Source organism: Triturus cristatus, chromosome 10, assembly GCF_964204655.1.
Source record: "Triturus cristatus chromosome 10, aTriCri1.1, whole genome shotgun sequence".
NCBI classification, from domain to species: domain Eukaryota; kingdom Metazoa; phylum Chordata; class Amphibia; order Caudata; family Salamandridae; genus Triturus; species Triturus cristatus.
In genome coordinates, this window is record NC_140593.1 from 937,697,316 (window position 1) to 937,941,108 (window position 243,793).

The 243,793-nt window shown below is 45.2% G+C and overlaps 1 protein-coding gene across 2 annotated transcripts; it reads right to left on the reverse strand.

Annotated features, from left to right (window-relative positions):
• Positions 1 to 93,527: 93,527 nt before the first annotated feature.
• C10H1orf35 (chromosome 10 C1orf35 homolog) lies at positions 93,528 to 224,344 on the reverse strand. 2 transcript variants are annotated; one of them, XM_085628768.1, is made up of 9 exons: positions 224,209 to 224,344; positions 208,724 to 208,819; positions 206,706 to 206,856; positions 206,563 to 206,608; positions 185,491 to 185,573; positions 160,210 to 160,282; positions 159,059 to 159,138; positions 130,355 to 130,474; positions 93,528 to 95,502 (listed from the first exon to the last, which is right to left on the reverse strand). In XM_085628768.1, the coding sequence occupies exons 2-9, from the start codon at positions 208,815 to 208,817 to the stop codon at positions 95,193 to 95,195; spliced, it is 957 nt and encodes a 318-aa protein (XP_085484894.1). In that variant the 5' UTR covers positions 208,818 to 208,819; positions 224,209 to 224,344; the 3' UTR covers positions 93,528 to 95,192. The 2 variants fall into 2 exon arrangements, with proteins under 2 accessions (XP_085484894.1, XP_085484895.1); XM_085628769.1 differs by having other exon boundaries at positions 208,724 to 208,820; positions 224,212 to 224,339.
• Positions 224,345 to 243,793: the final 19,449 nt, after the last annotated feature.

A 243,793-nucleotide genomic window follows, 5' to 3' on the forward strand; every position in this document is an offset into this window, starting at 1 on the left:
TTGTTTAGATCTCTATTAAAGAGATGTACTTGCACTGCAGGAATGCAAGATGTTTCTGTCTTTGTGAGCAATAACACAATTATAGATTTAAATCGCACCTACGTATTTTTTTATTTAATTGTTTTATAGTGCTACTCATCCCAGTGTATGGTGTCAGAGTGCTTTGCCTCACACTCAGAGGCAAAATAACTAATACAAGCATTTAAATCAATGTACAGGAAATGTTACATAAAAGATTGGAGGTTATAAGATGTAGGAATCACATATGGTGCTTACTTGTAAACATCATACATTAAGAGTGACTGGCCGGGAGAAAAACAAAGTCAGGATATAAAACGTAACATAGTGATTGTAGTTGTCTGCACTAACAAGACTTTATTACTGCTCAAACGGACGCTTTTTGCAATCTTAGAATGACAAAACATTGAGAAAAAACAAAAAATAAATCCACAATTTACAGTTTGCATGCTGCTCCTTGAGGCTGGTAAATAGATCACAGGGCCATATTAGAAGGCCTGCAACTTATGAGCTGAAAATAACACAATGATCTGTGTCAAAAGCAATAGCCCACTTACCTAACTAGATAAAAAAAATCTGTAATTTGCATGTTACACGATGTGCTTTGCAGCAGGAATGTAACCCTCTATGCTACTTTGAGTCAAAACTGTGACTTGTCAAAAGACAAAAATCCCCCAGAACTATATTAACCACTAGGGTTATCTTACCTTTATTATAATCTTCTCAAATTGCCTCTTTGTGACCAATTAAGTAATGTAGATTTACTGCAACGTAGTTCCTCATTGTCAATTATTTTTTGTAATGTATAAGTCGACTGTCAGGCTCTTCTTTTCAAGTTCCACTCCTTCTGGCTCAACCTCCTTGCCTCTGCCACACCTTGACCCTCACTTTATGGGTTCCTGGAGTAAATGGTTTCCAATGCCAGCACCGGTTGTGATGTGATGTCTTGCTTGTGAGTACACACATGCTTGCAGTTAAACGTATGTGGCATGTAGGAGTTGTGGCTCTTAGGACCTTAAATGGCCCTAAACTAACTGGCCCAATAGGAGATTACCTTGTCTTGCTTCTCATACCTACCAACTTGAAGAACAATCTCACAGTGTGAGGAGGGGGCGGAGCCTCGTGCTGAGAAGTACCTAGGAGGCACTTTTGAACCCTACCGCACCCCAAAGCCCCCCACCTCCCCCCAAAAAGCTTGCTGAGGCTGATGCTTATGTCCTGGGGTTTTCACACCCCTTATTGGACGTCGGCAGTTCAAAACCTCTCGAAAACGAGCTGGAAAACCACTATTTGCAGTGGTTTCCGCTCGTTTTCCGGGTAATGGGAGCCATCACACTGTGGTACGGTGTGAGTTGGAGGGTATGCGTTCGCGCCTCTCAAAAAAGTCACAGTAATGCTCTCTAGTATCATGGTGTTCATACTGATGCACCCATGTTGAATCTAATTTGCATTTACTTATGAAGAAAGCAGCGCGTGCGTGTGTGGATATGACTGTAGGCAGAGGCGCAACTAGAGCCAAATTTCGGGGGGGGGGGGGCTGAGCAAAAATTTCGGGGGGGGGGGGGCTGAACTTTAAGCAATAGGCAGAGTGGAGCTGCAGGGGCTCTTAGAAGGGGTGAAACAACAGCGAGGCCTCATTAACATGCAAATGGTCTTTTAAAGACCTGTGAAGTGCTCGGGTGCGGCTGCGTTTTTTGCCCGGGAAGGTGTCTTATCCCGGGCTGCCACACACGAGGGGGGGGGGGGGGCTGAAGCCCTGTGAGTCCAATGGGTGTTGCGCGCCTGACTGTAGGTCAGGGATGGAAGGGTTGCTATTTACCCCCCATCGAAAGTCACTTGGACCCTATTGTAGATGCGGCGTACTGACTGACTTGAGTATTTTGTTGCCACGGCACTTTTGGCTTCCAGTCCGGCCTATCAGTGTGTGCAAATTTGTAGGACCGTTTAAACATAACTTGTCTTTGCGCTCGACTCGTGTGAACACAACAGGTTTGACGCAATCTTTGAGAGATGAAGCGCGGTTAGATTTTCAATGGTTGCTGAACCGGCAAATATTTTCCTCCCAAACAACGGAACACACTGCCATCACGTGGCTCAAAAGAAAATTACATCGAGCTGTTCTGGAGCTGAACGGAATCTTCGGGGATGTCTGCCAGTCACAGAGCTCAAGGTACCAAGCAGACTGATCAGGAAAACAGAGACATCTAACCGTCATCCGAAAACAACTCAGACTAGGAAACAAATCTAAACCTATTCTGTGTCCTGTAAACCGCCATCCACCAGTCTTCACGTAACAAATCATACCATAGCTGTTTACCTCAAATTGCAATCTGCTGCCAACATTACTTTTTAGGTCTCGGGACCATCCGGTCGGCAGACCGGATGTCCGGAGATTTAATGTCTTTGAGAAGAGGGGCTTGCACCCGACCCTCTTCTCTCCTGTTCTCCATTGGCTGGCCTCTTAAATGCTGGCCAGCCACTGGAGAAGAGGTCCTGTCACTCCGATTATGCCCCGTCCTTTTCGGATCGGGGGCGTGTTTTTTAAAGAAAGTCTCATTCTCTCCTCCAGCCAATGGCTGGAGGAGAGAAAAGACAAACACGCCCCCGAATCCGAATCCGCCACTGCCTTTCTCCGAGGCATTTCTTCTTGACCTCGGAGAAAGGCGGTGGTGTGCTTATCCTCTCCCCCTGTGTTTAAATGCTGGTTCTGCAGCCTTCACGTAGCTCTGCTGGTCGGTTTCAGCACCTTTCACCGAGATCTGCTTTATGCGCCGGTTCTGGCGCTCAGCTGCTGGTTCTGCAGCCTTCACGGAGCTCTGCACCTTTCATTGGGATGTGCTCTGCGGGCAGGAGAGGTAGCGGGACTTTGTCCGGGGGAGCTTTGCCGCCATATGGCACCCGCTGCCCTGCGCGTGTTTGTGTGCCAAAGGGCTCTGAGAGGGAAGGTTACTCAGCTGTTTTGGGTAGCTGGCAGGGGGCGGGCAGGCAGCCCTGTGTGGCTGGACATCAGGGTGTGGGGTGGGCGGGTCGCACACCGAGGCCTTTGTGGATTCTGGACGGCCTAATTCAAACAACAGACCAAGTTCTTAGAAATGCAGGCCCCACAGGAGGTCGACCCTAATCCCTGCACTCGGAGAGCTCGGTCACAGCCTGTGTGTTTATCAGACTGTTCTGCCACCCAACCTGCCCCTCCTCTCTGTTTTCTCTGCTCGGCGAAGTAAACAACCCCTCGTTCGCTTGGATGCTAACACACACACTACCACGTAGGAGTGTGAAACGTACCAGGAAGATACCTCAGTGGGTAATGCGGCTGTTGCAGAGATGTCCGTAAAACTGCAGGTTTGAATCACGGTTAGGTTGAAAACTGTGCTTAGCGCCTACTGAGGAGAGTGTTTGCGTGACTCGTGAGTCACAGGTTCCAATCCCAGCAGGCCTTTCCTCCGGCCGAGGCCAGGAGAAGCAGTGGTGTTTCTCTTCCCCTCAGCGCTCACCCGGGCACCGCAGGGCTGAGCTGGGCACTGCCCTCTGGGATACGCGGGAAGGACTCAAGGCAGGCACCGAGGCCTTCACAGCCCAACTCTCCCTGAGTCCGCCGGGTCTTCCTGCTAGTGCTGTACCCCCCAGATGCTGGTGATATAGTTCCGCAGGATAAAGCGCTTGCTGGGTGCTGAGATTTGTGTAACATTCAGTGGTCTGCAGGTTTGGTCACGGAGGGGTTGAGCAAACGCTCGCCCTTGCAAGTTGTTTGAAATTATTGCCGTTAAGTTGAGTAGCAATAACTTGTTACTTATAGCTCCTCAAACCACACGCGACGACAGTAAGCACTACACAAGCGCCGTGTTATTATTCAGCGGGTCACAAATGCATCAGCTTTTGCTCTGGAATGCAGCCAATACGATATTTTTCATCAGCACATGTACACGGTATTAATTAAGCAATAACAAAAAGATTCAGGTCTGAGTGCAGGGGTTTGAGCCTGTGAGCTTCAAAATCTAAACAGACCCCGCCATTAGGTGCATTGACCCACAGAGGTATCTCCATTTGAATTTAACACGTGTCTTGTAAATTGCAGTGTTCAAAGGCTCCCGTGACAGCTACACAAACTAATTCGCTAGCTCACTGGGATGGGTCCCTCCTCCTGTACATTAAACAAGTCTCGGCAGCAAGCACATTATCCCTCCGGGCTATATTAGAAGTGTCAATAGCAATTAAACATGGATTTTCCTAACTGGTGACTTTATCATTTGTGGACAATACATGACATAGAGGGCAGGAGGGTGGCGCAGCAGAGCAGCAGGCTGGGCAGGGGGCCCCAGGGCCACATGGTCGCCGGTCGTGAGCTGCCTGTCTGGGATTCCCGGTCCGGGCTCTGTCCCCGGGGTCCGCTGGAGGGTAGCCGGTGAATGCATTCCAGCGGGGGGCGCCCGGCCAGGGTCCGGGGGCTGCTGTGGGCTCCGCGGTGCCGGACACCTCTGGGACCCCGGATGCTGCAGAGCCGTGGGGCAGCACCTCTGCCGCAGTCAGGCAGGCAGCGAGCTGTCCACCCCAGCGCACTCCTGTCTCCTTCTCTCTCACCCCTCCCGTCCACTCTCTCCTGCCCACTCACTCGCTGTTCATCTCATGCTCCCTCTCCTGGAGTCTGTGCCCCCTCTCTGCTCCCACCTCTCTACTCCTCCCCCCACCCCCTTTACTTCCTCATCTCCGTCCCCAGGGACCGGGCGCGCAACACCAATTGGACTCAAAGGGCTTCATCCCCCCCCCGTGTGTGGCAGCCCGGGATGAGACAGCTTCCCAGTGCCCACACAGCCGCACCCGAGCACTTCACAGGTCTTTGAAAGACCATTTGCATGTTAATGAGGCCTCGCTGGTGTTTCACCCCTTCTAAGAGCCCCTGCAGCTCCACTCTGCCTATTGCTTCAAGATTCAGGCCAGCACCCCCCCCCCCGCGAAAAAATGTCTTAGCCCCCCCCCCCCCTCGAAATTGGGCTCTAGTTGCGCCTCTGTGTGCAACCAGACCTCTTGCACGGTCTGGGAGACACAACCTAACACATTGCTTTTATAAGTGTTCCCCTTAACTTAATTGTTTTGTTCGGTGTTGATTATTTCTTCTCCCTGTCACATAATAATAAAATGCACGATACAACTGAAATGCTTGTGACAAAACATCACCAGTAAAACAGTCCGATGTTGTTATTTTTAATTTCACAATATTTATTGCAAGCATATAGTGGATTGGTCAGGTAGCTGCCTGTTTTCTCTTTTTGTTTTTGTGCCGCTTGCAAAATATCCATTGCGACAGCTTGCCAAGTCCAGATACATTGGGTTTGCCAATGCTTGTTTGTAGTTACTGTGACATGCGCACAAAGCACTGCATAACAAGCATTTACAATGCAACGGTCTCGGCATTGTTAAAGTTAGAGCTATTGGCATTGCTCATGACATTATTTTTGTTTGTTTTTGTTTTTAACAATGCCGTTTCTTTAAATGTTTTAAAAACAAACACATAAACAAAAATAATGTCATGAGCAATGCCAATAGCTCTAACTTTACCAATGCCGAGACCATTGCATTGTAAATGCTTGTTACTAGTGTTATGGAGCGAACACTAAAAACACACGTGTTGTCTCCGTGACATCATAACATTATATAAAGGCACTACTGGCATATTATCAAGGGGCCGCGATAAAATTATCGCCGCTTTAGCGTCAGTTTCCAGGCGAAAAGCGGCGATAATTTTATCGCATTATCATCAAGGACACCCTAGCGCGATTCAACGCCTCAGCGCCCGTTTACTAAACGCCCAGCATCGCAACGCTACTGATATGCAAAGGAGGCGTGCCTGACAAAACTACACGGGAGAATATCGCTAACCTGTCTTCGCGATATTTACAACAATGCCCCGGCCGCCGTAGCGATACACAAAATCGCACTAACTGCCCATTAACGCTGGATTTTAACATCTGCTAAAATCCATACTTGGGCATACTTTGCACGGGAGGTGGATTCTTGGGTTACGACCACAGGGTCGTATCAGGAAGGTTTTCGCAGTTTTTAGGTGCACATCGCTGGATTTCCAGCGATGTTCACCCTTTTTCCCATCATCGCTGGAATTCTTATCACCGATGCACTGAGCGTTGTTAATACAGCGCTAGGTTGGCGATAAGTTCCAGTGATAGGCGGCGATTAAAAAAAACACGCTAAGCTCGATCAGCGATAATTATTGCTGCCTCTTGTTAATATGCCCCTAAATTTACCATGACCTGCACAAATTTAAAAAAATCTCCAGTCGTTCGCACATCACTGCTCCACAGTCAATAGAACCAATGACTGACAAAATAGTTCCTAAATACCACCCCTAACGTTTAACATGCAGAGCCTGATTTATTAATGTTACATACAATGCAGAACAGCAACAAAATATGCTGTGCCGTGCAGGAGGGGAAAAAACAGCACAGAGACACATCAACCAGGATTGTCCTGCAGCTGCTGTGATCCTCTATGCTGTTGCTCTAATAAGGCTGCCTTGGGTGTGCAGAGGTGGGGGTGCACTCTTTTGTACTGGAAGCAGTGCTTAATTTGTGGCAGTGGTTTCCAGAGCTCAGCACAGCACTTAATTGTCAACATCGGCACTTATATCAGTCTGCCAAATGGTGGCACTGTTTGTGTAATTTGGAATTGAGCACAATTGCAGTGTTTATTGGATCAATATGCATAAAAAACAACTAATATCTGCAGCTAAAGCCATTCTTATGGCTTTGGAGGCCTTGAATAGTCTGAATTGTCACACTTGTAGGAGTGTGATGGCTGGTAGTTGTGTAGGTACTGTCATTGGCACGTATAGCAGCGACAATGAGTGCTGAAAGCTGCAGTGTCCACCTGACGAGGGCCCTGGCAATTAGGGTCCCATCTACAAGAAAATGTCGCGGCGCCGCAAGCCATTTAGGTGCGCTGTGCTGCATCATTTTCAAAGCACACGGATGCGTCGTATTAACAACAATATTACGCATCCCTGTGCTTTTCCCTGCGCTGGCGCACAATTGGCTGCCATGCGCCAGCGCAGGCACCCTTGCATCATGTTACAAGGGTGCCTGCCCTGCCGGGATAATTGTTTTTGTGCAAGAAGAGAAACTTTCCTGCACAAAAACAATCATTGATGGCATTTTCCTCTTTCTATGCATGTTGCATAGAGAGAGGAATAAACGTGAAGAAACAGAAGTGTCTCCTCGCCACACCATTCCTATGCCTCCCATGGGGAGGTGTAGGATTCTGACACATTCCCATTTTTACAAAATGTTGTAAATAAAGTTCCATGAATGTTGCTTGAGAACACCCACAGCAACACGCATGAAATGCCCCTTTCACGGAAAGTAAATCGTGAAAGGGGCCCATATTTACAAGGCCATGAAAATGCATGCAGGGTGACTTTATGTGGCCTTGTAAATATGGGCAGGCACACTGGACGGCTGGTGCACCCAAAAAAGTACAGCACATGTGGCGCAAAGGCCTTGTAAATCAGGCCCCTTATTTTTTAACAAATTAGGCACTAACTGGAAGCATGCCCATCCAGTGCTACGCCTAGACAAACTCAGAAGAATCCCACGCCTTAGATGAGTGCTCTGCACTGCAGCAAACACATTTCCCCGTGTTAACACCTGCTTCGGCTCGCCTAAATAATGCCCTCTGATGTATAGTAGAGAATGTGTCACGTGCTGAATAAAGCATACCTAAAACGGCACAATTTAGGTATGCTTTATTCAGCTCTGAGACATGGGGGAATTGCTTTGCGATTGTTTATCACATCCCTGTTAAGTCGGCTCTTTATTTGTTTTAGTTTTCTGTCGTATCCGCTGCCGTCTGCTATAAGAGTTTTCAAGCTGGGCCAGTATGCTATTTCCTTAAGGAAAACAAAGTTTTGGTTAGCAATATGCCAGATTTAGGCTAACAATAACATAAGAAATGGTCAGAAGATTAAATGGTTTTTGGTCTGTTTTTGTTTCAGCTGATTTATTGTCTGTGAGAAAAATCAGCTGTGGAGCACCATGGGTGCCGTCTCACAGTATGAATAAGGTAGAGATTGTTTTAAACTTGAATAGAGGTGTATGGGAGTGTTTGGAAGGTACAAATGTGTAACACGTGCACTTTTTGTTTTGTTTTACTGCAGCTCATTTTCCCAGGTCCTGAGGATAACCGCAAAATATTATTGGGTTTGAAACGCGTAGACCCCGTAGTTGTGCCCAAAAAAGTATTAATAATAAATTAATGGTGTCAGGCTAACAAACAATGTATTTTTAATTGATTTTTAGGTCGTATAACCTGAACACCATACTGTTTGGCCAACATTTCCTGGGATAGTATTATATTCCTTCTTAATTGTGTTTCTTCCTTAAACTTTCCCTTGGTTTTCTCTAACTTTTTTCTTCTTCTTTCTTTGAGTTTTTGAGGGAATTTGAGCACGCTCAAATTAGGTGTATTTTGTATATTGTGTTGTCTAATATAATGTTTGTGTCATTATGAAATTGTAAATATTGTTTTTGTATGGTCCACTCAATGTTTTGTTTTGATTTGATAATGATGTATTACTTAACATATTTTTGAAAAAGAAAGATTGAATATCAAAAGAAATACATTAATTTCAGAGTAATATTGTTTCAATCACTATGAGTGACACGTTTGATTGTTTGAATAATTTTATTGAAAGCACTTTTTGGGCTCAGAAAAGTGCATCTCTCCAGTGCAAAATACCTTTTGCATTTAAAAGTAAAACACATGCATCACTTTGCAACATCACAAAGCCTTGGTAAAGTGATGCTTCTTGTAGATATGCTTTCGTGATCAATAAATACAGATACCAATACAAAAGCGAAGGATTGATTGCAGATTTTATGAGATGAAGTGATGTAACGAAGGTCATGTTGCAAATACAGTATATCATCGGCAGGTAGCACTCGTCCTAGTACAAAGCCATTTGGCTCAACATTTCAGAGTGATTCATGTGAATGTCTCTTTAATTCCTAATTTTCTGTGAAATAATTATGTATGAATGCCAGTTTGTGTGTTACCACGTATCAAGGGTGATACAGCTTGAGCCCCCTGTGCACGGAGATATATTGCGTAGTTTTCACATGATCCTGGGCCCGTCCATGACATGCCGCTGTATGTTCTTTTTCTGGAGCAATGCTGCCATCTGCCGGTTAGATGAGCAGCTCCCTGCCGTCGCTCCTGGAAGCCGTGACAAGCATGAATCAGTAGGCGGTTACACTGAAATATGCGAGGGGTGACCGACTTTCAAACTGACTCGTCGTCACTGGTGATTAATTAAAGCCACACGCTGTTCTCGCAAAGCATTCACGCCAGCCAGCATTATAATTCCAAAACACGGTTGTGAGTAATGTCTCACGCTGCCACTTAGAATCCATTTTCTATTTATCCACCCGAGGGGAGGGCTGAAGAATGCCTGCAGTCATAATGGACACGCTCGGTGGGTGGGAAGAAAGCAGCTACACAACCCACTTGTCATTTGCATCTGGGTGGTCTTCAATTCACGTCGTATCCGTAAGGTCTAGGCTGCCTGTAAACAGCGTTTTCCCGCCCAAACATGCCCCACCCTCAGTAAAGTATTTTGGTTGCCCGGCCCTCTCCTCTAGTGAAATGGCAATACACCCCATGGCCAGCCCCCTCCCCAAACAATGTTAAACCACACGAAAGCCCTGGCGAGTACCATCTCCAAGTGACTGCACACTGCAGTATATTGCAACATTGGCCTCAAGATTGTCAAGACCAAGGTCGTCAGTGAGCACTGGCTGTTGTTTCATTGAACTGTACGAATTTTTATTTTGGTTACTCTCTCTACCACATTGTTCCTCTACTCCAGGGGGGAACTTGTCTCCACCCAGGCGGTCCATGTGCTTTTCTGCCCTATAGTGCCCGTCCCTCTACCCTCACATCACTTCCTGTCTAGCTCTCAAACAGAAATAAGCAGTGTCGTCCAGTGTCCTTGCTGGTGGCCTAGGAGGAGCTGCAGTGTCCACCTCACAACACAAAATCACAAAATCCTTGAACAGTGTTTGCCCATGTCTTCTGAATTGGCAACTGTAGTCAGGTCCAGTTTAATAAAATAATTATGTCTGTGGGGGCGCGGAGGTTAAGTTCTTTCCTAAAGTGTGGAGCCGGTCTCAGATAAATAGGGGGCATCAAAGAATCAAGAGCAAACCTCCTGGTTTTCAGAATGGTACTTTAAACAAGCATTAAAAATGCAATAGGTCTCGCATTTGTTTCAGTTAGAGCTATAGCCATTGTAAATTACAATGGGGGATATTCACAAGGACTTACCTCCGAATTATCCCCACCTTAACGCATCAAAAGTGGAGATAGATTTAACACCCCATTCACACGCCGGTGTAAACTGCAGCCAACAACAGTATTCCCGCGATAACTGCCCCAAAATTTATCTCCACGGTGGACACCACCAACTAACCTTGATGAGATGCAGAGTAGGCATTCCCGTGCTAAAACACACGAAAAAACCACAACACCACTTTCAAACCACAACACCACTTTCACAACGAACTGCCAGATCTGCGAAGCAAACCAAAAAAAGGCGATAAGCCGCAGTAGCACCAGGGATTTAACACCTGCCTTTTGCTGGTGCTAAGCAGGATGACTACCCACAGCATGAAAGGGATCCCAGCCAAGAGCCACACCCGAAGACCACAGATGCCATGGAGTCAATGATCATGCAACACGGATACCCATGAGGGCCACAACACCCACCGCAACCACCCCAGGGCCGCCACTACCCCCAGGACTCGTAAACCCCCCTGGGAACAACACAGAGGCAGCGTACACAAAGACAGTGGACCCACCTGAAATGCACCTGCCGCCCAGACCCAACTCCAAAGGAGGAAATTGCCCACTAGAGGCCCAAAAGGACAACCATCCCCCGCATCCTGAGCCACATCCCCCACCTGCTGATGGTACCAACCCAGCGGACAACCAACACCCCTCCGCAGACAAAGCTGCCGGCTCCGCAGAACATGCCAGCCTCTGGTACTATCCAACCAGGCGCGCAACGCCCATTGGGATCAAAGGGCTTCAGCCCCCCCCCCGTCGTGTGTGTCAGCCCGGCTGAGACCGCTTCCCGGGCACACACACAGCCGCACCCGAGTACTTCACAGGTCTTCAAAAGACCATTTACTTGCCAACAAGGCTTTGTTGTGTTTCCACCCCTTCTTAGAGCCCCTGAATCTCCACTCTATCACTAGAAGAGTCAGCCCCCGACATTTTTAGTAGCCCCCCACCCCCCGAAATTTGGCTCTAGTTGCACCTCTGCATCCAACCCACAACTACCAGAGTCGGAGGAGTCACACAGCCAGCCCCATCCAAGGTCATCACACCTGTCCTGGATGCCAACATCAGGCTGGTACCCCAGCACCCCCACGTCACCCACACTGCGCAGGAGCGGTTGAAGACCAAGCAAGGCCCCTACGCCATAGCTGGATTCCCTCTCATGTCAGGGACAATCAACTGCACACATGTACCCCTTGTGTCCCCTGCCAACACTGCACACAGCTACCACAACAGAAACCACACGCATACCATGAATGTGCAGGCAATAGTGGACCGCCCGGGACTCCTCAACAATGTCGTGGCCAACTCCCCAGGCAGAGTGCATGAAACTCACATCTCCCGACAGTCCATCATCACCCAGCGCTCCCAGGATGGCACACATGGAAATGCAGTGCTCGTTGGTAAGTCCAAATATAACACCACACACCTCCAGCCCACAGTCATGCAACTCACGACACTGCCAATGGGCACGCAGCACAACTACATTCAGCATGACACACAATATGCTAACCGACCAGACACGACAACACGACTCCATTGGGAATCCGGCCTTGCCATGGCCACAACCCAGCCACGGCATGGCACCACAGACACACAATAGCAGGATGTGAGGAGAGGCATGGAGCAGGCATGTGCGAGAGCGGCAAGTGACTAAGGAATGTGAACCTACCCAATGCCAGGTGGGGTGTGGAGGTGCCAGACAGACCACAGAGTGCACACCATGGAAATGGCCATGTGGAGATCAACTGCTGAGGCATGGAATGTAGTGGCCAGTGGACGCTACCATGTCCCCACAGGTTGTGGGGCAGAACGTGGAAATGTCGCATGTAGCGTCTGCCCCTGCATGCGCGTTGGTAGTGGGTTGGACCTGCGTACGCCAGGCCTGCGTAGAGGTGTGAACAAAAAGCCCGTCGCACTTGTCGTGGTTCTCATTCAGAATGGACAACGTGTCTGCCAGGGCGGCGCCTCTCAACCCGCCACGAGTCCTGCGCGGAGCGTGGCGGGCCCTGCGTACCCAGACCCATCATGCCTGCCCAGTGCCCCAACGAGGCTCTGCTCACCTGCCTACACCGGCGTGTGTCAAAGAGGGCCCACCACATGCCGGTGCTAGCTCCAAGCACCAGTCTCGCGACCTCTGCAGCCTCCGCAGACCATCGCTGCCCCCCCCCGACGCTGACCCACATTACTCCTTTCTCATTGACATACTCCACCAGCATCCCCAGTACGTCCCACATATGGAACTGTGTCCTGAGTCCTGAATGGTAGTGACCCCAAGTCTGTGGCAGCGGCCACAGCACCAGACTCCCTTCGATCAGTGAGGCATAATTCCATATCGCAGGCCTGCGACACGTGGTGCCACTAACCCTGTTCAACGCAAGCCACCGACACGTGGTGCCACTTACCCTGTTCAACGCAAGCCACCGACACGTGGTGCCACTAACCCTGTTCAATGCAAGTCGGCGACACGTGGTGCCACTAACCCTGTTCATCGCAAGCTGGCGACACGTGGATGAGGGCTCAGGCCTACCCTGCAGACCAGTAGGTCCCACATCCAGCACATAGTCGTGAATCATGAATGGTAGAGTCCACACCAGTGAACGCACAGAAAGGAGTAAGAGGAAGATGCAGCTCAGTCTGGACGAAAACCGTATCAGAGTCACGGTGGTGATCCGACACTATCAACAAGTGGCCTGGTACCATCAACCCTGTTCACCGCAAGTCAGCGTCCCGTGGTGCCACTGAACCTGAACTACGCAGGCCGGTGGGGACAACCAACTGAAGCCGGCGACACTTGGTAAATGGCCCGTGCTGACCGCTGCCTCAGGCCTACACTGCGGTCCAGTAGGTTACACATGTGGAACTGTGTCTTGGGTAAGATGTGGAGGAGTCCACACCATTGGACACGCCTCATCGCAGGCGGCATCCCCTAACAGCACTGGTGCCACTAACTCTGTACGCAATGAGTCATGGGCACCATCTGGTTGGACCTTGATGGCATCTGAGTCCATGGCCTGGTGGTTTTCTGCATCTTCATCTGGCTGGCCCAGATTTGGTATCCGACATGTGTCTGTTCCATTCATCTCCACCATAGTGACTGTTTCAGCGTGGTCCTGCCGTCTGCATCATGCCCTGGGGGTACACCTTCCACTGTTCACTGACACACTCCACGACAAGCCCATTTGTCATCTACGGAGACTTGCTCTGCACTCGTGCCCCTGCTCCAATGCCCTGCAAATCAGCGGCCTGTGGCGGTATGCCTGTGCAGGACACTGGGCATCCGGGGCCACTAACTCTGTGCAGCACAAATCATGGGGTCTTTATGGTTGAATGGTTGTGTCCTTTACGATGTACACTGTTGTCAATTTCTGACTGCACCAGGCAGCCCTTGCCGGCTGGTGTGCACACACCCCACACACATCCAACACAGGTGTCACTCGGTATGTGTGCCTGCTAATAAATGTGGCCGTGCGCATGTGCCCGTAGCCATTCACATCATCTGAGCAAGTGTGTCCGTGTGGTCATTGTGTCAGCATGATGGGCATGGGCCCTGCAACATCACAGTGTGCTGTCTTCAGCGGACGTTACCATGTTACCTCAGCGTTGGCAGTGACCCTGGACATGTAGCCCCGCACGCATCCCCCTGCATGCACAAGTGGCGTGTGCTGGTCCGGCGTATGTCAGGTCAGCGCAGGGGTGTGCTGATTCGGCAGAGGGAGCAGGGTGTGGCTCGGACCTGGCCTTGGGCAGGAAGTGCGATAAGTGTGTTTCTGTGTTGGTGTGTTGTCGTCACCAGGGCCACAGTAGTCGATGTTGCAATGTAGCATGCACCAGGAGGGTGAGCCTGCACGTACGGGGACATGTAGGAGCGCAAGACCACTCGGGGTCTTTGCACGTGCATGCCAAGTGTTATGTGTATCAGTCCTGCGGATGCATGAGTCACTTGCCTGGCCTCATACGCAGTGCGATCACAGCCACCCATGGGCTGTACACCTGTGTCCACCCTGTCTGGACCATTGGCCTACACTCATGTGACCGCACACCTTCAAAGGCCAGCGTCACAGTGTTGTTGGCATGCTGCTGGACATGAGAGGACAGGCATTACAATGGTGTGCCGTAGGAGTGCATGTGATGCTACCGCGCAGCGCACACAAGGGTAAGGGCTCGTGGGAGGGAGGAGCAGCTGTGCGGCAACGTGACACACAGTAAGGCCGCTCATGAGCCACATGCTGGGCATATCATCCATGATTCCCAGGGTCGCAAACATCCCACCACACCCACGACTGGCCTCTGAACCTCTTCTGTATGCATGCAGATGGTGAGGTTACTGTAGGGATGAAAGGTCCTTTGTCTGAACTATCGGGCGGTAGCACATCTGCAGCTCTGAGCAGGAACTTGCTTGTGGCCACCACCCCCTGACAGATACAATAGCATTTGCTTGCGACTCCGACACACTACGCACTGCCCGACGTGAGACCAATGTGTACACATCCCACACGCAGAGGTCCTTGGTCGTAGTTGGTGTGCGTGAAATGGCCTTCACAAGTACTCTCACCCCACCCCAGGCCTGCACCCGTTGCACACAGACACTGCTCAGTGCACCAAGCTGTGCCTTTTCATCCACAGGACTGGCGCAGGGCAAGCCAGTGCCGCTTCAAGCAGAGCCACTGACGCAATGGCAGACCATCCCGAACACATGCTCGACTCCAGTCACATGGAGCTGTACCATGCACATCTGCTGCATGTACTGGGGACACTGCCATTGGCAGTGCTGCGGATCAGTTACCGGCTGAGCTTCCACCTTGCGGACATCACCTGCGTTCAGCCTGTGTTGCATTGTCGCTCGTGCATATTCGAGTGGTCCATGGATGTCTGCCTTACCAACGTAACGGTTGCTGACCTGGATTATGACATGTGTGTGCGCCTCCTGTTGGCCCAGGAGTGTCACCGTGATGCCCGTTTATAGCATGCATGGATGTTTGGCATGCAGGCTGGATAGTGGACCTGGGAGACTGCACGAGTCGTCGTGTGCAGTGAGCACATTGAGCCACTACCCGATTGGACTTTGGTGCACATTGGGTCCAGTGGTTGGAGTCAGCACATCTGTCCGGGTCAGCTGATGGATTACGTTGACGACATGTTGGATGTGGTGTATCGCTCATTGGAGGTGTTGGCCTACGCTGCTGCACTCTCGTTCATGGACGAGTGACAAGGTACCTGCAGCCACAACTGGATGTGACCCATTGCACACGTCCCGATGCCTGGTTGCATGTTGGGAATCTGGTCACATGTCCCAAGACGACAGTGGACATGGCTGCATTGGCCTAGATCCAGGTGCGGGCAACCAACGCGGGTTGGCACTGACTTGTGTTGTGATGGACTCCCCCGAGGTGGACATGGGCGCTTTCCTACGTTCATCATTCAGACATGCTGCTGCATTGGTCTGCATATCGTGGCACTTCTCTTGGCCAAACTGACACGCACTTGTTGATAAAGTTTCCGCACTTTCACTTGTCTCCAACTGTGTTGTGTCTTGATTTGTATGCCAATGTGTGTGTCACAGACTCTCTGGCTCCCTGCCATACGTGCATTGCTACCCCATCAGGACTGTGGGTTTGTACTTGTGCGTTATCATGTCCCTGTTTCGTGCTTTGCCAGATGCGTATGACCGTTTACCGACCACAGGCGGGTGCACTTGTGTCCTGTGTTTGGTTGTGCAAATGTTGGTGTTTGTACCACATTCTTTTTGATGTTGGGGTGCTCTGCTTCCTATGTGTGTGTGCTGCATTGTGTGTGAGATGTCCCTTGAGCTCTGATTTGGCTCACCCTTCTCCCTTTCAGGCAGTGTGGTTTTCACTTCTGTGCTTGTTCAGTGGTGTGATATTGCCAGGTTGTGTGACTTGTGCTCTTGGTTGGTGTTGTTACTCTTGGGCATGGCTTGTCTGCAGTTGTGCTGTGCTTAATTGTGCATGTGTGCCAATGTGCCCATCTCCTCCCGCCCCCCAAGTCCCTGCTGGTTCCTCTCCCTGTTGCTGTTGTGTCTGTTGTTTTGGGCAGTTTCCGATCCCCGAGTCCTGCCACCATCTCCAGACTGATGTGGTGGACACCATTTCCTCCATGTCATCCAGCTCCTGGTGTGGCGCTGGACTCCCACCTCCGGTGTGCATTGCTGCCTTCTTGTTGTTCACCATTTAAAGAAATGGAGTAACCCTGTTTCCCTCAGAACCTGGGTATGTATGATATATAAAGAAATGGTTCTGTCGGGAAGGTGTCAATTGCTTTGTACAAGTAAAATCACTGTATTCACAAGATTTGATTTTTTGTGAAGTAACTATGATTGTTATGCTAGGTTCAACATCCCTGCTGGAGAACCAAACTGTACTGTTTTAACACACCACAAGGACAATTATTTTTTAGTCAAACGAACTGTTTTGTATTGTACATAAATTACTGAACATGGCTGTCAAGAAAACAATACAAAATAGGGTAATAAAGTGATTAAAGTGCAAAAAGTGACTTCGTGGAGATATGTGAAAAATGTGCTATACGTATATTATACAAATAGGCAACACTTAGTAGCAACAATAGTAATGTAATACTGTCCAATGTTTTCAATGCATGAATACACGACCCAAGAATTACTTTGTGTTGGGGCCTGTGCAACTGCGTAGACTTGCGTGACTGCAACGTCGACTTTTCGACCCTAGGGACTAGTGCAGCTTAACATGCGTCAAGGGCGGGTCTTCATCAGGACAAAGGATAGGTGAGCAATGGTTAACAGCTGTCAAGCAATCAGAAAACAAAGATTCAGGTGTGTTCCAAGTATATGCAGGATTAGGTGTGTATATGCAATTGGGAATTCGCGCTTACCAAAATTAATCGAAGAAGATTCCTATGGAATGAATAGTAAGGGATCCGGGTGAATTCAGCATCCGTAGACACACATCGAGTGGTTGTGGTCTAAAAAGAAAACACAGTGTGGAGCGTAATGGAAGGACCGCTGTGACACTGATGTAGAGACACGCATGCATACTTGAATGATGCCTTTAAATATGTGATCAATTGATCAAGGGAAGCATAATTTTATCCTCTGTATATGTTAAACTGAGGATTAGTGAGGGCCCCACATGCCTGAGGTTAAAAGCACGGGCATGGAGCAAGGGTATATTAATGGGCCACATATAATTTATAAGTACTGTTGCAACCCGTATGGGAACATGAAATCGGGAAGCGCAATTCTATCCCCTGAACATGTGAGGCAGCGAATGTGTAAACTAAAGCGGGCCGACAAGTGCGTGATGTTAAAAGAATGGGCCACATTTGAATATTCCCAGCGTACGATTAAATAAGTGGTCAATTAGTCAGTATATGTTAAACTAATGACTAGTGAGCACGTACGTGAGGCTAAAAGCACGGGTGTAGAGCAAGGTCCCAGGAAGCGTAATTCTATCCCCTAAACATGTGAGACAGTAGAATCTGTAATCTGCAATGGGCAGACAAGAGCGTGATGTTAGTTGCCACAAGTGAATATTCTCAGTGCACGATTATGTCAAGTATACTCAAATGAGATAAGGGGATGATTACCCAGCATGTACAATTCTGGTGTGCACACAAAAGAGACATTCAGGCAATAAAATGCACTAATTAAACTGTCCCAGTTGTAGTATAGACATAATTACCTGGGACAATGCACAGAATTCCTTCGAGTCTCTACCAGCCGGTTGGAGACTAAATGATTAAATAAACGCCGCCAGCTTCGCGGTCGTTATGCCGCAAATAAAAACCAAAATAAATCTTGGGCCGAGAAGTGGTAGTCATCTTACAATGCTGCCCAGACCTGCCTTTTTGTTTTTGGCGTGTGTCTGCTTGTTTGTGCGTTTCGCATCATTCCGGATGTTCTGGTTTTCTTCCATTATCCTCCTCCGCTCTCAGGCTGCATTCACCTTGTCCAAGATGGCCTGCCATGTACAATGTTTTGTTGCCAATGGGGCTTGTGGGGTTGTATCCTGACTCGGGTTGCCTCCATTGTGCTTGGCTGTTGTTTTCTGTTTGGTTTGTCTTTTCTTTTTCAGGCTTTTGTTGTGCTTATTCCCGCCTGCCGTGTGTGTCGCGAGCCTGGCGGTGCTTATCCCTGCTTTCCTCATCGCGAATGGGCTCAACAAATGTTTTTTGTGTTGTGGTTTGTGTTTTTATCTCCGTCAAGGTGGTTGTATCGTGGACATTGGCCGCGGTTTTGGCAGACTATCGCATGGTACCTACCGCCTTGTTGTGAATTCCACGTTGACATAGGGTTATTTTCCCGCGATAGGCTGCGATGTGTAAAGTTGCATTCGCATTTTTTGGTGCTGTTTAGCACACGTTCTTGTGAATATACCCCAATGTCTTTTACCCATGTGTTAACAGGAACATTTTGAGAAACAGAGGGGCATATTAGCAAGAACCTCGTTAAAATGATCGCTGTTTTAGTGGCAGGAAACTGCCGCTAAAACGGCAATAATGAGCTTGCTAATATACGTTATAATATTGCAATAGAAGCCCAGGTTATATGTCCTGCACATCTAACCTGGGCTTCTATTGGAATTCTATAACGCATATTAGCAAGCCCATTATCGCCGTTTTAGCGGCAGATTCCTGCCTCTAAAACGGCGATAATTTTAACGAGGTTCTTGCTAATATGCCCCTGAGTGGATACTTAGAGGTGAATTTGCCAGAGAAATTTACAAGATGCTTCCTTACAAACTAAAGTAAGAAAAAAAGCTTTAGTCCAATCATCAAAATTATGTATTCTGAACTCTGCTATAAATCAGAACTCCAGTACAGTGAATGCACTGAAATATACATAGCCTCATCCTGATAAGAATACTGGTTGTTTATTATTAGTTAATAAAAACTATAACTGGTTACATAAGAAAAGTAACCTAATCAGAGTAACTTTAGAAACGATGACGGAGGAAGGCAAGATGGCGCCTGCGTGAGTTTTCGTGCCGGCCGTTTGAGAGGATCCTCCACTGTCCCGCAGCTCTATAATATGCTGTTGTGTGCTACCTAACGCTTTGAGAACGGACCTTTTTCTGAGTGGGTTTTTTGAGAAAAGCAGTCGCTTCGCCTCACCTTCTGATTCTGACACGCTGACAGGTTGAAAACGCCGACATTGATTTCAACGCCGATGCTGGAGGTTGTGGCCGCGCTGTGGAAACTACGGAGAGCTTGGTGGGCGGTAACCTTCACAGGTGCTCCGACTCGGCTACGCGGTGAGCAGTTTGCCAGTACGGAGTTTGGTCGGCCGAAGAGAGCAGCAATGGCTCCGAAGCACGTACGGAAAGTCCGCGGCCAGGAAGTAAAGACCGGGCATACTCTCCTTGCAACTAAAGAAGGTGAGAGGGATACTGTTGCGCACCCGTCTGCTGGGAAAGCTAAACAAGCTATAATGACTCTGTTCTCTACGGCAGAGCAAAAACGTCAAGGGGTGTTGACTAACGAGCTTCAAACAGATAATGCTCACACCACACCACGGTCTGATGTTTCGGCTGCAGATAATGTATTAAAGGATACAGGAGATGACAATGTATTAAAAACTCTGTCTTATATCGAATTAAAAGAGACGGAATCGAGCCGGTCAATACCTTTTGAGGCAGTAACGGTGAATGAAAGTTTGATCCCTGAAAAGCCCGTTATGGTTATGTCTTCGGAGTTCGAGTCTGGGGATTTTTACTCAGTCTCAGAGAACTCTGCCTCTTCGTGTGAAGAGCTGGCTGCGCAATATTCGAAACAAATGCTCATTGAGGGTGAAGGTGATTCATTTGAAGATGAGGCGAACGCCAGCGGTGAGCTTGGGGAGGAGGACACCCCGGCCACTCTAAGAGGTCGAGGAGATGTATTTCAGGCAGAGGCTGCTACTGGATCTCAAGATGGCCAAGTGGGGGACATCACTCTTGCTACAATATATCAAACTATCTTGAGCCATATGGACAAAACTGCATTAGAGAGCCATAAAATCCAAAACTCTTGTCGGAAGTTACAGGGGTCGATCAGAAGGTTGGTCAAAGCACAGTCGGATTTCGGAGAGCGATTTACGGAAGCTGAAACTCGAATTTCCAATATTGAGGATGAACTGATCAAACAAAAAACGGCTACTGAGAGTTTGAGCAGTAATAGAGAGGATGTACTTTGGCGAATGGCTGATATGGAAAATCGTTCTCGCCGCAACAATTTAAAAATAATGCAGATTCCTGAAGGCAACGAAGGACAAGATCCACAGAAATTTGTAGTGGACCTTTTTCAGAAAGCGTTTCCAAGTTTGAGTAAATGGGATTGGGATCGAGAAATTGAAAGGGCTCATAGATTCCCGTTTAATATTCAATCTCGTTTTGGGCAGAATGTAACTAGATCAAGACCCAGACCGATTCTTGTAGCTTTCAATAGTTTTCGTGCTAGAGAAGATGTTTATCTGCAAACGCGCTCAAATAGTCAATCCATGGCTGAAGGATTCACTTTTTTTACGGTACCTGATTATTCCAAACATACAATGGATATTCGTTGGCAGTTGCGACAACTGGTGGATTCATTTAAAAAAAAGGGCGTGCAGGCGTATATCATGAATCCTGCAAAACTAAAAGTGATTTATAAAGAAAAATCGAGATTTTTCACCAACGTTGCCTCTGCTAAAGAGTACTTACACCTTCTGAAGGACTCTTAAATGGATTGTTTTTTCATTGTTTATATAAAATATTCGCATATTAGTCTGCGGATGCTGAGCTAGCTATTTGGGTTATTGATATAAGACAGTCTATTTGTATTATACTGTTATTTATGTCTTCTGTTCATCCTCCGATCAGGATTGAGGTTCGAAGATCATTGACTAAGATAAATTCAGGTGCCACATAGCAGGGAGGGGTTTCCTCCATATTCTTTATTTTATTCTTTCTTTTGCGACAGAGTTGATAGAGCTGTGGGAGTCGACAGAGGGGGCCGACGCTCATCTCCATCCACAGGACTGTGTCCTAAAGCCTTGATTAAGGGAGGGGGAAGGGGTTTTTGGGGGGTGGGGCTTGGGATACGAGGTTGGGGAGGGGTAAGAGGGGTTGGGGAAGGTGGAGGGTATGGGGTTGGGAATAAAGGAAGAAACTCCATGGTGGTTCCAAATGACAGAAATGAAAAAGATATTTTCGTATGGTGTACGTATGTCAAGAATTTAATTTTGTTAAATTTTCAGTTTGGTAGGGCCAATATTGCTCTGAGGATTTTGATTCTGAGAATAATGTTCAATGTCTCGCAGTATAAAAATTTGCTCTTTTAACGTATCTGGGCTTAATTCCGGCAATAAAAGACGGAGAATAGCTGCAGAAATTTGTTTTATCCAACCAGATATTCTTTGTCTGCAAGAAACACATTTGTCTTGGGATAATAGGTCACTTGTAGCAGACTTGGGCTATACGCTGATTGTAGCTTCCCAACAAACCAATAACATCAGAGGGGTTATGATCCTTTCTAGACCCGGATATTGTAAAGCAGGCCGTAAATTAGATGATAAATGGGGCAGATGGGTTATATCAGAGCTTACAGTACGAGGTAGGGCTTTCACAATTTGCTCAATATACGGATCTAATCTGGACGAGGCTGAAGTCTTGGAACTATTAAATATAGAGCTTGCTAATTGGAGAGTTCCGTTAATTTTATGCGGAGATTTGAATATTAATTTGAGTACCACGGAACTAATGAGAGGCTTAGAACATTACCAGGGACGGAAACCACGAGTTTTTAAGGCCTTATACAATCTAGTTAATGACCATGGCCTGGTGGATATTTGGAGCAAAAATTACCCTACCCTTCCAGGATATACCTATTATTCTGCACCACACAAGAAACTTGTCCGGCTAGATTATTTTTTTACATCTTTAACTATCCACACTCAGATAAGGGTACAGACTTTCCCCAGAGTTACATCGGATCATTCTCCTATTTTGATTGATTGTTCAATTTTGACTGAGATAAGTACTTTAAGAAGTTTCTCATTCGATAGGAAGCTCTGTCTTAATGAACAATATAGAATCCACATGACGGAGTGGATGACAGAATTCTTCAACATCAATTTAGGCTCGGCTAATATTGTAACAGTGTGGGACACATTTAAGGCTTGCTTTAGAGGAGAAGCGATAAAATTTGGATTATACCATCAAAATAAATTACGGTGTCAAATGAGGGTGCTTTATGAGCAATTAAAGGTAGAGGAAGTAGGACTCGCAAAAGCATTAACAAAAAAAGATAATTCAATCCAGATATCTCTAATGGAAGCAAAAATTGCACAATGTAAAGCGACTATAACAGGGGTGTGGGCTGAAGAGACTGCTCGTAAATATCTGGTAAATAGAAGACATATTTACGAATATGGCGAATCCATTGGCCGGTCTTTAGCATTAAGACTGAAAATGAAGGCGACTTCTCGATTGATTCCGAAATTACAGGATCAATCTGGGGCGGTTCGGGAAGCTCCGTCAGAAATTCTAGAAATATTTCATCAATTTTACTTGGAGCTTTATACTCGGCAATCAAACTCCTCTATAGTTCAAATTCCGGATGCGGCTATATTAAATCAACTAACCGACATTGAGGCAGACGATTTAGATAGTCCTTTTACTATGGAGGAACTAGAGGGGGCTGTTAGGCAAATACCAAATGGAAAAGCAGCTGGCCCGGATTTTATCCCCGGGGAAGTTTACAAATGCTTCTTTGAGCCATTGAAGAATGTGATGCTAGAAACGTTCAGGATGGCACAAACTGGAACAGCTCCAATTACATGGAATGACGCTTCTATAGTTGTTTTCAGTAAAAAAGGGAAGCCTCCGGAACGACCTGGATCCTACCGGCCAATATCTTTGCTTAATTGCGATAGTAAGCTATACTCCAAAATGATTGCGAATCGTTTATCTAAGGTTATATCCTCATTAGTAACCACAAATCAGCATGGTTTTATACCAAAAAGAGGCACGGTCTCTCATATTAATAAAGTTATCACTTTATTTGATTTTGCAGATGCGGAAAAGAGGGACTTAGCATTGATATTGCTTGACGCAGAAAAAGCTTTTGATCGTGTAGAGTGGGTTTATCTATGGGAAGTGATGAGAAGGATGGGGTTTGGGAAAGCTTTTTTAACGGCAATCCAGGTATTATATAATGCTCCAAATGCCAGGATTGCGGCTATGGGTCTAAAATCTGAAAAGATCAATATCACTAGAGGCACACGACAAGGATGTCCCTGCTCTCCCTTACTTTTTGCAGTATATATTCATCCTTTTATTATTAGTTTACAGAATTCTCCTCGTATTAAACCTTTTTTTGTTACAGGTATATCATATACAGTATTTGCATACGCAGATGATATAGCTATAGTGACCATTGATCCTAGGGAGGCAATAGGGGAGATTGAATTATTAGCTAAAAGCTTTGGAGCTATGTCTGGGTATAAGTTAAATTCTGCAAAAACCCAAGTTCTTTGCACAAAGAATATACTATTTAATGATTCTCGGGTTATAGACGAGGTTACTTACTTAGGCATTAAAATTAAAACCCAAATGCAAGAGATTGTTGATAGTAATTGGAAGGAGACTATATCGCAAATTAAGCATTCATTAGATAGATGGAGCAGACTTCAACTATCAATAATAGGAAGGGGGAATATAATTAAGATGAATATCCTAGCCAAGATCTTATACCTATTTCGAAGTATCCCATTGGAATTTTCATTTAAGCATATACAGCAATTACACAATATCTTTCGGAAGTTTTCCTGAGCTCCAGGCAAAGTTCGTAGAGCCATGAAATGGCTGACGCTACCGGAAGAAAGAGGAGGGCGCGGTTTGACTGATTTCTTATGTTATTATTATATATGTTTTTTACAAAAAATGAGCTATATACTGACAGGGGAGCCTCCAAATAATGAAGCGGATGCCCCATCTATCTTTTTTTTACTACTAGGAGAACAGGCAAAAGGTTGCTTATTAAAGGAATTAGAGGGCACCTATTACAAACATACTCGATTTAAGGTATTGGCCTCAGCATTTAAAGTTTGGAGAAACATCAAGAAAATGATTAAATTGGGTAAAATCACATATTACACCCCTTTTGATGCTAATAAAATACTCCCCTCCGTGTTCTGGGACGATAATGCAAAGTTATGGATTAGAAAAGGGATTTAAAAAATTGGTGATCTATAAGATAATAAAGCAACGCTAGTCACATATGCAGAACTGGTAGACAAATACCAGCTACCACAGGCGTCGTTTTTTTAAATATCTTCAAGTTCGTGACTTCTGCTTGAAAAACCAGATTGAGGCTCTCCCTAATAATTTAATAGAGGGGATCCGTCTTCAAAAAAGGATTGGCCCACTCTATTCGATTTTGACGGAATATAGATACATGATATTCAAAAATATAATCAGTATTGGATAAATCAGCTAGGAGATCCCCAAATTAATATCTTGGAACCTTTATCCCTTGCTAAAAAAAATTTCATGGCAGCTAATCTAAAAGCTCAAGTTTATAAAACGATCTTCAGGCTATATTACACTCCTAAACGTATGGCATCTTGGGGAGATAAATATAACGGGAAATGTTTTCGATGTGGGGATCCGGAAGCTGATATGTTGCATATTTTTTTTAATTGTACAAAATTGTTGCATTTTTTGGATAATGTTGAAAAATTTATGTCACTGGTATTGTCATGCCCTTTGAAGATCTCCTCTTCACTTATGGTATTGGGAAGCTGTCAAAAAACATACAGTCATCCTGTTTTAAAAGAACACAGGTATTTCCTATTCCTTGCAATGACTGTAGCTCGCTTATGTATCGCAACAGAATGGCTATCATCTGAGCCCCCGACTTTTGAATTCTGGAGATCCAAGCTGTATCGTATTTATGAAATTGAAATGAATCTGTATGCGTTGAAGGGCGCTCGGAAGAAACGTATAGGAATGTTAATCTGGAGGGCTCTCACAAATTTTTTGGGAAGCACAAGTACACCGTAGCAGTTGAGATTTGGCTTCTCTTCCTCTTTCTTTTATTTTTGTTTTTTTTTCTTTAGAACTGATTTATGTATTTTTTTATTTTTTTAATTTCATTTGTCATGGTTAAAGTCATGTTTGTGTATATCATTGGAACTGTCATGGAAATAAAAAAAGAAATATACATAGCCTCATCCTGATAAGAATACTAGTTGTTTATTATTAGTTAATAAAAACTATAACTGGTTACATAAGAAAAGTAACCTAATCAGAGTAACTTTAGAAACGATGCCTGCGCCTAGAAAGAGCACGAGAATATCTTTTTTTTAAATGACATCAATAGAATCGTTGCATGCTCAGAATCTTGCACAATGATCAGTGTAAGGAGTCTTTAGTGCTGGCAGGGTTAAAAAAAAACCCGAGTGGTAACATTTTTTAACAAAGAAAGAAACACCAGAGGGTGGCACAGCTGCAATATTCAACTCTAGAGAGAATATTTGTGTGCCTTTCCTATGAAGTTTACTTACACTTTACATCATTTGTCTTATATATTCATTCCAGAGCATAAAAGAACAATTGCTTATAATACACTGATCTCACGTGTTTGGGACCTATAGCTGTCTGAACAGACTTGCAAAATGCTGTAATTATGTAACAAGACTGAGAAACAACGCTTGCTTTCCACTGCTCTGCAGTAGCACTTCTCAGCCCCAGGGCTGGAGCCTGCTCCTTGTAGTACACGTTTATATTCTTGTTTAAAATACCACAATTCAAAAAGGCCCATTCACAACAGTGGTCCTCTTTGTATGCATAAGGCATAGGCAGGAGGTTGTGCTTTATGAAGTGTACATTCGGTGTATAGGGGAGAAGGCTGTCTGCTATTGGAGAAATGTTACATTCATTTTGAAAGAGGGTGTCTGCAGCAACCATGCATCTTTTGGGCCACTGTGCTTTATTATAAGTGCGGGAGGGTGCATAGGATAAATACAGCAATGGGTTTTCCATAGTGCTTCGTTTCACAGAATGCCAACTTCATGGCACTGTAAAGAGCCGGGACCTATGTTGCATGGTGTGGGCTCTGGAGTTTTGCCGTCAGCAGGCGTGGACGGGTTGTCAGGATGGGTCTCTAGGTGGCATTCCTAGGTGGCACAAGGGGTGGGTTCAGTAGAGCCAGCAGGGTGTGTCAACTGGAAGTCTGCACATGGCACCTGGAGGGACTGCCAGGGCGGAGAGCTGCTAGGTGGCAGACTAGTCAGGCACGACAGAGCCTATAAAGTATCCCCTCATCATACCCTCGCGTACTCCAGCCTACAACGGTGCCCTCACCCACAAAACCACCAGACACAACTAGGAAAAAAGATAACATTTACCCGGACCCCTCTCTTGCCCACTCCCCTTGCATGAGCTCTGCCTCTTTCTCACCTCCCCCTGCACGCACAGCCCGTCGAACAGATCCCCACACCTTCTATAAATCCCACGCCTCAGGTATCACTGTGATATTCAGGCTCAAAAGGGGAGATGTCCCGGGGGCCCTTCGGTGAATTCCCATCCCTGCCCCCTCCTTCTCACCCCCTTCACCCCCCCCCTGCACTCCCCACTTTTCCTCCCACACCCCCCCACTCCATGCAGGAGGTGCCCTTACCTGGAACAAGAGAGCAGTCCAGTTGGCCTCCATGACGCGTTGCTGTTGTTAGGAAAAAAACAAGCGAGTCCACCGACTGTGAGAGAGCAAGTATCGCTTTGTATGCAATTAAATCTGAAAGGTACCAACACAGACACAGAAGCACCACTCCCTAATCAGAGCGGATGGCTCGAAAATGCCCTCTCTAAGGCCTATCAAAAGCATCGCGCACACAGGGATGTGTGCAAAAAAAAACATGCACACATCCCTTACTTAACGACACTGCTCTACCCAGGCATTTACACAAGAGCCAGTGCCCACACATACTATGTGCCCTCGGTCGAGGACTGTGCCGCCGGGCTTCCTTCGCCTCCTTGCGCAGGCAGCATGCCATGATGGACTCCAGAGTCATTTTTCCTCCTGACAGCCCACCCAGCAGCCACCAACACCACCGATAAAAAAAGCAAAAAGCCCCTGCTTTGCAAACGCTGCCCAGTTCACTAGTGCCACAGCAGCAGCCAGCGCAGAAGCCCCCCGTGTAACGCAGGGATCATCCACACTGAGGGGGGCACAAAACACCCAGTAAATCGGTTCTGCTGCTGCTGCCTCTCTCTGTCAGTCGCCTGGTCCAACTCCTCCTCCGCCTCCTCCTCTCTAAATCATGCAGCAAACAACAAGGAAACATCCACGGGAGCACAGCAGAGTAGACCCCCCCTCTTGTCAGGAGTCACCAATATGAGCTTCCTTTCAGAAAACTAGGCTAACAAGCCACGGCGAGAATGGGAACAGCCTCTGCTTGTGCGAGAAAATAAATAAGTAAATAATCAAGCGCGACCGAAGCGGACCGCGCTGAAAATGATAAACAAGCACGGCCGAAGTGGACCACGCTGAAAAGGAAAATGAAAGAGTGCTTAACAGACTTATAAAGGAGACTGTGTTACTCCTCCAGTAAAACATCCAGGGCCTCATTTATGAAAAGTGACGCATCGCTACGTGAAAACAGTGATACGTCACTTTTCATTGCGCTCTCCTTGCGACATGCTGGATGCGTCATATTAAAAATATGATGCATCATGTCGCAAGGAGCTACAGATACGTCAGTATTTCTGATGTATCTGTAGGTGCAAAAATGACGTATTGCTGGAGTGTGTCACAAAAGTGACGCAACTTCAGCAATGGGTAATTTAACATGGCCAAGTCCCATTTCAATGTGCCTGCATCAGTCTTACGCCTGCTGTGAGGCAGGCGTAAGATATTGACGCATTTGCATCCTAGAAATGGCGCAGTGAAATCTCATAGATTTCACTGCGTCACTTCTACGAGGCTTACTTGCGTGAGAACGCCTCTCCTGCATACATTATACCTGGCACAGGTATAATGTGGCGCAGCGGTTTAAAAAGTGACGCATCTACCTAGATGCGTCACTTTGTAAATATGACGCAACATGGTGCATTTTTTACGCTGCTGGTAGATCACAGAAAGAGACGCACCGGCGGTGCAAAAGTGATCCAAAGGCTCATAAATAAGCCCCCCAGCCTGGGTGGGAGGAACAAAAAGGAGACAGGGCGGTAACAAGACGCGACTAAAAAGCCTCACTCGCAATAAAAAGCCAGCGTTTACCATAAACAATGATGCAACAATGACGCAAGCCAATGAAAATACGAGGCGGAGACTACACTCCACTCCTCAATGTTATCGATTACAAGAGGCCTCACAGACCGAGCAACGCATGTGCGCAGCAACGCCAGACAAGACCTGAAAAATGAGCCTCAGTTCTGAGGTGATGAAACAATGTTGGTAAGCTTCAGTCTGTGAAGGGTGAAATGGGACACTTAAATTCGAGGTTCCACTGATTTTTGATCCCATGGGTCAGATGTTTCAGAGCCGTCCACACTGAGCACGTCTTCCATGAGAAGGGGACAGACCGGGTACTCGTGGAGTCCTGGTGACTAAGAGGTCGAAGTTGGCGAGATCTATGGGAAATGTGCCTATACTTTTTCATTTTACAAAAAAATCCCATACTTTTTGTTAAAAACCCACCATCCCTATACAGTTAACACAGAGTTGGAGATGCCTCTTGCTGAAAAGAAAAGAAACAGGTCTCCTCTGAAGCTGAAGGAGGGACTGTTAAAGAAGTTGCCTGCCACCTGAAAGAAATGTAAATGTGTGCAATTGGATAGCCACAAAACGTAAAGGCCGGTCGGTCAGTATAGGCTTTAATGGATGTAGTCACGAAGAGCTTCATGGTGATAATGATTGATGCTTATTGAAAGATAATAGAAGGGTGTTGCCAGCTGAGTTCCTGAGTGCATCCTTTTAAAAAAAACATATACAAAATGTTTGCACCAGGTAAAGTCCGATTGGCCATTACTAAAATATTTTAAAGCACTTTCCATTACCTTAAACACTAAATATGTTTGCACATTTTACAGCAGCCTATTGTAAACTGTGTGCGATACAATTTTTAAATAATGACTTGCATATTCACAGTGCTTTATCACACAGACAGGGACCTCTTAGCACTATACAAGCACAAGTCCCTATTCCCCACTGTACCAATCAGGATTCAGTTCTCTGACTCTCACAGGTATCTGTAGTAATCACATTACTTAATCAAGGCGTCATAATGTAGAAGAGTGAATTTCCCACTGATTAGTTTAACTTGCATTTATTTCGCATTTAAGGTATGTGTACCTTCTTTTATATGTAGTTACCTCAAAGTGAAAGACCAATAAAATAGAGGATATTCTGCAGCTCTTTTTTGCCATGTGTTTGAGCCTGCCCCTACACTCACTGCCCCCTACTCTCAAGGCACTCAGCATCACAGTTCCCATAGATTGTTATGCACTTCAAACACTGCTGCGAGCCTGACAGATCTGCAGCCTGGGGAAAACCCTGTGCCTTTACAGAATCCGTTGCAGGACTGTGGCAGGAGTAAGCTTGACACATGGGAGGGGTAGGGAGGACAGGGGGTGACAAAAATGTAAGGTAAATGAGGGGCAAAGAATATATGGAATGAGATAAAGAAATGGAAAGAGGGAAGGAAGAATTGGGTAAGTGGAAATGAATTAAAGGAGAAGAGGGTAGAAAAGTAAGAAGGAAGGAAATAAAGAAAGAAAAATAATAAGAAAAGATGAGGAAGAAGGACATTGGAGATAGAAAAGTGAGTTAACAAGGGCGGAGAAAGGTAACGCGATGTGAAAGAATATAAACAGGGGTAGTAGAAGACCAAAACAAGCGGGGATAGGGAAAAGGTGGAAGAACACCAGGGGAGGGGAACAATGTGAAGGTGAAGGAGAGATTGTAGGGACAGAGGCAATGAAGTTGATATAGAACATGGAGATGAAGAGGCGATATTGAATTGATTGGGAAAGGGGGGAAGTGCGAGATGTCAGAGGTGAGAGGACAAAGGGCAGAAAGAGGGGGAGGAACAATGAGAGTGAAAGGCAGAGTGAGAGTACAAGGTGCATAAAAGTAGCAAAAAGTGGAAGTAAAACTGAGGGAAAGAAAAACAAAGACAAGATGGAGGAGACAGATTAGGAGAAGTGGGAAGAGTGAGACAGGAAATGGACACGAGATTGTGGGAACCTGCAAAAGAGGCAGCCAAAAGGTGTCTAATTGCTCAACATATGAGATAAGGTATTTTACATAATCCCATAGATGAACACAGTTGTCAGGACATGAACCACCAGTTGTACATGCCAGAGAATATTCTGCAACTTCTAAATCCAGTGGCTTAATTTTGTGAGATTAGTATTCACAATGAAGTTGCATTCATGTAATTCGGAGTGTTTCGGCCCACCCAAAACCCATATCTAGTAGCGGCAAAGGCTTTTAAAGTGGCATGGGTGAGTCTCACCTTCAAAAAACATAGACCGACTTCTGACTTTGAAGACACATCACTGGGTGATGATTGAGCAACAGCAACATGCAAGACTCAATGCTCCACCACCATGGCGTTTTGTGCCAGGGCCAAAAATATTTTAACAGAATGGCTCTTCACGTCATCCCTGTTCTGAACCTTTGATGCTTCTGGGCCCTCTTGATCTATACAATTTGACTCGAAATTAAAATAAAATGAATAAACTATCGCCAGAGTACTATGACTCCTTTAATGGAACATTTTAAACTTGGAAATAAGACCCTAAACATCTGCTGTTCATGAAACTTTAGAACAACCAGCTGATGAGACAAGCAATCTACAACTAGCTTGACTCAGCACAAATCCCCAGTTTCCCAATGAAGGGTTTGTGTCTTTGCCGGCCATAATGCCATCTCAACTGTTTACTGTACAAACCAACAGATCACCACCCACCTGGAAAGTTGGGGTGCTTCCTGCGCGTCGACCACTACCAGAAGGTCCTGGAATGCTGAATAAGACACAATCAACCAATCTTGGAACATTGTCAAAAACTCGGGCGGGTGTGTCCTTTAGCAAACAATATCGGAGGTAGATCTCGCCATAAAACCCCTCAATGAAAAATAAAAACCCAGGTCATGTGATAAGACAGACATTCTCAACCATGTGCATCTCTTCATACACCCTAACGTTCCCATGAATCTTGGCTTAGAATTTCCCATACGTGGGCCAGATTGTATTCTCCATAAATTCAAATCGTTCCAAACCACCATCTTTGAAGATTTCACTTTATCTCCAGGCATTTTCTCTATTGTCTTCAGTATCAGTTGCTCTAATGAATACTTGTATGTTGCCAGATTGCCTTTTCCATTTGTAGTTGTCAGGTTTGGGGAACAGAAGTAGAAGCTTTGACACTGTTGCAATCTTTTGTGATTACTTACGGGTGACAAAGTTGGATACATCTTAAGTCTTTCTGTAACATTTGCAGAATGAGACACCAAGTTGTGTACTGGGGTGGAAAGGGACAGCAACCAACAACCTGTACTTTCTCAACAGTATCTTAGAATTTGCAAGAACAGAAGGTGATTTCTACTTTTTGTGTGCAGTGCTCAATGTGTAAAACAATAAGTGCCGGGGCCCTCATCAGGAAGCCACTGCAGTTTCCTCTACATATTATCACTGTATTTACACAACTACTAACCATCACATTGAAGTGTGACAATTCTGACTGTTCGAGGCCGCCAAAGCTTTAAGAATGGCTTGGGTGGTAGGTTTTAGTTGTATTTAATGTATATTAAATTAACAAACTACGGTTTCTCTGCTCATCTTTAAGTAACTCAAAGAGCACCACAATGTGGCAACTGTCATAAGTGTAGGTTCCGGCAATTAAGTGCTGGTGCCGAGCACTTGAAACCCCTGGCTCAAATTAAGCACTGGTGCAGTGGGGTTTAGATATTATTTGTTAAGTGATTGGAATGACATCCAGGCAGCGTCTGTGTTTAAGGATGCTGTTAGGCATCAGTACTTTATAGTATATTTAGGTATCATCATCATGTTGATAGATGTCAAGGTCTTGTTGGCTCTTAAGAGAATTGTTGAAAAGTTATACTTTACAATGTCTTTAGGTGAGAAAGAGAATTATGAGATGTGGAGACCAAGTATTGACAGAGAGGCGCCTAACTATTCAGACTGGTGGGGGCTGTACTGTGTATGAACTTCAACTAACGACTCATTCACCAACCTTACAACTAGCCCTATTACAATAAAATGATACTGGCATAATCACTCTCCAATATATGAGAGGAACTTCCTGTATTAGATTTTGAGCTTTATTAACGATAATCCCATGGAAAGAGATAGGGTCTATTCACTACATCTCCCTAAAAATATTCAAGGAAAATATTTCCAAATGGATGAATCTCCCATCGCTTGTGCATAAATGGCTACTAAGTCTCACCAATTTAGGAATTAGTCACATTTTGGACACAGCAACAAAGTTCCTAGGAGTCACCATTGATCATAATATAGTACAGGAAAAATACAGTCGTTTTCTGAGTCAGAGAATTTCAGAAAGCACTTGGGCAAGTAGGAACATATCAGCCAATCAGAACGTGAGTTCTCAAACTTCTACATCATTTACTTCCAGCTTCGCGTTCTAAACCAGCACTGATTAAGTGAAGAGATCTTGAATAAGCCTGCCTGTTATATGGTAAAAAACGAGAGCTGTGTATTTTTCTGCCATCCTTTTGCATAACTATATGTACCTTAAAATAAGGTTAGTTCGCATGCACTTTTTGTACTTTTATGCACTCCACAAAGCTTTAATATGAATCTCACCCTTCAGTGTATTAATATTTATTGTTTCATATCTCCCATATTTAAAGTCACAGGACAGCCGACGTTATATTAGTGTGTCCATTTATATGTAAAATCGTAGACCATCTCACCCGTTTTGTCCAATGGGCTCATTTTGAAAAATAACATTGTTTTCGAAAATATCTATATATTTCAAAATAATTAATTTTTAATGTCATGTTTTTATTTTTCTTTCTAATATATACTCATATTACGATGCTACTGGCAGGCGACTCCTTAATGATACATAAACATCACTTGTGAGTTTTGATTAATCAGTGGCCACTATTTTTTGAAACTCGCTTTCTGGGCGCCCCTGAATCAGTCTCTTCTTTCTTGTGCACCTGACACATCGGCCAGAACCAACAACCAATAAAAGCCGCTTTCCCATGGTTAAACCCCAGTTAACAGGGAGGTGAGATGGCTGTCTGGACTCCCCACTAATTATGCCAGGGAGATCTGGGCTGTTGCGTCTTTGCTCCAAGGTGGGAGGAGACATTGCCACAACCCCTTTCTTGCTTTCAGTATTAGATTAACATGAAAAACTAAACAGGAATCGGGAGAGGTAGTTTAATAGCCCCTAAAAGAATGTGTAATAAAAGTGCCCAGGCCTTTGAGAGGCGCCCACCTGTATGGGCCGCACCAGATGCGCTGGAAGCTCTGAGTTTGGCCCTTAATTTTTTTTTCCCAGAGTTTTATATAGCGCGAACTAGACCCGAATCCAATCAGGTATCAGAGCGCTTTACATAGCACCAGTTACGTTACATGAGGACGCACATTCATTTTTTTTTTTTGTTAGGCACAGGGAGATAAGTGATTTGCCCAGAATCACAGGATGTTCGGTGTCATTACCGAGACTCGAACCCAGTTCCCCAGCCAATTGACTGTTCCTTTAACCAAAACTTCTCTTTCCAGACAGGACTAAGATCTGCTACTTTTAACAGATCAGTTTGGAGGGAAGGGCCTCTATTTTCATAGGAGTCTATCTGATTTTTTTGTGTTTTTTCACTTTCTAAGCAACCTTTCATGTATGCACGTGATCAGGCAGGCTTTCTCTTTGACTTACAAGCCCTTCTCGAAAGCTTACAATTTTGTAGTTTTATCAAAATTAACGCCTTTTTTGTCAAGGAGGAGTGTACTTCTTCATTCTTTTGCCTCTTCGCCTAATATTGAAACTGTGTGCACTTTAACTCAATGTTGCATTATTCTAACGATTTTAAGTTGTCAATTCTTTTGGAATATTGTGTAGGTTTTGATGCAGAGAAGGATCACGAATGCGAGACAGTCACTCAGCATATGAAGGTTCTTTTTAAAATGACTTTATTGCTGTAATCTCCACCACTTCTGAAGTATCACTGTTCCAGCTTTTCCGTGAGAAAATGCTAACAAATGTTACTAGTAAGCCCACCCCTGCCTCCTCCTTTTTAGGTCTGGCTTGGCTGCCTGCACGGATGTCTGCTACCTATTGTTGCTAATGCTTTAAAATATACATAAAGCGTGGTTACTATACCTCTCTCATTTCATGTTATTGGCTGTTTGGTGTATCATTCTGTCTTATATGGAGGCCGTAATGCTTCAGGAACTAATTTACATGTCAAAAGTACACTGGAGCATCACACATTAAATTATACATCTAATGGATGTGTTGCATATAGAAATACATTTTTGATTTGCTTTTCTCACTACCACATGCTTTTAAAATGTTTAAGTCAAGAGTCAAATTCCAAGCCAAGCCTATGAACTTTGCCAATGATTGTTTAGATATTGCTGATATTTGTGCAGGATACAGAAAAAATGTCTGTGTTTCATTTTCACACCATTACCAAATATGTGGTAATTGCAGGGGCTTGCATTGGTAATACTGCACAACACCCAACAATGATCATAGATGTCTGCAGACGCTTTCAGGTCTCCTCTACTACACAGCGCATGTGCTGTCTGTTGTGAGACTTACCGTGGGCTTATTAGGAACACGCAGAACCATGTCACTCTTATTTGCCTGCTTTTTATTAGTGTCTGAACATGACACTCTTGTGTTTTTTCCTTGCACGGAGCATTGCCTCTTTACCATCACTTTTGATTGGTTCACTTGTCTGCCAACCAATCAAAAGTGATGGGTTCCAGAGCAGCGTGCTACTCGTTAAAAAACAACCTTCAACACCTCATCAGGGGTAGCAATCACTATATAAATGCCAACCTTTTTTTCCTCTTCTATCCCACGCTACCCTTTTCTACACAAGTAACTGAATAACATATCCATCACTCAAATCACTTTCATATTTCACTATACTAATTCACCAATTATCCGTTATGGGTTACGGAGTAGCGTGCTACTCGCCAAAAATGCACTTCAACACCCCATCCGGGGTAACAAGCGCTATATATATAAATATTCACTGAAAAAAACATAGGTTTCAGGGGTATTATAGTTAGCTGGACTTTTCACTTGTACAAAACCATTGAAATTCCCCCGTTATAGTTAGTTCAGCTAACTATAACACGCGCGCCCGCAATGCACTGCTGATGACGTCACATATTACATCACTCATGACATGGTCAGTGACATCACTCATGACATCTCAAATGACATCACTGATGACATCATCCAGTGAATGTGTGTTTTTCTGAAAATTAAATATGTTTTATATATGTATATCTCAAGGTCGATGGAAGAATAAATGGGTATATAAGTGTCTAAATGGATGATTTGTTTTTGAAAAATTGATTGTGTAACTGACTGATTAAGTGTATCATAGTGAATACATGGCTTAGTGAGTAATGTTTAAATATGTAAATATCTGTATCAGTCTCTCACTTTGTATATAAGTGGCTGCATGGGTTGGTGAGTAGCTACATGGGTGTCTATATAGGTTATTAGTTGGTTTTTTGAGTATCAGTCTGAGTGTCTGCATGGTTCGGTGGGGGTATTACGTAGTGCATAGTTGCATGAATGAGTGACTCACTGTTTGTATGTGTTGAAGACAGCATGTGTGCAGGACTGTATGGGTGGATGAGTGTGTGTATGGGTGTGTTAGTGAATGAATGACTGTCTCAATAGTGTTTTTATGAGTAACTACATATGTTTTAAACTAGTATATGTGACTATTGGTGTATATAAGTGAGTATATGTGAGAGATTGAAAGAGTTCCTGTATGAATAAGTATGTGTTTCTATAAGTGATTGTTTAAAAGACTAATTATGTGTAAGTTTCCGTAGAAGTAAGTGTGGTGGTGTGTGCATAACTGTATATGCAAGTAAATGTATGTTTGATTCTTTATTAGCATGAGTGACTATGTGTGTGAGTAACTCTATGGATGAGTGGCATTGTGTAACAGGATGTATAGGTGTGTGAGTACATATGATGAGTGAGTACATGTATGAGTGACTGTATAGGACTGTTGGTGAATGAGTGGATGTGTATGTGGATCTTAGAATTACTGAAGAGGTTGTTGTAACTGGTATTGGTATGTCCATTGTTTTGAAAATTGTAGTCTCTATTTTTGAATGTGTGTATCAAAGGTTATATTAGGGTGAGAGGAGGTCTGCCACTCTATCACAAGGATGATGTCATCAGTGATGTCATTTGAGACGTCATCAGTGATGTCATGAGTGATGTCACTGACCATGTCATGAGTGATGTAATATGTGACGTCATCAGCAGTGCATTGCAGGCGCGCGAGTTATAGTTAGCTGAACTAACTATAACGGGGGAATTTCAATGGTTTTGTACAAGTGAAAAGTCCAGCTAACTATAACACCCCTGAAACCTATGGTTTTTTCAGTGAATTTCTGAGGTTTTTTAAATGCTAATTCCTAACTATAACGTGCCTGAAACCTATGGTTTTTTCTGTGAATTTCAAAGGTTTTTTAAATGCTAATTTCTAACTATGCCTACAGAGATAGGACATGTGAAGAAAGAAGAAAAAATGCACAGAAAGAAAAAAAAGAAGTGCATAAAGAAGCAACAGAAGTCCTCAAAGACGAAGAAAAGTGCAGGAAGAAGGATAACGTGCAGAAAGAACAAAAAGAAGAGCAGAAAGAAGCCTTGTTGCAAAATCATCCTGTACCCTCAACATTTTCAGACGGATACTGGTGGTAACTGAGTCTGACTAACCAGTCCTAGAGCCAGTGCTATGTTAAAAGACACTTAGAATACAGTGAAAACAACTACATACACTAGGGAACATTATGCTTTGGGGTCCCCCTGTGATTAGCATGACCTCCTCTGTAAGCCACTAGTATATAATAGGGCAGGGGGATTAAAACTACCTCTTAAAACAGGCCACAGGGCGTTTTTGCACACGTTAACTCAGGCCCCGTCCCCTCCCTTCACCACTGTGTAAACACGCCCTGTGTCCGTTTTTAGTTGGGAGATTAAGTTCATTTGAATCCTGAGGGTCCCTAGGGTCCAACTAGCCCACTAGGTACCTCCAGTAAGTGCCACAGAGCTGCGTTGCAGAGAGGTGTAAAAAGTGGCACGGCCTGGACCACCTCTCTGCAATGCAGCTCAGTGGCGCTTACTGGAAGCACTTGGTGGGCTAGTTAGCCCCCAGGGGCCCTCAGTATTGAAGGGAAATTATATCCCCAATTTAAAATGTGCCATAGTGCGTGTTTGCACACGTCACCTCAGGCCCCGTCCCCTCCCTTCACCACTGTGTAAATGCGCCCTGTGGCTGTTCTAAGTTGAGAGATTAAGTCCCCTTGAATCCTAAGGGTCCCTAGGGTCAAACTAGACCACTAGGTACCTCCAGTAAGCGCCAGAGAGCTGCGTTGCAGAGAGGTGTAAAAAGGGGCTTGGCCTCAGAACACCTGTCTGCAGCGCAGCTCCCTGGCGCATACTGGAGATGCCTGTTGGGCTAGTTGGCCCGCAGGGACCCTCAGTATTGAAGAGGAATTAATTCCCCAACTTACAACTCGCCAGGGGGCGCGTTTGCAGAGTGCTGCAAGGAGGGGGCGTCGCCTCCGGCACGATGCCAGTCTTTTATTTATTTTAATTTTTTAAGTAGGGGGGTTGTGTGGTTCCCCTTCTTATTCTAATTTATTGGCCCTGATGACCCTATCCCCCAGGGCCTGTCTCCTAATTATATTTTTTTGACCACAATCCCCAGGGCCGGCCACTGTTTTTTATTATTTTTAAAAAATATATATTTATAGACACACCTAGGACATGCTGGACAAACCGTACGTACCTATCACCATGACGATTTGCGTGATATTCATTAAAAGGCGACTATGCATACAATGAATCCACGTGGAATGTATTTACACCACTAGTGAAGCTCTGACATGTCTGATGCCCTACCGTGCCTAATCCCGGTAGACACCCTTGTTGTTTATTTATACAAACATGGGTAGCTATTGACGGGCACATTTAATACACATGCACACCAAGCCATTCAAAGGGGATTCGACAAAAATTCGACCAAAACTATGCAAGAAACCCCCCTCACGATTAATAAAACACACATCCACTGCCGGATGTGTAATACTTTTTATTTTACTCTCTGGAAAGGGGACGAACATCACTTGAGAGTCACAGCGCGCTCCTGGCAGAGCCCAATGCTGTGTTACACCCACCATTGCCTGCTGAGTGCCACACACCTCTGTGTTGTATTCCACTAGCTAGTGCATATGCTATGACACTCTCTAGCCCATGTGCACTGTAACACCACCCCGTGAATATGTCATGCCACACTTGTCTTCGCACGGGTTATATTGCCCCATCTAACGTGCCTTCCTCGATGCCTATGTTATAACGCACAGTGCTATGCCATACATATTACAATCTGGGATCCATATCTTTGTCACAGTGCATATGTAACGTTACACTCCCCAGCACATATTTTATATTACAACTTTAGAGACTAGTTAGGTTACACAACACTGCCCTGTGCATATTACACTCCAAGGCGCATATCGCATAGCACGCGCTAGTGCCTGTGCTATCTCGCGCTCTCCAATGAATCTGTCATTGCGCACAATGTATTGCATATTATATTTCACGCCCGGTTCATCTTATATCACACTTGTTGGTGCATAGTTTATACCATACACTATATGTAGTTTTCATTTTCAATCGTGCTCTCAAGACTATGTTCTATATAACACTGTGTTCACCTACCCTTTTCACGGGCATTACATTTTGCGATAGGGGTGGAGGGTCAGGGGGTGTTTCTGCCAAGTGAGCCCGGAGTCACAGTCACAAACGTCCTCTTCTTCCTGAATAAAAGTGAGATTATGCTGCATACTTGTTCATATTTTAAGTAGTTCGCACAGACACACGTTTTAAAAACAATAAAGTTCCTAATACCCGCCTTCTCTGAACAGTTAGCTTGCTGCCCCACCCCCCTCCTCCCTATTCTCTGTTGTGTGAATCCATGGACTAGCCTCCTCCCTCCTGCCATGCATGGTCTGATGTGCTGCCACTGCCCTCAATTTAGTATGATGTACCAGTGCACTCCTCCTGCCCTCCATTGCCCAATTCTATGTCCCATCATTGACCTCCTGCTTAAACTCTGTGCTTAGCTTGCTGCCCCTATTCTCCTTCCCCCTGCCCTCCGATGTCTTTGTGCATGCCCCTGCTCCATCCTTTTTGCCCACCATGTTCCATGGACCTGCCACTCCTATCTACTCTGAGTGTTCTGTTGAGCTGCCACTCCCCTCCCACCTGCCTAGCATTGTCAGATGACTGTAACCTGTCCCTGCCACCTCCACCCTGCCTGTCCACATGCCATGCCCCTATCCTCTGCCTCCTGTCCACATGGTCCATTGTACTGCCACACCCTTCTGCCCTCCCTGGTCTGTTGTGCTGCAACTGCTCCTCCTGCCTGCCCCGTGCGGTCTGTTGTGAGGCCCCTTCCCCTGAACTTTCTTATCTGTGCACAGGTCCTGACCCTCCCTTCTATCCTCCATCGTCCTTTGTGCATGCCCCTGCACCCTCCTTCTTGCCCATCATAGCCATTGTGCTGCCACTAACCCTCCCACTTGCCATGCATGGTCTTCTGTGCTGCCATGGCCCCTCCCACCTTCCCTGTGTGGTCAGTTAGCTGCCCCTGACCCCCTCCCACCTTCCCTCCATGGTCTGTGTGTATGCCATCACAGTCTCACTGCTGCTCTTCATGGTGTGTCTTGCTTCTAGTGCCCATCCTGCCTGACCTCCGTGGCTATCTTGCTGCTCCTGCCCTGCCCCCTTGCCCCCAGCCCTCTGTTTACATGTGCAGACCCTTACTCCTTCCCTCCTGGCTTGTCTGTTCCATTGAAATGCCCCTGATCCGTCCCTCATGCCCTTTATGGTCTGTTATGCTGCAGCTTTCTCTCCTGTCTGTCCATTATGGTCAGCTAGCTACCATTGCCTCTTTCCCATCTGGTCTCTGTTGTCCATGTGCATGGTCGTGTCCCCTCCCTCTTGCTTTCTATGGATTGTTGTGCTGCACTCCCGTCCCGCATGCCCTGTGTGGTGTATTGTGCTGCTGCAAACCCTGATGCCTGCCCTGCAGGGTCAGTTTGGTGCACCTCTCCATGTCCCTCCTGTCCTCTGTTATCCAAGTCCATGTCCCTACCCCATTTCCTTCCATGATCCAATGTACCATACTTGAGAACATTTTGAACTTGGTAAGAGGGAGATTTTGAAAAAAAACTGGGGTATTGATTTTCCCCTTTGAGTTACATTGAAAAAGAGGAGATTGTAGACAGGAGACAGATCAAATAAAGCCCATTTGAGCTTAAAAACATTGGACGTTTCCTGGCTGAATCGGGTCTGTTGGCATGTATGGTTGTACTACCATTGCCTCTTCCTTCTGCCCACAATGGTCTATTACATTGCCACAGCTTCTCTTGCAAGTCCTGTATTGTTGGTTTGTTGCCCCTGACCCCCTTTCCACTGCCCTCCATAGTCTGTTGTGCTGCCACGGCCCTTCCTGCCTGCTCAGTGTGGTTAAATTGTTGCCTTTGCACCCTCCTACCTGCCTTCAATTTTCAGAGTCCGTGCCCCTGGCCTCTGCCTCTCAACAGTATCCTAATGAACAACTAGATTGCTAACATTCTATATTTATTACAAAAGTGTGGAACGCCTGACGTCATCTTGATGTAATCAAAACTGTAATACCTAGAGCATTTCCTTTAGAAATTACATATATGAGAGGGTCTTATTGGCATCAAAATTATGGTTAGTGCTCTAAAAGACTAAAATAAGGACATATTTTCTGAGTTTTCAAATAGCGACAAAGCACTTTTAAATTATTTGTTATCTTTATGTTTTTTTATCCAGTTGACCACTTGATTAAATGTTGCACTTAGGGGAGAGGATGTGGTGTTACTTCCAGAACTGCAGACTTTGCAACTGGGGACCAGGTTGGAGTTTCTGCTTCAGCTCGACATTCTGTGATTCTGGTCAAATCACTTAGTCTCCCCATGTCTACAACCAAAATGAATGTGTTCTTGTGTGATGTAACCAATGCTCATGTAAAGCACTCCAATACCTGACAAGTCTGCACTATATAACACTGCAAAAACACAAAATAATAAGTGTTTTGCACACTTCTTTCATTGGGCTATATTTGGGCTACATCTGGGTGATTTTGGGCTACATTTGGGCTCTTTTGTCTCCGGTGGCCATTTTGGGAGATTTATTTGTTATGAAGTTTCCTAATTTCCTCATGTACTGCAGTCTCCTCAGTAGGAAATGCTTTCAGTTTTTTACTCTGATTCAATCATGAAGGTATTCAGATATGTCACACATTTGCCATAAATTCTGAATGTTAGCACTCTAGTTGCTCATTAGATCACTGTAGTAAAACTACTGTTCACCATGGAAGTCTGCTCCTGGTATTAACAATGCATGTTTCAGTCTGCATGTCAGAATTTTTTAATGAAATAGAAGAGGATTTGAGAAGTCACTCAAAATGTGCCCTCATTTTCTTTCTTCAGCATTAATCATAATTTCTATGGCAAAATTAACCCCCTCACTGTGTTCCTTTTTAAATTAAATGTTTTAAGTGTTACCAGTTTATTCCAATCAAGATGGCTTCAGGTGTGCCATACTTTTGTCATAATGAAGACAGTAAGCGCTCTAGTTGTTTTTAAGAACACTCTGGGACATTCTGTCATTGGGCTATACTTGGGCTACATCTGGGTGATATTTGGGCTACATTTGGGCTCTTTTGTCTCTGGTGGCCATCTTGGGAGACTTATTTGTTATGAAGTTTCCTAATTTCCTCATTTACTGCAGTCTCCTCAGTAGGAAATACTTTCAGTTTTTTACTTTGATTCCATCAAGAAGGCATTCAGATGTGTCACACATTTGCATAAATTCAGAATGTTAGCACTCTTTTTGCTCATTAGATCACTGTAGTAAAGCTACTGCTCACCAGGGAAAACTGCTGCTGGTATTGAAAGTGCATGTTTCAGTCTGCATGTCAGAATTTTTTAATGAAATAGAAGAGGATTTGAGAAGTCACTCAAAATGTGCCCTAATTTATGGAAAAATTAACCCCCTCATTTTGTTCCTTTTTAAATTAAATGTTTTAAGAGTTACCACTTTAATCCAAGCAAGATGGCTTCAGGTGTGCCATACGTTTATCATAAGCTCTAGTTGTTCTTTGGAACACTCTGGGAAGCTGCAGTAGAACACAAAGGAATCAACTGACAGTCTCTGCCCTTGTTGGATGTACATGTTTTACTGAGAATGTCAGACTTCATTCTCACATGACTGAGAAAGATAATGTGAATTTACAGGAAATATGCTCTCAGTTTAGCTTATAGATCACCTTCCAAACCTCTGTGGGAAAAGCATGGGAAAATATTTTTCTCTCAATCATGATATCCCAGCAGAAGGCTTTTTCACGTGGTGAAATCACCTTAGAACATACCACAATTCCTAAAATGAGTATGGTACCATCAACAAATGATTTATAATGTAACTAAAGTCTTAAAACCTTCTATTAACTGCAATGCTTTTTAATGAGGTGCTATCATGTATATTGGTCCCAAGATGGCTGCCAACACTTCTTGGATGAAGTGCTGACAGCCAATCAGATCTCAGGATGAGATGTGTGGTTAGGCTCCGCCCACATATATATATATGATTTTACTTTTGATTTTCTCAGGAACTACTGAACTGATTGACACCAGACCTGCAAAAGGCACTTCCCTGACCTGAGGACTACCTCTCTGCCAAATTTCAAGTAATTCTGTTCCGCCGTTCGGGCTGTACCTTGGACTAAAGGTCCCTATGGAAAAATGCATGGGGAAAACGCGTTTTGGGACCCCCCTTTTTTCTCGGCCCCTGCTTGACGAATCACCCCGAGACTTTCAGGGTAGGAGCGGAGCGCCCCAACTATTTTGAAAATTTTGCGAGGATTCGTCAACCGGCGCCAAAGTTATTCCAAATAGAATGTTGCGGATTTCCTATGGAAACACGGTCCTAACTATAACTATCTACTGGCGACCGCCAGTAGATAATATATATATATATATATATATATATATATATCTATATCTATATATATATATATATATATATATATATACAAACCTTTTCTCCTCTTCTATCCCTCCGCTACCCTTCTCAATCCAAATAATTGACTAACAAATCCACCACTCAAATGACTTTCATACTTCACTATACTAATTCACGACTAATCCTTTTATGAGTTCTGGAGTAGCGTGCTACTCGCCAAAAAAGCGCTTTAACACCCCATCAGGGGTAACAAGCACTATATAAATGCAAACCTTTTTACCTCTTCTATCCCTCCGCTATACTTCTCAATCCAAATAACTGACTAATATCCACCACTCAAATTACTTTCATATTTCACTATACTAATTCACCACTAATCTTTTATGGGTTCCGGAGTAGCGTGCTAGTTGCCAAAAAAGCGCTTCAACACCTCGTCAAGGGTAGTAAGCGCTATATAAATGCAGTTACAATACAATTACAATACAACACCTAGCACACTGTGATTGAGGCTCTTACACCAGCCAAGACAACTGTAAGAAAACTGTAAGCGAGCAGGTTAGGACTATAGCAGAGCCACCCAAGGTAATACACAGCAAGGCTTTAAGTGGGATGAAAAAAGTGGGGGTCCCTAAATATAGTTATAAGAGGGGCTTAACCACATAAACTATATTTGTGATCCCCATAGCGTGCCAACTGACCATTATTTGGAGTCTCTCTATGCTTTCTGTTATTGCAGTCGCTATAACAGCACAACAACTAACATACACCTAAAACTAGTATTGGTGATATCAATGGTTGTCTGTGTGAAGAAACAGCGGACGAACAACTTAAAAAAAATATTTATCGATTTTTGTAGCTATGCTACAGCACGGATATTTTTGGACAAAAAAAACTATAAAATATTCTCATTTGCAAAGCCAATAGCTTTAAATTTATGCTTGTTGAAGAAGATTGCCTGCTGTTCTCCAATGTTTTCCCTCTTATATTTGTCACAAAGAATTAGGAATGGCGTATATTGAAGATACGAGAAGAATTGGTCCTATGCTGCTGTTGCATTCTATCTGATCTAAACCGGAAGCAACTTTTAACAGAGCACTCATCCTGGATTGCTTATTGTGCTATGAAGTTTTCAAAATAGTCTGGTTGAATGGTATAAAAACCTATGCTTAATCTTCTTGGTAAAACATTGAATTGAGAAGAACCAAATAACCTCACTGGTCTTTAATTGAAATGCCGGCTAAAGCAATCTATTGCTGGAAAGAAGGAACGTAGAGAATAATGTAACGCAATAGTCAGTGACCATACTGTTTGTTTTATAGGGGGGAAGGTATACAACCACATCTAGTGGAGATATTATATCAACAACAATTTATTTTGACACCTTTCCGCTTAAATGCCATACATTTTTTGTTGGCTTTCCTGAAAATGGACCAATGGTATAAAAATAGTATATCCTGCTCTTGCAATGGATGTTCAACACTATGTATGCACTTTATGTTGTTCTGTGAGTTCTATAAAGTTCCCAGGTTATGTTTTTAAAACTTTTGTTATTAATTGCCTACTCTATGTAGACAGGCCCTCATTTCCATTCAGCCTTTAGATTCATTGTCATCATGTCCTGCAGTATTGATTTTTGTAGAAATGGTTGACAGAATGAGAAAATATGTCATTGTGAATGGATCTTAACCATTTTACATTAATGTCAATTTTAAATATTTGACTTTGGCTTACTAATATTTTAATCGCATGTGTTTTAATTGTATTATATTTTAAGGTTTAAACTTAAACAGAATAAAGATTGCTTGACTTACTGTATGATATGGGAGGATGACAGTCAGAGTTTGCTGACTTATTTGTGATAGAAACAAATACAACTATTGAGAGGGTTTAAGAAATTGAAAATCTTTGGAAGTGGAAGGTTCGTGATTCTCACAATTTCCAAAGCACAATTTTACAAACAATCAACACATGGATTTCTTTAATTAGTGAAAAAGATATCTTTTGGAAAATGTACATATGTGCTTTGTTAAGAGGAGTAGCATTTAGGCAATGTTTTCCAATTCCATTTTACCAGAACTTATGTGCTGTTCTTTCTATACCGTTCCATTTCTCTCTGCAAGAGGGTATCACATTCAAGGCAAATAACCTGCATGTTCTACAAGTATATGGTATTTGAATTGAGGAGTAACATCCTTGCTTTCCAGTACTATGAGATAACACCTGTCCTCCTCTGCAGGTTTGAAGTACTATCATAGCAGAACCAAAGTATCTGACAGCTGCTGAGTGGTTCTTTCATGTGGGAGTACAGGAACTTCTCTACATTACTTTCATAGCAGTCATTTTTCTTCATGAATGAAGTATTTCCATAAGTTAGGACTGGTACTTTTCAGCGAGCAGGTGATACTTTCAAGAGGTCCATTTCTTCATTTTGTTTGCCTGTTGTACTCCCATGGGGCACTACTCATTCTTTCCTGTGAGGTGTCCTGTACTTCACAGAGCACACCCATTGACCATAGGCGCCAGGTTATAAGTGTTTGAGGAGCTTGGATCCCACGAATAATTTTTGATAATCGCCCAAAGATTGGGCCAGGACCCTTTATATGGTTTACTGGATGACGTACGCAGGGCTCATGTATTGCCAGGGGCCTCCTTTCAGAAAGACAAGATACGAAAGAGTGATCAGCATTTGTAAAAGGGACTGAGGTGAGTTGTCAGAGACATGTAAGGCTACAATTCAGTCATCTCTTATATCTCACACCTTTAGCACTCAAGAATTATACTATTCAAGGCAGAATATTTACTTTACATGGTGAAACACTGCCTTTTTTAAATGCCACAAACAAGTGTAACCCTTGCTTTAAGATATCATTTTGACTCCTCAATAATTGAAAATATGCCTATTGTTTATATTAGTAAATGTTCTTTTCACATTTCCTTTTAGGATATCTAGTTTATATTTCTATAGTGCTCAAACAGGCGGGAGTCATCTTCAGGACACTAAAAAGAAAAGCATGATCATAACCCTATTACGCCCCAGCATGTTGATTAATTACGAACATGTGCCCTATATACGACATGCATATATAATACACATCGCTTGGTTTTTTACTGCACCTTTTACTGGGAAGGGGGTGCAACCAGGTTGTGACAGCACTTCTTATTATGAAGTGGCATTGATGCATATTGCCTACGCTACCTTTTCCCCGCCCTATTTTTATTAGGATCGGGTCCCTACTTTTGGGGTTCAAGGAATAGCAAGCTTGGACGCCCAGCACTGGTTGGCAGGTGTACAATATAAATAGGTTGCTTGTTTATTGTGTCCTTTCATTCCAAAGGTCTTTTCCACGGACCATCATGCATGTGATTAAGAGCATCCTTCTGGGCATGCTGCTTGTTCCACCTCACCATGCAACTGCAACTGCTCATATAGCCTGTGCCCCATCAATAAATTGGTGAACATGGCACCAGTATTCTTGACAGGCTATAATTGATTAAATAAAGTAAATGCCAGTGGAGTAACTATTAATAATGCAGCCAGAGCAGTGGCACTGGAGCCCACAGGTGTGAGAAGTCCCCCATACCTCAATTATGTTTGCCTTTAGCCACCTCACCGGCAGAAAGGGGCGGGGGTGCAGGGCTTTAAGTGGGCCGGGTCTCACCGGTGCAGAGCACCGGCAGTTTTTTAAAGGGGGCCTTGAAACGGGTCTCTATTGGGCTCTGTTTTGTGCCCTGGCTCAGGCGGTCCGTTTTTCCTCGGACTGCAGTGACAGCAGGCATATCAATATGCGCGTGCTCACACTGCTTACTTCTCACTAGCGGAGAAGTTACTGCATGACGTCATGCCAGGTGAGCGTTGTAGGGGAAGGGAAATCCTTTAAAGAGAGTCATTTTCTCTCTGGATTTCCCTTCTCTTTTTGATACGCAGGAGTAGCAACATTGTCGTGGTGTCACTAGGACTGTAATTGGAAGCTTTTTCAGTATCATATACAAGCCATAGTTGCTGCTTATCATATACAAGCCATAGTTGCAACTTACAACCATTGACAAAGCCAATAGTCCTGACTTGTTGTAGGTATGATGTTACTTGTTGTATCGTATATCTGGATGCAATTACAGAAACAGCAAAATACAAGTCGGGCAGCACACCGTGTTAAACACAGATTTTTAGCTTATGTGTTTTAAGCCACACCCTTAATTACATTGGCCACGCCCCTTTATGAGACCCTCTTTTCATCCCACTTAAAGCCCGGGGGGGGGGGGTATAACTCTTGCTACACCACTGTAACTCCCTGCACTAACATCTACCAGTGATGCAAGCTCAAAGCTGAAAGGCTGGCCCATCAACTAAGACCATTCCCCATCATGCATTTACACTCGTATACCCTATGTGAATCCCGCCTTACTTGGTGCCATCAGTGCTTAATTTGTAAAACAGATACATCACGGAAGGGGCCCAAAGTTTCCTTAGAAACGTGCCATCGGTGGTGCCAAATGCCAAGGATGCCAAATATCAATACAGCCTAGTCTTGATTCCACCTCATGCCTCTTTCTTCCATCACACAACACTTCCTGTCTCTATATCTTACTTGTGGGGGTCTTTTTTCATCCCTTTGTCACTTTATTCCTTTCTCTTCCTCCTTGTCCCTTTTCTGACTTTCTCTCAACTGCCCTGATTCAAAGTCTGATGACGAAAAATAAGTTCAGGTCTCCAAATAAAGAGTGCTTACCACCAGCAAAGATTAAGTAGAATACCATAGCTCCAGTTCCTGTTGCGACCTTTCTCGAATACTTTTTAATACTTGTTGTCTCGAGGAGGTCTGTTATAAATAGGGTAATCAAGAGTCCAGGATTTGCAGAGCCAGACCAGTTATCTCATCACCCGTCCAAGCAAAATTCACTAATTATGGCACGTTCCCATTTTCGTACAGGGTCGACCGAAGTGTAGTGATCGTCCGATCAGCATTCTAGTGTCCCAGCATGTTGTAACACACACTGAACACCCACCCACCACAAGCGTCACCAGTCAGGTGACCCTGACAATAAAAGGGGCCGAACGCACGTGCTCTGGGCCAGTTATCCACCCCCATACTATTTGTGCCTGTGTCTCTCATTTATCAGTATGCGGGCCTGAGGCCCCAAATACTACAATGGCGACGAGCGGGCTAATCCCGCGTGTGCAGCCGCCTTTTGGAAGGTGGTGAGGGGGAGTGGGCTACCCATGTCGAGGGCACACCCAGAAGCGGACACGGAACGCGTCCGATGGCCCGCAGGGCATGTGAATAGCCCTGGGCCTGTGAAAGCGAGGTGACCGGGAGTCCACCACGCACCTCATGAGCCTGCCTGCTTTGAGCCGCACCCCAGAGGCGTGAGAAGTGCCCCGGGCGGAAGTGTGAAAGTCGGGAGCTCACCCCGCACCTTGCATGTTTGCTGAATTCCGCCCCCTGCGTGGAAGAGCTGTGGGGGGGAGAGAAGTGCAAGCCGAGCGGAGCCCACCCGGCAGGCGGCGAGCCCGGTGAGTGAGCGAGAGGCCGTGGGGTAATGAAATGATCCCCGACCGAACCAAGGGAAGCGCTGTATGCCCCGTGCGCTACGAAGCCTGAGCGGGAGCCCACCCCGTGCTGAAGGAGTGGCTGTGTGCCGTCCGGCACGAAAAAAGCCCCTGAAAGTCAAGCGCGAGGCCGGACTGGGCTGATGCCGGCCGCCGCCGCGGAACTGCCACTTGGGGCGTGGGGGCTGATTCAGACATCGGCCGAAGGTGAGGAACAGTGGGGCGTGGGAAAAGAAGCCAGGGAGCCGTGGCATGCATCTGCCACTGACTTGCCGAAGCCCTAAATGAAGCGGAGCCTTCCCGCATCAAATGCCGACAGTGTCCCATAGACACGAAACAATGTCCGGCGATAGCTTCTGCATACCCCCCACAACACTGATCGGTAGGAGGCTGCTGCGGTGGGGGGTGAGAACTGGAAAGTTGAAAGCGCGCCGCCCGCGGCTGACCGGAGCGGCGCCAGCACCCCCCTGCGCAGCCCGAGAGGGATGAAGTCCGCTGCGAGGGGCGGGAAACCTGAAAAGTGCACGGCTGGCCGCAGCAGCATCTCACCAGGACCCTCCCTGTGCCTGCATGCTTCATCCTCCCTCCCCGCGTAGCCTTAAGGGAAAATGACTTACCGGGAGACGGAAAGCGGTGTGGCTGTCCAGCGAGAGGGCCTCCAGTGGACTGCATCGGGAGCAATCGTCAGTGCCAGTACCCCACCCATGACGGATGAAGCAAGGCCCCAGCGTATACAGAGCTCCTGTGACCCATCCAGGCTCTGGCAATTTGGATGCATCACCGACAGCATTAATGGAGGTACAGAGGTGTCTGCAGCTTAACGGCATTGGGTGCAAAGAAGGCAGCACCTGCCACGAGTCGCCCTCCGTTCCTCTGCCCCCAACGACGCCTGCGAGACCAGGACACCACGCAGCACTACGGAACCCAGCGAGGTTCCAGGAAGAAGAAAAACGAGTACAACCATGCTATCCAGTGGCCAATTGCGGGATCACGGGCAGCATACAAAGAACATTGTCAGCAGTACAGAATGAAAGCGGCTGTAATCCCCATGAAAGGATGACTGCAGGGAAGCTGGCCTGATGGCAAGGAGGTACATCAAGTAAGCAAATAAGGAAAAGTGCAACCCGAGGTGGCAGCAAGGCATGCACCTAAGGCACTGCGTTTAGAGAGCGCAGGGAAGCATCATGAGTACATGAATGCACAACAGGGACAGAGTGACAGGAGAGCACAGAGTATGCACTGAGACAGGGCCTGGCTGCTGTGACCCCAGAGAGGGGTGGACTGAGAGAGAGCCACCCCGGCTGGAAAGTGTCTGCCTCCAAACACAAAGGGTGAAGAAGAAGCATTGAACCGAGGTGAGGCAGAAAGCGCAGCGGTACCTGGTGGCCACAGGTTGTCGCTGCAGCAGTCAGGAAGAGACAGGAGCACCACCACACGAACCAACGGTGGCTCTAGAACTCTGCACCAGGCAGGTGCAAAGAAGCGCAAGAATAGCGGACACTGCTCTGGGAATAAAAGACTGAAGAGAATGCTCAGCAAGTGCGCCCAAGGAAGCAAACGAAGGGCGAAGTCAGAAGCGCGCCGAAGCAATGCGACTGCGGAGAGAAAAAGAAGTGGTTGCGAAAACCACGAGAAGCACGAAGACCGAGAAGATGGTCGCCAGGAGGAAGAAGCCGACCAGCCAGATGGTCGCAAGGGAGAAGCCGACCAACCTGATGGTTTCAAGGAAGACGCCGGCCAGCCAGATGGTCGCAAGAAAGAAGCCGACCAGCCAGATGGTTGCAAGGGGGAAGCCGACCAGCCAGATGGTTGCAAGGGGGAAGCCGACCTGTCAGACGGTCACAAGGAGGACGAAGCTGACCAACCAGATGGTCGCAAGGAAGAAGCCGACCAGCCATTTGGTCGCAAGGGAGAAGCCGGCCTGTCAGACAGTCGCAAGGAGGACGAAGCTGACCAACCAGATGGTCGCAAGGAGGAAGAAGCCGACCCGCCAGATGGTCGCAAGGATGACGCTGACCTACAAGAGGTCAGAGAGCGAAGTGATCTGACAAGAGGTCCGACAAGAAGAATGGAGAAGAGGTCCGTGAATAGAACGACCGAGTAGATGTCCATGAAGAGGTCCCCAGGAGAGGTCCGCAAAGAGGACCAGGAACAGACGGACGAGAAGTCTAACAACATTAATTTGAAGTCAGAAGTAGTCGTATGAAAGATGGTCACGACGACAGGTCCAGTCACAGATTGATGTGAAGGCAGTGTCCTAGGGGAGGACAAGACCAGGGAAACACATGTGGAGTGCACGCTACACGGAGAGGCCTGGTTAGGGCAGACCAGCATGTGAGACGACCGGACCGCGTCGCGAAGGAAGAAAAGAGACGACAGATCTTGAGTTGCAAGATGCCATGACGAAGGAAGAAAGGAGAGAAGAAGAACTAAGAGGTGTGCGTGACAGATCACCACAACACACACCAGAAGGGGAACACCCGAAGAGGAAAGTGAAAGGGTGCATGAACATCCGAACACAGTACCTGGAAAACATCAGCACCACAGGGAGTACACATCTACGTGCAAACCCGAAGGTCACCCGGGGACGACAGAGGTGAGCAGGCCGGTCCATTGGTAACAACCACCTCTGGGATGGAACGGACACAGGAGCGTGGATATCCAAGGGGCAGAGGCCTCAGGGACCCCGGTGTCAGCGGGTCCCGACACGAGAGATGGACTGTTGAAGCTTGCTCTGGAAATCCTGGGAGAACAAAGGTAGCATGCGAAGGAACAAGAGCCAAAAACACCCTTTTCAGGTGGAGGACACGGAGAGAGGACCCGTAGCGATTCCTCCAACGCTGTTGGAGCGACAAGGCGGAAGTCCACCGGTCCAGTGGAAGCCTGGCAGCAAAGGGCCTCCGGGTCGTCCAGTAAGAGGAACACCCACGAGAGAGGGGTATCCATGAGAGGGATATCCTGCAACTGCAAATCCCGTTGGAGATAATCACCAGTTGGAGAAAATACCTCAACCAGGACTATACAGTGGAAAGTAACACACAAATGATCCACCATCATTCCATCTGCACTTTTCATTGACTGCTGTACAGGAAGAAAGAGACTGTAGAGCACACTTTCACGGTGCAAGTCCAAGAGAGCACATCCCCAGGGCACCCGGACATCGTGCCAAGGAGAACTAGTGGTTCCGGCGGCAAGGATACCCTCATCGGCAGTTGACCAGCAGCGAAAGAGACCACGTGGAAGTCGTTATCACTGAGTTATGTTTTGTTTGCAATTTGTATTCTCTCCCACAGGTTCGGACTTCTTTGTTTTGACCTTCATTAAAGTTTGGGAGGGATGTAGCGATCGTCCGATCAGCATTCTAGTGTCTCAGCATGTTGCAAAACACACTGAACACCCACCCACCACAGGCGTCACCAGTCAGGTGACCATGACAATAAAAGGGGCCGAGCGCACGTGCTCTGGCCAGTTATCCACCCCCATACTATCTGTGTCTGTGTCCCTCATTTATCAGTAAGCTGGCCTGAGGCCCCAAATACTACACCAAGCACGTTTTCCTGTGTTGAGTGCAGAAATAGTTAGCAGCCCAGTTTACACAGATGATGTTTGTAAAAGATGCACGTAATTATCGTGTTACATTGGTGTGCTGCTGAGCGCTATCGGTTGTCATTCTGAGCCCTTAGGCGGATGCAGAATTGTAGTTCTACTTGTAGGTTTGTGGAAAGTCTTGTTTTTTTGGTTACCCTAGCTGGGAGCCTACTCCTTTCGTGCACCCTTCCCGACCGTGATAATGCTTTACGATTACATCCGAGCCTCTTTTGCTCGCCGTCCCCGCTTGGCGTCGTAGCATGTAACACATGAAGGGGCTTATTTACGAGCCCCTTGCGCCACCTGTATGACGCACCGGCGGCGCAAGGAGCTTGTAAATAGCACAAGAACTATTTACTTTCTTCCGCTTTTATCTGCAGGGTTCCTTCAAATGTTAATGGGAAAACAACCCCGTAAATAAAACACGATTCGCAGATACGTCACAGGGGCCTGGGTGAGTTTATCCTTTCCTAATTCTCCACCCCTCTCATTTCCTCCCTCACAAAGGCGCGAATTGCAAAAAACACTGAGGGGCCGAAGGGACAAAGCCCTCTCGGAAAATGCAGACGCCACCCATTGTCTGCCTTGATGACCGTCCATTATGCCAAGGGGACAGCATGAGAAACGTGAGACAGTTCTCATTCTAACTGTAAACTTTACAGGTTGAGAGCTTTCTACATGTTTAGCTTTTTGCTCCGTTGACGGCATTTTTTTTTCTACGTCAATCGAAGGTTTGTGGTAAAATCTGAAACAGAAGTAGAATTGGGTTTTTTTCAGTAATAGTAACAGATGTTTAAATTAGTGCTTCGCTATTAATTCTTTTTTTTTCCTTGTACATGCTGAACTAGCTCGGAATACAACTGCTCAACCCTTTAAGCTTTGGAAAGTTATTGTGAATTTGAGTAAAACTATGGAAATGACAAAAACATTTGTGCACGTTATTTATGCGTTTAAAGAATCTGCAAGAGTTAATTAATGTGTAATAGCAGTTGTATCGCTTTCAATGATACTCTATTTTTGCTGAGAAAAGTATTGCAAACTCTTATTATTGCACATTCTTTTGAGGGGAAATCGTTTTGTACCTGTGCAACACACCACACCTTGTACATGCCGTCGTAAGGCATGAAAGGCTAAAGGCAGACTGTAATTTGGCAGCAAATCCGGGGCACAGAATGGCTTAACTGAAAGCACCCACAAATATAGAAGACGGTGAAAAGTGGAGAATGAATGCAACTTTTTTAAATCACTATTAGGTGACATTTTTTCACCTAAAATCCATTCATATGAGATTTGCTGATCATCCCTGCATGGGCATATTTGAAGACTCGTCTCCCTCTGTGCTCAGGCAACCATTTTGGAAAACAGGGCTATGCGTATATTTACAGAGATTTGGCAAGTCAGACCACTAAACTAGGTTTGTCGCAGAAAACTCAGGACCTCTGCTTCAGTACTGGAATGCAGACTGGAGGGAACATTTAAAGCAAGGGTTGAAGCCTGTTAGAAGAACGATCTCTGAGTCACTCAATATCAGGTTAGATGTGGAAAAGGTAGGTCAAAGATTGCAAGATGTGGAGGAAAGGATGGATCATACAGAGATGTGAGATTGGTCAATTAAAGGAAGAATGTCATACATATGTTCTATTATGGCAGCCTTAGGCCTAACACAGAGGAGTGTAAGACATTTGTTGCACACACAGAATCAATAATGTACACACACAACTCAAGAAGGAGCTCCAGATAAATTTTATAAACTTATACTTTCTTTGTATTATAATTTTTTTAAGACCAAGACTTAGTAATAAGGTAAGTATGTTTCAGGTCAAGCTACTTTTCACGTTCAAAAATCGACAGTGGAATATTCGAATAGTTCAAGATCCCTGATGAGGGAATCAAGTGAGGAGTGTATCAAGCACACATATAACTTACAGAGCCAGTTCTCAGGTGGTCAGACCCACATGAAGTGCAGGGTCGTTCGTGGGGGACCAAGGCATCCGAACGGTGCAGATTTTGGTACCTTTCCCGAGGTGGTTCTAACCAGCAGTGTTCTTCGCCCTCGCGGTCAGCAGAGGCAAGGTGCGGGATAGGTTTCAGCAGGGGGCCAATACAGTTATTGTCGCTGTCGCTGGCTGTAGTTCGGATGGGGGTCCACCATCGTCAGATCGTCTTGAAGAGATCACAGTCAGATCGGCAGTGCAGGAGGTGACCGGCAGGGCCACTAGCAGGAAGGTACAGGCTCTCTGGCCCGGAGATGTGGACAACTCAGCTTGTAGACCCGAGAGTATCCCTCGAGGTCATGGAGGTAGTCCAGTTGCATTGCTGCCATCTGCTGCTAGCAGCAGAGGCTGGGGGTCACATTATAAAGGCAGCAGGACTTTGAAGCTTTCCTTCTTTGAGCACTGGCCATCCGGAGGGGGCGGGTGGGAGGCATGACACCTCTGTCCAGGATGTGCATTGCTTATGGTCCCAGAGAGCATGGGCTTTCTAACCAGGGGTCCAGAAACATGGATGGTGGTAAATGGCTGCCTACAGCCGCTTAGCGACCACACCATTGTTGGTAGGGATTCAGGGGGCACCTCTGAGGAGTCCTTTGGGTACATGGTACAATAAATTCCACACTGGCATCAGAGTGGGTTTATTGAGAGGAGGATTTGGATACCACACACTCCTGTATTCAGTGAGGCCATCATGATGCTGTGGAACTCAAGTTGTCGAGTTCCCAGCCAATGTACTCTCTATGGCTTCACTGGCACTTACAATATCAGGAAATGGTGCCCAATATTGTAGGGACATGTGTGCTCAGGCAGATATGCCCTCACCTGTAATAATGCACCCTGCCTTAGCACTGTGAGCCTGCTAGAGGGGTGTCTTACCTATGCTGCAAGGCAGTGTTAGCTGGCAAGGTACACAGACAGGATGCTGTGTCGACTTTGTCATTTCATACAATGTATAGATTAGAGAATATATTAATGTTGTAAAAAGGGTTCTGCTCATTGCTGGCCTTTATTTTGCCTCTTTCTGCTCGTTTCTGATCATTATTTTGCCTCTTTATGCTCATTGTGGGCCTTTATTTTGTCTCTTTCTGCTAATTGCTGGCCTTTATTTTGCCTCTTTCTGCTCCTTTCAGATCTCTGTTGTGCCTCTTTCTGCTTGGTGCTGCTTATTTTGCCTCTTTTGGCTTGTTTGTCCCCTTTATTTTGCCTCTTTCTGCTTGTTGCTGACCTTTATTTTACCTTTTTCTGCTTGTTGCTGACCTTTATTCTGCCTCTTTCTGCTTATTATTGACTGTTATTTTACCTCTTTCTGCTCATTTCTGACCTTTATTTTGCCTTTCTGCTCGTTGCTGACATGTATTCTGCCTCTTGCTGCTTATTTCTGACCTTTATTTTGCCTCTTTCTGCTCATTGCTGACCTTTATTTTCCCTTTTTTGGCTCACTGCTGACACTTACTTTCCTTCTTGCTGCTCGTATCTGACCTTTATATTGCATCTTTCTGCTTGTTGCTGATCTCTACTTTGCCTCTTTCTGCTCCTTACTGGCCTCTATTTTGCCTCTTTCTGACCTTTTTTCCCCTCTTACTGCCCATTACTAACGGCTCATTGCTGACCTTTATTTTCCCTCCTGCTCATTTCTGACCTTTATTCTGCCTCTTTCTGCTCATTGCTGACCTTTATTCTGCCTCTTTTGGTTCGTTTCTCACTTTTATTTCGCCTCTTTCTGCTTGTTGCTGACCATTATTTGACCTCTTTCTGCTCGTTGCTGACCTTTATTCTGCCTCTTTCTGCTCATTGCTGTCCTTTATTCTGCCAATTTTGGTTCGTTTCTCACTTTTATTTCGCCTCTTTCTGCTTGTTGCTGACCATTATTTTACCTCCTTCTGCTCGTTGCTGACCTTTATTCTGCCTCTTTCTTACCTCTATTCTGCTCATTTCTCACTTTTAGCTTGCCTCTTTCTGCTTGCTGTTGACCTTTATTGTACCTCTTTCTGCTCGTTGCTGACGTTTATTCTGTCTCCTTCTGCTTGTTTCTGATCTCTATTTTGCCTCTTTCTGCTCGTTGCTGGCCTTTATTTTGCCTCTTTCTGTTAATTTCTGAACTCCATTTTGCCTCTTTCTGCTCATTGCTGACTTTTATATTGCCTCTTTCCGATCTCTATTATGTCTCTTTCTGCTCACTGCTGGCCTTTATTTTGTCTCTTTCTGCTCTTTTCCGACCTTTCATTTGCATGTGTCTGCTCGTTGCTGATCCCTATTTTGCCTTTTTCTGCTCATTGCTGGCCTCTAGTTTGCCTCTTTCTGCTCGTTGCTGACCTTTATTTTTCCTCTTTCAGGTCGTTGCTGACCTTTATTTTCCCTCTTTCTGCTCGTTACTGACCTTTATTCTGCCTCTTTCTCCTAGTTTCTGACCTTTATCTTGTCTGTTTTTTGCTCGTTGCTGATCTCAATTTTGCCTCTTTCTGCTCATTCTTGGCCTCTAGTTTGTTTCTTTCTGTTCATCCTGACCTTTAATTTCCCTCTTTCTGCTCATTTCTGACCTTTATTTTGCCTCTCTCTTCTCGTTTCTGACCTTTATCTTGCCTCTTTCTGCTTGTTTCTGACCTTTATTTTGCTCTTTTCTGCTCGTTGCTGGCCTCTAGATTACCTCTTTCTGCTCATTGCCGACCTTTATTTTCCCCTTTTCGGCTCATTGCTGACCTTTATTTTCCCTCCTCCTGCTCATTTCTGACCTTTATTCTGCCACTTTCTGCTCATTGCTGACCTTTATTCTGCCTCTTTTGGTTCGTTTCTCACTTTTATTTAGCTTATTTCCGCTTGTTGCTGACCATTATTTTACCTCTTTCTTCAGTTGCTGACCTTTATTCTGCTTCTTTCTTAGCTCTATTCTGCTCATTTCTCACTTTCAGCTTGCCTCTTTCTGCTAGCTGCTGACCTTTATTCTCCCTCTTTCTGATTGTTTCAGACCTTTATTCTGCCTCTTTCTGCTCATTTCTGACCTTTATTTCCCCACTTTCTCTTCTTCCCCCAGGGACACGGTGGGAGCCTCACGGCTCGCGTGGTCATAGCCGGCTCCTGACTCCTATGGGGGCCGGCATTGCTCCTGCAAGCAGGGAGCTGCTGAAAATAGCAGCTCCCTGCTTGCAGGAGCAATGTTTCCATCTGTTTCACTGCACGCATATTTGCATGCAGGGAAACCAATGAAAACTCTGCTTTCTGTTTGACAGTTCCAGCTTGCAGAAAGTAGAGTTATGTTTGCTTAGGCTTGGTGGGAGCTGTCGGCTCCCACCAAGCAAAATCAAACAGCTACCTTCCAAGGGTGGGCACCTCGGGAGGTAGCAGTAAACAGACCTGGGGGTGGCGGTCTCCAGTGCCATCCATGGATTCACAAGGAGTCACGCGGCCCCCCTCATTGTAGTAGTTAGCCCTGGGGATGTGGTGGTCCCCAGGGCTGTGGGGGGGTCTGCACTGGTCCCCCCCCCTCATTAAATTTATCTTTACCCCCAGGGAGATGGCAGTACCCGGGGTTGCGGGGGAGACCATACAGCCCCTGCATTCATTTTATCTTTAGCCCCAGGGAGGTAGCAGACTAATAAAAGAACTTGTGTAAAGCATTTAGATACGCCAAACAGAATACGAAAGTAACACAGCATGACCAATATCCAACACCAATTTATTAAAATAGATTATATTTTTAAGAAGTTTTAGACACCAAAAAGAAAACAAAATCCTATCTCCATTGAAAGTCTACCACAGCCATGGGATGTGACTTTGCAATATTGTCAGAGTTTACTATCTTGTGCATCTCTTCAGATAATCTGCCCATGGGACACTAGCTTAGCCATGGCCATGGTGAACATGGTACCTGTATCCCTCAGTGTCTGGACTTCGCACTTATTGATTCTTGGCCACTGCTTGAATTTTTCCACAGTGGCAGGCCAGTGGGCCAAGGGATAAATTTCCTACCCACCCATGGAGACTAAGGTGACCTCAGTGTATCCCTTGCAATTACCAGGGACACCTTCCACCCCATCCCTACACTTGCAATGCCTTTGGGATGGTCACTATGAGATGATATCTTGGTAGAACACAGTATCTCCCCTCTTGTGCCCTGGCTGTTTACAGTCATAACACATCCCAGCCTTTGTATGGTCAGCAATCCTTTCAAGGTCTCCCCTCCCCTTTGAATGGAATGTGGTTCTGGGCTGCCCCCTTGGGAGTTTCTGTCTTTTTATTCTCGGACCCATCTTTCCCCAGAAGGGGGTGCCTGTCCTCATTTCTTGTGATGACCACCTTGGGACTTTTTTGGACATCCTAGTGTGTGCCCATTCCTCAGCTATTTTCCCCAGCTCTCTAGGGCTAGATAACTTAGAATCTACCAGATGCTGGTGTAACTTCTCTGGGGTACACTTTGTATGTATGTGGTCTTTTACCACTAAAGTGTAGAGCCCCTAATAGGTATCTACCTGGTTCCTTTTTATCAAGCCTTCCAGTGACTTCACAGATGCATCTTCAAAGTCCACCCACTTCTGAGTTGACCCCTTGTGTGTATTTCTGAACCTCTGTCTGTATTCTTCAGTGGTTAGATCAAACAGCTCAATGAGTGCCTCCTTCATATGTGCACAGGACACCTGCCACATCACCTTCTAGTGTCAGGAGCCTATAGCTCCCCACTGTTGGAACTAGCTCCCATTTTAAGGATCCCCAATGGTGGGGATCCACTCTTCTCATCCTGAGTGCCCTCTCATAAGATGGAAGCCATTTGTCTATGTCATGCCCCTCTACATACTTTGGAACAAAAACCCCAGGCAAACCCCCTGCAGTTACCTCTGTGTCTCTATTGCTGCCACCAAATCCCTGGGACTTCCGTCCCAGCCTTTTCCTAGGGCCACTCCCTTCTTCTGGAGCTTGAGGAGACTAGATTGGGCCACTCGGCTGGGCTCCTGAAGTGGAGCGCTTCTTACTCCCAGATGTGGAGGCATGCCTTGAATGAACTGTGGGGACCACACTCTCATTGTCCCCCTCATCCCCACCGTCAGGGGTAATCTCCCGTGCAAGTTGAGCTTGGGCCCTTCTGGAATCTTTAAAGGCTCTGAGGGCCTTTTCCAGGTCCTCCTTTTTTGGCAGCGACACTCCAGCTAATCTTTATGTCCCTGCACAGCACCCTGAGGTCGCTGATTGTGAGTGCAGGCAGGGTAGCCAAATCAATTTCTAGATTTTCCATTCTTTGTAGACTCAGCAAAAACATTTACCAAACTTTTATGAACTTCCCTGAAAGTCTGTAAACTTCTAGAAATCAGTGCCTCGGATACTCCGAACTTGGAATAAACCTTTTTCTTCTGTTTTTGCTTGGCAGATTTTATGTGGCTATTAACGTATTCATTGTCTGGCACAGATAAACACAAGTTCTGAATCCCATCGCTAGACCCCAATGTTTTGTGAGTGTATTATACGTTGAGGTCACACATCTACACCATATAATTATATATATAATTATATTACCTACTGGCGGTCGCCAGTAGGTAGTTATAGCTAGGACCTATTTTCCATAGGATATTCGCAACATTCTATTCCCAATAACTTTGGCGCCGGTTGATGAATCTTCGCGAAATTTTTAAAACTTATGGCCTGCTCCGGTCCGCTCCTATCCTGAAAGTTTTGGGGTGATTCAGCAAGCGGGGGCCGAGAAAAAAGGGGAGTTATATATATACACACACCCCACCCTCTTATATTTTGGTAGCACAATGTTTTGTTTGTGAATATTTTGACATAAAACTTCTGGAATTAACGCATAGGGTTGGGCTGAAAATTCAACATGTCAAGACATGAAGAGGCATTGCAAAACTGTCCTCCTACCTACAAAAAGAAAGGTTGTTGGGAGAAGCTAGGAAACACGTACTTCTCACTTGTTAGGGTACTAAAACAGCACTGATACAAGATCTCGCTCCCACTCCACTTCAAAAAAGAAACACCTCTGCCTGATTATAGAGGTCATGAATGACTATGCACAATGCTTCAGATGGACTTACCCATCTGGTTCTACTTCCAGCGGGAGGAGGTACATCACCACATAACTGTATTTGAGGGATGCTGCCTCCTCCATATAGGCATCCGGGATAGCCAGGCAGACGATATGTTAGAAAACCCTGTCACACCGAGGGAACAGTGACTAAAGCAAAGCTATAAGCGGCAGAGATGGAATTCAGCAAAATGCCAGCCTAAATCAAAACCACTCAGAAACTGCACAGGCTAACTCTAGGCTGAGATATTGCCAGCAATTGCACTATCACTCTGTGGTCTCTTAACTATAAGCATGGAGATCAGAAAGAAATTATTTGGGAATAAGTAACATTACAAGATTGGTTTACAAGAGGTCAGAAGTAGACTAGCCCTTAAACCCGTGCATCTCAAAACTGTTATAAATGCTATACTTCTAGTATGTGTTTACATTGCCATGGTTTGGATTATGTGTTTTTACTGAGTTGGGACAAGGGGGAAAAATAATCTGTAACTAGTGGGAGGGTATATATACATTTGAGAAGAAGCCCCAATACATAGCCTCCAGCAAAGAAGAAATGAGATGGGCTTTACAAGTCTAACATTTATGTGAGAAGGCTAAATTCCCCCACAAAACCATCCAATTGCATGCAAAGTTAAAGGAGGTTCAGGCATTAGCAGTCCACCTGCAGGAGACCCACTTTAAATAGGGGGGGGGGGGTGCATATAGACTCAAACTGAAACAAACCAATCAGATTAACTCTACAGTGCTTAATAAAAGAAAAGGAGTAGCTACCTTGCTAAGCAACTAACTTGGAGCAGAGGTTTTGACATTTTTGACGGACAAGCATGATTGGTATGCATTTGCAAGAATTAAACTAGAACCACAAATAAGCACAGTCACCACTCCATAAGCCACAAACCAAGGAAAGCACACACTGAAAATAATGATTTTAAGGAAAATACAAGGCTTTGTAGAAGGAAAAGTAATTCTGGGAGGGAACTTTAACCAGGCCCATGACCAAAAACATGTCTTCTCACAGGATTAGTATGGACAAGCTAATCATATGTCCCAAGACACAACAGAACATATGAAAGAGTTAGTGCCCGATTTAGATCTCGGCGGACGGGTTACTCCGTCACAATGGTGACAGACATCCCGTCTGCTGAAATATAAATCTCATTATATCCTATGGGATTTATATTTCGGCAAATGGGATGTCCGTCACTGTTGTGACGGAGTAACCCATCAGCCTAGATCTAAATAGGGCCCTCAGACCAGGGTCACTTTCCTCTGGAGGGTTAGAATTAGATCTACTACTCACACATTCATCATTCATTTCTAGAATAGACACGCTCTTTATTTCAGGAGGGTTGAAACCACTATTATGCAGCTCTAGAATAGGAGTAATATCAGTATCTGCCCACACCTCCTTGATCCGCAAACCAAAAGAAATAGACATGATGACGGGAGATGGAGACTGCATAGACACACCCAACGAGACAAAGTGAAAAGGCAAGACATTTCCCATGCTATCAAGGACTACCTTGAAACAAATGATATGGAAAAACTTTCCCACAAAAAGTGTGGGACACATTAAAAACAGTAGTTCGAGGGAAGTTAATAGCACTAGCCACAGCCTACAAAAAAATTGAAAATTACATCTCGACATGTTAGGATCAGATTTTAAAGTGGCAGAAGGCATGCATAAGCAAACTGGTACTAGAGGTGACCTTCAAGAAGTCATTAAAAAGGGACCAATTAAACACACTAATGCTGAAAAATATTCAAAAAAGGCACTTCTTGCACTTTACCATAGAATACTATAAATTCAGAAACAAAGCTCACACCCTCTAGGCAAGAGGTCTTAACACAAAACCGAGAAAGGCTTTTGTCTCCGACAGTTAATAATGGGCATAATATAATTAATGACAGAGAAAAAGGCAAACTATTCAGAAGGTTCTACTTGTCTTTGTACACTCAAGATCCGGACATCCCGACGGCACAGGATTATTTCCTGGTAGATCTCCTTAAGGCAAGAAGGGAAAAAGGTTTAGTTTGATCTCCAGATAGAAAGTAAAGAAGTGAAAGATGACATCTATTCATAGAGTGTAGTGCCATAGATTTATATGCTTAGCATATTCCTGCCATCTACTTTTGGGCTCAAATGTTTGCAACTTGTTTTTCTTCGAAGAAGTCTTTTGAGTCACGAGTTATGGTGACTCCTCCTATGGTCTGTATTGCGCATGGTCATCGGCGTCTTTGTTAGATAGTTTTTAGCTCATCGGGTGAGCTTAGAATAGGAACAGTAAAGTGACAGAAAACCTGAGCATGCGAATAAAGATAAGGTAAAATGTTTTAGTTAAAAAGTAAATACATCAGGCAGTAGCGTACGGGGAGGAGGCTGGGTGCATTTGATTCTATAGCACTATATGCTACCAATGGATACTTACAGGTTAACATATTCCATTCGTAGCATGTGTTGGCCATCGATACCTAAGATTAGCATAGATTGTAAAGCAGTGCTCCCCAAAAGCAGTGGCTGACATAGATGTTGGAAAATGTTCATAATACAGCTTCACCCACTCAAGTTTAGTGATTACCTAAGAAATCAACACAATAGTGTTTTGCGAATGTATGTGGATTATTCCATGTAACTGCTTTACAGATACCCGCTAATGGGATGCTTCCTAGAAACGCCATCAAAGCTCCTTTTTTGCATGTGTAGTGAGCTTGTGGAGTTACAGGTAGTGATCACTTTGCTTTGCGGGAGCAGGTTTGAATACATCTGAATAGCCCTCTTGCTATTCCAGCTTTGGATATAGAGGAACCTTTTTGGGGGTTTGAAAATGCAATGCAAAGCTGTGTTTTACGAAAAGGTTTAGTTGTCTCGATTTAATACATTAGTGCTCTTTTAACATCAAGCGCGTGTAGAGTTCTTTCAGCTACTGAATCTGGTTTAGGGAAGAATAGTGGTAGCGCTATTGTTTGATTCACATCGAATGCAGAAACTAGTTTAGGAAGGAACTTTGGATTAGTATGAAGTATCCATTTAGTTGGACAGTTTTGGAAGAAAGTTTAGCCGCATAACAAGCTTGTTTAGTGGGTCTACGTTCTTGTTTTAGAATGTCCATATGTAGGAAGGTGGATATCTGACTATGGTTACCCCCAATTTTTTGCCTAGTGTCTAGCTGGTTTTTCGACTTAGTTGGCCTGAGATCCTGCCATTCAGGATCTCAGCCTGGCTGTTCTCTCTTTAAAATGGACTCCATGTACCCTAGGTACATACCCAATTGGTTGGATCACCCTGTGAGCCCCTGTACCAGTGTACACTAGGTACCCAGGGCATTGGTGTATCTAAGGCCTACCAGGGGCTGAAGCATGTATTGTGCCACCCCTGGCCTGGCCTAACAATTTGACACAACTGGCTGATCACTCAGCTGGGGTAAGTTGGTGTATCCACCTCTTACTTAGGTGTAGTATACCTATACCTAACCTTAAATGGGACAACCTATAAGTCACTCCTATGGCAGGCCTTAACAATCCTGAAGGCAGAGTGCTTGGTTCCATGTGAGATGGTGCTCTGGCATGAGCTGAGCCTGTCTGCAGTGGTCGGAACAACTTCCTTCTACCGTTTCCAGATATCGTCATACCATATACTCTTAAGTGCATTATGAACCTCGCGGTTAAATGCTATCTTTGGTTTGGCTTTATCAAAACATGTCGAGTAAGGTGTCATACGAATTGGAATACTAACCCCTCGCCAATTCTGGCGACGGGGTTAGCATTCCACCCTTCTAGAGGGACACGACATGTACAGTACCTGAAACCCGGGTAAAATCAGACATAGCCTCAGCTCCACAGAATGGATGCTGCCACCACAGACACAAGTCTGCCCTCCTGCTGCTGGGAGTCCTTCCAGCTTGGGAGACGTGGACAAAGGGTTTCCTGCCAGGGGAGGTGCGAGCACCACCCCAGACAGGATTTTGTGTATTGGTCAGGTAGGGCTTGAAAGGAAACAGACATGCCTGAGGCTCACAAGGAGCCTCGGTGCATATGCCAGTTCAAACCGGTCCTGGGGCACACCAGCCCCGGATCTGGGGCGAGCTGGACAAAGGATTGGGGGTGTAACCACCCCCCTTCCTGGTCCCACCCTTAGGGAGGGACCTAGCAGCTAGTCCGGCCCCTAGAATCCGCTTAAAGGTAGGAGCTGTGTCCTAAGACTTCAGACATCCTGGAATCAACTTAACTACAAGAAGAAGACGGGAACTTCGATGCTCTGCTGCACAGAAGACAGAAGGAAATCTCCCCTATGGTCAGGGAGTGACCATCTTGCTAACGCAAGCACCAACCAGCTACTCGACGTCTGCTTTTCCGCCGCCTCCTGCCGGAGCCCGAGCCCAGAGCCCGACAAGACCTGGACCTCCAGACCTCTCACCGCCCGATCCACAGTCCCTGAAAAGAAGGAACCCGTGGAGGCACCGAGACACGTGGAGCCAGCCATCTTGAAAGACCCACGACAAGCTGCAAGCGCAACGACCGAGGCTCCCTCCAAGTTGTGCTTTGGGTCCTGAGAAGCCCAACCACCGAGCAGCATCTGCACCAAAGGTGAGCCCTCCAGCATCTCCACGATCTGCGTGGGGCCCCTCTGCACTTTGCATCTCGACGCGCCTGCCCAGTCCCTGGCCCGTTGGCTAGTGGCCATTTTGGCGACGAACCTTGAAATCTAGGACACTGGTCTGGTTGCTCCAGACTGGCCCTTGCTCCCCTCCAAAGGAGCAGCCCCTCTGACCTTGCTGGTCCGAGTTACAAGCTTTCTTCATTCTTCACGACTTCTGCTTTTGCAAGGCTTGTTTGCTTCCTTCGAGTCGCCGACACCGCCGACAGCGAGAGCCTGCGTGGGACAGCTCGTGAACCGACTCCTGGACGTCGTCGACCTCCAGGGACCACGTGGCTGTGGAGACAAGCTACACCTCATCACCTGTTTGCACCCGACATCGCCTGGTACCTACCTGGTGCCACGCTGGTCACTGGCTAGTGACTGTGAACATTGTCCACTCTGCTTTCAGGTCTTCTACAACTCCGATCCACCCTTGGATCCACCGCATCTCTTCTGGACCGGCCGCCTGCAGCATCTTTGTCACCAGGCTCCATTGAACAGATAGACGAAACCCGACGCACTTCGAGACCTATGCACCCGCTTCCCGTGGGTGAGGTAAAGCTGGCACTCCGGTGCCCAAGTGTAGAGAAACATCTCTAGTGTCTGTGTTTTAAGTCTTAAGTTCGTAGCTCACCCAGAAGACCCTTTTTGCAGTAACTTTAGAACTTTTACGCACCCATTGAAAACCTATGGGAGCCCGCGTGTAACTTTCCTCACTGCACACGCGACCCGTGGACCTCCTGGTCACTAACTGAAGTTAGCTCCTTGTAGGCCCAGCGATTCTAGAGGCCCCAGGCCTTTTCCCTTTCCTGTTCATGGTACTTATACCACTATTTTAGTATATGGTTTGAGTGGCCACCAGGGCCCATCCATATAAAGTGCAACTTCTGTATATCGTAATACTTTCTTGTTTGTGCTCCTGTGCTCATAAAGAGTCTAGGGGATACTTTGAGTAATAAATACATATATATTTTGAATATATATCTGTGTGGTGTCCTTTCATTGGTATAAAGGGGGGTTACATGTGGTAAAACAGCCTGCTTAACACGCTTTAACGAGTTTAGCCTCAAAGACTGCTTAGCCTACGCTACCACTAGGGCAGCTAGTCCGAAAAGGTTGACTTACAACCACACCATAAGGGTTGCTTGGCATGGTACAAGGTGGTCACTTTAACTAGTGAACATCATATACCAGGCCAACTTCTCTCACCATACATTCCCGTGGGAGATTAAGGTGTCCAAATTCTAAGACCTTAGGAGTGAAATCACCAGATTAAGCTGTGTGGGATTTGGATGTATTACCTTACCCTGTTCCTGAGTTAGAAGATGTGGCAACAGAGGCAGTTTCTCATGTGACACTACCGATAGTTGTAGCAGGGTTGTAAACCATGCTTGTTGCGCCCATGTTGGGGCTATTAGGATTAGTGTGAGGGATGTGTGTGTTAACTTTTGAACCCCTTAAGGAATGAGTGGGAAAGGGTGAAAAGGGCAAGCAAATATCCCTGGCCAGAAGACCTATAGGGTATTGCCTTTGGATTATTGGTGAAGAAACCTGGAGGCGAAGCTTTGGCATTTTGCGTTCTGCTGGGTTGCAAAGAGATCTATCTCCAGGATTTCCGACCCTTGGAAGTATGAGTGGAGAACTGCTGTGTCGATTTTCCAGTCATGTACTTGCTGATGCATTTTGCTGAGCCTATCTGCAAAGTTGTTGTGCACCCCTGGTGGGTATTCTGCTAGGAGGTGGATTTTGTGATGTATGCCCAGTGCCATATTAGCTCTACTAGGTGGAAGAGCTGTATGGTGCGTTTCCCCATGTTTTTGTACATAATACATTGCAATTATGTTGTCAGTAGGGATCAGAACTACCTTGTTGTGAAGATGGTGCTGAAAAGATTTTAGAGTGAACTAAATGGCAAGGAGCTCTAGATGACCGATGGGAAAGCGTTTCTGAGATGGTAACCAGAGGCCACGTACTGTGAGGTCCTGCATATTTCTCCCCCCCCCCCCCACACTAACTCTGTAGGGATGCATCTGTGGTAATGGTGATAATGGAATCGGGGCTTTGATGGGCCGACCCTACAACAGATTGTTGCTTTTCCACCCCCACAGGGAGTGGTGGGTCCCTGGCCCCATCAATCAATATTTGTAAAGCACAGCTCATGACCCGTGAGGTTATCCAGGGGCCTAGTTGCTGGGCTCAGCCGAAAAGCCAGGTCTTGAGTCTCGTCCTGAAGTCTACCTGCAAGGGTGATATTCAGAGTTGGAGGGGAAGGTCGTTCCAGGACTTGGCGGCAAGATGGGAAAAGGAACGGCCTCCGCTGTGGATATGGTTGATGCACGGCATTAGTCTGAGAGCAAGGGAGGCAAGCAATTGTTTCTGGACAGTTGGTGGAAGTTCAGACAGTAGATGAAGTATGCTGGTCCTTGGTCATGGAGGACTAAGGTGTGGAGTGATGTGGGTCCGTTTGGGCAGGTTAAGGATCAGTCTAGCCCAGAGGTCTCCAACGAGTAGCTCGGGAGCTACTGGTAGCTCACCAGCACCCTCAAAGTAGCTCTCAGAGGTGAAGCTAAGCCAATCTCAGTCTGTGCACATTAAACAAAGCAGCAATGCTCATTTCAAGACCGTGAGAGTGACGACCAGCCAAATTAATGACAGGGTCTTATGATAACACTCAAACATGCACTGTGTTGACTTATGGGGTCTGCCAAATGACCATCTGTATCCACTTTAAATCTAACTAAGTCACAACGAGATTGACCATGTTATATGTACTGGCCTATCAGTTGCACCACATGTGCAAACAATGCACCAACAAAGAAGAGTGCCAGCAGTTACCAGTGCTGCACAATCAAACTGTGTGACTGCAGTACCAAAGTGAAAATGTGTTAGTTGGGAGCATGATTAGCCCAGGAGCTGATAAGAGCAGGGTATGGATCCAGGGTAGAAAAAATTAAGAGCCTTATCTGCATTTATTAATGTGTTTGTCTGTCTGACATTGTGACCCTCCCGAATAAACAGTGTTGTTTCTCGGAAGCCACGTCTAAAGTCAAGGGTTTTATCTTTGGTGCGATTGTGTCAGTGCATGGCATAATAGTGCCAATAGCATAATAATGGCCATCCTTGGTCACCTTTTGTCAAGCTAGACTATACTGGCTACCACAATTCACATATTAAGAGCATGACCGGCATACTTTTAGCCATCTTTGGCAGAATGGTGAAAGCTTCTTGCATAATAATGGCCATGACAGGTATAGGATGGGGACCCTGGATGGTCTGGCGTCCAGCCTTAGCATAGTGGTAGCTTTGGGATAAGTGTGGTTTTAATATTATCATATAACAGGCATTCTTTTTGTTATGGTGAGCACTTATGGTCTATGATTGTAATACCGGAGTATTTGAAGCTGAATCTGTCCATGTGAGGAATTTTTACATGGTAGTACTCGATAAAAATGATGTCTTTATGTTTGGGCACTTTGTATTTTTTTTTTTTTTTTTTTTAATGAAAACTGTTTTTTGAAGACAAAATTTTTAGTTTTTCTGCAAAAGGTTTTGTTCTGGAAAATTGAGTTCGCTTGCCAAAAAGAGAAAGGTGGTATTTGTTGGGAAAATTTGTGCATTTTGAATAACTCATATGCTAACAAAGACAAAATATTGCAATTCTAAAACACATTAAATTTGATAGCCTATTGACAGTAGAGTGTGAGTTGAGGAGACTTACTGCTATGGTTATGTCCTTGGTGCCACAAGGCATGTGAAGATTCGAATTTTAATTCATTTCTTGGTGGAGGCTTTTAATATGAATTAACATTTTCCTGGCATTTCAATTGGTCACCTTGCCCGGAATGCTTATTGGTCACTATTGGTAGTCCTGTTTGACGGTCATAGTGTAATATGAACACGTTTTGTCACTATATTACAGAGATAAAATATGCTAGTAGCTCTGCAAGTCTTCCCTTGAGCAGAAGTAGCTCTCACAAAAGAAAAGGTTGGAGACCCCTGGTCTAGCCACTGAGTTCTGTATCGTGTGGAGTCTTCTCATGAACTCCGTGGTAGTTCCTGCGTACAGTGCATTGCCATAGTCCAGCTGGCTGGTGATTAAGACTTGTATGACTGTTTTTCTTGTGCCGATGGGGAGACATTTAAAGATTCTTCGGAGCATGCGGCGAGCGTGAAAGCAGGGGAGAGAGACTGCATTGGTCTGCTGTTTCATGGTAAATTTGGCTGTCCAGGATGATGCAGAGGTTGCAGGAGTGGTCTGTCAGAGTAGGTCAGAGTTCAGTAAGCCAGCAGGGGTCATTCCAGGGGAGTTGTGGTTGCCAAAGATCAGCACTTCGGTCTTTTCAGTGTTGGCCTTCATCCACTGTGCAACACTCCAACGCCCTACCAACACTAGATTCTATAGATGCCCCTCCACTTAAGGCCATTGTGATTGAAGAGTGCGTTGAAGGGGCTGCATATGTAGTAGTGTGTGCGGCACTATGGAGATACAGGACGCCATCATTCCGAGAAAACTCATGAATGTTTACAAAAAGGTTGAAAAAAAAGTAATGCTAACTGAAACTTGTGCACCCTTTCTGGACTGGGATAGGCTTTCACTTTAACAGAGTTTAATATTGCACCTACGAATGGCTGGAATTGCAGAGGTTCCAGATGAGATTTTGTTGTATTGAGTGTCCTGCAAACATTACTGATTGGTTATCAGCCAATTGTCCAGATTTGGAAACACATGTGGCCCCGCCTTCTGAGATGAGCTGCTACTACTGCAAGGCATTTTGTGACTACTCGGTGCAGTAGTTACTCCAAATGGCAACACCTTGAACTGATAGTGCTGTCAATTTACTTGAAAACGGAGAAAGCAGCAATGTGATAGGTGTATTGGAATGTGGAAGTAGGCATCTTTGAGGTCTATGGCTGTCATTAAATCGCCTTGCTGTTGCAATGGTATCACTTCCTGTAGTGTCACCAAATGAAAATGTTCTGACAGGGTGTATCTGTTGAATGGGCTGAAGTCTAGAATGGGCCTTAAAGTCCCATCTTTTTGGGGAACGAGGAAGTATAAGGAGTATACTCCATGTCCCTGGTGTTGTTTTGGGACGAGTAGCCCTTTTAAAAAAAATATTTTGCGTCCATGGTGGTATTGTGGGTGGGGAAGCGGTAAGTTCTAGGTAGTACCCATTCTTTATGATGGAAAGAACCCACTGATCGGTTGTAATTTGTGCCCAGTGTTTGTGGTATTGTTGCAGCCATCCCCATACTGGTGTTAAATGTTGAGGAGGGGGGCTTATGGCTCACTGTTTATTGGGAGTGGTGCTTTTAGAGCTGGATCCACGACCTCTGCCTCTATCATTTTTGTAAATGTGACCTATAGTACGTCCCTTTGGTGTTTTGGGATTTGCTGGGAAACTGGCTGCTTTTGAGCAGAGCCTGTCTCTGTAGATGTTCCAGGTCTTGATGCTCCTCTATACTGTCCTCTCCGAAAGGAGCCCCTTTGTTGAAAAATCTGTAGTACATCCATGGGTTTGGTGGTGCCCATGTCTTTTTTGATCTTTTCCAACATCTTCCCTGCCAGTGGTCTGAATAAATGTTCACCATCGAAAGGTATTTAAGTAAATGTTGGGCATCAGGCTTAAAGCCAAAGACTCTAAGCCATGCATGGCACCTAATAATGAGGCTTGTATTCACCTCCCTTCAACTTGTATCGGCTGAATCTAGAGCACATTTTATGGAGGCATTTAAAATAATTTTGCCTTCCTCCACTAGCTGAGCTCCTCTCTGCAGATATTGGTCTAGGGGATGCTGGAGTAGCTCTTGCATCTCATTCGATTGGGCTCAAAAGTAAGCCTACATAATTTGCTATATGGAGGTTGTTGGCTGCTTGCGCAGCAACACTTTTTCCTGCTGCATCATATTTTTTGCTCTATTTATCCATTGGAGGAACATCTCTAGTGCCCTGAGAATTGGCCCTTTCTTTGCAGTATGAACCACCATAGAATTAGGGGGAACCTGACCGTTGATGTAGTTAGAATCAGAGGAACATGGCTTGCATTTTTGTTCACTCTTGGTGTTATTGTTCTGGACTGGACTGGTTGCTTAAATATTTCCGGTGTTGACTTAAGCATCCCTTTTAGCATAAGTAAGAATTGTACTTTTCTACAAAATCTATTTATTGTTTCAGCCTGTAACATGTGGATAGCCGCAAAAACAACAGTTGATGGACAGAATGCAGAACAATGTCATACATTCACCCCAGCACAGAGATCTAGGCCTAAATCCATCGTTTTTTTGCTCATCGTGCCATTCCAGTTTGAACCCAGCCATATGCAAATCAGTCTTGACCCTGTGCCTCATGAGAACAGTCCAGCCCGAACTGCCAAGCCAGGTCCTCCCTGGACTGGAAACAAGCATCCTAGGACCGGTTTCGGAGTTTCAACCCTCTTCAGTCAGGATAGCTTGATTCCAGTGGCATGGAGAGCACGGGACTCACGTCTGCGCATACCCGTCCCACTCGGGGTGACAAATGCAAAAACAACAGTTGATGGACAGCATCAAGTAACTCCCATTAGAAAGTAGCTCAAACGCTGGCGTGATCACGACAGCTGGAGTTCCTTTCATGTGGCAAGACAGATTCGCAATTGAACCATTACAAGCTCCGTGCAGAATAATATCTTGGCACATGAGTGAACTGCTTAAAGCATTCTTGCAGTTAGTACCACTAAGAAACACTTCTCGATCCCCACTCCGGCATCGAAATTTATACGGTAAATCCCAGGATTTCTTAATGTATTCTTTACCCAATTTTTCATATCTGCCTACCTGTCTTTGTTCAAGGCAATAGTGAAACTGAAAGGTTGTGACAGGGTGAGTCATTTGGCCATGAAGTAGCCATTCTGTTGATGGCAATTCAGCCACCGTGAATGGTAGCCTATCGAGTTTTTCAATTTGCAGCATTGTATATTCAGCTCCCCTTTGTGCCATTTCTATCTGTGTATCAGTAAGATTGTCTTCTGAAAACAGAGACGTACTGTTTATACAACGCCAAGGCACAATTCCTGCACGCAAAGATTGCAGCGTCCAGCTTAATAACATAATAGAACGTAACTGAAATTGGCCGTGTTGTAATATGGCTAAATCTTTTTCCAGTATATCAAAAGCAGAATATACAATGTTGCCCAATGAATATATTCTGGAGTTCAAAGTTGTTAACCATATAACTACCAAAGCAAAAGCTTTTTCTATGTTTATACGGTCTATTTCCCGTATTCTCTGCGGCTTCTTGTTGGGAATTCTTCCAGATTTCATTATAGGCAGCATAAATGCCTGCGTATATGTAACGTTTTTGACATTGTTTCCTAGGTCCTAGTAAAAAGTCCCTATGATTCATGTCATGTTTGAGTAAAGATAAGTATTGTTTCACTTCTGCAAGTGTTGAGGTTTCTAGCCAATCTAGGCACAACTTCCCAACACTGTAGGATGTCACTACCCCTGGATGTTTTCTCTGTACATAACGTGGGTCTGGCCTATGCATGCTGAGTCCCTCAGTGATGTGCAGGAACCGTTTATGACATGTGTTTGTGTCTCAGGGCCGAACCACCCACTCCTTCCAATCTGGGTCTGTTCTATTGTACTTTAGTATGTCATTAACTGTTGCCCCTTCCTTTGTAGAAGAATTCTGCCACCCATGTGTTGGTGTAGGTAACCTTGGAGTGTTCAGGTCCTTTATCTTGGCTATTCCAAGACAAGATGTCTGTTGAACAGTCTCATTTAAAAAGATTATCTGCTGTGGAATGAGGCATGCTCTAAATAGTGCCTCAGTACCCTGGACTTGCCAGTCCCTAGAACCCCAAATTGATTATGTGTCAATTTCGTTTTTCCATAGGTTGAAACCCTATTCAAACAATTGGGCCAAAAAGGAAGCAGAGTAAATCTGCTTGGTGTTTGTCAACATAATTTTCAGTGCTGATTTTGGAGCAACCTTATAGTAAAATGAGGCTGGATTTCTTGTATTAAACCTGAAAAGTATGCACATTTCTGTGCTTGAACTAGTTTTTGGTGGTGTTGGGCAATTTTCCCACTGATGGTACTCAAATACATTCCTAGGTGAAATGGATTTGTGCAGGAAATTATAACCAAAATGTTGGTAACAGTACAATTTGTCATAGTCTGAAGAACCCTCCAACATTTCATTATTAGAAAATGCAGCAGTTTTCTATAAATCAGACAACATGTTATTTACTGTTTCAGTGTCCCAATCATCAGAAAACGTACTGGAGGTAATGATATCACTTAATGATATTTTAAATACATGATTAATTTTTAAAAGTTTGGTCAGTCTGAAAATGTTGAAGAAATCAACCTTGTCCCATACTATACCATCGGGTATAGGAACTGCTGTAATGTTCACTGATGACAAGTCTCTTTGTTCTCGATGTGATGATGGATGTGGCTTCAGTAGGATGCTGACCTTTTGGGCTGTGGAACATTGTTGAAGATAGTGTCCATTAATAAGCATACTAAAAGTCAATACTAAGCCTAGCCACAAAAGAAAAAACAATATCTCAGAGTACAATCCAAGGTGATACCAGGTATGTCTTTTGAAGAAAGAGAAGAAAGTTCTTTGCTTGTTGCTTGAACGGTGTTTTGGCTGGCGTCATTTCCGGCTCGCTTGGATCCAGAGAAAACATGTCAAAATTAATGAAATAGCCAGAAGCAGTTCGATCAATTGTTGGAATTGCATCGGGATTAGTTGAAATTTTATTTTCATCTCGACGAGGCAAGTTGATGTAGACGTCTGTATTCGGTCTGATTGCAACTTGTGAATTATTCTGATTTTCATTTCAAATTTGAATGTTTTGTTCAAGGGAAACAAGTTCCATAGCATTGTTGCTTAGTCCTTCATTCCTTACCGGTGGCTCTTCAAACGTGATGAGTCTTTCTGTTTGAACTTCTTGTATTGTAGCTAGAGGAGGGCGTCTGCTATAGCGGAGTCTACTAGGTCTACTGTTAGTATCGGCCACATAGTGTGGTTTGATTAAGTCAATTGAGACAAATCTTTTCTCCTTTTTTCAGGCAAGCAGTTCTTGTTCCGTGTACTGCAAGGTTTTCTGTAAGAAGGTCCAAATTCCTTTTTGTCCACAATTTTCTCTCTGACCAGATCCCCGACCTTTGGGATCCAGACAGGTCTTGCCGTGACTACGGGACCTTGACTTCCTCAGTGGCGGTCTGCTTTAGATGGACATTACTTTGTCTTGTCCTGGATTCAATTAGATCCTGTAAAACAGCCAAACGATCATGAATATTGAATGGTTTTTCATCCGCCACTGCGCCTTCACAATCAAGATCAGGTACCCAAATTTGTGTCCCAAAGAGGACCTCATATGGAGTGACACCTCCTAGCGAGTTTCTTGGCTGGTTGTTTAATGCCCACTGAGCCCCATAAAGGTATGTGACCCAACTACCGCCCTTGCCTAATACCCTAGCTGTTAAAGATTGCTTTAACTCCCGTTTTTTACTCTCCACAACCGAATTTCCCTCATGATATTATGCAGATGATAACTGCAATGCAACGCCCATTCCTTCCATGGCCTCTTTGTAAGCCCGAGAACTAAACGCAGGGCCGCGGTCAGAGTGTAACGTGCTAACTGCATATGTACCGATAACGACTCGCAAATCTTTTATAACAGTTCGAGCGTCAGCAGAACACTGAGGCCATACCCATAGGAATCTTGAGCAGGAATCCACTGCAATCGTGTTATATCTGTAAGCCCTGCCCATTTGTAAGGGGCGCAGTGGTCCAAGTACACACATATGAGAGGTTTGTCTGACTTCAGTAATGGCATCTGTGCCGGGCATGTAATGGTGGAGCCTTTCATCTGCTGGCAGATGTCGCATTTCAAGACATAGTCTTTAGTTTGCTTAGATTACCCTGGCCACCAGTAGCGCTGTTTCAGTAAAGAAATAGTCGCTGTAATGCCTGTGTGCGCAGAGCCCAAACCCTTGCGTGCAGCTAGTATTAGACCTTGCCTACAATCCATATTTGGTATTACTCTATCCCTCACTCCAAAAATGTTAGCATTTGGAATGTTTTGTGCATCTAACTGTTAGGAGTAATTGAGTGGAAATGTTTTAGGTACTGCTGTGCTGCCTTTGCGTGAAGCGATGACAGCTACCATTAGATCTCTGTCTATTCTCGTTTTTGAACGAGTCAGCGCAGCTACGGAAGTCGTGCAAACAGCCCCCTTTGCGGCTTCATCAGCAAATGAATTCCCTGCAACGTGAACGCCGTCACGTTGATGACTCAGTGTATGAATCACACGAGTCCTCGGTAGCTCGGTTTTCAACTCTGCTACCTGTTCCCATAGCATTTTATGTTTAATTGTACCACATTTTGCATCTTTAAACCCGTTTTGTTCCCAATGCTGTAAGTACTCATTGTACGACTGTACACAGTAAAAAGAATCACACATGATAAGTGTGGGGAATTCGTGATCCGTATTTACAAGTGCCAGTATCAGTGCTTTTAATTCTGCCAACTGAGCTGTATTCAACATCTGTTGCAGTAAGAGAATTAGCCCATTGTATCCATCTTGGATGTAACGCTTTTGCATTTGGGATGCTGGCCTTTGTAACAGCATCTAAAGCCGGTACCGGAGTTACGACAATAATGTGTTTCCCCTGAGCCAGTGCTCTTTCTCTTGCTACGGCAGTCTGAACGGCAGTCAGTATTTTTTCTGTTGAAGTTAAACGCATTTCTGCATTTGTGTACAGGTGTGATTTGTATGTGATTGGTACAGTTTCTCCTTCATTAAAGGACAAATAAGTATAGCCGCATTGACCCGCAATTATTCGGATCACCAAGTGGCGTGCATTTACGCGTGTTTGTAGGTGTTTGGAAGCAATCATGTCTTCCTGGAGTAAACAAAGAATATTAGTATGTTCTTGTGTCCAATCTCTGGCTGAAAAGTCAGGTTTTATTAAGTCATAAAAAGGTTTTACCCTTTGTGCATAATCTAAAATGTATGTCCTGCCAAAATTTAGGAATCCTAGTATTGATTGTAAATTTTTTAATGATATTGGAGGCTGGAGCAGCGCACACTTTTCTAAAAAGTTAGCTGCCAGACTTTTGTCTTCACTTGACAGCTCATATCCCAAAAATAGGACATGGAGTTGGGCTAGGTTTTATTTTTTAAAGTTGAATTTGTAGCCCTCTGTGGTAAATCCCATAATAATGGTGCTTACCCTGGTCAAGTGCCTCTCCAAGTCGTCTGTCAGATAAATATCATCCACATTGTTGTGTTTCGATTTAGATGCCCGTACATAGGATTCCCTGAATCATGTCCTTATATAGACACAATTCGCATTGCCCTTATTTAGGCATAGAATCCCAGTCCTTATTTAGGCATTAGCCATGCAATCCAAATACAGGCATGGTCACCTACATCCGTCCATCCCACGTCACAACGAGTTCTTAGAAACCAGACCCTTAAGCCGTTGGAACTTTCCCTAGCTAGAATTATTGATTTCTCCAAGAACTCATCTATTATGCATGAACTACTATTCCTTAGGGGTTCATCCATGATATCTTCCTCTGCCCGACTTTACGTCAATGCTAGCATTCCTAAGCACCTTCCAGGTATAAATATACCTTCCCTTACTTTGGCAAACCACGGCACGGCACAACTTGACTGCACGGTTCGCCACGGCTAGTTCGGAAGAGACCATATCCCGGCCTGACGCACTGACCAGACGCTGTCATCCCTGCTCGCAGAGAATCCAGCTTCCAGTGTTCTGACTCCCTTCGCGGGGTGTTAGAGTTTGAGACCCGGAAAGAGATTCCCACTTCTCTCATTCTAAAGGTATGGAGCTGACTAGAACCTAGAGGGACTCTTTGCATACAAACTTAGTATATACCATACTATAGAAAACAGCACCTACTTTTACCTCGCACTACACTTAGGTTAGGTACACTTGGGTAGAACTATTTAGAAGCATCAGACGAGTATTCATTTTTTAGCCTGTGTTATTTATATATGTATATATGAATATATGTCATAGCTAAAAGACAATGCTATGGCAGTATTATTTCTTCTTACTGCTTACGCTGTGCGTATTATATCTTGCTTACTGTCTAATGATTGTAACAGCTCATATCTCTTACACGAGAAACAAGACTGTTCAATAAATCATTTTATTGAAACGCCTATCTATTTCTGTGTAACTCTGGAGAAACTAAGCATGCACGATTGACTGAGTGAAACCGTTATCTATTGTTTCCACGATTCTGAGATGCGTTCCGATTCTAAGGGAAACAAAGTTGTCATGTTTATGCGGCTGTCAGAAACTAATCCCTTCTTGTTTATTCAAGAAGTTTCTAGTGACCTCTGAGTTAGCTGGCCCACAACGTAATTAAGTTTAATGTACTCGATAGGAGCATACTGACCTTAGCCCTATGCAAAAACTATAGTGTATATTATTCCAATGTGAAGAGCCTATAAGGGAAATAGGAACTACACTACAACATAGGATAATGCTTCTTCCTCAAACTTTTGAAGTAACTCTGTTACTCTTGCTGAGAATACACCTGGGCTGTTTTTATACCCTTGTGCTAGTCGACAGAATTGTCGCTGGGACCCTAAGGCACTGAATGCCGTCACATACCTGCTTTCAAGCGCTATATTTTGGCAGAAGAATCCATTTGAGATATCAAGTGTGGTTTTGTATTTTTTGCGCACGTTATTCATTAATGAGGCACTATGTGCATTTTGGACAGCAAATGTCTTTGTGCATGAAATTAAATGTCTGTAATCTAAAACTAGACGATATGTATTGTCAGGTTTAGAGACGGGAAACAAAGGATTGTTCATTGGTGAGGTACATTTTTCAATGACCCCCTGGTATTCAAGTTGATCTAAGATTTCTCTGACCTGTTTTTTAGCTTCTTGCTTTATTGGATATTGTCTCTGAGCAGTAGGTGAGACTTTTAATGGGATCGCGTGATAGGTTGAATTCTCATTCCACCCAGCGTGATTTTTGTATAATGCTGGAGTTTGGGCTACTGGCCACTCCTGTGCATATGTATGTTTAAGGTGAACGGGAACGTAGTTGGAAAATGTAGGAAAAATTATACTTTCTCCCCTGGGGCACTCCATTACGAATGCAGGCAGCCAATCTTATTCTGCTAACAGGATGTCATAACCAGATGATAAGTTCTTCCAAAAAAGACCTTTCAATTTCCTGGGCTTGTCCCCCTCCATCCGGAGTGTTATTTCATATAACTTATGTGGGACGCTCACCCTGGTGTCTGGTGTTTCCACAGTGATGTAATCATTCAACTCCGCTGTCACCAGAAATTCCTTCAGGTTCTGGCAAGCTATTGTTACTTCTGCAGCACTGTCTAGCACGTCAGAGCCCATTCCCCGTTTAGAAGTTGTGTCCTCAGATTTTGGGCATGTCTGATTTTCAGACCAGCAACTTTTTTTTTCTTAAATTGAGGTTTTGAGTTTTGCTTATCTTCTTTTTTATTAGTAAAGTCTTGAGCGCATGGCTTGTCTCTGGACTGTGCGCGCTCCTTTCTATTTTCTGACCGTCCTTCTCTTTCGGAGCTTTTCTTCGATCCCTGAAAGAAACGAAAGGAACGTGTATCAGTATCCCGATACCTGTCAGGTTTCCTAATATTATCCCTATTCCTAAGGTTGTACCTCTTTTCAGAGGGCTCCTGTTGGAAAACCTACCTCGGGACTGAGATCTCTATTCTTTAGAGTTTTCTTTTTTATTATCCCACTTCTTTTTAGAAGAAGTAGGTGTCTGCTTAGAAGTGTCCTTTTCAGGACTGCCCTGTAGTTGAGGTTTTAAAGCTTCCCCCCCCAAACAATCCCTGCCTAATTCTGCATACGCAGTTTCAATTATTTTAGGCAGTTCAGCCTCCTGTATTAACGGGCCGGCCTCCCTTAGGCGTTGGTGGATTGCCACTGATGCTGCTTCCCCTTTAATATTAGCTAGTATTATGGCTGATACCTGGCCGTAGTTATTTAATAACAAAATCCCCAAGTTTAGGGCAGGTTCTGCTCTGTGGTCGTTTTGTATTTGTCTTAATACATCAGGTATTACTGCTAATGAAGGAATAACATGAGTTATGGTATATATGGCAGCAAACACTGTACCCCAAGAGGTGCAATCCTCCAACTGTGGTGTAATCCCCATGGGCAAACAGATTGTGAACATTCTGTGTTTTTCAAATGGTGTGGTATTTGGGAATACTGCTTCTAACTGGGTTATTTTCTGAGCTACCCAGAAAGGAATTTGTTCACGTTTGGTGGGAACTTTGCCCATTACCGTGTGTAATGTTTGTGGAGTAATTTTAGTACCTGAGCTCTGTGTAGGAGCTGGATTTGGTGTAATTACTGTTGGTTGGACCGCTAGTGTCCTTAAGACAAAGTGTGTCATGTTTCTGTAAAGTTTTATCAACTCTTTGTGTTGAACAAGCAGTTCATCACCTGGCATTGTGTCAATGTCTGGATGTGGTGTAAAGGTCGCTAGATATCGGCCATGTTGCTCCTGGTCTTCCTAAAGGACCAAGCCTTGCTCTTGTGTGGGGTAGGGTGCCATTAAACCAGAAAATATGTTCCTGTAAGGTAAGCGGAATCTCAATCTCCTAAAACGGAGTGTAGGCCGCTGGAACTTCATGTGTGTAATAATGAAACGTTTTTGTTACAGCATTTGCTTCTAGGAATGTAACCCATGAGTAGAATACTTCGGTTTTGAAATCTTCATGTGCCTCTATCACAAATATTACTACACCTCCTCTGGGTGATAACCCATGTTTGACAAGTTTAATTGTGTAAGTTTGTCTTACTTTGGCTGCAATTTGTATTGCATCTGCATCTACCGCACCAGACTGATTAAGTCCCTGGGCCAGATGGTTTATTGGGTTTAAAACTCCCTCTTGGTCAGAAATTGTGTATAGAACACAGACTAACTGTCCAAGGAAGTTATGTAAAGGTTTTATGCAAAGGTTTCATGCACATTTTTGGGAATATTTCCTTCAAGCTTGAATAACCAACAGCCAATACATAGGATATCTCGCCTACTCAGCTGTGGCGGAGTTTTTTCCCACTCACTCCAGACGTCTCTAGGTTTTTTAAGTAGGGTCTCTGAGAATAAGCACGACTGAGCTACTCACATTCTACTGTCAAATAAGTGCCTAACCACGTTGGGTGCCATGTAGTGTAGTTCCTTAATACCCTTCATGCAGGGACCTGCACTGTCTACGAATAACAAACTGGGGGTCTGGTGGCAGACTGATTCTGTTACACCCCCGCCGTGTATGTTAGCCTATGTTTTTGTATTAGCTAGCTCGCAGTGCCACTAGAATCTCCTTCTTTCAGAGAGATTAGTTGTTGGCAACCTCAGAACACAACAAACCCTGATTCTTCAGACTCATGAAAGCAATGTACTACTTTTCATCCAGCCAATCGTGCTTGATCGTTTTCTCTCAGAAAGATACACAGAAGAAACAGTCGGCGTGTTACAATAAGAATTTATTGTACCTTTGTTCTTCTCATGTAAAACATATGTGCTGCTACAACTGTAACAGTAGCCGAGATATAGTATCAGCAGTACAGTGAATAAAAAGGAATAGTACAGCTCTACCATTTTTCAATAGTCATGAACATATACATTAATATAAAATGCATTTATAAAATAAAGTGCATACTCCTAAGATGCCTGTCTAGATGTACCTGAGTGTACCTAGCATGTGAGTAGGTGCTAAAGAGCTAATCAGCTTGATAGTCTAGTAGTCTAGGAGCCAAAAATCCCAGAAGCCAAGAATCTCTCCAGGATTTAGTCGAACCCCATTACCTGAATAGTGAGGGTGTGGGACTTCGATCTGGACTGGAGTTGAAAACCCCGCAAGGGATGGTCAGACCACTGTCAGCTAGAGCGATGGCATGCCGGAGCCGCAGGGTCTCTGGTCAGTGTGTCGGCCTTGAAGTTTCGGTTCCCTCCTGCTGATAGCAAGAGGTGCTGTATTTATACAGTCTATGTACGTGTGTTAGCCACTGTTCAGTATGAGGATGACGTTGGGGATTAAACCTTTGTGCGTAGATAGGAGAGGTGAAATATGCCCCCTGGAGAGTGTATGTACGTGTGTTAGCCACTGTTCAGTATGAGGATGACGTTGGGGATTCAACCTTTGTGCGTAGATAGGAGAAGTGAAGTATGCGCCCTGGAGAGTGTTCTCATAAATTATTCATATGTGCTAAGGATGACGTCTTAGCAATATCGATCGGGCAAAACCCACCCTCGTCATGAAACTAGGTGAAAGGTTTAGTCCTTAAGAGGCGTCAGTCCTTATAAGGCGTTTAGTCATTATTAGGCATTCTGTCCTTATTTGGAGTTATGTCCTTATAAGGCTCGTTCATATGAGTCTTCCGACCAATTCTAGGTCAAAGACTGTGTATGAAATACATATAATGGGGGACTTTATTAAATATGTGAAACGCCCTAGCCACATGACATTGTTTAACAATATTCCAGTCACCATACACACCCAAACATAAAAATCCAGAGTATACACGTGTTCAACAATTCTTTTTGGCTCTAGCAAGAAGGGGATTGCAGAACATTGGCTAATTTTGTACAAAAATGGAGAGATCAGAATATCTCAAAGTTGTAACAACATAAAAGCTAGTCAAATTCAAACGATTCAGGTATTAACAATGGAGGCACTATGCGAACTGCCCCGCAATACGCTGTGGCAATAAGAGAGCTGACAGAATTCAAAAAAATCATAAGAACACTAGAGAGCTTAAAGGTGCAGTCTCTAAACTATACAAAAGCCTGTATAAAAGAAATTGAAATACATGGGAAAAATGGGACAATATTTGCAGGTCAACACATATGTAAGCAAAATACATAATGTAATCTTGGATGTAGCGACCCCCTGGAGGTCCTTCATATCCAATACCTGTCATGTCAGGGAAGTCAGCACCTCTTATGCACACTTAATTTTTTCTACCTCCAATTGATCAAACCAGTGGCCTTTCTACCCTGGAGACAATTCTAGCTGACTAAACTCATCCTATTTAAAGACCTCTGTATACTTCCCCTTAGTTTAAGAAACTGCAGCTATCTCCTGCTATCACATTGTTTCCATATTTCTCTTTGTCTGAAAGACTCAGGCACACCTAATCTATTAGAGGCTGTCTCTGTTTTACCTCCAAGTGCCTAATTAGGCCGTTCCTATCAAAGTTCCTTCCGTGCACACCATCTGCTAAGACAACTCTGATTCAAACAATAAACAGTCAGCTATGTTAACTACAAAGCTATGGGCCTTGGCCCACAATATCGTGGATAGGTCCAGTTGCTCTACACTGATCCCAGCGCAAGAGTGCACGTGGGTCGAAGTTGCTCGGAGGCTTGGAATTGAAACAGGGAACATGGCAGGGCTGCTCCATTGCCTCTCCTGTTGGCGTTCGTGATAGAACCCCTGGCGATCTGAGCGCATCGCATATTGTGCGACTGTGGCATACATCTGGGAGACACTCGCTACATCATATCTCTCTATGCAGACAACGCACTTTTCTACATTGCCACCCCACACATAGTGCTACTAATACTGTTGCAACTCTAAGATGAGTTTGGGGACTTGGCCTCAACCATAATAAGTCCTTGCTCTATCCCTTGGCAACTCTGGTTTCTAAGCGGTACAAAAGGGGGTGGTGATGGACGGAGCATCAGAACCAATCAAACACTCACACCCAGTCAACAGATCTGGGTTTGATCCATCACCGTTCTTTAGCCCACTCTGCCACCCCAGTTCAGACACTTCGTCCATCATTTCCTTTGGTTTTGCTTTGTTCGCCATAAGTTGGCAGGGTATGCTCAGACGTGAGTCCCTTGCTCACTTTGCCACTGGATTCAAGCAAGCCTGGCTGAAGACGGCTGAAATGCCAGAAACCGGTCCTAGGAAGCTTGTTTCCGGTCCAGGGAAGACATGGCTTGGCAGTTCGGGCTGGACTGTTCCCATAAGGCACAGGGTCAGACTGATTTGCATATGGCCATGTCTGAACTGGGGTGGCAGAGTGGGCTAAAGAACGGTGATGGATTAAACCCAAATCAGTTGACTGGGAGTGAGTGCTTGCAATGTTCAACACTTCGTCCATCATTTCCTTTGGTTTAACTCTGGTTTCTACCCAGATCTCTGTACTGGGGTGAATGTATGACATTGTTCTGCATTCTGTACATCAACCGTTGTTTTTGCAACACTGGTTTCTACGCCATTAGATCGCCTTCCGAGCCTGGGCCTGAATTGGAAACTGGCACACTTTTGATATCTGGGGATACAGGTGGCCCACACGAAGACACAGCCATTATGCATTAATATGGACAACGTTGTTGACGCCCTACAGAACTCAGTGGCATTCTGGCACACATTGCCGCTATCACTAATGGGCAGACAGGCTGTGGGCAAGATAGTGGTTGCCGCGACGCCTGTATACATTGCAGAACTTACTCTGCCCCACATCCGAGAAGGTCTTTAAACAGCTGAATTCTGTACTCATGTCATTATTGTGGGTGGGCTGTAGAATAGCCCTAACCACGTTGACCAGATGGTACAAGGGAGTGGGCTTGGAAGTGCCAAGACTCGATATGCACTATTACGCAACACATTTACAACATGTGGCCCGATAGCTGGATGAGAGGGACAATTGTGAGAAGCATCTACTGGCAGGATAGGTGACGCAGACCGCCTTCCAGTGGTACTAATGGAGGGGGCCGGAGTTGCTAGGGACCTCCCCTATGTTGTTCACCAGACGGCACTTATGGCAACGATTTGTAGAAATGGTTCTGGGGCACGTCCCCTTTCATTGAGAACTCCCTCTCTGGATACTGGTGCCAGTTTAGCATATGATGGACAATATAGCCATTCAGGTCTGGAGTGACACTGGGTGTGCACTGTTGGGGGACCTGTAGCCTGGTGAAGTTTTTCATTTCATTTGAGCAAGCCTGTGATGACTTTATGCTAGAGCTGGGACATTTCCTCCATCATGCTGGACTGACTGAGGAGGCCAAACTGGCCCGGCCCTCATTCAGTGCTGCACCCCAGTCCATACATACGCTGGCATCTTATTGTCCTGCAGCATGGGTAGACATCTGATCACACATCTATATAGGGAGAGGAGACAGGACGTGGCTGGTCCACCACCAAGGGCGTGTGCTTTGTGGGATTCGGATTGGACCTGGATCCGTTGGATGACAGCGCACGGATGGGTATTTGTGAACTCACACATACACAGTCTTGTAACATCCACTTTAAGCTGGAGCATTTTAATTTCCTCCATAGAACTTATCCAACTCCTAAGTCTCCACCGCATATCCCCCACCTGGCCGAACACTTACCCGGGCCTGCTATGCTGGCAGGGGGAACTTCCTGCACTTTGCATTGAGATGCCGAGAGTGCAGGACTTCTGGGCACTAGTAGTGACAGACCTCCAGCGGGCTGCGCACTTATGAATTGACCATATACCATTACACTGTTAGCTTGTCTATTTTAAGAGACCAAAGGGTCGATAAGATGACCTACAGATTCCTGCAACTGGCACTAGTCCTGGCCAGGCATAGACGGCCATCACTTGGATGGGTCAGCATGACCCGCAGTCGAACAATGGCACAGGGAAGTACACGAGTGGGCACTGGCCAAGGTGGAGAACATGAAGCTCTTGGCGTGATAATAATCTGGAGGACGACCTCCTGGTATGAAGGGATGTGTGCAACACCTTTTTAGCCTGAAATCTCAGACTCCGCTGGCAGCGATGGCACGGGTACGAGTGTGGATGATCCAGATGGGGGGAGATTTACCCGCAGCAATGTTAGTGTTCACGCTGCCTGTTTGGTGTGTAGCTAGGCAACATGGAGAGATGGAGAAAAGCCTCCCGCACTTTTTATTTGAATGATGGTGCTCTCAAACATGACCTGCCATGCATTGTGCATAATGTTGCCCGTACTGCTGGCTGCTGTTCTTTAAATCTGAAAAATAAAGGCTTTAAAAAAATAAAATAAACTATGTAATTTATGTTAACTAAAATCACATTTCTTTCATCCTCATTTGCAGTGTTTGACACTGTGGAAACCTCCACCATGTGTGATATTGTCGGCACTAAACTGGACAGGTGCACTTGCTACCCAACTGACTTCTTACCTGTATCACTTAGTGCATTTTACTCCCCACTTGTACACTACACTGACTTGAATGTGTCTTTCAAAAATGTTTCCTGGGTTCTACACTTCACATCTCTTTGGTTTGCTTGTACTATCACCTCTGTGCCAACACCACCTCTATTATTATCCATTCTCCAGTTTCAGACTGCCTAAGGACATTTAGGGATCTTAGAGTGCCAGGTTGTGTGCACAACCTGGCATTAAAACAAAGTGCTCAAGGTTGACAATACTTGGGAATGAGGTCAGAGGAGTTACCTGCATCCTTTCCTAAGGCCATATATACAAGTGTAGAGCACTTTTGAGACAATAAGAACAAATACATCTATGCATCCATAGGGCCCTATAATGTTAATTCCTATAAAACTAAGCCCTGATTTCCCACCCTGCTCTGTCTCTTTCCACATCCACAGGTGGTAGAGATTTGGTATTTTTGAGAAGAGGCCTCGGGATCTTTTATCCCTTTCACCAAAGAACGAGTTACATACCTACGGTAACATCTTATCTGTTAGAAAATCTATAAAGCCACAGATTTTTACCTTAGACTATTCCCCAGGCATCAGACCAGATCCGGCAAATCTTGAGCAGTGCCCCTGTGCGCTAGTAGGTGGCGTCAAACGGCTCTGCACTAGTGTAGGTTTTGTCCGCGCCGGATGTGATGCGCCTGGTGCCTATATTGGCACAGCTCCAGTGTGCGGACATCAATTTCTATTAGTGACTATGTACACCACAGAAGTACAGAGCCACATCAGAAGGCTGACTGACCAGTGTTTAGATTCTAAGGGCCTACAAGCACCCTTTTAGGCAGAAAAATCCAGCTTGCAGAACGGGGAGGATTGGGATTGGTGAGGGTGGGGGTGGGGGGGAGAGAGAGTCAGTCAGGTGGACTGGTATGGAATCTGCGGTTACATAGAGTCTCTAACAGATAAGGCATTCCCAAAGGAAAGTAACCTGTTCATCTGATAGAGACTTCTAGCTGCAGATTGCCTACTTTGGAATAGATACCAAAGGAATACCTCCCAGGAAGTGGGACTGCGACCTGGCTTAGACCAAAAAGTCCTGGAGGACCAAATGGAACAGCACCGACGGACCGGATTGTAAAAGCAGTAGTGCTTGGTAAGGATGCCACATAGCAGCTTGACCGACGCCCAGGAAGGAAATCCACAAGCTAATGCACCAGTGGATCTGATGGAATGACCCTGCAAACCCTCCGTGGGTTGCTTCTTGGCAAAGGCATAGCAGATCTGTACACAGAGTACAATCCACCTGGAGATGATACATTTCTATACTGCTTTCCCCTTCTTTGTTCCAGTGAACCCTACAAAGAGCTGATCGTCCACCCGGTGTTCTTTGGTGCAATCGATATAAAAGGACAGTGGCCTCTTAGGGTCAAGATCGTGGAGTCTTTTTTCGTCCTTGGAGGACTGAGGCAGAGCACAGAAGGTCAGCAGTGTGATGCTTTGGCAAACGTGGAATGGTGTCCGCATTTTCGGCAGAACCAGTTTGTCTGGGAAGAAGCTGGTTATGAAGGGTGAACAGAAAGAGCATGTAGCTCGTTGACCTTCCAGGCCAATACGATGGCCACCAAGAAGACTGTCTTGATAGTCAGAAGTCTGAGAGGGCAGCTATGCATTGGTTCAAAAGGTGAACACATCAAAAAGGTTAAAACCAAATTAAGATCCCATTGGGGCATAAAGAAAGGTTTGGGAGGAAACTTGTGTTGGAAGACCTTTCAGAAAACGTGTCACAATGGATGACTTAACAAGGAGGGTTGGTCCAGAAACTGCAAAAAAAAAAAAAGCCATGATAGACTAAAGGTACCCCTTAACTGTGCCCAGAGCCAGGCCTTGCTGGGCTAAGGATGAAACAACCATCAGCACTTTGGACAAGGGTGCAGAAAATGTATCATTGTGTTTCTCAGCGTATCAAGCAAACATCTTGGCCAAAAGGTATGTGTATACAGTTTATGTAGGATGCCTGGCTGCCAGGATGACCTCACTTACTTTGGGAGGGAGATCGAAAACCCTCATCTGTCGTCCCTCAATCTCTAAGCATAAAGGTGGAGAATGTGCAGGTTTGGGTGCAGAAACCTCCCCTAGTGTTGAAACACTAGATCCTTCAGAAGGGGCGGCCCAATTGTGGAGGACAGATGCACATGCTCAGGAGTTCTGGATATCATACCATCCTCAACCAATCCGGAGTTACCAGGATGACTTGTGCCCGGTCGGCTCTTATCTTTTTCAGAACTCAGGGTAAGAGGTATCAACGTAAAGGAGTTCCATATTCCAGTCTAGTCGGAATGCAGTCATCGAGGTAGGCAAAGACTGGAAATCCCAACCTCCGCAGAGTTGCAGCAACCACGGTCATCACCTTCGTGAACGCCCGAAGGACAATGGTGAGACCAAAAGGGAGCACACCGAACTGAAAAATGCTCCTTTCACACCTTGAACCGCAGGTAATACTGCTGGGCCTGCAGGACGGGGATATGAAAATATGTGTCCTGCATGTCCAACGCTGCCATCCAGTCTCCTGGGTCTAATTGAAACAGCACAAGAGCAAACGTTAGCATTTTTTATTTCTTCTTCAGAAAGGAATTGAGAGGGCGCAGATCTAAGATAGGACAGATGGCTCCTTTCTTCTAGTAGCAGGAATAGCAACCCCAACCTACTTCGGAAGCTGGCACCCTCTTGATGACTCCTTTGGTCAAAACAGCCTACATTTCCTGGTGCAACAATGAGAGGTGGTCCTCCTTCAGACGGTTCAGGACAGTGGCAGGGGTGGCAAAATTTCTAGCGGTGGAACAGCATAACCCCATAGGACAATTTAAAGCACCTACTGGTTCTAGGTTATGGCTTGCCATTGGGGTAGGTGGTGCCGGGTCCTGCCTCTAACCTGATGACCGTGTTATTGCAAGGGCATACGAATAGGGTTTTGGAGGCTGCAGCTGCTGGGGTGGTGGTGTACTGTGAAGATCTCTGGCCTCCATTCCCACAGGACTGGTGGGAGCCAAATTCGCGGCCAAAAAAGCCTGAGAAGCCTGTTGGCCATGGTTGTTCTGCTGGAAAGGATTCAGTTGGTAGTTCCCACCTCAGTCACGGAAGGAGTAAAAGAAAGTGTGAGGCTGGCGTGGTGCCATGACGAGCCCAAACAACCGGGCGGTGACCCTACTCTCCATGAAGCGTTCAATCGCTGAATCAGTTTTCTCATCAAAAGGGTATGTCCATAAGGGATGCCTGAACATCCCCCTAAAAGCCAGATGATCTCAGGAAGGTGTGGTGGTGGAATGCCACCAATGAAGCAATAGTCATCCCCTCTAAGTCTGTTGTATCCAGCATCTGATGGGCAACTACACTGCGTCCCAGCCATTAGCCACAGCCTGGTTCAAGATGGCTCGGGTCTCCTCCAAGACCATAGGTAGCACTTGCAGAATCGAGTCCCACACAGAGTGGCTATATTAGCTCAAGAAACATGTGGTGTTCACCAACAGCAGTGCAAAGCTGGTGGAAGAGAAAATCCTCTTCCCGAAGGTAACCGACCTCTTGGATTCCCTATCTGATGGAGTGGTAGGGAAAGCGTTGGGATTCACTCTGGATACCACCAGGCTCTCAGGGGTGGGGTGCTGGGTGAAGAAAGCTGGGTCGCTAGGAGCGGCGCTGTGGTGACTGTGCAATAGTTTTGTGCACAGGGCTGCCCTTGTAGGGCTTAGTCCGGGTGCCAGCCAGGACATCGTAAAGGGCTTCATTGAAGAGCAATAGGGGTTCTTAGTGGGGTATCTCCAGTTAAAGCACCTCCGTCAAGAATTTGGTCTTGACCTCCATGGAAGGCAGTTCAAAAAAGAGGATCTTAGATGCCTTCCTCGCCACAATAACAAAGGAAGACCTTCCTCCATAACCACACTAATAGGAAACACCAGGGCAATATCTGGTGAGGTGTCGAGGCCACTTACATCTGCCAGCTCCTCATGCCAGTGGTTGTCATCCGAATGGGTCAGAGGGTCTTCATGGAAATCAGGATAACTGTAAGGATACTCATTCACCTCTGACAAACTCCCCCACAGGCCCTGTCAAGCAAAGGAGGCACAGTTTCCGACCTGGGCAATCGCTGGGGTCTGGGCGGGACTAGTGTTGACGTTAAAAAAACACCAATCTGGCTTTGTGTCTGCGTCAGGAATGAATAGGACCTTGAGTCATGGGCCTGAACCTCAGCGAAGGTTGTAAATTCGCAATTGCAGTTGGCACTGATCTGGAAGTGGGTCCAGAAAGCCAGATTGGCGTCAAAGGCGAACAAAAGGGGGGGATGGGAGAGTGGGGTGGACAAGTCAGTCACCTCCCAGACGCGTGGGGCCAGAGGTAACTTGAGGGATCTGCATGCCCAAATATGAAATGCATAGCCTCCTAAAAGTCCTTTGGCGGGGGTCACTCTGGTTCCAGGAAACTCAGGGAGGCGCAGAGCCGACCCATGCTAAGTCTCTGCTGCCGTATTGCATGGCGGAGACTCGACTTGCGCCACCTTGCCAGTCCTCGTCCATAGACTTGGACCAGTGCAGTGAAGTCAGAGGGTTACGACTTCTCAGATTGCTGTGCTTGTGGGTCTTACCTGATGACTTTGAATCAGACAAAGACTGAGGGGAATGACTCAGAGAGCAGGCATGGGACCCTCCATAGGACCTGGAGCAGTGCATTGTATTTCGATGTCAGGTCACCAGGAGCTTCATCTCCCACTTCTGAATCGCCTTCGGAGTCATGGTGCGGCAGTCAGGACAGTTCCTGGAGTTCTGGTCCGGCTCCAGGCACTGCAGACAAACCAGATGGGGGTCTGTCACCGACATTTGCCAGTGACAGGCCCCAAAGAGTTTTAACCCACTGACTCTTTAGGGGACATCCCTAGCACACTGGGAGCAGAATGCTCAAAAGCGACAGACAAAAATGTCGAAAAAGTGGTCAAAACGTGAACGGGGTAGCTCTTCCAGATCTACGCTGTTGGCGCAGAAAGAAAAAAACAGATGTCAGCGCGCTGGGATGGCGCCTATATAAACACCACACAAGTCACATCTGAAGCAGGTGACACCTACGCGGAGCCGTTCAACGCCACTTGTCTCTGTGCAGGGGTACTGCTCAAGACTTTCCTGATCCATTCTTATGCCGGAGTAATATTCTAATTTAATGAATCTGCGGCTAAAAGTCTCTATTAGACGGTACATTTCAGCAACTGTACATCCAAAATAGCCACCTTGAACCCTATCCAGGTAGTCAAATCACTCATCAACATGAGCAAGGTACAATACAGCAACTTCTAGTTGATCTTCGATGACACTCTTTAGCTTCTTCTGACATCATTAACTTTGGCTCCTGAACACTATTCCACTTTTTTCTGCACACCCCTACAATTTAGTATTGCCTTCCAGCTGGTTGGTTTTCAACTAAATTCCTTGCTTTCTTTGAATGAATTAATCTGCAAGGTACTACACATCATAATGTACTCCTTTCTTCTTACTCATCCGATAATCCTCCCTGGACTCTACATTCTGAGAATAAATTTGAAATAGTCTCCAAGTCCCATTTGCTAAATCTCAGTAGACAGCCTTCCACTTACTTTACCCACTACTTTGGAACCCCCGATTCCCCCTTGTGTTGCCAGTCATTTTCACACTCTCTATTTTGGGTATGGAAGAGTAACAACGAGGAACAGTTTTCAATGATTTTGCTAAATTATTGCAGCATGAAACAACAGAAGCTGAAGTGGTGTGAGGAGTAGTAATAAGGCTCTCAGAACACAGAAAACAAATAAACATTCCATAGATAAAAATAATTCAACTGCCCTACTATATCTGTATCGCACAACTAAAAACTGAACATAAGTATCTAGGAAAGTGACACACTCAGAGTAGAACTGTATTATGAGAATTCAAAGAGGTCCACAGCAAGGATGATGACAAACATAAGTTATCTTCGTGGCCAGAATGCAAAGACTTTGAGACATGTGCATATATGGAATAATTAAGAAGAGCAAAACCTGAAAATAGTTAACAAAAATTGTAATAAACTAGCAATGTCTAGCTTATAACTGAAACGGTCTGTTCCTTCACTGATGAGTTTAGGTACTCAATAGATTATAATGCAAGCACTGTCACTCATACAACCATTCAGCCACTCATTGACTTATTCTTATATTTAGCCGCCCAAAATAAAACAGATACAAAAACTCCCTCAAACATATGGAAGAAAAATTAAAGAATAAAAGTAGAAAAAAAGGATAATGTGCTGCTACTTACACTTGGCAGACTTTTGCTTGCAATACAAAAATTAAATTAAACCTAGTAGCAGGTGACATCTTGCAATGTTATTTACTGTACACAGTGTATCATTATTTTAAAGTTGCAAAGTAGTTCCACATTTAGAAGGAACACGTTGGTCATCTTTGAGGGGTTAAAAACAAAGATACCCCATGCACAATAACAACCCAAGGTAGCCGCACAGTAAACTTTGCACTAAGCAGCCATCTTTGCATGCTAACATCTATCATACATCACTGTTGTACTAATCCAATGTGGCTAACATAATGCTTCTAAACATGGTGGACATCTTTGAACTGTAAAGCAATGCTACTTTATACGCAATAGCAATCCAAGATGGCTGTCCAGGGTAGAAAAAGTGGACACAAATGATTCAGCACGCTGCAGATGAAATGAGAAGCAAATTAACAGCCCAGTAGGGCTGTATGGGGAGTTACAGGATGCTCAAAAAACTTAAAACAAAAGGAATGAAAGGGGACCTATAAAAGGAAAAAAATGGAAAACTAAAAAAGACTACCCATCAGCACAAACAATGAAGTTAATTCATTTCCGATCACTAATCTTTGTGTATTAGCGAAATCAAAGTCCAATCAGTCTTCTTTCAATTCCGTTGTTTATTCTTGATAGAGATATTTTCATCACAGGTAAATATCCATTCTTCCTTTACACGTCACAATTTTCGTCAAAATAGCAACAATAGCCAACACGCGTTTCGTCAGATCTGATGCGTCCGCATCTCTGACTTCATCAGGGCTTCCAAATATTTCTCTATTCCCAGTGTCAACTGTTTAAAATAGAATTCCGTGTAATCGCTATTCCTCTCGAGTCCTCCATCAAGGACACTAGACTCCAAAAGACGAGTGAGGAGTACTCTCTGAAACTCGGGTCAGAAGGATTTTAAATTTTGGCTATCGAGTGTCCTTGATGGAGGACTAGAGAGGAATAGCGATTACACGGAATTCTATTTTAAACAGTTGACACCGGGAATAGAGAAATATTTGGAAGCCCTGATGAAGTCAGAGATGCGGACTCATCAGATCTAACGAAACACGTGTTGGCTATTGTTGCTATTTTGAAGAAAATTTTGACGTGTAAAGAATGGATATTGACCTGTGATGAAACTCTCTCTATCTCAAGAACAAACAACGGAATTGAAAGAAGACTGATTGGACTTTGATTTCGCTAATACACAAAGAGTAGTGCTCAGGATAACTTGTTTTTTTGCTGTAGGACCTGTCTCTTCTGGTCCGTTTTTGTGGGTATGAGTGGCTGGCCACTTCCTTGGAGCACACAATCTGATATTTCTACATGTGACAGTGGAGACTATTGAGAATATTGAGCACAGTGCCTTGCCACACTCAGATGTAGTTGTTTAATTCATTTCCGGGTGATATGCACATATGATCAAACCAAACGCCTTTACTCACAGGACAACAGAGGCAATTACAGAAATGGGCTAACTGATTGAGGGTTTACCCGATAGGGTAACCAAAACCAAATTCCTTGCTTACCAACTTAATCTGAGATATTCCATGTAACAAAATCCTAGTCTACAACCTTCAACACAGAGTAATAACAATGCAACAGTAAAGGCCTACTAGCTTTAATCAATGCATTTCACAATAAGTAAGTCAGACCTATGACATGTGACATAACTTTTCCCAATGGTCAATCAGGCCTATGGAGTTGAACAACGGCATGTCACCACAACAAACTAAGACCTGCTGTATTACACATAACCTCCCAACCCTCAACAGACATAAAATTACAAATATATACAAAATTACAGTAGGCAAAACAATAGACAACACTGTGAAAAGGGTCTAAACAAGGATTATCACAATGCAAATCTTTGACATCAAGAGTTACCATGGGGGGGTAACCAAGAACACCACAACAACCTGCTAGATTCCATGTTACACAATATCGGTCTACATCCTTTAACGCAGGCTAATCTCAACCCACCCTTAAAGGCCTACTGGTGTTAACAAATGCTTTAAGTTGATCAGGCTTGCTGCCTTTGTCGTAACTTTATTGAGGCAGATTGAGAGACTGGAACCTTCTTTGTGCGAGTTCCCCACTAGTAAACATACCTGCTATGAAAGGGGCACCTATGATTTTCATTCAGTGGGCTAAATCCGCTCCTCTTCTTCACACAAAAAATTATGCAATTCTAAGTCCTTAAACATTTGAATTACATCCCTGAAAAAATAACTGCTAGCTAAACTATGGTATCCTGTCAAAACCATCAAAAAAGGCAGATTTTGTCACCATTTTCAAGCGGAAAATAACATTTCACAAAACAAAGTGTACATCAGAATTAATACTTCCAAAATAACCGGCAGAAAATTCACTGTTAAACATTTCTGATTTCAGCTCATGCTCTGCAAGCGACCTAAAATTGAAGTTAATACACATATTGCAAAAAGGAATCAATTAGCAGCAAGTAGGAGAAATAAATAATTCCCAAATTAAACCGTTAATCGTGCATTTTCACCCAAGCATCAAAGCACCAAGTGGTTTTAACACAGCTCGGAGCAGTGTCTTTATTATTTTTCCAATAGGTTCCTATATTTCCTCTATTTCATATAGTTATGTGCTTTAGCACAACTGGATTTATGGAATTTAAAATTCAGTTCTTGGGAAGGCGCGAATGATTTATCAAACTCCGTGCGAGGCAGCATAAAAAACGTAGCAAAGAACTCAGAATGTAAATCCCCCCAGATGTTGCAATAACAGCGTCCACAGAAAGCAAGCAGGGGGCATGTATCCATACACTTTCAAAAAACTAGTGCGACACTTCCTTATCAGACATGATCCCTCTCGCAGACGTTACTGGGGATCTCTATTTACGAGGAGGTCTTTCGACTATGAGGAACGTCTGCTGCTTTTCAGATAAAATGATCCTATCTAAGGAGTAAAAATCAGTTTGCACCACGCTACAAGGAAAAACAGTTTAAAGTGAAACTTACTGTCGTGAAAAAATACTTTAAAAAATAAACCATATTAATTTAATGACCGTAAAATGTAATTCAGCTAACAAAAGATAATAACCTATACAGGAGGGTGAAATTGACAACAAAAAAAAGCCAATCCCAAACGAGCTATGGGTACACTCGTGGCTGTTTTGGTCATTTTCATTGTCCACCCACGCAGGCCACCGGTGTCTGTAGACCTCCAGCAGCATAGCTGGCCTCTTTCATTGCGGCTCCCATAATCGTGTTAATTGCCAACCCAAATGTCCGCAGTCACTTAATCGTCCGAATCGGTGTCGTGCCGTCGCTTGGGTCCACGTGCGGAAGGGGACGCCATTCTTCGTCGCCCGGCAGGGGGCTCCCGCCGTCTGTCGCCACTGCGGCTCCCGCCACCGCCCTGGGTGGGAGGCCCCGACAGCCGGCGGCGGAGGGGGCTCTCGCCATTGCTCGACGAATCTGTGTCATGCCTCCGCCTGCCAGGCGGTCGCTGGGCGTCTTCATCGCCTGATGAATGCCTGTCACGCCGGCTGGCTCCATGCTGCCGGGGCGATGATGGATGAGTCCGCTCATGTGAGGCCTTTTTCCTCCTGCAGCAGAGAAATCATAAAAAATAATAAAACAAAACAAAAAGGGACAAAGAGGAACAGGTCAGATTGTCACATTAAACACCAGGACTTTTGTACGCCATGAAAGAGAATGAAGTGGAAACAAACGGAACAAAAGCGCAGGCAGTTCAAATGCTGGGTGTAGGCTGTTGTTTAAAAACAGAAGCGGAGAGGAAACAAAAGTGAGAATAGCACACGCATTCCTGTCCAATTATCCGGAGCCCCACCACAGCACAAAAGAGGCGTCCCCTGAAAGGAGAAACGTTTGTGGGTTTGGATGGGTAAAGTTAAAACGCCTTTATGCCCCGCGCATGTGTATTTTTCTGCGCACTTGATCGGTTCTTTTAGCACACAGTGAACATATAGTGATTCCTAAAAGAGCCATCGGTCGTCTGTGAGCGCAGAGCACACGAAAAAGGAAGAGCAGGAGACAAGTAGATCTCCCCTCAGCAAGCTTCACGTTTTTATTACACACATTGGCATACGCGTGTACCTGTTTTATAAGCCCCTTCAATTGTGTCACTTAAACAGGCACGGGATAACAAAATTATTTGCCAAAGATCCGGTAGCTTAGGAAGGATGCCATGGCACGAGCAAGGAAAGTGGCCCATATAACAGCTGTTAAAGTAGTAAAATGTAGAAGTTATCAGAGTTCACTGGACCACTTCGGGTTCTGAACCGCGGTGCAATTGCACCTGCTGCATCAATGGTAGCCACGCCCCTGCTACGATAATAAATTATGTGGTGAGGGGAACACGAATCTCCTAGGTCCCCCGCTGCCGAAATCATAGTGATCTGTCAATTAATACTTTTATTTCAGTTAAGAGCCAATAAAAGTGTACAATAGAATATGCATGTCTTCATGTATTCGGTGCTGGTTATCAAGGGGATCCTGCTGTGCCTCCGGGCAGCTCTCATATCCACATTTCATGTGTATCTGCTATCGTGTTCAGTTCCTAAAGACAAGGTTGGTGCTGCTGGGTCATTTATTGCTGTTTTTAACTGACTTTTGCTGGAATGCATGGGTGCTTTTGGGGCTTCTTTTCGTTTACATACTCCTTGGTGGTTTAGTCCTGCCTCAGTTATGGGTTTCTGATGGTGGCATTTCCTTTCATATGAAGATGAAGCATTTTACAGTCAGGCTTTTGTGATTAAATTAAATGTCCTCTGAAATATATTTTAGCATGAACACTGATATTTTTATCTATTTACAAATTTAAAGTAGGGTGGCGTATAATTTCTCAATTACCCACAGATAAAATGGATAGCTGTCTTTCTAGGGGCCTAAGCGGTACACGAGGGATATTTCAAAGAGATTAACTTAATGTTGGACAGATGCTGACGTGAGCTACCAAGAATAGTTATTAATATTCAGAAAAGTTTCCACTGGAGCCTTAGCAGAAGTGTACACTGGACCCACTCAAGGCACGTGAGGGATCAGTTCTCCAAGAGAAGGACTTTAAATATTAGCTCACATACTAAAAAAAAATCTTTTTTTTATTTTTATCGATGGGTGATTAATTTAAAAAGAAATGTGGATGAGTTGCAGATTTGAAACAGGCAATTTCTGGTAGAGAGGATGAGCTGAGTTGTTCAGGCTCTGATCAGCACATTGTCCAGGTAAGGGAACTTTTAAACCTGCTGAGATATTCGATAAGTGCTTAAAACAACTTGGACCAGTGTACCAGACCACTCTTTGGTGTATTTTCTATCGTTCCTTTATTGTCATCTGTAATAGGCTAATCTTACCTGCCAGCTACTGTGCAATTTCCCTCATAATTGCCCCAACTAAACAGACCTGGGGGGCAATTTATGAGGCAATGTACTTTTCCCCTTTCTTTGTATCCGTTTAGTTTCCTGGCAGTATTCTACTGTAGCTCAGTCAGTTTGGAGGGCTGTGAACATTATCAATAACAGTTTGTGAAGTAAAATAAAATGATCTGTTATTGAAATCCCCATACATTGTGTTAGTGGGGGGTGATTAATTTACAATCCAGGGAGTACAGATCTGAATCAAAGCTCGGAGTGGCAGCCTTAAATTGCATCTAACTAAAAGGCTATAATGTACAGTAACAGTCAAGCACCTTCATAAGACCGCCTCTGAGAACTCTGAATCACAGTGGGAGGCTCATAACAGGAAACGGGGATACTGGAAAATTCTGATTTAGAAATAAATACATCAAAAGGGTGGACAAGTACTTAAGGTAGAACCATCAATGACTTCTGTACAAACTGGTCTGACAATCGACTTCTAATATGACATACTTGGGATCAAATTCTAGGACTTATTTATGCTGCTCACAGGAAGGCGAGAGTGGCTTTCTTTTGGTAGTGGATGAGGGCAGTACACAGTTTCATTAGATGGATGCGCCTAGAATACTTGCAGCTGTATGCACTTCTGTTTTATGTGCGAAATGTAATTTCGGATAGTGATATGTTGTTTTACCCCGTTCTCGGAAGTGGTAGGTTTTCAGGGTACCCACGCAGAAGCTAGCTCTTAGGAATTAGGTCTGTAAACTAGGGGTGAGAATGGCTTTTCTTTTATTGGGGGGTGGGGGGGACTAACTTAGGAGAGCAGAGTTGCGTGACATATCTGACCAGTCCGTTGGTACAAGAATTCTGCATATGGGAAACTTGCGCTCCCCGACACAGAACATGGCCCTCAACTGGTACCAGACACCAGCTGAGTATTACCAGCACTGACTGGAGCATGAAAAGTAGCAATGCACACTTGGTAATGTCGACTACTCAACATAAATATTCTCCAGATGCCCAGGATCTATAGAGATGTGCAAGTAAGCATCTTTCAGGTTGATGGACAAAAGAAGTTCCTTCAGTGATAGATTTGAGGATCTTCATTAAAGGAATCATTTAGACGATCTGTAGCTTTCAATTTTTTTCAGTGTCGTTCGAGCCATTCACAGGGTTCCTTGCTGACATAGAAGGACCTTGGGTAGAACCTTTGATTTCTTTGCAAGATCGGAACCAGTTTGATGGTAATTTTGAGACTTTTCCTCTGGAAGGCCTGCACGTGAATATAATGTTACTTCCTTGGGAGCATCAGAGGTGGTTTACAGACAAGTGGTATTTGGACAAAATATCTAGTTCGAAATATCAGAAAAAAAATATTATGATGCAAAAATATCTTGATATAGAAGATCGTTGTCAAGAATATTGATTCTTTGGCAAGCAATATCGTTTTTGGAGTATCATTTTTAATATCGTTTTCAGTATTACACTTGTACATTTTTTACAATTATTTTAATGACTTAGTTATAGAAATCTTTGTTACTAGCATTGTTGGTGTAATTGTTAACTTTTAAAAATGCAGTTTCGAATTTAAAGTGACTCATTTTTAGGTCTCGCCTGGCGTAATACTGCGCAGACATGATTTGAGGAGATTTCTCTAGTGGGCTTTAAGCCCCGCCCTCTTTTCCATTGGTTGGCGTCACCGTTTATGCTAAACGGTGGCCAGCCATTGGAAAAGAGCGTCTAGTGACGTACACTTTTCTCTTTTAGAGCCGTCCAACTTGGACTGGCTGCCCAGACTTACTGCTTGCGTAAAAGTTTTTTTTATCTTTATGGGGCCAAACACATGGCCCCATAAAGATAAGAAACCAGTCATGTGAGCCAGTCCAACTGGCACGCTCTAAAAAGAGAGTTGTTGTTGGCGTTGCAGTGCGTGCTATATATAAAAGAGACAAATACGCAGGGCGTCAAAAGATAAAAAGATATCAGTTGGGAGGAGCCTAGCGCGCAACCAAGATGGCCGCGTAGGCACAGGGCTCCCGAGGGCCTCCACAACCTCCCACGTCTATCCTGAATTTATCCTGATTCTATCGACGGGCTTCTACGGGCGAACCTACGTGGAGGTGATACCTGCTGTCCAAATTCAAATCGGACATCGGGAGCCGGAATAGTATCGATTCCAAGTTGGCGGCCCACTCCGGACCTTGCCCCGGACTCGAGTTGGCATGGTGCCCGGGCAGAAAGTGAACAACAGCGGCATGCAGGACTTGGGCCGGTGCGCACCCCCTACTTTCACTTTTGGTTTCGGGTCTCCTCGCTGAAACTGAGGGGCCTTGGATTGTCAGCACACATTTATAGTGGGACGATTGGGTAACCTGCCTGCTCTTGGACACTAGCTGGGACTACCCCTTGGGGTCTCCGAGGCTTCCTAGATTGGTTCTCCGGTGATCGCTCATCGTGTTGGTGGCCGACACCCTTGACGACCATCAGACATTGGCGGCTATATTGGACGGAGATAAGCAAAAATCCAAGACGACTAGGCGGGGAGCTCATACCCAAGCTAACAACTTGGACTGCTATACCCAGTCGAGAGGTTCCCCTGTTGGCCCGCATAAGTCGCCGGAGAGACCCAAGGATGGCCCGGGATCGTCAACGGAGTTAACATTGCAGGACGTCATGGGTGCCATCGAGGAGATGAAAGCGGCGGTCGGCCAGCGATTCGATACATTGGCCCATAAATTGGACACAGTTTTGATCGATGTTAAACTAGTCAGAACGGACCTTTCACAAACGAATGAAAAGGTCAAATCCTTGGGTCTGACGACGTCGAGTCTGGTAACGGACGTGTCTGACCTGCAAGCCGAGGTCCGTAATCTGCGGACGTCCACTGCTTTGTCTGTCCGTCGACTGGAGGATTTTGAAAGTAGGGCTCGGCGGAATAATGTGCGCATAATCGGGGTGCCGGAGAAATCGGAGGTCCCTGCAGCTGACCTCTTTGTGGAAGACCTTGTGATCAACCATCTCGCACCCAAAGGCTTGAGTAAATTCTTTGCGGTTGAGCGGGCCCATAGAGTTCCGGGTGGTAAGCCCAAACCGGGCGCTCCCCCAAGGCCTATCATCGCCAGAATTTTTCATTTCAGGGACAGGGATGCTATACTGCAGGCCTCGAGGGTGAGTGGGCCGACGAAGTTCGAGAACATTCATATAAGTTTCTACCCGGACTTCACACAATTGGTCCAAAAGCAGCGACAGGAGTTCATGGGTGTCAAACGGTGACAGAGACATGGACCTGAAATATGCGATGCTCTTTCCGGCCAGGTTGCGGGTTGAGTTTGAGGATCGGACGCACTTCTTTGATCGGCCGGAGGAGGTTGGAGATTGGCTTGATACCTTGCCTCAGCAACGACGTCGAGAGGGACAGACCGAAGGGAACGGAGTGGGCTCGGCTGAACAGGAGTAGACTTTTGGTTCCCGGTGACTGACTATTGTGATGGCACTTCCATATTTTGGTTTGGTGTTTCTATTCAGCGCCTTATCCTTCAAAGCCCGGGGGTTGTGGGGTGCTCAGTGAGGCTCTTTCCTCCTCTGGGTTTTCTTTTTGTAGCGTAGTTAATGTTAGGGCGACAGGCACACTGCAAGTTGGGGGGGCTACATGGGCTCACGCAGGGGTGCAGGGTGGGGGGAGTTGTAACGGGAAGGTTGGTGGGGAGGGGGGGAGTTGGGGAATGTTTGTTTGTTTCACAAGGCAATGTGAGGTTAGCTGCTGATTTGTCCTGGTTGTGTTCTCCGGGATGTGGGCATCATGCACGGGAGCGGGGTGGGGGGTAAGGGATTGAGAATACTTTCGTGGAATGTGAACGGACTGGGGGATAGGATCAAGCGCGGGGTGGTGTTGCAGTTTTTTAAACGAATCTCGCCCGACATTGTTTTCCTGCAGGAGACACATCTGATTGGGAACTCCTTCCATGCCCTGAATAGGCGGGGCTATCGCCTTGCTGTTTCACTCTGGTTTCACTTCTGGCTCTAGGGGAGTGGGTATCTTGGTCAGGGCCTCTCTCCCGTTGGAGGTGGACGAGGTGCTCCACGATGATAGAGGGCGATATGCAGCATTGGTGGGGAGATGGGAGGGTAGAACTGTTTCGCTCGTTGCTGTTTATGTGCCACCGGGATTGCAGACGGCTACATTTGCGGATTTGGGGCGTTTGGTCCTGGGACTCCCTGGGGAGGTTCTGGTGTTAGGGGGTGATTTTAACGCTGTTGTATCCGGTATGGAGGACCGTCACCCCCCCAGGGATCTCCCTAGAGCCCAGGCCTGGCTGGGTGGCTTTCAAGATACTTTAGGACTTATAGATTGCTGGAGACTGATGCACCCGGGACAGGCACAATACACCTTCCACTCGGGGGCCCACGGGAGTCTCTCGAGACTTGATTATATACTTATGCCAGCGTTCCAGGCTGGAATGATCGGGGAGGTGCGTCATTTGGCCCGAGGTATTTCTGACCATTCCCCTCTATTGTTGCAGATGGAGGTTGTTCCTGGGGCAGAGGGAAGAGTAGCGCAAATTAACCCCTGGTATTTACGTAACCCTAATGTTCGCGCTGAACTGGTTAAGTCCATTGATCACTACTTCAATGATAATGTAGGGTCAGTGTCGTCTGCTGTCTCCCTATGGGAAGGTTATAAAACGGTGATCCGGGGGCATGCCTTGTCTCTTATTTCCCATGCTAGGAGGTGCGGGAGGGAAGAGGTGGTCCGCCTGGAAACTGACATAGCTGAGATGGAGGGGGATTTGGAGCAGGGTGTCACGGATGAGAAATTGCACGTTCTCAGCCTTAAACAGTCAGATTATAGAGCGCTGGTCACGGATGCTGCTAAAAGGATGAGTAGAGAGCAACAAGGACGACTGTATGATGTGGGAGATAAGGCCGGAAAGTTGATTGCTTGGTTGGACAGGAAGGAGAGAGCGAGTAGAGTGGTGCCGGTTGTGGAGAGAGTGGATGGCGTGTGTGTGACTGACCCGGTAAAAATTGTTGACTGCTTCGCGGATTACTTCCGTCGGGTATACTCTCCGGTCTCTGGGTGCTCGGAGGAGGACTCTCATCTGTTACTTAGAGATATTGCATTGCCGTCCCTCTCGGAGGCTGATAGCATATTGATGGAGGCGAAGTTGTCGCCGGATGAGATTGCTCTGGCCATTCGCTCGATCGCTTCTGGTAAGGCCATGGGTCCCAATGGTCTCCCCATTGAACTATATAAGTTGCGTCCAGATAAGATAGCACCATATCTCCGTGACATGTTCCTCGCTGCACGGGCGGCGGGCTCCCTCCCCCTTGACCAACGTCTTGCTACCATAGTTGTGATACATAAAGAAGGGAAGCCGCAAGACTGCTGTGCCTCCTACAGGCCTATCTCGTTGTTGAACGCGGAACCCAAAATTCTGGCTAAGGTATTGGCCAATCGTCTGGTTCGGGTCGTGGGCGACTTGATTCATCAGGACCAGTCCGGTTTTATACCTCATCGTAATACCGCCCTGAACCTGAGGCGGTTGCATGGCGTGCTTGCTAGAGCGGAGTTTATGCGTGAGCCGGCCATCTTGGCGTCTTTGGACGCTACCATGGCGTTCGATACTTTAGAGTGGCCGTATATTTGGGCTGCGTTAGCTAAATTCGGGTTTGGCCCTGAATTCATTGGGTGGGTAAAATTGCTATACGCTGACCAATTGGCGCAGGTTGTGGTGAATGGTAGGGCGTCGGCTCCCTTCGCGCTGGGGAGAGGTACGCGACAGGGCTGTCCGTTGTCGCCCCTTCTCTTCGCACTTTCTTTGGAACCTCTCGCTGCCTGGTTGCGTTGGGAGCCGTAGTTGCGGGGCATTAGATGGACGCCGGAATTTGAGGACCGTGTCTCCCTTTATGCGGATGACATTCTTCTGTATCTCACCTCTCCTCGACAGTCGCTAATTGTATTGGTGGACGTATTGAATTCCTTCGGCCGTAATCCTGGCCTGGTTATCAACTGGGCCAAGTCATGTGTTTACGTCCTCTCGGGCGAGGCCCCCCTCCTGCCGCGGGGGTGCCCTATTCAGATTGCTACATTGGGGTTCAAATATTTGGGAATCTTCATATCACTGGACCCCGCGGTCCGCTATGAGCGAAACCTTCTCCCTCCACTCCAGCGATTGAAGGCAGACGTCGCGAGGTGGCGACGGCTTCCGCTCTCGCCGCTCGGACGGGCGGCATTGTTTAAAATGATGTCGCTGCCTCGCTTTTTGTACGCTTTACAAAATACGCTAGATGTCGTGCCGGCCCGTTACTTCCGTGAGGTGGAGGGTCTTCAGCGCCAACTGTTTTGGGACGGGCGACCGAGGATCGCTCTCGCCAAGTTGACACTCCCTTGGTATGATGGGAGTGTTGCCCTCCCCGATATTAAAAGATACTATTGGGCGTCTCAATTGGCGGCGGTGAACCACGGGATATACGGTCCTGCTTTGAATCCGGCCTTCGAGATGGATAAGTTATTACTTCCGGGCGGGGATTACAATAGGGCACTGTATTCGGCGACTCCGGATGCACGGTTGACAGGACCAACGCAAGTTGCGGTACGCGTGTGGCATGCGGCGAATGCTGCGATGGGGTGGAGGGATCGCTTGACTCGAGCGACGCCGTTGTATGCCTCCCAGCGCTTGGGTTGTCTGTGGAAAACGAAAGGCTTTGAGAAATGGGATAGGATTGGTATAAGTAAGGTGGGTGACCTCTGGGCGAAAGGGTCCTTTAAAACGTTTGAAATGCTCAAAACTGGATACAAATTAAATGATAGGGAGTACTTCCGATATGCACAGGTCCACCATGCGCTGTGTTCGGTTTTTCCGGATGTTGCTGCTATCCCAGAATATTCCCCGTTGGAAGATAGGGTGTTCGACGGCTATGTGCCCGACAGCACTATTTCCCTGATCTATAAAAAACGTATTAATGATCGTACGGACTTGCTGACCCATCTGCGGGAGGCGTGGACGGCCGACGGATTGGAACTGGACGATGAGGATTGGGTATCGGCGGTGGCCTCCCCGAAAGAGGTGGCGATCCCGGCCCGCCTTAGATTTGTGCAGCTGAAGATACTCCATAGAGTGTATGTCACAGGGCCTGGTTTGATACGTATGGGTTATTCGAGGGATGGACTGTGTAAGCGTGGCTGTGGCTTGTTGGGTACCTTTATTCATATCCTATGGGAATGTTCGGAGGTCGTACGATTTTGGAACGGGGTACATACTTTAATGGAGGAAGTCACGCATGTCGCTTTGTTACCAGAGGCCAGGAGGTGTTTGCTGAATGTCTGGGAACCAAATGACTATAATGCGGCGCAGACGCAGTGGGTGACTTTAGGGTACATGGTGGCTAAGCGGAATATCGCACAGTTGTGGGGTTCCCCGAGGCCGCCTACGATTTCGGTATGGAAGGAGAATATGGATTGGTGTATGTTCAGGGAGAAGACGGTGTATGTGGCGAGAGGCAAGCCTGGGAGGTGGACTAAGGTGTGGGGTCCATGGAATTCCTATCGTGGGAATATCTGCGCTCCGCCTCTGCCGCGAGAGGTCGACGTCGCTTTGTCCCCCTAGCCGCACATTCTACGTAATTGTGCATGCTTTGTCCTCTTCTCCGCCGCCCCCCACTACCACCTCCTGTCAAGAGTTATTCCAGATAATGGGGATCTTCCCCCGTCCTGGGGAGCGCACGCTGCTATTTTGGACTCTCATTGCCTTGTTTGTGTGTTATTGTTGGTTTTTTTTCCCTTTTTTTTTTTTTTTTAAAGAAAATATGAAACCGTCCTTTTTGATCGCCCTTGGACTATGGCCGCGGCCTGTTATATGTGCTTTCGAACTTTAGGGAGCTTTTGCTTCTGGCTCATTTGAATGTGTGGAGTTGCCTTGCTGGCTCTCGAGCTTTCTAGCGGCCGGCCCTTGTGGTTGTAGGCCCTTGTTTGTATCTTTTTAATGTGTAATAAAGGTTTCTTCTTTAAAAAAAAAAAAAAAAAAAAAGATATCAGTTGGTGCTGAGAGTGTGTCTGAACCTTTGTTTGGCTGGGAATCGTAAGAATGCGCGCCCCCCGGACGGGGAGCGGCGGTGGAGGGCTCTCTCTCTGCAGCTCGCAGAGCAGCCCGCCTGTTGCGCCCTCCCTGCCCGGCCTCCTCCCGTCCCAACCCCCATTTCCTCTCCCAGCAAGCTTATTTTGCCAATGTTGGCATCTATGACATCGGCGAAACAGATTACATTTACCAATGCTTGTTTCGAAATATCATGATTTGCTGCCTAGTTTAATAAAGTGTAGCGTTTCAGCAACATACAAAAAAACGAAATGTTGTAATATACGTACGCTGCTGTATTAGGTAGGTAATTGTAATATGCCCCGCCTATGCTTGGTTGATTTTCTGTTTCCGTTTGGAACATATGCCATCTGTCCCTCCCCGAAACATAAGGTGCCGTTCTAGTCTTTGAACAATATGGCATACAACGTCACGGTATTGACCCGCCCTAAAGGACTTACACTGTAGACCGGAAGTTACAATAGTAAACAATCATTGAGACTTAGGTTCGTGTAGTTGGTGGTTGTGCTGTGTCCGCCATGTTAGCGCTGAAAGACTCGGCCGATTCGGACAGTAGCCCCACTGCGCTGGGAGCGGAGGAGGGTGTGGAGGTGCCCTTCACTCCTCCCGGCACCTCTATGCAAAGCTCTTTACGAACCTTGCGGCCAATATTTGTGCTCGACCCCACCATGAAGGCTCGCGTGCGGGACTACTTCGTTTTCCAGGTGAGGGTCCGAGAGGCCAGAGGCTGCCAGGGGTGGTGGTCAGGCAGAACGACACGGGATGCTTCTCCGTGAGGGTGGTAGAACATAATGGGGCGAAGGGAGGGAATTAAAGTGCGATGGGTAATCAAATTATGCCACGGCTATGATGTCATGGTAAGGATTTGCGTGGGAGAGTGATGTTCAGCTACGTAATTACGATTTTCAAATGCACAACTTTTAGAACATTCAATTAAAAGCACGTAGTGACGTCATTGACCTGTGCCGCCGCTTGTTGTTTGCTTACTATTGCTCTCTCGCCCCTCTCTCCACTGCACTCCCGCGCTGCTTGATCCGCGTTCATCCCCACTGTGTACATACTTTACCAGCGCGGCGCCCGTTTCACGAGCACAGCGCTGGTTTTACTTTCATTCTTGTTTTATATGCAGCTTCAAAGCTGCATTTGCCCCCCCTCCAGCCACCAAAAACAGGCTGCCTATTTTGCGCGCCTCTCACTTCTTCATGAGCGTCCGGACAAAAGCCTCTTCCGGATCACCTCTACAGCTACAGCGGCCATAGTGAACAGCTGCTGTGCCAGGTGCCGTCCTGCCCGCGCCGTCCTGCCCGCCTCCCCTCCTTCCCTGCAGCAGCTCGCAACACCGGAACGAGTTGTGTGGCTGGCAGAAACTCCGGACTCTGTCAAGTAATTATTGCATTGACCCCATGATGTTTGTTTATTGTTTAATGACATTTTTGTTTGCTTACTATTCGCTTGAGGATTATTTTACAGCTGTTATTATTGTAAACTGTTCCGTCTGCTGAGGCTTTCAGTATTTATGATGTAAACAAGCGGATAGAATGCCAGTTGAGTTCCTTTAATTTTAGAATTTTTTGATTTTCAGTGTGGCACTGCATGCCCTTATTCCTTGAGGTGCAGTTCCAGGCCTATAGGGCCCCCATCACCCCGATTCTCCCCACCCCCAAAACCTGCTAATCAGTACTGGGTATCGCAGCTCTGCGCCTCTTCTAGCCTCCTAACCTGCAGCACCCCACTAGTGCTCTTTTGCATTATAAACCTCCCCTATACACCCAAATCTTAATTAACTAGATTTAAACCCCTCCCCATGCTCCCCGATGTGCACACTTTGCCCCAGCCCTGAGAATGGCATGTGCACTACCTGTTCTTGGGGGTCCCAGCTCTTAACGGGTACAGAGCCCATGTTCAAACTCGGATCCTCAGGCATACTCCAGTGCATCGCGGCGTTTTCTAGTGTTTTTATTGTAGTTTATCAATATGGGGCAGCGTGGCAGACACCAAGCCCAGCTTCAGTTTACTCTTGGCAGCGTAACTCCTGGATTCTAGTGGTTATCTCCGACCTCTCCTGCCTCCCCTCCCCCCACCACCATCATCCCGCCTTATGCTGAGCACTGCCACACCTTGTCATTGTGAAAGCAGTGCCTGGCGACACACGAGCCTTGTGCGTGCTCTGTGTAAACTGTGTACTAGATCCTGGCCTAGCCTCAGGACCCTTAACTAAGTTAAATCACTGGTGCGGTGGAGCCCCTGCAGCCCTGTGCAGTGCTTGGAGAGTTCAGTACGTTTGCTAAGGTTCTGCACAATGTACTCTGTACAGTTTACAAAGTTCAATGTAGCTTTTTAAGGAGTGCTTGAAGAGCCACCTCAAGGTGTTCTGGAGCTGCCGCCATAGTAGTGTGATTCGCACCCTGTGTTTTGGGTATGTTGAAGGGTCTTACCGTGCTCGGCGGGAGGCTTGACTAAATCATGCTTTAGGGCCAAGGGTAATTATGTGGCACTTCCACTAAACAGCCCTGCAGGCACATGTTGCGATACATACCATCGCAAGTCGCACATCACCAATTATATTAAATATCTCCTCATAAATGGCATCTCAATGGATACAGTTCGTTTGCTTTTTAAGTTACCTTAATGATGTGTTAAGTCCTATTTTTTAGGTCTCGCTGAGACATTTTGTAAGTGGGCTTTCAAAAGTGCTACCCACATGGTTTTGCTGGCCTAGGGCTTGAGTGCACGATGGCGTGCACGTGCACAGCTGCTCCTTGCATTCCCCCCTCCCTTCTCACCCAGCCCTTTGATTCTCTGCTCGATTACTTTCAATTTCGCCGCTTTGACCCTTGCATTCCCCCCTCCCTTCTCACCCAGCCCTTTGATGCTCTGCTCGATTACTTTCACTTTCGCCGCTTTGACCCTTGCATTCCCCCCTCCCTTCTCACCCAGCCCTTTGATTCTCTGCTCGATTACTTTCAATTTCGCCGCTTTGACCCTTGCATTCCCCCCTCCCTTCTCACCCAGCCCTTTGATGCTCTGCTCGATTACTTTCACTTTCGCCACTTTGACCCTTGCATTCCCCCCTCCCTTCTCACCCAGCCCTTTGATGCTCTGCTCGATTCCTTTGTAAGTCCATCTTGTTTGGGTCACCTTTGCTTCATTAGACCCATCTTTCCCGACTAGGAACAGGTTATTTTTGTCCACTCCCTTTAATTTACTTTAATAATAAACTCTCGCCTTAAGTGAAGCAATTGACTTTTAAATGTCGTCGTAATCTTACAGCCTTGTTCTCAAACAAGAAAACTCCTCTCCTTCCACACGTTTCCCATTCGGCCATCTTTTCTTCTGCAGTAGTTGATAACATTGTGGCCATGTTTTAACCAAAGCATCAGGTTTCTGCAATTTTGTAACGACGTGGTGATGCACATACTTTCTGTATGTTGTACATTCCGCTGCCCCTAATGTGTCCGAGGTTTGTGAGCTGTGATGCATGCTAGCGCGATCCCACGCCATGCGCCTCTTCAGCCCTCCAAAAATATACCATCCTCACTCTCCAGGTTAGAATTCGACACTTCAAAAACAAACGTGTAGCAACGATTTTCTATTAATACTGCTATAATGGCTTGCGCTTCTATGCATTCCATCGTAAATGTTCTGTGGAAAGTATTTTTATTTGATCATTTTGCAGTGGTTCCGGTAGGTCGGCAGTCATTGATTCCTTGTTTGTGTACCTTTGCCCAGGGGCGTTTCTTCAATTGGTGCAGCAGGTGCAGTGGCACCAGGGCCCACGAACGCTGATAATTCGTGTATTTAATATAACTGTAGCATATGGAGGAGGTTGGGGGGTCATTTACTTACTTGCCCTGGGGTCCATGACACTGAATAGGCTGGTGTTACGCCACGTAATTTCATTGGTCAGTGTTTAGCATTCGTGGTTGTACTCCTGAGTGACGGGACATAGAATGTAAGATTGATTGTGCCAGGGCATGAAAAGGAAATGCTGCTCAGGGCGCCAATTGTGTAAGGCGTCTAGACCTCACATATGCTCTTCCCTCTATGTTTTTCTCTCTGGTCTCACATGTGCTATTCCCTCTGTATTTTCACTCTGCCCTCACATGTGCTTTTCCCTCTCTATTTTTCTCTCTTTCCTCACACATGCTATTCCCTCTGTATTTGTCTCTCTTCCCTCACATGTACTCTTCCCTCTACATTTTTTCTCTATGCTCTCACATGTGCTCTTCGCTCTGTATCTTTTTCTCTGCCCTCGCATGTGTTCTTATCTCTATATTTTTCTCTCTGCTCTCACATGCTCTCTTCCCTCTATGTTTTTATCTCCGGTCTAACATGCGCCCTACCCTCTGTATTTTTTTCGCTTTGCTCTCACATGAGCTCTTCCCTCTCTATTTTTCGCTCCTCCCTCACATTGACTCTTCCCTCTGTATTTTTCTCTCTGCCCTCACGTGCTTTTCCCTCTGTATTTTTCTCTCTGCCCTCACATACTCTTCCCTGTATGTTTTCCTCTTTGCCCTCAAGTGCACTCTTCCCTCTGATCACATGCATACACAACTATGCACACATTCAAACACACACATGCATTTACACACACATATGAACATATACAAACACACACAGACATGCAGAAACATATGCATATACATGCACACCAACACACCAACCCCACATACACATATAAACAAGCACGCACACCAACATACTCAAACACATATACATACACACAAACATGCATACACAGACATAGGTATACACACAAACATATGTGTACACATCCATGAAGACAAATGAACACAATGACACACCCATACTTGCACACCAACACACACATGCATACACAAACATATACACATACAAACACACACACATGCATACACACACAGATATATACATATAGACACACACACGCATCTCCCGTACTGTTCAGGGGAAGAGTCGGTGTCAGCTGTCTCCTAGAGGGAGATCTCGCATGAGACAGTAAGACTCAGAGACATGTGGCGGTGGGGAGAGACAGACATGCCTCCCTTTAATTGTGTTGTTGCAAGATGGGGACTATCTTCTGCCACTGGTGCATTCAGATAAGCGGCAGGAAGTTCGTCGGACACATGCACTGGTTTCAATTTCGAGAAAGTGGGGTGAATGTTTCACAGATCGGGAGTGTGTGTCAACACGTGTTTCTCCTTCACGGCAAGTCCAATCAGTACGTTTTGTGTAACCGTGTGGTCATGAATCCTTTAATTGCATAAGTGAGCGGGTATGGATGTAAACAAAAATGTAACACTAATACAACATTTTCTGTCACTCTTGTGAACAGGTTTGCTGTGAATGTATGAATGAGAATGGTGTTTTAGAATACGTTGCATGGAAAAGGGTCAACATGGTGTATACGTGTTTTTTTATTTTTTTAATTTATTTTTTATTGCATGGTTAACGTCATGATATACCGGATTCGGATGCTTCATTGCAGATCAGTTGTTTGGCCCGTGGTTATTTACGAGTTTGGAAAATACTTTTGTATTGTTTCGATTCTTTTTGTCTCTGCCCTATCTATTGGCTGCGTCCTTACTCTCTCCCATCTTCTCTCTCCACCTCTTTGCTACATGTTCTCTCGTAATGTTTTCATTTTCCCCCAACTCTCCTCTTTACTCTCTCTAATTCTTTTTTTGCTCCTTTTCGGTCTCTGTCCCTTCTCTCCTCTTTCTCTCCCCACCTGTCCCTTCTCTAACCCCACTCCTCTTCCTCTGCCCGCCCCCCCATCCCTCTCTCTCGCAGTACTGCAGCATAGGCAGCACCAGGTCTCTGATGCCTTCTCAGTGTTGGCCCTGGGGGTGGAGGAGGTAAGTCAGCCCCCCAAGTGAATCCCATTATCAACAGATAGTGAACCTCTATTTACCAACAAGTACGGAGCGGTCTCGGGTGACGGCTGATGCGAACAGTGATCTGCTCTCGGCCCCGGCAGGGACTGTGGGGTGGGGGCGTTACCTTACACTAGGAGAGGAAGTAAAAGTGATATCCTCCCCTCCCCCCCACTGTCTCTCCTCACCCTCCACCTCTCTCTCCTCCACTTCTGATTCCCTTCCAACTTGGTCTCTCCTTACCCTCTACCTCGGTCTCTCCTCACCCTCCACCTCGGTCTCTCCTCACCCTCCACCTCGGTCTCTCCTCACCCTCCACCTCGGTCTCTCCTCACCCTCCACCTCGGTCTCTCCTCACCCTCCACCTCGGTCTCTCCTCACCCTCCACCTCGGTCTCTCCTCACCCTCCACCTCGGTCTCTCCTCACTCTCCACCTCGGTCTCTCCTCACTCTCCACCTCGATCTCTCCTCAACCTCCACCTCGGTCTCTCCTCACCCTCCACCTCGGTCTCTCTTCACTCTCCACCTCGATCTCTCCTCAACCTCCACCTCGGTCTCTCCTCACCCTCCGCCTCGGTCTCTCCTCACTCTCCGCCTCGGTCTCTCCTCACCCTCGGTCTCTCCTCACCCTCCACCTCCGTCTCTCCTCACCCTCCACCTCCGTCTCTCCTCACCCTCCACCTCCGTCTCTCCTCACCCTCCACCTCCGTCTCTCCTCACCCTCCACCTCCGTCTCTCCTCACCCTCCACCTCACCCTCCACGTGTCTCTCCTCACCCTCCACACGTGTCTCTCCTCACCCTCCACACGTGTCTCTCCTCACCCTCCACACGTCTCTCCTCACCCTCCACACGTGTCTCTCCTCACCCTCCACACGTGTCTCTCCTCACCCTCCACACGTGTCTCTCCTCACCCTCCACACGTGTCTCTCCTCACCCTCCACACGTGTCTCTCCTCACCCTCCACACGTGTCTCTCCTCACCCTCCACACGTGTCTCTCCTCACCCTCCACACGTGTCTCTCCTCTACCTTCACACGTGTCTCTCCTCACCCTCCACACGTGTCTCCTCACCCTCCGCCTCACCCTCCACATCTGTCTCCTCCTCACCCTCCACATGTGTCTCCTCCTCACCCTCCACATGTCTCCTCCTCACCCTCCACACGTGTCTCCTCCTCACCCTCCACACATGTCTCTCCTCACCCTCCACACGTGTCTCTCCCCACCCTCCACACGTGTCTCTCCCCACCCTCCACACGTGTCTCTCCCCACCCTCCACACGTCTCTCCCCACCCTCCACGTGTCTCTCCCCACCCTCCACGTGTCTCTCCCCACCCTCCACGTGTCTCTCCCCACCCTCCACGTGTCTCTCCCCACCCTCCACGTGTCTCTCCCCACCCTCCACGTGTCTCTCCCCACCCTCCACGTGTCTCTCCCCACCCTCCACGTGTCTCTCCCCACCCTCCACGTGTCTCTCCCCACCCTCCACGTGTCTCTCCCGACCCTCCACGTGTCTCTGCTGCACGCCTCACACTGCTGCACGCCTCACACTGCTGCACGCCACACACTGCTGCACGCCTCACACTGCTGCACGCCTCACACTGCTGCACGCCTCACACTGCTGCACGCCTCACACTGCTGCACGCCTCACACTGCTGCATGCCGCTGCACACCCCACACTGCTGCACGCCCCACACTGCTGCATGCCGCACGCCGCACACTGCTGCACGCCGCACACTGCTGCACGCCGCACACTGCTGCACGCCGCACACTGCTGCACGCCGCACACTGCTGCACGCCGCACACTGCTGCACGCCACACACTGCTGCACGCCACACACTGCTACACGAAACATTGCTGCATGCCACACACTGCTGCACGGCACACACTGATGCAACCGGCACACTGCTGCACGCCACACACTGCTGCATTACTCACTGCTGCACGCTGCATGACACTGCTGCACGCAGCACACTGCTGCACGCCGCAAGCTGCTGCACGCCGCTGCACGCCACAGTGCTGCATGCCTCACACTGCTACTCGAAACACTGCTGCACGCCGCACACTGCTGCACGCCGCTGCATGTCACAGTGCTGCATGCCTCACACTGCTACACGAAACACTGCTGCACGACGCACACTGCTGCACGACGCACACTGCTGCACGACGCACACTGCTGCACACTGCTTTTATGCGAGTTTATGCTACTGACATTGTAAATGACAATGCCTTTTATTTGTTTTAAAACCAAAACATAAATAAAAGGCATTGTAATTTTACAATGCCAATAGCTCAAACTCTTATAAATGCGAGACCTATTGCATTGCAAATGCTTGTTAATGCTTGTTTTGGTTGTTGATGGGCCTGTTTTATGGCCTGTCTGGTCGGTCCCTGACATGAAAACAGCAAGCATTTGCAAATAAGTCTTATTCAGCTACTAAAGCTAATGAGGTACTTGTAGATTCAATGCCCCCACCTGCAGTTTATTTATTTAAATATTTAAAAGTTTAAACGTTAGAATGACTATGTGCCCTTGAGAATGACTGACAGCACATTCAATGTACCAAGTAATAAGTACACTGTTTCAAAATGGGTCATATAATCTATAGTGTGTTGGGGTAACAACAACGATCTTATTAAATCCCTTCAATACACACATCTGCCACTTTGGAATCTGTTGGAGCAGTGGTTCCCAAACTTTTGACTCCTGAGGACCCCCATTGAGTCACCACTGGAAGCCGGGGACCCCCAAGCAATTTGTAGGATTTAAATTTCAAACATTAAAACAGTAATTCGAAAACAATAAACACACGTGTGCACACAAAACAAATACTCGAATTACTAAGGATTTCAGGGGCATATTTACAAGTCTCTATCGCCATGGGAACGTCACTTTTTGCAACGTTCATGTGGCAATAGGGGCTTCTCTTTATTTAAAAGGCACAGTTAAGCCACTTATTGTGGCTTACCGCTGCCTTGTAAATAAGGCCCCCTTTCACGCAATGCTTAGCGTGAAAAAGGTGGGCAGTGGGAGTTGGAGTGGGCGTTTCACTCCAACACCCATTGATTTTGACGCTGCCCTCTATTTACAAGGTCAGCTTAAATAGGAGACAGCACCAAAATTAAGATCATGAAAAATCTGGTCTTAACTTGGCGAAATTATGAGAAATACCTTATTTCTCCTCTTTTTTTGTTTTTTCCAACGGATTGATATCGTCTTTTGGGATACAGCGAGTTTACCGGCTGGGTGATACGTATCGGAATATAGATATTTATTGGGGATTGTTCCCATACGCTCGTGGCTATTATATCACCAAGGCGTTCATACATTGGATGTGTATTCTATACCTATTAAGGTTTTGATTGTGGGTCTGATTTGTACCCCAAGATTTCATGAAGTAAGGAATTTCACTATATGTCCTGATGTTCTTTTCTGCGAGTACTATTTGAAATTGTATAGCCCTGACGAAGTTCCCAAGGCACTAGGGAACGAAACGCATTGGCTGTGTGCCTATATTTTAACAAGCATCTTCAAATAAAAAGAAGGACATTTTCTGAAGTACAAGTGTTGGTCTTTTATGACTTTTGACAGAGTGCACCTTCCTTTTTCTTGTGGACTTTCATGTTAAATTAGTATCTCTCAACAGCAGATACTGGGAGATGTTGCACTCACTCTAAACACATATGATTAATGGAATTTAAGTGCTTGACCAAGGTCTGCTATTGGTTGATTTTGTTGTTAAAACACCTTTGATTGTTTATGTCCAGGAAGGTGGCCCTTCCTGCACATAAACAATCTTTAATAAAAATGACGTTTTGTAACTTCCATGTGTGCTGCATTAGGCAGCACACATAGAAGTGACAAAACAGCATTACAAAATTGTTCATGTGCAGGAAGTGGGAACATAGAAGCATCAGGATAATGATAGACTGGGAATAAACATATGTTGCTAACTTTTACCATGCAGTTTGCAAGCAGCTCTTTGATGACAGTTTATAGGACACTGCTAGATTACGATTGTCCCTTATGAATTGCACAGTGACAAAAGAAGATCTGTGACAAAATCAGTAACCCACTAACCTATGCACATAAAATACTGTTTTTTAAAATGCATTGTACACGTTCTTTGCAGTAGGCATATTAACCCTCTGTGTCACATTAGAAAAGTCAAAGCTGCCACTGGACAAAACACTCATCTTTCTCCAGCAGGTACATTAATCACTGGCATTTTCTTGACACTTTTATAGTTGCTCGAAAACTGCTAATTTTACAAGGAACTTTGCAGTACTTCTAAAACTGCTGCCTGTGGACCCCCTGGGAATGAGTCACGGACCCCTGGGGGTCCTCGGACCCCAGTTTGGGAAAAACTGGGCTAGCTGTTTACTCTGTGCCGAAATGGTTTTCGGCTTCGAGATATCGGTGTCGGTGGCCTTGTGTTTTTTGCTCGGTTCCGGGGATGGTGTCAGTACCGAGGAGCTGGAGCTGGTTTTCGGCGGAGAGTGTTTCGGTATGGAGCTCGGTGCCGAGGAGGAGGCCATTTTCTTTTTCGGCATCGGTGCGGAGGAGTGCTTCTCGGCACCGACGGTGGGCTGGCTCGAGCCCGAGCCGCCGGAAGGCTTAATGGGCTTCTTTACCGACCGGGGGGGGGGGGGGGTTTCGGTACTCACGACACTCTGTGCCGGAGTGATATCCTTCACATCTGAATCGTCGGCTTCGGAGGCGCTGAAGAGGCCCTCATCGGTGTGTTGTCCTTCTGGAGCGTTGACGCCTTTCCCGAAGATGTCGTCTGGAATCACCGTCGACGAGTGTGCCATAGTTCTTCGTGCCCTTCGGTCTCGTATGGTTTTCTTGGACCGGAAGGACTTGCACGCCGGACAGTCTCGAGCCTCGTGTTCAGGGCAGAGGCAGAGGTTACATTCTTCGTGAAGGTTGGTGTGGGGGAATTTGGACCCACATCGAGGGCATTTCTTGAAGGGAGTCCTTTCCATTAGCCAGGACCGGAGCTTGGGTAGGCCCGAAGGCCGTCGTCGACGCCTGGAATCGAAGTCTTGATCGATGAGAGCCGCGCCGAGTGTGGAGATCGCGATCGAAAACAATACCGCAAATTGGGGTGAGGATTGCGCGCCGATAGAAGAACTGGAAAATGTTCGGAACCGGAGCGCGAAGATCACATCCGAGCCCGATTGCGGAAAAAAACAATCTGAGGATGGAGCCGAAGCCCATGCGCAATACGATCCAAAGGAGGAGTCACCGACCTCGTGACTTCCAAAGACTTTCCAAGAGGAAAAACAACTGAAAACATCCGGGCCCAACACCAGATGGCGATCTATGCACAGTGTGTAATCTGCAGCTCATATGCCTCGAACCCTCATTTTTTTAAGTTGAACTACCAAGTTTACCACAAACTCACTGTAAAATCATTATCTATATCCAGATTTTCTCATGAAAAAACTTTACATTTTCACATATTATGCTCACAGTGCATATGAATTCCCGTAGCACAAGTAATGTGTCTAAGCAGCATCACATTCGGTGTATTTTTTTGGTTGTGACCTAGGACTTAAGGCCACAAGACTAACTGGTCTTCTCAGACGGTTTTAAAAATTCCCATGCTTGTGTTGCAAAGGGGCGGAGGAGGGGAGCATTTTCTCCTTACCTACTCCTTTTCACGAATCCCCCAGTTTATCTAGCGGCAAAAGAGACTAGAAATATTTCACTCCCATGAGTGATACTGCAGGTCTCTAACTCCATATGTTAGACATTACTACTTTATTATTTTTCATTGAAGAAAAGCTTATTGCAATCCTAGATAAAGATACTATGTCTTTGAATTTTTACTGTAAACAATCTGTGCTGCACTTCTCCTGTGTTCACAAAGGTGCCGTGCCATGTTTTACTCCTATGTTCTTTTTTGGTTCGTTTGGGACTTATAGTGATGTCTTCCTGCACCCATCTGTGCGTCTGTGTCCATTTGACACCCTTTCCTGGTTAATGCAATGGTACCTCTTGCTTTCCTCCAGGACTCTTCTGTCAGTTCTCCTAGTTGCACGAGTTTGTGCTGCAGAAGTTATATAGCTGCATGTCGTGTGTTACTAGTTTAAAAGCCTGTACTTAAAGTTGCACTGTCATTTAATTTTTGTTAAATTATATTTTAGTTGGTTAAAACGCGCTGGCCTAATTACACTGTTGGACGTTCAGCTTACGGTAACATCTGTTTCCTCCACGTTAAAATTCAGGCGGTTGATCGGATAAAATCCTCTCTTGTGGACAGAGTTTGGAGAGTGTTTTTAAACTTAGTTGGTTGAGTGGCATTAGGTTGTGTTTGGTCGCCATTGGGTATCTAGTCAGGATTTGTGTGTGCCCTCCTGTATAAGGGGACTGTTTCACACAAACATAATTGTAGGTTCCTAACAAGAATTGTAAGCTCTAGCTTCCAGGTCATAGACCGGACACCCTGTGCCTTTTAATGCTTGTAAAACTACGACATTGAGCCACAGATTCAAGCGCAGTAAAAAAATAAAAGCATTAAAAATGCATTAGGTCTCGCCTTTGATTAAGTTAAAGCCATTTGCTTTGCTATATAATACCATTAGCAAAGCAAATGGCTTTAACTTAATAAAAGGCGAGGCCTATTGCATTTTCAATGCTTGTTATTTTAATGTTATTAGTGATTTAGTAACCACAAGGAGATGATGGACAGAGCTCGGAAACTTTTCAGACACTCACCCCCAGCCACAGATCTGGGATGAATCCATCACCGTTCTTTAGCTCACTTCGCCACCTCAGTTCAGACCCAACTATATGCAAATCAGTCTTAACCCTGTGCCTCATGGGAACAGTCCAGCCCCAACTGCCAAGCCAGGTCTTCCCTTGTAGTCAGTGGAACGTCGTGACTCTTCTTCGGTCTCCCTAGATTAGCATCTGTGTTTTGCCAGAAGTTCAGCTCGCACTAGGGTCATAGGCAAAGATAGTTGTGTTATAAAAAGAAAGTAGGCTCCAGCTGAGTGGGCGGAGAAATTGAAGGTACTGGCTGCTGGAGAGCCACAGCACTCCCGGACAGCAGAGGTGGGGTCAGAGCTGGTGTCGAGATCATCAAGACTATTGTCATCACCTCAGTCCACTGGTATTGGACTCTTGTCTCCACTGACATTATCCCTGTATTGATTAAATATTCTCCCTTCTGGCTCGAAGAAAGCACCTGCAAGATCTGTGGTGGAGGTATTGTGTAATACGATCCGGTGCTACAGTTCGTGCAGAGTTGCTGAAACTGGTCTATGAAACGGATAAAATTGAAGTCGTCAGCTGAGTCTATGTCAATGTAATCATGGACAGAGTCGATGTCAATGAAGGGGCTGCATATGGAATCAGTCCTCAATGAGCCACTGTAGACTGAGGAGTAGCCATTAAAGAGGGAGGTCACTTATGGAGGATTTAATTTCAGAACAGATGAAAATGGCTTCACCTCCACATGAAGCAGCGTGTAAGGCTGGTTCCATCTCCACCGCCAGTTCACTGCACCACATATTCTACTCCACAGCAGGGGTTGGGAATTCCCATCTCCCGACGCCCGAGACATCTAGATTTCTTACACGGGCAAGAGGTTTTAATTTCATTTTTGTCCAAAGGACAAGTAGACAGCCTTACGGTAATCCGATACACAGCTGTTCAACCCTGTTGATCACAGCCAGTTAATAGGTAGCTCTGCGAAGTTTATTGGCAGTGAAAGAGTCAATGCCAAAGCTGAGGCCTGTACTGTAATTTCCCCGGAGCAGAAGAACAACATGATGGAGCTCAACTCAAAATTGCAGCTCCGTATAAAACATCCACAGCACTGGAGTCTTTTTGCTTGGGGTCAACGCTTAGAAGCAGGCAAGCGTGGTTTCAGCGCAGCACCTACCTGGCTCTTGGGGCATTCGCAACCATCTTCAGCATCGTGTGGACGCCCGGTTCCCCTGCCGCTGCCGCCTCGCGCCACCTGAGGCTGCCGCAGGGTTGAACCACAAGCCCCAGCATTCCCCTTTGCCCCGCCCACTTCCGCAGGACTACGCGCCCGGAGGCGCTACTTGTTCAGAGGCTCCCTCCGCGTCGCGGGATCGCGCGCGGGTCGGCGCCGGGAGAAGCCCGGGACAAGGGCGGGACCGTCTGTGGCCGTCCGGGGCCGCAGGAGGCCGGGCTGGGCCGCATCTCCTAGCCGTGGATATCGGGTCAGTCTGGACTAACCTTTAATGGTCATTGACATTTTTTATGTAACACGCAGCCATAAGCCGTGCATAGAGTGTGTATTCTTTTAACTTATACTGTTTGGTTTTTAGCTATTTGTGTTTAGGGGTTCCTCACTGTATTATATTAGCTGTTAGGTTTCATCTGAACATTCTAAACCCACAGCAAGTCGCCCTATGACTAGACAGCTAGCCAATTCCAATCCGCCGATCCCTAGTCTTACAGCGATAGATAAAATGCTGCAGAAAACAATTGGGGTGGTGGCTACAGCCATAGAAAATACTGAAAGACGGTTGTCCATCACCCCGGCATTTACTATGGCCCCCCCCTTCTGATGGATTGGCTGATTCGTCCTCATACCAGGTGGATATGGAAGCTATGTCATCTATGTTGCCCTCTTTTACCCATTTACCGTGCGCTCAGGCGCTACTAGACGAGCCTGAGCAAGAGGAAGCTGGCCCATTATCATCTTCTTTTGTTTCTATAGTGGCCCCCATGAAGCAGGTAAAGCCAAGGAAAAAAAAACAGAAATCAAGAAAAAGGAGTTTACTTCCAGCCCCCCCTGCAGCCGGACCTGCCCCATCGGTCTTGGCCCACCACCCTCCCATTTCTAACCCACCGACTTGGGCTACTAATTTATTAATAGACCTACAGTCACATATAGATCATTCCCTAAACCTCCTTTTAAAAACCCTGTCATCCAAAATCGACAGGCTGGTATCTTTAGTTAATACCAAAGGTATTGGGAAGAAGCAGTTAAATCATGATCTATTGCACAACTCTGGTAGTACGGAGGGTGCTGGTACCCAAGCAACGATTAACAACCCCACCCCACTAGGTCAGACAAATTTACCCTCGTACCCTACTCCTCCTGTCTTAGCCCAGCCTCCACTGGTGCAGCTAACTGCCCCCTCTCTCCCTGCTGGTCCCCTTATGCCCCGGACCTTTCCCCGAGCCCCTATTGTTTCATCATCACGGGATCAGCCCCATAGCAGTGGGGACTTAGCTCTACGGAGTCCTGGTGGGGGTAGGATCCTTCCTTCTGGGGGTGGGAACAAAGCCCCACGGAGCCCGGTCGGTTCCCTTCCTCTTGTACAGCTTCCCCCCCGAGGCAGCACCCTACGTGATTGTGCTCACCGGAGTTCCTCCATTAACAAACGCTAAGGGGGAATCTTACTATGAATTAAAAAATAAAGTCATCCACTGGTTGTCTAAAAATAGACCATTGGAGGGAGTAGGGAGAGGGGAGATCCTCTTTGTTCGGAGGGTTAGCTGGCTAGGGACCCGACCAAAGGACATTGGTGGGGATTGTGTCCTGATCAACTTTAGGGACCCTAGAGTAGTCGGACATATACTGGATCTGGGCGGGAACTCTAAACCAGGAGCTATTGACACATCCCATTTGGGGTATTTTTACTCCCTCCCCAATGTTCTGAACCCGGTGGAACTACCCTATTTCCATCAAGCCTCTCACAATGCCTACTTTAATATTCCGGTCGAAAACCGCTTCGATGTGCTCAACTCTGTGGATTGACCATCACCCCTGAGGCTTAACAAGGGAAGGCACATACTTACGGGGGGAGCCTGGGTAGGGATGATCTCGGTGCGGAGATGGGTCTTCCCCTGGCCGTACTTGGCACGGAGAGCGGTCTTGGGCCCACCCCTTCTTCAGCTCTGAACTCCAGCGCCATGGAAGAACGTCCCGAGTTGGGCCCCCTTGAGCATTCTGCTTCCCACTGCTCCCCCTCCTCTCTACCCCTGGCAGTTAGTCCTCCCCGCACACTCACTCGAAGACCTCTTGTAGGGTCTTGGAATGTGGCTGGATTGGAGTCCAAACTCTCTGACCCTGAGTGGGGAGAGTTAATGGACAATTACGATATTTGCATATTCCAAGAAACATGGCTACGGTACATACCACGGAGGGTGGGCTATGCATCGTTTTCGGTCCCTGCAGTCCAAGGGGCGAGAGGCAGACCATCGGGGGGGTTAGTAGTTTGGGTTGCAACTCATTTAGGTTGCTCTGTAAAGCCCTTAGACTCAAAGTCCCCCGACATTTTTTTTTTTTTTTTTTTTTTTTTGTCGAAAAACCTTTATTGATATTTCAATCGTTAACAAGTATGGGCCTACAACCCCCCGGGGCCGGCCGCTAAGCAATCAGAGCAATAAGAGCAAATGTAAACACAGGCGGCACCTCGGAGAGCAGGATCTTCATTCCAATATAGTCCGGCCAGTGAGCCGCGCAGGTAGGACACCAGGAGAAAAAGGGTTTTTCATTTTATAATGAAACAAGACAGTAGGATCAGGTGCCAAACAATTTCCCAACAGCGATAAGGGGCAAGAATAATGGACGTAAGCAATAAGCAGCAATCTATTGGATCAATGGCGCAGACACGGGAAAGTCCGGATGGGGAAGAATATCAAAAACAGTTGCGCCTGCAGGCCCCGGTACCTAACGCCCAGAGATCACCCCGGAAACTGTGGCACACATGAAGAGACGACGATTCACAACTAAGGAGGTGTACCGCGCTGATCCCAGAAAAGAAGAAGCAAGAAGAAGCGGAGAAGAAAAAGGAGGCCATGGAAAAAGAGATAAAGACTAAAGAGTCCCCTCCCCCAACCCCCCACCCTGCACCTCTGCAAATGAGTACGGCCCCCCCCCCCAGCAGTGTGCCTGTCGCCCTGGAACTAGACCCGAAATATAGAAGAAACAGGGAAAAAGGAGTAAGAAAGAACCCCACCAGACGGGGGGGTGGAGAAAGTATAATAAACTGGAGGAGGGCCTTCAAAACATACCCCCGGCTTCTCCCTCCCGCACGGTGAAGTCTCCCCACAGCAAACAATAAGCAGCACCAAATCGACCATATCAAAAAAAAAGGGGAATGGGGAGCATTATGCACCAACTATGCTAAGAACCATGAGAGTACGCAACCATGAGTCCGCCCGTCTACTAGATGACCACCCCCGAAGGATCAGCCTCATCCTTGACCACTCTTTGCAATTCTGCCCATGCCTACCCCTCGACCCAGCACCATGTCCGATGTTCCAAGGTAAAGGAGTGTCCAAAAACAACCGGGAAGCGACGCACACAGGTGGGGTGGAAGTCTCTGTGTACCAACACAGTTCGCATCATGGAGGGACGTCTTTCCCAGTGCTGCCCCAGGATCTGCACTGCACACAAGGTCCAGTAAGGCTGAATCAGCCAAAGTAGACAAACTTGGCTGGAATTGTCCCTGGGTCGCCGGAGGCCGTGCACGGGACAAGGCCACCACCTTCCACTCAGGTCCAGTACCTCCGGGACAGATCAAACCCTCAGTTAGCCGATCACACGGTAGCATACTGTCCGGAGTGTCCGGCTGTGCACTAATCGCAGGGGTGGCCGCAACATTATCCTCCTGCGTGCAGTGTGGGAAGCCCCTGTGTACCTGTGGACCAGCATGCCGCCACTGTCCCAACGCTGATGCCACACCATCGAGCTTACTCCCCAAGACCCCGGCGCCACGAGCCAAGGAGAAATGAAGGGCACCAAGGGCCTCTAGGAGGTCGCCGTACCCCAGCACAGCTCTCTGCGATCGCTCCGCCACACTCCCAAAAGTCACACACTCCCAATCCTGCTGCGACCCAGTGGACAGGATGGTAGGCTGCATAGCAACAAGATGGCCGCCAGGAAGGCCCGACTCGTATTGGGGCCGGGACCCAGGGACAAGCGCCTCGAGGTCCACGTCGCTGAAGACAGGGGTCCGGGGGCAGGCACAAATTCCGCCGTTGCGTGGTCACGGGCAACAGTCGTCCCCGCCACGGACCAGCTCCCGCGAAAAGCCGGGAGCAGCCCGCAAGGATCAGGGCAAGCTAGGGGCGGCGTCCGGGCAGCACACCGTCAAAGGCAGGGGCAAGCACCGAAGAATCTGAGAATTGCACCCCCGGGCATGTCCTCGGTCCGCTACGCTTAGCAGTGGGAGCGACTACGGCAAAATGCAGGCCGAGGGCAGCACCGCTCCGGTGGACCGACTCCACCCAGTCACCACAGGCCGCTGTTGTTAAACTGCCACCCGGCCAAGGCGTCCACTCGAGGTCCCGGCTCCGGGGCTGCACGGGCCGCAAAGTTCAACTGCAGATTTCTCCGGCGGTACGGCAGCCAGAAACCTCGGAGTCACACAATCGGTTGCCACTCTCAGTCACAAACACGATCTCATGGCGCAGACTGAGGATCTCGTGCAGGATATCCGTGCGGGATGCGGAGGTTCACGGAGCCGGGAATCTACGCTGCCGTCCCGGTCGCCATCTTGGCTCCTCTCCCCCGACATTTTGTGTCTGATACTTACTTTCCCTGCTAGTTACTCGCTGGTAGTAATAAATGTCTACCTGCGCCCTCACCCGGTACAGTTGGGCCTGTCGATTTTGGGCGCCCTGGATGATGTATTACATTCTCTTCCACCTGCGTCCCATAAATTAATAGGTGCAGATTTTAACTGTCATTTCGAACCCATACCTGGGATCCCCTCCCCTACCTGTGACGAGGATGAAAATTATAAAATCCCAGACCCTATTATTTATCCTGCCAAACGCCTCCTCCCTTTAGCCCTCGAGATCAACAAGCTTACCATTGCACACTCCTTGAGGGCTTGCAATGGCAGACTTTGTCCGGACGTGCCGGGGTCTTTTACTTTTAATAGACCCGGGAGTTGTTCGACTATCGACTACTTCCTGGTGAACGTGGAATTTTGGGGCCATTTAGCAGCCTTCTCTGTTATTCCGCGGGTCGACAGCGATCACAACCTACTGTCACTGGAACTGGTAAATAATATTGGTGGCAGTAGAACTCATAAGCACCTATTACCATTAAATAGCGAGAACTTGGTGCTAGCTGCAGGAGGTAGACGGATTAGGTGGGCTAGGGTTGTGACCGATGAACCAAAGCTTGCAGCTTTATATAGCAGTGTTACCCGCTCTTTGGAGGCAGTTTCCAACCTTCTGAGCCCCAATGGGGACATCTCGCAGAACCGTCTCCTAGATTTCCAGAACATCCATAAGGAACTCCTCGGCAGCCTGGCTGGCTTCTTTTATAGTTCTACTGCCTCAAGACCAAGGCCTTTAAGGCCTGAGCACTGGTTTAATGGTTCTTGTAGGCGGGCTAAGACTGCCCTGTTAAAAGAGGTAAAAAAAAGGGCACACAGTCTAGTATCCGGGCTGCGAGGGACTCATACAAAAATCTGATTAAGGAGGCAAAATCCGAGTGGGAGGATCAAAGGTGGCAAAATTTAATGCAAGCATTAGCAGACCGTGACTCGAGGGCGTTTTGGAACATTGTTCGAACTGGTACGGTAGCCAGCAGCCCCGCAATTATTCCTAATCTCAGCGAGGAGGTCTGGCTTGCCCACTTTAAACCCCTCTTCTCTGTCAGTAAATCCAAGGGAGGTCCCGATCCGGGCACCCCGCCGAATGAGATCGTAACGGACCAGTTGGGCCAGGAAGAATTAGAGAGCCGATTCTTCTCCCTCTCAGAAATAGAATTGGCCCTCAACACCCTAGCAGTAGGGAAAGCCCCGGGGCTCGACAGGATCCCTGGTGACCTGTACAGAAGTGATCCAAAAATCTGGGCCCCTTATATTTGTGTATATTTTAACGCCATTTTGCAGGGCCTTAGAATCCCGGATACCTGGTTGGGTGCAGAAATTATACCAATTTATAAAAAATCTTCCCCTTTGGATCCAGCCAATTACCGCCCCATAAGTTTGATTGATGTCCTACAGAAGCTGTTTGCCCGAGTCCTTTTAACCAGACTGCAGACCTGGATGGAGGATCACCAAATTCTAACCTCCCTCCAGGCGGGGTTTCGTGCAAAGGTTTCTACCATTGATCAATTATTCAGATTACAGTTGATCTACTGGAAGTCAGTCAGCATGGGTGCAGGCAATTTTTATTTGATTTTTGTGGACCTTCGGTCCGCATTTGATATGGTTCAAAGGGAAAAATTATGGGTCCTTTTATTAGAGATGGGTGTCCCCCCCTACCTTTGCCACTTATTCAAACGTCTCCACACAGGCACTTATGCAAGGGTGAGATATGGGAGATGTGGGGAAATTTCGGGGCCATTTCCGGTTGAAAAGGGTGTGAGGCAGGGCTGCGTCCTGGCCCCCACTCTTTTCTCCCTTTTTATCAATGGGTTGATTGAGTATCTCCTGTGCACCGCTAATTTGGACTCCCCTATCTTGGCGGGGCGTAAGGTACCGGCCCTAATGTTCGCGGATGACACGCTTCTGCTGTCTAAATCCTACATGGGCATCCAGCGTACATTAGAGGCCTTTTGCTCTTTCTGTAAAAACAGGGATTTGGAACTGAATCTATCCAAAACTAAATTTATGGTTTTCGGCTCCAATTCATTTAACTGTCCCCACCCTAAGATGGGAGATGTAGAGCTGGATAGGGTCTCCACTTTTGATTATTTGGGGGTGACCCTTAATGACAAAATGAAATGGGGGTCCCATTTGTCGAAAGCAAATTTGAAACTAGCTCAATCAGTGGGGGGTATCCTGAAGGTGTATAATAACACCTCTTTTAAACCCCTGGGCCCCCCCATGGAAATCTACAAATCCCAAGCTAGAGGGGGGGCGCTTTATGGCGCTGAACTCTGGGGATATTGCATTCCCGCTTCCCTATCTTCAATTGAGAATTCTTTCATTAGGAGACTGCTGAAATTACCTGTTAGCACTCCTTTAACTCCCTTGAGATGGGATCTGGGTCTGGTTCCCATAGAAGAGATTGCCCTGAATCGCCCTCTCCAGTTCTGGAGACGACTTTGGTCAACGCCCGAGCTGGCAAGCTATAGGTATGATCTTGGTGATATACTGGCAAGGGGAAAATTGGATAAAATCCCTTGGTTAACCCATGTAAAGAACCTCTGCTACTCCATAGGGATGGGGAACCTATGGTCCGCCCCGGAAGAGACAAGCTGTGCACTTTCGAAGAAATCATTGCGGGAGGTTTTGAAATCGTATCGGAAGGAAATGCTACTGCACTCCTCTTTGGGTAGGCTTACCGACTCCTTCCTGGATATTAAGATTAGTCCCCAGTTCGAAGTTTTTCTGGACGTCATCCAACCACCTTTGGCAAAGAAACTTTACATCCAGTTCAGACACGGCTCGCTACCGCTGAGGGATTTTACTCATAGATGGTCTAATGTTTCGGATCCCTTAAGCACGTGTCCTGTATGTACTGACACCTGTGAAACAGAGCTGCATGTTGTCCTTTTCTGCCCTTTATATATCAAGGCAAGAAAAAAGTGGATCGTTCAGTTATGCAAGTCTAGGGGTCTTAGGGACTACCAGGAGGTGTTTAGAATTTTGAAATACGATACTACCCCACTGATAGTGTTCGCAATGGCCAAATTTCTTCTTTCCATGTGGTTCACAAGGTCCAAAACTATGATTTCTGTCACATAATCCTCCTGATTCTAGTATTGTCATCATTGCTACCATAGAACTCTGTGGTGTAGTGAGTACATTTTTGGCCTCGGATATAGTTTTAACAATTTGTTTTTGTGGAATAATTTTGTTCCTTCGTTTGTGTAATTTCTTTCATTTAATAATTTTAATGCTGCAATGGATTACACTCTATACAATGTTTATTTAATCATGTTTTAATGTATATCACTATTTATGTCTTTTTATGGTATTTTACCGAAATAAAAGCTTTGACTGACTGACTGGCTTTCTCCCGAGGCTCTTGTGTGGCTTCCAGCCCCTCCCCTGGTCCCTTCATTTTCTTCAAGCACGAAACGAACGTGGGGCTTCTGCAGCTCCAGAACACCCACATCACCGGAATGTAAGAGGCTGCCTTATCGGCCTCTTGGCTCCTGCTCTGACTTGAACCTTGTGACCCCCTGCCTTTTATTCTGCGCTTCACCCTTGGGCCTCAATCTGCCCCAAGATCCCTCCTCATCCTCGACTTCGGGGGCCTACAGTAAAGCGCCATGCTTTCCCTTCACATGCAGCTCCTGCACAACCCTCCTTTGCACTTTCCCTTTACTGTACACCTTATGTTTCACCCGGTGCCTCTATTTGCTAACCCCACCCCACCCCCCTCTGCTGCCCCCTCCGACTGTCCTTACCCGCCCCCCTTGGCCTCTCATATCCTACATCATCCAGGGCTTACAATAAAGCTCAATAGTTTCCTTATGGGGAATTCATGCGGTCCTCAGGCACCCCCTTATTTCTGTCCTTGCACTGGGCCTCTTGTCTCACTTCGTGCGTGCACTAGGGGCATCTGAACACGCTGATGTGGCAGCTACAGCACCTGTGGAGTTCTTGATCGGCCTGTTCTTTCTGCAGGTCCAGACAAAGGTTCATAATTAACGTGAAAGGATATATACATGGATGAATTAGTGAAAGGATGGATGTAAGGATGGATGAGTGAAAGAATGGATGGATGAGTGCAAGGGTGAATGAATGGATGGGGTGAAAGTGGATGGATGAGTGAAATGATGAATAGTTGAATGAAAGGGTGGATTGATGGATGAGAGAGAGTCGATGAATGGATGGTGGAGTGGATGGATGGATGGGTGGGTGGATGGATAGATGGCTGGGTGGAAGGATGGATAGATTGATGGGCGGATAGTTGGGTGAAACGGTGAATGAGGGATGAGTGAAAGGGTGGATGGATACGAGTGAAAAGGAGGATGGAGGGGGTGAAAGATGGAAGAGCAAAAGGATGGATGGAAGGAGGGATAAGTGAAAGTGTGGATTGATAAGTGAAAGGGTGGATAGAGGGGATGAAAGTGGATGGATGGATGAGCAAAAGGATGGATGAATGAGTGGAAGGGAGGGGGGGATGGATGAGTTTGAATGATAGATTTAGAGCTGGAAGGATAGGTTTGGCCGGGGGCATCATGAACCCCTCTCTTTAGCAGCTGCAGCGGGGTGGAGCTCTTGATGGGCATTTCTGTCTGCAGCTCGGCAGTCAAAGGCCCATAATTAACGTGTAACGGTGAGTTAAAGGATGGATGTGTGGGTGAAAGGGTGGATAGATGAGTGAGTGTAAGTTTGGCTTGCTAGATGGATGAATGAGTGAAAGGATGGATGAGTGACAGGGATGATGGATGGACGATGAGTGTGTTGATGAAGGAAAGGGTGAAAAGATAGATGGGTTGCAGGGTGGATGGATTAGTAAGCAAAGAAAGATGGATAAGCGAAAGGTTAAATTGATGGATGAGTGGAAGGATGGATGAGTGAAAGGGTAAATTGATGGATGAGCTGATTGATGGGTGAGCGAAAGGATGGACGGATGGCTGAGATGGATGGATGGATATGTTTGGGGATGGATGGGTAGGTTTGAATATGGATGGGAATATGGATGGATGGATGGACAAAGAGAATGGTGAAAGTCTGATGATAGAATGCATGGATGCTAATGTAAAGGTGAAATGCTAGATATCATTGGGTGAATGAAAGGATAAATGGGTAGATCTGCAGAAAAGAGGCAAAATAAGGAAATCACTAGTATTCAAAACCTTCTATAATATGAGCTTGACATAAAAAGAGAGGCTATTATCTGAGCTCTTCTATAATGAGAGGGATGCCATTATTTGACGGTGCACTACATGGCACCAAATGGACAAGTGGATTTAGTTACAGGACAAGTAGATTTATGAAGCTACCTGTCCCATGGACAAGTAGATATTTTTTATTAAATTCCACACCTCTGCCAGTGCTGATCTCTGTAATGCTTTGAGGAATGATGCTTGAATTTGGACGCTGATGGGGCCACTGTCGACATGATCGTATTAGATACCCAAGTTGTAGCTGAAGATGCAGAAGGTGCAATCGTCAATGTAAATCCAACTGGCCTGAAAATCATGCCCGAGAGGTCTTGGGGTGGGGATGACAAGGGTCTGACCAATTCTAGTTTTCAATTTTTAACCTTGGCTTATAATAAAGCTGAGGGTTCACTGAATTCACATCAGTAGAGGCAACTTTCAAGGCTTGAAACAGTCAACCCTATCATTGAGGCTTTGTATACCCTGCTAACGTAGAAATTAAGCATGTATATCTATAGAAGATCAAATGCTAGAGCACTTCCTTTAGGGCTGGAGTGATGTGGTGCTGCTTCCTCAGAGTGAGGAAGAGCCTAGCAGCTCAGGTTTGTATTCATTGGAGTTTTTAAAAGTCTTTTTATAGGCCACCAAAATAGACTATACTGGAATAGTCCAGTCAAGATTGCATCTGAACTCTTGGTTGTTCAATTTTGTGGTGTAGATGTAATGAAGGTAGAAGTCCTGAGATGGTAGTTAGACTTTGTCACTTCAATAATTTACTGACTAAAGAGAGCTTAGATTTGAACACAACTCACTCTTTATTTTGTCACTGGACCTACTCGTGTTGGGACAGCTCCTAGATCCATAGGACACTTGAATAGCGTTAGTTAAAAGTCCTGTAAACATACCTTCATTTTGAAGATACTGAGGTGTAAAAATGTTCTTTCATTCAGAAATTCTGAAACAAGATTCCCAAAATGAAGCATATTCGACCTATACAACCCATCTCGGAGAGACTAACCACGTATCTTCCAGAGTCATAAGTCCAGTATAACTGTAAAATATAGAATAATTACTCTTTTCATTAAAGTGTACACATTTTTATACTAGGTATCCATAGGGTCACCTATTATTGTAATTGGAAATGTCTTTTCTTGCCCTTAGAATGACATTTTATGCTTTAGCGTTAATTATAAATGCCGGCTATCGAACTGAAATACTAGATCACTGTGAAGCACTCCAATACCCCAACAGGTCATGTTTGCGCTATATAAAACACTGAATAAATAAATAATGGACGGACACACACGGACACACACACACAGACATACACACACACACACACCCCCACCCCCCCACCCCCATCTACGGCAAACATTAAAACATTTACCTATCGCTTTCATCTGAGGATGAGGACGATGCCTTTTTCCGACGTTTCTCTCTTTCCTTCTCCTTCTTTTTCTTCTTTTTTTTCTTTTTCTCCTTCTTTGACCTCTTGCTGCTTTCAGACCTATGAAATAAGAAGGGAACTAGTTAAATCTCAAAAGAAAAGAAAGTAAGGCTCTCTGCATCCCAACACAGAAAGTATTTGTTTTCTACAGAACATGGGATCCTAAATGGTAACCCGAACATTTCCTGCACTTAATGTGCTTTGTGGTGTTAGTGTTTTTCTAAATGTAGATTGAGTATTTTATTGATATATGTGCAAATCAAAAACCTAAACACTGTTTATTAACAACTCAATATGCATTTTTTCAGTGTATGATAGGACTGAATATCAGTAATACCTGTAGTCAAAGGAAGCAGAGCAGGAGGATCTGGGGGAGGGCACTACAGAATATGAGTGGAATCGTATTAAAGTGTGCTGAGGCGATTCAATCTTTGATGTAAGAGAATGAGTTTTGAAGACTGACTGGATGGAGAACACAGATGTTTATTCAATTCACAAGGACAGCTAGTATGCTTCAAAGCTGACTGGACTAAGTGTTTAATGTCAGAGTGTGAGAACCAATTTAGTGAGAAGTTAGCTTTCAGTCTGAAGATTTCAGCAGATGAGGAAGGGAGACAAAGGTCATTCTTGTCTGTAAGAGACAGTTATCAGAGGAGGAACATGTCAATGGTCTAAGTAGTCCGCCACTTCCTAAAGCTCCCACCAGCCCATCTGTCCATTCATCCTTATCCTGCACTATGGGTGCTGCTTTCAGGCCTTAATGGTCCCTTCCTGACCGGAAAGGAGGACGAATGAATGACCCTAGGAGGCTCATATTAGAGAGGCACTGGCATGGAAGCCTGGTCCCACCCCCACTGCGCAAGTTCACTGCGCCATATATCCTGGCCCAGACAGTGCAGATCTATGTGGTGGCTCCAGAAGCCTGTGCCTGACAGAGTTAAACTGCCCTTGCTGAGTGACCAGTCAGAGGAACCCTGGGTGGATCAACTACAGGCAGGATGCGGAGGCCCTATTTCATCATTGGGGCGCTTCGGCCTCACTAGAAGAGTATATCACCACCCGACCCGGTGGTGATCTACCCTTCTAAAGTTTGTTTTCTTCTCCTGGGACCTAGCTGCATTAGAGACATACAGCAGGAAGTGAGAGGGCAAACTGGGGGACGTGTTCTGATGCCGAGACAAGCTTAGTGGTGCGGTTGACTTCTTTCTGGGACCTGTAAATAGTAAGGAATAAGTGACCTAGTGCGGTTGGTGAACAAATTTCTTTTGATCAGTAGTGATCAGTTAAGCACCCCTTAAAAGTCCTGGATGCTTGTCCCAATAGTGGAGCTCCCATCTTTGTCCTGGGACATTACTGCTCCACATGCCCCTTGTATACCAGTGTGAAGATCATTATTCATGTGGGAAAGACGGCTGTAAGAGAACTGCAACAGAAACGTTTTAGGCTTGTTGCCCTTCTCGACAGCCTCCCTTAAGTAGTCAACATATGGTTCATGCCACTTGTGGAAGCATACACAAAGGGGTTTGGAGGCTTGACTTCTCAAATGCACGGCCTCATGTCCTGTCTGAAACTCCAAAGGCAGATCCTTTTCATACAAGTCATTTCGGGCAGACCATGAAAGGACCAGAGTGCTCAGGGGTCTCCTGCAATGAGTGAGTTCCCCATGGACACATTATTGGATGGGCTCACCTTCATCAAGGTATTCATATCAGTAGTTTAAGGTAATATGTCACACAAAGAAATAAGAGGTCAAATCTGACATTGCCTCATTGCAAGGTAGACTGGATTGGATGGAAAAACACTTCGCTGACCAGAGGCCCAACAGACCAGATCGTCAGAAGGCCAGACTGGGGTCAAGAGGTGTGGCCGCTTCACAACAAAACTATAGACATGGAGAATGGGAGTAGGTGGACTAATGTCATGATCTTGGGAGCTAGGGATAAAGTAGAGGGCAATGAAGTTAAGGCTTTCCTGTGCATATTTTCTCCCACTTTGTGGCCATATCTTTGGTATTATAATGAGCTCACAAGAAACTTATGAGGTGTCCACACAATCCTGGCACTTCAAGACAGATAATGGCCGGTCTTCTCGGAGCAAGCATGACAGATTATAATGATATTTATGTATGACAACCAATCATCTTTATTGCTGTGAATTTTTCTAACTAGAAGACTATCAAGAGAAAGCAATGCCTAGCCCGCCAATTCAGCTTTGAAAATAGTACATGAGATTTGACCCACTCAACCCTGCCATCAGGTTGATCACAGCTGCCGAAAGGTGTAAGAAATGAAGATCCAGAGGCGTTTTTGGAAACCTTGGAGGAAGGGCCCATCACATTCTGCAAATATAACCCCTCTGCCGGGCATGCATCATGCCACATCAATGAGGGAGACACTGGTGACAAGGCCTTGTCAATGGAGAGGGGCAAGTTGGAATCGATCATAAAAAGGCAGGTGTAGCATCACTCTGAGAAGAAAGCTCCAATGAGTAGAGACAGCGATAAGCCCATATTGCCTCACAAGCCTGGACATGTCCCAGGCATGGTTGGCGAATGCTGGGGACTGATGGGAAAATCAATGCTTCATCTAAGCCAGAGGCTCCAGCTTGATCAAGAATTGATGATACCATCCCTACTGCTGTATCTTTTTCTGGTTCCCTTTATATGTACTTTGTGTGACTGTGTGTTCACAATATTTCACACACTTCAAAGTCCAGTTGCTGCTGAGGGACTTGTTTCTTGTTGCGGGGCCCGGATACTCCAGGGGACCCGGTACAGCAACATTACTGTAGGAATGTTAGATGCTGTTGATCTTGTCTATGACACCAGAGGTCAGTCTCATTACTGTTGGTTTGGTGACATTTCCCTTTGACTTTCTCTCCATGCTCTTCATTAGTTTGAGGACTTCATGTATCTCATACTGTGTCCCACCCCACTCCCCTCCACCTCTCTTCTTTGTACTGTCCACTACTTTAAGTTGTCCTTATGCTTTCTCTTTAAACAGGATGCAGGTGGTGGAGCTCGAGTGTTTTAACTTGCCTGTTCAAAGTTACAGCTAGAGGAATATCCTCTGGTTTGTTTTTCTTGATAATGTTGGTATCGGTTTTCAGATCTTTTATTTCTGTCTTACATTGTATCGTTGTGCTCTCTGCCTACTTAGTACCAAAGCCCCATCCTTACACTCCTTACCACCTGATCACAGGATCGAATTATGAAAGTAAAGGACTATATATCTCAGCATGACAACCTTCATTATGACAAAGCTGTTAAAACACTCCCAGAGTGCTGAACTCAGAGCATACATGCATGATAGATATTACACTTTAATCGTGAAATCTCATAAGCATCTCCTAAATTACCACACAATATAAACTGTGAGTAACGGAAAACGAAGAAATGTCTGGGGTTACATGGATGGCATGGAAGCCCAAAACTCAATGTGATATTCTGCAAAGGTTATCAATCGAGAAATGAACAGAAAGATGAAAAAAATCAAAACACCTCCCTATTGACTTACAGAACCACTTGTCAGGGAGGGTTATTGTACTAGAATTCTGGTGGGGCATTATGCTAGAGCTCCTTAAATATAGTGATTCTTCTGGAGGAACTAAACTAATTAACAAGTTGATAGCTTAACAAATTTAAACCTAGTTAATTTATCCCAGAACTAAGAAAATAGAAAAAACATATTACGAGATTACTTTGCGTAGATCAAAGCTGCAAAGCTGGTGATCTCTACCATTTAATAGCGAAACAAAAGAGGATAATAAAAACGTATTTTGGAAGTAAAACTGCAGAGTAATGAAGTCAATTGTCCGGGTGTGCTTGAAATAGAAGCAAGGCTAGTATGGGAATTTCCATCCAAAGTATTTAACTGGGGTGCTTTAGCAGATTGAGAGGTGAAAACAATAAAACCCCTCATTAAATGATCACTAATAAAAATAAGCTCATACCTCTGGGACGTCTCAGTCTCAAAGGATCTAATTATGAAATTGATCACTGCAGCTAATCTATCACATGACACTGGGTCCCAACGGCCTGCCAATGAACATATTCAAAACATACTGTGCATTCTGGGCAGCAATGCCAACTCCTGGTTATAACAAAATCTTAAGCTAGGAGGATTGCATCTATTTCCTGCTCACTTTCTGGAAAAGATCTCTGTGGGTCATTCGAATTACAGATTAATTGTCCTCGAAACAGAAGCAAATTTGCATGTTAAAATTCACCTCACAGATTTGCAGACTTGGATGGAGGATAGAAACATTTTACCAAGCACTCAAGCAGGCTGGACAGGGGCCCAAACGTTAGCTGTTATGACAGTAAAATTATGATACCCCAACAGGTATTTTTGCACAGAACTGCTATTTATTTTCACGTCTAGCAGCTTTTGACAAAGTTGACTGTGATATCTCATGGTCTAAATTAGCAAACAGAGAATGAATCCCAATCTATTAAGGACAATTCAAGCACTTTATAATTGTGCTTGGGTAAGGGTTCGACTGACTGAAGGACATGTTTCTTCAAGACTATCCAACAGGGGATTAAAACAAATTTGTATTCTGGCGTTTCTCCTGTTCAGCTTATTAACAGCTGATACAAAATGAGTTCTTTCTAATGCCTGAGTATTTCTGCCAAAGTTGGGAGTCTAGCACATTAAATGTATATAATACAGGGATAATACTGCTGTTCTAGATCATATTACTTTGGGTTTCCAACTTTCCTTAGATGAATTAGCAAAGTACAATGAATTAAATTACTTTTGGATTACTAAAACAAAAACGTTGCTTTGGGGAGAAAAAATAAACCTATTCCCATGACGTATTAATGAAACCCAATAAAACAAGGTGCAGTCCAACAACAATTAGGGAGGAGTGATCCATGTTATAGTCTCACAAGGCACATTTGAGTTCTTTGAAATCCAAAACAAATTTTATGATATTTGTAATACAAACCTATGTAATCCCACTCCCTTCGATGATACGCATAAAAAGTTGCTAACCTTTGTATATTTATGGTATTTCTCCATTTCACAGCAAATTGTCAGTGTTTCTAGAAACTACGGGGGGTTGAGACATCTTCTCAGAATTACAATAGGTTTGACCAATATACAAGAGTAAAACAAGTGACATGAAAGTACATACCTGCTGCACCACAACCTTCCCTTTACTTTCCCTGGTCTTGACTAACAAGACAGATTTATTTCCTTTATATTGCGAAGGCACGCCATATGACTACCTAACTGAGGAATATAAACAAATAGGGGAGTAAATAAAGTCTCTTGCCTAAGAAGCAATCAGGATTCAGGAACGGTGCATATTACAAATAAAATCAAAGCTTTAGTGGTGCTTTCACAAAAACCTTTATAGAAAAAAATCTTTTAGAATTGGAGTCTAATTGATTATTCAGCAGCGTCTGACTTCATGAGGAGGAACAGATAATGGAGTAAATCTGACCGTCATGGGGATAGAACCGAGTTTGCTACAATAATTATAGGTATCCATCTGGAAATCTGGGTTTAGGTCCAGCAACTTCAGAAGGGGCACAAACCCATGGGGTCATCATTGAGAACTGACTAAAGCAGGGATTCCTGTTTGCTCCAATACTATTTAGTCTATATATGATAGACCTTCGTAACCATTGAAAAACGTGTATACTTCCTCCCACCCCAACTCCTCTCCCAAACTGGCTTTGCGGCTCTTAGTGGTATTGATGTATGTAGGCTGTTTCAGTGGTCCAATACATTGTACTAAATTATCAGCATGCTTATAATTCCTTGAATTATAACAGTACTAAAACTAAGATACTGAATCTTCATATGATCATTCTAAATGGTGGATTGGTAATATGCTTACTGGGGAAATTACCACCTAGTGTTATTTGGCTTTTTAAAAAAATATCTAAATTCTTGTTCTGGAAACCCCAAGTGGAAAACTTGGAAAACAAAATAGGGCTTCTTCTGCGGTGAGCTTTAGGAGACAGTTAAACAGGCAACTAGATACTCTGGAGTGTAACACATAACAATATTCATTAGTTGTGAGGGAAACAATGTTTCAGGTGTTATTGTGAACAGAACTGGGACTGATCACTAGAAGTTGTTGAGGAATTAAGGCCAGCCTCCTATACTGCCTCCGAGCTAAAAAAAAAAAATCTCACCCCTATATTAAGGCAAGCTTTGTTTGGCGTCCAACTGTTTTTCACAATGGCAACAAAAGAGTTAAAACAGAGAATTAAAATGTTATTTCATTAGGTAAACTGTCTATCTGTAGGGAGCTAGCTCGCCATTACAGCTGTCTGTCTACACGCTCTCCAGGTTACAAGGATTTTTGTTAAATTTTTACATTTAACACCAAGGCAGACATTATATTTATAGTCTCGTCATGGGCCTAGAAAGGAATATTATTACTTAAGAGTGTAGCCACGCCGCGTAGCCACAGGTGATCTAAGCCCCGCCCCCCCCCCCGGCAATGGCGGACTGCTCCTGGCGTGTATCTGCGAGGCTGGCGTTTTTGTGTTCGTTTCGTTAACCTCGGAAAGCGGATGAGTGCGGCTCTTCTTTGAGATGGAAGTGAAGGAATAACGGTGCATTTCTTCCTCGTTTCAGTGGCATTCTGAAAACGTTGTTTGGAGCTTTGTTTGAGCCAAGCATCTGCTCGAACACCCGCTACGAGAAGCTATATGAAGCCACAGGAGCCAGCATGAGAGGCTACCAGGCGGGGATTTGAGCCTCATTGGAGGTAAGGCGAGGCAAAGCAGGAAAAGCAGGAAAAACGACGGCGGTGGTGGACGTTTTGGATACATCCGCATGTTCTTATCAAACTGCAGTAATTAGATCCCTGAATATAGGAGGCGATGTGGCTGTTGTGAAAGTTTTTTTTTTTTTGGAATATCCTTACAATCTTGAGCACATTTTTTTTGCCTCTCCATGCTTTGGGTTATCCGGCAATAGTATTGGAAAAGTGGCCAGGCCAGGCCAAGCGGACTCTTGACTGAGGGATTTTCCTCCAAGGGGAGGCGAGAGGAGTAGAAAAGAAAGGCAAAAACAAGAGGTTTGGAGTGGTGGATCTGGGGCTGAGGCCTTTTTGAGGATTTTTTTTTACTAGAGGAGGAAAAAAAAAAAAAAGTTTACATTGTTGTGTTTTAACTGCAAAAAGTGGGGAAAAAAAGGAGAAAAAAAACACCGGTAGAATTGGGTTATAGTACCATTTTCTTTCCCTCACTTCCTCGTATCAGTATTGGTCACTGGAGCAGGTCTGCAATGGGGAGACATAATAAGCAAAGCAACCCAGCTGGCAGGATTGATGCAGCGACTGGTTTGAAAGCTAAGACTCGCTTGGCGCAGGCACAGGCAAAAGCGCTATCTGCCAGAATAGGAAGAACAGGACTTGTGGGGAGTCGCCTTGATCGAAGTTCTAGTTTCGAAAGCTCCGAAGACGAACTGGTAGCGCAATCCGCTGGTGTAAGCCAGGCATCTAGAACTTCTCCTTCCATATTTATACCAGAAATTGAAGTAAATGGGGAGGAGAGTAAGTTAAAAGCGGATAAGAGTGATACTAATGAAAGCAGTAAAGAGGAGGGAAAAGGTGTTAAGGAGTTCCCCCTCTTCACGAAAAAGCTAATACAGCCAGCTCTTTTCCAGTCCATGGCACCACAGTCAGTGTTGGTGGATCCTCATAGCTTGTCGCAGCTCTCCTTAGATGCCAGCTCTCCTGCAACCGCCACTTCTTCTATCTCTCCAATACCTCTGTGTGCTCAAAAGTCTACAACTTCGACTCTTTTAATGAATGAGCTTGATGACAGTGCCTTGAATCCTCCCCCTCTACCCGCTGCAAAGGATGGACCCCAGTTATGCTCCCAGACAGTTCCAAACCAGACACGGAGCGTCAGTAGTTTGATGCTCTCCTCCGGGCTTTTGGAACAGGATCAACTAGACCAACGGCATCTTCAAAGTCAGCAAACGTCCATTCATAAGAGTCAGAAGGTATCAGATATGGTACAACTTCCAGCACCCGATATAGCTTCTGGTCCGGCTTTAGATATAGCCCAAAATATAATAAATGTTCCTGTAGAGACAAGTTCCACCAAACAATTAGATGTTAAGACTTTGCTTAACCTTATTCTCGAAGAGATTCGCGAAATGAAAAGGTCACAGGAAAATGAGATTGCCTCTCTTCATATTCGCCTTGGGAAGATCGAAGACACGGTGGCTTGTCTACCAGTCAAGATACAGGAAGCAGAATCTAGGATCTCTCAGCTGGAGGATCAGATGTCTGGACTATCCACTAAAGTATGTGAGGCCATAAGGGACAGGAGCTCATCAGAGAACAAGCTCGAGGAGTTGGAAAACCACTCCCGCCGCTCAAACCTACGTATAGTGGGGGTACCTGAGAGAGTGGAAGGTGCCCAGACATCGCAATGGGTGGAATCCTTTATTAAAGAAAAAGCACTTCCCGAGTTTGGGGGCGATCTAACAATTACTAGAGCTCATAGAGTTCCGTTTCATCCTTTGCCAAGCACGAGTGGCCCACGTACCATCTTAGTCAACTTTGCAGACTACCGGATAAAAGAAAAGGTCTTGGCCAAAGCGATGCAACAAAGACAGTTCCCAGTGAATGAGACCTCTAATTGCAGAATTTTCCCAGATATGTCTGCCATTGCAGCCCGGAGACGCAAAGAATTTGTTAAATTGCTTTTCTTGTTTAAAGCTCAAGGTGCACAGGCATCAATTGCTCAGCAGTCTAAACTCCGGGTTCTAGTCAAGGGGAAATTCCATATGTTTTCCAACTTAGAGGATGCTCAGGATTTCCTTAAAGGAATGTCAGCTACGTAAGGAATTAATGGATGATTGAGGCTTTTTTCTTTTTTTTCTTCTTCTTTTTCTTTCTTACCCTCCTTCTATATATCTTGGCCGGTCGTAGGAGTGGACTTGGTGCATCGTTATCTGGGCTGACAGCGTTGCGGGACTGCGAGGACCACAAATCCTTGCCTGCTCCACCTGTGTCCTCTTCCCGCTTGGACCCGCCCTCTGACCCCGAGCACAGATAACTTCTCCCGGCCCCCGCTTCGCGGGAGCCGGTCGTAGGAGTGGACTTGGTGCATCGTTATCTGGGCTGACAGCGTCGCGGGACTGCGAGGACCACAAACCCTTGCCTGCTCCACCTGTGTCCTCTTCCCGCTTGGACCCGCCCTCTGACCCCGAGCACAGATAACTTCTCCCGGCCCCCGCTTCGCAGGTGCCGGTCGTAGGAGTGGACTTGGTGCATCGTTATCTGGGATGACAGCGTTGCGGGACTGCGAGGACCACAAACCCTTGCCTGCTCCACCTGTGTCCTCTTCCCGCTTGGACCCGCCCTCTGACCCCGAGCACAGACAACTTCTCCCGGCCCCCGCTTCGCGGGAGCCGGTCGTAGGAGTGGACTTGGTGCATCGTTATCTGGGCTGACAGCGTTGCGGGACTGCGAGGACCACAAATCCTTGCCTGCTCCACCTGTGTCCTCTTCCCGCTTGGACCCGCCATCTGACCCCGAGCAAGGGGAAAACAAATCCCTGGTTTACAAAGGGCTGTACGGTAGCTAAATGTGAACTACTACAGGCCATTAAGGCAGGCAATCGACCACATATTCTGGAAGCAAGGCGGGCCTATAGGAAGATAATCCTCAGTGCCAAAACTGAGTGGGAAGATGGGTTGCTATCAGAACAGCCCTTATGGCAAAAGATTCAAGGTCCTTTTGGAACCTTGTTCACATGGGGAAATCGGAGGGTAAAACCACGATTGACCCCAATGGTTCCGAAGATGCATGGGCATCGCATTTCAAAAAACTTTACTCCATTAATACAACTAGGAGAGACGATCCCCCCGCTATTTTAATGACCCTGGACCCATCCTGGGATGCCCCTCCTTGGAAGATAAAGGAAGTGGTTTTGGCACTGGATAATCTACAATTAAATAAGGCCCCTGGGTTAGACAGGATCCCTGGGAATTCTATAGAGATGAACGGCCAGTTTGGGCACCTTATTTCCTAATTTTTTTTAATGCTATTCTGCAAGGCTGACCGGTTCCATCTACCTGGACGGGTGCGGAAATAATCCCTATTTTTAAAAAGGGATCCCCCCCTTGATCCAGGTAATTACCGGCCTATAAGCCTTATTGACGTGAGCCAGAAAATCTACTTGAGACTTCTCCTGCAACGGTTGCAGAACTGGATCGAGGAGAATAACATCTTAACCCCACTTCAAGCGGGATTTAGGTCCAAAATATCAACTACGGACCAATTATTTAGGCTCCAGATCCTTTACTGGAAACACGTTACATTGGAGGGGGGTAGCCTATACTTGACCTTCGTGGATTTGAAATCTGCATTTGATATGGTGGACCGTAATCAGCTTTGGAATCTATTGTTATCCATGGGGGTTCCACCATATCTATGCTACCAACTGAAGATTCTCCACGAAGGGACATATGCCAGAGTTCGTTATGGAAAACATGGTCATCTGACCGGCCCCTTTCCAGTAGAGAAGGGTGTCCGTCAGGGCTGTGTCCTTGCTCCAACTTTGTTTTCGCTCTTTCTCAACGGGCTCATTGATGAACTTCTGGCAACTACAGATATTGATGCCCCTAAATTGGCTTCTCGAAGATATCCTGCACTTATGTTTGCAGACGACACTCTGCTGTTGTCAAAATCGCCGATGGGCATGCAGCGAGTGTTAAACCAGTTTCCCAACTTCTGCAATAAAAGGAATCTGGTGGTCAACATAGACAAAACAAAATATATGGCCTTTAATGTAAAATCTTCCAATTATCCACATCCCATGATGGAAGGTATCCCCTTGGATCGAGTTTCTACTTTTGAGTATCTAGGTTTGACCTTGAATGATAAAATGGGATGGCTCCTCAAAAGCTTAAGGCAAAGTTAAAACTTACCCAGGCTATAGGGGGCATCCTTAAAGTCCATAAAAAATGCAGTTCAAAAATTATAAGTGCCCCTCTCGAAATTTATACTGTGCAATCCAGGTCCTCGACACTTTATGGGGCAAAATTATGGGGCCATAATTCTACAAAAGATATGGTCAGTACTGAAAATAATTTCATCAGGAAAATCCTAACCCTTCCAAATAATATACCGCTTATACCATTGAGGTTGGATTTAAATATTTGCCCCATTTCAGAGGTTGCTGCATCAAGGCCATTGATGTATTGGAGGAGGATCTGGAGTACCACCGAGTTGGCATGCTATAGAGATGAACTGAAAGTAATCTTGGGTACACTAGGAGCCGACAAGATCCCCTGGCTCCAGTACGTTAGGCAGACATTCAATCAGATTGGTCTGGCACACCTCTGGGATAACCCAGAGGATTCAACTCCAGGCATTACCAAGAAATCTCTTGCCACAATACTCAAAGATTATTATTTAATGAAAGCTTATAGCTTGGCCAAACCATAAAGCCTGACTGATCCTTTTTTTGACTTTAAGCCACATTACGCTTTTGTATCTGAACTTGATGTTATTCAGCCAACCTTAGCAAAGAAGTTATATGTACAGTTCAGATACGGAACCCTTCCCCTATATTCATTCACCGATCGATGGGCGGGCGGACTACATCGTGTATGCCCCGGTTGTTCGATTGAACAGGAAACCATGATTCATGTTGTGCTCTTTTGTCCGGCTTATGCCGGTATTCGGAAAAAATGGATCATCCAGTTATGTTTAAATTTGGGCATTAGGAGCTATCTTGATTTTTTCAGGATATTGAGAAGTGATACCAACTCACTTATTGTGGTTTCAGTTACCAAGTTTTTGTTTTCAATGTGGTTAATTCTCAGGAAACTAACTAGCGAAATCACTTATTGATATCTTGGTGTCAAGCACGGTTAGTATATTGTAAAACCACATTGTTATTTTGATTATTATCTATTTGGTATTTTGTACTCCCAAATTGACTGGAATATGTATTTTATCATGGAAATTGTTTTTTTTAAGACTGTACTTTTATGATTTTAAACAATCGCAATAAAGTTTTCTTGATGATGATATATCTTGAAGGTATAATAGGTATGGGAGTCAGGTAAGTAACTTAAAGTAATTTTGGAAATAAGAATATGTAATCCATTGTCGAGAGGTGGGGTGGTGGGTCACGATGGGTGCAGTTCCATGGCACCCTTTAAGTTAGTAGGGGTAAGGTGGAGGTGGAGGTGGATAGCGTTGTGGGGCACCTCCCTGGAGGGTGGGTTGAGTGGGGTGGGGATGGGAGTGGAAATTAAAACAGACAAAAGAGCAGAAGCAGGGGCACTAGAGCATAATTTTTTCTTTTTTAAGAAACTTAGGATGGGAAATGTTCATAGTTGTTGTATGCAGTCAGTATTTTTATATGAGTTGCTATGAAGAGTATTTGTGATACTGTTTCCATCAATGTCAATGGGATATTGAATAAATCTAAATATGGAGCCTTAATAAGGTGGCTGGTGTCCTCCTCCCCTCAGGTTGTATTTTTTCAGGAGACACATTTAAAAACTAACTACCCCAAGCTGTATGTTCATAGGTTTTTTTCGCATGTCTTCTTTGCCTCAGCCGGGTTGGCCAAAAGGGGTGTCGCTATATATTTTTGCCTTAGTCTTCCGTGGGAATTCGGCCAAATTCGGAGAGATCCATTGGGACGCTGGTTGTGGGTCGAGGCTAGATTAAATGGGATAAATCTAAATTTGATAAATTATTATGGGCCGATAGTAGACGATTCTACAGCCTTAAAAAAGATTGCGGAGCATCTTAGGGGTACCCCGGGACAAATAATTCTTGGTGGCGATTTTAATTTTATTCAAGATCTCAAAAAAGATAAGTCAAATAAAAATAAAAAAGAATTGAAACCCCAAACAAAGAAAGTTTTGGAAGCCATAAGGCAGGAATATTTATTAGTTGACCAATGGCGTAAATCCAACCCCAGGTCTATGAAATTCACTTGCTATTCTAAACAATTTCATACGGCCTCCCGGATTCATTTTTTTTTTACTTCACGCTCTTTGAAAATACTAGATACCATGATAGGGGTTAACCCATTTTCAGATCATTCCCTTATTTCGTTAAAGCTGGAAATTGAAGGGGGGGTTAAGACGGAATCCAGGTGGCAGATGGATCGTCTATTCCTGCAAGATCCTAATTGGGTTACCCAAATTAAAAAGTGAATATTGGAGTTTTTTAGAATAAATGAAGAGACAGCAGATATTTTTTCAGTATGGGGTGGGTTTAAGGCAGCTATGCGGGGGCAGATAATTGCCTATTCAGCTGCTTTGTCGAGAAAAAGGCGGATAAAGATTAACCAACTCCAACAGGCTGTAAATGATGCCATGAGTTTAAGAGACGCTCAGCCAAAGGGGAGTCGAGATGCTGCTATTCAGCTAGAAAAAGCAAAATTAGCCCTTAAAGAATTTTTTTAATTGAAGAAATTAATAGCTCCAGGACTTTTCAGCAGAAAGTCTATGAGGAGAGCCAAATGGTGGGAAAAATGTTGGCAGGGCAGACAAAATCAAAGCAGGAAAAAGCATTCATCTCTGAAATTATTGACCCTAAGAGTCAAAACATCAGCAGAGAGAAGGGTGATATAGCTCAAGTCTTTTTGGAACATTATGCTCAGCTATATTCTACAAATTATGTGGTAGGCTTAGATCTTATCCGTAAATATTTTGATGAAGTTGATGTTCCGATTTTATCTGACCCAATGGTAGATCAACTTGAGCATGAAATTGTGGTGGTAGAAATTGCGGACACAATTAAATCAATAGCAGGGGCGAAGGCCTGTGTAACGGATGGGTTTCCAATTGAATTTTATAAAGTTTTTGTGAACGAGTTGACTCCCTTTTTGACAAAACTATTTAATGCTGTTAGAATGGGTGGTAATGTACCTCCGAGTTTTAAGGAGTCCATCATTGTTAGTTTTGTCAAAAAGGGAAAGAATCATAAGGATGTTAACTCCTACAGGCCGATTAGCTTGCTCAACACTGATTTTAAAATTCTTATGAAAAGATGGGCCCAACGTTTTACTCCAATTGCGCAGTCACTAATACACCCGGACCAGGCTGGTTTTGTGGCAGGAAGGACAATGGCCTCAAACACTGGGTTTTTAATTCAGGCTCTAGATTATGTCACTAGTAATAAAATTCCAGCTTTAGTTACAATGGTCGATGCTGAGAAGGCATTTGACCTGGTTAACTGGAAGGCTCTTTATTTTAGAATGCAAAGATTTGGCTTCCCGGTCCGGGTGATTGAAATGTTGAAAAATATTTACCAAGGTGCCCAAGCTCGAGTGGTGATTAATGCTAACACGGTAGGGGTAATTGATGTAAATCGAGGCACCAGGCAAGGTTGTCCATTGTCCCCTATTTTGTTTACTTTTTTTATTGAGCCGCTCGCACTAAGAATTCGTGGTAATCCGGAAATTAAACCACCAATAGAAGGAATGGCGAAAATAAAATTATTCGCTGATATAATTTTGTATCTGCAACCAGATAAATTAAATCTTGATCTGGCTCTGTTCGAATTTAGTAAATATGAAATAATAGGTGGATATAAAATTAATCAAAATAAAACCGAGGTTCTTGCCTTGAATGTGGACCATAATTTTCTACCATCTAATCTAAAATCTCAAGCTCTAAAAGTAGAACCTATTAGATATTTAGGTATTTTTGTTTCTAGTCAATTTGAGCAACTATATAATTTAAATTATTTAGTAATGCGAGATAAAATTAAGGGCTTGCTGGAGAGATGGATTTTTTTACCATTGACCTTGATTGGTCGTGTAGCACTTATTAAAATGTAGATACTTCCTTTATTGGTATTTCTTTTTATTAATGTACCGCTAAAAATCAATTCCCATTTTTTTAAAGATATTGAGTCCATGATCAGAGAATTTGTATGGAATCGAAAAGCACCTAGGGTTAAGCTGCCTATATTGCAGTTAGTAACAACCCAAGGGGGGCTAGCGCTACCAGATATTCGCACTTATTATTTGGCGGCGGTTCTCGATCTTTCAGCACAATTATTAGATCCTAATGGGTGGCCGGATAGGTTTTTTTATGACAGAATGATTCAGGAGTCGGGTTCGCAAGTTTCCATTTTTTTAAAAACAGCTAAACTACCCAAAAAGACCAGTTATAAGACTATTCGGGATTTTTCTGATAGACTCCAGTCCTTCTTTAAACAAGCTAGGTTTGGTGGATTCTATTATCTCAATTTGGAAGAATCTAAGGCTCTAGGGCTTCAAATCCATTCCACTAAATGTAAAAGATGGAAGGACTGTGGTCTAGGTGAACTGGGTTCCTTTTTTGCCGCAGGGAAATTCATTACTTGGCAGGAGGTCTTAGAGAGATCCGATAATCGTTTAGCAACCGGTTTTTTGGAATATCTCCAGATATTGAACTTTATAAATAAATTCAATATGTCAACATGTGGGACATTATCTGTTCTGATGAACTCTGTATATAAAACTAAATTAAAAGGTGTGGGAAACTGGTATACTCTACTTAAAATTCTAAATTAAGTTGTGAAACTAATTGCTCCTTCACAAGACAGGAGTGGGAACAAATCGCTCAGTTAGGAAGTAAGGCTCTTAGAGCAGCCAATTTTAAAAGGATGTCTTTTTTATCTCGCTGGTTGGCTTATTACACTCCGAAGGCTCTTTATAGACACTTTTCGGAAGTGGATAATAAATGTTTTCGTTGCAAGCTTCAAAATGGGGGAGATTGGCTTCATATATTTTATACATGCCCGAAGCTTGAAGTTTTTTGGTGTGAGATTTTCGCAGCAATGAGCTTAGCAATTAGAAAAGAGCTCGAACCTGAAACTGAGGTGGCTCTTTTTGGCTTGTTGAGAAAAAGAATGGACTTGTCTAATGCCGATGAATCCTACGTGGCGATTTGCTCGTTAGTAGCCCGCTCCTTAATTCTCCAAAATTGGAGATCTGAGGATATACCATCATACTCGAAATGGGTGAATAAAATGCAAAAGATAAAAAGGTATGAAGAGGCCTATGCCAAAAGAGTTGGGGCAATAAAAAGGTTTACTAATACTTGGAAATTATGGGATAGTGATTTATCTATCTATGTCACATAGCACTTTAATATTTGGTTTTTATGATTGTTTTTAATTAGATACATCTTTAATATAGGTATTTCTAGCACTTTAAAAATTTGTTAGCACTTTATTGAATTAGCCAGGTCGAATAATATAATTGCTATAGGCCTCTGGCTATTTTGCCTATTTTGCTTATTTTGCACATTTTGCACTATTTGCACAACTGAAATTATATGTATAGATGGATAATTAATATCCTATGTAGTGGGATGCAAGATTGAATAAGGTAATTATTACAAGCTTCTGATTACCCTGCTTATTTTTACACATTTTGCACTATCTGCATAAATGAAATGATGGATATGTATATCTTTGTCTAAAGTTTGCTGTTTTATAATTATTTTGATCTACTGTTCATGGACTTTGTCTACTGTGTGTACTGTGTACTGGTTTTGTTGTTTTCTTGCTCTGTTCAATAAAAAAATAAAATAAAAATTTAAAAAAAATAAAGAGTGTAGCCAATTGGTGGATGAATCTCTAAAACATGCAATGTATATTTGTTCAGGTTTGGTACACACCTGCAAGTTAGAAGGGAATAGGAGATAACACAACATAATGTCTTAATCTGGAGAAATAAATCTCCTTGCTTCAGCACCAAACACAGTACATGGCTATATTTTCACTTGTTAGAGCTGGCTGTAGAAAGATTAGCCTAGGTGACAAATCCCAGGCAGGTTACAATTTCAGCCTAGGCATTAATACGATATTTGGGGATGTTATATACCGTCTAATTAAATGTGTTTATTAAAATTGTTAATTTAAGTTTGAGCTGTCAATATAACAGGACTACACCGGTTATGGATAGTTGTGAACAAAGCTTGAAATAAGAACAAGCTTAATATTTAGCATCCTTTGCTGGACTCAGATTATTGCACTCCCATGGTGACTAATGTATTTTTAACGCAAGTATTTCTGTAGGCCAATTGGTTGGGTTTGCTTTTAGCAATCAGTTTACGTTTTATACATGTCCTTTAATATATTCTTTTGAATCACTGTTATTCCATAGTCAGTAGTTTGTTATTTCTTAAATTTAAATTGCCATAACATTTTAAGAGTACTCACATTAGGTTCTTATTAATTCCAAAAAGTCAATAAATGAACTTCCGTTCTCTTGGAGAGAAACCAAGTTTGGCTGGAAAAGTTTCACTTATGTAGGGCTCACCAGTGAAAGTTTTACTTTCTTTGTAAGCGCCTTTGTGTGGAAAGGCATTTTGTCTAAGGGCCTTACTATGACTTTGGCGGTGTCGGAGCGGGGACGCCATGCTGCTGTCACGATCCGAGGCCGCCAAAGCTATTAAAGACCGCCCATCAGTGTAAGACTTATTTTTACCCTGGCGGGCAGTTCTTTGGCGGTTCCACTGCGATGCCTTTGAAAAAGCACTGCAATTGGAGCGTCAAAGGCAGTTCCTGCAGGGCATGGACTGTCAAGTCCATGCCCTGCAGGCACTGGGGGTGCATGCACACAGGGAGGCACATGAGCCCCCCTGCATGCACCCCATGGCGCAGAGGTAACGGGGCCCCTTTGTTTTCTCATCGCCACACTTGTCATGGCAGTCGCACCACCATGAAAAAAGCGGTGGTGACGAAATTCCTAATATGCTAGGCGGTGCCGCAGCAGTACCACCAGCATATTAGTGTCCTCAGGGATCGTGGAACCCTGGCAGCAAGATTTGAAAAAATTATTATTGTCTACAGGTGCTAGTGGAAGACAATTTCTATGGACCTCTTGTATATACCAAAGTATATACAAGAGGTCCCGAATGCTCGACCTAAAAAGTGTTATAAGCAGCATTATTACCTTATATATAAATATGTATATTATTACAAGAAGACATTATGTAATAAACTTTTATTGTTTAGTTAATTAAAACTGTAACAAACGATTAAAAAGAAAAATTGTCCTTTACAATAAAACGAGTAAAACATTTTTTTTTTTTCAAAGTATAATTTAAAAGGCAACATTTCTAAGGATAACAAGAACTTTAACAATTGCACGTCAGTAAGGCAATCATTAATATAAAAAGCCTTTTTGTTTTAAAATTTCATATTGCTTTCAAACGCTTTTCAAAGGCTATCAGGAACTTTATCAGCTTACAGTTAATTATGGGGATATTGAGTCCAGAGCACCAATAATGGCAGACCTACAGGTGCGTAGTCTCGTGGCCCTAAACATGTTCTTTAAAAAGTACATACGCTCCTGGTTCAGAGTCTTACAGTGGCATACGATGTGGATTACATTTGCTTTTGTAGTGCCACATAGTCGACAGACATCTGAGTCTGGTCGTTTCCAGACCGGTTCGTCTGCCAGAGTTGGTAATTTACCGAATCTCAGGGCCATCAGCCTCTTTTTAATAAAAACCGAATATGTTGTTTCTAAATAGGCAGCCGGGGTGAGTTTTTTAGAACTCTTAATCACGGACCAGGAATGGGAGCGGTCTGAAAAGATGGCTTTGTCTGTAATTAATGAGTGAAATTTAGCCCCCTTATTTAGTGCCTGTTTAAAGGAAATATATGGCAGGTTTTTGTCCCAAAGTTTGGCGGTGCATGTTTGCTCCAGTGCACAAGTCAGATATTTATTAGCGGCTGAGTTTTGTTGGCTTTCTAATTCCTGCCACAAAAATCGGTTCATAGTGTTATTTGTGGAGTTCATTTTAATTCGGTACCATACTCTGATGCTTGTGTAAAGTTGTCCCAGTAACTCATTCATTACGCCAAATTCTAGGCGCACCTGAGCAGGTGAAGCTGAGCTTGGTGGTTTTAAGACCTTCTTATAGATTTTTGTGATGAGGTTGTTTAAAATAACAGCGTCCTTGCCGTGCATTGCTACACTAGCATACGCTACGGTAGGAAGAACTTTGGTGGCCATCACTGTCAATAGGGGTGTAAACGAAGGACCTACCAGCTGTTTTGAAAGTATACTTAAAGCGAATATTAAAGCTCCTGCTCTTTGCGTCATGTATTTTTTTTGAGCGTTTAAGTTCAGTTTGTCGTCGATGTAATATCCTAAATATTTGTAATTTGATACTCTTTCCAGGAGTTTGCCTTCAAGCATGATATTAAGATGCGCAGATCGGCGGTTGGTTATTAACATTATTTTTGTCTTGGACAGATTGAGAGCTAGGTTGTTTGCCTCTAAGAATTCCGATGTTACTGCTAGTAGTCTAGACAGGCCCACTTTGGTTAGGCTCAAAAGCACAATGTCATCGGCATAAGCCATATGAGTAAGTTGGAGGTTGCCAAGTTTCGGTGCATGAGCATTACAGTTGTTTAATTTGCCTGAGAGGTCGGAAATGAATAAATTAAATAGTTGTGGTGCTAGGACGCAACCCTGTTTTAATCCGATCGATGTATAGACTTTTCTTGATAGATGTGACCCATCCCCTAGCTTGATTTGTGTCCAGGTCTCAGAGTAAAACAAGAGTAGGCCCCCAAGTATCCCCTCCGGTATGGCCCATCCTCTTAACTTCGCCCATAGTAGCTTACGATCAACACTGTCAAATGCCGCCTGCAGGTCAATAAAGCAGAGGTTAAGGTCCTGTTTAGCGTGCAGGCATTTTTCTGCTATCATGGTTATTGACAGTATGTTCGACGTAGTTCCGATTCCAGCTCTGAATCCAGTCTGGTTAATTGGGATCATAACTTTGTCTTCTGCCCAATTTACCAGATCTTTTAGAAGGAGTGAAGCGAAATATTTAGCTTCCATCTCCAGGAGTGTTATTAGACGATAATTTAGATGATTAGCTCTATCTCCTCCTTTATATATGGGCGTGATGATAGAGCCTTTCCAACTTTCAGGAATGCGATTACAGTTTTGAACATCTGCAAAAAGTTTTTCTAGCGGTGGACCCCAAAATTCTGGTGTTTGTTTAAAGGCAATTTGCGGGATACCGTTTGGTTCCGGTGCCCCGTTACTTTTACCCTTTCTAATAATGGTGATCATCTCCTCAACTGAGTAGGCGCCAACTGTGGTCGCGGGGTGTACCGAATTCCTTGGGACCATTGTCGTTGGGTGGATACAGCGTTGATCTATTGTTCGTATAGGGATCCCCCGAAACGAATTGCTGCCCAAGTGCCTTCGCTGGGTTTTCTTTAAATTTTGACGACAAAAAAGTTGCCCATTCAGTTTCTTGGATGTTTGATGTTAATACATTTCGCGGTCTTATTAGCTGGTTTATAATTTTCCAAAATTTATTTGAATCCTGGAGCTTAGTGCTGGCCAACAAATTGATCCAGAATTCGTCATTCGTCTCCCTTTTATGCTCCCAAATCTTTTTTTTATATAACTTTCTTTGAGCAAGAAAAGTTTCCAAGTAGCTCCGGTCGTTAGTGTTTAGTTGCAGATTTTTTTGACTTCTACGCAAAACCCTTCTTAGTTCTTGTAGCTCCAGCGGCAATTTCTTTCTTGGGTTCTCTCTCTTAGCCCCTGTTTTAAGTGGTTTCATCTTTATCTGTAGTTTCTCTATAAAAAGGGACCAGGCTTGAATTTTGTCCACTGTTGCACTTTCCAACTCTTTCAATGTGACCTCTATTATTGCAAACCAATTCTCTTCATTCAAGCTATTCCAGTATATACGTTTTAGGTTAAGTGTACCTTGTTGGCCCTGTAGGGAATAGGCAGGTTGAAGTGTTTCTGCAAAGAAGTTGAGTTTAAGATGTTGCATCCCGTGATCACTCATTGGTGTATATTCTATGTAGAAGGCGAGTAATAGGGAGAACAATTGAAGAGTAACAATGGTAAAGTCCAGTATTGATTGGGTGTATGTCCCGTAATAAGTTTTTTTCGGGGGTCTGTCTTCCTCTGTCCTGCCATTCATAACTCGCATGCCTAGGTACTCCAGCTCCGTTACCAGATGTATGGCTAGGCTGTCCTTTCGACTCTTTATTGCTCCATTTAACTGCTGAGGGACATTCCAGTGCGTGTTCTCTTCAGTTAGTATCTCGTCTTCCTCTGGAGTGTATATCAGGTTGGAATTGAAATCTCCTGTTAATATAATGTTCCAAGTTGGCTCTGTGCTTCGTAAATTTAGTATTTCCTTACATAGCATATCATTTTTTATCTTTTTTGCTTGGTGATTTGGTTGAATGTAGTAATTGATCAAAATTGTCGTTTTGTGGTCGCATGCATTTTGGCCGGATAATTTTACAAGCTGAATGCTTGGATCTGGAGATTTAAGTTGTTCTGAATTAATTTTTAGGGCAGTAGACACGTAAACTGAAAGACCTCCAATTGCTCGGCCAAAGGTTTTGCCTTTCTTCGCAGGTACCGTGTAGTGAATAAATCCGGCCAGTGCAATGTATTCCTGGAGCCAGGTCTCTTGCAGTGCAATTATGTCGGTGTTGTACCATTCGTCCGGAGCAAGACCGTCCTCCAGCAATCTTTTTGCTTCGGCTATATTCCATGAGATTATGTGTATATTGTTATTTACTACTTTATTTATTTCTGAACCGTTCGGTCAATTCTTCCGATTATTCAGCGTACCGGGAAGCCATTTCCAATCGTCAGATGGCGCTACCGAGTCCCCCATTCTATCGGTGTCAGGTACTTCGCGTATGGTATCTGCCTCACTTCTGCCTTTTGCGTTGTGTAAAATCGAATAAACTGTTTTTTTCGGTGCAAGGTCCGCCATGCTCCTTGTAAGTTGTTAGCAGCTCTTTGTCTTTAGGGGAAGCGGGTATCTTGGAGTGATTGGCTGCGATAATTGGATGCCCCACGATTGGAATATATCCAATTTCCCTAGTATTAATTGCACTATCGAGGCGGTTTTCCAGGTTGTCATGGTTTGTTCATTTGTTAATTCTTTTGTGCTACTTAAAAATTGAACTCGATCTAGGTCGGAAAATTTGATGGCAGTCAGATCCTTGATTTCCTTCATCAATTTTAAAATATTACTCCTGTTTAGGATATCATGACTGCCTTGAGTCACGTACTCCGGGGTGAAAAAAATTTGGAAACAGACGTCGTCTAGCTTAATGCTGTCTGTCGCTGGCTTCGTTACCACCTCGTTCTTTGACTGCGTATTTTCATTGTTCACAATGCAGAAGCTCAGTTTAGTCTGGACCACATTACGCTGAGTGACTGATGTTAGGTTATGAAGTATTGGCCCGGAATTTTGTGCAATGTCTTGTATTCCCCATTGGTGAGCTATTTTTGAATTATTAGCTGTTGAAGCCGGCTTTTCCGCTTTACTCAGGTAGGCCTTATCTGGTTGACTACTAGCACATTCTTGGGCCTCTTTATATCCCTCTTGGTGTGCTCCGGATTGAGCGGTTTGGGGTATTAGTATTGGTGTTATATTGGTTAAGTTAGTGTGCCGTGCCGCGTTTTTAGTTGCCAGGACTGGCACCGTGTCTTGAAAAGTTGACCCGTTTAAGACAGTCTTAGACTGCTCAGTAATCTCTTGATCAGTAGTATTGATGTTATCCCTTTCTACGGGAATTTTTTGTTCTGTGCCCATTGGCGGCAGGCTAATCAATTTTACAGCGGCATTTAGCTCGGTTATTGACGTTAATGGGTAGTTTGTAGGACTTTCTGATGAGCGTGAGGCCATGGGTTCCTTTTTTGTCGATGTATTTATAATAAAGTGCCTACTGACTTCTCCTGTTGCCTCAGGACTACTTCTCCTTTGGCAGCCCTCTGTCGTTTTTAGTGTTTGTTGGTTTGTAAATATTGGATACATGCTAGTATTTGAAAGAGAGTCTTCTTTTTTTTTTTGTTTCTCGCTTTCCGTTCTTTTTTCTTTTTGTTAATATTTGTTTCATCGGCTCAGCAATAATAGACTCAGTCATTGATTTTTCCATGATGTCATTGCTCTCTATATTGATCATGGACTTGGCTGGCTGTTCTTCAGTCATTTTTACGCAGGACTTGTTGCTGCCTATTTGTAGAAGCTCAGTTATGGTGATATTTGGGCCGTCTGTATCTCTTTCGCGGCTAATGGCTCGTTTATTTAAGTTAATGATCTGTTCAAGGACCATTGGTAGGGTACTCATTTTGTCGAGAATAGGGCCACAAGGACAAGATGGTTGCAAATCGGTGGTGTTAGCTTGGGCTCTTTTGATTAGGGTGTTAAGGTTATCTAATTTTGTATTTATCCCAGCTATATAGGAGGCAATTATGTTCATTAGATCAATTTGGATGTCCAACTTGTCGGCTTGCATAATTAACGTAGCCGTCGCGGTTTGTAGTGCTTGCAGGAGGGGAGCAACGAAAATCAGGGACCCTTCGCCTTTGTGTGAATTCATGTCTGCTTCATTTATTGACGGTTTAATATGCTGCGTTTTCTGATGGGGCATGTTTTCCGGCAAGGTCCGGTAATCCGAATGAGAGTCTGTTTTTACTCGGATCTAGTGTGTGTAAAGCCTCGTTCTCCTTGAGCTTTGTGGTCTCTGCATTAGGTACTCCCTGGTTCAACCCATGGTCAGGGCCTGTTTCAACCAATAGATCTCTGACTTGTGATGGGCCAGTGTTAGACCGTAATTGAAGAGGCTCATCAAAGCTTTAGTGGAATAAATGGGTATGATTTTGTTGTAATATATTCCCACTTTCCATGCTTAATCTAGGAGGTCCACTTATTTGATTTACTTGAGAGTTTTGTTGTACGGAGGTGTCTAAGTCCTCCTTGCTCGCTGTATGTATTAATGCTGATATAGTGCTGCTTGTTTCTCTATAAGACGAATTTTTTTTGTGCTCGCCGTTTAGTTGGTGGTCTTGAGCTATAGTAACCGGGCGGTCTTTGCTGGATTGTGCAACTTGATTCACGGATGCTTTCACCGGCCGGTCATTAGCTTCAAGTTCTTTTGCTGGGACCATTGGGGTCAATAATCCCACAGCGTCTGCTGTTGAAGAAAACAGTGCTGAGCCCGGATCTTTCAGGAACTGGAGTCGTAATACTGTAAGGAGTTTTTGCTCGCTATTGACTTTTCAAAGAGAGTGGCAATTGGTGAAATTAAGGGTTTTTTTAAGGTGTTATTTGCCTTGTTTGCAGTTGTTTTTTCAATTCTTCTCCGTTTAGCTGTGCCCTTAAGTGTTGTTAACTTCTCGCCAGGGGCTTTTCTTACTTTGCCAGACCTCATGTATAGGCCGGAAGAAGCTGGAGCACCCGCGGTTTGAGTCTCACAGCTTCTCCGCTATGCCCAGCGGCTTTCTCCCTGTATTTTTTTTTTTTTTCTTGTTTATGGATTCTCACTGTTGGTGACAGGCTGTGATCAGCAGCGGTGTTGTTCTCACAGCGCTGGACTCAGCGCTCACACGTACACGCAACCCGCCTCCTCTGGTTTCCTTGCGCAACTCGCGCTCGAACTGGCCGTAACTCCCAGGTTCAGAGAATGCGTATCACCTGGTGTGGCCCTGGTGTGGTCAAAATGATTTGTGCGTCCTCTCCGGTTTCAGCCCTTTATCCCTGGTGCTCCAGATTTCTATTCACGGGGCTATGTGTAGTGGCTGTGGCTGTGTAGTGGCTGGCGGCGGAAGGTGGGCGGTGGCGGGTGGTGGCAGTGACGCCCTCTCAGCTAGCGCTGCCGTAGCTCTCTGTAGCGCTTTTCCTAGCAGCTCGGAAAATCAGTGCCCCACCGCGGCTCTCACCGGATCACTGCGGCCATCCACCCGTGGCTCTCCGCGGCTCTCAGCGGTGGCGGCGGCCTCAATGTACGCGTCACTAAAAGTCTGAAAGTCGCGGCATCCACAAACAGTGCCTTCCGCTCCACTCCGTACCGCACCCCGCTGTGGCTCTGTTTCCGAGCCGCTGCTGACCGCTGCTCCTCCTGCTCCTCCTGCTGCTGCTATGCTCCGCTGTAGCGCCACCGGAAGTCTAGTGGAGATCTGTGGTAGACCAATGATGTGCAACTGAATAACCCTATTAAAAAAAGAATTTATTTAAAAAATGTCTTCTAGTTTTTGTGTCATTGCAATGCTGGCAACTTCTTCCTGCCTGTTCTAATGCTGATTTGTTATAGGATTTTTTTTTATTGTGGTGGGAGGGGGAGGGGGGGGGGAGGGGAGAGAGTTGGAGGTGGGCAGAGGGAGGGTGGAGTTTCGGAAATAGTACCTAAATTACAACACGAGCAGCAGACGGACACTAGGGAAGAATCAACAGATTGTCAGATTCTGAGGGCAGACTGAGGTGGTGGTCTGATGCAGAGATGATACTCAGGTGATGCTGAATGATACTCAGTTGATGCTGTATTATGGGGAGGTTGTGGTGTGCTGGTGCAGAGATGATGCCGAATGATGCAGAGGTGGGGCTGCTGTACTGTGCTTGGGTAATGCTGAACTGGCACTCAAGTGCTGCTGGGTGATACTGAGTTGGTGCTGTGCTGAGGTGATGCTGCACTGATGTGGTACTGCCTTGGTAGTGAATTGCTACTGAGGTGGGGTTGTGCTGGTGCTGAGGTGGGGCTGCGCTTGTGCTTATGTGGAGCTGTGCTGAGGTGGAGCTGTGCTGGTGGTGGTGGTGGTGGTGGTGGTGCACTGATGTGGAGGTGGTGCTATGCTGATGCTGAGATGGTGCTGTGCTGATGTTGAGGTGATGCTGTGATAGTGGGGAGGTGATGCTTGTGCAGAGGTGATGGTGCTGTGGTGATGCTGAGTTGGTGCTGGTGGTAGTGCACTGATGAGTAGGTGGTGCTACGCTGATGCGGAGGTGGTGTTAAGGTGGTGGTGTGCTTGTGCAGAGGTGGTACTCAGGTGGTGCTGAGGTGGTGTTGTGCTGGTGCTCAGGTGGTGCTGAACAGGTGCTGAGGTGGTGCTGTGCTGATGCTGTGGTGGGGCTATGCTGGTACAAAGATGGTGCTGCGCTTTCAACTGAAGGAGGGTGATGGGGACAACATATTTTGGATATCTCCAAAGGAAACTTTTGCTATGAGTCTTTCCTCTATATAGTGAGAGTCGATTGCCAGCCTGCAGCTCCCCGCCCGGAAAGGATTGAGGTGGCAGGGAAAGTAACCAAACAGCTTGAACCAAAACAATTAGATATTGCAAATTGAATGACAAGAAACAGGAATTCGGATGGAAAGTGCATGTTTGTAGGGGGTAAAATTCTACTTGTCAAAATATAGGGGCTGGGAGGAAGCCCTGCTCAATGTATGTTTAAAAGCAGAGGCCTTTAAAGAGGCAGGGCCTCTCTGAGGCTGATAGGGCTGGTTCAGAATCTTTCAGATACCAGGCACTTGTAAGACTATAGACAAGCAGTTGCTTTGTCAGCCCTGCCCTTGGGAAAAGTTACTCCCTCTGAAGTCAGAATTCTTGAAAGGCTGGTAGAACTGGAGTAGAATTGGTCATGTGATATGCTTCATCATCCGCGCCTTTCCACACCCTAGCCAGTAGAACCACCAGGACGAACTCAACCAAGGAAAAGTCCTTGGGAGTTCTTAAATAAATTTGAAACTGGATAGTGCAGGGTGGCACTACCCTACTAGGGTGTGGATAGGCGCTGATGATGAAGCATGTCACAATAAGTGTGTGATGCGTCGACCCCAACATCTTTGGATACCTCAGGAAGACAATTGAGCTTTGGCCTGTTTTTTCTCTCTTTCTTGGTCCAGTAGCTCATATGTGAGTGAGTGGACTGGGGACATAACAGGTGCCTCCAAAAGTATTGTAGCACTAGTGCAGAGTCAGAAACACTTCTATAAAGGTTTGGTAACATTTACTCAAAGGACCGATTCATATGTCAGGCTATTGGACTGAGGCAGTTATTTCAGGCATATACATGTACGACTATTTAAAAAAACACAACAACAAAAAACAGCAGATATGTCCGATATCTCTGTGATGTTGGTAGTGCTGGGCAGTGTCGGTCATACACCAGGCTTTTGCACAATCGCACTACCTGCTACTGGACAGATTTGAGCCTAGATTTGCAGGCCTCTAAGTGCTACTTCACTGCTGGGAAATGTTATTTCTCTGTATGCAAGTACAGCTTTTATGGAAAAGAAACGTAATAGGTTTAATTACAGAATTATCGCATTTTACTAGATAAAATTAACTCATGGGGCATACTGATCTTACATGTGGCTGCTCTAATGCCTGTGCTTGTAAAGGGCCCATTTCTTGTGTCATCGACATGGGTCAGTGGACATGGAGAATGGGAGCTCTGCCCAAGGCCGGTGTGTGCTGCCAGGTGTAACGGGAACGTGCAGGCTTTACCACAGCAGGTAAACCGATCCCTCTCTAAATCTGGGAGAGAGATACTGGTGTGGGGGAGGGGAGCCGTATTTCCGCTCTTTTAACAACTGTGAATCGGGACTGGAAGGGCTTCAGACCATGTCCCTCTCAGGTTGAAGCAGCTCTAGTAGTCATTATGTTGCATACTGGTACTTGATGTTCTGCATTTATGATAGAACAGGTACAAGTAGCAGAAAGCAGAGAAAAAAAGATGAAGTAAGCTTTCCAAACATGGCATGGGGTGACTAGGTTGGGTATCAGACTTCAGAGCTGCTCGGCCCACCTTGTAATCAACCCTGTTTAGTTCTTATATTTTTAATGAAGGGTAGGTTTAGTCTTTCTACTTATTTGGCACACAACTTTACATTTCTTTTCTTTCATGACTCATTTTAGGCCTAGCTACAGACAGTTTTTAGGTGTTGCCAGAGAGTCATCAACACCAAACATCCAGACTTTGGGAAAGACCTTTTCAGCTACTGTCTTGTTTGGGTTAGCCATTGCTTGTTTAAAGTTATGTTTTAATATTAAAGTTTACCAGATGAATCCACGTCGCCAATAACACAGTACTGAAGCCTGGAATGGGCATTATGCTTGGGGAAACAAACTGCAATGTTAACCTCGTCTTCAAAAATTGCTATGTGCGACATTGTTTCTTTGAAGGAAAGCAAGGTGTGAATGCTATACATAGGCTATCCAATTTGTTTATTTGAAAGCTTTGAGGGCCATGATGAAGTGCTTGGTTTAAAAGTAAAAAAAAAGTTCCAAAGACAGGACATACAATAGAACCATTGGAAGAGGACAAGTCCTGGGGGCGATCCATGGGAGGTAACAATTGAGAACAAAGGTGGGACAAGCAGAAATTATTATCTAATTTGAAGCAACTTTTTTTAAAGGACACTGACAAAAGCCAATCAGGTGCTGGAGGCGGGCTGTAAGCCCCCTGAATGAATACAGCATGTCGAGAAAGAGTGCATGCGCTGCCTAGGCTCGACCTAAGAAGGGGGACAGATTTCATCAATTAACAAATTCCAATTAAAATATTTCACACAAAAATCAAGGGAAACCTACTCCACCATATTTGGAGAAAGGTTTGAGTGCAATTGTAAAAATTCTACACGGATCACTTGTGTGATCCACTCAAGACTTTGCTTTTTCCATAACAGTCAAGTAGGAAAATCATAATTTAAAAGTAAAATAGCATGGGACTTGATATAGGAGGCGTATGCAATGGGCATGCAAATGACAAAAGAGAGCCTTGTCAAAACATTTTGTATTTGTTTTAAAATTAGGTTTTTCATATATCACTACTACAACAAACCTAATTGGACAAAATGTAATTAAACATGTTAAACTATTCTGAATTTTACCTTGTCATTTCTGCCTTCGCTTGTTTGTCTGCTGGTCGCTTCACACTTGAAGAATCTCGACCACTTTCCACGCTGTGATGCTAAGATATGAAAGAAGAAGATGACAAATTAAAAAGCCCTGGTAAAGTAAGGAAATTATGGCAGTGTTTCAGAAAAGCACACTGATCTGAGGCAGAAAACAGGGGTCTTGGACTGTTATAGTTGCTCCTTGGGTCAACTCGTGCTGTGGGTGTAAATGCTTTCCTGGAGTTAGGCAGGACTTAGCAGTAGCGGACAGTAATGCTATAGAATACCTTTTGAGAGGCACCCAGATTTTCAGCAGTGTACAGTTAATGGTAGAGCATCAAGGGATGCTGAACTCTATAGAACAATTTATTTTTAGAATAGTCAATCTTTCTGTTGAAAATATTTTACAGAAAGGGAAAGGTGGAAAAACGTGTACAGAAGAAAAACAAGAGGGTCGCTAAGGAGAGGTTTTATCTTAATATTTTAGGGCAGTGAAGAAGCCAAACAAGTCGAATTATCAGTTTTGCTATACAGTAAAAGCAAGTTTTTTCAACTTTAAAAAACGTTTAAGGCAGGCTTAAAAAGCTGAACTACGAAATTAAAATCAACATAGTTAAACAAACATACATAATGAGAAAGAACTACTACTCCATACATAAATAATGGCCAAATGTGGCAATGTCAATGATGTGACTGGAATGCTAGACACAAAGCTCACTGACTGATAAATGAGATTTCAGGATTTCTGAAATAAACACGGTGCATAATGCACAAATCAAGCTGTCAATAGTCCATCACTACATATATGTGATGAATAAACAGTGCTAATAGAGAGGTTGTTGAAGGAGAACCAATCATGCTGCACAGAACGCAGTCTCTATTGCTAAAGGTGCTCTGTTGAAGAGACAACCAACCTTTCACAGTGACAAGAGGTAGAGAGCAGGAGAAACTGGCACATTAATTTCTTAAAACCATTACTAACCATAGGACTGATCAATGGTACTAGCTATTGTCCTTTGCTCTTTTTATGGATCATTGCCTGTGACATGGACCCATAAGTCAAGGGAGGTCAATTTTGAACTACTATGCAATAAATAATGATATGCTTAGGTATTTGAATATATAATACATGCACGTCAATTTACCGTAAAAACAGATAGTCCCATTTTAGCCGCCTCTTTATCTTCTTTGGAAAGCATCATTCTTCCTGGGCCACCACTAATAAAAGAAAAAAAAGGGAGCATTAGACTTGTTCTAATATTTTCCATCATAGCCTTATTCTATATTCTTCATTTGATGATCAAGCAGGAATGGGTCTAATCAGACATGATAAAGAAGAGAGAATGTACCCAATCGTCGTTTACTTTCTCTTGTGGAATAAGGCTAAACTTAAGGTACCATTGGTCTGTAATACAACCGTCATATGGATTCCAACAAAAATGGGGACCCATCTGGTATTGACTGAATAGAAAGAAGCTAACAATATTGATCCAAAATATTTTGCATTTTTATATATATATAATAACTTCATCTAATCCATGCCTGTGCACAATAAATCACCAATTACTTAAGAGCTCAAAGTACAAGTCCGAAGATCCCCCTGTTTGTGTTGTCAGCATCAACTTTTGCTGACATATAGTGCTGATTTTTAGACTCTGTCCAGTGCCCAGTGTGTCTGTTCCGTCCCTAAAACATATAGAAATGGGTTAATTTAGCTCACCTATAAAGGTCATAGTATGTGGTGTAGAAACTACACCCAATGCATGGAAAGTTAAATGTCACCTGTGGACTGCACACTTACTGTACCATCCACTACAGTGGCAGTGAAAGCATGACTTCGGGCTACCTTGTAGCCTGATAGTAGCAGCTTGAACTTTATTGCATAGATCTGTCAAAATCACCCTTTTGATAAGTAGGGAAAGCCAATTTTAAAATTAATTAAGTTACTCCTAAGAACACCGTGCTGCCCGTAAGCAAAGAAGGAGAATACGTAAGAGTGGAACTAGTATGACATTAGAAATAGGCCCAAAACAACATTATCACTGGTCATGCTGTAACTAGCACATAGCAAATGTTGAAGTATAGATTATAATCTCCGATCTATAACTTTTGACTTTCACCTGTACCAGCTCCAGAATCCATTAAAAAAATATTTTTATATTTAATAAAAATGCAATCTAATCGCAAAGCTAGATTTTGATTAACTATATTGGAAAAGTAACGTTCAGAAAGTTATGTTTATCCTGCTTGAAGCTGCCGGAGACTAACTGCATTAGCTGTCCAGTAACTGCCCAGCCTGCATTTGGCCTGAATGAAATGTAAAAGAGTTTTGAAAAACACTACTAGAGAAGAAACAATGCTGTGCGTATGGGGAAGTGTTTTTCTTACCCTTCCAGGAAGGCCAGTTAGGGCATTAACTTGAAAGTGGATCTGTCCTTTCACACGTAAATGTAAGGGGAGCACCGAAAGAAGCAGCTCTTTGTCCCCTTAGTCAGGCTGGAACTAAACGCAGTGGAGCCAGCCCAGAACCGGTTCTGAGTGACCACAGAAGCGGCGACTGCTCTTTACCCTGGCACACTAGCTCTGTAAGAGGGGAAAGGGTTTCTCCATCATGGATTTTGGGAATAAGATACAGTGTAGGATTGTTTGCAGTAGGGCAAAAAGAACTGCTGCAAAAGTGGGTAAAGTTACCCCTGCGAACTCTTACCCCATTGGTAAGGGAAGAGCCAGGAGTCACAACCATCCTTTACAGAGTGGCAGGCAAAAATGTGGTATCCCATGGCACCATTCTCAGAACACTCTCTGGACCGGAGGAAGAACAGGAGAAGGACTGCACTTGCTGTTTGTGAAGTGTGAGGGAACCTGAAGGGATGGACCTGCTCCCACTTGTACCCAGTACAAAAAAGTGGATGTCAAGGGTCATAAGGCTGACCTTCTGTGTGGCTACTGGGACACAACATTCTGGATACCTTTTTCCTGAAGTGGCCAGATGACCAGTAGCAACTGGGCCCTGCTGTTGGCCTCAGCCTGACACCCTATGAGTCTCTTAGTGCCTCCCTGAAGTACTGGGGGGGGGGGGGGGGGGTTGGTTAGAAGTGTACTCCTGTAGGTGCTTAGCCGCCAGAAGGAAGTTTGGCAACCTTTGAAAACTTTTCCTCCACAGTTTCAGTGGGACCCGCTGGGAAAAGTATCCGACTGGCAGTCCTACATGGTCTGACTAATTATCAGTTTTGTCCTGCAAGGTCGTCTGCGCACCTGCGAAAAAACAAAAAGGTCTCATTCTGTGCTCGGAAGCACCAACCTACTCAAGTATCCAGCCTTCAGTTCTACAGCGGTGGCTACAATTCCATCAGCAGGCTGCGCGGGGAGAATTTTTTCTCAAAAAGTGTCAAACTTCAATTCTGTGTTGGGACTAAGAAGACATTTTTACATTTTCCTTCAAAAAGATTGCCCAAGTCCTTTTTTGACGTAGGACTTAGAATCCATTTTGACTTTCAAACTTTCACCAGAAAATCACTTGACATACACAGGCGCTTTATTTTTCTTGACACTTTTTCCTGTTAAATCTAAACAAGTTCACACCCCCAGTTCCCCTTATTAGATTGTTGTTGCTTTAGTGTCATTTTGCTTATTACGTTTCGCTAAATTGTTATAAACTGGAGTGGGAGTTTTATTTTATTTTGTCTTTTTAACCGTTTGGTATTTCTAAATTCTTTATACATCATCTCTAACTTAAGCCTGACTGCTGTGAGCCGAGCTACCAGGGGCTGAGCTCAGGTTTAAGTTACTGAAACCTTTGATTGGACCTAAAAAATTCACGACTATTAACTTTGGTGGATTTCAATCCACTCCAATTTATAGATTTACTTTCTTACAGTACAGATTACTGAACTTTTTTTGTACTTCTGCTTGCACTAGGAATTCGTTTTTTGTAGCTATATATAGAAATAAAGTTGAACAGCACGATGGATGGATTAATTAGCACCAGTTTTATATACCAGTGTCAGAAAAACGCTATAGAGTTAGGACATTTTCATTACCGGACTTGTAGGACTGTTCAATGTTCATAATACTATGTACCTCGTTTATTTTATATCGGCCCTGATGAAGCTCGCAGGCATTGCTATAATCCTAACATGAATTAAATGTGCATTGGCTGAAGGGAACAAATTAGTCTTGAAGACTTGAGCAAAAATATTTATAATTTTATGGTGGCAAGAATAGCATATATGAATGGAAGTTTAAAGAAACCACCAACACAAATTTATTTTTCATCTGTGTTGAATCACTGGAATGAAGCATTACTTTTGGATGAATAGTGATTGAGATAGAATGTCTGGGACAACTGCTGATCCTGCATCCCCATTTTTCTCATGATCAGTTTCATCAGACCCTAGAATTGTCTCATTCATGCACTCAAAGCTCACACTGAACATCTACTGCTGACTGAGTATTATCAGTTATTTGCACTGTAACAGAACACTAATGCTTCTATGAACCCTACAAGGTTCAACAATTTTACATCAACCATCTGCTCCTGAAAGATACAGATGCATACACTTGTAAACAAGAAGCGTACAATCACGTTTCACAGCATCTCAAAGCCTACAAACAGAAAATTAGTGCTTCAAACTCAAATCTAGATACTACCAACCATATTATTTCCACGATCTGCTCACATCAGGTCAATCCCAACAAGAATGGCTGTTCCACACTTAATTCATTCTCTCCCTACTCAGCTACTAGTCACTGCAGTCGTATGGCCATAGACTTTGGGCCCGGTTAGGAGTTCAGCGGATGGGTTACTCTGTCACAAGTGATCGATATAGTACAGCGGACGGGAGAAATACCATTAGATATAATGCACTTGTAATATGGCAGCCAGGACACCGTCACATTTGTGACGGAGTAACTAGTCAGCGAACCTTAAATCAGGCCCTTGGCCTCTTCTCAAACATTTTATAAAAGCTATCCTCACTAGGTTTCTCTCTGCCACACTCCCTACAACATTCTTTCCACTTGCTAAGTTCTAACTCACTTTGTCCCCTCCCCATCTTTCACAAAGCTAATTCCAATGCTCAAATCAGCTAGGTCACTGGTCACCTCTGAACATTACCACTCTAGTCTTCACCATGCAAATTCTTTCCTGCCTCACATCATAATTCCTTCAGTCCCTCACTTTCATACCAAACCAAAAATCTTCAATTCAGCAATTTTTTTTTATCACTGCTCACAAATCCTACTGCTTATTCCCCATGGCTCCATCACCCCTTCTCTAAACTTCCCTGTCTGAATCATTTACATGCCATGTGTTCAACTAACCGACTCCACTCCCATTTTACACTTATGAAGCTGGAAGTAATGGGAGACATATAACCTGCTGGGATATTTATTAGTTTACAAGATATTCGAACTAACACAGACTGTACATCACTTGATACATTCCTCTATCACCGTTTATGCAACGCGTGCAAAACAATATATAACACTTGCTCACAAAAAATCTAACTCTACAGACCCTGGACTGTGTGCTCAGCTACCAATACTCCCCTCCGCACGGCTTAACAGAGGTAGTAGTGCTGTATCGAATGGGCAGGCTTTCGCCCAATTAAAGGCTGCGACTCACACATTACATTTTTACATCGATCATATACACCTACTGGATTACAAAGTGAGATTATTGGCTGACAGGTGATGTCTATGATGTGGTGTAGCTGAAGCAGATTTCATGCATTTATATTGGTGGTATGAGAAGGTGAAGGAGTCCTGGACCTCATTATTTGATTGTATAGATGAAGTGATTTGTGACACGGTGCAGAGAACACCGCTGGTTGCCCCGCTGGGTTATATCAAGGAAATCCCAGCTGAAATTTGCAAACGTACAGCTAGGAGGCTGCTACTGACCAAGAGAAGAGTTGCACTGCATTGGGGACGATGTGCCAGCCCACATAAAAACTGCTGGATGAAAGAGATGCCATATTGCCAGGAAAAATCAGAAGAGGCACTGGGCACTGTCAGACAAATACCACCCACAAGACATTTGGTGCCTACTTAGCACATATTTGGAATCAAAAGCTGAGTGGAATGCATAAGAAGCTGGTATGCTAATAATTTCATGTGGGTGTTATGACAGGCATCAAAGTGTGAGTGCACACTTATTGGTTATATTAATGTGGAAATATAAGAGTTATGATGTCATTTGTACAGAAAACAAATATGGATAAATATCAGTAGAGTGGCTCAAAAATAAATATGTATAAATTACAGAAATTAAAACAAAACAAAAACATAAAACCGGGGGCCCGAGTTATAATCAAAAACAGCTGATGACCGCATCGGATACCCATGTTTTGTCTTTCAAAAACCCCAGCAGCCATTTTCACCCTCCTCTGACCCCAACTATCTGAAAAATCAGTTAATGTAAACTATGTATTATAGCAGAGGTACTGCATGTCTTTTCTCCGTGAAAACCAGTGCCAATCAAATTACACAGAACAAGCATTTACAATGCAATGGTCTCGGCATTGTTAAAGTTAGAGCTATTGGCATTGCTCACGACATTATTTTTGTTTTTGTTTTTTATAATGTCAATAGCTTAATCTCTCTCAAATGCGAGACCTATTGCATTTGCACCCACACACACAGCCACACACACACACTTTCTGTAGTGCCGCTGCTTGCTTCCGGAACTCCCTCTGCGAGGAACTACAACTGCCCCCACTCTGCTGGTGTTCAGGAAAACAGAAAAAAACGGCTTTTCAGTAACACATCCACGTACCCTCTGACTCGAAGGCCACTCCCCGGAGGTGCAGTGTTATAAACATATCTATCGCTTCTGTGTACTGCAGTACTGTTACCAGGTGTCTGTGTGACCCGTGCAGCGCATTGATGCCTCGGGCAACAGGGCGCTATATATAAAATTAATAATTCTATAAATAGATTAGGAAGGGGGCAGGTGTTTCAGGCAGGAAGTAGGAAGTTGATAAGGCTATACAGAATAAAAGACTGCCAGTAGATACTTAAGACAGCCTGTGCAGAGATTGCTTCCAGTTCCGGGTCAAGAAAGCTCTTCCTCGAGGCACTGATTGTCTCGGGATCTGATCTAGACAGGGTTATGGAGCTAGAAACAACCTTCAAATGTGCAGCTCGAGCCCACCCCGTCCTGTGAACTCCTGCGACTGTCAACACAATATAAAATAGAGTCAATTGTTGTTGAATGGCAACAGTGCAAGGGAATAAAACTGAGCCGGCTATTGGGAAGTTCTGATGAACAATGAGAGCTGTGCTTCTCTGGCCGGGATGCGAGAGGGAGGGGCCTCAGCCCCCACCGCTGCACTGGGAGCAGAGCATCTGGCTGTCTAGCAACACTGACATTCAGAAGTTAGTCAGTCCTGAATATAAAGAGCCGTAATGCCTCCGTTTCCGAGAAATACCCGCCATTATTTGGAGTAGGATAAGAATAACACCATCTCCATGAGAAATGCATCTTGGGAAGAACCCTTCTGGGGTCAGTGGGACGTGATTGTGTCCCTGTTTGCACTAGTGACACTCAAGAGCTGAATGGAAACTGTGTTTGCTCCGGTGTAGCGCCGGCACTTGCTTGGAAGCTGTCCGCTTAAATATTAAAAATGTACAAGGGAAGCAAAATGAGCTTAAAGCATTCGCACAATCCTATTTTTGCACGCACAGGGCTAAATCGAGCACAAAGCATACTGCGCAAATATATGCCCTAATATGTTTGCACACGGAATCTGCACCGTGGTGAGGGTGATCCAATTTCTTAAATTCAGGTAATGGTTTATTTTTCATTTACCGCCTGAACCGGGCCAATCAGTGCACACCTTTCAAACCTCTCACACATTGAGCAATGAACAGGCGGACTATGTTCTAATTGAGAACTGTACACTTGCACATTGTGTGATCCTGGACTCATTTCTCAGTGCCTGAGTTACCTTATCCGTCACGATAGGTATAGCTCAGAAACGGGCGAACCCCACGCTTTAGGACAATGTAAACATCGGGCATTATAAGCGCCCACTCTTCAGCTGTCTTTTCTGCGTCACCTCTCGGAGCTGAAGTGACAGATGAACCACCTGCATCCTGCCTGCGCTCTGCGGGTCCGTGGTTTCAGCCACAGGATCCGGGGGTCAAGAATTTCAGTCCGGAGTCTGCGTGGCACATTTAAAGCAGCCACAGATTACTTCAAGCGGGACAGATGGGTTTCTGGAGATAATAATAATAATATTAATATTCATGTCACGATGTGGGACCCTGGGCTGGTCTTTTGGGTCTACGTTTCGAGGGGGACCGTTCTATAGGCAGACACGTGGAGGCAAGTTGGGCGATACTAAAGGTGTTTTATTTCTCTAAGTAGCGCCTTGGCGGCCAGCAACTGATAGGGTTCAGTCAACAGGTATAGACAAGTAACGACAGAGTCTTTCTGTGGGTGTTCTTCCTTGTGGTTCCTTGGGCGGGGTGGTATGCTGTTATGGTTCCTGGAGGGTTCTCTGGGCTCTGGTTTCAAGGGCCGGCCATCGGTGGAGCATGGGAGGCAAGAGAAACAAGAAGAGCAATGTGATTGCCTGTTTCTGTATGTATCATTGGGGAAGGGAGTGAGGGACACCGGTGCTCTTATGTACAGGAAGTGCAGTGATCCCGGGTAGGACGCGGACACACAGAAGGGAGAGCCGACTACACCTTCTCCCGCCTCCCGAACCACCCTGCCATACGCCCGCGTACCTGGGTGAGCCATGCGCCTCCAGGTACGTGGCTGGGCGAGACACCTTCCGGATGGCCTCCTGGCTTTCGTCCTCTGCCTCCGCTTTCGTCCGTGGGACTCCTCGGTTCTCCGTCCTCCGTGGCGTCTCCGAAGCTCTCCGACTCCTCAGTGTTCGATGCAAGGTCCTTCCCGTCTGCTTCTCGTCCTCGAGGATTGGTTCCCTCGACGTAGAGAGTCCGTTCCCCTTTCAATGGTAGAGGGCAGGTCACATGGTAGTTGGGGGCGGGTTCTGCCTCAGTCCCGGGAATCTTAAAGGCGCCTGTCCTGCTTGTTGGATCTCCGGATCCAAAGTGGCCGTAGTGCTCCTCGTGAGTCTGTTGGAAAAAGACAGGGTATCGGCCAGGTGAATTGATATCGGACGTCACAGGGGACCCCGTGGCCCCGTGACATTCCTCCCCCCTAGGATTCTCCCGATCGGGGAGAGGTAAAATGCGAGATAAAAAGTCCGCATTCCCATTCTCACTGCCTTTTTTGTGTTTGACGGTAAAGGAGAAGGGCTGTAAGGTCAGGAACCATCTAAAGACCCTAGGGTTGTGTCCTTGGTTTCGGCTTAACCATTGGAGAGGGGCATGGTCCGTATAGAGAGTGAAGTGGGTTCCTTCTAAATAGAATCTTAATTTATCTACAGCCCATTTTACTGCTAGGCACTCTTTTTCAATGGTCGGATATTTCATTTCCCTGGGGAACAGCTTTCGACTTATAAAGAGAACTGGATGTTCTATCCCATCCCTTGATAATTGGGACAGTACGGCTCCAATCCCACACCCGGAGGCGTCTGTTTGTAACATGAAGGGCCTTGTGAAGTCGGGTGACACCAGTACTGGGCTAGTCGTGATGGCGAGTTTGAGGCTTTCGAAGGCTCGTTTTAGGGTCTCAGAAGGCTGCTGGAGAGCTTTGGCCTTTACATCCTTTTTTAGCACATCAGTGAGAGGTCCGGCTATCTCTGAATATGAGGGGATAAACCTTCTATAGTATCCGAGGAGACCCAGGAAGGCGCGTACCTCCCTTTTAGTGCTAGGAAAGGGGGTCTCTCGGATAGCACGTACCTTCTCTTCTTGGGGAGCGATCATCCCGTGACCTAACACATATCCTAGATATTTGACAGAGTGGTACCCTACTCGGGATTTCTTGGCGTTGATATGTAAGCCCGCCTCTCGTAAAGCTCCCAAGACCAATGTGAGGTGCTGTAGGTGTTCTTCCCATGTGGAGCTAAACTCGACTATGTCGTCGAGGTATGCTGATGCGCAATGTCGGACTTCTTTCAATACCTCATTCATGAGGCGTTGAAATGTTGCCGGCGCCCCATGAAGTCCAAAGGGTAGCACCAGAAACTCATACAACCCGTCTGGGGTGGAGAAGGCGGTCTTTTCTCTGTCTGCGGGATGTAAGGGGACCTGCCAATAGCCTTTTGTAAGGTCTAAGGTCGTGATAAAGCGTGCCTCTCCTAGTTTTTCAATTAAGTCGTCCACCCTGGGTATGGGATATGAATCAAATTTCGATATTTCGTTGAGGGCCCTGAAGTCCATGCAGAAGCGAATGGATCCATCGGGTTTCGGTACCATCACGATGGGTGAATTCCATTCGCTTCTGGAGGGTTGTATGACCCCCATCTTTATCATATCCCTCACCTCCTGCCGTACGGCTTCCTGTCTGGCAGCAGGAATTCTATACGGTCTCTTTTTAACCACCCGACCCGGGAGAGTGTGTATCCTATGCTCGGTGAGTGTGGTTCTACCAGGCAAGTCAGAGAACAGCTGGGCATATTGCTGTAGAAGGGTATTAAGCTCTTCCCTGTGTGGGCTGTCTAGCTCTGTGTTGACTACCAAGTGCTCTAATGTAGTGTCGGTTGACTTCAGAGAGGGTAAGGTAAAGCCCACCGTTTGGGGAATCGGGCCTAACCACTTGCGAAGGAGGTTAATGTGGTACGTTTGTACTCTATTGGGCTTTATTTGGAGTTTATAGCTGGTTTTCCCCACTGTCCCTATGATTTTATAGGGACCCTGTTTTTCGGCCCTGAATTTGCATGAGGAGGAAGGCAACAGGACGAGTACCCAGTCTCCTACCTTTAGGAGTCTCCACTTTTTCCCCTTGTTATAGTGGTACAACTGTTCCTTCTGTTTCCTTTCTAGATGTGAGTACGCAAGATCTCGCAACTTCCCTAAGCGGGACTTGAGATCCCGTGTATACTCCAGCATTTCCTTGGTGCCTATCTCCTCTTCCTGCTCCCATGCCTCCCTTGTCATGTCCAACAGCGACCGAGGTTGTCGTCCATAGAGTAGCTCGAAGGACGAGCAACCGAGGCTACTCTGGTATTGGCTCCGGATAACATAGAGAGCAAGGGGTAGGAGACGGTCCCATTCCCTACCCTCTACAGACAGCATTTTTTTGAGGATGAGTTTTAACGTCCCATTGTACCTCTCAACCATACCATCCGTTTGTGGATGGTATACTGAGGTATGAATGTGAGTCATATCAAGGAGGGTACACACCTCCTTCATAGTACGGGCCATAAAAGGGGTGCCCTGATCCGTAAGGATCTCCTTGGGAAACCCTACTCTCGAAAACAATTCCACCAGGCAATTAGCTATGTTTTGGGTGGTCGTATTTCTTAAGGGAAATGCTTCGGGGAACCGGGTGGCGTAATCGACCACCACGAGTACATATTAGTGTCCTTTTCGGGTCTTCGGTAGTGGACCTATTATATCCATCCCCACCCTGGTGAAAGGTGTACCAACAATCGGAAGTGGTTGCAACGGTACATGGGGTGGTTGATAGGGGTTGCGTTTTTGGCATGTGGCACACTCCTGACAGTATTGTTTCATTTCTTGGTATATCCCGGGCCAGAAGAAATGTCGTAATACGTTTTTTAAGGTTTTCTCCACCCCAGTATGCCCAGCAGTTAGGTGAGAGTGTGAGAAGAACATAATCTGTGCGCGGAAGGCCCTAGGTACCAACAATTGAGCCTCTTCTTCTGGAGCCGGCTTTCTGTACAACATGTCCCTATCAATAAAAAAATAGGGATGGCTGGTAGGGTCTGTTTTGTTCCTTCTCCTAGCGCACTCCCAGGCATTACGTAGTGTATCACAATGAAGTTGTGCAAACTTGAAGCTTCTGTCCAGAAGCCATGGTTCTTGGGTAAGTAAGTTGTGAGTGACTGTCAACCCTGCTGAGGTTCTGTCTGGGTGTAGAGCCTGTGCTCGGAGGATGTGTTGAAATTGGTCGAGGACGTCAGGGTTATCTGTACCTATTATTAATGCTTCCGGGAGACCTGACATGACACCCACCCTGATGGCGTGAGGGGTTTTCCCGGGGTATGTGATATCCAGGAGGGCTACCGGGTATGGCTTGATGTCACCGTGTACACATCTAATGTGTACCTGTTCCCCGGTCACTAGCTGGTTGGGCCTCACTAATTCCCTTTGCACCACTGACTGCCTACACCCGGAATCCAACAAGGCCTTTACCGTTAGACCATTCACCAGGACACTCACATAAAAGGCATTCCCGAGCTCGGCTGTGTATAACACTGTCTTCGGTAAATACCCAATCTCCATGGGTTCTTCCTGAGAACGTTTCTTGGGGCATGCTCTCGCAATGTGACCCCAGTCACCACAGTCATAGCACTGCGGCCCCTTCGGAGGTCCCATTTCCACACGGCGTGAAGGTAGTCTGATAGAGTCCGGAGGGGGTTTCCCTGTTTTTTTTTCAGTTTTTTGACTTTGTAGTCGTGACCCACGCTCCGCTTCCAGTTGGGGTATTCGTGGCTGGGCTCGGGCGAACGTGGAGGCCATCTCGATGGCATCAGCAGTGGTGAGACCAGAGTGTTGGCGTAGCCACCGTTGAGTATTATAGGGGAGGGCCTCTAAGAATTGTTCTAGGTATATTTTATCGAGGATTTCCTCCTTCGTGCTCTCTTGTGAGCGCAGCCACTTATCTGCCTCGTTCTTCAAACGATAGAAAAGGGTCTTGGGGTTCTCTCCCGGGACTCCCTTCTCTTTACGGAAACGTAGGCGATATGCTTCGCAGTCCATGCCAAGGTGGTCAAGAATAACATTTTTGATGGTTTCATACGGTGTGATCCCGTTCGGGTTTGCCACCTGATATGCCGCCTGAGCGTTGCCCGTGAGTAGGGGAGCTAGTACAAAAGGCCACTGCTCCACTGGCCACTTACAAGCCCTTGCGGCTCTCTCGAAGTTTAATAGGTATGAGTCTGGGTCTTCACCCGGTATATACTTCTGGAGGGCGATGCCTGTGGGGCCTGTAGGAAAGGACCGGGGTACCTCTGTCCCCCCACCTGTTTTGTCACTGGAGGACTTGACTAAATGATCCAGTTGCGCCGCAAAGGAGTCCTTAAAGACGTCCCTATCTGCCTGAGCAGACGCCATCTGTCGTTCCACTGCCCATTTGAGTTCATCCTGCCCTTTTATTAGATGCTGGATGACGGTTTCCATTATTGCGATGCTAATGGCGGCTATGCCCGCATTCTCCACCAACTGTCACGATGTGGGACCCTGGGCTGGTCTTTTGGGTCTACGTTTCGAGGGGGACCGTTCTATAGGCAGACACGTGGAGGCAAGTTGGGCGATACTAAAGGTGTTTTATTTCTCTAAGTAGCGCCTTGGCGGCCAGCAACTGATAGGGTTCAGTCAACAGGTATAGACAAGTAACGACAGAGTCTTTCTGTGGGTGTTCTTCCTTGTGGTTCCTTGGGCGGGGTGGTATGCTGTTATGGTTCCTGGAGGGTTCTCTGGGCTCTGGTTTCAAGGGCCGGCCATCGGTGGAGCATGGGAGGCAAGAGAAACAAGAAGAGCAATGTGATTGCCTGTTTCTGTATGTATCATTGGGGAAGGGAGTGAGGGACACCGGTGCTCTTATGTACAGGAAGTGCAGTGATCCCGGGTAGGACGCGAACACACAGAAGGGAGAGCCGACTACACCTTCTCCCGCCTCCCGAACCACCCTGCCATACGCCCGTGTACCTGGGTGAGCCACGCGCCTCCAGGTACGTGGCTGGGCGAGACACCTTCCGGATGGCCTCCTGGCTTTCGTCCTCTGCCTCCGCTTTCGTCCGTGGGACTCCTCGGTTCTCCGTCCTCCGTGGCGTCTCCGAAGCTCTCCGACTCCTCAGTGTTCGATGCAAGGTCCTTCCCGTCTGCTTCTCGTCCTCGAGGATTGGTTCCCTCGACGTAGAGAGTCCGTTCCCCTTTCAATGGTAGAGGGCAGGTCACATGGTAGTTGGGGGCGGGTTCTGCCTCAGTCCCGGGAATCTTAAAGGCGCCTGTCCTGCTTGTTGGATCTCCGGATCCAAAGTGGCCGTAGTGCTCCTCGTGAGTCTGTTGGAAAAAGACAGGGTATCGGCCAGGTGAATTGATATCGGACGTCACAGGGGACCCCGTGGCCCCGTGACAATTCATTAATAAGGTTGGTGGTGACAAACAATCTGTTTCCACAGTTCTTACTACGCTGTGAGCAGCAGGTGCTCTTGGGGTGTATTCCCCAGCTCCACACATTTGAGCTCCCCGCCTTCTCTGACTTTTGGCTGTCTCGCGGACGGCGCACGCTCCCTGTTATTCTGTGCCGTTTTCCCCTCAGGGAGGGGTCATCTGCGCCGAAGTGCGCAGCTCCGAACCACGGCCTCGGCAGTGACCGGGAAACAGGGTCAGCTCTCCGGCCCCGGAGGTGACACTCCTGTTCCTACAGCGAGTGACGCAAAACTGGAGTGAGCGAGGCTGGGGGAACCGAGGGGAGCGCAGGCCGTGAGAGGGAGGCGAGAAACGCCGTCTGCGCGGTATGTGTAAGGAAGGAAGGGACGCGGGCATTACTGGAAGGGCAGAGAAGCAAAGCAACAGTATTCAGAACACGACACCGATAACAAACTCAAAAATAATAATAATAAGATTTTTCACAAACAGTCATTAGCACATGTACGTAGCAAATAATATACGTAAGCAGCCTGACGGTACATTACACGTCCACACAGGCGGACTCTGCCTTGGTTCCCGGTTGCCGCGGGCATCGCAGCGACTCAGCTAATCCCAGGTGTTCTTGGCGTCAGCCTCACGCAGGGGGGCACGAACTAGCGGGGTGGGCACCACGCGAGTCTACAGCGTGTCTTGCTCATGCTGCCTGCACAAGGGGCCAGTAGGCTCTCTGATTGGTTGACAAGGTCCACCAATCACAGTGCTTATTTGGTAGTTGTCAACCAATCAGAGAGCCGACTGGTGCGTGTAGGCAGCGTCAGCAAGACATGCCGTAGACTCGCTGTCTTATGGGCGTGTTTTATAAAAGAGAAATAATCGAAAAAACACGCACCCGGATCCAATGGCTGACCAGTATTCAAGAGGCCAGCCAATGGAGAAGAGGAGAGAAGAGAGGCGGGTTCAAGCCCCTCTTCTCCAAGTCATTAAATCTCGCGAGCGAGACTGCGCAAGCGCAGCCTTCGCTAGCCGAGACCTAATAATGAGCCTTCCCATGTTGATCATTTCCCCACGTGTAACTATGGAGAGAGTTTCTTGTACAAGTGCTATTGTTATTTATAATATACAAAGTACTCAGAGAAGCAAAAACCCACTGAGCAAACAGCTCTGAATATATTAGATTACAATATAAAATCATAAATTAAAAAATATCCCAGACTGTTAAAAATGGGGTTTCTGGTTGGCTAGGGTATACATGATGAAGATGAAGCAGGAGCAAATTTAGAAAAATTACCAAATGAGATAAAAACACGTAATGGTCTTAGATGTGGGAGGTAGTGTGCACAAACACATGTTCTATCCTCACTGCTGATCACCAATGTCAGAAATGGGGTTTCTGGTTGGCTAGGGTATAAACCTAAACCAGGCAGATCCCCCGTCAGGGCAAGTCAGATACACACATAAGATTACCTGGGGTACTCTGATCTCAGAACTGGCAATCCCTGACGCCCTTATCCTCCCACTGTGGACTGTTTCCACCTCCTGCCCCTCTGTACCCTCTGCTGTGGAGTGATACCCCCACAAACTGGTACTGGCAGGACGATTGTGGCACCAATATATACCCCCACCTCCACCCCTTGTCCTACTCTACTACACTGGAACCGGTCTAGGTCACTGTGACCCTCCCCCTCATTCTGATGGGGAACCCTGAGCCACCCTCCTTAGGATCACTACCCAACGCCGTCCCAGACACTCTGGTACTCACCCAGAGGTCTGACTCCTTTGCAAGTTCCCTGGGGTAAGAGAACTTATAATCCACCAGGTGCTGGATTAGCTCTGGAAAACAGTGACTGAACATATAGCAATCAAATACAGCCCCTCAAATGTGTTCACCATACTACCCTTTACCCAACCCTCCAGTGCCAAGTAAAAGTGACCACCAGAATCCCCCCAGGACTGGTGAGACTGTGTTCTACTGTCCCTGAATCTCAACCTGCACTCTTCTGGGGTGAAGCCATATCTCTTGACAAGGGTTTCCTCCCTGGTGGGATAGCTCAGTATGTCTCTCCCATCTAGGGCCAGTTGGGCATCCCTCACATAACCAGGTATATGCCTCCATAGGACAGCCCCCTACTGTGGGATACTGTGTGCTACGAGAGTGGCCTCATACACCTGATACCTCTTACCTAGGTCATCCCCTCTTCCCTGAAGTCAGGCACCAAATCTCTGGGTGTGTGGATCTTTCCTTCAGCATTAGACATGGTACCTTTGCTTCCACCACTGGACTCTACTTACTTTGCTTTAAAAGCCCAGTTCCTTTAGACTAGGTTAATGAGCCCACAAGGTTTTTAAGGTCTCACCTACGCCGCGCGCATGCGCTGCATAGGAGGACCTTTAGCCGTCGTTCAGCTCTTTTTCGAAGCACATACTCGTGCTTGTGGCGGCATACACCTTGCAGGAGCGCGCAGCGGCACACCACAAGCACAAGTATGTGCTTTGAAAAGGAGAAGACTGCTCTTCGCGTGCAGCAGCTGGCTCAATCACACGCGCGCACCACTCCACTCCACTCCACTCCACTCCTCTTCCGTTTCTCCTTCTCTCTTTTCGATTCTGTTTCCCTTGTACCACCGTAACCCCCAAAACACCTCTCCCCCTTAACCCTGATCTCCCCGCCCATCTTCTCTCTTCCTGATCTTGCTTCTCTCATTTTCGCCGTGTTTTTTCTTCTTCATGTATACCTCTCCCTCTCCATTCTGTTCCTAGAGTTCTCGCGCTCACTTTCAGCCCCACCGCCTTCACCTCCCCAACCTCGCTCCACCCTCTCTCTCGTAGGCTTCAGCCCATCTCCCTTTTCTTTCTCTCAATTACTACCAGTACCCCCGCCACCCCCGTACTGTATGTTCTCTGCTTCAATCCCTCTCCCGTTTCTGCCATATGTTCGGTGCCCAGATCTCACTCTACCCTCCCTACCCCTGTCTGACTGAACAATTTCACACCGCCGGCTCTCTTCCATTTTCGCGCCCTACTTTCTCTTGTCGGGTTTTCACCTACTGGGTGCTTTAAATGGGAATACCGGAGTGACGGTACTTTGTACCTGCCCATTTGAAGCACTTGGTCCTACCCAGCAGGTATCGGCGGCTTTCCAGCGAGACGCTGTTTGACACCCCAAGTGACTTAGTGCAACAAGCATTGGTATAGCCAATAGGTCTCGCCTTTGGGACCATTTAAGTGTTTAGCCATGCAACAGTTGTTGTTGCACCAAGTATATTGTGCTGCATAACTAAATACTTAGAAGGTCCCAAAAGCGAGACCTCTTGGCTATGCCAATGCTGGTCTTTCTTCCACTGCTCTCTCAGCCACAGCTGCCTCCATGGCAAGTTTTTTCTTGGCTAAGGCTCTCTCAGCCTTAGCCCTGGTCTCCTCCTCTGGGGCTTTACCAGCCTCAGGACTTCTCTCGTTCTGCAGCCAGCAGAGGCAGCTGCTGGTCCCCCTCAGCCTGTCCGCCCCTGAACTCCTCAGGATACCGGATGTGTGAGGAGACACTGCTCCCAGCAGTAGATCCAGCAGGGGACTCCATCTCTGTGGGCTTGCCTCTCTCCTCTGGAGCCTCTGCAAAATCATTTTTTTCCTCCTCCGCTTCCTTCTTAGGGATACTGCCCTCTTGGAGTTCTGGTTTGGGATCCTCCAGGATCCCAAAGGATTTGCATCCTTTAGACTTTCAGAGGGGTCCTCCCCTTCAGAGTCCTCTCCAGAGTCATCTGTTAGTGCTTCCAGCCGGCGTGTTTCCTCATAAGCTAACAGGGCTGTCTGCAGATCCTGCCTTGTGGATCTCCTCTTCACAACCAGCCCCAACCCCTTGCATAAAACTTCAGCTCCTTAAAAGTATAGATTGATAGGTGCCAGAAGTTTATTTCCATTCGGACAAGGCCTCACAGGTGCAGCAACCAAACAGAGTTCCAAGTTGATGAAGATGAAGCAGGAGTAAATTTAGAAAAATGACCAAATGAGACAAAAAAGTTAAAACATGTAATGGTCTTAGATGTGGGAGGTAGTGTGCACCAAATTACTGTAAGGCACTGCACAAACATGCCCTGCAGGATCACCCTGGAAACCCAGAGGGGACACTCTACGGCTTCTCTCAGTGCCTCAGGGCACACAAACCAGGTAATATCGAGCTGTGTGGCTCGCAGAGACATAAGAGTTGATCGGGGGCCAAAACTCCTGGGGCTGGAAGTTGGAAGCATGTCTAGTGGCCCAATAAAGCGTTTACAAAGGCGTTGAAGTAGATGTCGGTTTGCAGGCAGTGCTCGGTCTGAGCACACTGACGACTTAATGACCAGAGTCTTCCACAACAGGAAGAACAAGCCCTTAGAGTTCCTTGGGAACATGTGGGATGTAGAGGGCAGGCTCAGTCCTCCGTCACTGCAGAGGTAGCAGGCTGCAGGGCAACACAGCAGAGCACAGTGCAGTGGCAGTCCCTCCTGGCACCAAAGCAATCAGCAGGCAAACACAGCAAAGGAAGTGACAAAGTGGCACCCCCTCCTGCCAGCACAGCTCCTCTTCAATACAGAGTCTCCTCAGGACCCCATAGTGAACTAGTCTGGGGTGGTCAGAGGTCCAGCACTTATACCAAAATGTGTCTCTGAAGAGGGGTACACATCAAAAGAGGTCATTGGTCCTCACAAGGTCCCTGTCCTTCCTAACCTGGCTCCAGACACACTACACAGGACTATGTAGCTCTATGTGTGGGGACAGGCACAGCCCTATTCAGGTGCCAGCCCCTCCCTCATAATTTATCGCAGAAAGGCCCATCAGCCTGGTGATGGTCCATCAGGATGCAAATGTCACACCCCAGCTCCCTTTGTGTGAACGTCTACATGGAATGCACGAAGCCGAGCTGTCACCCTAACCCAGACGTGTCTTCAGAGACAGGCAGAGGCACAGATTAGTTAAAGTAAGAAATACCAACTTTCTACAAGTGGCAATTTCAGACCTGCAATTTAAAAAACAACTTTACTAAAATATGCATTTTTAAATTGTGAGTTTAGATACACCAACCACAAAATGTCTATCTTCTCCCAATGGGAAGTCACTCTAAAAGATATTTAAAGGCAATCCCCATGTTAACCAAGGGGAGAGATAGGCCTTGCAGTAATGAAAAACGAATTTAGCAATTTTTCACTACCACAACATGAACAAGCATTGAAAATGCAATAGGTCTCGCCTTTGATTAAGTTAAAGCCATTTGCTTTGCTAATGGTATTGTATAGCAAAGCAAATGGCTGTACGGACTGCTGCGAGGAACTCAAGCTAGTGCCTTTCCCGAAAAGTAAGTACCCGAGGAGAAAGATGCATAAACAGTGGCAATAGTAACAGCATGGCACTGGTCAACCATTTAGAGGTAGATGGTGCAGTAGTACATAACATGGCAATCTTTGTAACTTGTCGGTTTCGAACCCAGTCCTGCGTATGGAGGGTATCACTTTATTTCCAGACTTCAGTGTTTAAAGAGTCAGTGATACAGTAAAAGGACTCTATGCTTGAAAGCCACAGAACCACAATAACTTAAGAGTTAACATCACAGGGATGTGGAGTAAGGTGGAGCAGTACCTAAAGATGAGCAGAAGTTAAGAATGAGATTTTCTGCAAAAAGAGATTCAGCATCTAGAAGAATGTCCATGATTGTAGGCACTAACTTGATGACCTGCATAAACTCTGCCTGGCCGTAGGCAGATGGGGTCAGAAGCAAGATTTGTGAGGGTGTGGTGGGAGGCATACTGCATCCATCTGCAATAGGTTACGTGCCTTCGTTACACATCAGATGGATAAAATGAAGACATTATTCAATCTGTGCCAAATGAACAATTCTAAGTACAGTTTAGTAAGCCTCCATGGTCCCATTCTAAAGGTCCATGATTTTATTAAGAAGTGTGATAAAGACTGGGAAACAGGCATTTAAAAATCGAATTCATAGAAAGTCGAAGCGTGATTTTAAAAGACAGGAGCAAATGCTCAATTGTGATTAAATCAAATAATAAATTCTGGGCACTTAATGAAAAGGGATCCGGCAAGGAGTGTACGAGTGCTAGTTCTATAAACAACAGTAATGTGTAGTCAACCTACATTGCTAAGATGAATAAACCTGAAGGACTTTGTGAATTCATAAACATTACTGGTTCCAGCGATCTTATTATAACTAATGTAGCAGAATAGCAAAGCATGTTAAGGCTTCCAATGCCACTGGCTCTGATGGCCGATTCAGCAATCATCTTAAGTAGAACTTCGGTTGAAAAGCCCCTCTAATAGGACTCTTCTATTAAGAAATGTTATCTGGCAGAACCCTACATCTTTAGCAACACAACATGACTGAGCTGTTATTTAAAATGTGTCAAAACAGACACTGGTCATTATCACCTTTTCTGAGCCTAATTCAATCAACTCCTCTAGAAGCCATAAAAACGGAACTTTAAATAGCATGAAACTGGGCGCTTCCTTTTTCTGCTGGAAGTTTTAAACTAATTTTAGTTGGTCTTTCAGGCAGCGCCTAAAAATTTAAAGCTGCAATAAGATTGTCCTAAACTCAATAGAGAGCAGGCTGTATTCTTGGCTTGCTTCCAGTTTGCACCTCTTAGCCGGAGACAATTCGGAATATACAGATTCTGGACAATACCTTTAATGCAATTAACATGTTTAAGTAAAGATTTAGACACTTGGTGAAGTGGCTATCTGTTGGAGATGATTTATGAAACCTTGTGACAAATTACATATTCTTTTTAATGTTCATTCAGTGCAAAACAATCTGTTCCAATATGACAATTCCTTAATTGTGATGTATATGTAAATAGATTAGGCCATGTTTCAATACTCGAAATACTTGTACATGGAAAACCGTATTACTTGATATACCTTATTGGTTTCTATGAAGAAAGCAAAGCTCGTGTTATATTTCACTGCATTTCACCCCTCCCATATTTCCCACACTCTGCATTCAATCCAGACTCTTATATGCTTCTGCCACTGATTTTTAGATAAAAGAACACTGCACACGTTTCCCATATACCATCAATGTAAGGTTAGGTTAGTAATAGCAACCTGACCAAGGGTACTACAATCATTGAAGACTAAAGCCTATCTCCCAAAGAGTTGGTACGGCACCAAAGTTCAACCTTAGTGGAGAACAAATTTGTCCCCAAAAAGCGTCGCCTTCCTCACACCCATGGACAGCTAAGGGTACAGCAAATAAAGGGAAAAAACTGCCTTCCCACTGGATAAAGAGAAAATGCAACACCAGAAACTCTTAAGGGCTGAAAGAATAGCAAAAACGACAACTTTCGAAATTGGCCTGTAAACCAGGGAGCAGGCAAACAGTACCTCTTCCATGCAGAGGATAGCAATAGATCAAGTGACACCTCTCACCATAGCAAGAATCAAAATAAAAGTACCTCTAACTTTTAACCATTGTACATTTGCAAAAAAAGCACAATAGGTAATTGGGAGGCATTCTATGCAAGAAGTGAAGAAGTTGCCCCTGGCATTTGCTGTTTGAACCGCCACTGAGAGGGAAGCAAGAGTCAAACGTCACCAACTATTCAGCTGCAAGCAGGCAAGCCAAAGAAGCCACCACATGGTGTCACGTTTTAAATAGTCAACGGCTGACAGTCTACATAAACGCGGAATAACAAACGGCTCTATGTAAAAGCGCCGGTTTTAGGTGACCAGGGCCTAAAAAGAAGAGTGCACAAACACCTGTCTATGTGGGATTGGTGAACCCTTACTTGTAAATAGCAGGCCAATTTCCCACCCCCAAAATTATATATATACACACCACACATATTCATTCGGTAGGACCGGCCTACGGAAGTACACTACATTTTCTGGTGTATGTTTGGATTGGTTTATGAGCAAAGCTTTGTTGTTTTGGATAAACAAGTACATTTCAATGACATGCTGAGAAATTAAACAAGTTTGAGTAGGGATTTTTCATCGCATGCATTTATTTCACAGGTAGGTAAAAACAAAGAAATCCCCTGAATTTTAACAGTGCCTGCCCCACCGCTCATCTGAAGAAAATGTAGGATAAGCAAACAAGCCTTGTCGAGCTTTAGCAATTCAATAACCTCAATTTAGACCGTAACAGACCACCCCAGTTCCTGGCACACAGGGTCTGCGCTCGGAGTTACTGCTGCTGACGTGCTAAAATGGTCAAAGCTCAACTGAAGGCAGTTCCGTTAATCAGATGCCTTCTGACTAGAACTCGCGATACCTTGCTCCAACTCCAAGATTACCGGAAATCTGTGCACACTGAAAGGGACGCACCTATCATTAGTGGCAATATGTGCCAGGTGTACAGGGGCCAGCTACACCACAATGACGACTATATTTAGCTACACAACAAAGAAGCAACATATCCTTATTTGCATTAGGATCTTTGACACACTTAATACTACACTGAAAAGCAACCAACAAACATTAGGAACAGGATCCCCTTCCCCTCACGTGACAGATTGAGGCCGTTTGATTACCCAATTCTCTATTTTACCGCCCTGACCCCAATTCTCTAAATCCGACTCGCCGTGCTTTCCCGGGATGGCACGCCACTCTCTAGCTCACATAAAGCCCGGAAGTTCTGGAGTTCGAAGTCCGGATCCACGTCCAGTGAGAAGGTGAGCTCCGAGCGGTCCCGGCGCAGGCATAACACTGTCAGCATACCGCAGCGCACAGTAAATCAACTAGGGGAATCGGAGCGCACCGTAGTCCGTTCTGGGAGAAAAAGGGCACTGACGGGAAACCTCAGGGATGGACAGTGATGGTAGCTGCCTACAGTACTCCTCCCCTGGCCGGTTTGTGTTTATCAGTCGCCAGTGTGTCTTGTCTCTGCCAGGCGGGGACAATCTGTGTTTTTGGCCAGCACAGGTTACCGACCTATTGAACAAGATGGCGAGCTAGCCTTTGTAACTGGTATGGCACTGCTGTTTCGTTATGTACGTTTTCCCGTTGCATCATGGATGCCACAAAGCCACTTACGTAACAAATACTCGTCTTGATGGAACGCGGAAGGCGATCTCGCAGGAACCACACGTATTCACGTTCCAAGATGGAGATTGTGCTGTGAACCAGGCAGGGACCTTGCCAACGTATGAGCAGTAGTTTATGTACGACAGTTCTGTTTGGTTCCGTCCTGTTTTCAGGCCGAAGCTGTGGGAGCTGGAAGTAGCAGCAGTAACAGCAGTCGCAGCAATAAGCAGGAGAGATGGCGCGCCTGGTCGCAGTCTGCAGGGATGACGAGGAGGAGTTCCCATTTGAGAAGCGACAGATCCCGCTGTTCATCGACGACACCCTGACGGTGAGGGAGGGCGAGGGCAAGAGTGGGTGACCCGTGGTGCGAAGGTAGCTCGCCGACTTTGTAACCATCTTTCTCCGAGGTCAAGCAAAAATGCCTCGGAGAAACGCAGCATCATTTTCGGATTTGGGGGCGTGTTTTTCTTTCTCTCCTCTACCCATTGGCTGGAATGTTTACATTCCAGAGGAGAGAAAGAAACTAAAAAATACGCCCCCGAATCCAAAAAAGACGGGGCTTAAATGGACAGACGCCCCTCTCCTCCAATGGCTGGCCTTCGTTTAGGAAGCCAATAATGGAGAAGAGGGCGGGTTCAAGCCCCACTACTGAAAAACATTAAATCTCGCCAAGCGAGTTTGCGCAAGCGCAGCCTTCGCTAGCCGAGACCTAAAAACTGAAACGTTCATGTCCTATCTTTCAAATACACTGCACTCTGCCCTTGGGGCTGCCTATGGGTTACCTTAGGGGTGACTTACATGTCATAAAAGGGACGTTTTGGCATTCAGGTTAACATGCCAGGTCGAAATGGAAGTTTAAAACTGCACACACAGACTCTGCAATGGCCGGCGTGAGCCATGTTTAAAGGAATACTCAGTGGGTGGCACAATCAGTGCTACAGGTCCACTAGTAGCATTTAATTTACAGGCCCTGGGAACATATAATGCACTGTACTAGGGACTTACAAGTAAATTAAATATGCTAATTGTGGGTAAGCCAGTGTTACCATGTTTAGGGTACAGAGCATATGCACTTTAGCACTGGATAGCAGTGGTAAAGTGCCCAGAATCCTAAAACCAGCAACAAAAAGGTTAGAAAATAGAAAGGGGAAGGCAAAACGTTTGGGGATAACCCTGCAGAAAAAGCCAGATCCAACATAAGAGTGTGGCCAAGTGGAGCCGGTTGTGTTTGACAAGACTGACAATGCTGTAAGATGTAACAAGGTGGCACCGATTTCACAGTGGCTATATATCCTCATAATGCATGTGTGAAGGGAAAGAGCTGACATCATATTATACGAAGGATGTTAGGTCTAAAGACCATCCAAAATTAGTTGTCCCAATGATAGATAATTTCCAAGTCTGTGATCACACAGTGATTTGCCTGGGAGGTGCAATGAAGAGGACTGAGCCATGGCTAGCAGTGCTCTATGAAGAAGGCAGCATTTCAATCAGAATTTGGGATTTTGTAAATTAACCTGGTTTGACATGTCAAGATGTAGAGCTATATTCTAGAGTGACTGTTGAGCAGAAAGAATTTAAAGTATGAAAAGAAGTTTCAGGGCAGTGTACAGACAGAAAGGCAAGAGGTCAAAACACTGATCTGTTCGAAAGATTACATTAATGATATTCACAGAACTGGAAATAAAGACATATTATGAACTATCAACACGATGGGGCACTTCTACATTTTCTAAATCGATGGCCATCACTGCTGCTTATGGAACAAACCACAACTTAGAAGTGCATTTTTTCAGGGAGGCCATGAAAACGGGAACTGTGCTGGCTTGCTATGAGTTGAACTTCATCAGACTAGACCCTCGTCAATGAATGGATCAATAATTAGGCGAACATCCACAGATATTTCTTCCTTTTTGTAATACCAGCAATGTAGGATAAGATTAACTAATAGCAAGAAGAAACACGTAACTGGCATTTCTGCTTATACAAATGTTCAATGTATGCAGTTAAAGAACTAAGAATATACAAAGATGAATAGAGTCTTATTCTTTCTTCACAAGTTATTAAAGCTAAAATGAGTGAAAAGATGGTTTATATTTTCTACTATATGACACAAGGGGAGGAAGAGAGAAGGAGAAGAGAGAAAAAGAGAGAAGAGGAAGAAGAGGAGAGACGAAGAGGAGAGAGGAAGAAGAGGAGAGAAGAAGAAGAGGAGAGAAGAAGAGAAGAGAGAAGAAGAGAAGAGAGAAGAAGAAGAGAGAAGGAGAGAAGAGGAAGAAGTCGTACAGAAAGACAAGGCTAGAAGATCCAGGGAAAGGGGGCAGCAAACCCCAACGTATCATGGGAAGCAGAGCGCTCAAAAACAGGACTGCTCTCTCCATGCACCACTTGTACAGGTGTTATTCTCTGGTTACAGCTAAGTTTAGGAGGCAGTGGTCATGAGAAGCTGAAAACGAATCGCCCCCAGATTTGCAGCTGTCCTGTGTCTTCCACCACTCATAACCCTGACACATTATAAAATTCATTATTACTACAATGCACGCTAAAGTCATTATGCTCTTGGGTGAGACTAGATCATCAGGTCCTCCACCCAGAAGAAGCTTGGTGTGGTACAATGCCATGCCCCATGGGTCCTGAGAATAGGGGCAGAGAGTGAAGGCCCTGCACCTAGAGCACACTGGGCAGAGCCTAATTGCACTCTGTGCTCAGTAGACTTTTCCACTCAGGACAGGTCCTGAAAGAAAGCCAGTCTGCATCCAGTCCCTGCTTCTTATGGGCAAAGATTAAACCCAGCGGATTTTGGAGAAGAGGCACCAATAGCCTTCAGTTATGCTTTTGTAAATAATGGGGTAAAATACAATGCTATAAGTAAGCATATGATGTAACCTGTAATATCACATGTGACATAGTGTGTGTGGCCATAAACAGGGCATCGTGGGAGTTCTGGTCGGTTAAATTCAGTCATTTGTAAGTTTTGGATTGTAACCATAAGATAACTTGCAGGAATTGAAGTGCTACAAATACACAGTTCATTGTTAATTGCAAAGTCTGAACACAAACTCAAATGTAATTCAAATTACTACAGAGTTGTATACATCAATTTCATTTCAGTACAGTTTACAGAACAGTCCCTATTTATTTGATCCAACTTGAATTTATCGACGGGAAAATCTTAGATATGTATCCAACATTTCTATAAACAAAATTAATTTTACCTTGAACTTCCCAACCCTAGAACTCTGTCTACATCTTTCTCATCTCGATCGACTCCTTCCCGTTTGCAGACCTCAGCCAGATCCTAAAAGAAAATGGAAAATGGAACAGCCATATTAGGAGGTGTCAGACTGATTAAAAAAAGTTGTTTACTGTAGGTATACAAAAATATACCTCATTCGCAATAAGAGTTCAACAAATGATGTATGGCTCTACTTTACTGTTTTATTAAATTCTATTACGTTTTGTCAGTGTTATTTTATAAATCTCTAGTTGTATGTATACTGGTAATTAGGCTATTGTACCAGAAAAAGAAAAAAAATAAAGTCCAAATGCGTTCTGCATATCAACCTACAATCAAGCAGTTTACTCAAAGGATTATATAAAACTACTTTTTCTATACGTGCAGTAGCCTTTCTGAACAGTTTCTTTTATCTCAGGAAAAGTTTATAAGGCAGCTTTAATACTGGGTTATGACCACAATAGTTTGGATGAAATTCAAGTGGTGGGGAGGCGAAGAGCGGGATGGTCCAGAGGGCAGAGTGTGCCCAAACTTCCCAGTGTGGGCCTGTGCACGAAGGGGAAGCGTCAAAGGCCTGTCACCTTTGTAATGAAACCTCCCCCCCCCCCCCCCCAAGCCTCTGCTGCTCCCAGTAGATGGCAGCCCCTAATTTACACCCCCAAATTGGGTGAGAAAGCAGGCGGGAAAATTAAAAAAAGCTAGGAGGTGTGCCCACTTTTGCCAACTCCACCCCTCAGGTGGAGGAGGCAAAGTTAAAGCACACTTTTCAGTCCCCTCCATCTTGAAGAGGAGTGGACTCCTCCAATCATAGCATAATAGTGAGTGTAGTCACACCAGGTACGGTGTCCATTGGCCCTAACTACTAATCCCCTAAAACGTCCCCATAATTTTGTATTTCGGTGGCTCCGCCAGACACAGAAACGAGTTACTTGCGACCTAAAAAGGAGGACGAAGATGCTGTGCAGCGAAGCCTGAAGATGACGACTGACTTGGCCCCAGACCTACCAGTTTGTCTCCAGCTTCCAAGACCCTGCAAGACGATGTCGGTCCTGCAGCCAGCAACTTCCAAAAATCCAAGAAAGACTGCCTGAACTTTGAAAAAGACCAGAACTCCTGAGGACAGCTGTTCTGTCACCAAGAAACCAACACAAAGGATTCTAGTGCCCAGTGGATCCACGAGTCCTGCCCACTCTGCACCAGACGCCTATGGCCCATGTCAAGGCGGCCCACTGATTCAGAACAGGTTCCCCAGTGATCCTGACCCCAAGTCCAGCATTAGCTGATCCCCTCTTGGACTCCACGATGATGCCTGCAGCCTGATTCCAGAGGCTCCCCCTGATTGCAACCGGCAAGAAGACTCTGACCTCTAAAGGCACTCCTGCACCCGAAGGCCCTGCGCCTTGGTGAGCTGAATAGACAATGCCCTTAAGACCCCCTACATCTCTACTTCACTCTGATGTCATTGGTCTCCCGTCCTGCAACCTCCAGTGCAACACCTGCAGCCTGTTTGTTGAAAGCAGAATCTCCATTGAAAAGCAATGAGCGCCTGAAGCTGAATTTGCACCCTGCTGCCCCCCCCCCCCCCAAGCAGGTGGTGTATGTGAGGTGCTGTATTGTGGACCACTGTGCTTGACCTAACCCCCCAAAGCTTACCCCCCTGCAACTGATTTACTTACCAGCAAGCACCCCCCCCCCACTGAAATGCATTGGGCCAAACTCAGATTTTGACCTGTGCACTGGGCCACCACCGTGCCGCTGGTGGTGCAGGTTTTGGTACTCACCTGACCCTTGCTGACCTTTGGTCCCGAAGACCAGAACTATAAGTGTAATACTTACCCATGTAACTGCATTATTGTTTTCCACCATAGAATAACACTGAACTGCTCTGAAATTGTTATGTCGATTTTTGAAACTGAAAAGTATTTCTATTTAAAAATGTACTTACCTTATTGAGAAGATCTTGTTCTTAAAATAAAGTACAAACAAAGCATATTTTTTCTAAAATTAGTGTGAATCGCCTTTTGAGTCGTGTCCATTATTGGCGTGATAAATGTCTTACACTCCTCTGTGTTAAGCCTAAGGCTGCACACCCACACTACCACTAATAGAGCACTTTGGGTTTTACATTGAGCCCTGTACACTTCTGGGGAACCCCTGGACTCTGTGAATGGTATTACCACTCAGTGGCATACCATATACAGAGCCAGCTTCCTACAGCAGACTTATCCTAAATCACTAACATGGTTGCAAAGTTAAAGAAGAGCCTAGGTGGAAATCAAAAAATGACACAAACGTGTCCACTTCTTAAAGGATGCTGTCATATTGAAAGGTGCGGTAATATTCAAGAAAAACAGATATACAAGATATACTTATTAACTATTTTTGAGCTGGTGACTAGGTTAGCAGACCTCTAAGTACAGTTGTGTATAGCCTTCATATTGGTAAATCTTAATGGTGTTATCTGTGGGTAGAACCCCGAAGGGCTTCAAGTAGATGCTCAAGAATTTATGGGATAATATGGCACACCGGGGGACAGGGACATTTGGGATCTCGAGCTGCCCATGTGAATAAACTTGTGCCAATTAGAAAGGTAGGAGAACCAGCTAAGGACACTGCCAGTGTTCCTAATCAAGACTCTAGGGTGTGATGATAGACTGTTGAAGGAAGCTGAGGTGTTCAACAATATTAGGAGGCAGGGGTCATCTTCATCTGCAGAATGCAGTCAGTCACCTGCAATAGGTAGCAGGCTTAGTGCTCCAACGTGATCTGAATCTAGACTGACAGTCTTGCAGGAGATGGTTCGCAATTATGTGATATTGGAATTGAACGTAAACAGCTTCTCGATCTTGCCGGTAAGGGGTAGGTGTGCGATAGACCGATAGATGGGGGGGGTCATAGCGGTCTAGTGTAGGCTTCTTTAGGACTGGGAGATCTGCTTGTCTTTAGAACTTCTGAAAGATGCTTTGAGTGAGGGAGGTGCAAGAAACTGGTGAGTAAGGGCGAGAGTTTCCATGGAGAAAGCTATGATGAAGGGTGACAAGACATCATCTTCATAGGAAGTTGCTTGAGGGAGTTGAGTAGGCCAGGTGAGATTTACAAGACATATGCTTTGAATTAAGAACATTGCAGGATTCTATGAGAAGCGGTACTTGTAAGGGAAATTACAGGTTGGGCCATTAAACTGGCCTCCTAACGGTTTAAACACCAGCACAACAGACACACTTCAGACAAACTACTACATTTCAACAGCTTTCCTAAATTTCATATAGCCATTGATCAGGTACAATGTTTCAGACAAAGTTCCAAACTTGGAACACCAAAACTGAAAATACCGCCCTTATCCACTTTGAGAAAATGGGTCACAGAGACAGGATGATAAGCATAAACAAGTGCATTTATAGCATAGATTGATTGTCATTTAAAAAACGTGAAAGCTGCTGCCAAAAGAAGCATCCCGGTGCTGCCATTAAGTGAAAAAGAAACCCTTACAAAGCACTAGTTACAAAGAAAGAATTTCAAGCCTTTTTTAAAAGAAGCTTCGAAGGTAGACTTTCTCAAAGATAGCTGACAATTACTTGAGTTTAGCTATTAAGAAGGCAAAGAAGTGGCCTCCTCTTCTACGATTTTAGGGATGACCAGGAGGCCCTGATTGGCTAATCAAAATAATCTTTTAGGGACATACGTCTTTACACCCTAGTCCTGAGGTAGGATGGTACTTTGCTCTGCTTTGCTCTAAGAATGAGGAGCAGGGATTTAAATATACTTTTCAGACCTACAGGAAGCCAATGGAGCAGACTGAGGTGTGTGGAGATAGGCTTCACCTGGACAAATTAAGAACCAGCCTAGCACCTGCATTCTGTACCAACTGAAGCTTGTAAAGGAGGCCCATAGAGATCCCTTCATAGAATTTGCATAGTCTAATCCAGAGCTTATTAGTGCATGCATAGTTTCCCGAACATGGAATGGAAGGTCAAAGACTTCAGTAGCCCAAAACAGAATCCTGTGATGGCTGATTTTGGAGGTTTGAAGGAGAGCTCATGGTCGAATTTAATGCCCAAGTTACTTAGTGGTAGCAGGGTACATCAACAACACTCTACCCGAAAGGGGAGGGTACTGCCAAAGAAAAGGATCAATCTTACCGGAATTGAGCTCACCATGCTACTGTGCTCAGGCATCCCTGAAATCTTCCCACTACTTTCTCATCTACCTACTGGAAAGAAAGCATCAACTGTGTGTCAATTGGATGTGATATTATATTGAAACCCCATGGTTCCACTACCTTGGCTAGAAGGCAGGCTAGATATTAAACAGGGTGCCTCAAACGCTGATTGTTGAAAGTTTAGGGTGGAAAGCAGACAGCTTGATATTGGTCAGTTATTTGGAACATAGTTGTTGCGCAGGCGACTGAAACATGAAAAAGATAGCAAATTTGATTAATTGGCTATGCTTCATATATCTGTGTCTAAAGGTCACCTATAAAGATCATGGGTCTCAGTTTCCATGAAAGGTTTGCTAAAAAATAAATGCTTAGATTGTTCACAATGTTAAAAAATGTAATATACATTCAGTATCTTTGAGATTTTTTTTAAGATAGTCATTCAATCCAATACACTTCAAACTACTTACAAAGTGATACTGAGTCAAAGGCAGTAAATTCTTTACTATGCGATTACTAAAAATCATTACAATAAGAGCCAAATCTGCATTTTTTACATATCAACGATATCACAGTGCTTACAAAGGCCTGAGGGGGCATAAAACTTGAGCATGTTCCAAAGTCACAAATATTTAGAAAGTATGCTTAAAAAGGTCGCTGTGCCTTATTAAAATGCATGAATATAAGATGCAGTTGATATGGTATCCGAGAAGTCTAAAGTGCAGTTTTATTTTCCCTGGATCAAGTACGGAGCTGGCCCCATAATCACCCACAGTACAGCTTGACAGAGCCCACAGTAGAGTGCAAAGAAGTCAAAACCTGGCAGGAGGTCTAGTCACGAGGATAGAGTACCCATGCGCGATACCTTTTGACAGAGCCCTGGTACAATAACCAAATGATGTCACAGATCAAATAATGCAAGTATTATCACAAGTAGTCTTCCTATGAAGCTGAAAATAGAAAGGGAAAGAACCTTGGGGTCATAGGAGTGCTAATCCGTGAGCAGTGCCTCTTAACTGCACCCAGATAAAAAATGCAATTGCTACATAGCGACACGGAAACATAGGGGACAAGTTTTACCACCAGTGAGCAGGCTTTCAATGGAGCCAAGAGAAAAAGAGGAAAGGGCATTGAGGTCGCTAGCTAAGTTAAGCAATTACATTATTTTGATGTCTTTAGAGGTCTACTGGGGCGTGGTTCAGGTGCACATGTTGATGATGCCAATACTGCTTTCAGGAACTTCAGGAATCCTGATGCCAACTGTGAGAACAAGGGTTTCTTTGACACTGTAAGGGGCAATCTAGAATGGACTGACAGGAATCGAGAACCTCTTAAAATTGGAACCTCATTTGTAGATGGTTCGAACAGAAGGGGTTTGGTGAATGTAGACATTGAACCTCCCAATGGTTTATCTTATGACCCTTTTTTGAAACAACGCTGTTGGGCAGATGGAGGAACCAAGATTTTAATCGCATGCTACCGAATGGAACAGGAAGTAACCTGAACTATCCCTTCAGCATTGTTTGTTACACAAATCACGACTGGAGACGGAATGATGTTACATCTGTGAACAGAGACAGTGGTGTTGTTACTGAAGAATAACTACAAGAATAGCTATCACATCTGGATGGAATTACTGCAGTTCACCCATACTGTCTCCCAGGAAGGAAGTAAATATCATCTGCAAAGTTTACCAAACCAAACTGGATGAAATACAGGTCTTTGACCTGCACAAAGCCAACCCAAAGGTCAGCAAGGAAGTGAAGTTCTCAATAGAAGCCATAGAAAATTGAGCCATAGTGACTTACTTTTATGAAACAAAATATAATTTTGTAACCTTACCTTAATTTTACTACTGTCTTTTTTTAAAGAAATGTGCACACTTTTGTAGTGTTATAGCAATTTGTTGGCATTATTTCACTAAAACAGTTAGGATTTAAAGATGTTATTGGCCCACATTTGATCCAGTCTCCCCTACACAGTTTAAGAACGCTTGTTGGGAATGATACATTAATGAAGTGTAAAAATACAAATACTTTCATTATATGAAGATGGTGTGTTAAAAACAATGTGAATTGGAAGAAAAGTTTAATGAATTCATTTTTTTCAAAGTTTCAAAGAAAGACCAGAATCTCTAATAAGCAATGTGAGTGCCAAGTTGTTGGCTTTGCTAATGTTTTTCTGTAAACTATTGCTTAAAAAAAGTTTACAAAAAAATTATCAAAATACTGGAGGAAAAGCAAACATTTTAAACTATCTCAAAACTGAATACGGAATTTTATGTTTTTAAACTTTGTAAATGGCATGGTCTATTTTTCAAACACTGTTCACTCAGAAAACCTTATCAGATTTTAAAAAGAATATAGAAGAGCCTGAATATAAAGTGGAAACTTGTGTGAATCCCTTATTTAATTTGCACAGGATTCACTCATTTGATCCTCCTGCATTAGCACTGAGAAGAGATTTAAAGGCCTCTAAGAGATGTGTAATGTCATTTCCCAAGCACAATAAAGCCCTATGTGTAACAACGTTTGTGCTTTCATGCAATATGTGGACTACAAGAGATAAAACAAAAACAACTCTTAGTCTGCTCTTCAGCCATACCCCAGCAAAAATATATTGGATGCTGTGATTCGACAGACAAGCTGAGAGTGGTAGAAAAAAAACACAGTACGAGGGGAGAGGACAAAACACAAGGAGAGAGCTAGAAAACACATGCACTCTCCTGGAGTGCAGAATGAAAAATACAGTAGTAGTTACCTAAATGTGAGCAGTGGAAGGGTACAAGTCAGCCAGTCAAGAGGGTGATAGAGGTCATGCTCCATGGAAGGAACACATTTGAGAATCGGAAGGGAAGCTATCAAATAAGAAGCAATGGGTGGCCTGAAATCCTAATGTAAGTTCACAATAGGTCTTTCTTAATCAGACAGCCTGCACTATCTGGTAGGCAGGAGATAGAAATGATCAGATTTCACCCTTGTTCATAGAGTGATACGATTAGCTATTTTTCACACCATATTCGAGTGGCAAAGCTCCTGTCACCAGCTGTAGACCTAGCACATCAGAGCTGCAAATTACGAGAAATATAATGAGAAGTCAAGGTGAGAGGTGGTGCAAGAGACAGAACTTTCTCCTTTAGAAAGTTGGGGGCACAGCCACATATGACCCGAAGTGCAACAGTATTTAAAACTAATTCCATGTGTTATGTATATTGGGGGTATAACCTAAGTCTACAAGTTTAGATCCACTAACCCTAAACCACAAGAACTTAGTTCAATGCCCTATGTATGAGAAAGGCGCATCTGCTTTACTGCAGGGACACGTTCTGCCCTGTTTCACGGGGAGAAGTACTGTTTGGTAAACAGGGATGAATTACGGATTGAGCAACCCACCTTTTCGTGCTTAGAAAGCCACACTCAAGCATTTGTACTAATAATAACAAGGTCTATTGAAAAAAACATTTACTGCGATACCCTGCTACTTAGTACATGTAATGTGACCACAAGAGATATAGGTCATAATACTATTATCAGAGTTACTATAAATGTTAAAACAACAAACATTTCTATGATGTTTCTCAAGAACATTTTTCCTAACTCCTACACCCTATACTTAGACTACGCTGAGAGCATAAAGTAAACTAACTTTGCCTGGTGTGGGAAATGTTGAAGTCACACTGCATACCTGAACAGAACCTGCCTTTGTTTTATCAGACTCTCAGCTGGACGAGCAGGATGGGAGGAAGTGCCTCTATTTTCCCAATGAAAACAATCACTCTGTCAGCTGAGCTCAGCTGAATTTGGCTACTATGTGGGTGTCCAATCTTGGTCAACAGCAACCAGCAGTCTGTAATAGGTCTTCTTATTGGTCAGCAGGCCTCTCTAACCTGAATGGTTAAATCTCAGTGTTTATATACAAACTCTCCACTGCTTAATCAGGCTGATTATGAGTGAAAGACAAGGCAGAAACACTGTTGGAAAAAAAATCCAGCCAGAACCAGTTTTCATAATATGCATCACTTTTTGTGCACATGTCATCTCTCCATATTGATATCTCTGATGCAGATATTCAGAGCCTCTTGGCCAGAATTAAGTTTCCTATTCTGCTGATAATCTAACAAGAAGATGTTGTTATACAAACAGTATGTGCCTGCGTGGGGTGAAGTATGCAGCCAGTTTGCTTGAGGCTAACAATGGAAAATAACTCAATCAGCCTGGATCAGGAATCTATATCATCACACATTGTCAGGGGTGTGGAATTTAATAAAATACCTACTTGTCCATGGGGCAGGTTGCTTCATAAATCTACTTGTCCTGTAACAAAATCCACTTGTCCCTTTGGTGCCATGTAATGTGGCGACAAATTATGGCAGCAATCTCATTATATGAGCTCTGGTATAGCCATACTGATTATGCCAGGGCTCATACCACAGTAGTGTGTGAATACTTACAATACCCTTATGTTGACACGTTTCTGCAGATCTACATACTGGGGCTGAAGGTAGTGGTAAGCAATAGTCCCAGGGTTAGAATGCCATTTTGAGTCTGTGCAAACCTATTAACTTGCATGTTTTAAGGGTTTTCAACAACTCTTCTCTAATCTTTTCCCATACTGAGAAATGTTGGAAATTTACTCCTGACAATTGTAGGCGTAAACCTTCTTCCAGAGTTGGGAAAAAAGTGGTTGGAGGGAAAGTGAACTTGCAAATACTCAGATTTTCGCATGAGCCCGTGGGCTGTGTAGAATAATGACTACCAGTTTCACAAAGATTACCTTCATTAAAGACTCCAATTTAACTGGGGCTGTATATCAAAGGCTACCTTGTTTCACCACGATTACCTTCAATAAAGATTCTAACCGGATGGTGGATCTTTACCGACACAAGTCCATTGCCTAACAAATTGGGGATACTTTTTTAACGCGTTCTGGCGCCACTTGACGCTAACCTTATCTAAAGATACCAGCGGATGGTGGATCTTACAGTTGCCTACTAAGAATCTTTTGAAATTGCGATACAGACGCACAACTATACTCAATTATTGGCTGCTGGACATCCTAACGGGATCCCTGCATTCTCTGGAAACTGCGACCGTTACATTCCTCACCACCATTTGGCTGTCCTGCTCAGCTTCCCCTAGTCCTGAAGACCATCCACCTTGACGCTTGACAATCCGCGCTCACTTTTGGGTCGAACCGTCAACGGTATCCTAGTTCATGTCCCAGCAGTTTCCTTGACCCGATTCTGTAATTCATCTTTGGTCTTGTGAATTCATGCGTTGAAATTGATTATAGGACCGAACCAACAAACTAGTTCCACCTTTTTATGTCACTTGTAAATGTCATGTACATAGCGCACTATTGACTTCACTTTGTCACTCTTGCACTTATTTTCACTAAAGTCACCATTTTTATACGCCGAAATGAAAATGTGTTTCTTGACAGCCTGATATATATCCTGAACAAGGCAACTAAGTAGACTTTGTTTTCTTCAACTCACGTTTTATTATTCTTTGGTGTGTTCATATCATAATTAATTGTTCTCTAAAATTCATTTGTTAAATGACATCTGAATTTATTTGTGGCACTGTATTAATTACTTGATGCACAACAATTGCATTACCCGACAGAACCAATTGTTTACCATAGCACCAATATCCAGGTTCTTAGGGACACTGGGTCACCCCATTATCTCGAATAGTCACTTTTGATACTGTTAACAAAGCTGATATTCATTCGCTCATGCCACAACATACAGAATTTACTACAAGCAGAGATAATCCATTTGTCCACAATGTTTGTCGTGCTTGAATTCTCAATGTGGGAGACCCTGAAAGAAAAAACACTCATCCTGGTATTAATGCATTACAGAGGCCATGAAGAGATATCAAAGCACACATCTGTGAATACCCAAGGAGGTTTTTACAGATGCCCACACTTAACTAACATCTTTGTCTTTATTCAGACGCTTGTACTCAAACAGGAGTGTCCACCTCTGATATAGAATCTGATAGCCAATTTTTTGTGCCATCCCAAGGACTGTTACTTGAGCCAGTCATGGAAATGAAACGCTGTAATAGGAAGCAAAATCATTCCATGTTATAACTGGGATATCAGCTACTGAGAATGGTATTTGATCCAATTGCTCTTTTTTTAATTTCTTATTTTGAATAAGGTGATGCAGACTCTTTCTTTGCCATTGTTCTCTGTATAAAAGTTAAATTGTTTGTCTGAAAGACTTCTACAATATTCAGAAACTGCCAAGGAACACGCTCAGCATGCAATGTGTGTAGTGCCCAATTTAATTGGATTATAGCTCTTAACTGATCTTGACGATTTTGAAATATACTGAAGTCAACTTGCATCAGGTCAAGTGCAGAGGACACTATTTTATTCTGTGAGTACACGTCTTGACAATGTATTCATCCCACTGTCTACTACTAGCAAAGCCTTTTCTAAATTTTGACTATTTGTTTATTTCCCTCAACTGCTTCTGCTGTGAACCTTTCCACAGCTCATTATACATGGCATAATTCATGCGTTTTGCTCTAGGAGCACACGGTGCCAAAACTAAGTCAGGAATGTCAATGTTTTCTCTTATTAGTGACAAAACCAGCTTTACTACTTGCAGGCTGCAGTGTTGTAACCAACTGTGATATAATTTGCCTACAATGTAAGTGGTAATTAATACAGATATGTTGCTGCTATCATAGCATGGATTAGGACGGTTAGCTCTGCAACCAATCATTTGTGTCTACAGGTCATAAGGCCCAACCTTTAGGATGGAGCACAGAAAAATGATATATATTATTTTTAATCATGTCATTCATCGTGTCTTCAGACATATTCATTTTCACTTCCTAATCTGTGAACTATGCTACTTTGAGAATGGAAGGATTTCTAATATCTTACCTAAACAGGTAGTTTACTGAATAGGTTTGTTCGGGAAAATCATCTACATGGGCATATGCATGCTCTGAATAGGGATTCTTTACATTTTATTTGCCAGAATGTGGTACCCGTTCACTTTTTAGGTCTACATTTTATTCCCAATACTCATAACCCTGTCAGAATAAAATCAGTTTAGTGCTCGTCATTATATGCTTTCAAGTTGACTTTGGTGTCTGTTTGTAATAGAAAACAGATGGCTCAGATCTGTGTTCACCATTAAAATAGGAAATATTCTTCATGTAATTTGTGGTGTTGCTTGCAGGGGGTGTCGTAGTGTTCCCACGGTGTGCAATTGTATATTTCATGGGGTGACCTAGTTCTGTGAAGGTAACAGTGTGCATAGTGATGATAATTATACATGTCCTTATAATTTCACACATTTAAATAAGAATACTTTTCAAGGGCTGTATACGTTTCTAAAGCAGACAGCATACTTTTTAATGTTTCCATATTCCATTCATTTGAAATGGAGCCAGGAGTAATAATATCATCCATTGAAATTATTATAACATATGGTAATTGCAAACTTTCAGTAGGCCCCATAATCTGAGTAAGCTGTAATGTTCACTGCATACAAGTCTCTCTGAAGTTTGTAGGAAGAAACATCTGGCTGTAGCTCTTTTTCCACCATCCGTGACACATTCTATCAGGAATATAATGTCCATTTAACAATAATAGAACAATAGTTAGCATTACCAGCCACAAGATAAGAACACTACTTCTTTGGCAATCCAAATATAGGACCACAGTGGCGTCCGATATAGGTCATGTTAGAGATGGGGGTCTCTAGTTGGCAGAGGATTGCACCCTGTACAAGTAGGGGCCCTTATTCTAGTCAGGGTAAGGGAGTCACACAGCCAGATAGCCCCTGCTCACCCCAATGGTAGCTTGGCACAAGCAGTCAGGCTCATCTCAGAGGCAATGTGTAAAGCATTTGTACCAACACACACAGTAACCCAGTGAAAACACTACGAATGGACACTGCACCAGTTTAGAAAAATAACCAATATTTATCTGAGTCAAACAAGACCAAAACGAGAAAAATCCAGCATACACAAGTAGAGATATCACTTTTAAAAGGTTAAAAACAGATCAGTTCAAAGAAATCTATGGGAGCTCCACTTTTAGTACAAAGTAACTGGGATGCGTCAAGATCAAAGATGAAAACCGGTGCAGAGGAGGTGAGGTGCTGGTAAAGCAAAGCAATGCATCGTTCCTTACTCCCATGGGAGGTGATGTGTCGGTTCCTTACTGCAGCGCAGGGGAGGTGATGGGTTGGTTCCTTACTGTGAGGGGAGGTGATGCATCCATATCTGGACACGTGGCCTTGGTTCCTTACTTGTGGGCAACGTCTATGCAGAACTGCCGCACAGGTGCGATGAGTCGAAAACCTGAATGTGCTAGGTGGATGCGGCAGTGGCAAAACAGGAGCGGAGTCGATTTTCCAGCCGTGGGGCAGATAATGCACGGATTTCTTCAGTCGCAAAGTAGGGCCGGGACGGAGTCGGAGAGGGCGCCATGGGCGTCAGTGCTCGGGATCGGGCAGCGATCTTTCAGATGCATGGCAGGCGCTGCGCCGATTCTTTGCCCGCACCGCAGCGATGCGTTCATTTTTTTTAACCAAATAGCAGTGCTGCGTCATGAAAAACAGACATTGAGGTGGATTTTCTGGGTTCTATGCAGCAAAATCCACCTCCAAGGGCCCAGAACTGAAATTGGTGCCACTTGGCAGGTCAGAACTCCCAGCAGAGGAGTTCAGGAGCTGTAGATGAAGTCTTTGATGGCCCTGAACCTTAACAGGCGGCAAGCACACACAAGACCTTGGATAACCCTGGCAAGCAACATGTAGAAAGCAAAGTCCCGTCCTTTCACTGCCCAAGGCAGAAGCAGCAGGCCAACACAGCAAAGCACCAGCAAATTGGTAATCCCTCCTGACAGTTTCTCCAGGTCTTCTTCTTGGCAGAATGTCCTCTTAGATCAGAAGTGTTCTGAAGTTATGGTGTCACAGATTCAGTACTTATACCAGTTTCTTACTTTAAAGAAGGCAAACTTCACTGGAAAATCTTTGTAGTGCACAAGACCCAGCCTTTCCATGACCTGGCTCCAGACACACTACAGGGGGTGGAGACAGCTTCTTTTTAGAACAGGCACAGCCCTATTCAAGTGTCAGGGACAACTCCTCCCACTACTCTAGCTCAAGAAAACCCATCAGCCTGGTGATAGACAATCTGGATACGCATAGCGCACTTCAGCTCCCTTTGTGTGACAGTCTAGAGTGAATACACAAACAGCCAAACTGTCACCCTCCCTCAGACGTGGATTCCACAGGCAGGCAGAGGCACAGAATGGTAAAGCAAGACAAATCCCACTTTCTGAAAGTGGCATTTTCAAACAAGCAATTTAAAATCCAACTTTACTAAAATATTATTTTTAAATTGTGAGTTTAGAGACACCAAACTTCAAATCTCTCCTTCTTCCCAAATGGAAGTTACACTTGTAAGATGTTATAAGGCAGCTCCAATGATGACCTATGGGAGAGACAGGCCTTGCCATTGTGAACATGAAATTAGCAGTATTTACTATCAGGACATGCAAAGGTATGTGTCCTACCTTTTAAATAAACTGAACCCTGTGCATGGGGCTACCTTGGGCCTACCTTAGGGGTGCCTTATGTGTAATAAAAGGGAAGCTTTGGGCCTGGCAAATGGTTCCGCTTGCCAGGTCAACATTGCAATTTAAATCTGCACATGCAAACAATGCAGTGGCAGGTTTGAGACATATTTACAGGGGTACTCATGTGGATGGCATAATCAGTGCTGCAGGTCAATTACTAGCATTTGAATTACAGGCCCTGGGCGCACACCGTACACTTTATTAGGGTCTTACCAGTAAATCAAATATGCCAATCATGGATAACCGATCACAATCCTAATTTACACAGGCTGTTTACATAGGGAGCACTTGCACTTTAGCACTGATCAGCCGAGGTTTAAGTGCCCAGAGTTCTAACACCACCAAAAACGAAATGCAGCACAGTCAAAAACAGGGAGGTCAGAAGCAAAAAAGACAGCGGAAAAACACAACAAAGACGTCAGGTCTAACAGATCACATATAAGTTCCGTACTTTAGAAACATTCAGGCTTGCTGTGTTTGAGGAATCTGAAGAAAAAAGTAAACTGAAATGTATCAGGATTCACGGTCACTCAAAACAACTGGATCTGTTGGGCAGCATCTCCAAAGATGTGATCTCTACAAGGGTTTCACAATAAATGACAGAATTTGATTACACGGTTGCTCTAGTAGAAATGAAGTCACCAAATTCCTCCATGGAATCTGATGCGTATTGTAAAATGGAGGACTCCAAATACTAGGTTTTCCCAGCCTGGTACTTCGCTCTCTTGGTTGGTGAGCCAATCAAGGGAAATCTCCTGCAGGGTAGACAAGGGATGCAAGGTTCTACCCTGAAGTCTCCTTTGTTGTATCGGAGTGAGACAACTGTAGAGAATCAGCCACATAGTTCTTTTTTACATAACCAATTGATACTTGTCTGATCTTTTTGGAGCCAGGCAGGGGAGGCAAAACTACAGTGACTGTGCCTTTTACTTCTGAAACAGGTGTGGAGGTTGATATGATGGTCCAAACACCAGTTTGTCTGGAATCCTCTGTAGAATTAGGCTCCTACTTTGGGGGCACACTCTTTTGTGATTGATCAAAACTTTTTTTAGCAGGTACATTCAGTAGCTTGTCTCAGACAGCTAGTAGATTCAGTCAAATGTTTGTCTAGGTCATGGGTACTCACAAACATTTTCCCGGGGGCCGCAAAGTTTGGTCTTTGGTGTGACTGAGGGCCACACTGATGCCAGCTGGGGAGGGGGTGTAAAGTGGGTATAAGGGAAGCGAAGCATGTACATCTATTGGCTTGCGCAATGTGAAACCAGACAACCTGGGATGAATCCCGGCTTCTTCACTTGACCAAATTGTGTGACCCTGGGCAATTGTTTTATTTCAATTTGCATCCTTTTTAGGTCTCGCCTGACCCACCGTATTCGCTGGTCTGGCAAGACTTTTAGTGAGGGCTTAGAGCTTGAGTGCATGTGCGCGGACGCGCGCCGCACTTGATCACGATCACTTTCACTTTTGGGGGCGCACGGCCGCTTTGATGTTCTCCGTGAGCCAATGCTTGTTCTCCTAGCCACAAAGTATTCTCTTGCTCCAGGTTGCTTTAGTTAAAGCCTGCACTGTCTTCGGTCCGCTCGCATTCATTTACACGATGAAAACGGGACAATTCATGCATTTGTTTGGAGTGCAGTCCATAGTAACTGCAGGTATAGGTTGTCAGCTGCATGATGTTACAAAGACCAAAGTAAGGAAGAATGCAACTGGAATCGTGGTTTTAAACCTTATTAACTGTGCAGCCAATCAGTTGCAACAGTTACTGGAAAGCATCAAGTTAGACTAGGTTTAATAACCAGCGTATTTGACTGACTCATTGGTCAATGGTGCATTGGAATAATATGTCACATGAGCTAGCTAGCTTGCTTGCTTGCTTCCTTCCTTCTTTCTTTTCCTTCTTATGTTCTTTCTTTCTTGTTTTCGCTTTCTTTCTTTCCTTTTTCGTCTTCTTTTCTTTAATTTTCTTATTCTCTTCCTTTCTTCATTTCCTCTCCTCTTTTTCTTCTTTCCCCTCTTCTTCATTTCGTGGCTTAATACATCTATTTAGTTCTGATTCATGGCTTTTAATGCAAAATTAATAATACTAGTGTGTCAAATGGCTTTTATGGGGTAGCTCTGACTTTACAACTGAGAAAGAAATTAACCTAGATAGTGCATGTCCCACCTTCTTCAAATAGCTTTGAAACTTTGTAGGCCATCCTCCCATTTACTGGCCCACGAGAACTTTTATTGCTGCACATTATTAAAACATGAAGTCACAACTAGAAAAAAATTGGCGTTGTTTGCAGTCCCGGAAGTGGCTAATATTGAACGGATGTAACTCTTAATGCAAACTGGGAATAATAAACAGTCTTTTTTTGCTTCCAGGCAGGCTTAATTATTTAAATGATAAAATACACAGGGGGGGAAATTAGTGCGGAAAGACAGAAGAAATTGGCGAGATCTGTGTCGATTTAACTAGCACAATTTCTAGGCAAGTAGTACAATCTGTTTCTCATCACCAGTGCTTTATTCTGTCCAGTCACCGCTCATTCCATTCCTGCCTACGGATTGAAAACGGACATGGTTAATAATATGCGTCTACCTGAGGCCTGATGCAGAAATGGCGCGGAAATGGTGACAAAATGGCTGCTCAGATGTTGGTATTACTGATGAACATTAACACGTTAATTGGACTATCTCTAAAGGGTTTGGGGGGGGAACGAATAGCGCTAAAACCTTCGACTTGCTGCATGACAAACTAGCATTGGCATAGCCAATAGGTCTCACCTTAGGGATCTTATAACTGTTTAGCCATGCAAAAGTTGATGTTGTTTCACCAAAGATATTGTGCTGGATAACTAAACACTTATAAGGTCCCAAAGGCGAGACCTATTGGCTATGCCAATGCTTGTTCTTCATTGTCACATATAAGAGAACCCTGAAATACATGACTTCAGGATGCATGCTGTACAAAATCATCTCCTGTGCTTGGATTAAATCACTAATGGCATTGCTGTAAGGGTGGGGGTGTAGGGGATGGGTGGGTGAGAAGCATGAAAGTTTCTAAATGCATGTTTGAAAACAATTGTAGGAAGGTGAATATCTGACTATGGTTACCCCCAACTTTTTGCCTAGTGTTTAGCTGGTTTTTCGACTTAGTTGGCCTGAGATCCTGCCATTCAGGGTCTCAGGCTGTCTGCTCTCTCTTTAAAATGGACTCCATGTACCCTAGGTACATACCCAATTGGTAAGGATCACCTTAGTGGACCCTGTACAGTGTACCCTAGATACCCAGGGCATAGGTGTACCCTAGGCCTACCAGGGGCTGCAGTATTATGCCACCCCTGACCTGGCCTTCCATTATGACACAACTGGCTGATCACTCAGCTGGGGCAAGGTCGTGTAATCACCCCTTGCTTAGATATAGTATACCTATATCTAACCTTAAAATAGACACATGTGTACCTGTGAGCCACTCCTATGGCAGGCCTTAACAATCCTGGACGCAGAGTGCTTGGTAACATGTGAGATGGTGCCCTAGCATGAGCTGAGCCTGTCTGCAGCTTTCGGAACCATGTCCTTATAGCTGTTCTATGATATAGCCTACCATATACTCTTAAAGTACCTTATAATCTTAAACGGTTATGGTAACTATGGTTTGGCTTTATCAAAACATGTCGTGTAAGGTGTCTAACACTTTGGAACAATACCCCCATACCATTTCTGGTGATGAGGATATTATTCCTCCCTTCTAGAGGGAGAGACATGTTATAATCCTACTTTGCTGTTTAACTCTCACCAAAGCCTCAGCATCACAAAATGGATGCTGCTGCCACAGACACGAGTCTGACCTCCTGCAGCTGGGAGCCCTCCCAGCCAGGGAGGGCTGGACAATAGGTTTCCTGCTTGGGGAGGTGCTAGCACCTCCCCAGACAGACTTTAGTGTATTGGGGCAGGGACGGCTGAAAGGAATGAGACATGCCTGGGGCACACAAGGTGCTCCATGCATAGTCCAGTTCAAACCGGTGCTGGGGCACTACAGCCCCAGCTCTGGCGCGAAACTGGACAAAGGAAAGGGGGTGTAGCCACTCCCCTTCCTGGTCCCACCCATAGGAGGGACCTTGCAGGTAGCCCAGCCCAGTATATCAGTAGGTAGCTGAGCCCTGCTAAATTAGATTAACCTGAATCTGCAACTTGAACAGAAACTCTGTACCTTCGACATTCGACCTCAGGAAGAAGACTGAAGAAATCTCAATTCTGGCCAAGGAGTGACCACCCTGGGCAACCAGGCACCATCCAGCGACCGCTGCTTGCTTTGCGACTGATCCTACGAGGGACGACTGCAGAGACTGACCAGCGCCGAGACTTCCAGACACCTCTGACCCAGATCCACATCTGCAGCGAATCTGAGACCAGTGGAGGCGACGAGGGACGTGGGACCGGCGACTTGGGAAAAGTGGCTAGTAACTGACTAGCGCGACTTCTGAGGCTTCCTCGAGGCTGTGCTTGGGGAATTGTGAAGCCCCACTCCCGAGCACCATCTGCAAAGAAGATCAGCTCCCCACACTTCACGTGTTCTGCGTGGGGCCCTTCTGCACCTGAGTTGCTCGACGTGTTGTCCGGTTGCTGGCCCGTTGGCTAGTGGCCTCTGCGACGACGAACCTTTGTTTTCATCTTGCTGGTCCAGCTCCTCCAGACTGGCACCCGCTCCTCTGTGAAAGAGAAGCACCCCAGACCTTCCTGTTCTGCACCAGAAGCAAGTCCTCCATTCTGCGTGGGTTCCGCTTGCCAAGGCTTGTTGGGTCCTAGCTCGACATCGACTCCGCCGACAGCAAGAGCCTTCGTGGGACAGCTCACCTCCTGGTCCTGGTCGTCCTCGACGCCTCCTGGTACCCATGGCTGCTGCGACAAGCTTCACCTCTTCACCTGCACGACATCGCCTGGTTCCTTCCTGGTTCCTTCCCGGCTCCTGGCTGGTGACCTAGACTCTGTCCCTTCTGCTTGCAGGTATCCTTCCTTCTTGATCCCATCCTTGGGATCCACCAGACACTCTTCACTGACTGCCTGTCAGCAACTTTCCTTCAGGCATCCATAGAAGTCAACGACGAAACACGACGCAAGTTCACACCTATACACCCGCAGCCCGTGGGCTAGGTAACTTGAGTACTCCGGTGCTCACAAGGGTATTGACTATCGTAGGGTCTAGTTTCCGTGTCTCGACTCTCTAGCTATTCCAGAAGTGTCCTACAACTGTTAAATTCTAATAACTACTATTTCTATCGACTTTTACGCATTACGCGTGAGTGTTTCCACTCTGCACCTGAATCCCGTGGGCCTCCCACTTCCTAACCTTTGGTAGTATAGTGTAGCCCCAGCGATTCCCTAGGCCTAGGCCTATCCTGTGTTTGTGACAGTGGTTCTTATACCACTTACTTAGTATATGGTTTGCGTGGCCCCTAAGGCCTAACTGTATTACTTACCTGTGTGACTTAATGTATGCTTAAATAAGACTGTGTTGTACTTACCTCGAATCTCATAAAGAGTGCTGAGGGTTTGACTAGAATAAATACATTCTATTTTTATATATATCTGTTGTGGTGTCCTTTCATTTGGTATTCAAGGGATTATAAATGGTAGAACAGCTGGCTTCACATGCCATACAGAGTTTAGCCTAAGACTGCTCTTGTCCATGCTACCACTGGGATAGCTGGTCTATAAGGTTGACTTTACAACCAATCACCATAAGGGTTGTTTAGACTGATACAAGGTGTACACTAGAATTAGTGACATCATATATCAGGCCAACTTTTCACAACAATGACTTAAAAATTACTTTTAAATGCACTGCTATAATTTGATTTAATGAGGTGAAATGGTTCTACAAGTCAAGGAAATACATAATAAATTTTGAAAAGACTAATATTTTTACATGTTGGTTGTCTTTTAAAAATGAAGGTGTTCCTAATGTTAAGGGCCCAGTTACTTCCTTTTGTTTAACTACAATCAACCTCTAAATAAGGCTTGCTGTATATTTAACATTTTTTTTTAATGCTAGTGCTGAGTCGTGGAAACTACAGCCCAGTGCTGCTGATGCTCAGGGGGCCGCACGTAAAGGTCAGGAGGACTGCATGCACCCCCCGGGCCGTACTTTGGGTATCACTGGTCTAGGTCAAAAGTATTTTCGTCTGCCACTTTCCCAGAGTTGTCCAGGTAAAGAACATATATAGATATTTCGAAGAGTCCCTTGTATGGAGTGTGACCTCCCAACGCTCACCTCTGCAAGTTTTTAAATGATATCTGGACTCTATACAGATGAGGGACCCAACTATGACATGTACTCAACACCCAGGCTGTTAGGGCTTGCTTAAGCGTGTAGCGAGTGCATTTTACTAAAATATTCATATTAATTTATAATGGATTACAGGACTGAAGACACACCACAAAGAACTGATTGCATCCTCACTGTAAGCCTTCGAGGCGAACGCAGGACCTGTACAACCCTCCATTAGAGAATTCTCCAAGTGACCCAATAGTGCCACCTACTCTGTATTGTCTCTTAAGTGTTTTATCTTTAATTTCTAAATTTAAATATTCTCCATACCATGAGTTAAACAAACGTATCACTAATCATCATCTTTGTTTTTACCTTAAGATTGTTTCTCACTTTTATTCATGAACTGTGTGCATTTCGCATCATGTTGTTATTGCACCATGAATTATAAATATTGTGGCTCCATGCACAGTTTCTATTCTCGGACTATGTGTCATTAAAGCCAGTAAGCTTCCAAGAACTTGCTAGTACACAGACATGCAAATTGTTTTTCCAAGCATAACATTATTTATGTATGCCAAGCAAACTGGATGAAAAAGCTAATTTTTCTAAATATTTTAATTCTATTCCTGGAATGCTATTTAAATTATACAGATTAAAATGCTTGATATTTCATATGGAAATATGGATGCTTCCTGCAAACTAAATTGCATGTGAAATACTGCATAGTATAGAGGTCTGTATTTAGTACCCTACTCAATTTTTTCAATTTTTTTTTAAAAAAAGCTTTGCTTTAAAAAGACAAATGGAGAAACTGCATACTTTCATCCTATTTAACAGACAATTGAAAACGTTGGTTGTTCAACTGATTTCGTTAACACAGTTCTACTTCCAACAGAGGAATCAGCTGCAAGCATTTTACTTACTGATCCTTGTGGCCAATAACGACAAGTTCCATCCGCTGCACCCATACCTTCCCAAAACCAAACAATGCTTAGAATAACAGACATACTCTACCTCACCTCCTTGCTTAGGCCTGTCGGCTGTCGTTTCACATTCTTGTAACCCCTGAAAGAAAACAATTCAGAAAATATTAACATGGGACTGGTGTCTCATTTTTTCAACACCAATATATGCAGGATGGCAGTGGAGTTTGGAGACTTACAGGGCTGCCATCATGGCCTCCTCCTCAGCTAGTCGCACAGCTGCCAACTCCTCTTCTCTAGACATTGAGGACTGTCCTCCCTTCTGCTTTGCATACCAGGTCAGATCTTTACCTTTCTGCCACCTTCCAACAGGGGCCATCAGAGAATTACCTGTAGAGGAAAAAAGGGCATTTCACAAACTGCAAAGTGCTGCACATTTAGCTGCTATGGTTTGCGTCTATTCTGTTTGTTTGCTATCAGGCATTCCTAGCCAACTTTGTAAACCAGTCTTTTCAATTTTATAGTATATGCGAAGAAAAACATGGGCCAACTTAGACATATTCAGAGAGGCGGGTGCCTTTCTAAGGCATACTGGGTTAAAACAGAGTCAGTGATATGACAGGCTGACAGAGGAATACCCATACTGGCAAGTGACTCTTGGAAAGTGTTTGAATGTAAAAGTCGCTATACACATTTTAAACAAGCATTGGCATAGCCAATAGGTCTCGCCTTTGGGACCTATTAAGTGTTTAGCGATGCAACAGTTGCATAACTAAATACTTATAAAGGTCCCAAAAGCTAGACCTATTGGCTATGCCAAGCGGCCGCTAAAGTGATCGCGATCAAACATCAAAGCGGCCGCGAAAGTGAAAGTAATCTCGATCAAGCGCGGCACGCGCACCCAAGCACATGCACTGTAGCTCTAGGCTGGCCATGGTAGCACTTTTTGGAGCCCTCTCAAAAAGTCTCGCCAGACCAGCGCATGCGCTGGGTCAGGCGAGACCTAAAAAAGAATAAGGTTTCAATGAAAATCAAATAAATAAATATGATGAATGTTCTTGCGTTTCAACACTCCTGGAGATTTAATCAACACAACACATGCATTTCACAAAAATCAGGGACTGGAGAAGGCCCAGAAGAGGAATATTTGTCGAGCCAGCTTTAGATGGGGCTGACAACAAACAGCTTCCTTTTCCATAAGCAGTGGAACATTCAAAGCTTAAAACTATGATATGCTATAAAGGAAACTACTACTTGTCCACCAGCATTCATAGCTTTTCATATTTGCTACCAGCGAACCAACCATACCAAACCTTAACTGAAGTGTCCTAGTTAAAATAATGTATAATGGAAGCATTCCAGTGGAGCAGGACAAGGAAAACATGTACAGAAAGAGCAACACAAGAAATAGAACATTCTAAAAACTAAAAAGACAGAATGCTATTCCAAAATCCTCTTATATAGCAAAGACGTATCATAAAAAATAAGAATTGATTTCTATTATTAAAGTGGAATTACATTTTATTTTAATGTATATTCACTGTCTACAGAACATCATAGCTTCCTTCTATATGTCCATATTCCGGTTTGGAGAGACAGCAAATTTGTTGTAACAGGTTGAGGATATACATAAAGTCAATCACAGATGCCATATGAAGAGCTTATTTTGGTCAAACAAAAAGAACGTGTGTGCAGGACTTGTGTCTCAGGCTCACAAACAGTATATGATTGCACATATGTTTGAGCTTATTTGGCATAACACTTAGTAGAAGAAGGCATGTAAGCTGCTCGTTTCAAAAACTGTCGTTAATTGTAGAAAATTAAAATATGCCAGAGTTGTTTTAGTAATAGTACTGTCATGTTTTGATTACATTTCCTCTTTCAAGGTTCTTTCGACATGGCCAATGCTTACTGATAAATTGTTATGGCGTACAATGGTTGCACACGGCTTGACAGTAATACATTTTTCAAAATCATATCCTTCCACTATGCCCCAACGTTCTTGTAAAATTGTTAAAGCTACAGAGAGGTGCACTGATGGTAGTTTTGGAGCTGAAAAGTGGTTTTAATGTGGAGTCTTGTCAATGTGGTCATGGAATACATAGAATGTGCCGTAGCTAGATTTGTGTGTATAGTTGAATGGTATACTAAATAAACTGCAAAATGAAAGAATTTGTACCGAAGTTAAATGACTTTAAAAAACAAATTAAGTCAGTCACTGGTCACATAAAACCATGCAAAAAGAGTGTTTTCTTACCAAGGTAATTTTCCCTTTGCTTATCTGTTTTCACATCTTCCCAGCGGAATTGGTCCTGTCCTCCGCGCACACCAGCTCTGGAGGAACCAAACATTTCTTTGGGGAAAAAAAAAATAATCAAACAATAAGTTGATCATTTATATTTATTAACACCTTAGCTACTAGGGGTTTTCCATTCCTAGTGTGTGCTGAGCCCTATTGTTTTTTTTAATGCTTAGGGTACTTGGTGCTTAAACCTTCGTAACTTTTCCACACACAAGATATCCAGCCTATTTTACAAACCCATTATCACTTCCTGGAAATTCTAAAGGTACGCAGGGTTTGTGGGTTCCCCTGGAGGTAACAGAGAAAATAAACAAATTATAGCAATATATAGGGGGGGGGTTGTTGAGAGGGAAGGTTTAATACATGTTTTTTTGCTGTGCTTTGATCACCATCTTTCAAGCTTTCAAAAACAGTTGAAAAAGAATAAAAAAATTTAAATCACAACTTTTGGATTTTTGGAAGTAGTAATCCATGGTTCCTATTTTTTGTGGTTTCAACCTTCCTGCAAATTGTGGAGGAAACCGGTGTGAAACTCAGGGGTGAACCCAGAAAGCTATACATTTCTGAAAACTTGACAAAAATCTAAATTCAGCAAAGGGACATTTCTGTAGATCGCGCATGGTTTTACCAAAGAAACTAATACTTGAAATCAAAAATATGGTAAAAAACAAAACAAATAGGAACACAAAAAATACCTTGATGTTTGTCATTAATTATTGGTTCAAATAGAAGATTTACAAAACTAATATACTGTTACATCCATTAAAGCATTTTGTTTGCAGTGATACACAGTGTTTGTTGGTTGTACAAAAACAGGAGATATGCAGGACCAACAACTGAGCAGTAAATTATAACATTTTTTCATTGTGCACCGACCATGCAGCAATCCATATGGAAACATCTAATGAATGAAAAATGGTGATGCATTTTTTAAATGTGAACTAGATACGGAGCTTAGGAGTAGTGGATATTTGTTCAGCTCTGAATTTGGATTTACTGATAGTATCATGTGTTTTAGAGGGTATTTTGCTAAATGTGTTCTTTCTTGCACACTAGCTTACAATTGGAAGCCAAAACTTGAGAAGAATTCAACTTATAATAACAAATGTTCAGCAAATATATTCCACACTTCATGCGATAAAAACTGTATCACACGTGTGGATGGGCCTGTTGCTGTGAAAGGAAAGATCCCAAAACCCAACACAGAGATAGCACATTTTCCCCATGAAAAATGGCCTATTGTGGAATTGAAAGTAGCTGCAGAATTTGGAACTTGGTTCATCCGCCACCAACAGAAACCTGACAAACTCAGACATTTCTTTTTTTAATTCCAAACTTTATATTTTAGAGTAAAGTACATGAATCATTGAGATTGCAGAAAACAGAACAAGGCCAGTGTTATCAATATGTAATTTGGAATTACATACTAACCATCATACTACACTAAACAGAATAATTAAGTAGATCATTCTGAAGAAGAAATATTACAGATACGGACTGAATTAATATTTGTTCATTTATTTTGTACAAATGTTTATGGCAGTTTAATTTTTCTAGTTTCTACCATATAGGACAGGTTTTTGGCTTGCAAGGGATTTTTTGCAGGGTGATGTTATCCACATCTCAAATAAAAATCAACCATTCTTTCCAAAGTTGAAAAAAGAGATATTTGTAAAGCTTTTACAATTGCATAAAATAACTTTACATTCAAATGAGGTAAGCAGATCAGGAAGATATTCCTCATTACGAATAGCTATATTTGGATCATTAAGCTCCGTTAGTAGATAATTATGTCTGACAAAGAGAGGGTGCTATTTGATTCTTAAACGGAGAGGTCCAAATCAATGGGCGGCTGTATACAGCTTGGCATGAGATATTTTCTGATTCCCATTTAGATTGCGTTAGTTAAGTGGACTTGGGGAGAAGCAGTGAATACGTTTTAAAGACAATGTGTCTCACTTTTCTTAAAGAGGATTCAAGACCATTGTTAGAGGGATCCATATCAATTTTTTTTATAGCTTAGGCAGTCGCAACTTTAATACTTGGAAGGCAATACAACTCAGTGTTTTTTAAATTGTAGATACTTTGAAGTGTAGGCAATGTAATTTGCTTGGTCTTCTTACCCAACTGCTTTACCATATATATCCCTTGAGTACCATTTAATCCAATTGATGATTTAACCATCTATTGAAATGCTCTTTTTGCACTAAAGGAATGTTATTTATCAATTTTTTGTTTTATTTCTATCTTTGAATTAGTTTGTAATATGCTTTCCTGGCATCCGCAAAGATAGTGTTTGAACGAGGGAGTTTGTTATTTAAAGTGGTACGGAAAGAAATAAGATATGAGCTATGGATGATTGATTTTTCCACTTCCAAACATATTGGTCGATATGAACCAAATTCAGATAACCATCTTGAGCCTTGTTTAAATGTAAATCCTAACTGGTAGTCTTTAAAGTTAGCCATTTCGATCCTTCTTGGGGAGTGTTTATTTATTTAAAGAGATTCTAGGTTGTTTTTTCCCTCCAAAGAAAATTGCATATATTTTCTGTTTAAGTAAGAAAAAAGTTGCCTGAAAGTTCTGCAGGAATCATATTCTATAGATAATTATCAGTTTCAATTCTTCCCCACAATGTTAAACACTTGGGAGACCTGCCTTCAAGGAGAGCCAACATTTTCACCAAGTGTGGTGTTTTCACTATGCCTGCTTGATTCTTGGAATAGGTAATGTGTTGTGGTGGAGTGGTGTGTAAGAGATGTGTGTAATTAGTAAATAGAGGAGGCAAGTTTTGGTGGACGGTGTGATAGAAGGCTGAGTATAGGTTTTGTCATGATAAAAGGGGATCTGTTAGGAGCAAGTAGAGGGTAGAACTGGTGTTTTGTTTGAACACGAAATGTGTCTCTGGATGCATTAAAGGTATGTATAATGTGGCTTTGTGTTGTGTTGGTGATGTGCTGATGTGTTAGTGGTATAGGGTAGAGTTGCGTTTTGTGTGAGAATGCAGGTACCATAGTGTTGCAGTCGAGTACAATTGTGTGCAGGTTTGATTTGTTGCCAGTCTAACACGTGGCACAGACACAGGTGAACAATACCAATCGGAAACTCAAGGTATAGCTTGTGGCCATCAATGTCTGTGTGATCAGTCTGCAAAGAACACGTGTACTGTATAGGAGTCTTTCAACCATTATCTACGATCATGGTCCAGGTTTATAAGTTTCAAGACTCAAGTGTTTCCTTTATGTCTTGTGGGCTACCTTAGCTCTGTGAACTACAGTTACTTAAGACATACTGCTGTGAAGCCGATAATTGTACCACTGAAAAGTATCACTTATAACCAGCACTCCACAGTCTAAACAATATTTAGGCTTGCGACAAAGAAAGCTCATGCATCAGTGCAATGAGCAATTAGAAGTTAACAGAAAAGCCAATATTTGTTTTTACGAGGAAAAAGAGCAAATTCATGTTTGATCAACAATAAGATAGTTAAAAAATGTACATGCAGCCATGGGGACCACCCAATTCCTACAAGCGAAGACTGCGAAGGAATGGGAGAATAGGGACAGCAGCCTGAAATCTGGCAGGTCAGATATTCAGATTTAGTGCTGTGCATGAATTAGTAACTCAGGTTCACGATCTGTTTCATTCACTGGCATCCAGTTGAGACCATGCAAAAACAGTATAGTCAAAAAGGAAACAGGAGCTTACACAACAAAACCGTTGGAAGAAGGTTGATGATGTGAATACCTCATTGGTGACTAGGGGTCAGGTGTATTGTTTGTTTACTTGTAAATGAATCATTCCATATTTATTTGTAGAATGTATAGGGTTCCAACAAACATTCCTGCGTTGCAGCCAGACCTGGTGATTCAATTTTGGTTTTGAGGGTAGCTTAAATAGATTAATGAGGGAAGTTGGACGCTATCTATGAATAGAGTGAATTGAGGTCTGCACCTCTCTTCTGAGACTGCCAGAGTAGTGACAAACTAGGGCTCAATGTGAGCCTTAAAAAACTGACTGCAGCCTAGTTGGGAGTTGACTAACACAATTTTAAAATATTACACAGATCACAACTTAACAATAAGGTAAACTTGTATGACCACTACTATGGTTGGACTCAAGCCAACATTAGTAATGAAAGAATCTATAAGCACAAGTTACTTTCCATAGGTAACGATATATCTGTAAGAAACATTAGTAAGTTGTAGATTCCTTACCTTAGAATTAACCCCCGGCGTCAGACCAGATCCAGAAAGTTTTTTCTTCAGCAGTACCTCTGCGCGTCGGAAAGTGGTGTCGGTCGGCTCCGAAACCGCCGGAGTCGACGGGATGACGTCGCGTCAGCTACTTAGACGCCGCCCTAGCGTGCTGACGTCAGTTCTGTACACGACTACTTTCCGCACCAGAAACACGGAGCCATGCAAGACACTGAAATCCGATTGGCCGCACTCTGCTCGTCCTACCAGCGTGTTACCCCAAAGCATTGTGGTCCATGAAGTAGCGTCGGCGGGTACGCCTATGCCAAAAGTTTAAAATGAAAATGAGTGTCGCGTTAGCCATCCCTGGACACGTGTTTCGAGGTAGTTGCCTCTCGTCAGCAGGGAGTAGGTATGTGTGTGGGGTTGCTGCGTAGGCTGCCAAAAAATATTCTCAGGTAAAGTACCACTCAAGGCACGCAGGTGCGTAGCCATGGGCTCGTCAGCCCCACCGGCTCAAGGGAGCCTGAATATAAACAAAAATCCGATTGGCCGCACTCTGCTCGTCCTACCAGCGTGTTACCCCAAAGCATTGTGGTCCATGAAGTAGCGTCGGCGGGTACGCCTATGCCAAAAGTTTAAAATGAAAAGGAGTGTCGCGTTAGCCATCCCTGGACACGTGTTTCGAGGTAGTTGCCTCTCGTCAGCAGGGAGTAGGTATGTGTGTGGGGTTGCTGCGTAGGCTGCCGAAAAATATTCTCAGGTAAAGTACCACTCAAGGCACGCAGGTGCGTAGCCATGGGCTCGTCAGCCCCACCGGCTCAAGGGAGCCTGAATATAAACAAAAATCCGATTGGCCGCACTCTGCTCGTCCTACCAGCGTGTTACCCCAAAGCATTGTGGTCCATGAAGTAGCGTCGGCGGGTACGCCTATGCCAAAAGTTTAAAATGAAAATGAGTGTCGCGTTAGCCATCCCTGGACACGTGTTTCGAGGTAGTTGCCTCTCGTCAGCAGGGAGTAGGTATGTGTGTGGGGTTGCTGCGTAGGCTGCCGAAAAATATTCTCAGGTAAAGTACCACTCAAGGCACGCAGGTGCGTAGCCATGGGCTCGTCAGCCCCACCGGCTCAAGGGAGCCTGAATATAAACAAAAATCCGATTGGCCGCACTCTGCTCGTCCTACCAGCGTGCCCTTGGGGCAACTTGCTGGTGTGACGAGCAGTGTGCGGCCAATTAAACTTGATATATTACGGCTCCCCTGAGCCAGCGGACTGACGAGTCTTGGACCAGCACCTGCGCGCCGTGAAAAGTACTCTACCTGTTTTTAATTATTGGCAGTCCACGCGGCACCCCTTTACACTTACCTGCTCCCTGCTGACGAGAGGCAACTACCTCGAAACACGTGTCCAGGGATGGCTAATGCGACACATACTTTTTCATACACTCCGTAGCATAGGCGTACTCGCCGTCGCTACTACATCGTCCACAGTTCCTTGGGGCAACTTGCTGGTGTGACGAGCAGTGTGCGGCCAATTAAACTTGCCATGCAAGACACTGACCATATGTGCACAAAACTAGGGCCCTGAAAGGATATCCTTAACCCTAGAAATCAGATCACAGAATGGGGAGAATGGGTGGGGCTGTAAGGAATCTATAACTAACTAATGTTTCTTACAGATATATTGTTACCGAAGGGAAGTAACTTGTGCATCTGAGAGAAACACGTTAGTTATAGATTCCTTACCTTAGAATAGATACCCCAGCAATAACAACCCTGGTGGTGGGTCTGCAAACCAAGATTACACCAGAAAGTCCTGGAGAACAGAATGGCCAAAGAAGCCGTAGTGTTTAGTGAACGTGTGCAGCGATGCCCACGTGGCCGCCTGACAGATGTCATTCAGAGGCACTCCTCTTTCCAAGGCAGTAGTGGCCACTGTCGCCCTGGTGGAGTGATCGTGTAGCCCGACTGGAGGCTCCTTTTTAGTTAGAGTAACAAGCCTTAATACACAACACGACCCATCGAGAAATGGTGCGTTTGTGTACGGCCCGACCCTTCTTTGCACCCACGTAGCCACCAAAAAGTTGATCATCCACCCGGAACTGTTTTGTGCGATCCAGATAGAAGGAGCGCGCACGCTTTGGGTACAGTCGGTGGAGCATCTCTTCTTCTTTTGAAGGATGCGGAAAGAAGGTGGGCAAAGTAATGGTCTGCCTGATGTGGAAGGAAGGGACCACCTTAGGAAGAAAGAGAACCACCTTGTCCGGATGAACAGACAAGAAAGGAGGTTTCGAAGAAAGAGCTTGGAGCTCACTCACCCTCCTAACAGAAGTGATGGGTAACAAGAAAGAAGTCTTAAGAGTCAAGAGACGTAAAGGACAGTTATGAAGCGGCTCAAAGGGAGCGCACATTAAATAAGTTAGCAAAAGATTCAAGTCCCACTGAGGCATAACGAAAGGGATGGGAGGGAAAAGATGTGTTAAGCCTTTTAAGAAACGGTTAACTACCAGAGACTTGGAAAAGAGAAGGCTGGTCTGGCAGCCGGAGGAAGGCAGAGATGGCAGAAAGGTAGCCCTTGATAGTGCCCAGAGCAGAGCCCTGCTGGGTTAAAGAGAGAAGGAACAAGAGTACTGCAGAAAGAGGGGCAGAAAGGGGATCCACAGCCTTTGCTGTGCACCATGCCACAAATTTGTTCCACCTGCAGGCGTATACAGTCTTTGTGGAGGGACGCCTGGCTGCCAAGATTACGTCACAGACTTCGGGAAGCAGGTCGAAAAACGTCAACTGCCGCCGCTCAATCTCCACGCAAGGAGGTGGAGACTGGACAGGTTCGGGTGGAGGACCGTCCCCTGCTGCTGCAACAGAAGATCCTCCTGAAGAGGCAGTCTGACCGTAGGATCAATGGCGATGTTGAGCAGCTCGGGATACCAGACTTTACGTGCCCAATTCGGACCCACAAGAATGACTTGGGCCCGGTCGCGCCTGATCTTCTTCAGCACTCTGGGCAGAAGTGGTATCGGCGGAAAGGCGTACAACAGACCGTAACTCCACTCACGACGTAAAGCGTAGCCTAGAGTGCCGCCTTGGAAATTCCAACTCGCAGAATTGCTAAAATTGCGCGTTCTCTTCGGTGGCGAATAGATCTAACCAAGGCTCTCCCCACTGTTGGAAGAGATCTTGCGCCACCTCCGGGTGAAGACACCATTCGTGATCCATCATGCACCTGCGGCTGAGTTTGTCTGCCCTGGCGTTCAGAGAACCTGCCAGGTGTTGAACCACCAAGGAAATGCCTTGATGTTCCAGGCATATCCAGAGGCGGAGGGCCTCCTGACATAGGGTCCACGATCCCACCCCACGCTGTTTGTTGCAATACCACATGGTCCTGGTGTTGTCCGTGAACACCTGCACTACTCTTCCCCGGACAGAAGGAAGGAATGCCTTCAGTGCAAGACAAATCGCCCGGAGCTCCAAAAGGTTGCTGTGAAGCCCGGACTTCGCCGGAGACCAGAGGCCTCCGATATCTGCCTCTCCCATGTGGCCACCCCATCCCGGAAGGGAGGCATCAGTCACCACAGTGTGGTCTGGTTGGGAAAGGGAGAGGGATCTGTCATTGACCCAATCCTGGTTCGTGAGCCACCACTGCAGTTGTCTAGCAGTGCCCTCCGAGATCTGGATGCAATTGGACAGGTTCCTCTGATGCTGCGCCCACTGGAACTTCAGGTCCCACTGCTGAGCCCGCATATGCCACCTGGCACGATCGATCAGCAGGATGCAGGAGGCCATGAAGCCCAGCAGCCTCAGGGTCATTCTGACCGAAACCCGGGACAGATGCTGACCGATCGGAATCATAGCACGAACATCCCGGACTCGCTGTTCGGGAGGATAGACCCGAAACTGCGTTGTGTCCAGAACGGCTCCAGTGAAGAGGAGCTTCTGAGAGGGAATCAGGTGCGACTTCGGCACATGGATGGAGAACCCAAGCATAAGCAGGAGGTCAGCCGTAGTCTGGAGGTGGGAGACGACCGCCTGGGGCGAGCCCGCCTTCAACAGCCAGTCGTCGAGATAGGGGAAGACTGAAACCCCTGATCTGCGCAGATGAGCTGCGACCACCGCCATCACTTTCGTGAACACCGAAGGGGTGCTGGTAAGGCCAAAGGGGAGCACGGTGAACTGAAAGTGCTCATGGCCTACTGTGAACCGCAGGTAACGGCGGTGGGCCGGCAGGACGGGGGTGTGAAAATAAGCATCCTGCAAGTGCAACGCTACCATCCAGTCTTGTGGGTCGAGGGAAGACAAGGCCTGAGCAAGCATCAACATCTTGAACTTCTCCTTCCGGAGGAAGCGATTGACGTCCCTGAGCTCCAAGATAGGACGCAGGACCTTGTCCTTCTTGGGAACCCGAAAGTAGAGAGAATAACAATCACAACCTACTTCTGGGACAGGAAAGCGTTCGATGGCTCCCTTGGCCACGAAAGCAGTAACTTTCTGCTGGTGAAGGGCCATATGATCCTCCGACATGCGGTGGTATCGCGGCGGCATGGCTAGAGGGGTAGTCTCGAAGGGGAGGAAGTAGCCCCTTCGGACTATTTGCAAAACCCACCTGTTCAGAGTGATGGTGCGCCAGTGGGGGTAGTGATGGCGAATCCTGCCACGCACTGGCGTTTGATGGGCCTGAAAGGTCGGACAAGGAGGGTTTGGAGGCTGCTGCAGAGGGGGGTTGATGGACTGGCCCGCCCGCTGGTCCCCAGAACCTCGCCGGTTGTTTCCACATCCCCGGCCACGTGAAGGCTAGGTAACTTCCTGTGGCCCTGGGTGGGACTTAGCGGGGCACCCCTTCCGTAACAACGAAAGGGGCACAAAGCAGACTGCGCTGGACGGGAGGAGAGGCCAAAGGACTTGGCAGTAGCCCGTGAGTCCTTGAAGCACTCTGGCAATGCTAAGAGGCATGTCCATCAAGGTCAGGGATGTGGAATTCCTATAGCCCGACGCCCAGGACATATTGTTTGGGGTCAAGGGCAACAAGTTTTCATGTGTATTTTGTCCTTGGGACAAGTAGGCCCAACCCCCCTACAGCACAAACCCTTTGGCTGCCAGTTTACCGTACCACATTATGGACCAGGAAAGGGCAATGTCTGCAGTTAAGGTAATATTTGTGTCCATGTGTTAAATGATGTTCAAGCTTGTATTTATGGTTCATCAATGCAAAGCCTTTATTATTAGGGTGAGCACTAAAAGTAAATGTAAGCTCGGCCTGCACTACTGACGGTGGTTCCAGTATAAATGTGTACACAAGTTTTCGAAGTTTAGTAATATGAGGCTATGTATAATGCTCCCAGAATGCTCTCTGATTATATGCAAATATTTGCCGAAGCTTGAAAGCAAGAGTGATGATTCTTTGCTTTCAAAATGTTCACCAAAAAATGCAAGTAGGTAAAAAAACATTTTGCTAAACTACTGTAAGATTTTAGGTACCACATCTTTGCACCATCATTTAGTAACATGTTGATGTATGCTTGTATTTCCCAAAAATATTCATAATGGAAAAGCAGTGTAACCAGTTTAAATACGATTGTGGGAAACAAAAATTAACAAGCATTGGCAAAGCCAGTAGGTCTGAAATTGGCGGTCAGCCTTTTGGTTTTGTCAATGCGTGACTTGTTTAGGCATAGTTTTTGTAAAACCTTATCGGTGTGGGAGCTGCTGGGCCCTTACCATTCTAACAAGCATTGGCAAAAGCAAAAATTGTTTTTGGTCTCAAAAAGCACACATTGCCACAGCAGTTCAGGGCACTGAACCAAATTACTTTGTGTGCCAATATGCTCCTTGTAAAAGAGCAGAATACTGTCACGTACAGTGAGCTAGCTGATAGACCGAGAGAGAGAGACAGAATTTTATTAAGCACAAAAGGTCATGGTTGACGCCAGGCCGAATTAGAGGGCCAATTATTAAAGAAAGTCTCAAAAGTACATCCATGGTATATATCCTTGCATTAAGAGCATATATACAGTTTCCGTGAATTGAAAATAATTTACAGAAGTAGGCCAAGAAATAGTACTCCTAAAAAATATTTGTGAACTGCATTTTAGCGTGAGCAAATGTGCATGTGTAGATTTGCTCCTGTAAAAATCTGAATGTTTTAAGTTCACTTATCCACCAACCACTTTTTTTCCCAACCCTGGAAGAAGTTTTACGTCTGCCCCTGTCAGTAGTACATTTCCAACGTTTTTCGGTACGGGAAAGGATTAGAAAAGAGTTGGTGCAAACCCGTAAAATACGCAAGTTAGTAGGTTTGCACAGACTCAAAAGGGCATTCCAACCCTTGAACTATTGCTTACCACTACCTTCAGCCCCCGTATGTAGACCTGCAGAAACGTAGCAACATAAGGGAATTGCTAGTATTCAACCCTACTATGGTATGAGCCCTGGCATAATTAGAGAGGCTATATCAGGACTCTTATATAATGAGATTGCTGCCGTAATTTGTCGCCGCATTACATGGCACAAAAGGGACAAGGGGATTGTGTTACAGGACAAGTAGATTTATGAAGCAACAGCAATATGGATGGTAACAGTTCCTAAGGAGGAGGGGAAGAGTATCAACAGCCAGATAGGCTGTAAGAGTGTCAACAGCCAGGAATGCTATAAGAAAGTATAAGATGTCTCCACAAAATTAGAGTGTGCCAAGAAAGAGTAGGAGTACTCCTGTGTGGGTCTAGAAGTGCCCTCACACACCCATGCGGGTGTTAAGCATCATCATCGGGCAGGTGCTCCTCGTGGGGGTGGCTCTGCAGTCCCTCACGGGCCCGTTTTTCGGGGCTCTCTGATGGAGATCTTTTAGGAGTTTGCCGCACTTGTGCATGGGGGTTTGTGGGTCAAAATGGTGGTGGTGAGTGAGATATAAAAAGAGCCAAAGGACACTAACAGTTTATTGAGGATGTCCTTTGTGTCTAAGTAAAATAGATCAAGGGGATGGAGGTGCAAATTTTGTTGCCTGTATGAGAGGGGAAACTGAACAAATAAGATCCCACTTCTCTCAACCCGATTTATGAAGCAACCTGCCCCATGGACAAGTAGATTTTTTATTAAATTCCACACCCCTGCAAGGTGTTCTGGACATCCCCTGAAAAGCCAGTGGACCTCATCCAGGCGTAGCGACGAAGCGCTACCGACGTTGAAATTGTCCTGCCCAAAGAGTCAGCGGTGTCCAACCCACAATGGGGCATCTCTCTCGGCAGCAACAGCCTGTGAGAGCACTGCCCGGGCCTCCTCCAGACACTGAGGCAGCACTTGCGCCACCATACCCCACACTGATGCGAATAACGGACCAAGAGACATGCGGTGTTTACGGACCGCGGTCCTGAGCTGGCGGAAGAGAACAATTTCTTGCCAAGATGGTCCAGCTTCTTGGATTCCCTTTCCGGTGGAGCAGTAGGGAAGGCGCTTTTGGAGGTGGAGGCTTGGACCACCAAGCTCTCCGGGGTGGGGTGTTGGGAGAGGAAAGTGGGGTCACCCGGAGCCGGGCGATCACCCTGTCCACGGGAGACCCCGAGTTGGGCCTGGACCACGTGCCGAAAAGGACGTAGGTGAGGGCCTCATTAAATGGCAGCAGGGGCTCTGAAGAGCTTGCCGCCGCTTGAAGCACCTCAGTCAGGAGGTTAGTCCTGACAGCCACCGTAGGAAGCTCGAGGTTGAGAGCCTCGGCCGCCCTACGCAACACCACAGCTTATGACACTCCCTTCTCCGTAGCCACGGTAGGAGGAAACAACATGCCAAGGTCGGGTGAAGTGTCCAGACCACTGGCATTCCCCAGTTCATCTCTACTCAGTATCTAGCTGGTTAGTTAAAGGGTCACCTGACCCCTCCCAGTCCTCCTCATCATCCTCTGGGTGCCACTGTTGTTGGAAAGGGATCCCCAGGAGTGAACAGGGGCATGAAAACCCCAACCGGCGCCGGTCGACGCCGGTCCGGCTCCGTGTCCTTGTCGGGCTGGAGGCCGGGGCCGACGCCAGCCGGGTGCACAACAGGCGTCGGTAGCAGAATTGGTGCCGGATGAAGAGGCGCTGGTGGAGGCGTAATGAGGCCAACCGGCGTTTATCCAGATCCAGGCCTGAATCCAAGGAGAGCCTGCGGCGCCTGAGCCGCCGGCATCGAAGACCCAGGTCCCCTAACCGAAGGGGATCGGTCCGCCCAAAGCTGGCATGCATTGCTCCGTAGAACGTACGAAGATGGGCGGGGGTCGCGTCGGGTCCCGGAAAAGGAGGGAAGGTCGGAGTCGACCCGTCGGGCTCCGCACGCGGAGCCGCGGGAGTGGCACCACCCGCATGCCTCGTCGAATCGGCTGACCGACGAGGAGAAGTCGAAGAGCGACGATGCCTCTTTGACTTCTTCTTAAGCTTCGACTTACCCGACCCAGAGTGCGAAGACTTCGAAGATTTGGAACCGGAATGGTGGTGGCTCCGCAACCGGTCCCTCGACCTCCATCTAGACCAGGATCTCAAATGGCGCAGAGCCTACTGTCGGCGTTCAATCAGCTTTCAGACCCACTCCCACAAAGCCTTCGGCGTCAACAACTGACAGTTGGAGAACGACTTGGGGTCATGGTCGCGCTCCAGGCAAAAGAGGCACACGCGGTGCGAATCCGTCACCAACATCAATTGGTTACAGGAACCGCAGGCCTTAAAAATGGGCATCCCTCGTGCACCTAGTCGGAGACTCGAAACAAGACATCGACAAGTGTCGAGAAAAACTTAGTCAAAAAAATTACTGAGGTATCGCTCTTCCCGGATCCTCGCTGGCTGGCGCGGAAAAAGAAAGAACTGACGTCAGCAAGCGAAGGCAGCGTTTAAGTAGCTGCCGCAACGTCATACCGGCGACCACGACGCCAAACGCAGAGCCGACCAAAGCCATCTTCCGACGCGCAGAGGTACTGGTCATGAAAAAACTTTCCAGATCCAGTCTGACGCCTGGGTGTAATTCTAAGGTAAGGAATCTATAACTAATGTGTTTCTTTGTGTTAAACCACGGAGCACCACTAACCAATGGATCACCACACTCAACCGAGAATTGACCTTTACAACAGCCTGTCCGCGAACAACATAAGCCACGCAGATACCTGAGGAGGCACCATGGACGCAACATGAGTGACAAGCTCTCAACCTGCCTGTGTTCTGTCGAAAATCCCCCTTATGTCTCAAAAGAAAGCCTTCGCCCCCTCCAAACACATCTCAATCCTTTCTCACTACAGACATCAACAGTCTTGCCTAGATAAGCATCAGAAACAACAACTGCTGCTCCTCTCCCTGCATTGTGAACACCACCGAAACTGGACCCTGGCAGAGCCAGAGTCGATCTACAGAAACAGCGTGCCTCACTCAGCACGTGACCAAGCCGAAAGTCACATGGTACCCCCTGCCTGGCACAGAAATATCTGGTCAGCCAGAACATGCCTGCTTGTATCTTTTGCAAGCTTTGTTTTGTTTTCGGAAGGTTGCTTGGCAGGCGCATGAAGGCTGGTGGCACATGTACAGCCTACTAGTGGGAGGACAGAAATTTCTTTGAGCGCATTTACTTTAATGCAAGATCTCAGGACTCAGTTCATCAAAGAGGACTCTGTGTGCCTCGCTTGATCTCTGCCACTAACTAGCCTTGTGATTAGTCACTGAGCAAGGTTGGCTAGATTATTTTTTTTAACCAGAAAAATATATTTCCAATATAAATGACAAGGGAACCAATCTTTTTATTTAAATACTAATACATTTTCAGTAAGAATGGTACTTTGTCCTATGAAGATATATCCATGCAAAATCCACCTACTGCTATTCCTGAAATGGTTTTACCTCAGAATGCAGGCACGGGCATAAGCTTCTGCTGTGCGAATTATGAAATGCTAGCTTTTTGGCTCCAACGAATAAGCGAAAGTTCAGAAAATGTAATAAAACTACAGGAACTTTCACTTACATGTTTTACTGTTCATATCTTTATAATGAAGTGCACAACTGAAGTATGTTCATTCTTGAGTCACACATGAAATAGCTTTATCCACGTGAAATAGCTTCATCCATTTTTCACTGTGCCTTATCAATTTGTTCATGTGCTGACTGCAGTAGCATGATGTAGTAAACCTGGCTGGAGATAAGCCTTGGCATTAAGTCATATGGCAGACTTCTGGCACAATCATATGTATTCCATATCAAACTAAGGATTACATTATATCTTGATGTTTGAAAAGAAAGTGTGTATTTTTAATGTCCACCTCAACAGTACTCCTTGCTTTGAGTTGACCAAAGGAGGAAGACAAGCGGAGTGGCCACTGTGGACCACGACTTACAGATTACCCACCACAGGCCATTTATTACGGTTATTGGTGGAATTTTGCCTTAAGCTTGTTATTCAAATTTACATAATTAGGTCAGGTGTTGTACTTACTCCTTGCTCGTGGCAACATTTTGGGTGAGAGCACAGGAGCAGTGTGAACGACCAGAACGCAAGCGCCTGTTGTTCATGGCACTGGTGGTTGTGAACAATTTTTTAGTATGAAACACATTTTTGCATCCAAAATTAAAGCGAGGACAAAATGAGCTAAAAAGAAATGCTAAATGCTGCCTTTGCAGTTCATATAATTTTTGCATGATTCCACGAAATAGAAGCAAACTACAAACATGTCGGACAGTCCTAGCCATTCTGCCGAGATAACAAGTAGGACAAAACACATTGGAGAAAATATTGTGACAGAGTGTGAAGCTGTTTGACTTTTGCAATGGTCCCCACTAGATTGAAAATGAGCTGCTGTCAATCTGCGTTTTGTGATAGGTTGTTATTTCCATTGCCAAGGTCCCTAGGTAAAGGGTTCACCGAGCGGTTTGAGTTACTGGCAGAGCTACTGGCCCCTCCGCTGATTCGTTCCGTCTATTTAAAGTGCGCGTGCAGCATGAAGAACATGTACGACTTTTCTGCAATTTACTTGTTTGAGTACACAGTATCACGGAGCAGTAATAAATGGACTACGTCCACCAATATAAATAACAGTAACACTTATTATGTATAACAATGCAAACACCACAGAATCCTAGTACACTTTACCGAGCTACATAAAAATACATTATTTCGAAGGTTAGGATCATTGAGTTTTAAGCCAGCCTTACAGTCAACAACATACTGTGCATTCTTTCTTGATTCCATTTGCCTCGCGATTTGAACGGCGACAAACGTCTCTTGCGGAGTATAAAGCAAGTTTAACCGTGCACCCACCTTTTTTTTTTATTTTTTAAAGATGATCTGTGCTAGAACTGTTCGGATGAGATTCTGTGTTGTTCACAGGCAATGTACACCTACGTACGGACCAGTTGAAAGTCGCGCTGTCGCAAACAGATGACGTTTCGTCACATGACTCAAAGTTTTGACTGTGAGTCATCTGCGCTGTTAATGGCCCAAGAGGATGACGAAATTGGGCGGGGCATTTAAAAGCGAAACAAAGATGTGCACCCGGTAGACGACTGGATATCTTGCTTGGATTGGAATGCCCATAGCTGCCAAGGTTTCAGATTGCTATATGTGACGTTTTCATAATTATAGGGAAATTATGAGTCACATTCAACGACTATGAGTGACACTTTCTGGCAAGTAAAATCGAGCAATGAAAAGGAGGTAAACATGAATATCAGAAATTACACCCATTTGAGCAACCAAAAGCAAATTTTCATAGCATAGCTAGTCAGTGCAACAGTAAGAGATCATGATGTACACCATAACAAACAAGATTTCAGGTTGTCCTCATATGCTATATTGTAGTGTTTTGCTTTAACTTAGAATTCTTGAGCCCACAATGTTCTGGACTCAAGAATTCTAAGTGGAATGTTTAGGTTTTAAAACTGTACTGGTTGAGGTTTGAGGGGCTGAGGGAGCTGGTTGCTGCGCAGCATTAATTTATCAATAAAACGTATTGACTCAACTTCGTTGTATCCCGACGTGATTACTACAGATTTGTAATGAGACGATCTGGTAAATTGGATGCTGCAGAACCCACAACGTGTTAAGCATCGAAACATCGACTAGCATCGTGTAAGAAAATTCGGAAGCCGATGTTAAGGTCTGAATAAGAAAAAAAAAAAGGCAGCAGCGAAGCTTACCTCAAAGAAACGTATCACCGCTGAAGTTCTGGTTGAGATTGCCGGAGGATTGCGGAGGCGCCGTTTGGGTTCGTCACGAAGTGGATGGGAGTTGGCGTTGTAGCTGTTGCTCTGCGTCGCACGCCATCTTGGGAGAGCACGTACCCGAGAAAGGAAGCGTGTGGTGATGAAACGTCATTGCCATAGAAACACAGCGAAGGAAATTGCAGACGGGAACATCCAGTGACGAAAAGCGGACGAAGAGAGGAAAAAAGAAACGAAGGATAGTGTGCAGTGGTCGCAGCGGACTCGGTTTTCAAGTACAAACGCTGTGCAAGTATTGCCTTGATGTGACAGATCATATTTGCTTGAAAAAGTGTACATTTTGCTTTTGTGTGGAAGAACGGTGACACGCACACCAGAACTAATATTTTATCTTGCGTGTTAAGGAACGGTGACACGCACACCATAAAGAGTTCTAACATTGCAGTTTTAGTGGAAAATTCGGGGGTTGTGTGGCATGTACACCTTATTAGATCCATAAAGTATTGCTTATTCTAGTAGAGAAGAGTGTTGATGGACTATAGGACACAATAATTCCGAAAAGTAGATACATTTTATTTTTTTGTTAAAAAAAAAAATTGTAGAAAAAAGAGTGTTTCTGTTGTGTAGAACAAAAGTAGTAATGTAAAAATAGTAGTAGCAACATCAAAGGAAAATATAGATATTTAGGGTGCAACAGCACAATAATAAGGGTGGCACATATTGGAGTACGTTTTGGATAAGAATATTAATTGGTTTTTTTGGGTTACATTTAGTTCCTGTATAGCATAAGGAAAAATGCAATCTATTTCTCCTCCTCCACCTTTTCTGGAAACACCTGGGGATCCACCCATTTCGTGGACAAAATGGTATGACGCATTTTTAACATATATTGGCGCCATTGGTGGTTCACGGTATAGGGCAGAAAGAAAGAAGTGTCTTTTATTAAATGTCTTGGGATTTGAAGGGAGGGAGATTTTTAAACATTTGCCTCCTTTAATACATGTTGGTGGTGAGGAAGGAGATATTGATGAGTTTCAAGAAACAGTCAAAAAACTAGAGTTGCGTTTTGACATCCAACCCAGTTTGGTAGTTGAAAGACATACATTTTTAAAAAGGGAACAGAAAATAGGTGAAAAAGTTGAAGATTTTATTTCCGCCTTACGTGTTCTTAGTGCTGAGTGTCAATATGAAGGTTTCAGAGACCAATTGATAAGAGATCAGTACATTTGTAAGTGCAATGACAAAAGTATACAACAAAAGTTATTGTCGCTTGGAAATCCCACGTTAGAGGAAACGATACGGATTGCAAAAAGCATAGAACTTTCAAAGTTGTCTGTCAAAGAACTTGAGTGAAAAGCCTCAATTTCAACCGACAAAGAAGAAGAGTGTATTAATGCAGTAAGAGCAAAGGAAAACAAGAACTCAAATTACTATCGTGGTGACAATAAGTTTTTCAAACAAACGAATATTTGTTTTAAGTGTGGAAATTCTCCGCATTTTAGGTCTGGACGCGCATGCCCTGCTAGAAGTGTAACTTGTAGGGCGTGTGGAAAATTGGGTCATTTTGCTAAGGTCTGCCAAAATGTGAGGAGGAGTTATTCAACCACACAGGATGGAAGGATGAGTAGTGGTGTTCCATCTTCTTCTGCAAATTCCTCTATTGCAAATATTTCGTTGTGTGAACCAAAATGTGATAAATTAAGGAAAATTCAGGATGATCTGAGAGACATGGTGGTTGTGGTTGTGGATGCAAGTCAAGTTTGTAGTGTACAAGATGAGTGTGTGGATCCGTATGTGGATATGGAGATTGGTGGTAAAAATGTTTGTCTTTTGGTTGATTCTGGAGCAAGGATAACAATGGTAACTCAGGAAAAGTTTAAAGAAGTTTGGGGAGTGCGTTCACTATTTCCTCCAGACAGATCGCCTGTTTCTTATGAAGGGAGAACCATTGAATTGGCAGGTTATTTTGAAGACTCTTTAGTTTTCAGAGGAAGGAGGATTTTTGGGAAGATTTACGTAGCCATCAAAGGGGTGAATATTCTCGGATGGTTTCATCAAGGTTTATTCAAAATGGTATTGAGACCAGGTACAAAAGATCAAGTATCCATTCTTCGTGTTGATGATTTCGTTGACTTCTTATCTGAACATTTTCCTGACGTTTTCGGTAATGAGCTTGGATGTGTCAAGGGGTTTATGCATACCATTAAGGTGAAAGATGGTGCTATTCCAGTTAAACATCGTCTCAGGAACGTACCGTTTAGTGTCAGGAGTCAGCTTGAACAAGAGCTTTCTGGTATTTGTAAGAAGGGGATTATAGAACCAGTGGAATCTTCTATTTGGCTTTCTCCGTTAGTGATCGCAAAGAAGAAAAATGACGAGATTTGCGTTTGCATTGACTTAGGCAGTTTAAATAGAAAAATCTGGATAGATTCTCATCCTCTTCCTAATATCCCAGAGATGTTGTCTTTAATCAAGGGGTCGAAGTGGTTCAGTAAGTTAGACCTAGCGTCAGCGTATCATCAGGTCGTTCTTGATCCGGCCTCAAGGCATTTGACTGCTTTTGTTTCGCCCATAGGAACATGGGATCAAAGGGGTGATTGTGTTTCAGGACGATGTGTTGGTTCATGGTGAAACATGTGAGTCGCATGACGAGACCATGTATTGTGTCTTGGAGGCTTTGCGCGAAGGGGGTGTCGTGTTAAAGAAAGAAAAGTGTGTTTTCAGGGTGAAGAAGATTGAATACCTAGGACATGTTCTGTCAGAACAAGGAGTTGAACCAAGACCAGGGTTGGTTAAAGCGATATTAGATTTTTCTCCTCCTGTGGATAAAGCGGGACTTAAGTCATTCATTGGCTTATGTGAGTTTTATTCGCGTTTTGTGCCTGGTTATGCGACAAAGTGTCAACCGTTATCTAACATGCTTAAAAAAAATGTTCCTTTTAAATGGGACACTGAATGTGATGAAATCTTTAAATGGGTCAAAAATGATCAGTCCAAGAGTTCTCAAACCCTTCATTCCAGATGTCCCTTGCGTTGTCACTGTCGATGCTAGTGGGTTGGGTTTGGGAGCTGTTCTCACGCAGATGGTTAATGGAGTTGAGCATACCACTGGGTTTGCATCAAGAGTCTTGCGTGGGTCTGAACTTAATTTTTCGGTAATTGAAAAGGAACTGCTTGCATGTTGGTGGGCAATTCGGAAGTTTAATCCGTACATTTGGGGCAGACATTTTAAGCTAAGAACTGATCACAGTCCGCTTGTTTCAATTTTGTCTGGGGATAAAATCAAAGAACATACGCCCAGGATAGCACGTTTATCTACTAAATTATTGCAATATGATTTTGAGGTTAGTCACATTCAAGGTTCTAGGAATATTTGTACAGATTACTTTTCTAGGCACCCTGTTGAATCAAAGCTGGATATGGAGGATGAGGATGAAGAGGAGTGTTTTGTAGCCTCTGTGGGTTTGGATGAAATGTGTGCTGTGAGTGAAGTTGAATGGAGAGATTTTCTTTCTAAGGATACATTATTGGGTGATGTCATTAGGTGTGTGAAGGAAGGTTGGCCTAGGGAAAAGAATGTAAAATTTTCTCTCCAAACTTTCGTTAAAGTTGCACCTGAACTTTCAATTGAGGATGGCTTACTTGTACGCGGAGATAGATTGGTCCCTCCTGGCATGTTAAGAGCGAGGTTGATGCAGGGAGCACACGAAGGTCATTTGGGTAGAACCCTCACGAAGAGGAGACTTCGTGAACGTTTTTTGTGGCCACAGATGGACAATGATGTGGATTTGTTTGTAGGGGGTTGTGTGATTTGTTCTGGTTCGGATAAGAGTTTAAAAGTCCATACTCCTCCCTTGCAGCCTATTGTTCTACCAAACAAACCTTGGGAGAAGATAGGAATAGATTTGGTTGGACCATTTAACGTGCTTCCTAGTAACTCAAAATTTGCGATTTTTGCAATTGATTATTACTCAAAATGGCCAGAGGTACGTTTCATTGACTAACCTAATTCTAAGAATATCATTGATTTTTTAAAGGATATTATCCTCCGTGAAGGGTTTCCATCCACAATTGTCAGTGATAATCCCGACGTGATTACTACATATATACAGAGCACAAGTCCTAAAAAGAGTAGTGGGGGGACGCTCCAAGTTAGGTGGTGTCACTGGAAGTGACGTTACGAAAGGTAGTCTCCTCTTATTACAGGGAGACCCGCTTCACTTGGGGGGCCATGTTAACACACTGTGGAATGTAGCGTATGAAGGCAGCTATGGACTGATAATTTCTACTTGTAATGTATTCCAATGTGTGTCGACGTGTAATGATAAATCTACGTTTGTGATACATTTTACCCGGATATATTGCTTACAGCGTCATTAACGTGAGCAGTGCCTTTGTATCTATGTCTGCTGTCTGTGTCTATAGTGTCTGAAGTAATGAGCAGTTCAAGCTACCAGTTGTAATATCGCGAGAGGCGATGGGACAGCCCACGCCTCTCGCCACGATAGGGGTCATTTAATTATATGCCAACCCCCAGTTTGAAATGTTGGGAAGTGGTCTCGACCAAGGCCGAGACCACGTGATAAAGTTAATAAAGAGCCAGGCGCTCTGGGCGGGGTTAGTTCAGAGCTAACCACGACACTGTGACCTGTGTGCTGTGTAATTATTCAGCGTCGTGGGCCCAGACCCCCACGACACCACACTGGCGAAGAGGTGGTGCCAGCTGCCGCTGCCCGACCTCAATCTCACCGTGCCAAGCACCTACCGTTCACACGCTTCTGCCGGTCGCCGTGCGGCCCCTCCCGCGGGTGTGCCTCACTCTCTGCGAGCATTGCCGGAGGCCTCCCGCTGATCAACGCGACCTCGTAGCGGCCTAAATTCACCGCTGAAGAGCGCCTGCGGTGCTGCCGTATTGGAGACGCCTGCAGCATGTATGCCGATGCCCTGCGAACCGCCGTTGTCAACGCGGTGAGTGTTCGCGTGCGCTCTGCTGCCCCCTTTGGCGGATCACCGCCACTGCACCCACTGGGCTTTCACCCGGCAGAGACGTGCATCTCCCCTTCTATGAGTGCTGCGCAGCAAGCGCCTATACTGCACAGCACATTCAGGTCGTCTGGCCACCAAGCTCCTACAGCTCCCTCAGGTGCAGATGCCAAACACATCCTGGAAGCTCCACTCCAGGTCTTCCCCGGCCCTACCGTACATCACAGCTCCACGACGCTTCACCGGTGGGTCCTTCCCCCCTGCTGGCGCTGAAGCTGCTGCCTGCCTCCGGGACACGACCCTTGGCTGGAGGTCAGCCCATACTGCTTGTGGTGTGCACGCCCCGGTGTGGCCCCGGACACCGTCTCCTGATGGTTGGCCACCAGTGAAGACACCGCCGCCTGGTTTTCAACACTTGCTTCGTACTGCCGTCTTCGCTCTGGTGCCACACAGACGTCGTGGCGTAGCCCTCCTGCGCCCCTGAGTTTGTCCACTGCGGTGCCACCATGACCACCGCCCCGCCACTGGAGCCCTTTTCCGTAACGGGTCCGCCGCCTTCCCAGGCTGTGCGATGGAAAAAATGGGTGGAACGGCTAGAGACATTCTTTGAAGCTGCTGAGATTAAAGAGCGACGACAGCGGTCCATGTTCCTTCATCTGGGCGGCGCAGAAATCCACAAAATAGCGAAGACCGTACACGAAGCAGGGCCCCCGAAGACCTACGCCACGTTGCGGGATGCCATCACCGCGCATTTCGAGCCATATGCGAACCCAGACTACAAACGTTTCCTCCTCCGCCAAGCGAAACAGCTCCCGGAAGAACCTGTCGACGTATTCTACGCTCGGCTCAAGGAACTAGCGAGCACGTGCACCCTGCCTGATGAAGACGATGAGGTACGAGCACAATTCATACAGGGGTGCGCTTCCTCAAAACTGCGTGAACACGTCCAGGAAGAGCACAACATGGCGATGAAGGACATACTGACCCTGGGACGCTCCAAAGAATTGTCCAAGGCCAGGGCAGCCCATATGGAGCTAAAAACTCCGGCGTCCATCAAAGAGGAACCAGTCTGTGCTATTCAAACCAACCCGCGAGGCCCACGGCAGAAGCCCAGAAGACCCTCAGCCCAAGGACCGGGACATAATCCTAAACTCCGCCTCTATGGATGGTGCGGGGACCCGCTCCCACACGACAGCGCGTGCCTAGCCCAAGGGAAGACGTGCAGTGCCTGTGGTAAAATCAATCACTTCTCCAAAGTCTGTCGCTCAAGGCCATCAAGGCGATCGCAAGGTCCGCCGCGACCAGTGCGCGCGCTGGAGCTGGTACCTGGTGATTCCTCAAGCGGAGACATGGACGATGATGAAGCCGCCGCTGTGCACGTGGTGCACATGCTGCACGCCCTCTCGGCGCCACCGCAAGCTGCACCCATGTGCACTGTTAAAATACAAGGGCATCCGGTAACAACGCTCATTGACACCGGCGCCACAATCAATCTCATGGCCCTCGGCGCATACAGGCTGCTGCCCAACCTGCCAGCGCTCTGCAACACCAACGTTCAAGTGTACGCGTTTGGGACCCACACCCCACTCCGAATGTGCGGGATATTCCAGACGGAAATCTCGCACAGTGACGTCTGTGTTTCCAGAGAAGGTTCAGGTTTTCTACTCGGTTGTCGCACAGCCCAAGAACTGCGACTCATCCAGTTTGTGTTTGTGGTGCAAGCACGTGATTTGGACAGGCTGATATGTGAGTTCGCACCCCTCTTCGACGGGATCGGGTGCCTCAAAGGCCCGGCAGTTCGCCTACACATAGACAAATCAGTCGCACCGGTAGCTCTCAGACACAGGAGAATTGCCTTCCATCTCCGACCAAAAGTGGAATCAGAGCTCCGCATGCTGGAAGCGGCCGGAATCATCGAACGGGTGAGTGGTCCCACACCATGGGTGTCGCCCATCGTGGTCGCGAAAAAACCGAAGCAGCCTGATGCCGTCCGCAAATGCATCGACATGCGGATCCCGAACCTCGCCATCAAACGGGAAAGCCACCTAACTCCAATGGTGGATGACATCATGTGCGAGCTTGCAGGGTCAAAGTGGTTCTCGAAGATGGACCTTCGATCGGGGTACCATCAAGTCCACTCGCGTCCAATCACGACGTTCTCCACCCACGCCAGCTTGTGCCGTTACAAACGCCTGTCTCCCTGGAGGACGACACATGTTGGTGGTAGTCGATGACTTCTCCAGGTACCCAGAGGTAGAATTTGTCTCCTCAACATCCGCAGCAGAAGTCATCCCCAAACTCGAGAAAGTGATAGCCACTCACGGGCTATTTGGAGAACTCAAGACTGACAACGGACCACCGTTCACCAGCACGGAACTCGTGGAGTACCTCGCGTCCCATCGGATAAAGCACCGAAAAATTACGCCTATGTGGCCCCAAGCCAATGGCGAGGTAGAGAGGCTGATGCGGACTCTAAATAAAACCATACAGATTGCGCTGTCAGAGGGGCTCAACCTAGAGTGGGCCGTGTATCAGTTTCTTCGAGAATACCGACTCACCCCTCACTGCACAACAGGGGTGTGTCCGAGCCGCCTATGCTTTGGCCGAGCAGTCACGGACACCATTCCACATGGGAAAAAGCCGCAAATCCTCCGAACCTATCAGACCTCAGGAGAACAAAAACCAATGAGGCGGCATCTCAAAGGAGAAGCGCACTAGAGAGCCCCATCGCTTTGGGTGACCAAGTGCTTGTGCAAGATCGGCATCCCGGAGGGAAGTTCCGGACACCGTTCGAACCAACCCCATGGACTGTCATGGCCATCAAGGGTACCATGGTAACCGCTCTGAGAGGATCTGAGACAGTGACCCGAAATGTGTTGTTCTTTAAGAAAGTCCCTCCCACAGAAGATAGCGACCAAGTGGACACTCCTGAGCGAGAGGGGGCACCCCAAAGGAGACCTGCAATGCCAAGGAAAAGAAATGCTGGACATGGACAACCAAGCCCCAGTGGTCAATCCACCAACCAGCCGTCCTCACCACCATCAGCCCGGGAGTCGGAGGGAGAGCAGAGTGGGACTTCCATTCACGATCCAGCTGACCAGACTCCAGATTCGCAAATGCGCAGCAGTCCAAGCCGGTATCACCTCCGGCCCTGCCCCAAGCTCTCCCAAAGGTACAAAGACTTTGTAACCAGTGGCTAATCGGCGACCCGATGTCGGGTCGCAGCCAGGGTGAGCTGCTGCAATCCAACCCCAAGTAAGACTGTTTCATTTTTGTTATGGTATGACCGTCAGTCAACGGTCAGGACTAGAATGGAATGTTAGACGTTGTTGATAGTTGTTTTCAGTTGTCTCCTGGTTAAGGAGGAATGTAATATCACGAGAGGCGATGGGACAGCCCACGCCTCTCGTCACGATAGGGGTGATTTAATTATATGCAAACCCCCAATTTGAAATGTTGGGAAGTGGTCTCGACCAAGGTTGAGACCACGTGATAAAGTTAATAAAGAGCCCGGGGCTCTGGGCGGGGTTAGTTCGGAGCTAACCACGACACTGTGGCCTGTGTGCTGTGTAATTATTCAACGTCGTGGGCCCAGACCCCCACGACACCATACCAGTCAGCTGGAAGAGCGAAGAAGGACAAGTGCTGAACTGCTGTCAATATGTTCCTGGTGGGGGTCTATTACCAGTGGACTTATTTCCTCCGTACAACCCGCTTCCTGCGCTGCATCGATGCGCAGGTGTGGCTTGGTACGTGCTGTGGCGAGTTCCTTTCAGCAGTCTGCTTGTCGGAATTGGACATGCTCAATGTGGCCAGCTTTTGGGCAGGGGGTGCTGGAGCGGGTAGTACGAAATTTAGTATACCCCCCCATTCTGCATGTTTATATTAATCCGAATAATCAATTAATGGTATTATTATTAATCCGTTTGAAGTGATAACTCACCAATTATATTAACAAAAGAATTACACGTGGCATTTGCATTTTGCAGGGCTAAACTAACTGTGTACTAATATATGTACGCATATTAATGGTATTAAATTGGAATATTGCATGATATATGTTGCTTTTGTGACGTAATTGTAAGTTGCACCAGATGACATCACTGGGTGAATATAAATGCTTTAAATGTTGCTATTATGCTAGATAATTACTTACACATAGGGGAATTAGTGAGGGTTTAACATTTTATTAGCCATTTCAATGTTTTAATTACGTTTTTGTGTTTGTTTTACTTAAGTTGACCATTTGGGCCTTCGTAAAGATGGCCGACTGAGACGCACAACATGACTGCTATCGTTTCACGAGGTTTTGGGTGAAGTGCGCCTGCGCCACCGCCAGCAACAATGGCCTCGTCCTGACCCCAGGAAAGATGTACCAACCATGGTCGTACTGGGAGAGTTGCCAGGACTACAAGACAAAGAACTGTTTTTAAAACCGGAACCAGCAAGTGCGATGACTTAATCTAATGGACTATGTGAGAACTTTACCGAGTGACCCCAAATCCACCAATCAGAACTGTCTAAAACTGATTCTTGATACATTTTGACATTAAAATCATTATAAAAGTCGGTAGAATAGTGAGTTCGGGGCTTGCTGGCTTGCTTGCTTGAAAGGTCGGTCGTTTGATTTGTCTTACTGCGAATTTCCTGATGTTATGCTGACGGAGAGGACGGTGACACTGCTGGACAGCTGTTATCCTGAATCTTTGAGAGACTGAATTGCAGCCTGAATTTGATGAATTTAAAGATTTTTCCACAACTTGACTGACTTAGAGGACGACTAATAGCCAGATTAGGTAAATATGATGTTCTGCGGTTTGGACGATGATTTCTAAAGTTTGCAATTTAATTAGATAAACAATGCTTTGATTCCCGAATACGCACCCCTTGAGGATCGGATTCTAGACGGCTATCTGCCGGACAGGGCCATCTCCCTAACATATAGGAAACTCATTAATAACATGGCGGACCCAATGATGCCCTTGCGAGAGCAATGGACAAGGGATGGAATCGAGTTGGATGATGAGACATGGCAGTCCGCTCTATCCTCCCCTAAAATTGTCACCATTTCGGCGCGTCTTCGGCTTGTCCAGCTAAAAATCCTACACAGAGTATATGTCACGGGGCCCCAACTGGTACACATGGGGAGCTCAATGGATGGCCACTGCAGAAGGGGATGCGCACAGCCAGGCACATTTACCCACATTGTCTGGCACTGTGATCATATACAGACCTACTGGCGAGACACACACGCCATCATGAGCCGGGTACTCAAACTTACCATACTCCCAGAAGCACCTAGATGCCTCCTCAACATATGGGAACCTACTGACCTAGGCACACACGCAATACAATGGGTCACACTGGGCTGCATGATAGCTAAAAGAAATATTGCTCAAGTCTGGGGAGCCGTGCATGCTCCAAAGGTTACAGACTGGGAGGCCGACCTAGACTGGTGTATGCTTAGAGAGAAGACAGTGTACAAAGCAAGAGGCTGCCCTCGAAAGTGGGCTAGGATCTGGACACCCTGGAACGCATACAGAGGGTACATATGTGCCCCACCGGATGAGCCGGAAAGTGATAGTCCCCCCCCATCACCATAACTTCCTCCCCCTATCCTCCCTAGGTTGCATGATCTCTACCACTAAGCTGTATGTAATGGACAGATGGAGCTGTACTCATGTTATATGTCTGCATAAATTTAATAAAAAGAATTTAAAAAAAAAACAATGCTTTGATTAATAGACAAATGTGTTGTGTTGATTATTTGTAGAAATTAGATTAAGAGAAAAGCATAAATAAAAGAATTGATTTACCAAACTACAAAATCAAGTAACTGATTCATCGCCAAATGAGGGGAATATCACGAGGTTTGAAGCTAATAAAAGTATTCAATGCATATTAGGGTTTAGGTGAAAAGATATTCCTTTCATGTCAGCGTATGGAAACTTATCCCTCCCGGGACAGCAGATCAATGAATTGTGAGTGTTGGTGTTATGGGCCCCACCAATGAATGTATTTGAGTTAATGTGTTATTGCGATATTTGGTCTGTGACGAAGGGAGGATTTGACATTCCACGCTGCAACAGTTTTTCTGGTAGCAGAATGATGGTTGTTATTGTTTTGGTTTGGTGATTATAGCTTGTACATTGCTTATCGATTATTGATTATTGATTGGTATTGGTTTATGTATTAACACTCTATGTTGAGTCGTGTCGAGTTTTATGATGTTTGCACGGCTTCTGGGATGTAGGAAGTCGGAAGTTTGTAACGGTTCCGTAGTAGAGCAGAGGTAAGCGCTGCTCTCGGGAAAGACGGAATTGTTGTTGCCCTGTAGGTACACAGGGAGAAACATGTAACGATTGAAGTTGCACGACGCATTGTCTGGGTTCGATTCGTCGACATCGCCGTGTGTTGCCATTAAAGACATTTTCTGTGTGAGAGAAGTGTGTATGATAGTGAAGGTCACCTGTGAAATTTTGGTCTTAGGTACCAGGAGTCCAAATGGCATTCCGATAACGCTTATCACTGGAAAGGTAACAGGTGTTCTCTGAACTTGCTAGAAGGATAAAGTAGAGGGAAGTGCTACTTTGTTAACGCATGTCATAATTCTGTAGTAGGACAGACTGTTCGCTGTTCTCGGGAAAGACAGGATTCTGTGTGAATGTACTACATTTTCTTGTGTGAAAGTGCATGGATGTGAAGGCATTCGGGTTAATTGTGAAACTCTAGTTTTATTTCTCAGGAGCATTGGGTCTCCAACCATGTGTCTTAACTCTGGAGAAACGGTTAGCTAATGCTTGTTAGAAGGGTAAGGTAGAGGGATGTGCTACTTTATCAACAGAAGTAATGATTCCGTAGTTGGGCAGAGGTAAGGGCAGAGGTAAGCGAAGCTCTCGGGAAAGACGGAATTCTTGTGAGAAAGGTCTATTGCTATTCCTTGGTTAGCGAAGCGGACAATGGTGGCGTTTTATGTTGTTACTAACAGAATTGTAACAAAACTTACTGAGTGGATTTTGTAAAGGAGGGGTAGACAGGAGCTGCGGCAGCGGCTGCTGACGTCAGAACGACCACGCTGGGATTGGCCAGTCAGTCGGAAACGTAGAACGCTCCGGATTAGTGCGTTAGTGTACGCCGCGCTAGGAGTGGAGAATCACAGAGTGACGTAAACGCTCCGGATTGGTGCGTTAGTGTGAGTCGCCCTGGGATTGGAGAATTCCAAAAGTGACGTAGACGCTCCGGATTGGTGCGCTAGTGTGAGTCGCGCTACGATTGGACAGAATAGCGGTACAGTTGTAAGGAGAGACTAGCAATACACAGAAGACAGGAAAATGTATTACGATCCACCAGAAAAGGAGAAAAAGTCCTGGTTTGGGAAAATTAAGAAGTGGTTCAAAAAGGACAAACCGATCGTGACAAGGGAAGGACAGTTACTTCCTCCACCGAAATCCCCCGCATCCTTTATGGTTGCGAAATATGGATATCACACCTGTATTTGGTTAGACAATTGGGTCAAGTATACTGAAAAAGACGGAGTGTTGACTTTTCCAGAACAAGTCATTTTGTATATAGGTTTGTATATGGTCTTCGTCCAGAAATTAGTCAGATGATAAAACAGCATACTGTAGACTGGCAAAATAAGAAAATAGACGAAGTACTGAGACATGCTAAATATTTCAGTGATGAGATTGAAGCAAAACAGCGAAAATTGAAAGAAAAGGCTATGTGGGCACAAGTAAAGGTAGCGGAGAGACAGGAAGCTCAATTAGCAGAACAAGCGAATAATACAAGATCAAGACAAAAAAGTTAGTCCTGGGAAAGGTAAAGCAAATATAGAGGAAGCTAAGAAGAAATTTCTGTGTCATAATTGCGGTAGGATAGGGCATTGGAAATCCGAGTGTAAATTTCCCTTGAGTACTAACGATGAAAATGCATCATTGAATCCACAGGTGCAGAATGAGGTGAGTGGTCAACCGCAGCGAAAGCAGCAGGTTGTAACACAACAGAATCAGGTGCCAAAACCACCTTTTCCACAGAGCAAAAATTCCCAGAAGTATAGTAATGAAACGGGATTCTACAACGGAGAACAGGTAAATAAACCACCGCGCGCTAGCGCTGCTTCGCAGTATTGGCTGCAACGCGATGAGAGGGATTCAGAAGAGGGTTATTGACGGTGCCGAAGGGAGGAAGAAGAGTGCGTACTTGGCGCAACTCTAGAAGTAGACCAGACAGGCCCATTTGTAGATGGAAAAGTTAATAATGAAAATATTACTTTCCTAGTTGATACTGGTGCTACTCGATCAACTGTTAGATCAGCTGATGTTAAGAATCTTCCTCTCTCGGATGAAACGATCCAAGTAGTTGGTGTATCCAACAGGCAGATTACAACTTACCTTACAGAACCGGTGAAAGTTAGCATAGGGAAATTTTCTGAAATGCACCGCTTTGTCGTGTGCGACACCAGTCCTGTGAATTTGTTAGGTAGAGATTTGTTGTGCAAGATGAACTGCACTATATTTTGTACCCCAGATGGAATAGCATTTGAAACACCAGATGATGATGTGCTGTATAAAATGACAATGGCAAACAGGGAGAAGGAGGTTACTGAAACCTATGCTGTATTTAACCCTGACGAATTACCTAAAGAATTAAAACAATCTGTTAAAGCAGAAGTTTGGGATTTCACCAGAGAAGACGTAGGATTAATGAGAAATGTAGATCCAGTAAAAATAACAGTAAAAGAAGGAGTAAGTTATCCAAATGTCCCTCAATATAAATTGATACCTGAAATAATCGAAGGAGTGACTCCTGTGATTGAAAAAATGATAAAACAAGGTATTTTGAGAGAAATAATGAGTAGTCCATGTAATTCACCAATAATGGGACTGAAAAAGCCTAGTGGGAAGTTCAGGATAGTATAAGATCTGAGAAAGATAAACAAAATTGTTGTGTCATGCTGTCCCATTGTACCGAATCCATCTGTGATTTTATATCAGATTCCCCATGACGCAGAATGGTATACAGTGATTGATCTATGCCATGCTTTCTTTTCCATCCCATTGCACCATGACAGTCAGCAAATTTTTACATTTCGTTTCGGTGAGCGTATTTTGGCTTGGTGCCAAATTCCACAGGGGTATACAGAAAGCCCCTCAATATTTAATCAGCTATTGTAGAAGTCCTTGGAAAATCTAGAAATGCCAGAAAATTCAGTGTTAGTTCAATACATCGATGACCTACTTGTGGCATCGAAAACCCGTGAAGCTTGTGAGGTAGACACAATAGCCTTGCTGAATCATTTGGCAGATGGAGGACTAAAAGTGTCACCATCAAAATTACAATTTTGTAAGAAGGAAGTACAATATTTAGGACATAACATTGAAAAAGGACTGAGAAGAATAACAATAGACAGAATCAGGATCATAAAAAGAATGAGTCCACCTATGACCCAAAGAGAAGTGAGAATGTTTCTGGGAATGGTTGGATATTGTCATCAATGGATCAGCAATTTTTAGTTGATCGCAAAACCTTTGGTACGACTGACAAGAAGTGATGTGAAAGATCCCATTGATTTGAACAAAGAGGAATTGGCAGCATTCAAAAAATTGAGAGATGGGTTGTGTGAAGCACCTGCATTGGGTATGCCTGATTATGAGAAAGAATTTGAGTTGTATTGCAGTGAGAGAAATGGATGTGCACTCTCTCTTCTAATACAGAAGCATGGAAAACTGAGGAGACCAATTGCATATTTTTCATCAATGTTGGACCCGGTCGCTGTAGCCCTACCTGGGTGTTTGAAAGCAGTAGCTGCTACATGTCGGAGTTTGGAACAGAGTGAGGGAATTGTGATGGGATATCCTGTGAAAGTGTTTGTACCTCATGATGTGGCGATCCTTTTAACAAGGAGTCGTACTCCGTATATGACACAGAGTCAGCTGACTAAGTATGAAAAGGTCATATTAGGTGCAACAAATGTAAGTCTTGTGAGATGTTTGAATGTGAATCCTTCAACATTGTTACCTGATGCTGAGAATGTGGAAGTAAGAGATGAAGCAGATCATGACTGTCTGGATGTACTTGATTTTTGTACAAACCCACGACCTGACATAAAAGATGAACCTTTACCAGAAAGTGATTTCATTATGTTTGTTGATGGGTCTTGTTTGAGGACAGATGATGGAGTGTTAAGTGCAGCATATGCGGAATGCACAGTTGCAGCAGTAATGGAAGCATCCTATTTGAAAGGAGTAAAATCGGCCCAAGTAGCTGAACTCGTTGCTTTGACGAGAGCATGCAAGATTGGGAAACGTGTGAGAGTGACTGTGATAACTGATAGCCAGTATGGCTATGGAGTTGTCCACGACTTCGGCCAGATATGGCTGCAGAGAGTATTCTTAACCTCAAGTGGAACTCCCATTAAGAATGCTGAAGTGGTTGTAAAGTTGCTTGAGGCAATACAGCTGCATAGGCAATTGGCTGTTGTAAAGTGTGCTGCCCATTGTCGCTGTGGTGATTATATCGCTGCTGGAAATAAATTTGCGAATGACATGGCACAATACTGTGCACGAAATCAGAATTCAATTAATCGGGCTAAGGAAAAAGAGGTGATTTCTTGCTCTTTGATGTTTACTAACACTGTGGGAACATGGGAAGAAGTAAGACAATTGCAGGAAGAAGCAGGAGAGGAGGAAATGAAGCAGTGGGTAAAAGCAGGATGTGCACCCAGAGAAAAAGATCATGGGTGGGTCTATCAAGATGGAAGACCAGTCATGCCTGATAGCATGATGTCTGCCATGGCACGGATGTATCATAGACAGGGACACATAGGGAGAGACGCTATGATCAGGTCCTTTAAACAAACCTGGTATAATGCAAATTTCAGACTTGTAGCAGAAAGTCTTTGTCAGAGATGCCTAATATGTCAGCAATACTATCCAGGAAGAAAGACAGTAGTGAGTCTAGGAACAATAGGTCGAGAAGGAGGGCCTTTTACCAGAATGCAAGTGGATTTCATTGAAATGCCCCCCTGTAACAGGTTGAGGTATTGTTTGGTTATGGTCTGTCTATTTTCCAGATGGGTAGAGGCATTTCCAACAAGAAGAAATGATGGGATGACAGTGGCAAAATTACTTTTGAAGGAATTTATCCTTAGATTTGGGTTCCCAGTGACAATTGAATCAGATCGAGGTGGACATTTTCATAATGAGATCATAAAACTGATTTGTCGAGCATTGAATGTACGACAAAAACTACATTGTGCCTACCGACCAGAGGCTTCTGGTGTGGTGGAACAGATGAATGGTACTATCAAAAACAGGATAGGGAAAATGTGTTTAGCCACAGGTATGAAATGGCCTGATGTCTTGCCTCTAGTACTCATGACTATTAGATCAATTCCAGACAGAACTACAGGGTTAAGTCCTCATGAAATCATCATGGGACGAGCCATGCGCCACATGTTTATACCAGTCAACAAGCTGATGACTATAACTGATGACATGGTGTTGGAATACTGCAAAAGCCTGGTTGACGCAGTTAATTCTGTGTTTCATCAGGTTGGAGCGGATGCCACTACCCTTGAAAAGAAGCCAGCCCGTGATCTAAGCCCAGGGGACTGGGTAAGAATAAAAGTCCACAGAAGAAGAAACTGTTTGGTTCCAAGGTGGGGAAAACCAAGACAAGTCATCTTGACCACAACAACAGCTGTGAAGTGTGCTGGATTGAAGAACTGGATCCATACAAGTCATACTTTGAGAATTCCAAATCCAGTAGACAGCACAGAAAACAAGTTTTTTAATGAATCAGAATCCAGTACTGAGTCAGATGACGGAGAGCCAAAAGACAAAGAAAACCCTGAAAGGGGGGAAACAGAACCAAGTTTAACTTTTGTCCCCAGAAGTAGTTCCCTGAGGAGAAGGTTACAGATTTCTGATACCAGTTCAGACTCAGAAACAGAACAAGGAGCACAGTCTTCCAGGAAAGAACAAGGAAAGAACAAAGAAAAAGACTGTGAAGAGACGATAAAAGAGATTCATGAGAAGGAAGTGCCAGATGAAAAATTAAGAGAAATTCCACCTGAAACAACACATTTAGATGGACAGGTGCCAGATACAGAGAGAGAGGGAAAAATTATTGCGGAAGACCCCCGAGGAGGTGTAGGGAACTCCAACATCCAGTTAGAAACAGGGACAAGTAGTCAGCAGGAAGATTGCGTGTCGGAGATTCGAGGAGGGACAGAAGTAGGGAAAACAAGTGGTGGAAAAAGAAACTGTTGAAAGCAAAAAGCAAGTTGAAACAGAGTCAGAGGAAAGCGAAGATGAAATACCTGAAGGTCGAGTTCTAAGAAAGAAAGCTTGGAGAACTGAAAAGAACGATAAAGGGAGTAAATTGAAAAGAACTGCAAAAGATGATGTTTGGCCGAATAAAATAAAAAGATTGAGATATCGATTGACACGAGTAAATTCACCAAGGGCTGAACAGGTGAATGAAGTGACGAGTCAGGAGAAATCAAAAGAAGAAGAAACAATTGTAGTTAAAGAAAGCAAAAGAACAAGGAAACCTAACCAGAAGTATTAATCACCAGAATGGACGTATGTGGCCCTGCCTGAAGTAAAAGAAGAGGCGGATAGCCAAGGAAATCCAGAGGTGGTTGTATCGGAAATGGTAGAGGAAGACGAAGAATCGGAAATCCTGAGAGTTATCTTGTCCGATATTGGAGAAGAAGCGGATGTTCAGGACATTCTGTATACCGAAAATGAAGGAAAAGTGAAAAATGATGAAATGCCAAACTGAATGAGACAAGAAAACTATTGATGAAAAGACAATTAAATACCGAAAAAGACATCAATCAATCAATCAATCAAGACATTTATAGAGCGGGTCTCAAGGCGCTGGGGGGGGGGGGTGCCGCTACTGCTCGAACAGCCAGGTCTTAAGCTTCTTCCTGAAGGAGGGGTGGTCTTGGGTCAGGCGCAGGTCGGCCGGGAGGGAGTTCCAGGTCTTGGCGGCCAGGTAGGAGAAGGACCTATCTCCTGTAGTGGCTCTGCGGATGCGTGGGACGGCGGCGAGGGCGTGGCTGGCAGAACGGAGGTGGCGTTTGGGAGCGTAGAAGTTGATGCGGTTGTTGAGGTAGCTCGGCCCTTGATCGTGGAGAGCTTTGTGTGCGTGGGTAAGGAGGCGGAAGGTGATTCTCTTGTTGACCGGGAGCCAGTGCAGGTCTCTTAGGTGTCCGGAGATGTGGCTGTGTCGTGGGATGTCGAGGATGAGTCTGGCTGAGGCGTTCTGGATGCGCTGGAGTCTCTTCTGGATCTTGGCGGTGGTTCCGGCGTAGAGTGCGCTGCCGTAGTCCAGTCGGCTGGTGACGAGGGCCTGGGTGACGGTCTTCCTGGTCTCTGCGGGGATCCACCAGAAGATCTTCCGAAGCATGCGCAGGATGTTGAAGCACGACGAGGAGACGGCGTTGACTTGCCTGGTCATGGAGAGGGAGGAGTCCAGGATGAAACCCAGGTTGCGTGCGTGGTCCGTCGGTTTGGGTGCGGGGCCTAGGGCGGGGGGCCACCAGGAGTCGTCCCAGGCGGAGGGCGAGGAGCCCAGGATGAGGACCTCCGTCTTATCTGAGTTCAGTTTCAGGCGGCTCGTCGTCATCCACTCGGCTACCTCTCTCATCCCTTCGAGCAGGTTGGCTCTGGCGGCGGCGGGGT

What these genes read in the sequence shown, in the direction of transcription:
- C10H1orf35 (XM_085628768.1), bottom strand. Translation starts at nt 208,817, where the DNA reads ATGTTTGGTTCCTCCAGAGCTGGTGTGCGCGGAGGACAGGACCAATTC. An exon ending in GCGAAGGCAGAAATGACAAG is followed by an intron (nt 130,475 to 159,058) that starts GTAAAATTCAGA and finishes CTTATTTCATAG; the next exon opens with GTCTGAAAGCAGCAAGAGGT. An exon ending in TCCTCAGATGAAAGCGATAG is followed by an intron (nt 95,503 to 130,354) that starts GTAAATGTTTTA and finishes TCTCTGCTGCAG; the next exon opens with GAGGAAAAAGGCCTCACATG.